The sequence below is a fragment of the Drosophila persimilis genome, unplaced genomic scaffold (assembly GCF_003286085.1).
Source record: "Drosophila persimilis strain 14011-0111.01,24,50 unplaced genomic scaffold, DperRS2 tig00003933-arrow-pilon, whole genome shotgun sequence".
In the NCBI taxonomy this organism is placed as follows: domain Eukaryota; kingdom Metazoa; phylum Arthropoda; class Insecta; order Diptera; family Drosophilidae; genus Drosophila; species Drosophila persimilis.
Window position 1 is genome coordinate 45,531 of NW_020825706.1, and position 274,675 is coordinate 320,205.

A 274,675-nucleotide genomic window follows, 5' to 3' on the forward strand; every position below is an offset into this window, starting at 1 on the left:
GTTCTAGGAGAAGTGCTCCCCCATAGAAAATCATGTGGGAATTCCGTAATCCATTCATAAATCTCATCCTTTTTTTCGTAACCGTAACCGTAACCGTAACCGAGACCCCTCCGTGCTGCGGATGAAAAACCCAACTCCCAAAAAATGGAATCCCCTTTTGACAGCGGGCAGCACCAGCGATGACAGTGGGAAAGGACACGACAGTGACAGCGACAGTGACAGCGACACGTAACGTCCGAGTAATCTAATAAATATGACAGTGTTTATGTGTTTATATGGCAGCGGCAGGTGGCAGGTTGTAGGTGGCATGTGGCCGAGTGGCACAAACAATAAATCACCATTAGAGAGAGAGAGAGCGAGAGAGAGAGCGAGAGCTGCCTTTCATTAACGGATTTCAGCGTTCATCCAAAAACTATATCCACGAGCCGTGTGTGACACTAATACAGTCGATGGCGTGGCGTGGCACGGCGTGGCGTGGCGTGGCATGCACCTATCATGAAAATATTTGCGCAAAATACACAAATATTTTAAGCCGCATTTTGACAAAGGACTTGGCACACGACGGGTAATGAATTCTGACAGCGCAGGACACGGAATGGCAGCGAATAAAGCTCTATGCTCTCAATGCAAATATGACAGGAAAGGGACTCTCTCTCTCTCTCCATACAGGAGAAGGATATGGCGGGAGGGGAGGGGAGGGGGGGCAAGTGGGATATGGGTTTTTGTTATTTGTATAAACAAATATATAAACTGTAGCCTCCTCGTCGGCCTCCTCCTGCCGTAAAAACGGATTACGTGGCAAAATGTTGTTCCGTTTCACAGGATCCCGAATACATTTTTGTGGTATAACGTTGGGGATTTTATATGGGCCGCACGGATTTTAGAGGTGAGAATCGGTAATGTTTGCGCCATCCAAAAACTAATTGCACTTTGCGGTCGGGCTGGGTGTGCATTATCGAGGGGCGGGGAAAGCGGCGGGCGTGTGGATTATTTTGAATGCCTGATGGGATTACAAAATGCACTCAAATCGAAGAGGTATGATTGATTCCGAAGGGCAAGCGGCATAGGATTTAATGGAAACCACAAATTATTGATGGGGATTATTTTATATACAGCGACTGAGAGTGGTTTTAGGTTCCAAAAGGGATGGATATCTATGAGCGTGCGAGTGTTCGATGGGGCAGCTCTCCCAAGGGCAGATATTTGCGAGGTATTTGGAGATATTCTTTACTGGAAATGATATTTCGGGAATATTGGCTCGAAAGTTGTAGTTTTAGGTTATGTTTCAAATGTTTTCGGGGTGGAAATTTTGTTTCTGCTTCTGAATGAAGGCAAACACTAATAATAATAAAAAAATATATAAAAAAATAAATGAGAAGCAAAATTTATAATTTAAAAAATTAAATCAAAAATTTAATAAATAAGTGAATTGAATAAAATATAAAAAAAAATTATTTAATGCAAAATAATACGAAATTATTTATATAAAAAATAACTTAATACAAAATAATAAAATAAAAAAAATAATAAAATAAAAAAAATAATTAAAAAAAAAATAATTTATACTAAAAAACTAATAAAAAAAATAATTCATAAAAAAAAAAAAATAATGAAGAAATCGAAAAAAAAAATGGTAAAAAATACATAAATCAGATATACAACAAAATATGTAAAAAAAAAATAAAATAAATTAGTTAAAAATATAATAAATCAATAAACAAGTGAAATAAATAATTAAAACGCATAAAAATAGTACAACAAAATTATTAAGTTAAGAAAATAAAAGATTTGAAGCTTGAAGTTTCCTTGAAAGTATGTATGTTCCTATGATCCAATAATCATGAAAATTTGTACTCCGTCTTACATTTTCGTAACTGAATACTAAGAAAATTAAAGAAAATAATCGAAGTTCACAGAAAACAAAAGGTCTTATGTCCCTAACTATTGAAATTACTTATTCAATAAACTCTCCAAATGAAATCTGAAAATCTGATAAATCTATAATCTCTAAAAGCAATATTTAATGTTTATTCATCTCAAGAAATGATGGAACAAATAACCATTCCTGTCGCTCTTAAGTGCCGACAACTTGTGTTATTATGGCCATCGGATGTTTATTTACTTAGCTGAGAAATATGAAATGTTAATTAGTTTTGTTGCACTGGCAACTAATTACCAAATTACCTGTATGCCGAGTGCCAAATGCTAATCAAATGATTTCATTAGAAATATAGAAGCAGAAGCCGGCAGAAGGCAGTCGGCTCTTATCATCAATTCACGTCACACACACATCGCAGCAGAGGGGAAGCACAAGTGGCATTCACTAACTCAGCAACTAATTAGTAGAGCCAGGGCAATTAGCAGTAATTAAATCATATTCAAAACAAGGTACCACCGTAGCCCGTATATCTCTGGCAATTCCTTTTGCTTCCTTCGTGTTTGTCTAAGCCCCATCCAGCCATCCATCCAGCCATCCATCCAGCCATCCATCCGTCCATCCATCGACAAGGACTTAACCATGCCTCACAGAGGCTGAAGCAAATCGTTGCTGCCTCTCTGACCTGCCACAAGAAAACAGACAGACCTGCCACAAATGAAATGATAGACAGAAGATGGAATGAAAGATGCAAGAGGGTCTGCTGCTGCCTCCAACACTTGACACACATCCTAGATCCCAGATCCTAGACCTCTGCCGCAAGACGACAGCAAAATCAACAAAAGCCTAAGCGAAAAAAAAACCCCATATAGATGGAGTGGGTTAAAGGACGGCGGGTCCTGCTTCCGTTTCTTCTCTGTGGATGTCCCGGTTTTGCGGGCAAACACCTTTTGCCAAAGGATTTCAGGGCGCTACCTTCTTTATGCTGCAGATAAAAACCAAAAGCCAGCCAAAAGCATCAGCATCTTGTGCAATTTTTACAACTGCTGGTCATTGGATGCGAATGCGGAAAGGGTATATGGGTTTTCAAGCAAAGAATGTGACATGTAGGGAAGGAACAGAGAGAGAGAGAGAGAGAGAGAGAGAGAGAGAGAGAGAGAGAGAGAGAGGGCGAGGGAGGGAGAACTTGGCAGAGGAGGGAGTTGTATAGGGGAATTTGTATATTCTGTAAGAAAAGTCTTTGCCAGAAGATTTTTAGGGGGAAAAAATTCCGTGAATAGATATTCCTGCATGTGCCTCGACAAAAACGTTCCAGCATTTTTTTAAAATGCTTGCCATTTTTTTTTTTGCCATAAAATAAATAATAAATTTATAATGGCTTATACTTTTTGAAATATATATGTATTTATTTATGCATATAATTTTTTGTATACGTTTTTTTTTTATTATTTATTTTTTAATATTTGTTAAATTTATAGATATATATATTTTTTTTAAATTTATATATTTTTTAAAATTTATAATTCTTTTTTTTTTTAATTTATATGTATTTTTATTTATTTATATTTTTATTTATTTATATTTTTATTTATATATGCTTTTTTTTAAATTTATATTTATATATGCTTTTTTTAAATTTATATTTATTTATATTTATATATCCCCCATCAAAGGACCCAAAGGGTATCCCTCAGTCGACTTTGGTTTTCTTCCTGTTTCGTTTTTTTTGTTGCCTGTTTATAAGAAGATTTGTTGGCTTTTCGCTGTTTGTTGCTGTTGCTGCTGCTGCCGCTGCCGTTGCTGCTGTTTATGTTTGGCATTTAAATTCTAAGCGCCCTGCAGCTTATTGGGTGTGAAAAATCCCCAGCCAGCAAAGTTTTTCCCTCAAAGGGAAACTCAGAGACACAGAAAGAGAGAGGAGAGAGGAGAGGACAGATACAGAGGGCAAGGGAAAATGAAAGAGTGAAAGCTGCTGCTGCCGCTGCTGGCTGTTGCAAGTCCTTCTAGTATTTGATTTGCACTTGGATTTCGATTTCTGCTGTCACGTCTTGTGGAAGGACTTCCCTCGGCAATCGACCCTTGAACTGAACTGCAATTCTCTCTGTCTCTCTCTCTCGCCACTTGAGTTCTAGTGTTTTAGTATCGATTGCTCTAGAACAGGGGGGAGGGAGAACTTTTTAGCACATTTTTGTTTTAAAGTTTTCCACACGAAAACTTTCTCTAAAAAACCCACAAAACTTTCGTCTGCGAAACCGTCGCAATGCACAAAAAAGTAGGCAACAAATTAGGGTTTAAATATAGTACAAAAACGTTTTCTTCGAGTCACATTCAAGGAATATTATTATGTGCAAAGAACAACAAAAAGTTGGCGTTAATTTCCAGCGAATAGATCGGATAAATCTCAGTGAAAATAAACATTTTACGAATATTTGTTGTGTGTTTGGGTGGGCGGGGCGGTGCGCCCCCCCTCTTTCTGTAAATAAAACTAATTGAGTCTGTCATGCCCTCATTTTTGCCTATCTTTTCTCTTTATATAATGCGAAAACTTTTATTTATATACAAATTTTCCCTCTTTCTCTCTTTCTCCTTTTTTTTTTGTGTATCTTTTTCTAGTCTGAAGTCGGTCTGAAAGTCTGAAGTGTTTTCCTGGACTTTTCCTGCGCTGCTCCATCAAAATGTAAGTCTTAATTTATGCTTGAAAGGAGATTTTTCTCTCTTTCTCTGTGTGTATGTGTGTGTGTGTGTGGGTGTGTGTTTTGTCTGTGTTTTCGCAAATGAATGTTGGGAAAACTTTTCAGTCAATGCCTTCGAAAAGTTATTTGTTTAGGGGCCAAGACATGGTGTCTGAGTGGAAGACAGCAGACGGAAGGCGCTACCGGGTATGTGGCGGAGAGAGAGAAAAAGAGAGAGATAGAGAGCAAAACAAAGAACCAAATGATGACAAATGATAAATGATTTTCTATCCCAAAAGGCCAAAAGAGCGAGTGTCCATGACAGGGGGCCATGGAATTAGGAATGGAAATTAAGACAGTTTTTGGTTGTGTATTTAAAAGAGATTTTCCTTGTAGATGTGTATTTTTAGAGATACATATGATAATGAGAACAAAAGTTTAAAGGAAAAAGGAGAATTTAAACGAAAATATTCACAAATTTAAATATAATAAAGCATAAGGAATAAAAAATACAAATATGTAAAATAAATACAAAATAAAAAAGACAATGAAAAATAACAAGAATAAAAATAAAATACCAAAATACAGTAATAGAACATAAAAAAAAATTAAAAAACACAAAATAAAACATAAAAATAAAAAAAGACAAAATAAAACATAAAAAATAAACAAAGACAAAATGATACATAAATAAAGAAATAATCAATTGGAATAAAAAGTTAAAAAAATAGAAAAGAGCAATATAATATATAAATAATAAAAAAATAAGTAATAAAAATAAAAAATAAAAAAATTTATATTAAAAAAATAATAATACAAGATTTAATAATACATAAATAAATTAAAAATTAAATTAAAAAAACTAAAAAAAATAATTAAAAAAATAAATTGTAAAAAAAATACATAAATTAGTAAATAATACAATAAAAACTAAAAAAATCTTAAATTCAATTTCAAAAATGAAATAAGAAAATGGCAATAAATAAGTTGAAGGTGTAAAAAAAGAGTAACCTAAAAAAGAAACCTTAATTAAAAACAGGATACACAAAGAAAAAAGTATTTAAAAATAAAATAAATAAGAAGAAAAATGAATGTTTATTTATAGTCTGGTATAAATCGTGCCCTAAGTGGGGACTTAGTACAAATTTGTACCCTCAAATGATTGAAGCTCCTCCTAAGTCTTATTGTGTCCTTCCGCGCTACTCCTTCCATGTATCACAATTTCTATAAGCTTCTTTGCCATTGCACATTAAGGAGCATAAAAGTATTTTCTGGTATCCTATCAACGAGACAGATGGCAAGGGAGGAGGACGGAGGACCTTTCGCATTGTCATAACAATAACAAAAAAAAAAAAAACAAGAGACAAAAAATTCTAAAAAAAAGGAACACATTTTCATGTTATTGTCAGAGAGGGAGAGAGACAGAAAAATGTCAAAATATTTTTCTTTCAGCCAAAATGTTTTGCAAATAAGTCAGAAGGAAAATTCTAAAGAACTGAATGGCGAAATGGGAGGCCAGAGGGAAGGGTCTTGGGGATAACTACAATCACTTGATTCCTTGATGATCTGTCAAAGAAAAACAACAAAGTAAATGACATTTTTTTGGAAGGAATCCCATGGCACAAATGATGGTACTTTGCGTAATGAAATGAGTATAAATTCCCGAATACTTAAGAGTGCGTGATATATATTTTTGTATGCGGTAATTTTAAAACCATTAAAGCAAACATTAAATGGCCTCAAGAGCTGGCCCTAAGTTATGGCCAATGATTAGACCAAAGTATAAAAAGAGCAAAGCCCGCACAACCATAAATAAGAGCGAAAAAAGGGACAGCGAGAGAGAGAGAGAGTAAAACCCGAAAGAATTGTAACATAAAAACGTCTGTTTTTCCGCTATAATTGGCCACATATTTTGTTGGCCTGCCCTCCGAAAATCGTACAGGTACAGTGTGGGGACTTTGCGGCAGGTTGTGTGGCAAAGGATGCATACATCCTGCCAACTGGATCACTGGTTTGGGGCCCTATCAATATATGTACGAGTGTATTTCAGGGCACACCAAAAACCCACCGCCCAAAAAAAAACCCCCCGGAACAGCCACAACTATTGCCGTACCTATTTCTATCTTCCATCTCCTATCTCCTGGCGGCCCTGCCCATCCTTTCGGTTCGGTTCGTTTCGTTTCGTCCTATTCCCAGTTTGATGTTTGTTATGGAAATCCAAGCAGGAAGCCTGAATGGTAATAATTTTGTAGATAGTTCCGTTGGGGGTTTTTGCCGGCCGTCGGCCCTGGGCCCGTGGATGGCAGAGAGGATATCACGTAAATGGAAATGAGCCCAAAAGGAGATTTGTTACCGAGAGAGATTTGTGACCTGATGAATAGAAATTGAAGTGCAGGCAGGTGGAAAACCTCTGAATGGGTGAGCAAATTAGAGGGAGCTGCAAATGGGAGCTAAAAATGTGTACAGCTTAGAGGGAAGGATAGGTGCAAGTCGTTCCTATATTTGTTGGTTTCGACCTCATGTGGCATACAAATATTCAGTTTTTATTTATTTTTCATTAAAAATGTTACCATTTTTTTCTATTAATTTTGTATTGCGTTTTTAGTATTTTTCTTTACTTTTTACTAGCATATATTTTTTGTATTAGTCCCAAAAGCTTAGATATGTACATTTTTTGTGTTATTTTTTCTAGTTTTTTTGGTATTTATTTTTGTACTTTTTAGTATAGATTGGGAATGCATTATTATCATTTCATATGTACCATTTTTCTTTGAAATTTTATGGTATATCATTTTTAAGTATTTAATTTTTTTTGGTATATTTTTAGTGTTTGTTTTTAAAGAATTTTTGTTTAGTATTTTTTTTTTAAATTTTTTTGTCTAGTATTTTTTAGTATTTTTGTTTAGTATTTTTCAAAATTCTTGTTTGGTATTTTTGCTTAGTATTTTTCAGTATTTGTGCTTAGTATTTTTCAGTATTTTTGATTAGTATTTTTTGTATTTTTTCTCAGTATTATTCATTTATTTTTTAAATGTTTTTTTTAAGTTAATTTTCTTTTCTGTTATTTATGGTTTTTGTTTTTTTAGTATCAATTTATAACTTAAGATTACATTTCTAGTATTTTTTTGTAGCATACTTTTGTATGCATTAAGTATTTTTTTTATTATTTTTATATTTAGTTAATTTACCAGCAGTTTAGCCTTTTGCCCTAACAATTTAAAGGAATTTCCTGCCTAAAGTAAATTTAAAGATAATACAAGAAAAAGAGAAGTAAACCGAGGGAGAGAGAGAGAGAATTGTGTAGAAATGGGAATAGGAATTGAAATGAATGAAAGGACAACACACAAATTGGCAAATGTCGATGATAGAGATTTCGGTCCTCAGCTGCAGAACAGATACAAGAACTAGAAAATGGCAATTCCAAAAGGCAACCAGAGACACACACACACACTCGCACAAAGAGGAAAGACTTGTAGGACTTGGTCGAAGGATCTGCAAGCTCTATGTCGACGAGTACTATCTGCATTTCTATACATAGAGAATATGTGGGAGTTTGTGTCTCTTTTGCTCCTTCAAACATATTGGCAAATGTCGCTTGTGCAGTCGTTATAAAACAAACACTGGGCACACACAGGACATACAGGACGCATGCACAATGCTCTCTCGTCTTCATGCAATTCTAATAATATAAACTTTACATAAATGTTTTCTTTGCAAATAGAAACGAGTTCACAGAGACAGAGAGGTTGGGGCTGAATGGGGGTCGAGTGGGGTCTTGGGTGTGTCTGTGTGTGTGTGGGAGGGCCGTCCTCTCGGTCGCTTCTGCTGAGCTGGCAATCGCATTGCAGTTTGTCAGTCAGCTTTCTGTCTGAAGCGGCTTTTTATTTCACAAATAGTTTTCGGGGGTTTTCCGCAAAAGGGTATTTCTCGTCGCAGAATGGGCGTTTAAGGCTTCACAGAGTCAGCATTTTATTTACGGGACATCCCCCCCCCCACCCAAACGTGTCGCACATGTCGTATGATTGATTTATGTTGCACATCAAATTGTTGCACTTTTGTGTGACTTTTTCGTGACGTGTGTGTGTCATATTTTTGGTATATCCACCCCCAAAAAAGAAAGCCCAAGGCCCCCAGCTGTTGGGCAGGGACATAATTAATAGAAAATGATTGATGTGTGCTCTGGCATCGAAGTGCCTTGAAATTAAAGGTTTCCCAGCCTTTTTGGGTAGCGAGTGGCCTTCTGCTGTGACTGTGACTGTGACTGGCCTCCTGGCCTAATTGAAACATCCTTGAGCTGCTGTCAGACACAGAGAGCCACAAATAAATATAGACCCAAACACAAGGGCAGACCACACACCTGTACGTGCCCCCCCAACACACGTCCTCTGTGGGCCAGGGACCACGAAATGGCAAACATTCCCCCCCTCCCCCCTGTCGGTTATTTCATAGTTGAAATGTCCTCTGTGTCCCCTGTGGCTCCAATAAATAATCTATAGAAAAAAGCGAATACGAATGGTTAAACAAATAAAAATAAAATATAAAATCCTTGATGCGGAGAGCGACATGATTTTCCAAGAGTTTTCTTTGATGGGGGTTTCCATTGTATTTTAATCAAAAAAATACCACCCCCCAAATGGCCGGAAGGCCTTTGGTAAGAAATGTGTACAGGTCAGCCATAAACTGGAGGTCAATCGGTTCCGTTTTGTGGTCGAAATTGTTTCTTTTTTGTAGATTTTTAAGACGTGATTTGATGGCAAAAGGTGTGGCGGAAAACTCCTTATTTAAAGGAAATTTCATTGATTTTTGGATTTCCTTGGGAAAACCCTTTCTTAAGCCACAATTTTGGCAGTATTTTAAGCCATCTGTAACTCTAATTGACCACGCCCTTTTGGCGCCGAAAAAACCGGCACAATTCGAGGAGATTTATGTGCTGTATTTTTGTATTGTTTGGCTTTTTATATATCGCATATCGCATATCGTGTATCGTATATTACTTTTATTGCCAGGTGGCGCCGCACACCTAAAAATGGAGCATAAATCTACCCAAAAGTTGAAAGGGTTAACAATCGGCGGGAGAAACCCCCATGGCATGACTTCCCCGCCGGATATTGAAAATCCAATTAAAACTGGAAAAAACAGCCCCCCCACACCGATAAATGGCCAATCAATCCACAATCGCATTAATACATCATAAAAATGTGTACAGTTTTTCAGATATTTACCAGCAAGGGTTCAAAACATCTGTTGTTTGAATCCTGGGCGAAAAAAAAATGAGAAGCCAGTCGATAGGTGGATAAATATTTCATTATTTATATGCTGTTCCGCCACCTGGCTCTCATTCGCCTCCCTCTCCCTCCCCCTCTCTCTATCTCTGGCGATGGCATCTCTCACTCGTGCACCTGTTTTGGCATTTCAGTATTTATTTAGTTTTTTAATTCAATTGAATTTCCATTAACAAATTGATAGAAGGCCCCCTCACACCCCCACAGAACATTTATGGAGCGATATTTTTATTTCTTTTGTGCTTTTCGGCACGTAAAATAAACAGGAAAATTTTCTTTCAGTCAATAGCAAAACATTCCATTGAATAATCACATTCGGGATTTTATTTTGATATTTTTTTTTTTGGTGTTTATTTCTATGAATTTTTTTTTATTTTTATTTCTATGATTTTTGGCGAAAATTGTATTTGGTAAAGGCATTAAATTAGGAGTATTTTACAGATGGCGGGGATGAATTTAAGAGTGATTTAGGGAAGAGAGAGTTAAGGATTTTGGGATAAAGGATACATCATTTATAAGTAAATATTTTTTGGATTTTAAAATATTTCTTTTCTTCTATTATTTATTCATTTTTGTATGGTTTAAATATCAAAAGTCTAGACAAATATTAATTAAATAAATAATAAATGTAATTTAATTTTCCTTCTTCAATGACATATTTTTCCTTTGCAAATTTTATGGCACATTTTCTCTGAATTTTGCACATTTCCTTTTGCATTCATTTTCCATCATCATCCAACCAAGAAAACCAAATTTTCCACACTTTGTGGTGTAACCAGAAGAGCACTTTACGTGCAATCAGGCTTCATTTACCTCTCTCTCGCCCTGTCGTTGGGAGAGCTGCCAACTCTTGAAACAAAGCCATATCTTAGTGCCATTTTTGGCGAGGCTTCTCTGTTGAATTATAAACTGCCTTCATTAGAGATTCATCCAACACCTTGACCGCATGACAAGCTGCAAAATTGAGGTGTTGAGCAGAGAGCTGAGAGCTCAGAGAATCCTTTGCCACATGCCACACTCGGAGCTTGCCTTGCTGTCTCTGTCTCTGTCGCTGTCGCTTGGGGGATTCCAAGGCCTGGCCCCATAAATTGTGTTCAACTTTCAAACCAATTAACCCACAAATTTTACACTCAATTAGAGCTGTCTCTTTTCACTCGGGACTCGTTCTGTTTCTCTCAGCCAACTATCTCTCGTACTTTTAATAATTTATAATTTATTTTGCCCTGACAACCCCCCACCCCCCCAACAATTAGTCCTGGGAAGGAAGAAAGAATAAAAATAAATTAATAATTGAATAAGTTACTCATTAGAGAGGAGTAACAGGGATAACAAACTGTCTCTCTGTCTCTCTGTCTCTCCGTCTCTGTCTGTTATCTAACCTTAACATGCAACATTAAGTGGCAGCATCTTCTTGCCTCTCTCTCTTCCTCTGTTTGTCTGCGTTTCCATGCTGCGTGAATTTGTCACCATTTTGTTGTGCGGAGGGAAACGTAAGTTGTTTTTCCTTCCTTGTTTTTTTTTCCTTGCTGTTTCTGTGTGTTTTTCCCGAAGACTCCCTTGGTTTTTCCTTAGCTTCCTCTGGCTTTTTCCTTAGTTTTCCTGCTCTGTGCCATCTTGTCATTTATCAATCATAAATGCTGCTGAGTGACTGCTGGGAGTCTCATTAATGTTTTGCGCTTGCTGGCAACCCTGGCTGGCTATCTCCCTCTCTCTCTCTTTGCCATTTTTTTTTGCGTAATTGCTTTATGCCCTGATTTATGCTTATCTTTAGTCATATTTTTACATTTACCTTTTTATCACACCCGCACCATCGGATGGGGGGCAGGGGTCATGGGGTTCTGCCAGAGTTGACCTAATTTCATTGAACTTAATTTTGTGTGTGTCTCTATGAGTGTGTGTGTGTGTGTGTGAGGAAGGTACTGTATACAGGGTGCCTTTTATCCCTGCGTTGTAAAATGCATTTGGTTTGGCCGTCGAACACCCTGTTTATTCGTGACAATCATCATAAAATTGGCATTAGACGAATAGCTTCACCTGATGATGGCTCAACGCTGCACATTCTACGTGTGGCTACCGATGGGGCCTGGGGCATCGCGTGACGAGCGACAGGGAGATGTTTATCCATGAAAAGTGACCATCAGGACGACGCCTAAACGAAAGTAGAGGAGCACATATTTATGGCCCGCTGTTGGGGATTTTAGATGGCATCTGTTTCTCTCTTTAATGAGAAAAGTCACCCAGCAATTAATTGTCATTCATCGGAAATGGTTTTTCATGTTGTGTTTGCTCTTTTCCCAGGTGTTTTTTCGAGTGGAAGGACATGATAAATGTAGAAAAATAAAGGAATGGCATGTGAAAGGAATGGGATGGGAGTATGAATAGAAACAGGATAGATATTGGATGGGGATATGAATGGAACTGAAATATAATTGGAATGGGAATCACAATTTCCGATTTACCTGTAAGAACTCAAGATCCACTTGAAATACATATATGTATGTATGTATATATTTTAAAACCTGTTATTCAATGAAAATGAGTGAAATGAGTCAAAAACTAGACAAAATTGTATATCATACCCATAAGAACTCGGGAACTACTAGACAGAATTCTTTGAAAATGAAATATATGCAGCATAATGATGTTAAACTTATGAATCCAAGGTATGATTATAATCGCGCCATAACCAAAGGAACTCTGAAACTAGTCGAAGGATTTAGGTGAAAATAGGATAAATGTAGCAAAATGATGCTTAAAATATAAATTTGTAGTTTTTGAACCATCACTGCATCATTTTAGGCATTATAACCCTAAGAACTCGGGAAATACTTGATAGATTTCATTGAAAATGGAATATTTTCTGCTTGCTAAAGTTAAATGTATAAATTTAAGTTTTTACTGCAAAACAAAAATCGGAGTTTCTTTTGAAATTCTGTGCAAAATGCCAGCACACAAAAAGTGCAATTCCAATTTTATTCACAACATTTCTAATGCCGTTGCATGGAAACTAGACAACTAACTCTAGAGAATGTACGAGTATTTCCATCAAGTTTTTCATTTTGTCTGGCTTTTTATTGTATGTCATACACTCATACACAGACACACAGAGGACGAGAGAGAGAGAGAGAGATGGACACAGGGAGAGGACTGTCAGACAGACAGACAAACGGAGAGGAAAACTATTTAAATATAAAAAATCCCTAGCATACTTTAAGGCTCAGCAACAGAAAAGTTTTTGTGCCATCAAACAAAAAAAAATAAGAGAAGGCGGAGTCAGAGTCAGGGGCACACACAGGGGGCACGTGGCACCAGGCAGGAGGGCGCTTAAAGAAACAAAGAATTTCAATTTAAGCTTCATGCATTGTCCATCTCCCTCTATCTCTCTTAGTTCTATCTCGTTCTCTCTCTTTTGTAAGCTATTGTTGCATGCATTTAGGTGTTGCAAGCACGTACGCATGCAGCACAGAGAAAGAGATACACTCTCTATCTCTCTCTCGCTCTGTGCTTGTCCTGTCCCTCCTTGCAACTTGTTCTATTTATGCTTTAATGAAAACAACAACAAAAACAACACTAGAAGCGGGGGGGGGAATGGGGCAAAGACTGAGGATGAAATGTTGCAGCTAAAGTCTCTGCAGATTAATGCCGAGTCACGCAGTCCAAAAGAGAAACAGAGAAACGCAGAAACCGAGAGATAGACACAGGAAGAGAGATGCCGCTCACCGCTTGACTGTACTTTTATTTAATTAGAACTGAAGCAAAATGCTACAGAGGGCAGGCATCCGCCTGTGCCACCAGCAAACCAGCAAACCACATTCCAGTATTCTCCTTTTGCGGCCACTATTCTTCCTTTGGGGAATTTACTTTCATATTCCTTAACTGCGCGTATTTTATGCTCCTCCATGGTCTCTTTTTTTCCATGAATCTCCTTTGCTTAAATATTAATTATGGCACATTTTATGCGTATTATATTTCCATTATAATGTTTATTATTACCATCCATTCAACTCTAGGGAATATATTCCTCTGTTCTTAAGTGATCCTTGAGTTCCATTCTAGAATAGGAATAGACTTCCAATAGACTCACTCGCTTCGTTCGCTCGTGCCTTTTTGAGTAAAATTTCGGTCGACAAACAAATTTTTATATAATATTAATTAATATTTTTGTATTCATATTTTGTATTAATATTTTGTATTAATATTTTTTATTCATATTTTTTATTAATATATTTTTTTTTAATAATCTTTTACCTAATACAATTTTTTGTATTAATTATACCCGATACTCAAAATGAGTATTGGGGTATATTAGATTTGTGGTAAAAGTGGATGTGTGTAACGTCCAGAAGGAATCGTTTCCGACCCCATAAAGTATATATATTCTTGATCAGCATCAATAGCCGAGTCGATTGAGCCCTGTCTGTCTGTCCGTCTGTCCGTCCGTCCATCTGTCCGTCTGTCCGTCTGTCCGTCCCCTTCAGCGCCTAATGCTCAAAGACTATAAGAGCTAGAGCAACGATGTTTTGGATCCAGACTTCTGTGATATGTCACTGCTCCAAAAATATTTCAAAACTTTGCCCCGCCCACTTCCGCCCCCACAAAGGGCGAAAATCTGTGGCATCCACAATTTCGACGATACGAGAAAACTAAAAACGCAGAATCGTAGAAGATGACTATATCTTCTAGAGTGCCAAATCTGAACCAGATCGTATAATTATTACAGCCAGAATCACGAAAACAATTTCACTCTTTCTCGCTCTGTCTCACTCTAACACACAGGTTTCATGGTCGGTTTTGCCAATTGCAAAATATGAGTTCAAGGATCTCAGAACCTATAAAAGCCAGAGCAACCAAATTTGGTATCCACACTCCTGTGATATCGGACCTTGACCGTTTCCTGTCCAAATTTCGCCACACCCCCTTCCGCCCCCGCAAAGGACGAAAATCTGAGGCAACCACAATTCTCAGAGACTATTAAGGCTAGAGTAACCAAATTTGGTACACACACTCCTTTAAGATGTCACTATAAAACGTATATCTCAGAATTTCGCCCCACCCCCATCCGCCCCCACAAAAGACGAAAATCTGTTGCATCCACAATATTGCAGATTTGAGAAAACTAAAAACGCAGAATCAAAGACAATGACCATATCTATTAGATTGCTGAATCTGGATCAGATCAGATCATTTTCATAGCCAAAAGGAACAAATCAATTTGCAGTGGCTACGCAGCGCCCGACGTCACGCTCAGACTGATTTTCTGTCTCTCTCGCACGCACTCTTTGTCGTGTCGTTAAATATTAGCGGCGTCTGCCGGAGGAGAGCCATACTGACTTAGTATCGGGTATAACCGTAGAGTTGCGGTGTCCGCAGCAACTCACAACGTTCCCCCTCGTTTTTTATTTATTAATATTTTTTTTTTTATTAATATTTAGTTTATGAATATTTAATTTATAATTTTTTTATTTATTCATATTTTTTCTATTAAAATTTTTTGTATTCATATTTTTTTAATTAAAATTGAATTTCTAATTATATTTTTTGTAATTACCAGTCTATTTATTAATATTTTTTGTATTTATATTTTATTTATTATTCCCTTTTTTATTAAAAAATATTATTTTATTTAATAATATTTTATTTATTAGTCTTTTATTTATTAATATTTTATTTGCTAATTTGTTCCATTCCATCCCTCGAGAGACCTTCTCCGAATGAGCTGCCACTCAACTTCTTTTTGACACCCGAAGCCTAGAAAAATGAATTGACAGGCGAATTGGCAATGCTATTTTTGTTTAATTGATGTTGGCAATGCCATTGATATGTGCCATTTTGTTATCGCATTGCATTTTAATGGTTCCAGCCTCTGAAATTTGATTGACATCCAAAATTGAAATGCAAATTGCTTTTCCGTTTTTTTTTCGGCATATGCTTTCGAAACTGCAGATTTTCATAACGTGCTCTGATCCGTTCTGACAGTTTGTTTACATAAAAAGCAGAAAACTTTTTAATTAACAAAAAATAGAGATTGAAATTTTGCATTTGGATTGGATTTGCAGGGGCACCACCCACACACCACCTGACACTTGTCTCTCGCTGTAAAACGTTTTTGTTGAGCCACACACATGTGCTGTCTCTCTCTCTCCCTCTGTCTGTTACACTCACGCCATCTCTCTCTCTCTCTTTCTCTTGTAGCAGCAATTCAATTAGAATTTCTAGGCAGAGTGCAGGAGGAGCACACGCACACACATTTTAATTAAATAAATTTTGTGTGTGTTTGCCTGATGCTTGGGCGTCATAAACATTTTGAGAGCATACTAGTCGTAGCCCATGGAAAATGAAAACATTTAACTGTTGGTTACGTTAGTTTGTCCTCCTCTAACCTGGGGTTAGACGAAGGGCCGTAGACGGCTGGTGTTTGCATAAAATGCAAGGAAATTGCCTCAACAGCAGCAGGAGGAAAAGCCGGAGCCGCAGCGGCAGAAGCCACCGACAACATGGCAACATCGTTTTGTAAAACGTCAACAGATTTGTGCTCTGTGCTGCAGAGTGCTGCACCACATAATCAAATTTAACCTGACTGCTATTCCGACAGAGAAGTACAGACAGAAGGGCAGGGCAGGGTGGAGTGGTGGAGTGCTACAGCATTTAATTGAACTTCCTGCATAGTTTTTACCCTCAAACCAAAGTCGAAATTCCGACACAGCTGCCGGGCTACGGGGTGCCCGTGCCCTATCCCCCCATGCCGTTCATAATGAACTGAACCAATTTGCATTCGCTTTTCGGGTAATAAGAATCCTTATGGTGCAGCATAAATTGCCAGCAGAGCCCCCCGCTTGAGGAATGGAATCCAGCACATATCTAGATACAATGCGTGTGTGTCTGAGGGTGCGTGTGTGCGTGTGTGTGTGTAATGAGCAGACAATATCCGCAGTGCAGTGTTGGGGGCAATCATTTGATTGAAATAACTTCTTTCGAAGAATGATAGACAGAGAATTTTTCGCAGAGATTATAAGTGCTTGAGGAAGAGGATTTGGTTTGCAAAATCTGTTATTACACTGAAACAAGTTTATTTCACATTATTCTTCTCGAATGGTTCAATTTTTATGCTGTTTTAGATACAAAAATCATAAAAGTCGATTATTTATTGGTTATTGTTATTATTTTAGAAGAAAACTATATACCATATGCCTCATGTGTTTGTTTCTCTCTCTTTTTTTCCCAAGGTTTTTTTATGCTTTTAAATATTTTTTTTAATTTGCGTTAATATTTTTTGCAATTTTTTTATCTTCTCGAATTTCAGAAATAATTTTATTCTAAAATGACTTTATTTTTTACATTGATTTTTTGTATAGATATTTATTTTTATATTAATTTCTTGTATAGATATTTTTTTTATATTATTTTCTTGTATAGATATTTTTTGGTATATTAAATTTATTAGATTCATTTTTGTTAGATTAATTTTTTTATATTAATTATTATTATTATTTATTGTTATTATTATTAAGTTTTTATTATATTAATTGTTCTATTAATTTGTTTTTTTTTTTCATATATTTGTTATATAAATTTTTTTTATTTTAATTTTTGTTTTTGTTATATTTGAATTTGTTTGAACTTTATTTGCTTTATTTTTTTTTAATTTTTAATTTTAAGTTTGTTTTTTTTTTAAGTTTTTTTTTTCATTTTTATTGTTATTTCTAAGTTTATTTCTGTGCACATCTTTATCTCTTTACAATTTATGCCCTTTTTTGAGCTCAATATTCCAAAATATTTCCCACAGAATGCTCATATTTATTGCAGCCAAAATATGAATATCCCTAACCCCTTGGCTGCATTCCAAACTCTCTCTCAAATATTTGCCAGAGCCCCAGCAACAGCCACAACACAACTTCAATATTTATACTGCCATCCAAAAAGCGGCAACTAATTAAGCTATTTTTTTATAGCCACCCCACCCCAGCACCCAGCACCCACCACCCACTCCATCGGTTAGCCAACTCTGGACTCTGCATCTGCCACAGGACTCTGCAACGGAGAACGCTTCTGGCCTTTGGTTTTCAATGTGGGTTTGGGTCTTCATGTTATCCTGTGGCTTTCTGGGTTTCATAGTAAATTATTGTTATTATTATTATTTTACGGGGGAGTTGTGCCTTCTGCCAGCTGCAGAGCCTTCTGTTGTTCGTCCTGCTGCTGGTCAGTCGCCAGTGTTGTGGTGTTTTGCGGCGAACGACGAGACAGTGCTGAAATTAAACACTAAGCAGATTTCCAGCTGTGGAAATGCTGCTTTGGTTTTGCGGCTGCAACAGAATTAGGCAACACACAGACGGAATGATAATTATTTATATTTTAAGGAAAACGAAACACAGGCCAAGGCAATTATTCCTCTGTGGCTGTGGCTATGGCGATGGCTATGGCTCTCCTGCTGCTGTTGCTTAAAGTTTTCAATGGACAAAACGCTCTTGGTTGCGTGGGCAAAAACGTGTTTTTTTAAAAGCATATTTTTTTAAATTTTTAAAATATTAATTTTTTCTTGAATGATTTTTTTTATGTTTTTTTTTTTGTTTTTGATATTATGTTATATTATTTTTTAATATTTGTTTAATACTATTATTTTTTATATATTTTTTTTAATACTAATTTTTTATATTTTTTTATTTTTTAATATGGATTTATTATTATATACATTTATTTTTGTTAAATTTTATTTTTTTTGTATTGTATAATTTTTTAGTGCTATAATTATTTTTTTTTTAATACTATATTTTTCTTTATTTTTTGTATTTTTTATTATTGATTTATTATTATATTAATTTTTTTTTGCTAATTTTTATTTTTTTTTTCTGTAGTATTATTATTATTATTTTTTTAATATTGTTGTTACAATTTGTTTTTTAATTTTTTTTGAGCCAAAAAAGCCAAAAGGCTTTTATTTAATTGTATTTAATTTCATTACAATTTCCTGTTTTGTTTTTTATCAGAGAGCTGAAAAATATTTTTATTAGCATGAGCATTTTTTTGGCATTATGTTTTGGCCCATAAAAAGTGAAACTTTTGCCTCATTTTTACTTTCCTTGCAACAAATAATCAAAACGCTTAGTGGCATGGAAAAGTTGAAGCACCTAAAAAAAAGAATGGAGAAGCAACATTCCGGCCGGGGCTTAAAAGAAGAATAAACTCGGTGAAACTTTTGGTTGGAGGCTCCACGATTTAATGCTTCGTTACCTTTATTCTTGTATTTTGCTGCTGTCGAAAAAGTCCGTCGAGTGGCAAGCAGCCCTCGAGCAGCCCTCGGCGCACACAAGTTTAAAGTGTGCTCCACAAAGAAAATTGAGTCGCAGGAACCCGCCCCGTTGCTTACCTTTTATTGTATCTGGGGGATAAAACAATAACTAGAAGATTTATTGTGCAGGCTGTGGAAGGCCTTCCTCCCGTTTGGGTTCCCTGTTTTCATTAAACCGAGGAGTGTTTGGGCTTTCCACCATCAATTTTCCAGCAAGGTGGAGGACACGGAGGCTTCTTCAGAACAACATCCTGCCAAAAGGTTTGAATGATTGGTTGCTTTCTGTAATCAAGTGAAAAACATTGCGGCTCATGTGAGTGGCAGTCGCATAATTATACGCCCCACCACGACGTGGGGGGCATCTGTAACTGTAGCCTTGCATATGATTATTGGAGTGGCTTGAAGGCCACTTTTGGGGCCACAATTTCTTGAGAAACTCTGCCACATTTTCATTCAGATCTGCTCACTTCCTGCCACATTTTAATTGGAGATTTTGCTTACTTCTCTATGCTTCGTCTCTGCCTTCGGCAACAAAATCCTTGTGGCAAATATCATTTTAACAATGGCATTAAATGAATTTACATAATTAGCTGCAGCTTAACGATGAGAGCGTGTGCCTCCCCCCTGGGAGACACGTTTTTCCCCACTCAACCCCCAGGGAGGGGTATCTATGTTGCATGTGTGACATTAGCCAGGGCTACGCTTATGCCAAATGGGTTTGGCACAGCGGGTGGGTGCTCCAGGCGGGGGTTCAAGCCACTTTGGAATGCTTAAGAGCGGATAGAGTATTTACACGATTTAAGATGTTGTTTTAGTCTTGAAAAGGGACGAAAAGGCGTCGAAAAGGGGTTTCAAAATGATGGGGAATAGAATTTGGGAGGAGAAGTATTTGAAAGGAGTATTGGATGAATAGGAAAACGTTTTAGGGGTGAATTTCCATCGAGTAGATGATCTTATAGCACATTTCCTTCAAATTCGCGAGTTCCACTGAGGGATCTTTGTGTTCTTCAAAAAGGAATGTAGCCATTCGTTTATGGGAATCTGTTTCTAGTATGAAATGTATCCTTTCGCATATGGGAATCTGTTTCTAGTATGAAATGTATCCTTTCGCTTATGGGAATCTGTTTCTAGTATCAAATGTATCCTTTCGCTTATGGGAATCTGTTTCTAGTATTAAATTTAGCCTTTCGCTTATGGGAATCTCCTTCTAGTATGAAATGTAGCCATTCGCTTATGGGAATCTGTTTCTAGTATGAAATGTATCCTTTCGCTTATGGGAATCTCCTTCTCGTATGAAATGTATCCTTTCGCTTATGGGAATCTGTTTCTAGCACGAAGGTATCCTTTCACTTAGGGGAATCTCTATCTAATTTCAATATATTTCTTTATGTTTTGCCTACGGCAATATTGGAACAATGGAAGTGGCACAAAGGCACATGCACATGTCAGAACGGGTGCATGAACTAGTTCCAGTTCAAAAACAGTTCTTTGGTGTTGTAGTTCGAAATGCTAACAGATCTTCTGTGGTCTGAAGCCTTGAATTTTTCGCAGCAGTAGCTTCAATCTTTCCTTAACGAATATCCCTTTAAAGGACTGCAATCCAATGAGCGAGAAAATCCCCAATTCCAGGCGCCATTCCATCCTCCTCCTGAAAATTGAACTCATTTGGCCATTTGCCAATTAACTTTTTTTTTTTTTGATTTCTTTATGGGAATCTGCCTTTGGCAGAAAGAGCATTGCCCGATTAGTTATCCCTCCCCCCCATTCCGGCCTCCTTTTGGGGCAATAATTCAAAGCAGCCCGCATGCCACATGCCCCACCATGGTTGCAGCTGCAACGCCTGCCTGCCAGCCCGCCTGCCACCCTTTTTGGCAGGCCAAAACCACGAAAACTTTGAAAGCCTTTTGGCCGCAGGCTAACAATGTTCGCTTGAACAAACTCTCCCTCTTTGGTGCAGCCCCCTCCCTCCCCTAGGCAGCCTCCTCCCTCCCCTAGGCAGCCCCCTCCCCCCCTCCCTCTCTGATGAAGCCAGCCACTCTCCCTCTCTGCTTGCCACAGCCGCAACATTGTGTGTCCTGCCGATGCTGCTGTGGCACACACACACACACACCAGCACAGTTTTGCAGCCACTGATAGTGACATGCAAAAAATGCACAGGCCAAAACACGGACATACCATACCATCATCATTCCATCCTCCATGGAATGTCCCCTGACCGCATTTGATTTCCATCTATGCACAACAGCCCTGGCCACACTGGCAACCCTGGGCACCCTGGCAACCCTGGTTGGGCTAAGAACTTTGTTACGCTTTTGTTTTTAGTTGAATTACGCCAAAGCCCATTACGTTACGTTCCTGCTTTCGTTTCGGGAGGAGTCCTCAAACCTCCTCCTTTCTCTGTTTCTCCTCTCGCTCTGTTTGTTGAGTGCTTAATGAACTTTGCTAAACATTGCTTTTGACTCGACTTGACTTGACTTAGCCTGGCCTCTAAACTTTCACACATCTCACTTTCGCTCGGACAAAGTTCTGCCTCCCCCCCTCCCCAGAGGGGGGGCGGGGCCTCTCCCAGAGAAGGTGAGAGCCCCACTTCGTCGCAGAGCGAGAGAATTAGAGCACACGCTTGAGGCTTTATAGAATTTGCCTGCTCATTGAATTTTCCATAATTAATTAGATTTTGCAAATTATTATATTTCATTCGATTTTGAATTTAAGCTTCAATTATTTGATGAATTTCGATGCCAAATAAATAAATAATTATATGCTTAATGTGCAATTTCCACAGAAATCATGGCAATATTTATAGAAAATACCAAAAATTGGCTTCAAATATTTATGTAAAATATAGAACCAAAAAGTGTATTTTATTCAAATAAATGAGAATAGTATTTAAAAGTAATTAAATATTTTATTGACAGAAACATGCATTTTAAATTAGTTTTCGTTTTTAAAATTCTTAAAAATATATATAAAAATATGGCAAACCTTTGTTTATAATCTTGATCCATTGGCAGCCGCCCCCTTTTGAAATCTACCAAATAAAAAAGGTACCCCCCACTCAGCCGTGACTGACATTAGACAGTGGGGTCCCCACACTCTCCTCTCGTGTCATTGATGGGCCTTCTAGACGGCTGTCTGTCTGTCAGTGTTGTGCCTTTTCGGCTGCCATCTTCCATCTGTGTCTTGTGTCTCCTGTTGCCACTTTTAATGTGCATTCCATTAGCCATCGAAAAGAATCCAACAGAATATATATTTCCACCTATTTTTCTTTGTTACTTTGACATATATTTTTCCAACCCCCTTTTCGTCCTTTTTCTTGGACTCCTTTTGGACATTCTTTTAACATACCTCTCTGCCTTTTTCTGGGTCGTCCTCTTGGCCTTCTTCTTGGCATTTTTCTTGGCCATTAGCATAGAATGCCTGCCGTTTAGGTGTCCAAAAAGTTCTTCCTAATTATCCTCCTAAAATAAAGAAAAGAGAGATAGAGAGTGAGAGAAAATTAGGAGGAAATGCAGATAAGGACAAACCTTTCCTTCTCAGTGACAATATTTTTTTAAATCTTTTTTTCTCATGCATTTTTTATAGGACTTAAAATCTGTTTAAGCTGGTTTCCATGGAAATTTAATTGTTTTTTATTAATTGATTTTCCCCACTTTTCTTTCTCTATTTGCAGATAAATTTAACTGAAATTGTTTTTTAATATTTGGTAAGTTTTTTAAATCGAAGATACAATTTTTTGTTTAAATTATTTTAAGTGAAAGGAAACAAAACTTAAATTAATGAAAAATTAAACTAAAAGTTATTTTTATTTAGTGGTATAATTTTTTAAATTTTATTTGTATTTATCTAATATTTATTTCATTATTTTTTTTATGTACTGAATTTTTATTTGTTTTATTTTTATTTTTATGTTTTTAATCTTAATTTATTTTTTTGTATGTATTTTATTGTTATTTTTTTTTTATTTTTTTTAATTTTTTTTTTTGTTAAGTGAAATTGCAAAAGAAGCACTGATTTTTCGGCTTCAGAATTTTTAAGCAATATATTCCCTCCTTTAGCAATATTTAACTATGGAAAATTATCGCAAAATTCCCCCCCTGGAAATTTTAAGAAATTCTTTGGTCAAAGAATGCCATCGCTTAAATTCTGATTGCACTGAAAATGGGGATAACTTTTTGGGAACCACAGATGACCCCTCACTGCCCCACCCACCGCACGGAGAAGGCTCATTATCCGACCGAAAGGATGCAAATTTTGCAGCAATTTTAATTGCACATCGAATTTAATGCCACAGAATATGCTGGTGGTGCACGTTCGCCCGCTTTTTGGCTCCTAATTGCACCCAAAAACATTCGCCTGCCCAATGAAGCATGCCCCCACCCCCCAAAGAAGAGCGCTGCATGCCACCATTGGGGATACACTACTCCTATCAGCTTTCCACCATTAAGGCCTTCTCCTATCCGATGCTCCACCTCAAAAGAAAACGCAGATGCAGATGCGAAATGTAATTTGAAAATTTTTGTGCCACGTTGGCGGTAAATTTTCCTTGCCTCGCGTTGCACGCTGATTAAGCCTGAGCCCGCATATCCCCGAAATGCTAGACAGAGACAGAACGAATGGAACTTTTGATGCCAGATGATTGGATTTTTGGCATTCGGCGTTGATTTGCTGCGCCGGAGAGGGGGGCTGGCTAGCTGGCTGTCTGGCTGGCATTCGTATAATGTTTTTGGCTTTTCTTCAGCTGCCAAAACCACTGTAGGTTTTGACTAAATTCTGGCTTAATTAACTGCCTCAGTTCGTTGGTGTTTTTGGGGGCGTGGCATGTGGGTAACTCAATTAACGGCTCCTCGACTGCACTTGCAGACGTCTAATCTTTGGCTCCATTCTCCATAGGAATGTGGGGTATGCAAAAGATACATTTTCCAGATACTAGTAGGTGTTAATGGGGCTACTCGTTTGTCATCTTTCAGTGTATGTATTGGCTAGGCAACTATTGGGAAATTCCACCTGAAATTGCGTATACGTAGGGTACTCGTGGGCTCCACTTATGCGCACTTTTCAAGGGTTTTTGTGGATGGTAAAGTGTGGCATATTTATTCATCAATTGGAGCTTGAAAAACGCAGCTCCAGAGTATCATATCCCTGTGAATTTTTAGGCTCTGAACGGGACTCCAAGCTCAGATTTGCTCCATCACGTCAGGTTTTTGCTTCTAGCCTAAAAAAACCCACAGATGTATGGGATTTGCTTGAAACTCGTTGGCCGTGGGCTGTTTTGAGTCGGTTTTTACGAATTTCAAGCCCGTTGAACACCTTGGAGTGGAGGGCTTCCTTCTGCATTCTTCAGTCCCGACTCCCTTTTTGGGAGAGATCATCAGCAGACGCTCAGCTCTGGTGTGGCCTCTAGCAAATCCTCCTACTCAAAAACATAGCCGATCGCCATAAACGCCTCAAAAAAACACTGGTTTGCCCTCGTTTGCTAATGCCAATGCTATCCTTTAAATACTATACAATATTTTCGGGAACTCCTCTGTTGGCACCCATAAGATAAGCCTCAGAAAACCCCTCGACTTGCATCAATATTTAATCAAAATCATTGAAGGGAAAACTCTTTCATTTACCCACACAGAAAGCCTCACACTCTTCCAATTAATAATTGAATTTTCTTTATAGACTATAGACGTTTCTTTTAATTGGGTTTTTCGTCGAAGTAGAAATATGCCTTTCGAATTTCTTAGAAATTTCGTAACAGAATTTCAATTAAATCGGAAATGGCCAGAGATGAAAATGAACCAAAAATGTGCCTGCATTTGTTTTAATTATTTTCCCAAAAATCCAATCGGGTAAAATGCTCTTTTTGGGTGAATATTTACAAAATTTTCGTGCAGAAATATTTGTCGCAAAATTTCAGAACCACAGAGAGAGAGAGAAAAATATGCATGGGCAGAAAAAGTCATAATTTTGGTTCTGAGAGAAGAATGTCACTCAGAAAAGGAGGAGGAGGTGCATGGGGCATGGCATACACGTATGCAAATGCAAAACTGATAAATTTTCAATTAAATTCGTATTGGTATTGGTATTGGTAGTGGCAGAGTCGCATAAGGTTGGGCGCAAACGAAAACCCATTCAATTACGAAATTAAATTTTGGCCTTTTTTTTTTTTGTTTTTTGGCAAGGAAATTAAATGTCTGAAAAAGCCCAAGTGCATCGTCACACAGTTTTGTGGAAGGACAACCGAAAAGCATTCAATTCCAAATTGACACTTGAATAAATATTTGCTCTTGTGGCACAGAAAAAAGACGGAGAGATTCGTTGAATGTTTGCATAGTTTGAGGCGCACAAAAGGCACAGAATTTCTGCAAATTTTCTGTAGAGTTTGAATGTAGGAAAAAACTGCATGAAAAATACCTCCGAAGAGAACACAAATAGGTATTTATTTTTAGTCACAAATAAATGAATGCTTATTCGGAGAGCTGAAAAAAAATGTATTTAAAATATGCAAATTAGAAGAAATTAAATATGAAAAAAATGAACAGGAAAAATCCACACAATCGTTCGATATACCCTTTCAAAATTAATTATAATTTTAATGAGATTTTTGGCTACTCATTAAAAATGTTTACAAAAATCTACACCGAAAATCAAGCTTTTTCTAGGGCCTCCAGATCAACGATGTTAAGGGGATACAAAGCCCTAATTTTCGTTCTGAATTTCTTATGCCACAAACGTGCCCCCAAATGGTAAATACACAAACAATTTGTGGCAAACAAAAGCCGATCAATGACTAATTAATTCAATGGCTGGAAGGCGAATTATAGAACGAATTCAATGAGGAAATTGTGCGTAAAAAATTAGAAAATTTAATTAATGCAACGGCGCACACAGCATTTGTCCCCCCTATTGGCCTTGCAACAGGTGGCTGCAAGGGGTGCGCTCTCTGCCGCGTGTTACCTTTTTATGCAAATTAGTGACGCGTCTGTGGATGCCACTTGGGGAAAGGTACACAGCTCGCTAATGGCAGAGGAAGTACCGAAGCTCTCGATGGTTGGGGCGGTGGAGGCAGAAAGTGTGAACCGATTGGAAATCCCACCACCACCCCGAACGTGTCTTGGCATTTACAGCGTGGGGGCCTGCAGCAGGAGGAGAGCAAAATTTAATTGACAATTGCTTTGGTTGCTCAATTTCCAATGGCAACACAACCACACGCTGGGCCGTGGCTGTGGCTCCGCAGAGTGGACTGGTCCCTGTTTACCGTAGCACCACTTAAATGGACACAACATTTAACCCCCTCTTGTGGCAGACGGGGCTGCCCTTTCGTCAAAATTTATGCATGTGGGCGTGCGGTTTTTCGCTCATTCCATATTGGAGTTTGTGGGGAGGATTGAATCTCCGGCCCTTGGCTTGGATGTGTCATTATATTTTCATCAATTAAATTGGCAAAAGAGCAGAGCAGACTCGAATGGGGAGAAGCTAATGGAGAAAGGGTGAAGTCCAATCAGAGGGGAAGAAGCAAGCACTTTTATTAAAAGGTTTGTGGGTTTGTGGTTTCGTCTGAGGACTGTAAAATTTCTTGTGGTATGAAAACATTGATTGCTTCCAATAACTGCCTCTCTTCTGATGAATATCTCACACTACAAAGGCCAGACCACTCTGATACGGTTTATTATACTATTTCATTCCACTCGTGCCTCTTGAGATTGAGTTTCACCCAATTGCGACTTGCTCACACGCACATTTTCGTTATCTTTCGTTCCTAAGCTTCTCTTTTGAGTTGTGCCTTCAATTTCTACCTGTCTAGAGCCCCGTTTTCAGATCTTGGCTCGAATAATTTCGATTTTCAACCCCTCGGGTGTCCCCGTTGCGGTTTGACCATCCTCTGGCTTTTGAGTAATAAAGAAATACTCAATAATTCATTACTTAAGGCCCGCTTCCGGGGTTGTTCGCCGGCTTCGGCTTTGGCTTTGGCTGCTTAATAACCATTTGTGATTGCAACTGCAACATGCGGCTGCGGGCTGGCTGCGGGCTGCCTTAATGATAAGGCCCAGGATATGTCGTCTGCTCTGCCTCGCTCAATTTACGTGGAAAAACTTCACATGACATCGTTAAAATATTTGCGTTGCTTTCCCACCCATTCCGCATGCCCGTTTCTCGCGTTCCTTCCTATTTCCCACCATTTCTTTGCTGTTTTCCACACTTTTCCCACCCTTTTACTGCCCACTTTGGCGACATTAACTGCCAGTGTCGTACTTTGTCGCTTAATTGAGACTCTGTCAGTGGGTATGGGCTGTGTGGATGTGGCTGTCACGCTCTCGCTTATTAATTTATTTTTATGTTTAATAACAAGCACAGGGCGTCGATGGATGGATGGATGGATGGTTGGAAGGCGCCATTGCCCTGATAAAAACCATGACAATAACATTGGGAGTGCGAGTGGGAGTGCGAGAGAGAATGCTGGGCGTCCATGACTCCACGTTTTCCCGGATGAGGTTGTAAATTAAACACGATTGAATGGCACGGAGTGGACATTACCACTCAAATGTACCCTAGAATCGGCAGAGCGGAACGATAAGAGTGGAGTTCTGCTGGGTATCCACTAAGGGGTATTAAACCCTCATGGCGCCATGCCATCAAAGGCGTTCGTGCGACAGCATTATCTGTGACGCATTTTGATCGAGTTATCTGCGACTATCACCTGTCAAAACATGTAGTTTTCGAGGGAATACATCCATAAATTACGGGCACCATTTGCCGCACAATTTCCTCGGCACTTGCGCTCGTTTCCTCGTTCTGCAGCTATTTTCCTTTAAAATTCGTAAGCCCTTTTTAAGAGTCGCTTCTGGTGGCCAAAAGGGGGAGGGATTATTGATATCGTTAATGGTCCGTCGCTGGCTTCATTCTGCGGTCGTTTAATTAATACCAAAGCTGATTAATTAGCATTTTGTGGTGTGGGCCCAAGAGCCGCGCCCAAGGGAGTGGAGTCCCGTTTTTCCCCGGCTGTGAAATTTGTGGAAATTGCATTACTTGCATTGCATTCAAGCCGCACTGCCAATGGAAATTGCCATTAATTTCATTAGCTGATTGTCGTCATGGCAGCAGCAGCAGCGGCGGCGGTGGCTATTCCCTTTGTGGATTTTATAATTGCCCTGAACCACAGCCCCCCAAAAGGATGGTGGCATGGGGCATGGGGCATGGAGGTGGTCATGGGTCACATATGCATATGTTGCGCCTATAAATTGATTGGGAGGGGCTGCCAAATGGTGCGAAATTGTGTCTGCACCACAGCCGCCGCCAATCGACAATCGGATATTCCTATTAAAATTCTGCACATTAAGTGGCTCGAAATATTTTTATTTGTTAATGGGAGTTCCTAGGAAAAATAAGGATTGAGTGCATACAGAGCCTGGGTGGGAGACACAGACACCTTCAACTCTTCCCCGAACTCAATAAATACTCGTATATACTATTTTGTTGTACATTCAGTATTTCTGGTATTTTCATATGATTTTTGGGATTTTCATTATTTTTTATTTTTTTTTAATATTTAATTTTAATTTATTAAAAAAATGAAAAATTTAATTTTAGTTGTACTTTCAGTATTTTTAAAGTTTTGGTATACATTATTATTTTTTGTATTGTCTAGTATTTTTGGTATTTTCAGTATTTTTTCATTTTTGTATTAGATTTTTTAACAATTTTTTTTGTAACTTCCGTTTTTTTTAGTGTTTTTGGTAAAATTTTAAGTAATATTTGATCATGGTTTAAGTATTTTTGAATTCTTGTTATTTTCAGTACATTAGTATTTTTGGTATTTTTTTTAAGTACTCTTTATTATTTTTAACATTTTTCTTTAGGTTATTATTTTTTTTTTTAATTATTCTAAAAGAATTTTCTATAAATATTAAATTAATCCAAAAAAATTGTATCAAGGCAAAAATCCCTTGAAAAATGATTCATTAATTGTTCGTGATTACAATAGACACTTGTACCTCTTAATATGTAATCAATTTCAAGAGAAATTTGTAGCACATTTTTTTACTCCTTCTCCTCCTTTTTTTTACAATCAAAATACTGTTTAAGTCCTTACAAATTTTTGTATTTCCAACACACGCACACATCCTTCAAATACGTCAAAATTTTCCATCAAATCAACCCAAAGCACGTGCCACGCCAAAGTTTTCCCACCATTGTTTTTCCCTGTATCCTTCCCCACAAACGTTTTGCTGCCTGCAATCGAAACTTCCAGGATTACCCTCTCGCCCAAGAAAAAATAAAAAAGGAAACACAAATTTTATATTGTATATGGATTTATATTGCATTTTTATTACCCCAAAAACGTATCGCACAGATACTACGCGTACAGATAAATTTGTTGTCAAAGCAGCCGTCGGGCACGTAACATTTTAAAAAACAATTTTGGCCTGATACAATTTCTTGTATTATCACCCGCCTCGCAAGAAAAAAAAGAAAAGAAATAAAGCAAAGGCAGAATGTACAGAATATATGCAAATATACGCAAGAAAGAACGAGTCGGAGTCGGAGTCGACACCGCAAAACAGGAGACAAAATAATACACAGAAACCGTAGGGACAACGAGTCGTATCGTACAAAGGGGCGTATGAGCGATTTTTATTTGCATGCCGCTTAGAGGCTCATGCAGAGGCAGAGGCAGAGACAGAGGCGTGTGGCGGCGCCTCAATGGTCGCCCTGCGGCTGCTTATCACTTTATATGTCGTTGTGTGTGTGTGTGAGGAGGGATGGAGAGGGATAGGCAGGCTGCACGTGTGTGTGAAGCTCCCTGCTCCCTGGCTCTGGAGGCACTCAAAGGAGAAGTTCCATGAAACGTAATCTACGGAAAAGTTTGTTCAGCAAATTTCTGAATTATTCAAATGAAATACGATAAAATGTTATTGATAGAAGAATATCTGGTGGCATTTATTTTGAAGTTGATATGTGGTAGAGTATTCTTTAGTACTTTCAATAGTCTTTGGTATTTTTTACTTGCTGAATTTCTCGAGTGAATTTGGGATTTGTTTTGTGTTTTTCAGTACTTTTTAGTATTTTTTTTTTAGTATTTTGCTTAGTATTTTGTTTGGTATATTTTTAGTATTTTGTATTCTTTCGAGTATTCTTTACTATTTTTAGTAGTACTTTCTGAAATTCTCGAGGCAACTTTGGATTTGTTTAGTAATTTTCAGTATTTTGTAGTATTTTTAAAAGTATTTTTTTAGTATCTTTTTAGTAATTTGGAGAATCTTTTTAGTAATTTGGAGAATCTTTTTAGTATTTATTTATTCTTTAGAGTATTCCTTAGTATCTTTCGTATTATGTACTTTCTGAATTTCTCGACGGAACTTTCGATTTATTTAGTATTATTAGTTTTTTTGGTATTTTGTTTAGTATTTTTAAAGTATTTTTTAGAATTTTTGGTATTCTTTAGTTTTTTTACAGTATTTTCTCTATATTCAGTTTTTCTTTAATATTTGTGGTAGTATTTAGCGTTTTTTAGTATTTTTATTTAGTATTTTCAGGCGATTTTGCATTTCAGAATATTCTGCATAATTTGTTTGACATTTTATATAATTTTTACTTGCACATAAAATCAACAAAAGATTCGCGCAAATGTAAATAATGTCAGGCAATCTTATCGAATATTTGTGGAGGGTTTCAGGAAGCGGGAAGCAGGGAAATGTGACAGCCTGCTGCAGGGTGGGGCAAGGCGTGTGTGAGTGTGTGTTTTCCCGGGGGCTGCAGGGTACACATATTGTTGTTTATTGTCTGACAAGGTGGCGCCCTTAATGCGTTTTCATGCCTTATTTAAAACGATTTTCCGAGTTTACCACTCGGGAAATTACATTCATTTATTGTTTTTATTTGGCAGTGTATTTCCACTTGTTGCAAGAGGGGGGGAATACATTTAACCTTTGACTTGCCATCTGCTGTGCTTAAATTTCACTCCTTTGAAGTTCAAAGAAACACCAAAGTCTTATATGAGGAGGAAAATGGCTGTGACAAAACCACAAAAATTAAGACTCGACTAACTTTTGCAGACGTTCCAATTAATGGAGTGGAAGGGCACACACAGCGAGAGAGAGAAAGAACTTTCGTTAAATTAGTGGCAAAAAGGCAAAAGACAAACAGCAATATGTGGAGAAAAGGGAGGACCACTAGACAGATGGTACAGAAAGAAGAGCTCTCTTCCCCAAAAAAAACCAGAGACCGCACCCGAAGGCGAAGAAAAAAGTTGAACAACTTTTGCGGCGGACAGGAAAACCTCTTGACAGCTTCAGCATATTGTTAGATTGTGACATGGGTAGCGAATAGATTTTCCAGGAGAACAAAAAGATGACCAAAAATACAAAATATTCTCATAGTATATCTGGCATCTGGTGTATATATAATTCTGGGCCCCACAATGCATTGGACCTTAGAAAACAGTCCACATATCCCCCTTTCCTTCCCCGGAGACAAATCAATGTCTAAGTCAACGCCCTTTGATGTTGTGGGCGTGGCCTGGGGGAAAAGTAAACGGCAAATCTTCACTGTAATTGAATGTGGGCGTGTAAGCCTCCGCCCCTGGATATGTCTTTGAGTCTCTGGTTGTTTAGCATAAGTTTCTCTCGGCATCACATGCCACAGATCCCTGCCCCCCCCTTCCCCCCAATCACTTTATGCAAATCCGTTTGCCACTTTATTGCTTTTATTTACGTAATTTGTAGCATCTTCTTGTGATTTGCATTTGGAGAATAGTGGAAAAAGCCTTGGCATTTCCTTGGCTTAGAAATTTCGTTTAATCGGGGGTTTTAAAGGGTTTAAATTGTATAGTTTTAGAGCCTTTACGATGTTTGCTAATAAAACCTTTAATTTACTTTCATTTCAGGTAAGTTCTCATACAAAGAAGAGGCTTTCCAATGAAAGCCAACACACACTTAAGTACAGTCTCTGCATAGATTTATAGTATATTTTCCCTTTCAACCTGCTAGCTGTTTCCCTGTTTTCCTCAGGGAAACACAGACATTTTTTTTTTGTCAATTAGACACATTTTTTGTTGATATCCTTTCTGTTGTATTTGCTTAAATACCAACACAAAATGGTCGCCGCAGACATGTTTATGCAATGCCACAAAAAAGGAGAATTCCTGCCCACAGAAAAAACGGTGGGGGGGGAGGGGGGGAGGACAAACAGATGCCCGGCAGACAGATAGACCCGCAAAAAAAAGGGACCTCCCATTGGGTTTTTTATTGTTATTGCCATGTGTCCCCCTTTTTGCTGTCTGCCTGTCGCCAAAAATCCTTTTTGCTGAACCAATCATTGGACTAAGGATGCCCCAGAATCGGTGTCTGGTGCCGTCTGGAGTCGGGGAGGAGGCGAGCGGCATCAATCACGTTATGCCTCGTCCTCCTGTGCGGCATATCCACTTCATTTTTGTCGATTTCGTGGACAATCAAGCGGAAGCACTCGGGAATGCTGGCAGGACTTGCCAGGACTATGGTTCTATGGCACTGATTCACATTCGGAATCATTGCGAATGCTTTACGTATTTATTAAGTCATGAATGGACGTCGACAGGCAGGCAGGCAGGGAGGGCGTGAAAACAATCTCCCGCCTCCCTTCCGTGCCATATAGAGGTCCTGTCTGTCCTGGTGGTCCTGCATTTTTGAGTGTAAGATCCTTGTGTAAAATGGCGTTTTTTTTCCTTTCTTTCTTTTCATTCACTCGAATTTTTCTTTCCGCATTAGATGTCCTTTTCTGCTTTTCTGCTTTTCTGCTTTTCTGCTTGATTTGCGCCGCTTTTCCTTGATTTTCATTTTTCGCCCGGTGAATGGATTGTTTTTTTTCCTGGAAAATCATTCAACAGTCACGCTTTAGGCATCTCACAAATGTTACGGTTATGGTAATGTATACGCCGCCCCCCACCCTTCCCCCGCCCCATTTTTTTGAACCAGGAAGTAATCAGTTCTATTGAGAAGGGATTTTTTGTGGTTTTTTGTTTAGGGAAATACAAGTGTTTAGTGGGATATTTGAGGGATTTACTGGGGGATTTATCCATAATGGAATTTTTTTTGTGTATGTATATTTTATTATATATTTTTTTTGGTAGATTTTAGGTAAAAAAATATTTTCGTTTACAATTATTTTTATTTATATTTTATTTATATATTTTTGTGTGTATATTTATTTATATATTTTGTATATATTTATTATTATTTATTATTTAATTCAATTTTTTTTATTAGTATTTATTTATTATTATTTTTGTTATTATTTATATATTTTATTAATATTTATTTGTATATTTTATATATATTTATTAAATATTTTATTTATTATTATTTATCTATTTATTAATTTGATATATTTTTATTTTGGGGTTAGGGGTCATATTTTGTACCCAAAAAACATAGATTTTATGATATTTTCCACTTACTTTTCTTCATCTAAAATTCCCATTGAAAATCTCAAGATCTCCTTTGAAACATTGTCCTTTTTAAACCTATATCTTTATGATGCTTTATATAATTTTCTCAAAAAAAAAACCCACGAAAGACCCTCCTTCCTGTCCAGAATTTCCACCACATTTAGCCCAAGAAGAAAAACATTTTCTTAGGGGAAAAAACATTTAAAGTTTTTCGGTTTGCATTTTTATGATTGTCACGACTTTTGGCCAATCCCCGTCTGTACGGGGTCCATCTGTGGTGCCCCACGGCAGGGCACAGAGCCAGAGCCAGAGACTCTCATTAGTTGAACAACTGTATTTGCCAGAGGCCACAACTGGAGGTCTATACACGTCTTGGGTCTTGGGTCTTGGCATTTCCATCAATGCTCGGCTGGAGGAAGGACTCTTCTGGAGGGCAAAAGTTTTACTCTCCATTCTTGCAGCCAAAACGCATACTAAAAAGGCCGCCAGCTGATGATGATGATCCTGATGGTGTGATGCCAATGGCGATGGAAAGTAGAGGAAAAGTTACGCCAAATTGAATTCTGTGCAAAAAAAAAGAAAGAACAGAAAAACTTTGCCATTTTTTCATCTTTTAATTCAATCTACGAGAGGCAGAGAGCAGCTCTTGTGTTGAAATTATTGACGTCTTGCGTAGGCGTATACTTAATATTTTTTAGCATTTTCTGGGGGCCGGAAGACGCACATTTTTGCCTCTGCCAAATGCAGCTGCTGTACAGGAAATGAGACGTCATGGGGCGAGCAGTTATCCTACGTCCTGCTCTCTCATCTTCGGGTTCTACTTTTATTTTATTATTACGCTTTTTGCTGGCTTTGGCTTTTGGGACTGGTATTGGAATTCCTTCTTTCTACTCCACATTTGCATATCAATTTGTTCGCATTTCGGTCTCTTCTCTCTCTCGCAATTTCATTGCATACTTTCGGGAGTCCTGGCTAAAGTGCATTTCCCATTGTTGTAGCCGCTGCCTAGAGGAGTGGCAGGATATCTTCGGCATGAGAACGTCGTCTGGGGAGGCGAGGGCGGAATAGCTGGAGAGGCAGGAGGCGGCGGAGCAGCCGAATAGCTAGAAGGAGGTGGTAGGTGGAAGGCGGGATACTCTGAAGAGCAAGCACACGGCGGAAGAGTCTGAATAGCGTGGAGGAGGTGGAACGCGTCTGAAAAGAAAGTAGAAGGAGAAACGTCTGCAGAGAAATGAGAAGGAGGAGCACCTCAAGAGCCAGAAGCAGGGGGGTGGGGGCGGTGGCTCCTTAATCAGGCAAAAATCTGCTGTCTTGATTTTAGTTTCGTTTACGCTCGGTTATGGGAATGGAAAATGGGTTCGGGTTTGGGTTTTGAGTGCCTTGTTTATTTGCCTCCATTCTGTGGAGGCTTGTATTTGCTTATCATCTCTGACAAATGGCATCTCTCTCTGTCTCTCTCGGCCACAATTTGTCTAGAATTTATGAGGCATAAATCCCCTGGAAGTCGCTGAAGTTGATTAAATGTATTTGTTGAGATTTGATTCATGTTTTTGGGGCCGAAAAAGAAAAAAAAACTAGCTTAATTTCCAAAGAAATTTCTCAACATTTTTCATACATTTTTTGCAATGAAATTTCATGCTCAAAAACAGTTCCAATAATTTGTTTGGCCTAGTTTTCCAGTGACCATATTTGTGATTTAAATAAATAAATACCTTGCCAAATTGTTCTACAACAAAAATAAATGAAAATTGCTTTGGAAAAATCTGCCAGTTGCCGGCTGCCAGTGAAAACTGTCATTTGTTTTGACATTTCGCTAATAACTGAAAAATTAGTGTTTCCCGCCAGTCAGCAGTGGATTTTTTTTTGTAGCCACAAATCCCAGTGGGGGAAAAAGCGTGTAAAAATGGGGTTAAATGGGAAATGTAGAGGATTTGCCAGGCTCAAAAGGGGGAGGGGGAACACTGAGAGAAACAACAACAAAAATCAAAGTATTTTGTTAAAGAAATCTTCGGGGGTTTTGGGGATTTCTAATGTTTCAATATTCGTTGAAAAATTCTCGCTATAATATTTTTAAACTCCTTTTTCTTTGCTTTATTAAAATTAATTTTTTATTTATTTATTATATATTTTTTGCATTAATTTTAAATACATTTTTATATATTTAAGGCCTTTAAAAATTGGTAGACATTTCCCCGCTTTCCCTAAACCTTTTGTTTATTTTCTCCACTAATTTGTTTCAGTGTAGATTTGGGTTTTTTTTTCGTCGCAGGCCTATGACGAAAACAAAGCTGCATTTAAAAATTGTTTACTTGTGCAATTTAGCCACTTAAAGCGAGTTGTCAGCTGCGAAATTTGCATGCATATGCATGAGGCAAAGGATCAGACACACGCACACCCTCTCCTCCCCTGGCCCCCCCTTTCCAGTGCCAACATCGCGACAATATGGCCACGCTAAGCCTCTCGCCACTCGAACAACACAATTCGAGCCTTGAAGAGGAATGCAGAGTGTCGCCGCTGCTGGAGCACAATTTTTGCTGCATCAGCAGCACAGAATGGAGAGGCAGCCACTGATTATGAAGCCTTGTGCAAATATGTCACGGAGAAACGACAGAAATCGAGGACTGAGAAGCAGAGAAGAGCACAGCAGATAGGCCTCAAGAGAGAGCGGAAAACCCCCCAACAATTTGTCATGGAAAAACTTTCGAAACAATAAAAACAAAAAAACAAATGGAAGTAAAGTCGGAAATTGTTACAGGCGTAAACTTTCTAATTGTCTAAATTACATAGACACCGCAGTAACCTCTACACCTACGACCTAATGAAGGGGGTGGAGGGGTGGAGGTGGGGGGGGCGGAAGCGTACACTGCACTACAAAGTGCAGGGCTGTGTTGTCTGCGGTGATTTTGTTTCTGCTTTTGCTGCGGCTGCGGCCAGTGGCGGTAGCTTTGGCGCAGCTTTCCAGCTTTTCAGCTTTTCCTTGTTAATTTTTATTGACATTGTCAACTCTGTTGGGGGTACCATGGGGTTTACGGTTTAGTAGTTGTTGTGGTGGTGTCTGTGGGGTTAGGTGTTTCTCTGTGTGGCTCCCATTGGGTTTCGGTTAGAGTCCTGCCACGGGGCCTCGCCTTGTTCTACTTTTATTGCTGGATTTTATTGGATTGCAGTTCTTTCTGTTTGAATGCCGTGTGTGCATCTAAACTATTTAGTTTCGGGCTTTAAATAATCATAAATGCCATGAGGAGCGGTATAGATTTTTTGTGAATTTTGGCACAAACTTTAGAGTCATTTTTGAAGTTGGAAACAAATTGGTTTACTTTTTATGGTTTTTTTTTGTTATTTATATTTTGTATGGTTTCCTTACCTTTTATTTTTTATTTATTTATGTTTTTTTTTTTACTTATTTATTATTTCTATTTTTTATTAAGTTCTTATTTTTTTGTGTTGTTAATTTTTTAATGTTAATGTTTTTTTTATTATTTTTTTTACGTTGTATTTTTATCATTAATTTTTCTTAATATTTGTATTCCTCTTGTTTCGTAGTTATTGTATTTATTATTATTATTTTATCATTTTCCTAATTATATTATTATCATTTATTATTTTGTATTATTTATGGTTTATTTATTTATACTTATTATTTATTTATATTTTATTTATTTATATTTTATTTATTTATTTATTATGTTATTGATATTATTTATTATGTTATTGTTTTTTTTATTATTTTATTTATTTTATTTTTATTTTCTGTTATGTTATTATTATTATTTACTATATTATTATAATTATTCATTATTTTATTTGTATTTTTTATTAATATTGTTCCTTATTTTGATTTTGTATTATTATTTAATAGTTGTTGCTTTTATTTTTTAAATATTTTTTCTTTTTGCCAATCGTTAATAGAAAAATTTATATAAATATAAAAGAAAATTCCCCTTGAAATCCATACCATTCCCATACCTTTTTAGCATTCCTTAATAAAAATAATCTTATAGAAGGAATAAATAGAGTAATAATTTATAATAAATTTGAAGAAATTCTTTCCAAAGTCAAACTTTTGGCAGGGAATCCCACAGAAAAACAAAAAAAATCCAATAGACATGCCAAAAATGTGTGCTGCCTACTTTTTGGGGCGTGCAGAAATTATTAGGGCATCGCTAACGCACAAAAAGAAAAATAAACTTTGTTTGGTTTTCTCGCCTGTCATTCGCCATTATTTTTGGCAGTATTTCAGTTGTGCGTGTAGTCGCAGTCGCAGCAGAGCCGTGAGCAGAGAGCAGAGAGCACTTGGCATAATAATGAAAAATTAATCGGTAAAAATGCGCAGAAAAAGCATTCCGTTGCATACATTTCGGCGCCGGGCTTAATTGAAACGACGACAAACAAGAGAGTGCAAGAGAGAGGGAGAGTGACAGAAAAGAGAACACGAATAGACACGCATAAATTTGTGAACAAACAACAGCGGCAGCAGCAGCAGCGGTGCAAGGAGCAAGGAGCAAGTGGGGCAGAGTACAGTACAGTACAGTGCAGTACAGTACACCATTCGGTGAATACTAATGGAACGAATGCCTGAAACTGCAGCAATTGGGGCGCTTGGCTGGCGGTGTCGTTTGCTCTGGTTTTTTGGGTGGCACGGCTGCACCAGCTTGTCGGTGCCGCGGATAACTGATGCTGCCACCGACAGAGCCCCAGACCCCCAGACCTCCTCGTGCCACTCGACGACTCCCATGTGGATTACCCTCCAGTCGGTGCTCGGAACTATTTTTGGTGTTTTGTCGGTTTTATCGGTGTGCAGTTGGCATTCAAAAATTTGTGCATATTAAGTTGTTGATTCGCTGCAGGATCTCTGTCCTTCTGCCACTGAAATGTCAGCCACAAAAACTGCGATTTAGCGAGAGAGTGAGAGCGGGAGAGCGGGAGAGGGAGCGGCATTTCACATTTTCATTGTCAATGTTAATGGTAATGCGAGGGGCCATCAAAAGCATGAAAATGGAGCGTGGAATTTCCACTCAAAACGGAAAAAGTGGACGCAGGACCGCGACATTTGCTCTGGTCCATGGTCCATGGTCCACGACTGTACCTGTCCGTCCCTCGCTTCTCTGGCACTGTTCTGGCCCTCTGCTAGGACTTCTTCCTGCCTCTTCAGAGCCCTCTGCCTCCTCTGGCCCTCTGCATCCGACGACTCCTGGTCTTTTGTGCTTTTTTGGTCGCTCCCCTCCACCGCTCTTCTCAAACAGAAGGCAAGCAACAATAACCTTCATCTTCATCAGGGCAGAAGCCCCTACCATCCTACCATCCTTCCATCCGTACCAGCAACAGTGGCAGCCCAGCCATCCCCTACCATCTTCATCAGCTTCATTGCCACCATTTCCCTGCCACCATCAGCATCCATCGTTGTCCTCCTCGTCAAGGAGCTGCTCACCTGTGTGTCGTGGCGTCGCATTACCCATCTGCATTTCCGCCGCTCAGCGATAGAGAGGGAGACCGTGAAAACACTGTTGCAGGGAAATTTTTAGTGCCACTGACTTTTCTGGATGACTGTTTCTGGCGGCAAAGATTGTCAAAGGGAAGGACGAGAATGATTTTGAGGGGTTTTCTATAATCTAAAGGTGATATATGGACGGAAGAAGGCTTTGTTCGGGGGAAGAGACTCTGGTAGAGACTCTGGAAGAGGCTTCAGAGCACCCTCTGAGGAAATTCATGGAATAGATTACTTTTTTCTTGGATTATTTTCAGAAAAATAGGTGTATAATGCATCTGAAACCACCATCGCTTGGAGATTGAATAGAATAAGGAGAGAATATCCATCGTGGTTGAAGGAGGCTCTACTGTAAGAGGAGTATCCGCTATCCATTGTGGTAGAAGGAGGCTCTACTGTAAGAGGAGTATCCTCTACTTAGAGGGAGAGAGTGAGAGCATACAATAGATCCTTTTAAGGGCACCTCTTTCTCGCCTTCTCTCTCACAATAATTCTCAAATAATAGAGTACTTAAAGCTTCGTTCTTTCTTTTGAAACACCCACGAAGAAAAGAGCGCGTAATTATTCCACCCCTGGCCCTCCCACTCTGGAAGACAGTTGAGTGTTTCATTGAGTGGCGGGTGGAGAGTCCTGAAGAGGATCTCCTGTGCCTGTACCCCTTTTTTTCTCTCTCTTTGCACTTGAGGTAGGTTCTGTTGATGCCTTGAGGGCGGCTTTTGTTTTGAATGGAATTTGTAAGGACTACTTTTTACCTTTCTGCCCAGAGCCGCCAGCCGCCGCCGCCGCCGCCTTCAAGGTGCCTTCATACATTAAGCGTTTTTTCACCTCCCTCCGACTCGTCCCTCTGCCATTTTTCGAGAGTTAATTTCGCAAATGCAACGAAATGAAAAGAATGGAGAGGCCCCCCCCTGGAACAATGCCATCCCAGCGCCACACAGAAGACACATGTTTGTGGGGCGGGGGACGGTGGGGCATGCATCGTGCATTTATCTTACGCCCGGTGCCCCCGTCGCGGGCGGAGCACCGCAGTGCTGCAAGTGCTGCAAGTGACCATGCAAAATCAATTAATGCTGTCGGGGGGCACTCAAATTGCATTGCATACCGCAAGGAGAGGCACGGCACGGCGAGGCAAGGCACGGCACGGCACAGTTTTCTCTGTTTTCTCTGTGCTTTTTCCCGGCTCTCGGTTGCACTTAATGCGCATTCTTTTCCCTGTGTTTGCACATTAAAAAGCAATCCGCAAACCCGAAACGAAACGCAACGCAAACGTAATATGCATTTCCCCGGGCGGAATACCTTACGGATACACAGATACTCGGACGAGTGCACAACAATGCCAAATAATTACAATTTGTGTGTTGGCCAGGTTCTCGCGTCCAAGGACCAAGCCGCCATTGATTCATTATCGCATGAGATAAATAATAAAATTACTTTCCTTCATTTGTTGTCCTCGGGCACTCAAGAAACGAACGATGAATGATTGATGGCTGGCTGTGCGGCTGTTGCGGCCTCCCAGTGAATCGAATTGATTCACGAATACACAAATACGACTGTGTATTGGCCATAAATATTGATTGAGAGATTCGACGGCCTTCTGTTTGTGAAGCAAATGTAATCCACGGCGGTGGTATTTCGGTATTTCAGTTATTTTTGGATGTCAATGTAAACCAAAAAGGTATTAGGTTCAACCGAAGGGCACTGCTGTATGACGTATGACATGGAAAAGAGAATGGAATGGTTAATAGAAGGCTTTTTACGTCATATCTGTGCCACTTTGTTGCCTCTAAAGCTTCTTTTCCTTCATTCTCCACTTAATTTTTCCATAGATGAGGCGCAACTGTACTTTTTTATGGGTTTTACATGTTTTTCTCTATAATTTGTGCTCTTATCCGCATGGAGCGCACTTCTGCCGCATCTACTCATATAATTCCCCCTTAAAAACCTTTTCCCTTTAGTCCTCCCTTCATTTACTGCACTTTTCACCATCAACATAACCTCAATGACCATATTTGGCGTGACTGTACTTTCTATTCAGCTTCAGTGCCTTTTCTAATGCACTTTTTGTGCATTTGCCACATTCCCAGTGCATTTTTCATCTTTTTCTCTAGGTTTTTGCCATAGCCATTCCCGTGATGACTGTACTTTTTGTGCTGTGGCTGACTGACGTTCATCACAGGTTGCGCTCGAATGGAAATCCTTTGGTGATTTGCCCGAAAGCTAACTTGACCTGACAGCTGCTGTAATCCGCTGTAAGAGACCTCTGGGGCTCTCTGTTGTTGCCAATTTCTAGGGGAAATTCTCACACCATCAGTCGTCGCTGTCAAAGTGTCATCGAGCGGTGCAGAGGTACAGTCCCGCAGCAGAATGGATTTACCAGGCCACGCCTTTTGTTTGCCGATCGTGTGCTAATACTCCTTGCTTCTGCCACACACACACACACACACACACATGACTCGGTATTTTTTCTATGCCTCTGCTGACACTTTGCCACCATTTTCTCTGTGCCTGTGTGTGGGTGGGTGGGTGTGTGTTTTTCTTTGCTTTTCTTTTGGCCACCGCTTTTCTGCGGGCGTTAACCGCCGCGTGCCCCGTTTTGTTGTTGACTTTGTGCTCCAGTTTGTGCGGGTCGCGAGCGCCCATGGAAAAGCCAGTGGGCGCGCGCATTAGAGAGTGTATGCGGCTTTGTGTGGAGAACTATCATTAAACAAGTGAAACTACCGCCATGCCACATGCCACATGCCTCACCACACGAAACGCATTAAAAGCCGAGAGAGACAAACAAAAAGAGGCAGGAGAGAGCCTCAGCCTCAGTCTCAGTCTCAGCCTCAGCCTCTTGACGCCTTTTGACTTCTTGCCCTGCCGTTTTGTGGCCCTTTTTTTCGCATGCACTTTCCTTTCCTCTCTCCTTTCTCCTTTCTCCCTTGGAGTTCTGTAGAGTTTAGAGTTTGCCTCCCTTTTTAAGCCCCTAACTGCTTGTAGTCGGTGGGCTCTACTTCCATTTCTATTGCTGTTCTATTGCTTCTGGTTTTCTGGTTTCTAATGCTGCTTTTTATGCTGCCGCTGCTTCCTTTGGCTTAATGTGTTTTGCTCTGTGTAGTCCTTTCAGGATTCTCCTGCATTTGACATGGCGCTTTGCATGGGCCGCCGATCCACAGGCAAAAGAGTTGTGAAGTCCTGGAAGTCCTGCGCCGCCACAAAGGATGCCAGACAGGCAGCAGCCACAGCCACTGCCAAGTGTCAGACTGTTTGCCCAAAAAATGCCTCAAGGATTGTTAAACCGATGCCTGGCATTGTCATCTTTCTCTTTTCCTTTCCTTTGTCTTCCCCTTTTTCCCCATTGCCTGTCTGTCCTGTTGCCGGTGGCTTAAGCAATTTAAGGATTCTACTATCTGCGGCCATTTCTGAGTGATTTTTGATTTGTGAAACGAGAGGCAGAGGCAAACCGGAAATCGATTGCCGGATAATGAAGTAAATCTTGTGGAAGACATTTTTGGGGTTTTATTGGAGCAAAAAGAGGGTTGAAAGGGTTAAAAGGGTTTATCGTTGAAATTGTGGCATCGATTATGATTTATCGTTGATATAAACGTTGATAGCAATTGATAAGGGAATCAGTTTGATTTGAAAGATTCGCTGCACATATTTCGATCAAGAAATCGTTAGAATTTGTTATCGATGACAATTAATCGTTGTTATCGGATCCCGAATTAATATATTCCAAAAATCAGCTGATTGCCAGGACTTTATGGACCTTTGATGATTCTATTTGCTAAAAATTCAATCAAAATGTGTATGTTTATCGGAAATGTATCGATATTTATAGTATATTCCAATAAACAGCTGATTGTCATTACTTTCTGGACCTTTAATGATTAAATTCTGTCCAAATTTGTATGTTTATCGGAAATGTATCGATATTAATAGTATATTCCAAAAAAGAGCTGATTGTCAGGACTTTCTGGACCTTTGATGATTCTATTTGATGAAAATTCTATTGAAATTTGTATGTTTATCGGAAAAGTATCGAAATATATCGCTATAAATACTACACCCTTATCCCAAAAAAAACCCCCACTGGCTTTTCCTTTCATCCTTGACCAATTAGGCCCTCAAATGGCCTGCAACGGACACATTCCAATTGGCATTTGGCAGAGAAAAGTTCTGGCTTCTTTTGGGGCGCCCAAAAAGTGGCAGCTGATTGATCGAATCGCCGACTGTGTGGCACATAAGAAGCGCATCATCACCCATTAATTGGGCGAAAATTTAGGAGACAGAAAAGAATATTGATTGGCCATTGGCTGGGGGGCAATGTCCAATGATATGTCCCTCCCAGGGATGCCACTCGAACGAAGCCCGAAAGCTGTCGAAAAGCCATGGCCTGGCCATGGCAGCAGCAAATCTCATTGATTGTCATCCCGTGGACAAGTTTCGATTGCAAATGAGTCGGAGAGTGGATCCTAGTTGGAGGAGTAGCTTCTGACTAATGCCATTGTCAAAATATGCCCATGACTGATGATGGCGCCCAGGGGCAGGGACAGGCAGCCAGCAAAGCCAGCAGGCAGCATCCGCATTGACAGGCATATTTCATCTATTGATGAGATTTGTGGGATTTCTGGAAATCCAGAAAGAGAGAGTGTGTGTGCCACAGAGAGGGGTAGTGGCAGTGCCAGTGGCAGTGGCGGTGGCACGGGGGCATAATTAAAGCCGAGTGACAGCGGAAATGCCAAGGATCACAAGGAGATGGATAGATTTGTGCTGCTGGATGGATGGATAGAACGGAAGGGGAAGACAATGGTGTGCACTGGTCATGGGGCATGCCCCCCAGCTAAGTGGATAGGAAATTGAATTTCTGTGAGTGTGCGGCGGAGGAAAATCAAAAGATTCTCCAAAATTCTGAAGCCAGAAATTCAGTCTTTCTTTATGGAAAGTTAATGCCCCCCAAAGCATATGCAAAAGTAGATGGAAAGAAAGTAAATGAAAGGAACAGACAGACATCAATCGGGGGGAGAGAGAGAGCGACTGCTGGATGCACCTTTTGTGCTTTGTGCCTGCAACTTGCTTCTTTCTTTCTTTTCTTTCCACATTGAGACCTCGTCAACACCATCTATATCGCAGAAGGAGCAGCTCAGGCTGTCTGCTCCGCCAAGGACTTTGACTTTGAGTGACGGCATTTGTCAGAGGCAGACACAAAGTAATCATTACTTGGGCGCGCACTTCCGTTGCAGCGGCAGTAGAGGCAGCAGCAGCAGCAGCTCCTCCCTGCCTCCACTAAGCGTATACTTAATAATAAGAAAATAAGTGCCATGTCAACGTGGCAAGGGCCACACGGACCTACCTACTCCTACCCCACTGCCACATCTCTCCGACTCGCTCACATGCTAACGAAAAGTGGAAAACGGTGTCAAAGTCAACGACAAGAGCAGCCACTCGGTGCCAGTGGCGGGAGCCAACTATGGATGCACAGTTTCTTCTTCCGATGCTGATGAAAGAAACGTTACGTTGCCCACGTGGCTGGGCGGTGGCAGGGGCAGAGAGAGGGAGAGAGGGAGGGAGAAATGCGGGCCACGTTGACTCCAAAGTGCAGTGCAGTGGCTGTGTGGCCGTGTGGCCGTGTGGCAGGGAACAACCTGACGGCTGACATCTTGAGACAAATTGAAGCGTTGTTTCTCTGTTTATAAAGATAGCTCTGGGCAAATGCAAGCACCACCGATGGGGGTCGAGTGTCAGCGCCAATTGACATCAAGATAAATTTCAAAAATAACTACATTTTTCCATGAGAAACAGAAGGAGATTCTGGGGAATATTCAAATGATTTAAGAATGTTAGAGAATGTTTTTACGATTTTTAAGGAAATCGAATTTGAAAAACTTCCAATAAATAAAAATAAAATAAAAAAATGTCTAATTCTTGATATAAATATATAAAATAACATTTTAATTAAAAATAACATAAAAAATGCTAGTTAAATAAATCAATTTTTTAATAAATTTGTAATCAAAAACATATATCAATAAAATGAAATAATTTGTTAATGAAATAAAATAAAAAAATAAACAAAATAAAAGAAATTGTTAATGAAATAAAATAGATAAATAAAATAAAATAAATAAACGAAAAAAAATACATTTTTAATAAAATAAAATAAATTTTTTATGAAGTAAAATGAATGAATAAATTCAATAAATAAAAATAATAAGTATCAAGGATGACTTGAGATTTGAATATAAAAAATAAAAAATTATAAAATAAAAAACATAAAAAAATAATAAAATACATAAATAAACAAAATAAAATTAATTTTAAATAAAATAAAATAAATTTTTCATGAAATAAAATAAGGGAATAAATTCAATAGATAAAAATAATGAATAGATGAGAAGACTTGAGATTTAAATATAGAAAAACCATTAAGATTTTTTTTCCATTAAATTTTATGTTTATTCAAAAATCCAATAAAAAATTGGGTTGTTTTCGCACTCCGCTTAAAAGTATGCAACATTTTCTCATACAAAATTTGGCATTCTCTTTACAGCACCAAGAAGAACCTCCCTCGTATCGCTGCCAGCATTCCAAACCACAAGAAAAACAATTGGAAAAATCTACACGCAACATGAAAAACGACGTCGTGCGATGGAGCAGGCAGCCAACTAGCAACATCATTAGCAGCAACAGCACTACCAGCAGCAGCCGCAGCCGCAGCAACAGAAGCCACAACAGCAGAAGGCAATGCAACAAATTGAAGGTGCAACATGCAGCAGCCTCACACACAACTGTTGCAGGCAACAACGCTGGGCAACAGCAGCAGCAACAGGAAGAACAACAAACAATCATTGAATGTGATATAAGAAATTTCAATTTCAATTGCAATTTATTCAAAACTAGTTTTTTAACGCAATGCAAACCGAAACTAAGTGGCAGCAACAGCAACAGTGGCAGTGGCAGCAGCAACAACAACAACAACAGTAGACATTCAACAATAAGGAAAAGAATAATCAATATAGAATGGGCATTGCTGTTCATTGTGCAATTTAGTGCCCTAGTTTTTATATGTAATTTTAATGTCGGTTTCGTGGCCGGAAGTGTGGCATCTGCCTCCTCCCCCGCGCCAACGCCCGCTCCTCCGTCGCTCAAAGTGGATGCCGGCCAATCGCCAGTGCTGCCACCATATGTCCTCGACTATGAGACGGGTGGCAGGGCCAAGCTGACTCCCAGCAATGGGGGCAAGTATGGCAACTCTGGTGGCAGCAGCAGCAGCAGCAGCGGCGGCGGCAGCAGCAACAACGCTGTCGGACACTATACACACACCTGGGCGGTGCATATACCCAGTGGGGATAATGGCAACGCCGATGCGGTGGCCAGGGATCACGGTTTCGTCAATTTGGGAAAGGTAAGTCGCCACTCCATGATTTCACCCATTTTATATACATTAAAGTACCGATTCCTACCAAGAAAACGTGGAGTTTAGGAGAATTTACCCATTTTTAGATGACCATAAGGGCCTGCAAAGAATGCACCTAAAATTTGTTTAAAATATAGTACATTTTTAAGTATTTTTGCTCATTATTTCTGGTATTTTACCCATATTTTTTCTAGTACTATGTGGTTGTTACTTTTTCTGGTATTTTTTTCATTACTTTGATTAAATCCATACGTATACAGGCAGGCTCCGTTTTTCATTTACTTTTGAGGATTACGTTTTCAGCCAAAACGTTTCGTTTTCGTTTTAAGGTGTTCCATTTTTCACATATTTTTATACCCGATACTCAAAATGAGTATTGGGGTATATTAGATTTGTGGTAAAAGTGGATGTGTGTAACGTCCAGAAGGAATCGTTTCCGACCCCATAAAGTATATATATTCTTGATCAGCATCAATAGCCGAGTCGATTGAGCCATGTCTGTCCGTCCGTCCGTCTGTCCGTCTGTCCGTCCGTCCGTCCCCTTCAGCGCCTAATGCTCAAAGACTATAAGAGCTAGAGCAACGATGTTTTGGATCCAGACTTCTGTGATATGTCACTGCTCCAAAAATATTTCAAAACTTTGCCCCGCCCACTTCCGCCCCCACAAAGGGCGAAAATCTGTGGCATCCACAATTTTGACGATACGAGAAAACTAAAAACGCAGAATCGTAGAAGATGACTATATCTTCTAGAGTGCAAAATCTGAACCAGATCGTATAGTTAATACAGCCAGAATCACGAAAACAATTTCACTCTTTCTCGCTCTGTCTCACTCTAACACACAGGTTTCATGGTCGGTTTTGCCAATTGCAAAATATGAGTTCAAGGATCTCAGAACCTATAAAAGCCAGAGCAACCAAATTTGGTATCCACACTCCTGTGATATCGGACCTTGACCGTTTCCTGTCCAAATTTCGCCACACCCCCTTCCGCCCCCGCAAAGGACGAAAATCTGAGGCAACCACAAATCTCAGAGACTATTAAGGCTAGAATAACCAAATTTGGTACACACACTCCTTTAAGATGTCACTATAAAACGTATATCTCAGAATTTCGCCCCACCCCCATCCGCCCCCACAAAGGACGAAAATCTGTTGCATCCACAATATTGCAGATTCGAGAAAACTAAAAACGCAGAATCATAGATAATGACCATATCTATTAGATTGCTGAATCTGGATCAGATCAGATCATTTTTATAGCCAAAAGGAACAAATCAATTTGCAGTGGCTACGCAGCGCCCGACGTCACGCTCAGACTGATTTTCTGTCTCTCTCGCACGCACTCTTTGTCGTGTCGTTTAATATTAGCGTCTGCCGGAGGAGAGCCATACTGACTTAGTATCGGGTATAACCTTAGAGTTGCGGTGTCCGCAGCAACTCACAACGTTCCCCCTCGTTTTTTATCGATATGTTACATTTTGAAGTCCGAATTAAATTGGGCGGGAAACAGCTGTGCTCACCCAGATGTTCTGTTAAGCGCATGTTACAAGCACAGTCTGAGCTGTTACATGCACATTTGTGCTGTTATACGCAAAAATTTAATAATTGCCAACGTTCCGATAACCAAATCGGAATGCGTCCGCTGCTTACACCAAAACGAAATTTGTTGTTGCTGTGGCCAGTTTTTTCCGAGCCAAAATTTAGGTTGGGTTAAAATAAAATTATTTATAAAGAAAGCACAAGTTAAATTACCCTGATATAGGTATCAAGTTTATGTTAATAGATCAATAAGTCATCTATTTTTTTCCTTTTGCAATTAAGGTTCGTTTTGTTGTGTAAAAAGCCGTTTACTTTTCATTTCGTCAACGAAAATGTTTTCGTTTTGAAAACGATGAAATCTTGCGGAATGGGAAAAAGAGAGCCCCAATTTATGTGATTTCAAAAGTAAATCGGAAAACTTTTGTGAGTGTGAAAAACGGAGCCTGGCTGATAATCAAATATCTGAAATATGGTATATTTTCAGTATTTTTTGTTAGATTTTCTTGGTATTTTTATAGTATTTTCGCTAGTATTTTGCTGTTATGTTGTCTTGTATATTTCATTGTTTTTACGTTAATTTTTCTCAAATTTTTCACAATTTTTTTAAATATATTTTTCCGGTATTATCTGAAATTTTTTCAAATGTATTTGGTATTTTTATTATTATTTTTTTGTTGTATTTTGTTGTTATTTTGTGGGTGATATTTTCCAATTTCTGTTTATTTTTGACGTTTATTTTTTTTTGTATTTTCTAAAAATATTTGCTTTTTGTCTAGTATATTTTTGTTATATTTTTTGAACATTTGTTCTGCTATTTTTCCTGTGTTTTTTGTAGTTTTTTCTGATATTTTGTGTTGTCATATTGTCTGGTATATTTTATATATTATTAGCACTTTTTCTGCTATTTTGTAGAATTCTGCTGATATTTGCTAGCAATTTCTGGTATTTTTTTCGTTACCTTTTGGTATTGTTTTTTTTATATCAAACAAATGTACGTGACTGTATTCAAATTCTTCTCAAACTTAATAAAACCAATTAAATAGGCTGTGATTAATGCTCACGTATACTTAACATTTGTTCTACTAAACAGACTATCATTCCACCGCTTATAGGAGTATATATATCCTTCTTCATAATCTAGTTTTTTCTCCGCTGCGGCTGTGGCTGCTGTCAGAGATATTTTCTTTCGGCCAACACCTAAAGCAATCCACGGACAGACACAGCAGACTCGTTAGTCAGTTTAGCATATCATTAGAACACTCAAATGTGAGACTATTAAAACTTTGCCGCACACACACACAGAGAGAGAGAGTCCACAGAGAGATGGTTAGAACTTTCTCGTTATGGAAGAAAGAACTTGACTCCGGAGGGGCGGTGGGTGGTGGGGGGGGGGGGGGGGGGAGGAGAACAAATGTTGATATGGTATAGTCGGAGTAGAGTGCATATTTCTGGACAAAGTTTTTCGTCCTCGCAGGAGCAGGGAAATCAGTGGCTCTCTCAGTTTGCCTTCGCCCCTGCTTTTCCCACTGCTTTTCCCACAGCTTTTCCTGCTGCTGCCGCTCTACTTGTTTGCCTGTCAGTCATTCGAGGTGGAAACATTTTAGGACTGGTGTGGTAGAAGTAGTAAAGTAAAGTCGCCTCGAGTTGCACGGAGGGATACAGGTGTTGCCGCTGGACAAGTTTAATCCGAGAGCACATTTCGACCAATGTACTTTCCAACTGATACTTTTGACACACACTCCACAGCACACCCCGCCACAGCGCGCTATAAACCCACTGCGACTCCTCCTCCTGTTCCTTGGATTTTTCCTCTCCTTTAAATCGTAGAACAGACGCGAACCCGCTAAGTGACTGTCAAGTTATCCTGGCAACGGGAATGGCTAGCACAAATGGAGCTCAAATCGCCTTGTAATGGCATCGTTTGCGATAAAACAAGGCACCCACCAAGAGGTGGGAGCCAGTGGGAGGGGGGCCTAAGAGGAGCACCCAGAGCACAAAGAGCAGCAGAAAGAAGTGGAGTGGAGTCGAGTCGAGTCGAGTCGAGAGGTGGTGTGCCAAAGGTTGCCCTAAGTATGGGATTTACAGATGCTTCAAGTGAACAATACACTGAGAGAAAGCTTTTTATGGCTATGAAAAGCTTAAAAAAAAATAATAATAAAATAAACAAATTTATAAAGAAAAACAAAATGATTATTCAGTTTTAAAAATATTTAAAAAAAACCATGATAATAAAATAAAAAACAATACAAAATTAAATTAAAAATAAATAAATTAAAAAAAGTTATAAAAAAGAGAAAAAGATTATTCAATTTAAAATATATATTTTTGATAGCAAAATATAAAAAAAAATGATAATAAAATAAATCAATATTAAGACAAATTTTTATAAAATAAAAAAATTTTAATAAAAAACAAAATAATAATAAAATAAAAAAAAATAAAAATTAATAAAAATAAAAACAAAATGATAGTTCAATTAAAAAAAAAATGTATATAAAAAAAAAATAAAATAAACAAAATTAAGAAAAAAGCAAAAATATCATAATTACAATAAATAATAAATTAATAAAAAAAAATAACATGGTAAATAAATAACTTTTTGCCGAAATTCCTTTCTTAGTGCTGGACTTCCTTAAAATGCTTCTAAAATCCTTTTTAGAGCCACTTGTGCCTCGACAAAAACGTTCCAAATGTTTTTCTTTGCGTACAAATTCTCTGTTTTGTGATACTTTTAGGCAATCAGATTTGATATAAAGTTGTAGCCTCTATTTTGTGTTCCAAAATCAGAGAAATTCCTACACCTCCTCCTTAAATTCCTCTATTAATTTTCGTTCAGTGTGAGTGCACCGTTCCACAACAGCCTTCACCATTCACCATTCAGCGTTCAGCGTTCACCATTCAATGGAACATTTGAAAGTAAAATGCATCCCAAACAGTTATTTTTGCGGCTGCGAGGGGTTAAGTCTGCCCAGCAGCCAGCCCCCTGATGCTGTCTGAGCCCTAAATGGAAGCTGGCATTTGAGTTTTCAATTGAGGAATGGCACAGGGGCCGCTGAAAGGCGTGGGGCGGGGCGTCGGGGGGAGGAAACCTGAAACTGCGAAAAGAGCTCGACTGTGTGTCGATTTCCATTACACGGAAGGCACACGGCACTCTATTGTTGAATGGAAATCCCTCCACCATTCAGGGGAGGGGGGGACCGAGGCACCTAAGTAGCCGCCTACGTGTCCGTGGAAATTAGTATCATTCCTACGACGGCTTTTCCGGGCGCATCCGAGCGAGGTCTCTGCCATTGAATTAATTGGCAGAAACAAAAGGCGGAAAATTCAATTTATGAAAAGGCAAAAGGACAAAAGTTTTGCAACTATAAAATGGCGAATGGCAAATGGAAAGCGGAAAAGCGGGAAATGGGCAAATGGATGCTGCTGCTGCGACTCCATTCAGCATGAAAGCAGATGGACAGGCGAGAAAGTTAATTGAAAATTAATTTTAAATGGCATTGTTAAAACGGAGCCAAGGATCCGAAAACGAAATGTCGCCACTCGCCCACATTTTGCATAATTAGAAGTGGCTGTAAAACTGTAATGAGTGGGGCGGGGTTTTATTAATTGGCAATAAGGCGAAGACGAAGTAGAGTCTTGGAGATTCTTGGGAGTTTTGTGACCCCAAAAACTTCAACAATTAAAATGTGATATATTGCCAGGAGCCAAAGGATCCATATGCCACTCGACAAACTCCTGTTTTGTCTCGCATATCAAAGGCATTCCTGCTAAGGGTGCAGAAGTTTTTGATGAACCTTTCAATTGATATTAAATGCTTTGGCCAGCGAGAAACTCTCGACCTCTGGACCCCAGGAGAACTCTACACCTTTCGAACTTTGGATCTGGCGACACCCGTCGAACATTTGGAAACATAACTCTCGCAAAAAAGTGTTGACAAACATTCGGCACTTTGCTGTTTTGGGGGCAAATGTTTTCCCATTTCTGTTGCTGATGTTGGAACAAAAACTAAAACCAAACTCTGCGCAAACCCAGTTACAAGTGCAACAACAATTAATAAAAAAAAACATGAAAAGAAAAACTCCCTGCAAGTCCTGTAACTAGGAAAATTGCACGAGCCAGAGACAGAGCCAGAGACAGAGCCAGAGTTGTGTTTGTTTTTCCAACAAAATTCGTTGTGTCAGAAGTTTTAATGAAAACTATGCGCTCTCCCTTCAGATATAACAATATACATATATATCTGCATCTGTATCTGTATCTGTAGTATCTGTGGAGGGGGTATACGAGGCACTTACTTTGCATCAAGTTTTGGCACTGAAATTATGATGATAAAATAGAGACAAACAAAAAGTTTCCTTTTGGTGGATGAGAAATCTCATTAACTTTAATTTTAATTTCATTTGCTTTGCTTTTCCAGCGCTAATCAGTGGAAATGACATGGTGATAAATGGAAAATCTAGTTGGTAGAAAAATCGCCAAGAATTTCAACAAAATGCAGTATTATTCTGATGTTTTTTTCTTGATTTTCTTTAGGTTTTCTTCTGCATTTCTAGGGCTTTTCTTTGGGTTTTTCTCTCGCAGCTGCTGTTTGTCATTTGCTTATCTGGCCGTAGGTTCCTCTTGGTTTCCTTTTGGCTTCCGTATCTGATGGTTCCTGCCGCTGCCGCTGCTGCTGCTCTCCTTCTTCTTTCATCCTTTTGTATAGCGTCATTTACATAACACTCTGGCTACAGCTTTCCTGGAGGCTATCCTTCAGGCCTGCCATCCTTCTGCCCGCCCCTTTGCGTGTGCGTGTGCGTGTGTCCTGTGTTATCTATTGTTGAAGGACTGCTTCCTTCTGCTGCTGCTGCTGCTCCTCCTGCTGCTGGATGGACGCTCGCTGATAAATGTTGGTCCCCCTCCTTCGGCCACTCATCAATTTAATTGGAAAGCAAAAAGAAGAAAGACCTTTACTTTACTTCACTTTACTTTACTTTACTGTTTTTCCCTCAATTGCCTTTCGATTATCATGATTTTTGCTTGCTGCTTTTCTTAAATGAATTCCAGGCTTCCTCCCAATTCAATTATTGATTGATTGATTTTCGTGTCGTGTGTGTGTGTGTGTGTGTGTGTTGGACGGGCCTTTGGCCTTTTAGCCTTCTGGGCCCTGCGGTTGCAATTGCAGTATTCGTGTGTAATTAAAATCAGTGGAGAGACCTCTGGGTTCACTGTCCTTTTGAGAGGACATTCATTTTCGCCTGGAGGTAATCTCCACCTCATGACGGAGGTCAACCGCTGCAGTGGCCCTCATTATTATTATAAAGGCTTCCTGGAAAACCGCCTGGCAACGGGCCGGGCTTTGTCTTAAGCTTAAACTGAAATGTGGGCTATTTTCTTACCTTTCCACCGCCCGGTTTTCCCCACTCTTTCTTTTAAGCCCCAAGAAAATTGTGTACCTTTTGAGAAAGGCTTAATTGGTTAGCCATTTGACAAAATTCTTAGAAGCACGGCTGCTAAGGTGACATATTCCTTGGGAAAAAGAGGAAAAGGTGACATATTCCTTGGGAAAAAGGTGGCATATTTCTTAGAAGAAAAAAAGGAAAAGGTAATTTTATTAATTACAAAAAAGGGTTGCTCGGTTTTTTTTAAGACCTGCTTAGAGGTGTCATTAGGCTTAAGCTGAAAGGAAATGTAAAGGAAAAGCATGGTTTTTTTTAGCCACAGTTTGAGGGTGTATGGTTTTTGTACAGTTTCAGATCAAGTGGAGATTTTTTAAGAGGAGCATTGAGGATGAACATGAGAATTGAGGATACATTTTAAGCATTTACAGTTTTATGAGCATTGAGGATGAACATGAGGCTTGAGGATACATTTTAGGCATTTACAGTTTTATGAGCATTGATGATGAACTTGAGGCTTGAAGATACATTTTAGGCATTTACAGTTGGAGGAGTATTGAGGCTGAACATGAAGATTGAAGATATACATTTTTAGACTGAACAGTTTGAGGACCATTGAGCATGAACATGAGGATTGAGGAAACATTTTAAAGCATTCACCGTTTGAGGAGCATTGAGATGAACATAAGAATTGAGGACAAATTTTAGGTATTAACATTTTGAGAAGCATTGATGACAAACATCAGGATTTTAAGCATTGATGATGATCACGAGTATTGAGGACACACTTTAAGCATTTAAAGTTTTAAGAGCATTGAGGATGAGCATTTCTTGTGCGAGGAAGAAGCCAACATACAGTTTCAGAGCCATGTTACTCCACAATTACTGAAAAACATGCGCTTGCTCTCTACAGTTTTAACAGCCCTGTGCATGACCAAAGTTTAAGGGGAACACGGTATGGGCTATAGTTTGAAATGCATTAAGGGGGTTCCATAATTTCAAGAGGGCTATAGTTCGAGGAGCTTTGTTTTCATTCCCAGATAAGTGGAAATAAAGCCCCGCTTACAGTTTTAGTAGCACTTGTAGACTAAATTTGGCTACAAACTACAGGAAATGTTCCACAAGCCACTGGCATTCTCCGTAAGAACTCGCAAAACTTGATCAGCAACGACTGTCACTTCACCTGCCACCCTGCCACCTTGCCCCAGCTCTTGCCACCTTTAACCCTGCAGTTGGCGCACCACTGTATCAACTTTTAAGCTCAACAAACAGTTTAACAAGCACCGAATGACTCTCTCGCGCTCAAACTTTAAACACACGTAGAGTTGACAAATTTTGCAAATATTTTTCTGCACTTTTGGTGCATGTCGACGCGAGAAACTTTTGGCCGACCCAAACACAAAAGTTAAATACATGCACAGACACTGCCATGTGTGGGTGTGTGGGTGTATGGGTGTATCGGTGTGGTGCTTGCGTGTCCTTTGTTCTCTTTCCTTGTCTCGTGTTCTCGTGGTGTCTGCAGAGGCGGATATCGTTGATAAATTTTAAGTCAAAAACTCGGAAAATATTTATGACTTAACTTTTTGTTTAGTAACAAAAGCAAACACGCACACACGCACGCAGATAAACACCCACGCACACACACACACACACACATGCAAAGGCATTTATCTTTCTGGCGAATCTCCGCCGTACACTCTTCCCCCTCTGCCCATCTTCTTCTGTCAGAATTGTCACAGAACTTGGGGGCGATGCTGCTATGCAAATAGCAGGAAAACTGTATGTGGATTTTCCCAGCGCAGAACTTTAATCACATGACATGGAGAATACCACTCGCAACGCAAAAGTTTACATCATTTTCTGCTGCTGCTGCTGCTGTTGCTGCTGCTGCTGCTGCTGCTGGGTGTGCCATTGATCCTTGAAGGGAAAGTTGTTCCGTGCACTGCCTGCAGGCGGCAGGACCAAAAGGAGGCTGAAAGAAGCACCCAGCCTCGCCCCGTTCCTAATTGAATATGTAAACCCCCGAAATGCGATTGAGTGTGAAATGAGTGTGGGCCCAAAAGTAGACCCAAAGTAACTCTGAGTTTCCCTGGAATTCCAATCTACAAGTACGACTATCCATGGGCATCTACATACACACATGCACACGTATCCTTGCAGGCAGAAAGTTTTCCTCTTCGCTTTTTTTTTACTGCCGACAAGAAGACAACCAATTGAACCAGACAAGTTTTTGATACCCCGCTATTTGGGGCGGCTAGACCAGGGGTATATCCGTTTTTCAAAAGGATTATAGACTTTGATCTGGGGAGAAGAGGTATCTGTGAGACCTGGGCCTATGGTCTGAGATTTTAAATGTAATCTTTGCTTATGGAAAACCAGGAAAATCCTATGTGAAAGATAGGATTTCTTTCGTAACTTTGGAAGAAGTTGGGAAGAAGTCTACTATTTCCAAGTTATGGTACCAAAATGTTCTACAATACTTTATAAATGCAATACCTACAAAAACACCAAAAATCATTAAGTTTTGATGATTATAGCACAAAAAAAATTGTATAAATCGCCAATGAAGGATCATAAATATGGAGAAATCCCAACAATCGCTTAAGGAAACCCAAATATTTATAATCTATCTATCTAGATCCTCAGAACATTCTCAAAATTTGATAATTTTTAGACTCGAAAAAAATAAAGGAAATAAAAAAATAATTAATTAATAATTCATAAAAATAATAAACAAAAATTAAAATAGTACAAAATATTTAAGATAATAATATCATGAATAAAATAATAGAAAATAATATAATAAAATAATAAATAATATATAATATAATATAATATATATTATAATAATATATATCATATAATATAATAAATACTTTCCCAGTCGCGGCTCTCCTTCTCACTCTCTCTCTTCCTCTAGATGGGGCCTTCGTTCCCATCGTTTCACAAATTTATTCCTTGAACACTTTGCCTTTGTAATACAGGGCATCTTTTAGTCCTAACCCCCCTTTGAAGCCTTTATCCTTGCATTCGTTTTGGTCTGCCTTCGATTGAAATTAAGTTTCCGTAGTTTTGTGTGCCGCAAATGAATCAATGATTGAGCCCAAAGAGTGAGTGGCGGCGGAATGGAATGAATGGTTCGAATGCGAAACTTTTCTGCATTTGCCAACACTGCGGAAAAGTTCTAGCTTCTGTATAGAGCTAGTGCCATTAGAGGAGCTAATAAATATTTCCCCAATTCATGGGAAAGTTTTCCGTGTGTGTGTGTGGCACCCAGAAAAAAAAGAAGCAAAATTTACACACCCAATCGATTCAATTTCCCGTGAAAAGTGTAAGGCCATAGAAATTACAATACTCCACAGAGGAGGACATTGTCTGCAGGATCTCCCTACTACCTTCTGCTGCAGCTGGTGGCCCCAGATTTGCCTCTGGCTTGGCCCCTGCTCTGCCTCAGGCTTGGCCCTCTGTGACTCTTTCGTGACTCTTCTGTGACTCCTCTCTTGCCTCTAGGTGTCCCCTCTGTGGCTCCTCTCTTGCCTCTGGCTGCCCCCTCCGTGACTCCTCTCTTGCCTCTGGCTTTCTCCCCCCCTAACGCCACTCCCTGCCTCTTTCTTACCTTCTAAAAGGTGCCTCCTCAATTAACTTGGCCCATGTTCTTTGCCTCGGCCCTGTTCCCACAACTTCCTGCACTTGTGGCCAGGAGAAATAAAATTTTAACAGCTTCGCTTCTGACACCTGACCTCGGACCTCGGACAAAGATGCTGTCGAGGGCGAAGAAGAAGATGCTTGAAGGCCTTGCTGCTGCTGATGAAGATGATGATTGGTCTGGTCTGGTCTGGTGTTTGCTCTCCTGAGAGCAGGCTGTAAAATTAATTAGCTAAATTTATGGGACAGCTGCGTAAAGAAGATCCTATCCTATTCCGTTGCCGTGCTAATTTATGATTGAAATGGATGTCAGGTGGCGGCTCCTTCCTTCCTTCCTTTGCAGCAATTATTCCTTGAAATATTGCTGGATTTCTTTGCAGAAATATATGCTCCATCGCTCCTTTGCATTTTTCTCTTTGAGTTTTTTTTTTTGTAAATATTTTTTAATGCATATTTTTGAGCGTTTTTCGCTTAACAGGGAAATCCGCCAAAAACGAAGAGGAAAATGCGTAAGAAAGTTTTCTAGCCCCCAGCTTTTCTTTTCCCCTCGAGTATTTTTCTTCTTTCTTTCTTTTGTTAACGCCCAATCGCATCGTGTTTACTTGGCTTATCTTTTGGGATGCTGACAGTTTTTTTTTGCGCTTGAGAAAATATTTTGTAAAATGGGACAGAACCTAAAGTAAACGGGCGTTGGTTTAAGGGCCACGCCCCTTAGACTTAGGCTTGTGAAAATGTGTTGCCTGCCTTTTGGAGTCTCTACCGAAAATCATTAGAAAAACGCGTTTAAGCTTTTGTCTGTTGCTCGGACACGCCCTTTGGCTTTTCTCAATGATCTGTCGCGCTTCCTCCTCCTCTTCCTCTGCCTCTTCCTCCCTTTTGGCGGTACAGAGAAATTGCCGTCCGGCCTCAGTCAAGTGGAAAATTGCTAATGGCCGAAGGAGAAAAACCAAAATACAAAAAAAAGAAGCTAAAACTTTGACTTTCTGGTAAATGGTCGCTGCCTGTGATTTTAATTAAAAGTCAGCGACCAAAAGTCGCAGCACCAGGAGCAACAAAAGGACTTCCCTTACGAGTCCCTTCTAATTGCCCTTCGAGTAAAACAAAAACAAAAAAAAGTGTAAAAATAAAAGCAAAACTCGTCGTAAATTTATACATTGCTCAATCAAGTGGAACGATTGTGTATTGCAGAGGAAAAAGCCATACAGAAAGAGAAGGCAACAACCCCAGCAATGGAGAGAGAGGGGGAGAGGCAGAGGGACGAAATCACGGCAAATATTTCTCTTGCATAAATATTGAACATTTTTTACACTCTTTGGTTATTGTATTTTTGGTCCCCTCTTCGTTTTCCCCTTGCTTCACGCTCCTCGCCATGCGATTGTATATTTTGCTTAGTCAAACAAATCGTTAACAATTGCACTTTGGGGTTGAGGGTTGAGGGTCGTAGGTCAAATCAAATCAACACTTTCCACTTGATTAGTCCAATATGGAAATTTGATATTTCCCAGGAATATTCCCCAATTTGAGGGACAGTTTTTGAGGCCAATTACAGAGAGATATTTGGAGCGGCAAAAAATATATATATTTGGGGCAGCACGAAATATTTTTCGAGTGGAGTTTTGATTGGTTTTTTAAGGTTTTTTTTTTATTGAAAGTTTTGTAGGGGAAAAGGGAACAGTCTTTAATGGTATACAAAAATAAAATGATTTTGAAATGTGTAGAATAATTTAATATCTATTTAAAAATTATCATAAAAGGTGAATAAGTAATTTTAAAAAATTTAAAACCGAATTTTAGATATAAAAAATATATTTTTTCTACAAAAAAATATTTTGGAGGCCCAAAATATATTTATATTAATTTTTATATATTTTTTGTACCATTCTTTCATATATTATTCCTGCGTATACTTGATAAAACCCCAACCAACCAGAAACTAAGTATACGCAGTGTTAAACCAATAAACTCGCTTGAAATGCTGATATTTATTTTATTTGAATTGCATTTCGCAGGCTAAAATGTTTTGTGCAACATTTACCTCCGCATTCCACAAAATGCACCATAAATTATGCCTATCCTTCCATTCGGCCATCCATCGCATCCACATGCCAAAAGACAATTTGAGTTATTAGACCCCCACATGCAGCCATGGGATGCAGATGCATCATATATCATGGTTGGAAAATAGATTGGCATTTTAATTGCTGTCCAATTTCAACGTTCAAGTGCCCGCCGCTTAGCCAAGGACTGCCCGGAGGCGGGGCTTGCGATTGATGGAGAGATGGCAATTGAACTCTAAAGGAAATTAAGTGAAACTCTTCTCTAGAGCTCGAGTTATAAATTATACAACAATTCAATGTCTATTGTGCCTCTTAATGGGTAATGGAAATTCGGTGTACTTTTGATACTTAATTGACGGATTTCTCGGTACTCTCGGTGCGCCAATATTGTTAGAGTTTTTTCTACTCTTTCTAGATAGAATTTTGGCTACATTTTTAATTAACTAGACGAAAGGATTTGCTGATGCCAAAGCAGGAGGCGAATGGCAGAGCCTATAAATCTGCCAGCAGTTTATTCCTTTGTGTTGCCTTTCTCTCTCTCTCTCTCTCTCAACGCTTTGTCCTTGTCATGATTTGGCATGCATTCAAAAAAAAAAAAAGAAAAAGAAAAGTTTTTCCAACGATACAAAAGCCCGTTTCTGACATTGAAAAAAGTGGAGGGACACAGACGCAGACGCACCCAAACGGATGGCAATCAACGGCTGCAATTATGTATTTGTATACGCCAGAGTATGTGTTGGAATGTGTATCTGTGTGTGTCCCTGTGCGTCCCTGTGCAGCCCTGTGTGTGTTGTATTGAACTTGCCGGCTGACCTTAGCCTGCTTTCAGCACTCTGGGCTTATAGCGTACTTGCTTAGTCATTTTGGCACTAGAAAAATGGCAAAAAAAAATATAGGAAAATTCGTAACGAATCATGGAATACACTTTTTTTGTTTAAAGGCTATAAAATGTAGTCCTTTGATGCAGAAACCCCAAAAAAGAGAGGCGCATTCCTAAAAGTGAGAGTTTGGTGAGGCTAAAAGCACATATAGGTTTATGTGGGATATATATAGGGATATATATTAAGTCTGGAGTTAATCTGAATCAAAAATATATATACTTTACAGCATCGAAACGGCTTAAATCCCTTTCAAAGGTCCACATCCCAAACGCTCTACTAAAAAAATCTATGCGAAAATGTGTTGCATATTTTTAGGCTGCCCTTACAACACTTTCTCCCTCTATTGCTCTCTCTCTCTCTCTCTCTGGCTGTCCCTGTCTCTATGTCTCGTTCATGGCCACACATGCCACAACCACATTGGCATCAGCTTCAACATCATCGTCGCGCGTTCAACGTCAAGTGGCCCACTCGGCATTCCCCACTTGAAGCGTAATGAAAGCATTTTTGCCACTAACACATGTACTAGAGCCCTTGGAAAGACATCGAAAGAGATGGAAAGATAGTTTGAGAGGGAGAGAGACGAGACGAGAGGGACGGGACAAGGCACTTGCCTAACTTTTAGTGTAGTGCGACATCAGATTGACACTTGTCGAAATCATTTTTTGTGTCTCTCCCACCGAAGGGGCATTTTTTGTGCCCTCACAGGGCAGACATTAGATAAAAGAGCAAGCCTGAAATTAAGTCTAATCTCTGTTCTTTATGTACTGCACTCTCCTAGTGCCCAAAAGGATTCGCACAGATTTGTAATTCCATTAAGATTTCTGTCTCATTGCACAGAAAGTCAAGTTCCTCCACCTGGCTGCCGAGAGAACAATAAAACACATTAACACCTATTAGGGGGCCGGTTGCAAAGGGAAGGAGTGTGTTTGGGTGTGGGTGTGTGTGTGTGGCAGTGGGCGTGGCATTGTGTGAATGGGAACATAAATAAAAGCGACTGTCTGCCAAGTTATGAATAATAATGACAATAGAGAGAGAGAGAGAGAACGAAAGCTAAACTGCTTTGTGTACGAGTATATGTCCTGATTATGTGTGTCTGCGTATCTGTGTGAATGTGTAATGGTAATTAAGCTTTTGGCCTTTTAGAACCCAGGCAGAGGCAGCCCCAACAACATGGCTCCCCTCTGGGCCATTTTTATGGTCATTTGTGCAATGGAATGGAAAAGGAATGGAGGAAACAGGGCAAGAAAAAACGAGAGAGCAACTAGAAGCGAAAGAAATTACAGACAAATGAGATACTCTGCGAAAATTAACAAATTATAGAGTTATAGGGCTTTAAAAACCAACTCTTTTGCGCTCAGTATCTCCGAAAGTGAGTCTGCAATGTTCAACTGGTTTTTTAGGGGTTTCTAGTATTTTTGTTGTATTTCTCAAGTGTTTTTTGGAGTGTTATAAGAGCTGCCACAGTTGCACAGTATTTTTCCTACACTTCAATTTTTATAATTATTTCGTAATTTCATGAGTATTATTCCAATATGTTTTTTTGGTATATTCCAGTATTTTCTGCATTTTTAGTATTTTCTAGTATTTTTCTGGTATTTTCTAGTATTCTTTGTGATATTATTCTAGTATGATTTCCTAGTATTTTTTTTATTTTGCTAGTATGGTTTTCTAGTATTTTTCTGGTATATCACCAGAATTTATTGCAGTATTTTTGTAGCATGATTTTGGTATGGTTTTCTAATAATTTTCTGGTATTATTGTAATTTATTTTTGGTATTATTCTAGTATTTTTTCTTTGATTTCAAGCGAAAGAGATACCCATAGCTTTCCACAAACCCAATGCACCCTTTTGTGCCTAACAATTACCAGGGTATACAAAATAGATTCTCGGCCAGACACCACAGGAAACAGAACACATCGCTGGCGGGGGGGGACGAGGCCATAACATGGTCTCAGATAAGAACCGGCCAAAGGATGAACCTTCCTCCAGGTGTACTGTACACATGTGTGTGTGTGTGTGTGTGTGCGTGTTTGTATACAAATCTCTGCGCTAATTAAAAGTCATTAGAGGGGGCTGGTGGTGCCGGTATAATTGCATCTAAATGAAATGGCAGACTAAAGGAGAATCCTTCGGTTCCCTCCGGTTGCCCGGGGATAAATCAGTTAGAGCTTTAAGCCCAGATCCCCCAGATGATTATGTTAACGTTATCTAATTACATTTTTCCCTTTTTATTTACAGGTAAGCAACACTCGCCGTGAAACATGAAGCTACCCGTCCGGGGCCGGTAAATATTTTCAGGAATTAAGAGGAGGCCTTTTAATGGAACCCCTTGTTTTGGGTGGGGGTGGGGAGGGAAAGTTCAAAGGCGAATGAATATTTCACCGACTCACTTTCATTTAGCACTTGGCCAATGTCCTGTCGTGTGCGGTTTCCATGAAATATGGATTGGTATTACCTACGAAATGCAAATGCCGAAAAATGAATGAATAATGAAACATCGAGTGCTTCGAAGTGTTTTGTGCCCTACCCGAAAGTCCTTCAAAGATTCAATTGGAGATGGCGATGGCGATGGCGATGGGCTGCTCAGTTTTCTTCTTCATAAATTTTCAGCTGTTTCTCGGCTCATGAAATATGCAAGTGGCAAAGCTGGGCATGAAAATGCCAGAGCTTCCGTTGCAAGTCCTCTCTCACTCCCCGTCCCTGCCCCTGTCCCTGTCCCTGTCCTTTTTTTTATCCTATTATCTCTGTACAAGTTTTCCTTATTTTTTTCTCTCTTGCTGGCTCTCGCCGGGTGTGCTCCTCCTACTGGGAGGCTGCTGTTTTGTTTAAATTGTCAGTTTGAACGCAAAACGCCGTAGTTCCGGCCAGTGTTCATTTCGCTGACTTGAACCTCCTGTCGTGTCCTGTCCTGTCCTGCAAATTACAGCCAGAGAACTTTTGTTCTTCCTTCCATTGGATGGAGGGATGGAGCAGCTCCCTCGCTGCGATATTTTATTCTTCCTGTTCATATTCTCTGGCAAATATTTCTCTGCAGATATTTTTTTTAATAAATATATTTTTTATACACCCCAGGGAGTGGAGATTTGCCTGTGGATAAAGTTGAAGCTGCTCTTATCGATATAATTAAACGAAAGTGTTTGCTCTTTGGCTTTGGTATTTTATTGGTATTTCTTGCGATGTTTCCGATGGGTATTCTTGAATCTTTTCAAGCTCTTGCCTCCCAAGTAATTTCCCTCAAAGACCTGCCTCTCATTATGCATAATGCCACGTGGCTGCCTCATTATGGACCACATCAAAGTGCTGCCAGAGAAGATACCTTTCGTATCTTGCCCGAAAAACACACACACTTTATTATTTATTGCCATAATCATTTTAATGGCAGCAGGCAGAGCGGCGGGCAAACGCGATAATCATGTTTATTAACATTTTAACTTAATTCAGCGGGCGGTACTCCTTTCCAGGGGATATACGAAAGGTATCCTAATCATCAGTCAGCCGGAAGTCGGCAGGTGTTTGTCATGACACTCAGGAATGGAGGCAGGATTTTCTTTCACTCATTTGATTAGCTTCTTTACTCTGGAGGGGTTTTTTCTTAATCATTTTCTCCATACCAAAAGGAGATATATTTTTTCACTGGCTGCCTCCCCCGGCGATCCATCATGCGGTGGAACTGCTCTCTTCCTGCCCCTGCCACTGAAAGCATTTTCATTTAATTGAAACAAATGCGTGCTGCGTATCAATTGAGGCAAGAGGCGAACCCAAGCCCAAGCCCAAAGCCCAAAGCCCACATACTCGCGTACTCGTACTAAAATAAATATGTGTCTCTAAGCAATAAAAACTAAATGACAACAAATTCAAACAAAGCCAAAAAATAAAACAGGGGCGGCCTGACACCATTCCTCTGGCCGAGGAGGAGGGCAAACATTATGTCAGGTGCCGCTTTGGAGCTCTGTGTCCGCCAATTGAGTGGCCCGTCAATGGGGGCCACCCCCTAGATCTGTGTGGTGGTGTCAAAGTGATATTAAAATCCATGTAAATTACACACAATCATCATAACGCTCCTCTCCTCGTGTGTGTGTGTGTGTGTGTCACTGAGTGTGCCATAAAATGACACCAAACACGAGCATATGGATCGACTTTTTATGGGTGCAGACCATTTGACAGACTCGTTACAGCTACAGACACAGTCACAGATACAGATACGAGCCACAGATACAGATACGAGCTGCAGATAATATCTGCAACGTGCTTTTGGGTCTTTGTTTTAAAAGTGCAGCTGTACTCATGGGATATTTGATGGATATAATTTTTTGTGGTTACTATATATAGTGGGAGGTGTTATATTTACGAGATATATATATGGGAGATACGAGAAAAGATACTTTTTATAGTTTCAAATATCTTTTTCTCTCTAATAAAGGATTAGGAAGAATTTTAACATGTATTTTGTAGATATTATAGCTTCAGACGCAAAAGGATTGTATCTATATCTATTTGTATCTGTGTATTTGTATCTATATTCTATAAAAAGATATTGCGCTATGTTTTGTGACTATTATATATGTGGAAGGTGTTATATTACACTTACTTAGAGGAGAATTCGATAGAAGATACGAGAAAAGATACTTTTTATAGTTTCCAATATCTTTTGCTTTCTAATAAAGGCTTAAGAAGACATTGAAGACCTATTCTGAAGTATTTATAGCTTCAGAAGCACAAGGATTGTATCTATATCTATTTGTATCTGTGTATTTGTATCTATATTCTATAAAAAGATATTGCGCTATGTTTTGTGACTACTATATATGTGGAAGGTGTTATATTACACTTACTTAGAGGAGAATTCGATAGAAGATACGAGAAAAGATACTTTTTATAGTTTCCAATATCTTTTGCTCTCTAATAAAGGTTTAAGAAGACATTGAAGACCCTTTCTGAAGTATTTATAGCTTCAGAAGCACAAGGATTGTATCTTTATCTATTTGTATCTGCGTTTTTGTATCTATCTTCTATAGAAAGTTATGCTATTGCCTTAAGATCTGTTCTCTGAAGATTTTATCCATCCAAACAGTGTATTTTTGTATAAGAAAATTGCTGGATAATAAAGGCATCAAGCCTGGGTTTTTTTGAACAGCGGCTTCCACCTAAAAATTCAACCAACCGAGGGGCGCTGCTGCACGTAATTTGGCCTCTTCAACGAGGAATGGTCTAGGGAGCTAAATATTCTTGAAATTCATGGAAAATCTCACATTTCCCCAATCTTAAATATAAATAAAAAATGTTTCCTTACATTTATGTCAATATTTTCATCATTTATTTCGTGTTGTTGCCTTAACTTTGATAACCATTCGAAAAGTGTTCAGAATATTGCGGCTTGTTATTATTATTATGATTGCTGCTCGACTGCGTGTACCAAATGCTCTGCGGGGTATTGTGGGAGGGCTTCTGGGGCTGAGATTCGCCCGGAGGGCCTCGGTGACCACGAGGACCCGTGGGTCCGGCCGGGCCACGCATGCCGGGCGGGCCAGGCGGCCCCGGGGGACCGGGTGGCCCGGGCACTGGAATGGGAATGTAGGCAGTGGGACCCAAAGGTTCCTCCTTCTCGGCAGCAGAATCGCCACCCGAAGAGGGATTCAGGAGATTCAGGTTGGGCCAATTGAAGCCCGATTGTCCCTGGAGATTGAACCCAAGCTGGACCCGTGGCACCATCACATAGGACAGACCCGGATTGATGCGGTTTGCGTTCTGATTCTGGATGCCATTGCCGTTGCGATTGGTGACGATCGAGGGGCCATAGGCCACCGGATAGGCGGCCACTTGGGGCACCACATACTTGACATTCTGATCGTTGACCAGCGGCATGGAATTGGAGTACAGATAGTCGGGGACCTTGCGACTGTCTTTCTCTGCCTCGGTTTCGGCTTCGATGATTTGTGGTTCCTGGAAGGTGACTTCTTCGTCGTCCGATCGCTTGATGGGCTCTCCCTGCGAGGAGAAGATCACAATCTGTGGCTCCTCCAAGGCACTGCGACCAGAGCCATGGACCCGACGCAGACCCGAGAGACGGGCATCGATCAGGGCACAGGAGAGGCACAAAAGAACTGGAAAAAGAAGCGATTTTATTTGTATATCTTTTGGGAGTGGCTTGGTTGGCGTTTTCTTACCGAATATTTGCACACTTGGCTTCATGTTGGACAACTGTTTGGGTTCTCTGGGTGTGTGGTCTGTTTTATACCCAAAAAATACCAAAAGATAAGATCTGCCAGAAGAGTGGAGCCGGAGTTCTGGGAATGTGTTGCCGCGAGGTTCAATCAACTTTTGGCCATCTTTGGGCCATCAATTTTATGTCTCTCCTAAAAGTGGGTCAACATTTGGAACCTGTTCTAATGGAAGGGCTCTACTTATCCGAAGATCTTCAATCATTACTCAAAAACCCAGAGAACTTCTCTGGGGAGCACCCTGCTCTCTCCCTATCATCTATTGCTGATCTTTTTTCGCAGAATTGTTGTGATTTCCCCCTCCCTCCGTTTTTTTTTTTTTTTGGCATTTCCTACTTTAAAAAACATTCATTTTCATCAGTCAGCCAAAAATAAAGGCAGAAAAAATGCCTTGCGGCAGTGGGAAATCACGAATGAAATTGAAAGTTCAAACCATAGCCAACCAAGTATTGTTTTTGTTGCTGTGTCCCGTCTCTTAATTGAATTAAATCGAAAAACAAAAATTAGTTGCAGAAGCGAACCCCCTTTTTTGTTGCTTTCGAATTGAAAGCAGCAGTAGCAGCAGCCCGCATCCGAGGAGGCATGCCACCGAACGGTAGCGGCACTCAAACAGCAAAACATTATCGCAATGGGGTCGACCACTGCGACAGTTGTCTGATCCACGGAACAGTTGTGCCACTTGCGCCGTGGCGAGCGCGTCGTTGGGCGCTCACCAACGCCAACCCCGAAAGAAAACCCCAAAAGCAGGTGTCCTGTCCGTTCATCTCGCGTGTGTGTGTGTGTGCCATGTGGCTGTCGCTGTCGCTGTCGCTGCTGCTGTCGCTTGTGGTGGCCTGGTGGCTGCCACTGGCGGCCCCCGAGCCTGCCTCGCCATCGGGGGCCACGGGGGGACAGCTGCGTCGCCTGTGGCTGCAGGATCACTGCCATGCGGGCATCTGCACGAACGTGCAGATCGGGCGCAGTGATTATGTGATTCTGTCGCAGGCCCCGATCCCCAATCAACTGATGCTGACGTTCATCAACTCGAGCATCGCCAAGATACCGCATCTGCTGTTCGACACGTTTCCGGATCTGCAGATGCTCCGCATGGAGAACTGCTCGCTGGAGACATTCGAGAAGCCGCAGTTCGAGGGCGCCAGCAACCTGATGAGCCTCTTTCTGGGCCTCAATCGTCTCAAGGATATACCCAAGAATATATTCCTGGGAGCGGATAACCTGGCCACGCTCCATCTCCATGGGAACCAGCTGAAGCATCTGTCGAACCACAGTCTCCATGCCCTGAAGGAGCTGAAGGAGCTCTCCCTGGCAGACAACATCATCGAGCAGCTGCCCCTGGGGCTCTTTGGGGGAATGCGAAAGCTGATGGACCTCAATCTGGCTGGGAATCGGTTGGCGGCCCTCCCTCGTGGCATCTTTGACAAGAACTTGAATCTAACGCGAATCAATCTGGCTCGCAATCGTTTCACGGCCTTCGAATCGGAGCTGCTGAAGCTGCAGCCGCGTCTGTCGCTCCTCGACATCTCCGGGAACATCATCCAAGAGTTGACGCTGAACTTCAGTCTCCTGGAGCTGGCCGTGGCCCACAGCTGCGATCTGAGGCGACTGACGGTCTATGGGATAGTGCGAGAGCTCGATTTGCACAACAATTCGCTGCGAGAACTGCCCCACATACCGCAGGCCGTCAACGTCACGAGCTTGGATTTGTCGCAGAATCCCCTGGGGAATCTTCAGGGGAATCCCCTGAGGCGCTTCACGGCCCTGCTGCGCCTCAATCTGTCGACCACCAATGCCCATGAGCTGCCCGAGGGTCTCCTCAAGAAGCAGACGAGTCTCCAGATGCTGGACATATCAGGCAATTCGATGTACTCGCTGAAGATCACACTCTTCGATAGTCTGAAGGCCCTGCAGTATTTCTACTTTCAGCAGAACAACTGGAACTGCGATTTCCTGCAGCTCTTGATGAGTTCCTTTGTCAAGCGCAAGGATCTCTCCTTCATGGAGGACATCACGGCCCCCGAGCTGGTCGACGATTATGTGGACGGCATTGCCTGTTGGTACGAGAGCGATAAAACCTCCAAAAAGTGCGATGCCAGCAGCTCCGATGCCGCCCTGGAGCTCTCTGTAGTACGGAATGAGATCAAGGCCTTCACGGAGGTGGTCGAAAAGAAGTTCATCAAGGTCTATCGAATGTTGGAGGAGATGAAAATGAAGCTATAACCAAATCTATAAACTATCTATCGAATATTTAATCCCCCAAACCAAGTATCTAATCCAGTATTTAATCGCATTATCCAACATAAATTTATTTGACACAACGACAAGCAATGACATGGCTATTTTTAAGGATTATTGTTACACACACACATATTTATTCAATAATAAAGTTCTTCTTACGGGAAAATCTAGGGAAAACAAAACAAACAAAAAGTGAAGAAGGGTTTTTTTGAAAATATACCAAAAAAAATACCCTTTCCCCCAAGTGGCTATTTAATCCCCTCCATCGTTATGTTAAATCCCATATCCCATATTAAATCATTTATCCCAAAAAAGCCCGTCCTTTTTTTCTATTCTAACATGGATGCCCCTATGGTGAAAATTCCTTTATGGATAACCATATTAAAACAGTTTATCAGGCGATAAAATCCCATGGATGCCACCACAGAAATTTGCAAAAATTCCACAAATATTACACTCTTCTTTAACGCTCAATTTAATGCCATAAATATTTTATGCAAAACACGAGGCAAGCCCGTAACAGCGTAAAAAACCCGAACAGAATGGCAAAAAATATTTATGGCATAACAAAAATATAAATATATTTTTTTTTTTAAATATGAAAATTATCAGCGTAATCGGAAATAAAAATAAAAAGAGGGAGCGAGAGATGATACAGACAGAGACACTTAAAAACCGACAAAACTTAATTAAATGCAGACACACACAAAGAGAGTGGGAGAGGGACAGGGAGAGGTATAAACACAAAGTATGGAATGGCGATGAAGGGTCGAAGTGTGGATACCCTTTCAGAGAGGTATAGGCTTTTGTTCGTAAGAGTTTTATGGGTTATTTAGCAGACGAGGAAGATTTACATATATATTTCCGAGTCTCAGAGGTGCTTCTGCTGCATGTCTCACTCACTCCCATTCTCCCCTTCTTTCGTTCTCTTGGTGTCACGTAGCGACACAGCATTTTATTGCTTTTCTATGCCCTTAGTAGCTAAATTAAGCTGAATTTTCCTGGTTTTTCATGATTTTCCCATGAACAGAACACTGGCTTAATAAAATTGAAGAGCTCGTAGAAAGGCGCTGTTAAAACTCGACCCAAATGTTAGCCCAAACATTCAAATTGAAATAACATTAACAGCGCCCCTCTATGCGCTCCTCACAAGCAACACCTAAGCTCAAACAACATTCAATGTAAACCTTACAGACCACTAACATTAGCCATAACATTCAATTAACAGTTCAGCAGCACTTTAACAGTGCCGTTCTATGCACTTCTTATGAGCATAGCAGGCGCGTTCATCCCGCCTTAACATTCAATTAACAGCTGCTGGGCATATTTTTAACAGCGCCTTTCTATGCGCTTCTAATGGGCTGCAGCTAAGCAGGCGCCTACATATGTCTGTATTAAACGATCGGTTCTTTTTTCTGCTGTTGGGTATTTTAATGTTCTGTCTCTCTCTACTATTAATCCTTGCTTTTTCCCAATTGGTTTCTCCTTTCTGGTTTTCTCTAATTTTGTCTATCTGTCATTCAATTTATTTCTTTGCCAGCCTCACTCTTTCTCCACCCTTTGTCTGTCCCTCCCATCAAATATCAGCAGTGCAACCCTCCCTCTCGCTAGCAATCAGTCTACCCCTTGAAGAAAGGGCATCAGAGCAGCAAACGTCAATGGGTTTCGCTTCTTTTTTTTTGTTCAACCAGCCAGCATCCAAAGGGACAGCACTTCTGATTGCTGAAAACAGGACAATGATAATAATAAATGAATTTTATAAATATTTTTTCAGTGCCTATTTAATATGGAATGGGTGTGCCGTCCTGCCGTCCTGTCGTCTACTGTAACTGTATCTCTTCATGTGTGTGTGTGTGTGTGTGTAAGTGTGGCAAATAAACAAACAAAAACACCAGACACAGACACACACACACACATGTGTGGAATGCCATTAAAATATGGCTTACAGTTGATTGGACAGAAAATTGTGTGGTGCAAGTTTTTTCCTGGCCGCCTGCCGCCACAGAGATATGCAACTTGTGTGTGGCAACTATGAAAACTTTTGGAGTTGACAATGTGTTCGGGTTGTGCTGCTTCGTTTGATGATTTATAGACCCAGGATGAACCTTATCCTTAAAGAGCCGCCATTTTGCATTTCACGCGTTTCTGCTGAGCGCTGTGCCAAGGCTCTCTGTCGCTGTCGGCTGTCTCTTATCCAGCATCCATTTTCCAATAAGCATCATTTGCATTTTCGATGGTTTTCCATTTCTATGCAAAAATCCTTTGAGGGAGAGAAAGATGAAAGCGGCGAAAGTACTGCCACGCCATAAAGTATGCAACACATTTTAAAGCTTAAGCCATTAAGATCTCTCTCTAGTCCTGCTCTCTATAATACCTTACCCCCCCTCCAACTGTCTCCCCCTGCTGCTCTGTCTCTCTCTCTATCTCTTTCTCGCTTCTGCTGTGTGTCCTCCCCCTTCTGTTCAGCTGCTGCTGCTGCTGTAAGACTCTTACTATGCTTGTAAGCAACTTCCGTTTCCGTTATCCGACGCGTCGTTTGTTCTGCCATTGTTGCCACTGCTGCAGCTCCAGCTCCAGCTCTCGCTCCAGCTGCTGCCATTGTTGTCTCCTCCTCCTGTTACGCCAAAACGTAACGTTAACAGCGCTAACGTGCTTACGCTACGCAACATATGCACGGGGACAGGGCACAGGGCACAGTGCACACCCAACTTTTGTGTCTTGTCTTGAAGCTTAAATGCATTTTGGGCAAGTTTATGAAATTGTTGTTTGTTGTTGTTGTTGTTGTTTTGATGCCACAACTCATTAAGAAAACAAAAGCTCTACACAAAAGTTGCCCCTTACCTTAAGAACCACCCTTCTACCTCTCCCGCCACCTTTCTCTTACTTTCTCTTAGTTTTTGCTATAATTAAGTTGACTTTATTACCTCCCCCAGCACCCCCCCTCCCCCACCCCAAACAAAATGTTGCACATTTGGCCTTGGGCTTTCCTGTTGTGCGGACCCCCCGGGGCTTAACCGCTCGAACATTTATTGAACTTTCATTATGGCCACTTTATGACCAGAAATTTCCTTATTACCTCAACAGCTGTTGGGCGGGAACTTTGCCCAATGTTTGGGGCGAGATTAGAGGTCACTTTCTGGGGTGAAGAGAGCTGTGGGAGGACATCGGGAATTATCGTAGCAAAAATACAGGCAGTAAAAAACACAGCCTGAAGTTTTTTAAGCAAAATTAAAATTAAAATAAAATAAATACAAATTTTAATAAAAACTATAAAAATTAAAAAATGATCATTAATATGAACATATGTATTTAATTTAAATATATTAATTCAAAATTAAAAAATATATACACATATTTCATATTTAAAATAAATGCATTGAAATTGTGTATAAAAAAGAAAAAATATATATTCTGTATTTAAATTAAATATTTTTATATTTCGACTAAATATATTTCCCCACAAATTTATATTTAGATTAAATATGGATATTACGAATTGTTTTATATAAGATATAATATAAAATATTGAATCTTAATCTAAATATTACCACAAAAAGTAATATATTATATTTAAATATATTTAAATTAAATATTTTCATATTTCGATTGGATGGATATGGATGGATATTTCCTCACAAAATTTAATAATTTCGTACAATATCTTTTAATGTATTTTTTGTATTTAGTTTTAATCCAATATCCGTATTCCAAAATTTTATATATATATTTTTTTTGTTTTTTTGTAAATTAAATATAATATAAAATATAAAATCTAATGAATCAAATTAGACCTTCAATTCAAAAATCCTATTTAAAATGATATATTTTCTAATATTATTTAATTCCACTAAAAGCTGCATATTTCCCTTAAATATGGCTGTATTTCTCTGTCCTATGTCAAATTTCTCTGGGTACTCCTTTTATAAATCTTTAAATGTGTGGATAATCATTTCTTAGTGGGCTCCAAACATCTTGTTTGGTTTCTTTTATATAAATATACCCGTATTTTTGATTGTTTCATTTAAGTGTTCCCCCGTCAGTCGCTTATTCTCACTTATAATTTACTTAGTTGCCCCCTTATCTCCCTTATTCGCCTCTCACGTTCCATCACTCAAATGCCCGTTACGTGCCACAAAATGGAATGCGTGCTCATGATTTCCACACACACACACGCACAGACACACAGAAAAAAAACGAGAAGCATGCCATACAATTGTGAGGAGTGTCCCTCCAGAGACTGTTTCCATTTGAATGCCTCTGCAGAGGGAAATTTAATATTTCTAATTTCGGGCCTCATATTATAATCCAACAAATCATTTTTGTTGTTTTGTTGGAAAGATATATATATACTTTTTTGGGCATTATCCATAAACAATGCACACGCTTCGCTGCAATTATGTGCGCAATTAGGCGTTGGGGCTAATTTTTATCAAATTTCTACAGACAGAGACAGCAGCAGCATCAGAGAGAGAGAGAGAGAGAGAGAGAGCGAATAGAGGCTCATAAATAAAGCTTAATGGCGAAAACAGTTGGTCAGCCTCAGGGGCGAAGTAGTGGGGTGGTACCGGGGTAGGCATTAAATTAAAAATTCCGCCCAATCTCTGGAGAAGGGAAGAGGCAGAGAGAGGGAGAGCGAGGGAGCGAGTAAAAAATATGTTGCCTACTTTTGTGGGCCCGTGCATAATTGGGCAGCATGAATAATATATTTGTATGCGTGTGTGTTTGTGTGTGTGTGTGTGTGCGTGAGTTGCTAGTTTGGCAAACGAGGCGTGTGCACAACATGCGTTTGCATAAATTCACGCTTAATTAGCTCTCACTACGCCCATGCCAAACCCCTTCCCTCCCCCCACCCACCTCTGGTACACACAACCACACATTCCCTCATGCCCCCGACACCCATTTTGCCAGCATGAAGCAAGTTGTAACGCTTCTAATTAGCGGTTACCGAAACACTTAAACGCGCTTAAATGTAATTTAATAAAATACTACAGTTATATTTATACATTCCACTGGGGGATATACTATACACTGTGAAGGGAAAGGTGTTTTGAATTGAGAAATATAGCTGGAAGATCCATCAATTTTTTGTTAGTCTTTCTTTGGAAGACATTATTTATGAAATATGTAGCTATAATCGGGAATGTAGTAGTTTTCCAGTCCAGAGCTAATTTTTTGCTTCCTTTTTCTTACTTTTGAGCACATTTTTTATCATAAGGTATATTTTTAAAGATTTTTTTTAGCAGAAAGGCTGTTTATGCCACTTCTAGGTGGCTTTTTTCCTTCGATATCTTAAGCGGAAGAGGCAGGGATTTTTTTTCTATACTCAAAAAATAGTCAAAACGTTTTTGTCGAGGCACACATGTAATCCAAGCGTAGAGGACATTAAAATAGAGGTTTAAAATGGAAGCAAACCTTGAGATGCCTGCTAATCTAGAGTATATAGACTAAATGGCTTTATCTGGGTCCAAAAAGCCCCATCTAATGCCTCATATTTGAGGTTTTTCCCTCCTAAATCTCTGCAAAATTAATTACCCCAAAAAATTACTAAAGGCTTGGATTGATAGCAGATATACCTCTACTACCCCTAGGCTGCCGCATCAGAGCATTTCCCCCAGTGTACCACAGTTCTACCCTGCAGCATTCTTATCAGAAGAAAAGCTAATTGGAGAACAAAATGTGGGGGAGGGGGGTAAAAAAGAGAGTACAGAATCCCGCAGCAGAAATTCAATTTCGTGTGTGTGTTGTTTGCGTTTTGGTTGCCATTATTAACTGGCTTTTTGGCGCAATTAAGGTGCCACCGAATCCCAGGCCCCACGCAGCGCATACGTGTACCTGTCTTTGGCGCATTTAGGTTTAATTTGCAGCTACAATTGCAGCAGCAGCAGGAGGGGGAGGGGGAGCAGGAGGAGGAGCAACAGGAGAGGAGAATACAGGTGGAGCAACAGGAGTGGCAGGAGCACACCTGCAGCAACAGTAGGAAACAGGAAGCAGCAGCAGAAAGTTACTCCAAGTATTTTGACTGCTAATGCACGCACGTTTTTGCCACAGGACGAACAGGCCACCGAGTTGTCCGTGTGCGGTGCGGTGCGGTGCGGTGTGGTGGTGCCTCCATCCAGTGTTTTCTCAACTTTTAACCAAATTGTTTAACTAAGTAGCAAAAGCGCATAAAAGCACGTAAGACAAATGCACACACCGAAGAGAGAGGGAGAGAGAGAGAGAGAGAGCGGGTAACACAATGAATCATCATTTATGGTGGATGATAAATTCTTTGGGAAATTTTCTAGAAGTTAGTTTTGCGGATAAACCACACACGGTAAAAGTGGAACAAATGGGAGTTTTCTTTTGGAAGATAAAATGCCATAAATCAAACAAAATTTGATGCTGAAAATATGCTTAAAATTGGTGTACATTTTGGTGGTTTAAGGGATATATCTTTTGTGCAATTGAAGGTCGTTAGAGGACGCATTTCATTTGGATTTGAGTACCTTTCAAGGGCACATTTCTGCTGCAGTTGAAGACTCCTTAAGAAATACATCTCTCCAGCAATCAAAGACCCCTTAAAGGCTACAACACTCCTGTAATTGAAGTTCATTAAATAAAAATCTCGTCTGCACTCGAAGACCCCTTAAACGAGTTTTAAATCTCTCAAAAATATTCATCTACATGCTGGGACTTCTATTCATTCTCCTCTTCAATTTCTCATTCAAATTTGGATTACACTATAATCTTCCTGAAAAGTTTCATTAGCAGGAAAACCGAATCAAATTAGTCGACCAATCATTGGCATAGAATCCCTGCAACACAAATCTGAAGAGAGAAACCATGTAAACCAAAAGACACGGACACGTACACTGGGATATACCAAATAGAGAAAGCAGAATAGAGAGAGGGAGAGTGGGAGAGGGAGAGTGGGAGAACCTTAACCAACTATTTAAATCTCCATTTGGGGATTCATTCGAACCATTCAACAGACAATGCATTTACCCTGCTGCTCCACGGCTATCCTTCCCTATCTTCGATGCATTTGTCATTGCAAATTGAATCCAACAACCAATATCGAAGGAGAGACCGTGCAGAGCAGAGCAGAGCTAACATGACAAATCATTTACTTATTATTCCCCTAAGGGTAGGGTAGAGTTTTCTGCATTTGACAGTGGGAGAAAGACCAGAGAAAAGAGGAGATTGTGCCACACAGAGAGAAAGGTAGAAAAGAGGAGGAAGTGCACTGCAGAGAGAGGGTGGAAAGGAGCACGGAAGCGCCACAGAGAGAGTGTGGAACGGAGGAGGTAATGCACCTCCAAGAAGTAGTGGAAAGGAGGAGGGAATATCCCAAAGAACAGTGGAGTAGAGGAGGTTCTCCCAGTGAAAGATAGAGCATCAGAGGATGCCTTAATGAAAAGTAGAGCAGTGGAGGTTTTGCCAATCAAAGGCAGAGCATCAGAGGTTTCCCCAGTAAAAGGTAGAGCATCAGAGTATGCCCCACCAATGGGTAAAACAAGAAATCAAAACCTCTAGACAAAACACGGGATTAGATAATGGTTTTCGTTCGACGGCAACAGAACGAACTTTGCTTAAAGCCACCTCGTTTCGCAGCATGATATTGGCAGTTGACCAAAAGAAAGGTGGCAGTGCCGAGGCGTGTTGGCTGCCAGTACATGCATTCCACTTGAGTGGACAATGCCGCAGCACCCTGCAGCACCCTGCAGCACCCACCCACTGCATTGAGCTGCACTCACATGGAAAGCGCAACTGAACAATTTATAGGATATCCAGAAGGAGGAGCAGGAAGGAAGGGAGGCTGGAGAAGCCCCGATAACAAGCTTACTCTCGTCCGTCGTGTCTGTCGTGTCTGGTGTCTGCGTCCCGTAAAATCTTATAAATTGCAAATCGAATTTAACGATAAACATCGGGATGGGATGGTGCCATATTGAAATCTGTGTGGCTCTACGGTTCATTGTTGGTCCACTTGGAGCCTGTTTAGAGCCCCCCTAGTCCTGGTAGCCCTTCCGCTTGTCCTTGTCCAATTGAGACTGATTGCATTTGTCAACTGTTGTCTGTGTCTTCGGTGTTCTTCGTCGAGTGAAACAAAACACTTGAGTCCTAGTTTAAGAATTGAATTGATTTCCAAATTGATATTAATGTATTTTCTTCTCTGCTTTGCAGGTGAGTTCTGAATAAACCATGAATATACCAACACATCGCCTCGGAATCAATGAAAGACGTAAGAAATAACCGACTTCGGCTTCCATCATCATCATCTGTCTGGCAAATATCAACATGTCTAGACCACTTTCTTTGCCCCTTGTCCTAGCTCTCACTCTTCCGCGGAAGCACAGGAGTCCCTCCCTCCCTCCCCCCCCCCCCCCCCCCCCCCCCCCCCCCCCCCTAGAACTTTGTTCATAATTTATAGATCCCCCCCACCCAAAGGGGAAACAAAAAACAAAAGTCCAAAAGACCAGACAGCGTGGCGACGACAATGACGATGGCAAACGTTTTCCAACAGCTGGAAAAAAGGGGTAACAGGCGGTGGGCACAGCAAAGGGAATATCTACTGGGTGGGGCAGGAACCCCGACTAAGGGATACCCTCTTGGGTGAATTTTTCAAGGAAAACTAGAGTCTCTTTTATGATGGAAATGGCGATTAGGAAACTGCTTAAATGAGAAGATATATCCTGGAATGAAATTCTTATTAATTTTTTAAAAGTATAAAAACTTATAAAAAATCTTAAATCCCACTTAAAAAAATTCTTATTAATTATTAAAAAAAATATTTTAAAATAATATATTTTAAAAACATTATAAAAAGGTTTTAATTAATTTATTACTTTTTTGGTCTGCTAAAAAATAATATAAAATATTAAAAATAATATATTTCCAAAAAATCATAAAAATATTTTAATTCATTTCACATTATTTTGTATCTTCTAAAAAAATAATATAAAATTATAATTAAAGTTTTAAAATTAATTAATAATTATAAAAATAATATAAAAATCTACTAAAAAATTATATAAAACAGTAAAAATAATATTAGAAAATTATGAAATAAATTCTGAGGAACTTCTAAATTCACGCATAATGCAGCAGCGCCCATCGGTCATTGATTGGTATTGATTGCGCCATTAAATCATTGATTGAAGCCATTTAAATTCTCCTAATTTCTTTGCTACCCTGCCACCTACAGGGTAGCCCCCCCAAAGAAAAAAAAGGCAAAAAAAGGGAGACAAAATCCCAACGAATTTCTGGCAGCCGAAAGTCAAAAACTAACTGCCTTTTGTTTGAGACCAATGCGCCATGTGCCCTTTACGGACACACAAACTCCTGTTTCTCGCTGTCTATGTGTGTGTGTGTGTGTGTGTGTGTGTGTGTGCCTAACGAAGTGTTAGTGTTTGTGTGTGTGCGTGACTCCCCACTGCCGTTCTCTCTGGCTTTGTATCCGTGTGGCACGTTCTACGGTTTAACCTTTTTTTTTGTTTTTTTTTTGCTACCCCTTTGGCCATATTGTTGCTCTGTTGGCCATATTCCTCTTGTTGCTATTGTTGCGGGCATAAATAATTCAGAACACACACAAAGCTACACAAAGATGCAGAGATACACAGATACTAGGAACTGGAACCTGGATACAGGCTTGAATCTGGTCATAGATACTCTCCGAAGAGTTGGCCTTTTCATTGTTGTGCCTTTTGACTTTTTAAATGCCTACTTTTTGATATATCCTTTTGTTTCGAGAGAGAGAGGGAGAGGCATGCCTGGAGAGAGACAGAGTGAGGGACAGTCAGAGAGAGAGAGAGTGTGAGGGATAGCTCCAGTGATTTGTAGGATATTTGCTTCCCTAACTCCTTTCTAAGTCGTTGATTTCTACAAATGCTGAAACCCACAAATTGTCTCTAGTTTAAACTTGAGAAATTCTTTTGCTGCCAGTAAATATTCCCCAAACTTTTGCTTTATGTAATTTTTAAACCACTCCTTAAGCCGTACACTGCTCTGTGTCATTTATATTCATTAAATACGTTTAAATTGTATATTAAATACTTTTCTTAAAATTATTAGATGTGTCTGGTCCACACTTTAAGCCTGGAAACTGTCGGGGAAAATTCATTTTCACATTTATGAAATACTTGCTGAAATTTCTAGCCAAAAAGTTGGCTCCTTGATTCCCACACAAAAATTGCGAGCACTTTTTCATGATTTATATACTCTCGGAACATTTGCACTGCTCAGCATTTTCCTCCACCTCTCCTCTGGCAATTATTTGGAAGCCAGTGTGTACCCACATACATACGAGTATATGTACGAGGATGGACATACTTTCCTAAGCGATTTCTCAATTTGCATATGTTTCCAGCAGTGGAGGAGCGAGTCCTTGAGGGACCCTCTTGAGTTCTGGCCTGGCCTGCCCTGTCCTGGCAGTCAATTTGTTAAATAAATTGAATTATGTTACAGTTTTTGGCAGTTTTTTGGTCGTATCGTTTCGGCCTCGAGTTGACCTTTTTTGTGGGGTCGTAGGCGTCTGGCTGCTGCTAATAAAATTATTCCCACATATGCGACAACTTTGATGGCCAGAAATCCGTTGCCATTTGGAGACGTGACAACGATATCTCCTGGGCTATCGTATCCCCCGGGCATATTGGACATTGGACAGCCAGTTAGGATCTAATTAAAAAGTTTCGGCCATGGAGAATGAAGAACTCCCGGAGTGGCTATCGGTTGAGAGCTTTTTTAGCGGTGGTTTTTGTTGAGAGACAACTTTTTGTAGAGTGTTGCCAAATTCAATGAAAGTCAATTCAAATTTTATTGATTTCTTTCTTTGGGGAAAAAAAAACTATTCACATGTGCTAGCAAAAACATATGTTAGGACTTTTTGGGGGATTTTTATGTAGCAGAACCACCATATAACCAGATGGGACTGAAGAAAAGTGGTAACCTGTTTGGTTACATCCAGAAAGCAGTTGAAAGCAGAAAGTTGAAAAACATATAGAAATGAATGTTAACCTGGGTGAATGGCTAAATAAACCGATACAAAAATGCATGTATGTCAGTGATGTAATTTATATTTTACAAATTTCTTTCCTTAGACCAAAAAAACCATTCACATGTAATCGCAAAAACATATTTAAATACTTTTTAGGGGAGTTTCATATAGCAAAAACCCAATAGAAACACATGACATTAAAGGAAAGTAAAAACGTGTGAAAACACCGATAGAAATTAATGTTAATTTGTGTGAATGGCAAAATAAACCAATACAAACATTTTTGGGTACAAACAACGTACCAAAGATCACCTACCGCGACGTTTAGTGGCGAATGGTAAAATACACCGAGAGTAAAAAATCGTCGGTGAAAACCCTATCGTGCTATAGCCGCCCCAACGCTCAGAGGATAAATTTCAGCAGAAAAGAATTAAAAAGTAAAACCAAAGCCAAAATAAATATCTCTTTCCTTCCGTTTGCATAGCCGGAAAAAAAATCACCGTGGAAATGAGAAATTATGGCAATGTGTGAATGCCACATAGTCCCCTCTGGGGGGCACGCATACCCGGGCATAATTAATAATGAGAGCGAACGGAGAGCGGAAGCGGAAATCCAATTACCATTTTTTTTCTTTTTTTTGTGGAAAAGCAAGAAAAGTTTATGTGAATTTTTTAAGCAAAATATAAGAGAAATTAACTCCATTTCGAGGGACATGTGGCATGCGTAATATGTGCGTGGATTTTAGTGCCACATCGTAAAATCCATAGCCTTTTAGGGGTTAAGGAGTCTAGAGAGAGGCAGAGAGGCAGAGAGGGAGAGGGAGATAAAAGCCAATTGACAAACTTCGGTCCTGGTTGCTCTTCGTCGTCTATTTTTTATGACTCTCTTCAGGACGCTATTAACGCGCGCTCATGGGCCTCGTCCCCGTCCTGCCAGTCCTGCGGCCTCCTAATTAGATTTGAGGCTGTACGGGTACGGGTCCTGTGGATGTCCTGTGGGAAGTGGCACCGCTTTTTTTTCGGGGGCAGCCAATTGGCGACCATAAAACGTAAGCGCAATAAACCCCTACTTTCTTTTCGGTTGGAAAGCATTGCTAATGGAAATTAATGTTGGGGAAAAAGGGCAAGAACCGAGGACTGTCAGAAAGGCGAGTCAAAGGACTGTCATTGGTAGTTAAATAGGGATAAAGTACTAGACCAGGACCAGGATGGCACTGCCATGGCAGTCCTTGGCGATTGCTGGGCACATATTCGTAAGTTACTTAATTAAGTTCCAGGTAAAGTTATGGGCCAACAAGTGATGTTAGGAGAAGGCCAAGAAAAGAGAGAGAGAGAGAGAGAGAGAGACAAGCTTAGCCCTTAAAGAGGTTATAGTAGTCGGCATCAAAGTTGGTTCCTTTTGGCTTAATTAAAGCATTTATGAAGGGGCAAAAGTTCACTTTGGCCAAGAGCTGCTTCAATCGTTTGGCAAAGTTGTTGGCCAAGGAAATTCAGTTGCTTGGAAGGGATTTGTAAGCCCTAATTAAGAGAGAGAAAAAGGGAAAAAGAAGTACTTGTAGTTATTGCAAAAGTTTAATGCTTTTAGTCTTAAAAGGAGGATGGAAAATCGAATAGATTTCCCATAGAATTACACAGGAAATTCCCCCAGAATATCTTTCAAATCTTCCATAAGTTTATCTTCCTTTCAGTCTCAAAATTATATCCCAACTTTAATCGACATTCCCTTGAGACAACAACAGAAGTGGTTCGTGGTTTTCCTACTCCTTTTTTTTTTGGAGAGCCACTCATACCCCAAACCGAAAGCTAGCCGCAGAATTCCCCCACTGATATATTTACCTTTCATCGAATGCACCATAAAATCCAACAGAGTTTTCCAGAAGAGGAAAAACAAACACCAGAGCAGAGCAGAGCAGAGCAGAGCAGAGCAGAGCGGGGCAGGGGCTGACACGGTCCATGGGGCAGAGCAGAGACCGTTGTGTCTGTGTGAAAACTGCTGCTGAAAAGCGACTTTCAATTAATATACGAGTATGCGAGTGTACGGGAATTGAGAGAGAGAGAGAGAGTGAGAGAGAAAGAGGCGTTTAAAATTCGCCAACAGTCGGCGGCGCCCCTTTAACAGGCAATAACGACCGGGGAGCCAAAAGCCACAGGCCAAACACGCACATGTCCTGTAAAGTCCCCCTGCCCGGTGCCCGGTGCCCGGCCTGTGTTCTGTCCTCCTGTTCGCACCATTTTGTATGTATTTTTTTACAAAAAATACTTTCAGAGGAACACGCACTTGTCCTTGTCCCTGCCACCCCCCAGGGACTCGTAAATTGTGCATTTTCTTCATTGTTGCTAATTTATATGACACGCCAGAGAGAGAGAAAGAGAGAGAGAGAGCGGGGAGAAAGTGCAGACAGGGCGAGGGATCATCGCCGGATAAGGCGCTAATCCAAAGCAAATAATGTGCTCTGCCAAAAATTGCATGTTTCATGGCCCCCCAGAAGGGCTGCAGAGCTAGAGCTGGAGAAAAGCTAGAGAATTGAGAGCGAAAAAGAAAAAGCAACCCAACAAAAAAAAAACGAGGAATGGGAGAAGTAAACCGAAAGCACGTAACTTTTGGTTAACCAAATGGAATATGACGGTGCTCCGGACCCTCCACCCCCATCTCAGAGGAGAGAGAGAGAAGGAGGGAGGACGAGTGAAAGGGAGACCTGCTCCCCAGGCGCAATTCCACCCACCGATTGGCCTGTTGTGTTGGTTCAAATTACCTGAAAGTCCTTTTGGGCTTTTGAGTTGTTACACACACAGACAGAATGCTGCAGGGCCACTAAGGGCGGAAGGATAGAAGGGTGGATGGGTGGAAGGGTGGACTACTGCAATTTGCTGATTCTTGGATTTGGGAATCTCTAGGAATATGATATGCACATGCATATACGGGTATTAAGTGGCATAAGAGAGGGCTTAGCGGAACAGAACAGAAAGGAACCGAACGGAACCCTTGGCTGATGGCAGAGGAAGAACATTTTGTAACAACAGGAAGCAGAGATTAAGGGAGATTTCCTTCTTGGCTGTTGGCGGGGAAAAGGCAGGGAAAACTATTATTATTATGGGTGGCAGAGGTTCTGTGACCCATTTTTGGCTCCCTAATCGATGTTTTTATTGGCTCCAAATATGTTTCTCAGGGGGAAAAAGCATGGAAATCTTTTAGGGACTAAGAAGGACATTCGGGGGGTAGAAGTATCTCCAAGAGAAGTCTTTCGTTGAAAATTCAAGAGATAAATGTTTAAAAAAATTGAAATTTAATGCATACAAAATAATTAAATAATAATGCAGATAAACAAATATAGAAATGTTGTATAAAATAATATAAAAGAAATATAATAATTAAATATTAATATATAAAAAAAATATAAAAATATTGTATAAAATAATATTAAATAAATATAATAATAATGAAATATTCATATGTATATACAAAAAGTATACAAATATTGCATAAAATAATATAAAAGAAATATAATAATAATTAAAAAAACAAAAAAAATAATGTATATAAAAAAATTCACAAATATTGTACAAAATAATATTAAATAATAATAATTAAATATTAATATATATTATATATATGTATAATATAATATAATATAATATTAATAAAAACTAAATAATAATATATACAAAAGAATATACAAATATTGTATAAAATAAACATAATAGAAACTAAAATAAAACTACAAAAATAGGTAATAATTAAGCATGCTTTAATTTCGGTATAAATTAAGTATTAATTTCATATTTAATTTAACATTTAAATGCCCTTAAAACTTCTTTGTCTATACCCCCAATGTTTCACCTTGATAGTGTGTATCTCCCTCTCTCTCTCTCTCTCTCTCTCTCTCTTTTCCCATTCCTCTAACCACAATTACTTTCCCTAATCACAGTTACAATTCTTAAACCACAGAAACGCCGAGGAGCCAACAGCCAACAGGCAACAGCCACGTACTCGTACGAGAGCAGAGCATGAACCTAATTACCAAGTTTCCAAATCTAATAACTTTATGGCTCTCTGTCTGTCTGTGGCTTTCGCTGGCAAGTTGCTGCCTTCCACTCGGACACAATCCGCTTAAGTCTGCAGTGAAATTTGTGTGTGAATTAAGAGATTTTTATCCTCCCTCCCTCCCCCCGCACCACACATGTGCCATGGAAAAAGATGAAAACTCATTTGGACATTACATCGGCCAGGGGATCTGCCGTTTTCCCTCCTAATCCTAGACCAAAAAACTTTGTTGCATTATTTCAAGACAAGTTTTGAAATAAAAATGAGGCAAAAAATTGTGATGGAGGGATATGTGAACAGAGAAGGGAGGACGGGATGTAGAGGAAGGACTGCTGGCTGCAGGCTGCTGGCTGGCTGCTGTGCCACATTGTATGAGGTGCTGGATGGTTACTATTTTTGCATGGCAGCCCAAAAGTTGAAAGAATATTTAGTGTCTGGCCATAAACTGAACAATTTGCTGTCAAATTATGCCTTTGAAAGGCACGGCACGAGTTTCAGCAGAGAGCGGGCTCTATGGTGGGTTGTTCATTGTCGTAAAAAGCACATGAAACTGTGGGGCAACACTTGAGGCAAGCACAGAGAGAGGGGCAGCCGAAAGTATATGCAACATTTTTGGACATTTTTATGGTAGCAACGGAAATGAGACGACGAGGACTGGACGGGGAGGCAGCAGGCACTCTTTCAAGCTATTTATTGAACAACAAAGGGGGGTGGAGAGTGGGAGGGGGGAGGGGGATGCACTTAACATGTGTGAAAAATGCGTTCAAGGCAAAAAACCGAAGGAGCCCCAGGTATAAGGTCCGTTTAGTTTTCCACAATCTCTCCATGTATGTGTGTGCGTGTGCGTGTGTGTGTGTGTGTGCCTCTGTTTTCCATTTTCCCGCATTCTGTTTTTCCGCTTCGTTGTGGCGTTTCGCCTGGCAAATTGCCATACAGTAAAAAAAAAACGAAACAGAAACCGTTTTCAAGCCCCACAAAATATGCAACATACAAAATTTGTGCATGCCATGGCTGTGCGCCAGTGTGTGTGTGTGGCATGCCCCACAAAACCATGTTAAAATGTGGCGCATTGCATTTTCTTCCACAGCTCTCGGATTTTTTGGTTTTGAATTAAACAACGCACGTATTTCACACCTTGCCACCCCCCCGCCAAGAACTTTAGGGGGGTGGTGGGGCGGTGAGGCCTGGAAATGGAAACCTTGAGGCTAAACCAAACGCGTTTACCCATATGACTGACGACTGACGACCGACGACTGACTGAATGAACCTAACCGACTGAAGTGGATTGGATGGCTGAATGCCTCGCTGGTTCCTGGCTCCTGGCTCCTGGCTCCGGGCTCCCGGCTCCTGCCTCCTGAAGGGAAATGAGTGATAATTGTGTGATGCACATGAGACGAGTGTTTGGCTTGCACAGGTGCACACGGAAAACTGCAATAATTTCCTCATGCGAGAAAGCAATTTAAATTCCATTTTGCTAGAGTTCCCACATTTCCACATCCTGCCCTCAGGAGGGGGGGGCTGCCCAAATTTAATTTGATTTTAATGGCAATTATATTTCGAGATGCTAGAAACTGTGGGATGTCCGGTTAGGTGGTTTATGGCTGAAACAGTGCTGGAAAACAAGGCAAAAACTGGAACTATTTGGAGCTGTAATACATTTCTTTTCAGAGTACTTTCCCAAGGCACAGCATTTGTTTGAACCAACCGATCGCACTCGGAACAGCCAGATACGACATGTTTGATGGCGAAGCAGAGGTTCGATCATGTTCCATGCCAGCCAGGCCCTTCTGAAGGCAGACACACGCCCATGCATGTGTGAAAGATACTTTCCAGTGGCGCTCGAACCAGTGCTACCCCTTCGATCGTACCATGTTACAAAAAAACCCCAAATTAATGATCAAACCCCGGGCAATACCTTACTTCTTATGGAGGTTATATTTCCTATAGAATCTTAGATCAGATACTGCAAATGGAACACTAAATCGATCTTCCAATGGGCATAGTAACGATGTGTCAATCCAAGGCCCCTTCCCTAACCAATTGCCTATTTTCCCTGGCTCTATTTCCCCTTGTCTCCAGGCAATCCTTTTAGACACACAAGCAGCATGTTGACTGCTTGTGTCGCCTTTCATTTGTAGTCTTGTGTCCCCCCACTTTTCCTGCCAGTCACGCACAACTTTCACTGATTGTTTAGACTGCCAACGCGCAACGCGTCGCCTCACCTAAGTATGCAACAAATTGTTGTTGCAGCTGGTGCACCCCCAAACCCTCTCTGTGCTCTGTTTTTTTTTTTGGCACTTGACTTGTCGTTGGGGGGCCCCTGCTCTGTCACCTTCTGCTTAACTTGCTTTAGTTTCCACAAAACTGGGGCTGCCATGAGTGCACTGTTAGGGGTTAAGGGGTTAAGGGGTGAAGGGTTCACCTGGTAAGCCGTTAACGTGACGCGTCGCCGAGTGTTGACAGTGTTTTAAGTGCTTGTTCGGAAGGAGGAAGCCTCGTGGCTTCCCCCGACTTTTCGCTTCATTAAGTTCCGCATTTTCATTGCGGTTTTTGGCCCCACATGCAGATATTCCATCCCCCTTTTGACTTTAGTATTTGGGCCTGTCTTCTGCTTTTTATTTTTCTATATTTTTTGGGGGATTGGGTCCTCAGTTTTTGGCATTTTTCTGTGGCCTTGCTTCCACTGCTTTGGCTTTTCCTTGCCCCACCACTGTTTTCCTCCAGCTTTTCCACTCTTCTGCCTCTTGTGTGTCTGCGTGCCTCCGTGGCTGTGTTTATTTAAGACAACATAAATTTCCATCTTGATCCGTTGCGGCAAAACTTTCCTCATCATTCACATTCGCTTATTTTGCTCAGTGAACACTAGAGCCACTCTTTTGCCATACTTATTTCCGGCTTTCCCCATTTCCACACTGGGGGCTGTGGCTCTGCATTGTTCCCTCGTTTTCAGCACAGCTTTTCATGCACTCCTCAGTCACTGCTTTTCGTACGCTCCAGACACTGCTTTTCCCACTCCTCAGCCACTGCTTTTCCTACTCTCGAGCCACTGCTTTTGCTACTCCTCAGCCACTGCTTTTGCTACTCCTCAGCCACTGCTTTTCCTACTCCTCAGCCACTGCTTTTCCTACTCCTCAGCCACTGCTTTTGCTACTCCTCAGCCACTGCTTTTCCTACTCTTAAACCTCCGTTCTTCCCACTCTCCAAGCCCCCGCTTTTCCACTGATTTACTCCCTCGTTTTCAAATAGATTTTTCCGGTATTTGAATTTTTTTATTATTTTAGGAAATTATACGAGGCCCCACCCCTCCCGTGACTCTCTTCCATGTCTAGACGAAGAGCAGGGAAGCGCCCAAAAAATGGCAAAAACTTTGCCGCGGTATTAGTTCATTATTTCGCTATGTGTGTGTGTGTGTGTGTGTGTTTGTGTGTGTGTGTGGGTGCTTCCTAATTTCCGTTATCGCCTTGGGGCCAGTCAAATTTGCTTCTCGCTTTTTTCGGGTGTATTTTATTTCAACATAAATCTGAAAAAGCTTTTCCTTTTGTTTCCCTTCCGATATCTGATTTCTGCCCTCAAGGGTCGTAGCTGTTTAAATTTATGCCCCAAAAGAGGATGTGTATGGGTCTGTGTGTAGGTGAGGGCTATATTTTAATTAGTTTTTGCTCAAAAAAAAAAATAATGACCTTTTGGCTTTATCTATAAATTTTGATTGGAGGCGAAGCCAGAGAGCAGCCACCACCCACTGAAAAGCAAATTGAAACCTCAACACCCGTGCCACCCGATCCACCCCTCCGCCAAACAAATTTGTATTTTCCTTTATTGGAAAAACTACCACCCCGCCCCCTCCTCCCCCCGCTTAGACCAAGCGGCAGCTCAACAAATTTTGATTAATGCGTTTCAATAATAATTTTTTGCCATTTTACCCTCGATGGGTGGGAGGGGGTGTGGAATAGAGAATCCCCGTGAATTCGTTTCACATTTGCAACATTTGCACTCTAATGGTTTCATTTCGTTGTGCCACGGGGCACGTGGAATGAATTGCAATATGCCACCCCCGTTTTGTGGCAGGCGCAACGCTCGTCGAATAATTTGTTATGGAGTTACTTGCGATTTTCTAGCCGGGTTCGAAAAGTTTTTCAATCATTGCAGATTGAATCCGAACCGAGCGAAAAATGCACATGAAACAATCCAGAGGGGGAGGGGGCTGTTAAAGAAGAAACTATAAAGCACTTGAAGGGATACAACCCCCCACTCTCTCTCGCTCTCCCTCCCTCCCCCTCTCAACATTAATTGTTTTCCCTGGCAGTCTTTTGTTTAAAAACTTTTTTAGCTTCTTCCAACAATTACATTGTTCCTCCTCCCCCTGCCCCTGCTCCTGCCCCTTCCCCTCCTCTTGCATAAGTTTTAAGTAATTTAACTTCTGACGAGCTTTTCCTCTCCCTCCTCCCTTGCCCCTCAAAAAAGATTTTATGCAAATTTTCGCTTTAGAATTCGCTTTTTTAAGCGTTTTCGAATTGTTCTGGCTGCCAAAAATTTCCCCAAAGCCCACTCAAGTGTAAATTGATTTTTCTGTAAAAATATAATTTAAATTATGGAAAAAAAAAATCCTATTCCACTTTTTATCTGGGAAAAACTTATACAAGTTCTCTTTCAGTTCTCTTTGACTGCCAGAAACCCCATTAGTATTTCCATAAAATATCCTAGAAATAAAAGCAGCAGCCATACACATAGAGAATTCTATGGAGAGGAAAAAAAAGTCGGCCACTCAGACGACGATGACTCGTAAAGTGGCAAAGGACCTCCACCGCCCACACTTGTGCTTTATGGGGTAACCCTTGCCCACCCACACCCACACATCCTGTATTTATGATTATTGTTATTGTACTACAGGTACGATATATATATATATATACATATGTGTATGTGTATATCCTGCATGCATGACGCCATCTTGCGTGCACCTGATGTTGTTTTTCCGGCTGTCGGAGTCAATTTGTGTCAGCCATAAAAATAGTCGGAGAGGCAGAGGCAGCGGCGGAGGCAAGGAGAATCGTGTTGGATTAGTCGTTGGGGGAGTTTTGCAGGCGGAATGCATTTATTTTAAGTTCAATCAAAGACCGGCAACAGGACGCTGCCAGGGAACGCATTTATTTGCTAAAATTCCTCGCCATCTGGTATTTGTGAGGGAGCTATTTTTCTGCCAAAGATTTCCAAGTATTTATTTCCGTGGTGCTCTTCCAGCTGGCTTTCTTCTACTTTTCAGCAGCTTTTCTTCCACACCTCTCCAGGGCATTGGAATTCCTCTGACATTGAGGTGCAATGAAAGCAGTCTAGGTCCTGCCCCGCCCCGCCCCGCCCGCCCTGAAGTATGCAGCATGTCGTGAATGCCTCTCCTCATGTGGCATCTACAGAATGTGTCTTCAATGCATTCGTTTTTGGGAGTATGCCTTTAATGAGACAGAGAGGCAGAGAGAGGGAGAATGGAAACCAATTACCCTGGCACCAAAAAAACAATAGAGATACAGAGTGGAAAAGTGGAGAGAGGAAAACCTAATTTCAATCAATTTGTGCCCCTAACAAGCGACAGATTGCCAACCTAACGAATCAATTTGATTTCCCAAAGAGGAAAAAGACAAAAGAAAAGCGTCGACAAACGGCAGCAAATTTCGCATTTCATTACAAAACTAAAGGCAGTCGCCGTCGCCGTCGCAGTCGCAGAGATGTGGGAAATTTGGCAAACAGATGCGGGCTTAAAGGGTTTAAGGGGGTGTAAGGGGCAGAGCTTTCACACAGCTTGCACTCAATCGATTTGTTGCAGTTGCAAGGAGCCTGGAGGGAGTGATGAGAGTTGGAGGCATCGTTCGATGCAGCAGTAGCGGGAGCCGAAGGAACAGAAGTGGCATCATTACTCAAGCAAATGGGGTCATCACCAGCAACCCAGAGTCGGTCGAAGGGTCGGGCCAGGAGTTCCGACTACCGACTACCGACTGCCGAAACAGGCCAGACAACAAGTGCAATCAATTTTCGGGGTAAAAGGCAATGCGAATGCATTTCCTCACTCATTCATCCTCAATCGCCCAATGGCCGTGCCCCATGGCCTGATGCTGGCAATTGAAATGCAAAAATATTTGGAAATTCCATTGGATCCACAGCCACTGGCCGGTCGAGGCGCGGGGGGGGCGGGGCAGGGAGGAGTCGAGTGGATGCGGTGGAAGTGCAACATTCTTGCAGCTAATGAGCATATCCTGTGGCGCCCCTCCCCCTCTCCCCCCGTAATTATAATGCACTCCCTTTAAATGCTCATCGATTGGAAGGAAGATATCTTCATGATTGACAGATTCCCATGAAAGCCAGGCCTCTCCCCGACCAGCAGTGGTTTGTGGGATTGATCGGAGTGGACTGCAGTTCCATAACCCTTTATCCAATATTCTTTCTTTCAAACGCAAACATTACTGACAATTTCCACTCGCTTTTACCGACATTTTCCAGTCCCCAAACCAAAAAAGAAAACCGACTGACAGTCCAAAAGCCAATAAATTCCGTTTGCTGTGACTGTGTGTCCTGTGTGCTCCTCTGTGTGCACCTCTGTGTGTCTTGGATGTTTGCTAAAGGACGACGGTGGTCCATGCAGGTGCAGCAGGACCCCTGGACTGCAGGACTGCAAGACTGGGAAATGGCCAAGGCGGCCTTTTATTTTGTTGGCTCTCTCTCGCTATGCAAATGGAGCTCCAGTTTATTCCTCGCTGATTTTTCCACAAAATAAAGAATTGGCTTTATAAATGGCAGGTTTTTTCTCCCAGCAGCAAGTGATTCATCAAATGCTGCACTTCCCCGAGAGAGAGAGCGAGAGAGACTTACTGTCGTTTTGTTTGCTGGGAAAATATTCCCCATTAAACCCATTTGGGCATCAAATCTCGACCACTTTCGGCGTGCATTTGCGATGGGTTGGGATGGTTGGGAAATTATCAATTCATTTGGAATATTAATTGTTGTAAAAAACCATCATTTAAATGGCCAATACGTGTACTCGTCGACATTTGTCGGTATTGTTATTACTGCACTTGAATTCGAACATTAAATGCGCGAGGAGTTACATTTCATACGTGAAGCAATTGAATGGCCATCAATTAATATGAAAGCACACAACACATTTGTTCCTGTCCGGCCCTGTCCGTGCCTGTCCTCCTGTCCGTGCCTGTCGTTTGGTTCTCTGTTCTCCTGCTGTCAATGCCATTTATATTTCCCAGCCACACGGCCCGCCTGCCACACGCTTTGCTGCATAATTTAATATCAAATTACTCCAATGAGGGGAGGTTGGTTTTTTTTTTCAATTAATTTTCAACAATAAAGTACTGAAGGGGGGGGGGGGGGGAGTGAAAATTACATTTACCGCATTCATTTAAAAGAATTTTCACATCAACAAATGAGTCGTTAATCAGTGGACGGGAATGGCGGCAAATCAATAAAAATAATAAATGCGGCAGCAACAAAACTATATTTATTTCACCTATGCAGTGGCTTGCAAACTGTGAAGAAAGGCGCTTATGATAAAACTGTGGAACAAGCAGAAGCAGAGCCTCGAAGCTGAATTTCGGACTACTTTATGGTCAGTAGTTGCTTCCCAACTGTAGGGCGAGCAGTCTCTGTAGAACTGTAATAAAATTAAAAGTTCATCAACAGAAATTATATGCCTTACACATATGTACACTCGATGTAAAACTGTGCTCAACCAGTCGCTCTAAAACTGTACTATGTTTCAGCGGATATAAAACTGTGTACCCATTCGGTTATTCTAAACCTTTACTAAATTCTGTGAATGTAAAACTGCGACCAATCAGCTGTTCTAAAACTTTAATAAGTCCAGCTAATGTAAAACTGTAACCAACCAGTTTCCCTAAAACTGTATTCAGTTCAGTTTGGTGGTGGCTAAAAGTGATGCTCGAACTGTAAATAGCCCAGTGGATGTAAAACTGTAAGCCCGGCTATTTCTAGACAACTGTAAACGTTGGGCAAGCAGTTACTATAACAGTGCAGTGCAGACAGTCCCTGTCCAACTGCAAGTCAAATGACACCCAAATCTGAATAAATTCTTATTGAAATCCGAAACTATCCCATCATCATCCAGCATATCTTCCATCTCTATCCGCAACATCTCCATTAGGAGGGATATTTGCAAGGTCCAGAGGACACGCTTGTTTGTTTTTTTTTTTGTTTGTCGGACTCCTTTGGGGTATGTCCTAAGTGCAGCCAGGCACTCTTAAACTTCGCCGGCTTTGGTCTAGCAGCAGCAGCAGCAGCAACCCTCGTAAGATGAAGATTTGCCAAAAGAGATATGTATTGCTCCCCCAATTGCTATAAAAACAGAGGGAGAGTACTCGTGCCGAGTGGGTCTCGGCTCTCGAAAAGGTCACAAATTTACAACAGCTGATCCTCTGGGTTTATTATTGAATTTTCTCTGCTGTGTGTGATGTGTGCCACCCCCTCGGGGGACAGTTTTTGCAGAGGGTTGTGGGCCTTTTACCTGATTGGAAGGAAGGCCAGAAAAAGGACGACAGACGGACCGACCGACCGCCCCACAGGCGCACAGTCATGGTCGATGGTCGTCGTCTCAATCTTTTGCTCTTCCATGGAAACAATTATGTATTTTGGGTGTCTAAGAGATTTCCATTTCCTGCTTCGCTGAGGGTAGGATTTTTACCCCTGAGGCTGCACCTTTGCGGAAAGGAAAGAATGGAAAGGAAAGCAGGGGGAAAACAGTTTTGTTTATCCTGCCATAAAAGTAGCCCCCGGGTTGCGGCCACATGATGGAAGTTTAGCGTATGGCTGGAAAATGTTTAACCAAATGAAAAATACCAAGGAAACGACCGAGCAAGAACGAATCCATAAATATGCAATGCAAAGTGCGTGGGCCCTGCCCTCGAATGGGCATAACTTTTGGTCGCTCCCTCAACTGTTGTTTGGCACAAATTGTCGCCATTTTCTATAAATATTTTAACAAAAGCCGAGCAGAGCGAAAACTTAAAAAACAAAAACCAAGAAAAAAACCAGGAAAACATTTTCATTTTTATGGCATCGTTGCTCTGACGAGGGGAAACGGAAACAAAGGGCAAAACAACACACCGGAACGGCATCCAATATACATATGCAAATGGTGAGGTGACACTGGTTGGGTGAGGGGTGAAGGGACTCCCGCAGAGTAGTTTCTCTGGGGATCAGAAGTGGAAGTACTTTGGAATATGCTAATGCAAAAGGGGATTATTCTCTCGAGTAAACTGATGGATGTCCCAAATAATGAGAAATTTATGTGTTTTAGTACTCATTTTGGTCGTGCAACATGCAGCAGTGCACCTCTGTCGGTTGGGGAAAAGGTTTTCTGTATTTCCGCCTGGAAAAAGGCCTTCAACAGATTGATTCCACATGAAATAGTGGGAAATTTATGTGTTTTAGTCCTCATTTTGGTCGCGCAGCATGCAGCAGTGCACCTCTGTCCGTTCGGTGAAAGGTTTCCTGTATTTCCGCCTGGAAAAAAGATTGATCTCACATGAAAACTGGACAAAGAAAATATGAAAAATCCTCGGATCAATATACAAATAATTCCCTGCCATTAAGTCTTTAAATATTCCCGGTTTTTTTACGACTGTTGAATTTTTTGTAGCCCGTTTGGAGAGTGGCTGTAGGCAGTGGGTGCCTGGTACCCCCCGCAGTCATCTTTCGCTGCTGTTGACACCTTTTTCACACACACACACACACACACACACACACACAGGCCTTAACTGTGTGACAGTTTACAGCTTGCCGGAGCCCGGGCGGCACTCACTTGGTGGCACTCGGCGCCCCACCCGAGAGCGCTTCAGGCCTCTCACCTGCACCTGTCACAGGCGTTAACACTGTGTAATATTTTGCCCGTTTGGGAGCCAAGGAATCATCGCACGAGCACGAGCACCAGTGCCTTCCCAACCGCCCACTTAATTGAAAATCCAAACTGCATTTCCCTTGAGTGTGGGGGGTGGGGGGAGTGGCAGCAGGGGTTAAATTAATTAGCTGCTAATTAAATGGTGCACATATTTATATACGAGTAGGGTCTGGCTTCCTGTCTGGCTGCCACCTGGAGGATCCTCCAGCAGTGCTCCTTCCTTCATTTGCGGTGTTTAAAAATTAACCATTTTCATTGGCTCGCTTTTTTTCCTATACTTATAAACCGCATTCAAGTCACATTGAGGGTCTCTAATCCCGCCCCTCCCTCTTTTAGCCATTTATCAGAGACGCCGCCGAACCGCCGTGGCGCTCTGCATCCCCACGAGTTGATTAATTAAATTGTTGACAATTTTAAAAGCTTCCCCATGGCGGAAACGAAGGCATTATTCACAGCTTAACATATCCCTCTTTCTCTGTTTCACACTAGCTTTAGCTCCCTCTTTTTTACACTCCCCTTTAGCTCCCACCAGCATATAGCTCCCCCTTAGCTCCCTCTCTTTCACACCAGCATATAGCTCCCCTTTTGCTCTCCCTCTCCCTACTTCTTTTTTGCTGGGAATGCTTGCCCCTTGGTTTTATTGCTTTCCATGGTCCATCCATCGTCCATCGTCTGTTGTCGGTGACAAATGCACTAGAAAATTAGCTTGCTCTTGCGGTTTGCTGAGGATGAAAACTGGCCACGAGGGTGGAGGATTCAATAAACAACTTTGGGTATTAGAAACTGTAATCAGCAGGACACTCTCCGCCATCCATCTCCCACAGGTCTAAGCCATATGCTCTGCGCTGTCACTCATTGAGTTTGATGAGTCTCCACTGAGAACGCGAGCCAGCGGCCAATGGCTTGTAAAAGTTAATATTCTGGGACTCTCGACCCCCATACCCACTTGCCATTAATTTATCTGTACGTGCAATGCTGTGTGGCACTTAAATTTGATTGGAGACAGCGACAGGAGTCGACAGTCGACAGCAGCAGTAGAGTGTGTGTCGTTCCATAAGTCAATTTTAATTGAAACCGCAACAAAACAATTAAAACTAAGCCCATGGCCAGTCCTAACCACACGTTTTACCGTTTTTGATACCCTTTAAGGGTGGGTATGAGGGAGTCTTGGCTTGGAGTGACGGGCGAGGCTAGTGAGCCGGGGGTAGGCGCAAGGGCAAGGGCAAGATCATAGTTTTTGCTGATTTTTTATAAAGAAACTAGTTTTTTCTAGGCAAAAAAAGATATAATATAAGAAAAATATGTTAAAGCACATGTCTTTGTGGGAAAAAGTTATTTTTTTTTAGGGAAAATTTCAGCAAATGTGACAAATTGTGGTCTCATATGTTTACAGATGGTTCTTCCAAGTTTTGCCTCATATTAGAGACAGCTTCCATGAGAACTAGTCTTTCTTTAGGGCATTGCTTAATTGCTTAGCTTCCACCTTGTCTCTGAAAGAGTATCCATGGCTTCGCCTTTCACAGACAGCCCTGCTTTTTCCCGTTTTATGATGATATCCTAAGGGTCCTCTCCCCTCCATTGCGTGTGTGTGCTGTCTGCTGAGAGAGAGAGAGAGAGCGAGGGAGCAAGGGAGCGAGGTATTAACTTAACTTTTTCCACCAAACTCAATTAAAATGTTGGACAAAAATTGCATATGCATGGCAGCAGGCGGAAAGTAAACAAATCTATTCAAGTGTCTGTGTGTGTATCTGTGTGCGTGTGTGTGTGTGCTGCATAAATTAATAAACTTGATAGAGGGATATGTGTGGGGGGGGAGGGAGGGATGGAGGCACTCCACGCAGAGCATAAAAACTAAACGAGCTTTGAGGACTGAAGAGGGGCCACACGTACGTGACGCCAAGGGAGGAGATAGTGAAAGGCAGCCAGAGGTAGAGCGGATGTTAGTTTCATAGAAAGAGAGGGAGAGACAGAGCGGATGCTGCTGGAGCGAGACAGAGACGGGGAGCTGGGAGTAGCAGCAATTAAAATTTTAGTAGTTGCCCAGCCGCGTGGCATGAATGCGGGGAGGGGTGGGGGTATCCATAGGGAGCGCTGGTGTCAACACGTATGCCTCCCCCCTCCCACCGCTTTGCTCTCGAGTCCTATCCTATTAATGACAAACACATGCCACACACAGACACAGAGAGGGAGAGAGGAAATGAGAAGAGGCAGAGCCGCTTCCGGTGTTGCCAAATCGACAGCGACATCCTCCTGCTGCTGCTGTTGCTGTGGCAGAGGCATAAATAAATTCCGTGTTGCATACTTTTATGCGTTTACCTGAAGGCCCACTGGCAGACGGAAAGGGCCTACTCTTGCCAGGGTATGCTATAGAGTAAGGTGAGGTCTGTAGAGATCTATAGGTGGAGGTACCTTGATCGCAGCGCTGACCAGGCTTGTCGAATCGAACAGTTATGTACACGACATGTATGTTGTTTTTAGTCTAACCTTCTATTGAACACACCCTGCCTTGGGCCTCTAGTCCCCGAATCTCGAATGATGTTTGCAAAGCGCTTAATGATGCGTGGCATGTATGTAGGGGGGGTGGGGGGGGTGTCCTTTGTACCACTATGGCCCCTGTTTATGTCCGTTGAGAGCAATGCAATACACTTGCAATTAAGCAGCAGTCATGTGCAAGTTTTTGGCAGTGAAAGCAGCTCCAATTTCGGCCTGTCAACACCATAGACACGCCTCTCGACAGTGCATGGAATTTTTAAGCAGTTCCCCCAACAATTTACTTCTGTATGCAGCCATTAAAACTGGAGAATCCTTGGCCTGGAACCAGATTTAAATGGAATTCCATGCGAAAGGCCATAACTAATGCTGTCAGCAGAATGTTTATTGTAATTACAAAATGTTTGCAAGCCTTTAAATAACAATTTGCCAAAGAATTTTCCTGCAAACAATGAAAATCAATTAACAAAATGTACAACAAATTTTCGGCACGAACAGCTGGGAGCAGGGAGCATGGAGCAGGGAGCAGGGAGTGTGTTTTGTTTAGCGATCTATCTCGCCAAAGACTATGTCGAGGGAGCCAATGATGGCCACCACATCGGCCAGGAGGTGATTGGGCGCCAGTTTGGCCATCAGCGCCAGATGGGCATAGGATGCCGGACGTATCTTGCAGCGATAGGGACGTGTGCTGCCGTCGGAGACCAGATAGACACCGAACTCCCCCTTGGGCGACTCCACGGCGGTGTAGGTCTGTCCGGGCGGCACGAAGATGCCCTGCGAAAAGTGCTTGAAATGGTGGATGAGATCCTCCATGCCGGTCTTCATGTTGCGACGCTGCGGCGGAGTGATCTTCCGATCGTCCACCTTGATCTCCCCGGGTGGCATGAGCTCGAGGCACTGCAGGATGATGTCCAGCGACTCACGCATCTCGCGCATGCGCACGAGGTAGCGATCGTAGCAGTCGCCATTGGTGCCGACGACGACATTGAAGTCGATCTCGTCGTAGGCATCGTAGGGCTGCTGCTTGCGCAGATCCCACTTGATGCCGCAGGCCCGGAGAACGGGCCCCGTGCAGCCGTAGTTGAGGGCGTCGTGCGCCGAGATGCATCCGATGCCGATGTTGCGCATGCGCCAGATGCGGTTCTCTGTGGCCAGATCCTCCACCTCGTCCAGGCGATCCTTGAACTGGCTGATGAAGTGGTACAGATCCTCGCAGAAGCCCAGAGGCAGGTCGGAGGCCACGCCACCCGGACGGATGTAGGCGGCATGCAGGCGGGCCCCCGAGGCACGCTCCGAGAACTCGTAGAGCTTCTCGCGCTCCTCGAACAGCCAGAAGAGGGGTGTAATGCCGCCGCAGTCGAGGATCGACGAGGATATGGCCATTGTGTGGTTGGTCAGGCGCATTATCTCCGCGAACATCGTGCGAATGAACCGCGCCCGACGCGGCACCTCGATGTTCAGCAGCTTCTCCACGGCCAAAGCATAGGCCTGCTCGTTGGCCATGCAGGACACGTAGTCCAGGCGATCGAAGTAGGGCAGGGCCTGCAGGTAGGTCTTGTACTCGATCAGCTTCTCGGTGCCGCGGTGCAGCAGGCCGATGTGCGGATCCGCCGACATCACCGTCTCGTTGTCCAGCTCCAGGATCATCCGGAGCACCCCGTGGGCAGCCGGATGGGCCGGCCCAAAGTTGATGAATTTCGTGCGAAAAGTGCGATCCACTGGCGGCGGCTTCTTGCCCGTGGCCGGGGGTCGCTGATGCCACTGATCCCCGGTGGGGTACATGACCACGCTGGCGTACTCCTTGAGGTGCTCCGGATCCGGATACCAGTAGTGCGTGTCGCGCGGCTCGTACGGGGGTCCTGGGATGTACCCAAAGTCCTCCTCGCATTGGGGTTCGGGTTCGCCTGTTGTTTCTGTGGGGGGTTTTTCCCGAGGGGGGTTTATTGGACTCTTGGGGGGAACGAATACTCACTATTTTTATCCGCTGAAAAGAAACGCAGCTTTGGGTTACCTTTCCCCAGAAATGTTGTGTCAAAAGTTGTCTTTAGTTTTTCCATATCGAAGAACCTCTGCTTCAAGCGATTCTTCATGGCCACGAAGCGTGTAATTTCCTTGGGTGTGAACAGATGATGAGCCAATCGACGTAAGCCCTCCATTTCGAGAAAATCTTTTCCTTTGCTCGTCAGAAAAATAAATACAAAATGAAGTTTTCGTTGGTTTGAATGAAGTCTCAGGGAAAGGCTACTCTTTATGGGAATTTACTGAAAGGAATATGCCCGAAAATTATCCACCCGTTTGTTCTTTTGCAGATCTTCGAGGATCACTATCACTTTGCACATCACAAGGTCTCGAAGCGCTCCCTCTCTCCTGCCACACATCACCAGACGCGTCTCGACGACGACGAGCGCGTGCACTGGGCCAAGCAGCAAAGGGCCAAGTCCCGGGCCAAGCGGGACTTTATACGCATGCGTCCCTCCAGGACCTCATCGCGGGCCACCTCGCAGGTGGACGCCATGCCCTTCGACGACGCCAAGTGGCCGCAAATGTGGTATTTGGTAAGAAAACCAGCCAGAGATCTCCCTAAAAGGCAAATATAATCATTTTTCGCTTCGTAGAATCGCGGTGGAGGCCTCGACATGAATGTGATACCCGCCTGGAAGCAGGGAATAACCGGCAAGGGTGTGGTGGTCACCATTCTGGACGATGGCCTGGAGTCGGATCATCCCGACATCGAGCAGAATTACGTGAGTAGTGCCGCAATGCCCAAGGGAGTCTAAATCGAACCTTTTGTACTCCCTGAAGGATCGCAAGGCCTCGTACGATGTGAACAGCCATGACGACGATCCCATGCCGCACTACGACATGACGGACTCGAATCGGCACGGCACTCGGTGTGCCGGCGAGGTGGCTGCCACGGCGAACAACTCGTTCTGTGCGGTGGGCATTGCCTATGGGGCAAGTGTGGGCGGGGTGCGGATGCTGGACGGTGATGTGACCGATGCTGTGGAGGCGCGTTCGCTCTCGCTCAATCCGCAGCACATCGACATCTACAGCGCCTCCTGGGGACCGGACGACGACGGCAAGACGGTCGACGGGCCCGGCGAACTGGCCTCCCGCGCCTTCATCGAGGGCACCACCAAGGGCCGAGGGGGCAAGGGCAGCATCTTCATTTGGGCCTCGGGCAACGGTGGTCGGGAGCAGGACAACTGCAACTGCGACGGCTACACGAACTCCATCTGGACGCTGTCCATCTCGAGCGCCACCGAGGACGGCCACGTGCCGTGGTACTCGGAGAAGTGCAGCTCCACCCTGGCCACCACCTACAGCAGCGGCGGGCAGGGCGAGAAGCAGGTGGTCACCACAGACTTGCATCACTCGTGCACCGTCTCGCACACGGGCACCTCCGCATCGGCCCCGCTAGCCGCCGGCATAGCCGCCTTGGTCCTGCAGTCGAACCAGAACCTCACGTGGCGCGACCTCCAGCACATTGTGGTGCGCACCGCGAAGCCGGCAAACCTCAAGGACCCCAGCTGGTCGCGCAACGGCGTGGGCCGCAGGGTCAGCCACTCCTTTGGCTACGGCCTGATGGATGCCGCCGAGATGGTGCGCGTGGCACGCGCCTGGAAAACAGTGCCAGAGCAACAGCGCTGCGAAATCAATGCCCCCCACGTGGACAAGTAAGCGACGAGTCCCCTTCTTTCTCTTGTGTATTAAATGTGGGATTCTCTTGCTCCCTTAGGGTCATTCCGCCACGCACACACATCACTCTCCAGCTGACTGTCAAGCACTGCAGTTCTGTCAACTACTTGGAGCATGTCCAGGCCAAGATTACGCTCACATCCCAGCGGAGAGGCGACATCCAGCTGTACTTGAGGTCGCCGGCCAACACCAGTGTGACGCTGCTGACGCCCCGGTAAGAGTTTGCCCTGAGAGGTCCTGCTTTGCCCCCACTTACCCCCACTCTAATCTCCCGGCAGTGTCCATGACAACTCGCGCAGCGGCTTCAATCAGTGGCCCTTCATGTCGGTGCACACGTGGGGCGAATCGCCGCAAGGAAACTGGCAGCTGGAGATCCACAATGAGGGTCGCTATATGGGTATGTACTGAGGCGGGGTTTTCCCTTGATTCGATAACAACAAAACGTCTTACATGCTGCGCGGAACCCTTTCACTTGCCACCAAAACCATCGTCCCCTTTAGGCCATGCTCTGCTCAGAGAATGGTCGCTGATCTTCTACGGCACCACCCTGACCATCGATCCCAATGATCGGATTTCGGTGCCGCGTCCCAACAGTGCAGAGGCCACCACGCCCAACTCCAGCAGCAGCAGTGGCAGTGGCACCACCAGCAACCTCCATCAGATCTACTCGCCGCAGTATCCGCGCATCTCCCCCAACAACTTTGGGAACACACCGTCGAATGGGGCCAAGCTGCCGCTGGGGGGCAAATCAACGCCGAATAAGTTGTCCGGCTTCGTGACGAACAATCCTTTGATGAATTCGGGACCAATCAAGCAGGGATATCAGCAGATCTCGGCCACCTATGGTGTGATTCTTGGAAAGAACAATCACAACAACAGCAGGGGGAACAGCAACAACAACAACAACCAGAAGTCGAAGGCAAACAAGCCCAAAGGAGGCAAGGAGGAGAACAAGGAAAGGACTGGAGGAAAGAACAACAATGCAGGCGGAGGAGGCGGCCGCGTCCAGAGCACCACTGCAGCCAGCAGCACCACCAGCAAAAACAAATACTATCGCATATCCCAGCAGCAGCAGCAGCATCAGTCGGGGAAGGCCAACAAACAGGACCGAAACGGGGTGCAGACCCCGCGACCCAAGGCCAATTCGGGCGAGAAGTCCTCCTCGCACGAGGACAAGGGCCGCAAGGTTGTTGGGGAGATCAATGCCAGTGGACGCAACTCTACCGCTGCCTCCGCTCAGAATCTGCCTGTCAAGGCGACCAAACAGGTCAAGGGGCAGGACACCACCGACTCGCGGATACCCAAACTCTTTGAGCGATACGAGAAGATACAGGCGATATTCCCCGAGCTAGAGCCCTACGAAAGCAGTGCACCCAAGGCCAAGGCAAACAGCAACAGCAATGCACAAAGGAAGCAGGGCAAGCAGTTCGAGGTGGACCTGTTCAAGCCCACGACGGGGGGCAACAGTCGCCAGGGGAACACCAAGAAGTCGCCATCGGTGCCGCCGCCGCCATCACAGGAGGGCGGGAGTATCTTTCTGCCGGATCTGCCGGCCGGCGGCAGTAGCTTTCTGCCCGACCAGAAGATCCTCAAGAAGCAGCAGCTGCTGATGGCCGCCGCTGGGGTCATGGCGCCCGTGGAAGTGGAGGTCCAGGACTCATCCAGGAAAAGCAGCAATGGGCCAAATGGTAGACACTACTTTTTGGTTCACATTTTGGTTTCCTTTCGTTAGAGTATCTCTTGTTTTGGTAGATACTTTCGTTGTTCGTTTTGCGTTTCCCTTTTTCAGTTTTTGGGGCGGGGCTCTCGTCAAACTGAAAGTTTGACAGCCACTGAGGGGCCTTCATCAATCAAAAGTGCAACTTTAAAAATGATTTTTGTTTCCAAACCAGTTCTTGGTTCTGGGTTTTCTTTTTTAGATACATTTAGCCTTCGACACTTGATTTTGTTGCCACATGTAGGAGTATATTTTGGCAGATTTATTGGCCCCTTCATCTCCCATCTACCCCCCAATATATCATAAATTTAACAACATTTTTCATTTGATGTTTGCTGTTTTGTATAGATTTTCATACAGTATTCTTTTGCACATTTTTATATTGGAATTCTCGGGCAATAACTAAATGCATTTCGATTTCTCACTCTCTTTCGCAGCACAAATCACACAATGGGACATGATATTCTATGGCACGGAGACGCCTGCACAGCCGGAGGACCAGGCGAATGTCAACCAACAGAATCAATTTAATTTATATGGCAACGATATGGCGCACAATGACATCGAGTACGATGTCACCGGCCAATGGCGGAATATGCAGCAGGTGAGTGGCAAGTGGGGCTGATGTAATTGCAACTTGGAGCGTGAATACAAACGTATCTCATGGCCGCATGCATAGCCATGAATCACTCAACGCACGGAGAGCTGGGCGAGGGGGGGATGGAGTCCTGCATTCCGATACAGTGGAGGCTCCTTGCGGGAGTTTTAATGAGATTTTATGCATTGCAACAGCCAGAAGGAAGAGTTTATAAGCCGATAGACTATCATAGTCCCTAGAATAGTTGAGTCTTATGGGGTCTCTTCTTCAGGAGCTTCCACTGTATTTAACTCGTACATTTTTAAGTTTGTTTTTGGCTTTTTGTTTCGGTTTTGCAGTGCTTCGTAGATGGCGGTTTGTCGCTCCAGAATCGGGGCACAACATTGCGTGCTTGCATGTGGCTTTCTTGATATGCAGTCGCTTTTCAACTGTACCTGTAATGCTTTGCAAACTGTGTGCCTGGCAGGTAGCTTTATCCCATAGCGTTTAGCGTTTAAGTTGATTTTGCCAGCATGCTTCTTGCGCTTGTTACTCACCCCAAAAGGTCCCATAAATTTGCAAATACTTAGCATACTACTACCAGCTCTCTATCCACTGTTGGCTGCATCTTAATTCCATTTTTTTGGCAACCATTTTCCGGGAAATTTCCTTTGCGGCACTGGGCATAGAGCCAGTCTTGGCGGCCGCTTTGGCTCGTGTCAGGGCCAGCCGGGCATAAAATACACAATTTTTACATATTTCCTCGCGAGTTAACGAAAGGAACGAACCCAACCCCCGACCTGTGGGGGGCATGCAGCAATTTTTAACCTTTTGGCACCTATTGTGCCTTTAAAAGCGTTCCCTTTCCATACTGGGGTTAAAAAGGATGTGCCCCGTGCCCGTGCCAGTGCCCATGCCCGTGCAATAAAGAAAGAGTGCAGTGACCTTAGGTTTTTATGTCTTGCCGCTTGGACGGGGCTGCAAAAAAAACTTTTCTATTTTTTTGCATAACAAACACTTTTTTAAACCCTTCCCCGCCCTGGCGCTTTCTGCACGCGACGTCATTGCATGTGAACTTAGATACCATACCGCCAAATGGGGCAAGGGGGGCAAGGATAGGCACATCAAAGACCAAGGGGGGGAGACAGACATTTTTGGGAAGGGCAGCAGCCCATAAATAAACACACACACACACACACGAGGAGGGAGACACTACTGGGGCAGGAGGCATGGGGCATGGGGCAGACACACATAAGTACTTAAAATGCCAGACAGTGCGGCAACATGCAATGAACCACAACTATGAGTGGCACTAGGAAAAGGAATCAGACAGCGAAAATGGGTAAAACCTAGGCACCAAAAAAGCCCCGACAAAACTTTAGGAAATTTCAAGAAAATGTGGCTTTGGAGGAGACAAAGTCTTTAAATATTTAAACAGAAATTACACAGAAAATTCACAGAAATTTATTCCTGAAATTAGTAATATTTATATGATTTAAAACCATATCAAATGGAAATAATTTGGTTGTAGAAACATGATTGAGGGAAGACTAAAGACTGAATTTCCCAGTGCATGAACCCCCCAAGCTCTTCTACTTATTTCTAATATATCCTACAAAATATATCCTAATATATCCTATAAAATACCATTTTCCATGTTCTTTTCTCTTTTTGCTCCGTTTCTCTTTGCAGGTGGGCGATGTGGGCATGGGGGCACAAGATCGAAGCAACGCCGCTGCTTGCCTCAAGTGGAGCGATCGAAAGTGCTTAGGTTTGTCCATACTCTTTATTACGATCATGCAAATCTTCTATCTAAACTTTAAACATGCCAACAACAACAACAACAACAACAAGAACAACATCATCAAAAGCATTAGATAATTTAGCAACAAACTAAAACAAAGAAGAAAGAGGGCGAAAAAATCGATAAAAAATCGAAATATAAATCGAAACTCTGTATAAAACAAAAGAAATGAGAGAACAAAGAAATTCCAATTAAAAGTTTGATGGCAGCTGAACAAAAAAGAAAAACAAAAGAAAATAGTAGCGTAGGAATAACGGGAAAAGAAAAGGAAAAATCACTGCAAGTCCAAAAAATATATACTAAAATTTTTGTAGTTAAATTTAAATGTAAGCGTAGTTTTACAACAAAACCAACACACAGACAAGCACACACCCACACACACACACAGACAGATGCATATTTGTAGCCGTGTTGGTCGGAGGATAACAGAAAAGAAAGGTTGTTCTATTTTTTGTATTTATTGTGTTGCCAAGGGACGGACGCACAAAGCAACATTTTGTTTGTATTATTTTCTTAGCAATTTCTACACACACACACACACGCACACGCACACACATCTATTATACAAAACAACAAAATATACGAGTCTAGTATATATTTTATTATAAGATTTTAGTTCAAATTTATTTGATTGTTTTACACTTTACATTGTTTTATTGTAATTCTTTTTTACATTTTGTTTAGTTTTGAGTTTTGTTTTTTTTTTTTAGTTTTTTTTTGTTTTGCCTGTGCACAGTTTTTTTGGCCGCTGCCTGATCTGATCTGATCTGTCTGTATATAGATAGTTTATCTGTTAACAACATGCATTATTTCAGATATTGCCAAGCCAGGAAAGTAGTTTTGCAACACAACTGTACGCCACAGCTTTTCCAGCTTATGCTTTTCCGCCTTTCCTTGTATTTTGAGTATTTTTTTCGTAGCGAGCAGAGAACAACCACATCAGCAGTTTAGAGTTCATAGTAAAAGACTGTTTCTTAAAATTAAAAAATTAAAAACAAAAACAATTAACTAACAAAAGGTCTTGGAACAGGGGAAAAGATAAACCAAAACTAATGTTTCTAGTATTTAAGGCGAAACCAACCATTTTTGTAATACGAAAAGAAAAAAACAGAGAAAAAGTCATCAACAAAATACAAAAAAAAATTAAGAATTAAATGCTAAGGGTGGTAGGGGGAATATGAAACGTAGGCAAGCAAGCGATAAATAAAAAAAAAATAAAATAAACCAATAAGAAATTTAAATATAACTATAAATATACTTAAACGATTTATACAAAACAAGTTCCTGCAGTTTTCAACAAAGTTGCAACATGACACAGAATCTTTGGCTCTTCTTCGCCAAGTCATCAAAAGAATACTTAATAATATAATTTAACAAACGAATAAATTTATGTTTTATCCACACACGAACACAGAAAACACACACACCCACACACAGACACATATCTTTGTTACAAATTTGTTGCTTAATTAAATCGTATATTAAACACAAATCAAAAGGCAACGCGAGTGCAATAATTATATATAATTCTCTCTTAAGCCACAGACAAAAACCCCACCCAAAAAGGGGTTCTTCCGTTTTTTGTTCTTAACGAAAAAAAACACATATCATTTATTAGGTTCGGTACAAAACATAGTTTACTTAACAGAAATTCTACTAAATATTTACCTGATTTCCATGGTCTTTGCATTTTTCATGAATTTTTTGTATGAATAATCATATCGTAAACCGCACAATAAACATTAAACATTAAACCTTAAACAATATCAAATGTTAATTTAATAGAAAAGTAAAGAATAACTCTTTTGTTGTTGTTGTAATTAGCAAAAAAACCCACAAACACAGACAGGTTTTACATAGAAATATACATAGATGAAACTAAAGAAAAGAACTAGCATTTCTCTCTCTCTCTCTCTCAACGAACAGAATACTTAGTAGTTGAAACAATCTTTTATTCTTCAAGCATACATACTATACTTACTATACTTAAAGAAATATTAACCGAAATCCGAATAAACATGCAATATACATAGATTTCCATTTCCAAAAACCGAAAACCGATAACCGAAATCTTTCGTTGAGAAATCACACACGACATTTCGCTCCATACGAATATTCTCGGTTCTGTTCTTTTCTTTTCTAAACACACACACGATGGATAGTACTTATTTATCTTCAAGAAGGGAAAATGGGCGCGGAGACAAGTAATTAGCAGAAGAAAAAGCCAAATTAATATTTAAGCCTATACTAAAACGAACAATTCAAAGGAGAAAATTACAAAAAAAAAAAATACAAATAAAAATAATAACTGGTACTAGGGCCTGGGGTAGCAATTAGCAATAACTTTAAACATCTAAAGAACGAAATTGTAAAATAACATTGGAACAAAAGCCGAACTAAATTAATGCTTAAACGAAAAATGAAATTAAAAACTTTTATAATTGTAAAGAAAAAGTGAAAACGAAAATGAAATTGAAATTGAAATTGAGAATGCCATTCGCGCCATTCGAAAAACTCAACCAATTTTTTATGTATGTTTGTGTATATATCTATCTATATAATATATATATATATCTACTATATGAGTAATTAATAAATGCATTGAAAACATATAAAAAACAAAAAATTATAAGAAAAGTAACACAAAACTGAAGCAAATTTATTATCCAACAAAAAGTTCAGTTCAAGCAAGCGAAACATGCTCAGAAAAACAGCAATCCAGTCTTACGAGGAGGTTCATTTCAGTCCTTTACATACCGAGTACCGAGTACTCCTCGTCCAAGCCCTCGAGCTTCGACTGCATTTCAGAAATACAATACTTTCCCTTGAGAATTTGCGAATTGACTGAACGACAAGGTGAGTTTTCGCACAACAACAAATTTTCCTCCATCCTCTAAGTATTCTTGATTTTGTTTTTCGTTCACTCTTTTTTTGGATCTAAACGGAAAGTGAAGTCCGACATTAACCCACCTGCTAATTCGTTTATTTCGTTACCGTTAACCTCCTACTTAACACTGTTTCACTCTCTCACTCTCAACTCCATACGTTCATGAGTAGCTTTCCAACACTGGTCTGGTCTGGTCTGGTCTGGTCTGGTCCTGGTTGTGGTCGTGGTACAGTACACACAGTACACAAAACATATATCGTACACCTGCGCACACTGCCTCCCTTCCCGCTAATTTTCGAGCATGTTTTTATCGGACTGAACGCTTGCTTTAACTGCAATACATTTTTTGAATTTTTTGTTGTTAATAATAGATGTGTTTCAGAGCCAGATATTTCCATTCGAAAGGTTCCACCAAAAACAATCTCCAATACAGAAAGTTCTCTTTTGTTGCTGCCTCGTATTGTGCCTACACATTTATATTCTATAACCATAATCTATATCTCTCTGCGTTTCTCTCCTTTGAAGCTCGGTTAAATCGTGGTTTAGCCGAGCTTCCATGTTCTCATTCTCTTTTCTGCTAACCAACTAATTCTTTTCTTTTCCATTAATCACTGTCTCTGAGGTAAATTCATCTCCTAGATCAGCCAGAACTTGAACTGATACTAATGTGTGCTTGTTCGTTCTCTCCCTCCCATTTTCCATAGAGTGCAAGGATCCGGCGTACATCTACGAGGGCCTCTGCTACGACCAGTGTCCAAGGCATACCTATTCCCATGACGATGCACAGGATCAGGACGATCAACTGGAAGATGCCAGCACGGAGGCCAGTCCCAGCACCTTCAGCACAGATCACCCCAACATTTCCAACAGCATAGACGACAAGCTGGATCCTCTGCAGGCGGAGGACCGTCGTCGTCGTCGCCGGCGCAACTCCCCGCTCATTACCCCACTGTTGGTGGCACAGAGTCGGATGTGTGCCGTGTGCCACAAGAGCTGCCTGGCCTGCTACGGGCCCCTGGCCTCCCAGTGCAGCACCTGTGCCCCGGGCAGTCAGCTGCGAAAGACCCTCAACGAGACCTTCTGCTATGCCTATGTGGTGCGCAGCACGGGCATGGCCACTGTCGTGGAATTCTCCGAGGATGGGAGCCACGAGCAGGCATTGAAATACATGACGGGAACAACGGTGCTGCTCCTCATTGTCCTGGTTTTCACCCTCGTGGGTGCGGCCGTGGCCGGAGGCATTGTCTACAGCCGTCGCGCATCAGCGGCGCGTTCCAGTGAACTATACTCGCGGGTGGCCCTAATGGCCGACGACGACAGTGACGAGGAGCACGAAGACGAGCTCTTCAGGACTCACATATTAGCTAATACCAAGGATGTAATCGAGTATCGGGACGAAATACAGCCCGAGAAGGCGCCACCCGAAGAGGTTTTCGAGGCAGAAGACAATGACGATGATGATCAGGGGGAAAGCAACCACCTGGCACCCTAGATACGAGTAAACATATTTATTTGTCTGTAGACCTCATCTGCATTTAGCTCCTTCTAGCCAACAGCCCAACCATTATACCACCAGATCATAAATTGGTGAATTCTCGCCCGGGTTCACCATTTTGGTTAATATTTTGTTACATTTTACACACTATTACACATTGTTATACGTATAAACCAAACCCCGAAAATAGATTAAAAAGTATTAAAACAAACGAAAATAAATAAATATATATTTAAATGGAAAATGCTTTTCTTTGTTGGAAACTACTAGATAATTGATACTTCTGTAATATTGCGAAATACAATATAATAGATTAATACTTTTATTGTTATCCCAAGTGTTTAACGTCCTTCAAAATCTCAAAAAGTTAGCTCGAGTTAGTCACTTGTTGATTACAACAGTTCAGTGCCTATCTATATCTCTTCTCTAGCGAACCGGCAACTGCAATCACAGCACTGAAAGCCATCAATTAAGTAATGGGAAAAATACAAACACCTACGTAAGGAATTTCTATCATTCTAGTAGTAGATGTTAGGGCTTATCAGGCGCAGGTTATCACTGGTGTTTTTCTCAAGTGTTCCCACACTGGAAGCGCTATTGTGACACTGGTCAAGAGTTTTATTTGTATACGGCTCTGGCAGCCTGGTTTCACGCAAAATCTCGATCGATTTGGGTTCCTTATCACACGGCTATAATAGGCATAAAAACTCCCACCTGCGCTGCCTGCCCGTCAGTCGTTCCCAGTGAGACCTACCTTTCAGAATGCACACGAAACTCTTGCTGCTTTTGGTGGCAGCCGGCTGCTGCCTCTGGAGTGTGGCCAGTGCCTGCCAGAGCATCGAACAGCGTTACAAATTCGCCAACAGCAACATCTACGTGCGGCTGCGACGCGGCGATAAGCTCCAGTACGAGCTGATGAGGGGCGACAAGAGCCTGCAGACAGTGACCTTCGACAACTTTGCCACGACCAACAATCTGGTGGAGTCGGAAAACGGCGGCTACAAGATCACCGATGGCACCAACACCATCGAATTCACGTTGGTCAAGAGCGGCGTGGTCACGGGCACTGGCAGTGATGTAACCCATGTGCGAGTGGCCCGCGATCAGGTGCTGCAGGGTCAGCAGCCCAGGGATTGCTTCTCCCTGAACACAGGAGTCACCCATTGGTTCAGCGGACCCGAGCAGAAGCAGCACTACTGGCCCGTGGAGCGTCAGAACCACACCAACTACTCGTATCTACCCAAGGAGCTGGACAACTTCGGTGTGGGAGAGCGCTACTGGCTGAACAGCGACGGAGTCTTCCTGTACGTGGAGAACAACACGCCGCTCTTCATCGACCAGAACTCTGCGGGCTACGAGGGCAAGCTGTGCTTCAGTGCGATCAGTGCCCTGCCCTACGATCCGCGTGTCACCTCAGCGAAGTTCGTCTACCATGTGGCAGTGGCCAAGGATGCCAAGGCTGCGCACAAGTATGCGGTGAAGACTTTCTTGGGACAGCCCACAGGACACCCCGATGAACGGATGGTACGGCATCCGGTTTGGTCCACCTGGGCCCTGTACAAGGCAGAAGTCGACGACGGCGTCATTCGCGACTTTGCCCAGCAGATCCTCGACAATGGCTTCGAGAACAGCCAACTGGAGATCGATGACGATTGGGAGGACTGCTACGGTGCTCTCACTTTCCGAAAGAACAAGTTCCCGGAGACCAAGAACCTCACCGATGATCTGAAAGCACTGGGCTTCCGTGTGACCCTGTGGATCCATCCCTTCATCAACAACAATTGCACGGCGATCTATGAAGAGGCCAAGGGTCTGGGCTACCTGGTGCTCGACCACGACGGAAGCTCGGACACACAGTGGTGGAACAGCAAGGCCAAGGATGCTGCCATTCTGGACTTTACCAAGTCTGAGGTCCGAGAGTGGTTCACTAATCGCTTGAAGCGGCTGCAGGATGAGGAGGGCATTGACAGCTTCAAGTTCGATGCCGGAGAGATCACCTGGCTGCCCAGTGATCCCGTGCTGCAGGGCGACGGCTCAATGGTGACTCCTCTGCAGGCCGTTGGCGACTATGTCCGGACGGTGGCTGCCTTCGGCGACATGGTTGAGGTTCGCTCCGCCCAAAACACCCAGGACCTGCCCATCTTTGTGCGCATTGTGGACAAGGACTCCGAATGGGGCTGGAACAATGGCCTGATCACGCTGATCACCTCGATGCTGCAGATGAACCTGAACGGCTATCCCTTTGTCCTTCCCGACATGATTGGCGGCAATGGCTACTACGAGAGGCCGCCCAACAAGGAGCTTTTCCTGCGCTGGCTTCAGGCCAATGTCTTCATGCCCGCCCTCCAGTATTCCTTTGTGCCGTGGAACTTTGACGACGAGACCATCGCGATCAGCAAAAACCACACCAAACTGCACGCTGACTACACTCCTTACATCATGAAGTTGTTCAAGCGGGCAGTGGAGACTGGCGAACCGGTGAACCCACCACTCTGGTGGATTGCCCCGAACGATTCGGTAGCTCAAGGAATCTACGATCGTGAGTAGTAGCTTTCTAGTCAAAGATATCTTGTCCTTAACACCTGTATCTCTCTCTCCGCAGAGTTCCTTCTTGGCGATGATATCATTGCTGCTCCTGTGGTGCTTGAGGGTGCCACCAAACGGGATGTGTACCTGCCAGAAGGTGAATGGAAGAACGGCAATGGCGATGAGGTGTACAGCGGTCCCATCTGGATCATGGACTACCCTGCCCCATTGGACACACTGCCCTACTTTGTGCGTGTGGGATTCGAGATGAACTAAAGTCAATTTTATAAATAATCTTAAATTTTATTACTCTAACAAACAAATATAAACAGTGAAAATAAACTAAAAATTGATACTGTTAATTTGGTAAAAGAACAGACAGTCACAGGCACGGTCACAGTTCATAAATCGATGGAATTATCGGACGCATATTCCCTGGATCCGGATATGGAGTTAACCTGGAAACTGGGTGGCCCATTGATGTGGCGCAGGTATCCATATTCCTCCTCAAACTCTTGCATATTCTTTGTTAGAACATTCTTCAGATCAAACGAACTGCAATGAGACTTGGTTAATATTGATTGGGCTTTGAATACGTTTAAGACCTACCATTCGTCGATGAACCCGACCTCTCTTTTCACATTCTTCTCGTACATAGCCAGTTTCAGGTCCCGGACTTGCTTGACCGAGCGACGCCATTGCTTCTTGTAGCGATCCTTCTCCTTGGACAGCTCCACATATCGATCGTTCTGGGAGCGCAGTTCCTTGAGTATGTGACTGAGTTCTCTGTCATCGGGTCCCTTTCCCTGGTCGTGCAGCTTGTGGATCTGCATCTCCATCTGGAAGATGCGCTCCTTGAGCTTCGTCTTCTCAATCGCCAGCTGCTTGTTCTCTTGTTGCATTTCCTGACTACGCTTATCAAAGAGCTGCACCTGCTCCTCGATATCTCTCTTCAGCGTGCATATGTGCTGCTCCAGTTCGTTCAACTTTGCCTCGTAATCGATGCTAGTGTCCTTACTCGCCTGGTTGCTGGCCAAAGTCTCATCGAGAGTAGTGTTCCGGCTTAGCTCTTGGTATTCCATTTTCTCCAGTTCATTCTTGTACTGCTGCTCCTTGCCCGCTAGCTCCTCCTCAAAGAGCCTAATCTGATGCTGGCGCCAGGACTTTAACTTCTCACCAAAGTCTTTAGGGCTTAAACATTCCACAGCGCTCATAAAAGACGTCCGTTCGGGTAACTTGAGGGTACTGTCTTCCCTTAGACATTTATTGGATGATGTCTTCTCATCCGCTAAAAGATCATCTGATTTCTGGTTAATCACGGGCTTTGACCTCTTTTTAACGACTTTCTTCTTGGGCTTATCTTGAACTTGAACTTCCCTCTGCTCCGATGGTTCCACAACTACAACAGGTATTTTCTTCCTCGATTTCTTTTTCAAGGGCTTATCTGGTACCTCATTTGACGTTTCGTGGTCGATCTTTTCTTCCTGGATTGTGGTCTTGGATGCCTTCATTTTCTTGATCATCCGCTTTATACGCTGCTCGCTTGCTTGAGAGCTTATGACTTGTAAAGAGCTCTCAGAACTCACAATTGAGAGTGAGTGCTCTGACGACTCCACTGGCAGTACAGACTTCTTTTTTTTCGCATTATCAACATGCTCTTTCACCTCCACATTGTCAGAGTCGGGATCCTTTTGAACTCTCACTTTACTCGACCTTGCTTTTCTGAGTTTCTTTTTCGATTCCACTAACTTTGGCTGCTCCAAGGCCGCTTGATCCTCTTGCAGAACCTTGCGGAGCTCGGCCTGGCATGTCTGTTCCAGGAACTTTTCAGTTTCGTCCAGGGCCTGCGCCTGTATCTTGTTCACCTCGACCCAACGTGCCCGCAGGCTGAGCTCAGTCGTGGACATTTTACCCTTCGTTGGGGCCCTTGGCTTTGCTGGGACTTTCTCCTGGTTGGACTCTGGTTCCTCGGAAGGCCGCACCTTGAATTTCGACTTGCGTTTACCATGCTGCACATTGAACACCTCACACACCGAGGCACTACTGATATCCAAGTCGCTGTGCTTTACTTTAACGCTGAATGTCTTTTGCGGACTCTCCATCGAGGTGGCATAATCCTCTGACCAAACTGACTCTATGCTAGCTGCCGTTTCATCAATACTTTCCTGCACGAATCGTTTCTGTCCTGAGGAGACTCTTCGATCATACGTTTCTTTGCTGTGTGATTGGTTGATGGACAGGACAGACCTTTGTTTGGACGATGGAAGTTTCGTTCTCGAGGCCTTCTTCAGATGTTTTCTGCGCACCCGAAGATCAGGTTGATCAATAGAGTCGGAGCATGGAGTTGAATCTGATTCAGAGAGATCCTCAGCAGGTACTTTGTCCATCTTTGTTGATTTTCTCAAGTTTTGTTGGCTTCTGTTTTCGAAAATCTCGACACTCTTTGAAAGCTTTTCTACCTCCTGTCCCAGCAGCTTAGTCAACTGCTCCATGGAGGGAGCTTGTTCTGACTCCTTGCCAGGCTTAATGTCTGTCGCCTCTGCATTTATTTTAGGTCTTTTGGGTGGAACTAACGACTGGTCAGCTCTTTCGGATTCCTTTCTTTCTACATTTTTCGAAGCCTTTGCCCTTTCCTTTCCTTCCCCTATGAGCTCCTCCTTGGGCACTTCGCTGTTCTGATCTTTTGATATGTCATTATTGAATTTTTGATTGCCGTATATGGCTAGACATTCAGTAGCATTGGAAACATTGGAGTATTGAAATGTTGGGCTGCTGCTAATCTTCTTCGGTTCTATTGATTTTCGCAAGATTTTCGTTGAGGAATGCCTTCTGACCACACACACCTCCTCGATGTCTTGCTCGAATTCAGTTTGGGTAGACTTCTTTCGGCGCTGAAGGTCCTTGCTCGTGTAAGCAGACTCCCCGGAGTTCTGCGCATCGGTCGAGGGCATAATTGCATTCGATGGAGCATCTGTTGCCTCAGCGACCACATTAGGACTGGCATTTTCATCCTTCGGATGTTTGGATTCACTCTGCCGTTCTTTTGAAAGCGCAGAAGGGTCTGGCGGCCGATCGTGCTTCAACTCCTCCAAAGCGCAGGTCGGGCGCGAGTAGATGGCCTTGAGCTCCACACTAAACGCGTACTCCATCTGCGGCTTCAAGTCCCTAGAGCTGTCCATGCGCCCAAAGCGGTTGAAGGTGAAGCAGCCATTGCGCACAAATTTCCGGTTATCAAAGAAGTAGCTATCCGCCGGCAGCAGCTTGCCAAAGTCCATGCGGTAGTTGGCTGAGGCGGAGAGTTCATGGTAAGTAGGGATTGGAGGGGCTAAGATATCCCAGTACTCACCAATGGCCGTTCCATTCAAGTACATATTGATGGGTAAGTAGAATATCCGCTGGAAGTAGAGACGGATGCTGCGCAGGGAGGATTTGAAGCGGAGTCCCAGCACATCGTTCAGGATGTAGGCATCGGAGTCGTTGGGCTTCAGCTCAATGCTGGTCACATTTCCAACGAAATCGAACACGAGGGTAACTGATTTGGTTGTTTGCTTGCCGTGGCTGAGGGACTTGACCAGTTTGGCCAGGTTTTTGAGCGTCTTGAACTGCAGCACCACCTCGATGATGTCGCAATCGATCAGTGGATCATTGCCCACCTGCAGCAGACCCAGTTGCACGAGTGATTGCACGTATACATTGGCCTGTGACTGCAGCATGCTGGCAGTGATCGAGTGACCTGGTGACTGTAGTGGCCCAGTGGGATTGGTTGTCCCCTTGCTCTGAAATGGGAACCAGAAAGGGTACATTTTAGCACGGAAAGCCATAGGAGGGGAGGGATGGCGTCCGCTTACATGGGAAACCTGCATCAGATGCTCAAAGTCCTCGTTGTGCAGAATGGACTTCTTGATGATGGCCAGCAGGAGCAGCACCTCGGGCTTGTGGGAACGGAACTGGGTGTTGATGCAGATCAGCTTGTGCCAGAACATCTTCAGGTGCAGCGAGTTGCTGTTGCCCGACGAGGCAATGACGGGGAGTCCTCGCACGGGCAGCAGCACAGTTCCAATGGCCTTGCGCTGCAAGTGTTTGCTGCAGGTGAAAAAGGTGAGCTTCACGGGTCGGTGGTCCGTCTTGATCCGCTTGATGGCCGCCATGTCGCACTCCCAGATGCAGTTGCTGTTGAAGATGATCGTCTCTGCCGTCGCCGAGGGCGTGCCCTCCACCTCAAAGTCCACCGTATTGAGGGCTGCGTTCATCATAATGGTCTCCCGCTCGCCATCGCGTCCATTAAAATTGATGGCTAAAACAATGGGAAAATAAACATAAGTTGGAGTAGTGCTCATCTGAGTACTTTGTATTTCCATTTACCCTCCACGACATGCAGCACCACGCAATAGACCTGATCGTCCTTGTCTTTCGTATCACCTTCGGCCAGATACCGCGGCGTCTTGTTCCGATGGATCATCTTCTTTTGTAAGAATAACTGAATAATTTCAAAATACTAATTCGCACAATTTGCAAAACAAAATTTAAACTTGGCGCCACCGCGTTCGTTGGTATTTAGCGTATGTGTGTGTGTTTCCGCGATACAGTTTGACTGAATCTGTTTTCACTTTGAGGCTCCTTTTTTGTTGATGTTTCCTTCCAGACAGACGGCCTTTTCGTTGACGTTTCGCCCGAGTGCACAGGACAAGCCTAGCCTGCTGGGACCGTTGCCATGGATATTATTTCAATTTCACAAGGTGTGTTAGGGCAACGGGGTTGCATTAACATGCGCACATAACATTAACATTAACTTAACATTTACTTTAACATTAACAGACATCGTGGAGCGCCACTGCGCCGCCATGTAGATGCCGTAGTTCCAAAGAAAAACGTCATGGCGCTATGTACGCTATGTAAAATAGAAGGTGGGCTAGAAGATTCTCTGCTGTTTATGGGCCAATCTAGGCTTGCGATGGCTTCTTGTGATTTGATGGAGTCCTTAACAAGGATCAAGGATATTTCGCAAGTCAGTCATATTCAGGCTTTTCAGCTACTTATAGTCCGATCAAGGTTTTCTATGGCTTATAAGGGCTTTGATGGAGTCCTTTACAAGAATCAAGGCAATTTTTCCATTCAAACATATGGATATTCCCTTGCCATTTCTGACCCGATGTGGACGGGATACGCTTTTTCATAATAGGAACATAATCATTCCAACCCAGATTGACATTAAGGACTATAAGGATTGATATCAAGGACAACGTGGATTCAGAGTAGATCGGAGAAATCCCCTTGACCCTTTGATGCGTAAAGCATAATCGACATTTGGAAGTGTTCGCCGATCTGATCGTTCTCATGTTCTTGTATACCCAACATTTCGAATAGCTAAAATATATGATACCTATTACTGATAAGGCTATAAAGGAAATCTGAGCGCGGCTAGAAATGAACCCAAAACAAACCATTCATTCCAATCAATTTCAATTGGAAATACTTGAGGAACGTTAATTCAATCAACATTATTCAGATAACCCAAATGTGATCGCAAAATCTATAAATACAAGTGCTTGTAGTGGTTTTTGGCAATCTTGACGCGATTCCTCATAGCTTTCGACGTATTTATGAATATTTTGCTATGCGTATCATAGAGATGCTTATCCGAGGCGGCCTATCGGGATCTGGAGTGTCGATTCTGCTACTGTTGACCGGGAGTACATCTGATATTATTATCAACAGAGCGTTATCATGCCAAGAGCCATTGTAAAACTCTCGAATCGAAATGATAAGGTATGTCGGACGGACAGGAGCAGAAGGCACACATATAAAACATGGACCCGGCTCGGCAGGTGGCATTGTGAAAGTGAAACCAAACGAAATTGAATACCATGAAGTACCTGCTCAGTGTTGCCTTGCTGATGGCCATCGGTCTGCAGCAGATCGATGCCCACGGCATGATGCTGAATCCTCCGAGTCGCTCGTCCCGCTGGCGCTACGATGGTTCCGCTCCCCAGAACTGGAACGACAATGAACTCTTCTGCGGTGGTTTGTATGTGAGTGAAGCGGGGATATTCCAGAATGGAGCAGATGGATTAAAGTCCAGACATCTCTTCCCTATAGACCATGTCCAACAATGGAAATCGGTGCGGACTGTGCGGCGACAATTTCTTGGATGGACAGCCGCGTGCCAATGAGATCGGAGGAAATATTGGTGGGTATGGTGTCGTTACCAGGAGCTATCCCGCTTCCAATGCCATCACCGTGGGCGTGAAGATAACCACCAACCATTTGGGCCACTTCGAGTTCCATTTGTGCAACCTGGATGCCTTCGGCCAGGAGTCCGAAGACTGTTTCAATCAGAACCGCCTGCGCTTCCCCGATGGCAGTGAACGGCTGTACATTGGTGAACAGAGAGACGAGTTCGATGTGACTGTTCTCCTGCCCGAGAATCTTACCTGCACCCACTGTGTCCTCCGCTGGACCTATGTTGGAGGTATGTCTCAAAGGGGTTTCTTTTCTACCACTGATTGATATGCCTCTGTGTCTCTGTATCTTAGGCAACAACTGGGGCATCTGCGATGATGCCGGCAATGGAGCTTTGGGCTGTGGACCCCAGGAAACCTTCAAGAACTGCGCCGATGTGAGCATCAATTGGGGCCGTAACATTCTCAAGGATACGGCTGCCTCTGATGTCGATGTCGTTGAGGTGCCCGTTGAGGTGGCCTAAGAACTCCATACCCAGCGAACAACGAACTGCCATCAAAGTCTGAAGGTGTCAAACACCAAAAAGTTTGCCAAAGTTAAATAAAGAACTGAACATTTTTCAAAAAGAGCCGTTTGAAGCTGAGGCCTTAAAGTATGCCTTAAAGAACTTGAAATAACCAATCGATAATCAAGCTTTCGATAGCGCTCGTTATAAATTTGAATCAACCCAATAATCTTTGAGAACTTTACCAACTGATATCGCAGTCTTTCTGAATAGACCGTACGGATAGTTTATATAGAATTTCATTACATTCTTACTTCCGGAGGTGATTCCGAGGAAAAAACCCTTCTTATCTTTATAGGAATTCCTTACGGGTTCAATCACCGCATTACATAGCCGATAGCAATCCCTTGGCCATAATATACTTGAAACGCTTTCAACCTTGGTTAACAAGTTCCACTTGGACGTGAAATACACCCCATGCATTGAACTCTTATCAAATTGGCATTGGGGTTTTCTGTCGAAGCAGACCTACTTTGTGTTAAAAAACAATGTTATGTTATAAACAAACCATTAGCATTAGAATGATTCAATTGCCAATAACTGGGATCTTGTTTATATGTGTCATAGCTTTTTGGACGATTTCCGAGGTCAGATACTACGATTCGCCCAAATTTTGAGTAATAACCATAAAAATGCATATACAAGCATTCCTATATGGGGGAGATTATAGTGTGATAAGAATTCTTAGCGGCTTTTGGACAAAAATCAAAAACAAGCACAAACCGCCCGGCAACTGATAAGATTTTAGGAATATGGACCTATATAAGCCTTCCACCAGGACAGATCGGAATCACACTTTAGTGAAAGTGAAAGAAAAATGAAATACTTCAAAGTAATCCTGACCATAAGTCTGAGTGCTTTCTGCCTGGTGGGAGAGCTTGAGGGCCATGGTATGATGTTGGATCCCGTGGGAAGATCTTCGCGATGGCGCTACGACTCTTCTGCTCCCAAAAATTACGAAGATAACGGATTGTATTGCGGTGGCTTTTGGGTAGGATTACTAAACGAAATAATTTGCTTATATCCACGATACTATTCTCCGATTTCCACTGCAGAAACAAACCGAAAATGGAGGACGCTGTGGTCTCTGCGGCGATGATTGGAGTCTGGAACAGCCGCGACCCAACGAACTGGGTGGCAAATACGGCAGTGGCATCATTGTGAGGACCTTTGCGGGCCTAAGCGAGGCTGAAATTAACGTAAAGATCACGGCCAATCACTTGGGCTACTTTAGCTTCCACATCTGTAACCTGGATGAAAATGGCAGCGAATCGGAGGAGTGCTTCAACAAGATTCCGCTGAAGTTTTCCGATGGAAATCTCAAGTACAACATCAACACCCGGACGGGGGATATTCCGGTGACTCTTCAGCTTCCCAGTGATCTGAACTGCGGCCACTGTGTCCTCCGCTGGACCTACACGGCGGGCAACAACTGGGGCGTGTGTGAGGATGGCACGGGAGCCATGGGCTGTGGAGCTCAGGAGAATTTTGTGAATTGCGCTGACATTAGTGTCCTGTCTTCGGCCAGAAATCTGATCCATGAGGTTCCAGTGGAAGTGGTTGAGGTATAAGACTCCTAACCCTCAGTATTCATCGTGTGCCAAAGCGAACAAGACTTAGTTAATCTCATTATAAATTGTTCCTATTAAATTATTATACCCTTAAGAATGGTGGCAATAAATGATTGAAACATCGACATTTTATGAATGCATATTTTTCTTTTTATTCAATAAATTTATCATCGTATATATATATATATGTATTTATATATATATGTATGTATAAATATATGTATGTTCGTGTGTGTTGAGTGTGTTTGTGAGTGGGTTCTTGGTGTTGGACCGTAAAGCTCTTGAGAGTCCAAGGGCTACCCTGTGCTACGATGCAAAGATCGCTCTCTCTCTGAGGACAGATTAACAAATTAAAGATTTACCTTCGAAGCCCCCCGCCTCGTTTCTCAGAGCTTCACTCCGAGTTAATTAAATATTCCGTATTTGTATTTATTCTATCCTGTATATGCACTTGTATATGGTATTGTAATATTTGTTGTATTTCGCGTCTCGTGTGTGGTTTGTGGGCTGTGGGGGTGTGGGGGTGTGTGGTTTTCTCGCTTACAAAATACGTTTCGTTTCACAATAACTGGCTTAAGAGTTAACTTCACAAATAAGTTGTATATATATCTGTATATATAGTAATTTGTTGTTAATACATATTTTACAAAGCGTTCAGGTCAATTGCAAATGATAGGCTTGAAATTTCACTACAAACTCAATGGGTTTTTTTTGTATTGTAACTTTAGAATTGTGCAATCAAACAATCATTTGCTTTCCTTCCTTTTTTCGCGTTTATCTTTTAACAATTAACTAAACAAACCGCAAACAACATGGTGTAACCTTCGATTGCCCCTAGAAATGCCTTCATCAATCCTGAATCAATCAGTTATATGCCTGTATATGGTATATGGTAGATGTATATTTTAGGTCTAGGTTCTTATGGGGAGCGAGTGGGGGGGAGTTTAGCTACGATTAAAAAACGCCCACCTCGATTAAAAACTATAAAAAACCCCACCACGATCCATCGTCAAACTGTGCGAATTTCTCACAACTGAATTACAAGAGTACTGTAGCCCCCACCCCCCCACTCTCTGGGGGAGATCTCCTTTCGTTCTTAAAGTCATTCCACTTTTAAAAGCATTTTTAAAATACAGTTGATGCCTTTTTCTGACAAAAATATATATGTATGTATACTATAATATATTATATAGAGATTTGTTCTGGGGGGAGTGGGGGGAGGAATCGGCCGACCTTCGCTTCACTACCAAATATTTTGTTGTTTGTAAAAGCACCTTATAAATTGTACACATACACCACATCGTCGCCACCTCTTTTTTTTTGTATAAATAGCTAAATAGTTTTTCTTTTAATTTATTCTTACTATTTTTACTTATACTTTGTTCCAAAAATTGTCTTTAAACATTATACAACACTATCTGTATTTGTTTTTTGTTTTTGTTTCTTTTTTGTTTATACCTGAATTTTAGAATTTTGTATCCGAAACGCCATTTATTTTGTCATGTTTTTTTTTTTGTTCTGTACTGAGTTTGTTTCCGCAAAAAGTTCTCGTTTTTGTAATTGCCAAAAGTTGTCTCTTTGTTTTCCCTTTGTTGCTTGTTTGTTTCATTTTTCTTAGTCCGAAATGTTTGTTGCCAAAAATGTATTTTGTGGTTGTTCCTTTAGAGGTTTCTTTGTATAAGTTTTTCCTTCAATGCTTGGTAAGGGTCAAAATAATTATCTCGTTTTTTCTGTGCTGCATTTGACTTAATTGACAAACATGTTTTTGGTTTTTCTACTGGGGATCGTATGATATTCTACTTGAATATTATCTGTTTTATTTGCTTAGCTTTGTCATTGGCACAAGGTTTTTATTTTTTTTTGCTGGGGGGATAGACAGGATAGACGGGGTTGGTTGCTTCTACTAAATATAATTAAGTTCACACCTCCGGTTTTTTTGGAATTTGCTTATAAACTTTGTTTTATTCTTGTTTTGTATTCTTCTTTTTTTATTTGTATTTTTAAACATTAACACACTACAATTTACGCTCTCGTTTTTTGTGGTTTTTATCATATAAAATTTCGTTTGTTTGTTCTCTAATTAATACAAGTAACTAATGGATAATTAAGAACTAAACATAATGAATAAACTATAATTAAATTATGAATATAAAAATAATTTGAAAAGCCTACGTGAGTTGGTGTTTAAAATTGGTTAGTTTCTAGAATTGCATTATCCAGCAATGAATAAAACTAAATGGAAGCGGCATACGCTTTCATTCACATTCTATTCACTTATTGCAAGTGTTTTCAAATGATTGCAATCAGGGAACGTAATGATAATAAGTGATGAGAATGGTAGAAGACAGTTGTACAGGAATTAAAACAGAAAGCTATTGAAAAGAGACGATCTTTGAGCAAAGGGTTTGGAAAGCAGTTTAGATCTAAGCTGGCATAAGAAAAGAGGATAGTTAACACCAACTTAAAGACAGATATAACATTGAAGACACATTGAATAAATTGAATAAAAAACGCCATTATTACGATCCCTGATTGCACTAACTATTATATGAATATTGTGTGTGTTTTAACTATAATTTCTTGCATTACTAATTTACTTTTCTGGCATATCAAGCGTGTCTCTCTGTCTGTCTGTTTGTGGGGCTGCAACTGTTGCTTCTTGGGATAGTAGAACACAAAAACTATACAATACATAGAAAGTGTGACTGAAACGGATTAAAATTAAAGAACTTAAGTTATAGAGACACACACACACGTTTGTATACGACATTTAATAAATCAATCAACAAGCCACAGAGTACAGGGTAAATTTTACCAAACGAGTGGATTTGTATGAGGGTGGTGCAGTCACACGCATTGCATTTAAAATTAACTTTAATTTACAACTAAATTTAATTTAATTTAATTTAATTCAACTGAATATTAACACAATATTAAATAGTATATTGCAGCAACAGTGGAAGACAGTTAGTTCTCGCTCTCTCATTCATTTCTTCATTTCTATGATCTATTCCTTCATATTTCTTGTGTAATAAATTGTATTGTATGTATAATTATTTTATTTTTCGGTGTGTGTACAATTTAAAAAAAAACAGTGTTCTACGCTAAAATAATATTAAAAATAGTAAAAATATATGCAAATATGTATATATATATATATAAATTATAATTCAATAAGACAACAAGTGTAAAAAGCCAATTTAAAAAGGAAAATGTACATACAATTTAAAAAAGTTAAAAGCTTTAAGAACAAAAATCAAACATTTTAAAAGCATTTTGATGTGTGTGTGTGTGTGTTTGGAAGTGTGTTTGTGTTTTGTTTTTTTGCATAGATTTGTTCTCTCTTCATCTTGTGTTTTTGTTATAAATTTTACGTCTAAATATACAATACAACTACGTGTTCTTTTCAAGTTTTTGTTTTATACAATTCTTTGCCTTTTCTTCTTTTTACTTGTGCTAAATACACTTCAAAAATTAATGTGCAATTTAAGGTTAAAGCTACTTCAATCTCCGTCTCCTTGTTGCAGTTCTTTCTGTAAATTATCAACCTAATCGTTTAAGCGGGGGATTATACAATCGTTCCATTATGTATTTATGCTCTCTACTACACGATTTTGTTTTTTTTTGTTTTGGTTTTAGTTTTTTTTTTTTCTTCTTCTTGTATGTGGTATGCATGTACTTCATATGTGCTTCAAAAGTTCCAATTATTCAAAAATTTCCGTCTACTATCCGTCTATGATCTTGTGATTTATTAAGCTGCTTAATAAATTCATTCGTAATCGGTTCTCCTATCGATATCTTTGTTGCTTGGTGTACATATATTGTATATTGTATTGTATTGTTTTACTCGTATTGTATGCCTATTGTAATTAAAAATTTGTAATTTTTTTCTCTCTATTTTTGTTTTCCATTGAATAAAAACTAGTTAAACATCCATCTGCATCTCATGCATGAGCTGTATCTGTATCTGTTGATCTTCTTTCCTTTTCCGTGAGTGTGTGCTGACGTTGCTGCTGCTTTCATTGAGTTTACTCTATCGTTAAGTAATTTTGTCACTTTTGGCAGCAAACAATCGGTTCGGTTGGCGTGTCCTGTGCTTCCACTCCCCTACGTTTCATTTGCTTTGCCCTGAGAATGCTGCTCCAAGTCCTGCTGCTGCTGCTCCTTTACACCTGCCGTTTAGTAATATTGAAAAACATCTTAACAATGTTTTCATTGAGAAATGGAAACTAAATTAACAAACAAATCGAATTGAAGGGGTAGCGCACGAACAGAAAGTCAAAGAAAGATATTCATTGAAAGGGGAAATTACAGATTTAGTTCTTGGGTAGAAGATATTTGCAGAGCGCCCTCCAATTACCTGCCGCATTCGGTGTCGCGTTTGTGGTGTGTGCACTGTTGGCGCTCAGCGTGGTCGACGACGAATTCGAGTCGGACGGCGTATTGGGGCCGGCCGAGTGCGGTGTGCAGGAGGCCTGTCCCAGCAACTTTTGTCGCACTTCGCGTATCTTCAGCTGCAGATCCTGTTTGCGCGGAAACACATCAATGTGCTTGGTCTAAGGAATGCGAAATAAATAACCAAAATTAGAGTCTCTTTCGAGGAGACAAGGAGTCTATGCCATGATCGACTCACCTGAAAGGCAATTGTGGCCTGTGCTGTTGGGAAGTTGCCGTGAACGGCAAACAGCTGCATAACCAAATTGCGACGCGTTTCCAGCACCTTGCGATGCCCCTTCTCGCTGGCATCCGATCTGGCACTCTGCAGCGGCGTCTTGGGCGTCCGGGGCGACCGTCCCGTCTGATCCGAGCTCTCCAGTTCTGTAAAACATTGATCTACATTATACATAGAGGATATGCACAGGAAAACGTTATCATTATGTTACCCTTCAGCTCGTTGTTAAAGTCGGGCCCAAAGAAGCGCTGCGTTGTGGTTGGCGGTGCCGAGGCGGGCTCATCAATGGAATCATCTTCGCAAACTAAACACAAAGTATCCGAAAGAGAAACGAGTAAATAAAAGGTTCGCTGGTTTGCAGGGAGATCCTGCCTCCTCCGCCACTCACTTAGCTTCTGCACTGGCACTGGCGCTGTGTTCTTCTTGCGATAATTGGTTCCGTACACTCGCGGGGAGGAGGGCACAGCTATGGCACTGGGCGACTGGCAATCCTCTGGCTGGAACTGCGGCAGTGCCTTGTATTTCTTCTCAAAGTCCACCTGCTTGAGTACACTGCTGTGAATGGCATAAAAACTGGTTAGTAAAACCCTTGGCAGGTGATTCTGTGTCCCACGCACTTGTTCAATTCATCGTTCTTCTTTTTGTGGGCCACTGCTGCCGCTGCTGCTGCTGCCCCCGCCGCTGCCGACACCCCCTTCAACGGAGACTTGGGCTGACTGTTACTGTTGCTCGTCGTGGGCGTCAGAGGCAGTTGCTCATCGCTATTGGGCGTCGTTGTCGAGGAGGTGGGCGTGGGCAGTGCCGAACTGAGGCTGGAACTATTCACATGACCAATGATGGGCGACGAGGCATCCATCATTGTGGGGGAGTGCAGCTTCCGACTGATGTGCTGACCACCCCCATTGCTGGCCCCCAGATTCGCTCCGAACGAAACATTGCTCTCCGACTTGCTTTGAGCTGCAAAACAAAAAAAAGCCGAAAATGCCATTAGTTCCGATGGATTCCCAGGGAATCGCTCTGGGGATCTACTCACATAAATTCTTGCGCCGCTGCAGCGGTGCTCGTCCCAATTGTGCCGGCGTTGGGGCCAATATGAACTGCTGCCCATCGGCATCCATGTCGCTCTCCTCGCCTCCTTCCTGGCTGCCGCGCTCTGGCGGAGGTGCACTCATGTGATATGTCGCCGACTTCGGGGTGGAGGGCATCGACTTGTACGAGGGCGAACTCGCCGGCGGCTCTGCGCTGTGACTCGGCGTATAGCCATGGAGCAGCATTGTCGGCTGGGCACTGACTGGTGGCGGCAGTCCGTTGTGATTCTTGAATATATAGCTGCCCGCAAAGGCCTCCAGCTGCAGATGCTCCAGCGAGGGTGTCCCCGGCTGATGGGATCGCGGCAGCAGGGAGTACTACGAATCGAAACGTTATTCTCACTCTCTAGAAGGCTTGCTTTCTCCTTCCATTTACTCACCTGACTTGTCATGGCAAAGAACATCTTTGGGCCTGGGGCTGGACCTGCACCCATGATCTGTGCTGGTGCGGAGGCCGGTGGTGTGGCCATATTGGCAGCATGTCCCAGACTCATGGCCGCCGGCGATGAGGGCACACAGGCCTGATGGGCGGCTGCTGCAGTAGACAGAGAGACAGAGGTGGAGGAGGAGGAGGAGGAAGGAGTTGTAGATGAGTTTTTGTTGTTCATGACACTGCCACTGCTGCTGCCGGCCACTGGTTTGGTGGCAGTGGCTGGAGCAGCCGCTGTTATGGTTATTTCTGTATTGGCATTATTAGTACTATGATTTGCTGTTGCTGTTCCCGGCGTTCCCGGTGCTCCCGCTTTCCCCGACGCCGACATCGTTGTCGCTTTGGTCAGTACCGTCAGTGTGGCGGCGCCTCCGCCCGCCTGGCTGGTCGCCGTGGCTGCCACACCCGCTGTCGTGGTGGCCGTGGCCGCTGTCAGTATACGGGCATTCGCCGGCAACGCAATCTTGTTGCACGCATTGATGCTGATAAACGAGACGGGCCGCAGGGTGGCCGCCGATCCCGATACCGGTGTTCCCTGCTGCTGGCTGTACGCATTGCAGTCGGTGATCAGCAGCATTGTGGCTCCCGTTTTGGTTGGGTCCTTTTTGCTCATTCGTTGCTTATCCCTGCCTTCGGCTTTTTCCTGCCCATCTTCGAGGTCTTCGTGGTCGTCTTCGTCCTGGCCATGGAGTGTGTCCAGCACGAGGGCATCGTACAGTATGGCCGCACGGCCTGTTCCCTTATTGTTGTTGCTGCTGCTGTTGTTGTTGTTGTTGTTGTTGTGATGACCATCTTGTTGTTGTAGAGTCAACAATTTTCGTATAATGGGCGTGGAATTATTGGAAAACTTAGTAAGGGCTTCGTTATTGTGTGTTGTAGATGTGGATGCTATTGTGGATGATGTGGATGCTGTTGGAATGCTTGTTGTTATGATTGGTGAAGATTGGTGAACTTTCTGCTTGAAAAACAAAGGCGGCGGTGTATTGTGCTGATGTTGATGCTGATTCGACGATGGTTGTGCTCTTATGATCGTGAAATGATTTATGGTGGGTGTCGGCACACGTGTTATGACTGTTGGTGGCGTCTCCACGCGGCGCTGATGCAAATGCTTGAGCTGTTGGTGTGGCGAATGCGATGGCTGCAACGGCGTCAGGGATCGCACAATCGTAAACTGTTTCCGCTTGATGGGTGCCATAATTGTTGTTGTTTTCGTTGCTGTGTCAGCTGTGGCTGTTGTTGTTGTCGCTGCTGGTGGCGGTGTGGGCGTTGGTGTCGGTGTAGCCCTCACTTTTGGTATGGTATAGTGGATGATATCATCGAAATCGGCACCAGCATTAACACTGGCCAATTCCTGCATAAACTGCTCATCATCCTCATCATCATCGTCATCATCTTCGTCCTCATCGTCGTCGTCCACATCCTCCTCGTCGAGCAGGAGGTCCTCCACATCCTCATGCTCCTCGTCATCGTTTTCATGGACTGCTGCTGCTGTTGCAGCTGGTTCTCCCTTCGTATTCTTTGCATTCTCTTCTGGTTCTATGTTCGATTTATGGTGGATTTTTCAAATGGTATGTGTGGGTGTGTGTGTGGAGGCATGTGTAATTATATGGATGACATCGACAGAAAGGAAGAGCATTATTGTGTTCGTGGGAGGAAGAGTTTCAGTGTGAGTGTGTGTGAGAGAAAGTGAAAGAAACAGAGAGAAAGATGTTATGCCCGTAAAAAAAAAACCAAAAAAGCTTTCGGCGGCGACAGGTGGGTGAGGGGGCGAGGCGATGCGATCGATGCAGGTGATTGGAATGTTTTTCCCACAAATTTTGTTGTTCCAAAACTCAAAAACAACAAACAAAATCATACAAAATCTACAATCTATGCAGAACACACAACAAATCATAGTAGAAATAATTCCAATAGTTTTTCCAAGTCTTAAAATCAACTTAAAATTAAGAAAAATAAATTATTGAAAATTATAAATAAATAAAAGAGTACAAAATATTCTACATTTTGAAGGGCAGTGCGCAGACGGCCTTCAATTACAATGAAAAAGATACGAAACTCAATGAATTGCCAATCAAATACAGTGCGTTTCGTTACAGTAAGACAGCTGAGAGGTTAGAGATTCTTTAAAGCAGAGTTCCAAATGGAATATGCACTTTTTTTGATTGAATATCTAGGAATATCTGTGGCAGTAATACAAAATTTGGCTCATCTCCCCTTCAACTGCCTTAAAGTCTGACAGAACCCACTGTTTATTATTCGTTTCACTCCTTGCCTTCATCTTCTATCGCTATTCTTCTTGCCATTCCACACTACTCACCTCTCAGGTCCGTGGGACTGCGATGCGCGTGATGCATGGGATACTGGAACTGCTTCTGGCTGAGGGCCGTCGCTGTTGGCACATTGAAATTGAAGATGGCTCCCACACCGGAGCTCCCACCACTGTTCTGCGGCGGTGCACTGCTGACCACACCGGCGGCGGATGCCGAGCCGCCGTTCAGTTTATATGGCGATGGTGGCTCCTGTTTAATGTCCTCCTGCTTGATATGTGGCTGCAGTGCGGCAGCCGCCTCGTCGGATTTGCCGCTGCCACTGCCGCTGCAGCCCTTGGGGCTGATGGGCATCGACTTGAAGGCGCCGCCTAAGTGAAAAAAGAGAGACTGCAATGAGCATGGCTGAGTGGGGGGTTGGAGTAGCGGGTGGTTTGCTCGCCTGTGGGTTGGAATGGTGTTACACCGATTGGATTCTTGGGACTAGTGTACTGTGTATAGATCGACATCTGGGCATATGGCAGCATGGTGCTCTCCAGCACCGGATGGGCCTTGATTGCCTTCGGCTTGAGCGTAATCTCGCGATCGCCGCCGCTGCCACCAGTCGGCGGTGCAGTCATGGCCTGGCCATTGGCACCGACCGCATGATCCTCCTGCGGGCGCTGCAAAGGACGATGAAATATAATCAAAATGTGCTTCCCTCTCGACAGGCCACCGATTCCGTACCTGATCTTTTTCCTGCTGTTGCTGTTGCTGCTTGCGGTAATCGTAGGGGGCATCATCCATGTCCGAATCGTTCACACGTTCGCGACACTGCAGGTCGAGCTTCTTGCAGGGCGGCTGATCCTCCACCACCAGCATCTGCTCGTCCTCATCCGAGTGCAGTTCGTTCTTCAGGAGCTTGCCCCCCTTGCCGCCAGAGATCGTGGTGGGCGCTTCATCACAGGCGCTGTTGTAGTTGTCGATCGTCAGTGGGATGATGTCGCCCTGGTGATCGCCCTGCCCGCCCGGCGTGTTGGGGCACATGTCGTGCTCCAGCGAATCGGAGCCATCCACCGAGGCCAGACGCGACTTGGCATCGCCTGCGGCAGCAGCAGCTCCAGCTGCTCCTGCCTTGCCGGCAGCCGTCGACGTGGAGGACTTGCGGCGGTCCTTGGAGCACCATTTCCACTCGGGATGCTGCTTGAAATGCTCATCCTTCACGACGCTCGCCAGCTCATGGTACTGGGCCTTCTGCTCCGGCTTCAGGGCATACCACCATTCGCCGAGGATCTTGCTGACCGTTCGATTGTCCTGATTCGGATGCTTCTTGTGGACCATCTTGCGGTGCTTCTTCGAGAAGATCATGAATGCATTCATCGGCCTGCGTATCTTCTTGTTCGCTGCCGCTGGCTGTCCACCAGCCGCTCCTCCTGCCGCCGATGCTGCTGCCGCCTGTTGCTGCTGTTGTGCTGCCTGTTGCTGCTGCTGCTGCAGGGCGCTCAAGGATTGACTCCTCCGCTTGGCAGCCGAAGTGATGGGTGCTCCTCCATTGGCGCCGTCGTCATGGCACTCCTCCAGCTTCCGGATATTGCTGTTGCTCGTGTACGTTTGCTGCCGCTGCATGGCCGCCGTCTGTTTCTTTCCGTTGGTTATGGCCGCCGCCGGAGCGGGAGTGGATTCGAACACATCGTCGTCCAGCTGGTCATCCTGCTCCTCTGCAGCCACCGCCACCGCCGCCGCCTGCTGATGGGTCACCGCTGCGGCGGCTGCTGCAGCAGCAGCTGCTGCCACCTTGGCATCGTTCATGGAACAGTTGAGCGGCTTGCCGGGCGACGACATAGGATTCGGCACAATCATATGGTTGTTGTTGTGATTCAGAGACGTCTGCTGCTGTTGGACAGCACCTCCTACTCCTCCTCCTCCCAAGGGGCTCTGCTGGGGCGACGGCTGCTGCTGCTGCTGTTGCTGCTGCTGTTGCTGTTGGTGCATCATGACCACGCTGTAGTTGCTGGCGGTCGTTGTCGTTGTCGGTGTGGCCGGACCTTGTGGCGCCTTGGTCATGGGCGGCATTTGTGGCAGAATCTTGTACCATGGATGGCTAGGCGCATTGTAGCCTGCGGGATAAGAGAGATTATGGTAATCTTCACTGCTGATCCTACTTCTATATAGAATCCTACCGTTTTTTGGCAACACTTTCTCCTGGCCCTGACCCTGGCCCTGGCCGTGGCCGTGGCCATGCACTATCGACGTGACTGCCACAGAGGTGGTGTTGGTGGGCGTGTTGGGATGATGAAATGAAACCGAAGTGTGCGGCACCTGCTGCTGCATCATGGACTGAACCGGCATGGACGTCACCGTCAGCTGTGTGGCATCCACGATCACGGGATGAAACGTTTGGTTCTGAGACACAACCACGTGAGGATGGGGATGCTGCGACTGCTGCGGCAGCTGCTGCTGCTGAGTTGTCGCATGCTGCTGGCTGCTGGAGATGCGTATCACGCTGGTGGCATGCCCCACACTGCTGGGCGGCGCTCCAGGTCCTGGCAGTGCATTGAGGTGTGCGGCAGGTGGTTGTTGATGTTGATGCTGCTGGTGTTGCGGCGGTGGGGCATGCATGACCAGCGATACGGCCGTTGTTTGTGGCGGCATTGGCAGTGGTTGTGCTCCTCCTCCTCCCCCTCCTGTTCCATTTCCTGATGCTCCACTGTTGCTGTTGTTCCCCTCCCATCCATTGTTGTTGTTGTTGTTGGCATTGTAAAGGACCGGACTGGGCGTAGTCTTCCATTTTCCCGTATCCAAAGGACCAATCGATGCCACAGATGTCGCCGCGGCAGGTTGTTGTTGTTGTTGCTGCTGCTGGGATTGATTGGTGGCAGCAATGGGCGTGAAAAAGTTCTGCCTGTGGTGATGGTTCGAGGACACATTGACCGGCGAGTGGGCGATGGCATTTAGCGGCGAGGCGCCGGCATGATTCACGGGTGATGTATACGATGGCGTGGCCGAGCGTGAACTGCTCAGGGATACTGTAAACAGAGAGAGGGATAGATCGCAATTAGTGCTATAATTACTCCCTATAATTATGTATGTGGATTCCATTTAGTAAACATTTTATTACATAAGCACTGTAAATATAATTTCGCTCCCAGCTCGAAATCCTGGAACGCATTCATGACGTTCGTCGGGTCTCCTCGCCTCAAATGGAAACTTTCATCACACTCTCTCACTTGCACATATCATTGGAACTATATATTGTACATATGTATGTATATGCAGATATTTAGTACATACATACATATGTATGTAGTAGATATATGTACTACTGATATTTCTTATTTTTTTATTGTATTTAATACACTTTTCTGTCGTCGTCGTCAGATTCGTTTTGTGCTGCATTCGCATCGGTTTGCTTTTTCGTTCTGTGTTCGGTTCTGTTCTGCTCTGGCCGCTGCCTCTGTGTGTGCTCTTGACAGTTTCCAACATAAAATGCGGTGCGGTGTGGTGTGGTAGAGGCGGAGGCGGAGGGCAGTGGCAGAGGCAGAGCAGCAGCGAAGACGTCAAAAGAACGGCAGCAACAGCTCAACCAAGGGCAGCGACAGCGACGTCAGCAGCATAAATTGAGCGAGCGCCGCACCGCGCCGCTCTTGCTTACGCTCTTTATCGCACTCTTTCTCTCGCTCGCACTCTCCCGCATTGATTCTCCTGGCTTGAGCTGTTTACCTGCTCCGGGAATGTCTGTGTCTCTCTGTCTGTATGTGTGTGTGCGTGCCTGCTCTCAAGTGCATTTTTGTTTAGGTAAAAACGAATCAAAGGCAAAGCAAATAACAAGAAAAGAAAAGAAAAGAATCTGTTGCGCTTCGCACGCAGCATTCCAGCCTCTGCTCTGCCGCTGGCCCTTTGCTTTGTTTCGTCTCAAGTGGCGGCGTCGCTGTCGCTGCTGCTGCGATCATTGCGTGTCTACCTTTGCAGGTGAAGGGTATATTAAATGAAAGGTAAGGGAATCCACCACCGATCTTCAGTTGCCATCAGTTCTATCAATCTCCTCGAACTCCAGAAGGCCTGTACAGCAATTCTAGCTACCAGAGCTACCTTACTTCTAGACGGCCTTACCTTCTCCTTGGGATACCCTGCCTCTGCAGGTGCTTAGGAATGCGTAAGCATCTCTCCGCTGCGCTCTGTCGACGTCGCTGCGTCTGGCGTGTAAATCACGCTGCGGTCACACTTTCAAGTGGCCCAGCGCCCAGCGGCAGAGGCAGCGGCAGCGGCCGAGGCGCAGCAGCGACAGAGCATAGAAGATTTCTGGAACAATAGAGCTCTTGATTCGGGGATCGGGACATGACGACGACCCCTCTTCTGGTCTCACAGACGGACAGACACGACACCTTTCATGAAAAGCGACAAACGACCTTTGTTGAGGTGTGTGAAATGGTCAAGGAAAACACAACGGCGCGACGAGAACAGCCACGGCGCTGGCACAATAAAATTTTATGATATGCATTTTTATGGTGAATTGGAAATGCATCGACCCCGAAACAGCATTAGAAGGAGATGAGAAAGTTTCAGCCATAGTGACTGCCCAAAGTGCGCTACTACCATTTCCAAAGAATATCTTGGGGTCTCTGAACTGAATGGAAGGCAGAATAGGCTTCTTTGTTCAAGATTCCCAAAATGCGTTTTAGTAGCGGATTAAGATGGGAGTGTGCATATGTAGGGTACATCAAAAGTTGAGCTGACTGTGAAAATCTCTCAAGTAGCGCACCCAAACAACAGGAGATGAGTGTTTCAGCTTTAAAGTGCGCTACCATTTCCAAAGAATGTTTTGGTTCGAAATCCGGTTATGGCCTGAACTGAATGAAAGAACTTGTTCTTTCTTCTACATTCTTCCAAATTTCTACATTAGTAGTGGATTAGGGAGTGGGAATATGATACGCAAGGGTGCATATAGAGTTGACCAGTTTCGAAACTAACTCAAAGAAATCTTTATGGAAGCAACCCGAGGATTACTCGAAGGACTAATCAGGTTCTGCTCTGAATAAATAAAAATATGAATTGAACTAAATATTTTATTGCAAAGGGATTATTATGGCATGAGTGCTACTGCACCAATTTGAAGCTTAGTCGAGGAAGCCTCTCTAGAAGAGCAATATATGAGAAAGTTGTAGCTTTATGGATGTTTTCCTTGTTCTACGGGCCCAAACCTACTTAAAGGCTTAAATAAACTCTCTAAAAAGGGTAACTAAAAACTCGACAAGCCCAGATGCAAAATCTTTCTAGAAGCGCCGCGATAGATGACCAGAGCGAGAAAAAACAAATGGACTGAAAGCCTCTCTCTGTCAGGCTCTGCTTAAGGTTCGCTCTCTGCCCTGCCCTTTTTATACCCAATACTCAAAATGAGCATAGGCATATATAAGATTTGTGGTGAAAATGGATGTTTGTAACGTCCAGAACCCCACAAAGGACGAAAATCTGGGGCATCCACAAATCTCAAAGACTATTGAGGCTATAGTAACCAAATTTGGTATCCACACTCCTGTTCGATCTCACTATAAAACTTATATTTCGAAATTTCGTTACCCCTATTTTTTTTTAAATTTTCATAATTTTTCAATTGAAATCAAAATCAATAAAAATCAAAAATAATCAAAAATTATAATTATATACTGTATATAAAGTATAATGATTATTCTTGATTTTTATTATTAAATAATTATTATACAATAAAACTCAAAAATATTAATTAATCAATAAAAATCAGAATTAATAATTATATAAAGTATAATTATTATTTTTGATTTTTAATGTGTAATTATTATTGTGGATTCTTATTGACCATTATTATTTTTGATCTGTATTTTTTTTTTTCTTAAAATAAAAATCAAACGAGGGGGAACGTTGTGAGTTGCTGCGGACACCGCAACTCTACGGTTATACCCGATACTAAGTCAGTATGGCTCTCCTCCGGCAGACGCCGCTAATATTTAACGACACGACAAAGAGTGCGTGCGAGAGAGACAGAAAATCAGTCTGAGCGTGACGTCGGGCGCTGCGTAGCCACTAAAAATTGATTTGTTCCTTTTGGCTATAAAAATGATCTGATCTGATCCAGATTCAGCAATCTAATAGATATGGTCATTATCTATGATTCTGCGTTTTTAGTTTTCTCAAATCTGCAATATTGTGGATGCAACAGATTTTCGTCCTTTGTGGGGGCGGATGGGGGTGGGGCGAAATTCTGAGATATACGTTTTATAGTGACATCTTAAAGGAGTGTGTGCACCAAATTTGGTTACTCTAGCCTTAATAGTCTCTGAGATTTGTGGTTGCCTCAGATTTTCGTCCTTTGCGGGGGCGGAAGGGGGTGTGGCGAAATTTGGACAGGAAACGGTCAAGGTCCGATATCACAGGAGTGTGGATACCAAATTTGGTTGCTCTGGCTTTTATAGGTTCTGAGATCCTTGAACTCATATTTTGCAATTGGCAAAACCGACCATGAAACCTGTGTGTTAGAGTGAGACAGAGCGAGAAAGAGTGAAATTGTTTTCGTGATTCTGGCTGTAATAATTATACGATCTGGTTCAGATTTGGCACTCTAGAAGATATAGTCATCTTCTACGATTCTGCGTTTTTAGTTTTCTCGTATCGTCGAAATTGTGGATGCCACAGATTTTCGCCCTTTGTGGGGGCGGAAGTGGGCGGGGCAAAGTTTTGAAATATTTTTGGAGCAGTGACATATCACAGAAGTCTGGATCCAAAACATCGTTGCTCTAGCTCTTATAGTCTTTGAGCATTAGGCGCTGAAGGGGACGGACAGACGGACGGACGGACAGACAGACAGGGCTCAATCGACTCGGCTATTGATGCTGATCAAGAATATATATACTTTATAGGGTCGGAAACGATTCCTTCTGGACGTTACACACATCCACTTTTACCACAAATCTAATATACCCCAATACTCATTTTGAGTATCGGGTATAAAAATGTAAAAAAAAATTAAGCGCCCGACGACCCGTTCAAACTGACTTTGTGTCTCTCTCGCACGCAATCTTTACCGCGTCGTTCAATGTCAGCGCCGTCTGCCGGAGGAGAGGCATACTGACCAAGTATCGGGTATAAATGTAGAGTTGCGGTCTTCGCAGCAACTCACCACGTTCCCCCTTGTTTCTCTTTCTCTCTGCCTGGTGGTGTGGGTAATTGCGTGAACAGAGAGATAGATTAACAGTTAAGCTGGCGCTGGTGTGAGAGAGCGGCACCAGCAGCAGCAGCGGCTGGAAAGACCAGCCTTGAAATGAATTGCAGCTCAAAACTATGAATAAATTTCCACACAAATTCCAATTTTAATGCTTTTATGAGGCGGCTCTTAGACACTCTATCTATCTCTTTCTTTTATTTTCGTGGGTCATAAAAAGTCAAAAAGGTGTGAGGACTACATATAGAGACTTACCTAGCACGGCGGCCGCATCGGTGTCCTCCTGATCGTAGCGACCCTTGACCCGATAGTTGGGCGATGTCTCCGAGTCACGCGATGTGTCCTCATCGATCTGTGTCTTGCTGCTGGAACGACTATCACTGAAAAGGGTTAAAAACAAGGGTTAAGTGGCCAAGAGATAGGATGGATCAGATGACAAACCTCAGTAAACGATTCGGACCCGTGGACGAGGGATGGGCATTGTTACCCTTCTGATTCAAATGCCTCGAACAGAAGCCCCTCCTCTGAGATTCCTTCGTGCAGAGCATACAGAGGCGTCGCCACTGCTTCCCATTGTACTTCTTGCGCACGCCGGACTCCGATTCCACGATGTCGCCCTTCTTGAAACGATGCGGCGTAGTAGCCTGAGATCTGTGAGAGAGCATAGAGTATATTCCACTGGAATACGCGAGGGAGGGAGAGAGAGAGAGTCGCACCTTGGAGTTGCTGGATGAGATCGTGGTGTCAGCCTCTGATCGAATAGACTGGACGTACTGCCGCGGCTCTGCATGCTGCTCCGTTTGCTGCAGGCGCTCATCTTCTCCGTGTCCAGGTCGCCGGCAGCCGGCGAATACCCGATACCCACCACATTCAGCTCGTCATCCGATTCGTAGTCGTCGTGCTGTTGTTGCTGCTGCTGTTGGGTTTTCAGGTGCTGCTGCTGCTGCCCATTGCTTCCCGGAGAGATCACTATGTCCGGCAGGCCGTTCACCTGCACCGCCGTCTGCCCCGTGGTCGTCTGCTCCACCACATGGCCCCCCAGCCCCAAGGGCGGTCGCGCCGTCGGCACTACACCGCTCTGGAACGGTGATGTGGCCGTCGTCCGGTAATACTCTTCTTGTTTCAGATGCGGTTGCGGCTGCGGCTGCTGCTGCTGCTGGGAGGTGGACGTGGGCGTGGGCGGTGCCGTGGGCAGCTTGCCGTCGTACCGTGTGGCCACAAAAGTAAGGGGCGTTCCTGTGGCCACCTTTGGGTACACAATGTTGCCACCGGACACGGGCACGGGCACGGGCACGGGCATGGCCTCCACTGCCTTCCGCTTGCCTGTTGTCGTTGCTGCTACGGTTGGCCCCGAGGAGGGTGACAGCTCGCTGAGCTCGTCCCACCAGGGTGGCTGCAACAGACGTAGATCCGCACGACGCACAACCTTTGTGGGCGCCTAAGATGGAGAGTTTTCAATGCAAATACTATGAATATCCCCTTAGAACCTTACCATATCATCGCCAAACAATTGGACACTGTATTGCTTTGTGGCCTGATTGATGTCCGTGATGATGCCCTCCACATAAACGAAGCTGCCAGAGCTACGTCCCTCCACACGCTGGCGCACACAGACCCGGGCACCCAGCGTGATCTATGGAAACGGAAATTTACACGAAATTTCTTTATAAAGGATATTCGAAAGGACTATTAGGGATAGTACGTACATCGGCCATGGGTGGACTGGCATCGAGTATCACATGATATCGTCCATTGTGGAACACATCCGGATATAGGAGCAGTCCCAGATCGGTGGAATCGAATTCCACGAGTATTGAATCGGGTTGTGCCTCCTGCACTTGTCGTATAATCCCTGGGGCATAATGATTATGGATTTTGGCTAGGACACGGGTATTGTTCCACTCGCTGAGATCGAGTAAGGATTGTTGTTGCTGCTGCTGCTGCGGCTGCTGTTGCGGCTGTGGATGTTGCTCCTGTACATGTTGCTGATTGTGAGAGTTAAAGATAAAACGCTGCTGCTGCTGCTGTTGCTGTTGCTGCTGCTGTTGGTAGTAGACAGCCGTTGTGGGCGTGTGTGTGCGTTGCTGATGATTGATTGTTGCCGCATGGCCATTGTTATTGCTGCTGCTGCTGCTGCATGCCACATGTTGCTTGTAAGTACTACTACCGCCGGCATGTTGCAGCGGGGATGCAATTATAATACGTTGTTGCTGTTGCTGTTGTTGCTGTTGCAGCTTGATATCGCTGGCGCCTGCACCGCAATTCAATGCCGAAGGACTCACATGTGAGTCCAGCTCTGCTGGATCAAATTTTCGCTTCTTGGGATGTTGGCGCGGCTGAGGTGGTGCCTGTTGCTGTTGCTGAGGTGTGGATGTTGTTGCAGTTGCATGCAAGTGCGGCTGAAACAGTACATGTTGCTGCTGTTGCTGATGTTGCTGCTGCTGTTGCTGTTGCTGCTGCTGTTGCTGTTGCTGCTGCGTTGTTTCTGCCGCTGCTGTTGTGGATGTAGTTGTTGCTGTTGTTGCTCCAGTGGCAGGTATCACCATTTTGTTGGTGGCAACAACAAAATGTTGCTGTTGCTGTTGCTGCTGATGCTGCTGCTGTTGTTGTTTCTTGTTTGTTATGACATAAGTTTCGGTTGCGGCAATCGCTGCTGCTCCTGCTCCTGCTGCATTTGTGGCTGTTGCATTGGCAGCGCTGAGCATTTTACTTGCTGCAACATGTGCAACATGGAGGCTTCTACGTGTTCTATGTGTTCTATGTGTGTGTGTGTGTGTGTGTGTGTGTCTTCAGTGCGGCAACAACAACAACGCCAACAACAACCACTGCCTCATCGAGGACTGCTGCATCGTTGCTTCTTCTCGATTTTGGTCCTGCGAAAAGCGAGAAAATTTGTTAATTAAGTTGACAACAGAAAACCATTAAAATCAACGACATCGCCGTCGCCGTCGCCATCGCCGCTGTCGATGTCGATGTCATTTCATAATTAGTGTAATCCGCATCCTGACAACTCTGACATCCTGCCACTGCGCGATCCAGCCAACCAGGACGACCCTGCAACCAGGCACCGACTACTGCCCCGCCATTGGCGCCGCCCGTTGCCCGTTGCCGGTTACCCGTTGGCAGGCAATAAAATTCAATCTCGACACAAATATACGCTCCACTATAATCCTTCGCCATCATCCTTCTTGTTTGGGATACCCCTTACTGAGAAGCGTATTGGGACTTGGAGGTCAAATGAAGAAGGGGCAGCACAAGACACTCGGAACACTAGGATTGAGTCTTTATATAATATTTTATAAGAAAATCTTTATTATTTCCAAAGATATTCCAAAAAAAACTTTGTTTTAAGGCTAGATATCACCAATGCTGCCAGGAAGCCAAGGAAGGACCAAGGACCCACCCCCTATCCTACAAAAAACCGCCTCTAAAGGGTACCAAAAGCTTCGACCCCGAAACTAGCTTTTGCTCTCTCTCTCTCTGTGTGTGTGTGTGTGTGTGTGTGTGAGACGACGACAACGGAAACATTTTAATTTGCACAGACGTCCAATGGTCTGGGTCTGGGTCTGGTCTATGGTTCTGGGGTTCTGGGGTTCTGGGGTTCTGGGATTCTGGTTTCGGGTACAGGGCCGAAGGGCCTCCTCTCCACTGTTCCATGCGACCGACCAGCATTGCCAGCATTAAACGAGGGGGAACGTTGTGAGTTGCTGCGGACACCGCAACTCTACAGTTATACCCGATACTAAGTCAGTATGGCTCTCCTCCGGCAGACGCCGCTTATATTAATCGACACGACAAAGAGTGCGTGCGAGAGAGACAGAAAATCAGTCTGAAAGTGACGTCGGGCGCTGAGTAGCCACTGCAAATTGATTTGTTTCCTTTCGCTATAAAAATGATCTGATCTGATCCAGATTCAGCAATCTGATAGATATGGTCGTTATCTATGATTCTGCGTTTTTAGTTTTCTCAAATCTGCAATATTGTGGATGCAACAGATTTTCGTCCTTTGTGTGGGCGGAAGGGGGTGGGGCGAAATTTTGAGATATACGTTTTATAGTGAGATCTAACAGGAGTACGGACACTAAATTTGGTTACTCTAGCCTTAAAACTCTCTGAGATTTGTGAATATCCCCAGATTTGCATCCTTTGCGGGGGCGGAAGGGGGTGTGGCGAAATTTTGAAACAAACTCGTCTCGGTCTGATATATTAGGAGTGTGGATACCAAATTTGGTTGCTCTAGCTTTTATAGTCTCTGAGATCTAGGCGCTAATGTTTTACTCTAAGCAAAGCCGCCTATGCTACGTGTGTGTTAGAGAGAGACAGGGCGAGAAAAAATGAAATTGTTTTCTTGATGCTGGCTATAATAATTATACGATCTGGTTCAGATTTTGCACTCTAGAAGATATAGTCATCTTCTACGATTCTGCGTTTTTAGTTTTCTCGTATCGTCGAAATTGTGGATGCCACAGATTTTCGCCCTTTGTGGGGGCGGAAGTGGGCGGGGCAAAGTTTTGAAATATTTTTGGAGCAGTGACATATCACAGAAGTCTGGATCCAAAACATCGTTGTTCTAGCTCTTATAGTCTTTGAGCATTAGGCGCTGAAGGGGACGGACAGACGGACAGACGGACAGACGGACAGACGGACAGACGGACAGACGGACGGACGGACAGACAGACAGGGCTCAATCGACTCGGCTATTGATGCTGATCAAGAATATATATACTTTATAGGGTCGGAAACGATTCCTTCTGGACGTTACACACATCCACTTTCACCACAAATCTAATATACCCCAATACTCATTTTGAGTATCGGGTATAAAAAAAAGAGTAAAAATGAAATATAAATGACACTTGAAACATTTCATGCCAAAGCCAAACAGACACACAGACACAGGCGTACAGTTGCATAAAAAGTCAAAATCATCTGGCAACCACAAATACACCCACACAGGGAGACACACACAACAGACGCACGCACACAGCAACAGCAGCCTCGACTTTGATGAACTTGTGGCAGGGCCGAAGGTGGCTGGTGGGGGCAAGTACGAGGGAAGGGGTTAAAGAGGTGCAGAGCGGGCTGCAGGGAAAGGGTAAAGGTGCAGCTTTATGGATTATACAGTCGCCTACGCTACGAGAGAGGCGTCGCTGGGTGGCAAGTCTCTTGTTAGGCTCAAAGGATACCAAAGGAGCCTTAGGAGCATTTGAAAAACTATAATCGCATAAGGAATAGGCAGGCGAATAAAATACCAATAATTTGTACTACTTTTATTGGTTCCAAAGTGAGCCAACGGGAACAGATTTCAAGGCTCTTTTTAAGGATCATATTACATGAAAATACCCCGTAAATCATTCAAAACTAACATTTGGATTCCTTTTGGGATCATTTCATCACTAAAAACTTTACAAAAATAGACCAAAATACTATTTTCTTCAACCTCTGTTACTTCTTAACCGAACCCCCATCGATTTCGAGCCAAAGATATCCGTAGATTCTCCCAATCAAACGTGTACAAACTCTATGGACACACCCCCTCATATCAAGCACGCCCCCAAAACCCAACCCAGCCCAAAATAGGGGTTTGGAGTTGCATCTCTAGCTCCGAACCGAAGGCCGGGCCGGGGTTCCATCTCAATTCATTTAAAAAGTGTTGCATACTTCTGGGCATGGCACGTATACGTGGTGCGCCTGTATTTGTGGCAGTTGACAACACAGCGTTGCCATATCGCTCGCTGTTGCATTCTGTGTGGCAGATACGGCTTATCAGGAGGTGGCAGAGAGCAACCAGCAAACCCGCCCAGCCATTCTCTATCCTCCATTCTCCATTCTCCACTCTCCATCCAACCCTATCCCATTCATCTCCATCTCCTTTTTGTGTCGTTTGTGTGTAGGCGTAATTGCGGGAAATGACTGCCACGCCCATTGTGGGCTAGCACACACACACACACACACAGGCAGAGAGGCACGAAACGAAGCTAAATTGAAGCAACGTAGCAACCAGAAATGAATCAGGAAAAAAGGGAGGCAAAAAGGAAAGGCCTTGGCCATATTGTTGTTGCCTCTGCCACCGCCTATGCTGCTGCTGCTGCCGCCGCCTCTGCCGCTATATGCGATGGGAGGGACAAGTGCAATGATTGCTTTATTTTCCTTTTTCTCCTTAACTTTTATGCCCATTTTGGAATACCCTTTTTTCGGCGAGGTACTAACGAATTCAAGCAGTTGTTAGAACTATAAAATTTATGAGAATTATTTATATTTCTGCCATTAAAAACGATCTATCCTATAGTTTAAAGGGCATCCGATATTCGAGCTGCATTTTTTTTGTTGCTGCACAACTTTGCTTTTCATTACTGTGCGGCCTGGGCTGGTTTTCGGTTGCTAGGCTGCCTCTGCAATTGTTAGGAAAAATCCAGAATAAAACGAGAGGCGGCGTCGGTGCGGTAGACATAGTGTCTGGTACAGTTTTTTAAATTCCAAGAAGCAGAACCATCCGAAGCAGCATGCTGACGTTTGGAGCTCAAGCTCAAACTCAGGGCTTAAAGTCGTGGTTTTAAAAAGTTGATCCCGTGATTAGTTGGACACATGCTCACACACACACACACACACGCGAGCTTGTGCGAGCTTGTGCACATATTTGTAAAGCTTTTATGTAAATAACTGCACATCTTCTATATTTGTTCATGCGTTGCAGCATAAGGCGGGGGGAGTGGGAGTGTGCTCTCTCTCTCTCCCTCTCTCTGTGTCTGTGTGCTTAGTCACAGCAAAAGGTATGACGGAGAGAGGCAAGGGGCCTTTGCTCTGCTGCTACCGATGCGTGCTTAAGTAAATCTAACCGTACACCGTCGTACACCCACATCACGTCTGTCCCGCCCGCCCTACAGTCTGTCCGTCCGTCTGTCTGTCTGGCTTAGTTGATGGGAAACCATCTACTTTCGAGTGTAATTCACAGGTTCTGGCTGTAGTTACAGTGGCGGGCAGAAAAATCGGATACGATCAGACATGGGATTGTTAAAAGGGTTGTCCCTTGATATTACCCCACCTTTTCATACATATTCCACCCACAGTTCATTGATGATTAACCTACCCCAATTATTTGCCCACAACTGTGCCGCACGGGGTCTCAATGTCCCACTGCAATATACGGTTCATTTGAGACCTAACTGGCCGCAAAAGCAAACAAGCAAAAGCAATAAAAAAAATATACATACAACCCGGCAATTCGAGTGGAGAGCATTATTACAGTTATCTGTTTATTGTAGTTTCGAGCATTGCCAAAAATGTTCACATCTGCATTCCCTGTGTGCGTGTGTGTGTGTGAGTGCTTTGTCAATTGCCATCAGCATTATTTGTATCATCATCATCGTCATTTGCATCTGCATTGTCTTTATTGTTGCATTTTATGATGTGGTTCAGAGACGACTGCATTTTGGCATATGCACACACAAACACACACACACACACACACGTGTAATGGAATATTCTAGCTGTTAGTTTTCAAATTGTTACGATCTATACAGAGATCTATAAATTGTGGCTAATAGATTTACTCACACAGTAATAGACTTTGTTTTTGTTTCTAAATATTTTGTTTGACCAATTTCGCGGAAATGTAATTGAGAACAACACTGCTTGATTTTTTTGTTTGTCTGCTTTTGTTAATTGGAATATTCCGTTTTATTGCACGATCTCATCTCAATGCAGAGTCATTGCTGCTGCCAAATTGAATGCAAAAAAAATATAATAATGCGTGAGAGTCTCGCTCTCATAGACAGACACAGTCACACGCTTCCACGTAATAGTATAAAATTTGTTATGGATATGCATATGCGAGAGTAGTGAGTGCATCGTAATTAGACAAGAGTTCTTTGAACCCTAACGGATTGTGTACGGGCTACTCTTCGTGTCATTTGTTTTGGCGCCAAATCCAAAACGAAAGCGAACCGAAGCGAGGCGAGGCGAGGCGAGCCGCATTTTAGAAGGCAAAAGTGTAGAACGAAGAAGAGAGCAATAAAAGCCAAAAAGGCATGCAGAAAGTTAATGTCGCTGCTGGCGACGTCGACGCACTTAGAGCAGAATGGCACACACACTGCACTTGGCAACGGTAGCCACTCACACATCATCATCATCATCATCATCTCTACTCTACTCTGCTCTGCTCCGCACCGCTGTCTACGTTCCTCTCTGCCGGGCTGCTGCAATGTCAGTAACCCCACTCGTTGACAGCAGGGGAGAGAGGGAGTGCGGGCGAGGGAGAGAGCCGAGCCGAGCCACACTATCAAAGAGTTTGGCTAGAGTGAGTGAGCAGGCAAGCGAGTGCAGTTAGCATTTCAGAATTTGTTTGCAATGAATTTTTTTTTTTTGTTAAGTACTTTATGTTGTTGCCAACTCCTGCTTCTTCTACTGTTCCCCCAACCGCTCTCTTAGTCATTCAAATCACGCTCTGCAGCAGCAGCAGCAGCATCAAGTGAGAGTGAGTTGTGCGCAGAGGCGGCTTAGGCAGGCGCCCAGCCAGCCCCTGGATCCAGCCATTACTATCCCAGTGGAGAAAAATCAGAGAACGAGAAATAATGGAACGAGGGAATGCCGCTCATTTGCGTAGAGTAAATGCAAACAGCTCGTGTGCCTGCCTTCGTCTCATCTCCCGCACACACACACACACACACACTCTGGCACGCATGAATGCAATACGCTGCAGCAAACGCAGCAGCAGCAGCAGCAGCGGAGAGTATACAACGGGTGTAACAGCGTAACACAGTGGCGGTCAGAAAAGTGGCCTGCTTTAATTAACATTACTTTGATAAACTTTACAGATTGGAATACTTTATTTCATTAAACATTTAAGCCCTTTTTAAACTTTTTGTGTGCTTCCTTTTACCAGCCACACTTATCAGCCCGCCACTGTGATAGTGTGCTGGCTTTACTCATTTTTAGCTTTTTGCTTTTGCATGGCGTAAATTATTTGTATGCGCTGTGCTTGAGCGCAAAGAAAAAAAAAAGAGAATGCATCGGAGAAGAATGAAAAGGCTGCTGCGCTGCGCTGCACTGTTGCGACCGCTGCTTCTGCTGCTGGATGGATGCTGCTGACGAAGGTGACGCATTGGGGGTCGGGTCGGCGGACGTTGTTGAGTTGTAAAGACGACGACGACGACGACGACGAGTGCACGATAAGTTGTGTTTTTGTATGTGCCTGTGTGTGTGTGTGCTGGCTTTTGGAAGACGGACACGAAGGGTCCCGTCCCTCTCCCACTCCCCAATCCCGTTTCCCAGCCTGGCAACACGAAACGCCAAACGCGCGAAAATGCTAAAAGCAGAGGCAGGAACATTTTTTTCTTCTTTTTTTTATTTACTTTATTTCTTCTTGTTGAGAATGTGGAGCAGCAGGAGCAGGCAGGGGGGATGGCGGGGGGTCCACGGCTGCGAAGACTGATTGCAATGGGCCCCCAAACGATAAGATGACGAAGCGAATACTGCAAAAAGGCAACAACGAAAACAAGAAAAGAATGCGCTGGCCTTCGGGGACGAAGTATTTAATACCCTTGCATATCGAATGAGCGCATATCGATGCAGCGCGCTTCAGCAAAAGATATCTTTAAAGCTGAGAAACTGATTTCCATAGAAACAGAAAGGCAGACCAGAACAGACCAGACAGAAGGATATGCATATGTTGATTCCGATTAATATATACACACTTCTTTGTGTTACGAACATCTGATCAAACATAGAATACCCTCTGCAAAGCACTAAGCCGTGGAGAGGTAGGCCCAAGGAGGATGAGTTCTTCTTCTACTTCTCAATGCTCTCTCGCCTTCCACTCAATGCTTCTCTCTCACTCTCTTTAAACGATTACCCAGGAGGACTTCGTTCGTTCATTCGTTCGTTCTCTTGATTACAACAACACCAATGGCCACAACAATAGCAAACTGCATTTTGGCGCCTCCTCCGTTTTCCACCACAACAACATTTCCTACTTCGAGTTGTTTCTGTCTTTTAATTGGCTTTAATGCATTTCGATTAATTTGCCGATGGTTGGCAAAAAAAACTTCCTCTACTAGGCCTCCAGACTAATTAAAATTGTTGTTGTAGCGCCACAGAGACCACAGGAATTTATTCCAGGGCATCCACAACCTCATCATCGTCGTCATTATCGCTGCAGGTTCTTTCTTGGCCGTAAGGCTGTCGCCCTGTCGTAGTGTTTCCAGCTAATTGCAGTTAAGCAACAATTTAGTACTTAAAATACACTGCACTTCAAATGATGGTACTTCAATGGGCACTTCTTGTGGGGGGAATGTAAGGACGTGGAGTGTGTGAAGTGAAAGATCAGTGAACTTGTACACATCTGTATAGATTTTACTAGAATATTGCCCTCGTTTAACACGAAAAGTTCAATGGTATCAATATCTGTCGCACTTCCGTATCTCCTGTATGTATATCACCGAAAATATCTACGGGTTTGTGGTAGTAATAGTAATAGAAAGCTTAATGAAAACAGATTGTATTGCTGGATAAGATATCAATGGTTGTTTTCGTCAAAACGTAAACAATTCTCCGGTGTAAACAATCGTAAGCCCTTGTTTCCCAATAATAAATGGAATTTCCCTTTTTGTGAAATATACAAAAATTCCTTGAATTTCAAATCAAAGCTTGAAAAAAATGTCTCAACCTTTCTTTGAAGCACTCCAATTTAACAGAAAAGAAGAATTATCTATCCCCACCACCACATACCATGCGCGGGGGGGGAGCACCGTTGCAAAATGTATTAAAATGTTGCCAACGTTTTGTTGGGGGTTGACAAACAATGACAGTCGTTGATGATCATGATCAGGCGGGGATTACGTTGATGAAGACGTGGAGCAGCCAGAGACAGCGAGACAAAGAGAGAGGGAGAGAGGTAGAGAGAGAGAGAGAGAGAGAGAGAGAAGGAACAACAGAAACAAGAACAGAAACCGTAGCGAAGGCTATGAAAAAGTATGGCGCATAAAATTTGCATTAAATCATTTCGGTTTTTACCCTTTGCAGAGGGTATGATGATTTTGATGAAAGCAGGTTTGGTTGTCTCCTTCCTCCACTATTACGCTCTCTCTGCCATTCTCTCTCTTCAAGGGTATCGCAACCATCGGTTCTCCCCCCTCCCGCAGAGGACAGCCTTCCTTTCTGGTTTCTACAGTTCTCTCGTGGCTCCTCCAGGGCCCAAACGTCAAACGGTAGCCCAAAGAACCAACAAAGTGGAATGTGTTGCAAATTTCAATGCAATATGCCGACGAAGAGGAACACAGAGCACGATGATGATGAACTGGAAGACGAAACAGGCGACCAAAGGCGGGGGCGGCGGCGGTGGCGGGGAGTGCTTAAGCAAAGAGTTAAGCGCAAGAAAAAAAAACCAGGAAAATAAACAAAAAATATGTTCAAAAGAATAAACAGGCAAAGCTTTATGCTTGATGCCTCCCGCCTCCCCTCTCCTCCCCTCCCTCTCCACACTCTGCCTCTCGGGGGTCGGTCTCTGGTGCTACTGTTTAAGGATGGATTGTGGATGGAACAAAATGAAAAAGAAACAAAAACAAAAACGAAAGCCAGGCTGTATACGACAGTGGGAATACCCTAGGCCATACACAAACCCAGAGAAGGCTCTTCTGAGCAAAGCATAGACATCCCCATAGAGTCGGCGGTGCTTCTGAAAAGAGTATCCAAAAAGCTATGGGCGTCGGCATCCATCTCTCGTTTCGTTCGTGTCAATAGCTCGCGGTTGCCCACAAAGAAATTGTAACTGTGCCTGGGCCGCCTCTTCCTGTGCCTCAGCCCCAATCTCCTGCCTCCAACTATTTTCCTCCCCCACCCTCTACTATATTTGTGGGTGGTCCAAAACACAATTTCAATTTCCTTTTGGGGGCGCTGCGTAAGCAGAAACGTCTCTCAGCGACTCGGCCAACATTGTTGTCCAGAGAGGCTTAGCGGCATTCGATGATCGAATGGGGGCCAATCGAAATGATTTAGAAATATCAGCAAAAATGCGAAATAATAAACAATCAAAAGCCAAAGGGGATTATAATTGAAGCAATGCGCCACATCTTTGGGTATCTGGGGACTCTTTGCTAATAAATATCGATAGAGGTGGAGTTAATCGATTTAAAATCGATATCCAGGACTTGAGTCCATCTTAATGGAATATTTTCCATGGGAAATGGTGAAAAATGGAATTAAATCTACAAAAGCACAATATTAGAGATATAAAAATAGACAATAATAGAGATAAATCAATAAGAAATACTTTTAAACAATTTTAACAAGTGCCACCCAAACCTTTGAATAAATAAACGAATTACCCCCGAAATAAACGATGAGAACTTTAATAAAGTATGCAAGATCCATCAAGAAACACTTTCAAAACTCTGAGACATGCCATTTGAAAAGTGTCAAACGAATCAATATATTGGGAAAATTACTCCCCGAAAACACCTTTGAAAGTCATTTCCAACACTTTTTCCCCCCAATTGAATATTCTCTATCGATTACAGTGCTCTGGCCGGCTAATTCCCAACCAAAAGCCATTGCAAACTTAATGACTTGATTGCAAATTTAATTTAAAATTCAAATTGCGACAATAACAACCCAACACTTGAGAACTTTCCCATGCAAGTCGACCGAAACTTTGGAAAAAATAGTATTAATAATTGAGTTAATTCTGGAAAATCGTATGTCTATCGTATGCTATTGACACTCTCCCTCCCTGCCCCTCTGGCTAGGCTTTCCATTCATTTTTATTTCTTATGCAATTTTCATCATCAAATATTCATGAAAGCCGGAGAAAAAACAGCATACAAAATGCGTGAAGTCTTGCGTTCTGTAAAACAAAAATTGCATTTCATTGAGCTCTAAATGCAAATTTCGTTGACGCGTATTTTGTTTTCATTGTTTGAAAAATGCATAAGACTGGCAAAAGAAATCAGGAGGAGGAGGAGGAAGAGTGTTTTTCCAATCAAAAATTTTGTTGGGAAAGGGCTTGGCACGTGTCTTGCTAATTGCCACGCCCCCTGCTGAGATGCGTTACAAAATATGAAACCCCCAAAATTTAGAATTATTAAAAATCTTCATATTTATTAGACTACCAAAGTCCATGGCCATCGGTTCATTATTATAGCCGGAATAAATAAAACAAAACTGTCATTTGGTTCTTTGAACACCTGGTTTTCTATGCATTTTTGTGGAATTCCCTCCATGGAGCTCATAAATTATACATTCCCGCTGGTTACAATGATCTTTAAACCGTCTAACGATTATTAAAGTTCTTTAGCTCAAACATTCCTTAGACCGCAACTGAAACCAAGTATATTTCTATATCTATGATTCATTTTCAAGTAATTTCTAGCGCAAATAACACTGCAAGAGAGATAATACAAAACTTGTATTTAATCAACGATAAGAACCAGACTTTCTGTCTGTATTTCAGAGATGCGAAAACACAGCAAGAAAACCAAGAAATTTATGTTTAAACTTTTCCTGGCCCCCAAGAAATGTGCTCGCATTACATTCATAATTGGATTGGCTGTCCAGAGAGATACTATATGGTACAGATATTAATTTACACTCCAAAAAAGAGAAAAAGAAAAAAAAGGTGAAAGGAAAAAATCAATATAAAGAAATTCCACAACTGCGATTTGGTGGAAAACCAATGTCCAACTTTTTATTATCAACTTTTTGGCCAACTAACAAAACGCTAATGAGGCTCGTTGGAAAAGTTTCGACTCGGAGGGGGGGCAGGGGGACAGGGGGGAAAAGTGATAAAAGTTTGTTTGTCGGAAAAACTAAGTTAGTGAATGGCAAAGCAGGAAGGGGCGGGGGCAGGGGCGGGCAGGCGACTTCTTATTGCCTTTCGTTTTAGATAAAATTGATTTTCATTTTGCAATGCTTTGGCTTTTTATCGCCTCTTAAATGTTTAATGCACGAAAATAGAACACAGCCACAGCCCACGCCTTAAAAACCAAAAAAAGAACCCTTTTTTTGCAGGCGGAGGTGGAGACTCCGAGGCACACATATACATATGTACATTCTATATGCAACATACATACATATGTACATCCGTTCCATAGAATATCTATGTATATCGGTGGGGCATCGACAGGGGCCCCAAATATCAAACGGCTTTTATGTACATAACAGAATTCCTGTTGGGGTAGCTTTGAAATGCGAAAAAACAACAACAACAAAATAGGGTAGCAGCACAAATATTAAATGACAAAGTGGAAGATTGGTATGCTCTTTAGAGAGAGGAATTCGAGGGAAATTTAGGGTTATAATTGAGGGATTGGAAGATTTAAATCAGTTTTTTTGTAGATTTCCAAGGAAATATTTAAAAATGTTGGACTCTTTTACTTGTAAATCTCTCGAAAACATCTATAAAAATACTCGAGAAAATCTAGAGATTTTACTTATAAGAATTTCATAGAAATACCTGGAGATTTAAGATCCAAAAGCTGAAGATTAAAGACTCTATAGATTAAAGGTTAAAAATTTCCTTAAAAATCGATTATTTTTTCTAGTATTTTTTAATGAAAGAGTTTTATTCATTTTAAAAATATATCTAGACCTTTAGGTTTCAATATCTTATGAAAACTTCAAATGTAAAGGTTCTTCGGAAGGCCTTTCATAATTGTTGAAATAAAGCTCAATAAAAAGCAGAGAAAATAATTTCAATAAATTCTATATATTTTGGAATATTTATTAATTTTTTTAATAACAAAAATTATAAACCAACAGTTTCCAAGAACCCAGAACCTTTATTTCTACCTTTTTTCATCAGAATTTCATCAGACTATTTCATTAAGAGTACTTCTGGAATGGACATTTCTCAATCAATTAGAACCAGCAATGTCCATATAATAATAATTCCAGCAATAAAAGTATCCACAAAGCTAGCAGTCCCTGGTTTTCTTGAAAGAACTGCACAAATGAAGGACCTGCACCTGCAATGACTGTAGTCCTCCTTCGAGAGAGATCCCCCACATATCTCCTTCTGTTCTTCTGCCTTCGAATGAATGACAGTCGTGTTGGAGGGTCTACCCTTCGTTATTATTAACCCTTTTTCTTTAAGGGCCTCTCCCCTATCAAACGAATATACAAAAAAAAACCCCAGCACATCCCACATGAAAAAAGCCAAGAAAAATAGGGGAAAAATCTTTAGAAATGTGTTTTTCTTTCCTTAAGTAAACCGTCGGGAGACGAAGAAGGAAAATCCTGGCAAAGGGCGAAGGAGAAGCAGTGGAAGAGTGATTAGGGGGAAAGGCTTTCTTTTCACAGTAAAAACTATTATGGTCAAAAGTGTCAAAGGCAGGATGGCCCCTCCCCCCAACCCTCAAGCATCATTAGAGCTGGCAAAAGGGGGGCGGAAGGGTGTAAGAGTGGAATGAACTGTGGCACACACCGTGTGCCACAAAATTGATTTACTCAAAAAAAAAGAGGGGAAAAAAGAAAAATTCATTTGCCTATTGGCTTGGAGGAGGTTTTCCGAACGTGCGGCTGCATGGGGCAGGCATCATCAGCATCTCAAGGATGTGCCGCCACAGTCCATAGTCCACCCTCATCCTGTGCGTCAGCTGTTGGCCTAAGTGGCTTTTTCCCTCCCCCCATTCCCATTCTCTTTGTTCCTCACCTTTTGGCCTGCCAGCACGGGCCACAGATATCCCCACCTCCAATAGAAGGAGGCGGCGCCTTGTGCTGGTCAGCAGCTTCTACAGAGGCGTGGTATCCTGGCGAGTGGTGTCCTAACCCACTTAGCATCAATATAATTGCCTTGAAGAGGACTCCGCAGAGGAGAGAGAGGAGCGGGAGGTTCCACCTCAATTAGCTATAAATAACCAAAGTTGGCAAATGCTTTAGTATACAAATAATGAACCACTCTTCGGAGGTTCCCTCTCCGTCACTGGGACGGTGGTGGCAGCCCCCGCTGCTTGCTGCTTGGGGCCTGAGTGCGGAGTCTCGTGCCAAAGTGGAGGCTTAAGAAATGGTGGAGAAGGCAGCTCTTTAACAAGAGTGAAACAGCCACTAAAGAGGAAGAGAATCCGTAGGAAAAACCTTTTTAAAGGTGGAGAAATCAATTGAAAGGATTTTTTTTTGAAGTAGAATAAATCTTTGAGGAAATTTTTTAAGGGAGTAAAAAGCTTTGCTAAAAATAATATGAAACACCTTGATTAATCATAGGGACTGTGAAGATTGAACGGATGCGAGAGAAAAGCAGGAGAAAAGAGGCATTCAAGAGGAATATGTGAGATAAGAACAGGCACACAAGAGGAATTCGTGGGAAAAGGGCAGGCATACACGTGGAATGCGGGAAAGGAACAGGATTACAAGCGGAATTTGTGGGAAAAGAAAAGGCCTACCAGAGGAATGTGAGAAAGAAACAGTCATACAAAAGGAATATGCAAGAAAGAAACGTTTCAGCGAATATTTTCATTAAAAACAGGCTCTCGGGAAGGTAGAATCCTGTGAAAACTGTCTGTGGAAAACCTTGAAAAATATAATCTAAAAAGTTAGGGCCTTGTCTTTCTCTTTCTCTGTCGAGAGTAGAACATAGATCCTTTCAATTTTAATGGTTTTCCCACAAAAACTGATTCGAAAACCCATTGAAAGTTAAGCACTGTTATTCGTGAATATTTATGCCTTGGATTATGTGTAATTTCACGATTATTTAATGATAAAAATCGTCAAAAAGTAGATTGGGCCATTTCCTAGCGTTCTCTAAAATTCCCGCCTGATCTCCAAAGCTCTTAAGCTTTCAGTTCCATTTAAATTTCAAAGTCTTTTAAATAAAACCTTCCAAGAACAGAAAAATTAAAGGAAAAAAAGAGTTCTATCCTCAAAAAAGAAGAGTGTTTGCCCCTCGTTCCAGTGTAAAAGGTAAATAGAAAATCGAAATATAATATCATGTAAATATTTGACACCACTTAGCAAAATGCGTGTGTGTGTCGGTCGGCGTGTATCGTATCGGTATCGGTATCGCATCGGTGTCGTGTCGGTGTCGTGTCTGCCCTTTTCACGTTCCACGTTCCACATTTCCATTTACCTATTGCCTATCTTTAGAGGGTTAGCGGTAGACCCGAAACTCCTAGACACGACACAAGGAAATATGTACAGATATATTGTATGTATAAATAAATAAAAACCCAAAAAAAACAACAAAATGGAAGGCATTTTGTAGCGGGGCTTGTCACTCTATTTACTTGACCACAAAAACACGACGAACGAACGATGGATGCTTCTGTCTCTCCCTCTCTCTGAAGAGGTTGTTCCTCTCTATCCTATTTTTACACTCAGAGAAAAATACCCTGGAATATTTATATTTACAATATGACCTAAAAATGTATGGCAAAAGATTTGATCCGAAAGAAAGTGTTACATTTTTACATGAATATAAAAAATGTATTATTAAATTTATTAAGTGAAATATTTTTTTATAAATTTAATATTTTTAATAAAGTGTTTAACATACACTATACAATTTTATTTTTTATATTTTATATCATTAATACAAATGTTTTTATATAAATTTATTTCACATTTAAAATAATAAAACAAATTTATTTTTTAATATCTATTTCAAAAGTTTTTAGTATTTGTTTTATAAACACACATTTTTATTTTATTTTTATTAAAATATTTTTTATTTATTTTATAAAATACATTTTTATTTTATTATTTTTATATATTTTAAAAATTTAATTTATATTTTTTTTTTATTTATATAAATTTTTTTAGTTTTTTTTAAGTATGGACCGAATATTCTTGACCTATTTTTCGCCGAGTGTATATTTCCTATAGCTGTCTGCTGTCTGTTTATACAGCCACTAATTGTTCCATGGGCTTATCTCAAATTTCAGATCACAAAAAATAAAGAGTGCACCCCTCCACAGCCATAGAACATCATAAACAAGGTACAAAAAAGAGGTGTAGGGAGTGCAGAGCAACAGTTTTTGTGGTGAGAGAGAGAGAGAGTAGAGGAAACACGCGATATGATTGAACATTGAATAAATATTTGGTTTGTAGATAAATGAAATCGATTTCTGTATGGAAGAAGAGAAATGTGCGCTAAAGAAACAGTTTTTTGTGGTGAGAAAAAAAAACATAGAATATTTAATTGTTACTCCCAGAAATGCCTGTATATTCTATTGCTCTCTAATAAACTCCCCTGAAAATTCCCTGAAAATCTCTCAAATAATTATTTTCCATTGCAATGCAATTTAGGTAGCCCAAAAAAAGCCCCTACAAATCCCATTCCCCACTCTCCGCTAAGAGCCTCCTTTTGTAATTGGCTTACTGGCCTTATGGCCTTTTGGGGGGCAGCAGCAGCCAGCCTCAGGGAGAGGCCCGGCACCATGAAAATTATTTATTTAAACAAGTTCATTCCCTCCCTCTCCCTCTGTTTCTCCCTGTTGATTGACCAAAAGACAGGCCTAAACAAATATGTAGGGAAGGGACTCCGAAGCTGTTACATTTCTGTGGTTCTGGTTTTCTTCCTTACGTCTCCTTTGCCGCTTTCCTTGGTTCAAACGGGAGAGAAAAGAGTGCGAGCAGGATGGGATAATGTCAAAGACACTCACACAGATGTGGAGGCAAGAAAGGTCGTAGGTTAAACCCACCACAGATACAGATACAGATACAGTTACAGCTACAGATGACAGCTCGAAGAGAAAGAACTATTTGTTCATACGAGTGGTCGGTCGCTACTCCTAAAATGTTATGTATGCTCCTGACATTACGGTTGAGATTTCACTTTGCCACCGCCCCCACCCCTGCCCCACATGTCACTTGTCCAAGCAGGTGGCTGACTCATCCGTTCGCTGGTTAGTCAGAGGCGGGAGCGGGCTCCACAGTGGTCGTCGTCGTTGGTTTGAGACGGAAGCGTAGCCAAAGCTATGGCACCCCCCAGGCGGGGCTTATCGGCCACAGGCTACGCCTCTGCTTTTTTGGATCTTACTTAAGCCCCAAAGAGATCTCCACTTTTCTTTGTCTCTCATTTTGTGGGGAATTTCACAATTAGTGGAAATCCAAGAGATTGAAAATCGATTTGATTGGACGATTCCGTGATTGGTTCGGTGTGTGGGTTGCCATCAAGATAATATAATTAATTTGGAAATTAATTTCGGGCTATTGGCTAAGGGAAAAACTCATCAATGAATCGCGTGTGGGCATAGGAAATTTTTGAAATTTGTTTGGTAATTATTTTTTTACAAAATTGTGGCCTAAGATGAATCCTACACAAGGCCTTACAGGCTGTAGGTGCTCAGTAGGGGCTTTAATCCCATAAATATCCCAAAAAACACAGCCTGTTAGGCCTTGTTCCAGCCCCTACTTTAATCCAATCGAATTCATTTAATTTTTGATGGATTTTTGCATTACAATCTTCGAAAAGACATCTAAGGTTATTGATTATTTTAATAGTTTCTAAATTTCATTGCGAAATCAGTTCAGAGTAAAGAAGAAAAAAGGAAGAAGTGTATCTCATAGGAAATGAATTTTCAAATAATATTTTGGGATGGGATCATATTTCTAACCTGCCAGCGACCTTTGTATATGTATTAAAGGCCAAGAGAAAGTAGAAAAAAAGTAGAAACTCGAATTAGCTGATTTTTAAAGCTCATACAAATATATAGAAATATTTGTTTAATTCTGTAATTTATTATTATTTATTTATCTTATGTAATTTAAATTTGTACCTTAGAGGACCATTCCTGAATTTTCATAAATCTGAGCGCCCATTAGAACTAATCCTCCATAGATAGATCCATTTTCTAGTTATGCATCTTTTTAAAGACATTTCTTAGCATAAATATCTCTTTTAAATATTTTAATATTTATACCAAAAATTTATGAGCCTCTAATAAACGTCTGTTTAATCTTTGAATCGTTCCAAAATGTCTGCCACTCTCGAATTGTATATTTTGACAGCCCGAATGAGTGCTAGTGCTACTTTTTCTAATCAAAGCTTTTAAGAGCCTTTATTTTTCGCAGAAGACGTTAAGTGAAAAATCATAAACTAAAGGCCTAAAGCCGCCCACGCGCCATTTCTGAGTGGAGGAGCGCGCTTCTAGATAATCGTGGGAGGAGGTGGGGAAACCCACGCTGCCAGGCGGGAGAGGGGGCCACACATTAATTAATTTCATTGAATCTTCAAGAAACCAACCCCAAAGAGCGGGGGATGGGGGGGGAATGAATCGTGTCAAAAGTTTAGAGAGAACAAAAAAAAAACAGCATTTTTTCCTCTGCGACGGCGGCGGCGTGTAGGAAGCTGCTCTGGGGCTTGCCTTCGAGCCAATGCGTGGGCCGGGCCGGTTTATACGACCTGTATCTGTATCTGTATCTGTTCATATATTATATATTATGTGTATCTACAAGTACGCTTTGGCAAATACTACGATCTGGTAGTACGAGTAAATTAAAAGTGCAATCACGACACAAAACACTGAGGCACGTCGCTGCCCGCCTGTAACTGATAAATATACAAAATATACAAAATATATATATATATGTAGAATGCACACTCGTATTTGTAGTATTCGCATAAAGAAGTCATTTTTGTTGATGCATGTGAAATATGATGACAGAGACTGCTCCACTCGTGGAACTCATGGAAAATCAAGGTTAGGCACACAAGAAACGTGCCCCCTGAAGCAGCCCCCAACCATGTAATGCAATGGCCAAAGTTCACTCGGTCGAAATCGGTTGAACTTATAGAGATCATCTCTGGGGCTAATCGCAGATTGAAAGGCATATATAATACACATATATTTCTATCAGCGAAAACAAACATTTTTCTTGAGATTGATTGAAAGGCAGGGAAGTACTTTTAGAACCTGCCATCAGAATAGATAAATCAATGGAAAGTTGATTGAATGTTGACCATATTCTTTCAAAAAAAATCAAACCTCTAAAAGATTTTTCTATATATACTCTCCCCATATAATCTCCAGGCTCTAGATCATGATACATCCAAAGAAATTCCTTTAAAATCAACATTTTTCTAATAGATTCTCTTCTCCTTATAAGCATTCTCTTAAGCTACAAGAAATCTATATAAATTTCCTGCTTATAAAAAAAGGAAGTATTATTATATTTATTACTATTATTATATTTATTATTATTATTATATTTATTTTTATTCTTATATTTCTTTTTATTTTTATTATTATTATTATTTTTTGTTTTTAGGGTTTAAGTTTCCCTGCTACCCTGGACATCTCCCTGTCCAGAGATACATATTTTATTCATATCGGCAAAGCGAGTGAGCCGGGGGCTGGAGGCGTAGCAGGCTATTTTCTCCTAGAGAACTATACCAATTCTGGATTTTTCTATAGATTTGTTTTCCCCACAACACATATAACACTTTCATTTAATCAAATAAACTTACAAATTACGTTTCACGTTGAAATTGTCTTTTTAAAGCAGTTTTTTCCCATAGCTTTCATATTTTTCCTTCATTTAAATCGCTATAAATGTTCCTTAATGTCTAAAACGTACCTGAAAAAACAAAAGAACATATAAAACATTAGTAAATTTGTTTATTTGTTTAAAATATCATCAAAGCGACGACAGCTGTGGTTTCAATTACAAGCAAAACACACACAACACCAAGAACCATTATATCATACAAGTATTTCGTTGGATCCGCATTTCTGGCCCAAAGAGCACATAAAAATACCCTTAAAGGTCGCTGCTTGTATTTCCAAGAAATAAACAAGAAAATTGCGCTCCTTTTCGGAGTCTTTTAATTACGAAAGGGCGGGGCGTGGAGCGAGGGGCGTGGGGAGAGTGTAAGCCGTGTGCCGTATGCCGTGTGGCGTGGGTTTTTATTTGCCCCAAACAGATATCTGCCATGTGTGAAACTTAACACAACTTAATTTTGTTGGCCAAAAAGACGGCTTTGGCACATACATATATACACATATCGCATGGGTATATTTTTTGTTGTATAATTTATTCACAGACAAAAAAAAACAACAAAAAATCCACTGATAAAGATAAACATGTAAATCAAACAAGAACTTTGACTGATGGCGACACTGCGACGGCCTCTACCCCCCGTCTACCCCCCCTTCTACCGTTCCTTCCCCCCTCCCCTCTTGTATTTGCCGTGTGTGCCCCTGATTGAGTGGCGCCAGCAAATTAATAACTTTTCGAGAGAACGCGTACCCCCCTTTGTTCCCCATTCTCCCCTCCCCCCTCGCCACAAATCATGCCATAAAAACTATCTAACGTTTATGATGTGTGCGAAAATATTTGGCCCCTCAATCGGGTGTTTGCTTCAATGGAGCATGGCATGGGTTTTTGGGCGAATTTTGAATGCAAATTAAAGGTAAATAAACTAATAATTTATCAGAAAAGATGAATACACAAAGTGGGGAGGGAATTAGGGGTACACTTTAGAGGTACATTTTGTGGTACGTTTGGAGTACATTTTGGGCACATTTAGAGTACATTTTGGGCACATTTTTGGTATATTTTTTTGTCTCTATTTTTGGGATACTTTTTTGGTATATTTCGGGAAAAATTGTACTTAAATTTTATTGAAATTTATACTTTCAATATTTATCAATTTGAATTATTTTTACCATAATAAATCGACAAATCGTTGCATTAAATCTAAAATTCAAGACTAATTTATTGCTTTGCATTACAATAGTTCCCAAATCGTTTCGGGGCGTCATGCAGCAGCCCCCCTCGGTCGTTTGATAGTGCCTGCCTCATAGCACCTCAATACACGAATAAATCAATAAATAAATGCCCAAATTGTGCCATAAATTGTATATTTTTGTTTAATTATCATAAATCTATTTTGGTTTCAAAAATTAGACAAAATATACATTTTAATTTGTATAAATACTGTGGTTATCTGTTTAAATTCATATCTTTATCTATCCATCAATAAAATCAAAAAATTTGTACCATAAACCAAAACTATAAATTTTATTATAAATTTTCTTAAAATTTCTACCATAAATTAAACTTTTTTTTTTAAATTTTCGAAAAATTTCTTTAATAAATTCTTTAAAATCTTGCCCAAATGTTACCTCCAAAAAAAACGGTAACATAACGTGGATAAACCCTTAAAAAAGTTGCACAAAAATCCACAAAAATATAGACCATTAATCATTCATATTTTGTGGTAGTGTTTAATCTACACCCATTTATATAAATAATAATTTTCTGCCAAAAACTGCAAATAAGTTTTCAGCTTAAAAGAAAAAGTGCCACAGCAGCAGTTTTCCGGCATTTGGCAAAGAAAGAGAGAGAGAGAAAAAAAAGAGTGTATTTGCATTTATAGATTTATAATGAAAATGTTTAGGACCGATGGCTGCCGCTACGCTTTTCCTGGCGCATAAATATACGGTGGAAGTATTTTTAGAGAGGGGTTCGGTCGGTCTTCTGGCATGCACGTGGATGGATTGTTCAGATTGTGTTTGCTTTATTTACGCAGCATTAAAAATGTGTTTAAAATGTTCAACAAATATATGTATATGTTTTTGTGTTTTGCTGAGAGCTTCAGGCCGTGTGTGTGTGGCAGGTGCAAGTGCGGGGAGGGGGGGGAAGCATTGACGCGTGTGCTGAACGGAGGTGTGTGTGTGTGTGTGTTTCTTTATCGGGCATAATAAAACCCGTACTACGTTCCCGTATGTACACGCACACCCACAAAGATACAGATAAACAGCCACAGATACACAGAAACAAGAAGAGGTTGTAGATACGTGTGTGTCGAACGATTAGCGCATGAATGAAAAAATTCTATAGCAAAATATCAGACGTACAATTCTGTATAAAAAATATACATATTTTTGGCTAGAAAGAAGGAACCTCAAACCTTATCGAGGGGCAAAGCAAACGCTTCTTTCTTCTTTTTTTTTTAGAAATTTCCTGATACGTTTCCGCGTAAAAAATATTAAAAATACAATTGATTTGGTGCCCGGAGAGGGGGGGCAAAAGATAAAGTGCGTGTTCAATCGGCAGATACATATAGCCATATGTCTGTGCTTTTTTTGTTTGGCATCAAAAACGACAGACATAATACGCATAGACCAAAAGTTGTGGGCAGACAGACGAAAGAATGAAATAATGAAAGAATGGGGTATAATGGGGATAGGTTATTTGAGCAATGATAATTCTACTGATGATTGAAGTACCTATAACCCAGAAACATGCGATGTGATACTACAATATAGTAGCAATCTTTTTATATTTTACTTTTCCCACTTGTTGTAGGCATAGTCCAAGCAAATGGAACTAGAAATTGTTCTTTAATGAAGATTTAGGCAAAATATATGCCCAAAAGCGGTCTGATCTTCAAAAGAAAATGGCTATGTAGGTCCCATAAATCTGTCGCCTTATCGAACCCTTAATTTATAGAAGATAGATGTTGGATTCCCACATTTGTATGGGTTATTTATTTAAAACTAACATACGCTAACGGTTTAGGGCTGCTTTTTAAAGAATTTTCCATTAAATTTGTAATAAATAAATTTACAGATGATTTTCAGTGAAGAACTAAGAAAAGTAAAGCAGTTTTTTCTTCATTAAAATATGTAGGCGCTTCAAATGGATCCAAAGTGATTAAAAAAAAAAGTTTTACTGGCGGAATATTCTTTTACGGGTAGATAATAAATTATACCAATTAAAAAATATTGTTGAAAAATCATTTAAGAAACGCTTCAAAAATCAAAAGAATTTTTCTTAAAACAAAAAAAATATAGATAAAAGATATTAAAAATATATTTTAAAAAAATTTAAAAATTTAAAAAAAAAATGTACAAAGCATAAAAAATAGATTTAAAAATAAAACAACAAAATATAAAAAAAAAATTAAAAACTTAATAAACATAAAGACAAAAAATTAACAAAAGATCTTAAAAATAATTAACGGAAGATTTTCTTTATTTAAATGAATCAAAATTTATGAAAATATTTCTAAATTTTTTTATAATTAAACAAAAGAATTTCAGCTCTAATATAAAACCTAAATCAGATGGAATACATTCCCTCCTTTCCCCACTATATACCAAACGATTCCTTCGAGGCTTATCTCCAACGATAGGGTATCTACCACAGTCACAATAATTACTGCAAATTCTTTGCTGGTGGTGTATTTTTGTTTTGTTTTTCTTTGATTTTGGTTTATTTTTGTCTGCGCTCTTCCGTCGAAATATGTTTCATTAATTAAAAAAAATGAACAAAAACGTGTTGAAGCTTATTCTGCTGTTGCTTATAGAGATTGTGCCACCCCCGGCGGCTACTATTCGAGGAAGCACACATAAATATTGTATAAATATTATGTGTATTTATTGTATTTATTTTATACTTATTTATACTCTTTTGTTGCGTGGTTTTTATCAGGAAAAATGTCGCCAATAATTGAAGCACGTCAGAAAGAAGTCTCTTCTCCTCTGTCCCCCCCTCGACCCCCCTGGGGAGCCTTGGTTTTAGATAAGTTCAAGAGAGAGGGCCTCAGAAAAGGGGTTCGATATAATTAATCACAAATGTTGGGTTTATATATGGATTTTGAATAAAGTTTCCAACAATCAACAGCACAAAAAGGAACAAAGAACTTTTTTTTATAAATAAACTTTGTAGGAATATAAATATATTTTTTACATATATTATATTTATGTTTTATTGATAAATAATCGAGTATGTTTCATACAAGTTTTTTTTTTCTTTTATCTAAAGCAAATATTCATATTGTTGGCAAATAAATATCAATCGCAATGAATGCAATGGCAAAACATGCACAAAGTCAATAGAAAACATTATACAAATTGTGTGCAATCCATCGAGGAATGTAGTTTATGGGGGATTCTGAAAAAAAAAACGTACGATAAAGGGAGTGGTTTTCCTCAAGCAAAAGGAAAGCCACCCAAGGGGGGACATTCATAAAAATGGAATAATACGCAGAGAGATCTTTCGACAGCAGGGATTTGGATGAAATTTCAAAAGGAAAATATAGTATTTCTATCTTTAATAACCTTCTTTCAGTGGCAAGGCATTTGTTCGCCTTACAAATGTTCCCCTAAGCGAAAGGAGGAGAGCCCTTTCGTCCCGAGCAATTCTCGCGATTTTTACACTAAAACATTTAATATTTAATAGCCAAAAGTGCACAAAATCTAACAAATTGGTTATAGTTTTTGACTTTTTGTGGAATATATAAAGTCTGTATTGAAAACAGATTTTTCCATTGGCTCCAGTTGCAAAATTACGGAAAATCCATGGAACTGTGCTCTAAAAAAAGGTATTTATTCGAAAGCTTGTTAAAAACTGTGCAGAATAGTTTGCAGATAATGCAGTTAAAGTTTGTACCTGGACTCCGGTTCTACATTGCAGCAAAAATCTGGTACTCAATGCAGGAGAGAAACTGTGGAAAAGCTTGCATGGGAAATGCATAAGTGCATAAGGGAAATGATTGGATTGCAGCGCCATTGGACTCCCGAATTGTTGGCCAGTTTGACAAAAAACAAAAAAAAAGGACAAATGGCAAGTAAAAAACTGTACAGTTTTTGTTCCAGAAAACTCAACAATGATGAAAAGTACATAATGGAAATTATGGGATCGGACCGCCAAAGCGCCAATTGGAAGCTTGAATCGAACTGGGCAATCCCCTTATAATTCTGAATATTTAAACTTTAATTTATGCAGATTGTTTCTGTCTAAAATTACTAAAACTAAATTAAAACCAAAAAACTTTTAGAAAAACATTATTAATATTATTAAATTATTATTATATTATTATTATTATTTGTATTATATTATTATTATTATTTTTATTATATTATTATTATTACTATTATTTTATTATTATTATTATTAAAAATCTATGAAATATCTAAAGAAAAAATGTATTAATTATTTATATTTTTTTATGACTACACTTGGTTTTTTTTTATTTAAAATACCTTTAAAAAAATGAAGAACACTTCAGAAATACTGAAAAATGTAATTTTATGAAGCTTTTGCTGAAATACAGCCCACTTTAGATGGAAAATATTGCAATATTATAGGAAAAAGTATCCTCAGAAGATGCCATTTAATTTAGGGGGCAATATTCAATATATTTCAATATGTTTTCAAAAAAAAGAAGCCTTCCCAATGGAAACACTGTTGAATAGGTGCCTAAAAAGCCCTTAAAGAAGGGGCACTTCTGTTCTCAAACAAATATACTCCGCCCGGGAACCACAAACAAAACCCTGTTGCTCTCTAGAACAGCGATCAAAGAAAAAGAACATACAAAATTCATCTGCAATCCGCTTTTGTATAAAGAGCTGTTGCATGCACAAAACAAATCAATTTGGTGGCGAGAGAAAAGGCAGACAACATATAAAAATCGCACATAAATGAATATAAAATCCAGATAGGAATTGGAAGCGGCAGCGTCTTGCTACCTCCTTGGAGATGAAGTGTGCAGCCCTCTGCATGCCCCACAATTACCACGTAATACACACATGTACACGGGCATGTACATATGTACTACAGATATATACATATGTATATATTCGCATTTTCTTTTTTTGGTACGTTTTTACGCGCGAGACGAAAAAGAATTTTTACGCAGAGGCTGGTTCTGGTTGTGGGACGCCTCCTGCCACAGACATGAGCCAGCATGTGGCATGTGTATCTAGATACTGCCCAGACAAGCCCCATTCGCATCGTTTCGGTTTCGGATTGGTTTTTGTTTTGGCCTGCGGATTGGATCTCTCTCGACCGGACAGCGAGCGCTAACGATGTCTCTGTCGCTCTGCCTCCCTGCCCCTGTGCCCCTCTGCCTCTTTGCCCCTCTGCCTCTCTACCCCCCTGCCTCTTGTTTTCCTTTTCATTCTCGTTCTCCCTGTTTTCTTGTGTCTTCTCTTTGATTTGGTTTGGTTTTCTTTTCATTTTGCGGTCTCTCTCTTCTTTTTTTGAGCCAATTTTTCGCTGGCATGTTTTTCTTTTTTACGCGCATTTGTTTACTACATAGAGAGATACACAACAAACTTCAAGATACAAAAAGACTACACACGCACGCACACACGCTCACATGTGTGCGCGCTACTGTATCTGTATCTTTCGTTCGGCATTAAAGCTTGAATAAAGCAGAAAAAACAAAACGAAAAAAATAAATAAATAAACAACACGCGGGAGAGCGAGAAATATTATTTTTCCAACGCACAGCCAGAAAATGTCTAAAGAAAAAGTATCTAACAAATGCCACACTTGTTCTTTCCTCTCCCTCTCTCTCAAGCTCTCCCCCTCCCCCCCCCCCATTTCTCCTTTTCGTTGCCTTCTTTTTGTTTGTTTTGGTATTTACTGAGGCTTTTACTTAAGTGAATTTCATGAGCATTACATAAACAGGTAACAGCCGACTGTTGTTGCTGTTGTTGTTGTTGTGTGAAGGCCGACCGTAGAAGAAAGGAGGGTTAGAATGGGCCGATACCTCGCTCTAGATAGGAAGTTTGTTCTTTGGGTAGGTCTATGGTTGTTTATGGGATTGTTGGGTGGATTTTTAAGGCACTATTTTGGGGAATATTCTTAAGTTCCCTTATATAGGGATATTATTTTTTTATTATTTATTATTATTATTATTATTTTTTTTTTAATATCACTTTTTTATAAAAATATAAATATTTTAATTATTTTTTTTATATTAATTTTATATGAAAATATAAATATTTTATTTGATTACTTTTTTATGAAAATATACAAATTTTATTTCATTATTTTTTTATTATTTTATTAAAAATAAACATTTCTAAAAAAATTTAAAAATTATTTACCCGGAAGTACACATCTTTATTGATAAATTTTTAAGAAAATCACTTTATGGATTATTATTTTTTTAAGTTCTTATATATTTTCTATAAAATCCTATTAAAAATTATTATTACTATTTACTATTACTATATTACTATTAAAAAATCAATAATACGATTGAAAACGTGGTTTCTAGCATCAAAAAAATCTATAAAAATGTTAGCGTGGGATCAGCATTCGATTTTCCATAGAATAGAAATGATTTAGGCCCAAAATATAGGTTTTTGGGTGTAAAAAAACATACCCATTGAAGGGAGATTTTCTAGTAAAGAAAAGTAGAAGAAAAATTTTCTACAAATCTCAGAGTTTTATTAATAACAGCCGAATACGCAAAGAATTCTTTAGAAATAAATAATAAATGTTTCAAAAGAGGGCGCTGAAGAGTAAGTATTTTATTCCAACAACTCCAAAGAATGCATATATACCCGTTCAGATACGTTTAGTCTGTTTATCATCGAAAATATCATAAAATAAATTTTATCCAATTTTCTTATACTTCTGACGAATGCATCTACCCTAATCCCAACCAGTAATGAGTATCAAAAGTACAGACCTCAAAAGTTAAAAGATAAACTCGGAGACTCCCTGCTACAGGGCATGGGTTGGCTGGGGGGGGAGGTGTGGGGGGGTAGGCTACCGGGCAACAACCAGAATGAACCACAAATACCACTAAAATCGAATTAAGAGCCACAGAAAAAAAGGGGATGAGGGGAGAGGCACTTAGGTTTATTTGCTTTTTGAGTGGAACCAGCGGGAAAGCCACCGAAGAAAGGGGGGTGGCAGGGGGTTGGCTGTGTAATTTGGTAGTTTACTCAAAAGTGTGCCTCGTACTCGACTCTCGTGTGTGGATTATTTACCTTAAAATTTAACAGGTAGCCCCCACAGCCGCCGCCGGGGGGCAGCAAAGGTAGAGACCGGTGAAGGGGCATGCCAAAGAGGGGGAATCAAGTGTAATAAATGGTTTGGGGGTGAAAATCTGTTGTTTGGCAGCCGCAGAGAAATGTAATTGTATTTTGTGCACAATAAAGATGGAATGTTTAATAAAACTAATGGAAGGGGCAACGACACAAGGTGGATGAAGAAAACTGGAGAATACATGGCCATAAAATGTGATTTTAGTAGATCAATTTTATTGGTAATATATCTGTAGAGTAGACATTTATTTAGGAGAGTTTTCCGATTGAATTTGAATATTTTTTGGAATTTTTGTTAGAGTTTCCAACGAAAATTCTCGAAAAAGTCCACAATAATTTCTTTGAAGTACAACAAATTCTAGAGATCCCTTAATAAATAACGATTTTTTTATAGGTGCCCAAATATTCAATTTTTTTCCCTACAAACAAGTTTTTCAAAAGTCTTAGCTAATTCCCTAATAAACCATATATTTCTTATAATTCTTATAAATCTAAAGTAGAGCCCCACAATTTCATGTATTTCCCAATAAGTTCTCCAAAATACAAACTTCTGTTAAAAAATCTAGAGATTATAATCTTCAAAGTTTCCTTAAGATTGAAATAAATAATAATTTTTGACTTGGTGTCCAAGGTGCCCAAGTGTTCCTTTTTTTCCTGTACTTCAACAAGTTTTAAACCTATATATGGTCCCATAATTCATTCTACAAAGAGTTTTAGAATAAAAAACCTAAAGTAGAAACCCAAAATTTCATAAATTTCCCAATAATTCCTGTGAAATACAAATTTCTATAAAGAAATCTTAAGTTTATAATCTTCCAAGTATTTTTATAATATTAATATTAGTTTTCCCTTTAGAATACATGACAATGATCATCTTTCTAGAGAGTTGCCTAAGAAAAATCCACAAGAAAATCATTATATGTGATATATATATTATCATTTCCTTTAAAAATACCCTTCTTTAATGAAAACTCATTAATAAAATCCTCGAAAATCCCTTTCTTTCAAAAACCTTTGCTCTACAAACAGTTTTCACTTGAAACTCCCTAGAAATACTTCTAGAAATTTCCCTCAATTTCCATTAATAACTTTTTGAGTATCCCCCCTCTAAAGAAAAAAGAAACTCCAGCGTATGACATGAATTTATCTTGATATTAAGTAATTCATTGCTTGATTTATGGCCTAATTGATTGATGGAATTCCGTTGCAAACGATAATTTTTATAATGCCAGCCATTGCACCTGCTACCACTTACGATTAGAATTTTTTCGGGAAAGATTAATGGAAATCAGCAGGCGTCGGATCGTAAACAAATGAATGGGAAACCGGGCAGGGAATGAGATTTTCCGGGGTGTTAAAACTAAACTAAGGAAAGAGATCAGGCGAGTCCTAGGGGGAGGGAAAATGTGGAGTGTGGAAATTACCATAAAAGAAAAACCACTTGAAACTCCAAGGGGCAGGAGGGTGGATCTCTAATGGAAACTTTTCCCTGAGGAAAACTAACCGTAAAAGTAGGTTTTATGGTCTCAAGAACTCTCCAGATTGAAGGGTGTCTTTTCTTATGGATTTTCCCTATAAAACTGATTCCAAATCATGGAAAATTATCTCAGAAATGAGAGCAACAGCCCATAGTTCTTTAAAACTGACTTTTATACCCAGTTTCACACAGTTTTAAGTACAAATATTAATAATGATATATCCACTGGGTACAAACCCGAACATTTGACAGCTAAACAGCTCATTAATGAATGGCAAACGTTGAGAAAACACACTGCAATAGCGCTATAGCCTACACTTTAAAGCTTATTACCGAACAGCCGGCATATCATTCGAGTATATTCTCGTTATATATGGGGTAGATATAGTGGTAGGTATATTCCGTACAACACAATCCATGAGTGTGTATAGCACTCGAAATGGCAAATGAATGACATGACTATCTGCGTACAACTAAACGAACGATTGACTAACCGACTGACTGGCTGACTGACTGGCTGATTGACTGACTGACTGACTGGCTGACTGGCGGAGCAATCAACCAACCAACCAACGAACGAACGAACGACCGCCAGACGAGTTAAGATTAATCAGAGAGACCCCCAACCCCCATATAAATACGAGTACATATTGTATATATTGTACGAGTACAGTACGCGACAAAACAACACCAAAAAGTGTTATAACAATGACAAGAAATGGTGTCGGACATAGGAGAGGGTTAAAGGCAATTGATGGGCACTATATGATGGGTATTTAAGAGGTTTTTGTAGACCCCATAGAAACCCCAAATCTTAATGACTTTCCACCCATTTTTAGCCAGTATTTTTACAGATTATTAATCACTGAACGATTCTTGATTTTTTGTAAAAATCCACGCTTGTTGCTTTGACATGCGAATGGCAAATTGCCACTCACAAGTGAAGATTAGATGACAAAAACGAGAATGATCAAATACAATTGTGGTCGACCTCCTTGCCAGTCACAGGTAAACGTGGCTTTTCAAGTGAATGGCAAACTAACAGCCACATGTAAACGTGAAACCATTTTATATAATTTTTGCATTTTCAACTGAATAGCAAAAGGGTTGCCAATCGCATGTAAACGTTTAATGGGGGAAAACAGAGCCAGTCACACGTAAATGTTAATGGAAATGGAAAAAACAAAGTGCTTCAAATTTCATTCGTGAATGAAGAATAGGCTGATCCTTTCTTTATTCTTCAAATTAAAGCTTGACTGTGAATTCCGGTGAATGTCAAACTGTAAGCTCTCAGTAAACTGAGGAACCAGCTGTTGCCTCCACCCCTTGATTGCCATACATTTGCCAGTCACACGTAAACGTAAACCCTTTTTCAATTGCTCTGCTCATAGCATTTCGTCACGCACTGTACGTTTGAGTTGAATGCGTTTGTGTGTGTAGATATTTTTATAATTCTTTTGAATAGTGCATGGAGAGCGAGCGAGCGAGAGGGAGAGGGAGAGGCAGGGGGACGGCTCTGGGGGTAAAAGAGTGCGAGACACAGTAAACGATGGTTTAAATGCCGTATCAGCAGTGGAAACAGAAAGAGGAAAGAAAGAAAGAAAGAAACAACAACAACAAAAACCGAGTAAAATGCTGAATACAAATTACAACACCAAACCATCCCCCCACCCCCCCGACAGATATTAGTATAGTATATGGAGATAAAATAACAGCCGATTCTCAAGCACCCAAATAAAACAAAAACAAAAACAAAAAAAAAAACACAGAAAAAACTACTCGTACGACAAAAACAAATACAAAAATTTCTTGTCAACAAGTTTACGGACACTCCCTCCCCCTACGGCCAGCCCTCCTGGTTTTAGCCCACCGAAAGTTTCTTCTCTTCCTCTTTTTTTGTTGCCTTTTTGCCTTTTTAGCATATCTAATTTTCTAGTTTAGTTTTTCGTTTCGTTTCGCTTTGTTTCGTGGCTGATTCTGTGGCTGATATTTTATTTATTGTGCTGTGACGTGCCGTGAGTAATAACTATATAGATTAACCGATCCAAGACCCCACCCGCCATGAAGAGCAGAGCACGCACGGCGGTCGTCGGCTCAAGGAAACGGCTTTAACGTGCGAAAAAAAAGCTAAAGACCAAAAGCCGTTGGCGGGTGAAACAATTAAACATTTAAAAACGAAATCAAGTACACCCCTGAGCTGGTAATGGTACAGGTAGAGGTCTTGACAGAAAAGTATTTCTGGTAATTATTTAAGACCAAAAAAAGGTAAAAAAAAATTGTATGCTTAAAAATATAATAATTTTTAATAATAATATTTTAACACATCAGAACAACACCAAATAAATCTAAAAACCCATTTTAATCCATGGAAAATAAAGAAATTAATTCTAAAAATCGATTTTAAAACATAAAAATAGTAAAATAAAATAAAAATAATTTTAATCCATGAAAAATACGGAAAACCTATCCAAAGATCATTTAAACAGAATATGGATTGGTTTTTTTTTGTAGCTCTCGGAAATGGTCTTATTTCATGCCGATTGAGAGGGATTTCTCCCGGCCACATAACTCTGGTGACTGATGATTCTTTCGAATAGATTTAGCTCTGAGAACTTGAAAGCAAGTCATACTTGTGGCATGAATGAGTGATATATAGTCTGACGAATTAGCATCAGCAACTAATTCAAGCAAAAGTGATTAAGAATCTACTCTATGGAAATGGAAGTGGAATTTTCAAAAGAAATGGCAGAAAAAGAGTATTCCAGGAATGAAAACTGTGATAAGATGCACAATTTATTTGCAGGCATTCTACAGATCTCTAAACACATATCTTTCCCACACACAGCTATACAAAATGTTTTTTGCAAACAAAACACACAAAAAAAAAAGGTAATAAATTTGATAGCAAAATTGCCTTTTCATTCATTTCTCGGGCAGCGCAAAAAAAAACACAAACCAGATAAAAATTTGTTAACACACACACACACACAGACAAGTATAGATATATTTTTGTATCTGTGTGTGGTTTTTCATTAAGAATGAATTCATCATTCGACTGTTTGCTTAGTTCGAAAAAGAGCGACAGAGAGAGGGAGAGAGAGAGAGACTGCCTGCCCGTGTATCTGTATCTATGATGCATTACTTTCAGATATTTTGCATCGAGCAAGAGAGAAGCAAGGAGAGGGAGAGAGACAGGGAGAGCAAAATCAAACAAACAAACAATTTCCGTAGAAATATATCACAAACGAGAAAAAAAAAGAAATAATAAAAGCATGCAATGGAATGGGCATGCAAATGTATCTACAAGTGATGTGTATCTTTAACCAAACATTTGGCCATGCTCATCGATGGATAGATACTTCAAATACATATATATAGAATCTGTAGAAAAGGAAATACCTTATATTCCCCTTTCACTGGGAATTATACGCTTTGCACAATGTTCCCATAAGCGAACGGCAACTGAAGGGAAAATCTATAGAAAAGCATTTTCCAATCGATTTTTTTTTTTATCAGATTTTACATTTTCCTATTAGGTTTTGTAATAAAAAATAAATTTGGAAAAAGAGTCTGATCCTTCTACTGTTTTATATATTTTCTTCTTTTTTTATTATTATTATTTTTATTATTTATTATTATTTTTTATTATTATTGTATTTTTATTTAATACATTTTCGAATAATTTTTGTATTTTAAATAATGAAACACAATCTTTAATTTAAATTCGTATTTTTCAGGACATTTTTTGTCCTTCTATAATGTTCCAATTTATAAATTAATTTAATACGAATTTTATTAATAAAATAGGGAAATAAACCCCTGCTCTAATATTAGTAAAATATGGGACGACTTCGAAGAAGACAAAATAATACTTTTTTGATTTATAAAATTTTATTTTATTATTAATATTCCTATTAATTTTATTTTATTTATTTATTTATTAAATCCTAAAATCTCTTTATTTTTCTTTATTTTGTACTTTACAAAATATTAAATATGTTCCCCTAAGCGAAAGGATCTTCAGCGAGCCTCTCTGCCACTCCTCCGATTCTACAGCAAAGCCCCTCTATATCTATATCTATATCTATATCAATATAAAAGCTAGTATTAATGTCTGAATAAAAAACTGATACGACTGATACAACAATTTGGATGCCGTTGCCATTCCGCGTCGCCAGGCGCGTCTCTAGGGGCGAAATGTTTGACCAAATGACAAACTGACAGAGTGAGTGATGAGAATCAATAAAAACGTTCGCAATCCATAAAAAACACACACACACACACACAAGCCTCTGTGTATGTATAAATGAACATTGCCTTATCATTATTAAAATATGAAAAAAAAAAAGAAATTTGAATTACATATTGACTTATCAGCGTTTGTCGGGGCAGGGGCATCTGTGTTGGTTCAATTTTTTTCTCTTCTTTTTTTTACCTCTTCATGTGGAATAAATGTGTATATTCCACAGATAAGTATTGCCCCCGATGTTTACCTCGTCAACAGTTTTGCATTTTTCTTTATAGAATATAAGTATGTATATTTTTAATTTTAATCAAAAATCTACAACATCTGAAACTATCTGTGTCTGTCTGGCTTTATGGGATTCGGGTTTAAAGATCAGCAAAGCAAACTCTTATCAATGTTTGTTTCGCTTTGTGGAGGAAATACGTGTAGTAAAAGGCCCCCAAACCAAAATATCTGGTTTAATCTTGATTCCCCGATTCTACCGGTTCTCCAAGCTACCAAGCTCCGAGAGACGGCCAGAGGAACGGTAGCAACAGGCGGCAGACACCCAAAAATACCTATATTTGTATTTATTTTTCCGGTTTGTTTGTGGATTTTTTATTACAGCATAGATTTGGGTAACAGGTTTTTTTTTTAAACACCATAATTTATGGCAAACATTTTGCCGGCTTATTGGAACGTGTTTTTATTTTATTTTGTATAATAAAGGATAAGATATCATTTCCATAGAAATTGAAAGCTAGATCTCGGTATGGAAATGGTTTGGGATAGAGAAATGAGTAATAACTGGCCATTGCTAATGAGAGACCGCAAAATGCTTACTCATCGAAAGAATGGGAGAATGGAGCGATAGGTGGAGTCCACAGAAAAGGAGAAAAACCAGTTCAGACAATCCCCTCTACCCATTCCAGATATTATTATAAACATTCTAATATGAAACATTTCAGCGGTAGATAGAACAAAGAAAGCGAAAAAAGGAAGAAGTTTTAAAGCTCATATTCGAGAGAGTTTTCGTAAGAGACAACTTCTTGTTTCCTTCTTGAATATTCCGGTTCTTCAGGGGCCCAAGAAGAGGGAGAGAGAGACCCCAAGAGAGGCCCCGAGCAGACGTTATTAATGATCCCGAAAAATGTTGACGACGGACCAGCAGGCAGCAAAACCCCATGAAAGGGGCAAAACGCATGTTTTTTTCTTTGGTTTTCAGATACCAAAAAAAAAATGAGTGGAATACAGGTGCGGATTAAGGTCAGGCTTCAGATGACTTTGTCTGATTTTAAGGCAAATCAATTTTTGGATTTTCAAAAATTGTTAAATGAATTGGAAATTTTTTTTTACAGTTTTTTCTTTAGGGGAAATAATTTAAAGACAATTTATGAGGGATTACGATTACAGAAATAGTTTATGCTTTTTTTTTATTTAATTTTAATAAGAGGAACTAAATAACGAAATTTATTGCGGTAAAAATCCCTTGAATTGGGCATTTTCTTTCTGAAAGATGGCTAAAAATGGTTGATTTATTTTTTCAAAAATGTATCTTTACTGTATCACTGATCCAGCACTGTTTTTAGACCACTCCAACCAGAGAAATATCTATACAGACTCCGCGCCACACACAAATGTGGATATGGTGGGAGGGGGGATGCGGGATGCCCATATAAGAAGTTGTAGTACAACTCCAATGTTTATAGTATTTGTAGAATGCCGAGGGGCCAGTCTGCACGACAGCCAGGCGTACTATAAGATACAAGATACAAGAGCCAGTCAGCCAGCCAGCCAGCAGCAACAACAAAACTAACGCAACATGGTAGAAACCGGTTCAGAGCACAGCACACATATTCTGGCCCACGACTGTGCGTGTTGGTGTATTCTGGACCACGACTGTGTGGGTAAAATCAAACAACGAAGACGAAGACATAACAAAAGAGCTGCTGCTGCGGCTGCTGCTGCTGGGAGAGAGGCTGAAGGAGGGGAGAGAGAGACAGGACGAAGAGAGAAGGAGGCTACAGACAGCACAGGCTGCTCTCAAGCTATAGAAGGAGGCTACGGTAATCAAGCTCTTTGAATATTCTAGTCTCCAACATAACCCTATGCTGTAATAAGCCCTGCCAGAGAAGAGAGGGAGAGAGAGAGCAGCAGCAGCTATGAGAGGACCAACAGCAGGAGACAGACTCAAAAAGCTGAGGGCAAAAGAGAGAACTACAAAAAGACCTTCGAGCAGCATACACACACACACTAGTACACCGCCTCCTTCTTGCTTTTCATATTCTTGAACTTCAAAAAAGTAAATACAACAAAAAAAAAACACACAGCATATAACCGTATGCACATGATTACACAAAGACTGCAGACTAGAAGAATACCCTTTATGGCTGGGTGTGCCCAATCAGACCCTTGGCACCAATCGAGTGTTACATATCTGCCCGCAAACACGCATCCCACTCTCCATACCCTACAACAAATGGGTAAAAACGAAGAAGAAGAAGAAACAACAACGCAATGTTGTCGGCGGCGGCAGTCAAGCTGTCAGACAGCTACTGGTGTTAAACCCCGTAGTACATAGTAGTAAAAAAAGGCAGCGCAGCAAAAACAACAACAATTACTACTACTCCACGCACACACACACACATACACACACAAATATATATATACTACGCTGCGTATACGCCATGTCTGGGCTCTGGGGCGCTGCTGCTGCTGCTGCTGCCTTCGCCTTATCGAATGTTTTTTTCTTCCTCTTTTCCATCATCGTATTTCTTCTTGCGCTTCTGCTTTTGCTGCTGCGGCTGCTGCTGCTGCTGCTTATTTTCAATCGCTAATGCTCATTGCTCATTACCATTATTGCTTAAATCCCAAGGAAAGCCTCTACATTTTGCTCAAGATAAAGAAATATATTATCACAAAGCACAATTTTAAAGAAATCATTGAACTTTTGAACACTACTGTGTGTGTCCCCTACTGTATTCCAACTTCTTCTTTCCCTTGCTCAACTCTTCTTTTGGACTCATATTCTTGGCAGTCACTGTGTGAGAGGGCCCCAAAGACCATCCATTACAAATGCTTTTCTTTTCATTTTCATGTTTATATTCCGATCTAGGGGCTTTCTGCTTTTAATGCTCTCTACATGATCTTGTTTTTTGTGGTGTGTCTGTTCTGGGATTTAGGCAATTCCAACTTTTTGATGGATTGTTATTGAAGTTTTTGTTGGCCTGTTTGTTGTTCTCTGGCAGCCTTTAATGGTTTTTTCTTCTGCCCCGAACAAAAGATCTAGAGATCTACAGATACAGCTTGTAAGATTTGTAAAAAAAAGATGATTTGTTCAAGGTTCTTACATGGTTTTCGGGAATTATGCCCTAAGCTCAAATTAATGACAAAATTTAATGGGAATTTACAAGGTTACAAAAGGGTTGCTTGCTCGTTAACCTCGTTGGATTTCTACCATAAATTTTCTCTCAGTGCATTGGCCTAATTGAGAAACTAGCTTCAATACCAAAATTGGCTCATTGTCCTGGCCATAAAAGGCACGCACCACACATACTCGTACAGCGTCGAAAACTCATAGAAGAAAAAACGTGCCGTGCCTCGCGTATAATGAAGTTAATAATAAAAATGAAGAGAAGAAAAAAAAACAGCAACAGAAACATTTTGCCGCTAACGATAAACCAAATTTGTACAAATAAAATAAATTAATAAACAATCAACGTGCGAGCTTTTTTTCCATTACCATTCGGGTTTGGTTTTCCAAAACGGGGGAACATGCCATACGACATCATCATAGGCCATAGAGCTCTAGGTTTTTGTCTGTGTGAAGGGGGGGCGAGTGGGTGGTTGGGTGGCTTTTTTGGTTTGGTTAATTCATAGAACTGTGCTCCATTCCCGTTCTATTCGGTTCTGTAATTACCAACAACCGAGAATATTCTTGCCATTGTTAATTTCTAACTATAGAAAACCGCAAAAACACACTCTGACACACACCAACAGCCAACTCGCACGATGATGGAATGACAATAAAATGGTTGTACACATTGTGTATAATTATTAACAAGTGGAAACGTTATAGTTCTGCTTTTACATTGCCTGAGAATTTGATTTTGCAACAGCTGCGAGCAATTTCCAAGAAAGATTCTTTCAATGGGAGCGACCCTTGCAAGTATCCTACAATTACAATTACAGGGTATACGAAACACACCTTCCTTGAGCACAAGCAAAAACAAAACACAAAAAGCAGAGGCGAAGAAACGGACGTTAAGAACTCTACCATTGCTCGTATAAATGTCAATTGAGCACGCGTTCTTGTTGCTTTGCCCATAAATGGAAGCTATATATAAATATATATATGTACATATGTATGTACATTTTGTTGCTTCTAGTGTTGTTGCCAAGTGCGTTTTTAGTAATTTGCTGATAATTATCAACAAAACAAATGCGCGCTCCACGCACATTCAAATGTGAATCAGAGAGTGAGAGAGAAAGAACCGCAGAGTAGAGCAGAGCAGAGCAGGGCAGAGCAGAGAGTGAGAGAGCGAGAAATTTGGGCCGGGCAGCAGCAGAACCAGAACCAGAAGCAAACGCATTGCAGCGCGCTCGTCTCATGTGTGCGATGCAGTTGGCAGCGCTAATTACACAAGTGTATGTTCGTGTGTGAGAGAGAGAGAGAGAGAGATGTGTGCATGTGTGTGGCAGAGGAGAATGGGGGTTAATGGGGGAGTTCGGTCGGCAACAGTGGCTTGGCTTATAGTGCAGGCGGGCAGGCAGGGGCACAGTGGGACACGCAGGCAGGGCTCAAAACTCGAAATACAACAAAAGAACAACAAATTCAATGTTTAGGAAAAATTTCAGTAGCTGCTAGAATTTTAAATTCAACTTTTTTTGCAATTTAACATATCAATGATAAAGAATGCACACACACGCACACATGTATTTTTTTAAGGCCCATTGTTCAACTTTAGTTTTTGTATTCTCCTTTTTTTTTCCAGGTTTTTATGAACAATATGATGTGCAAATTATCCAACAAATAGTATTGTTCCTAAAAGTTTTATGTAAATATAGTAGCGAAGAGAAACAGAGAGAGAGAAAACAAAAGCAAAAGAGAGACAGAGATAGAGAGAGACCGAGAAAAAGCAAAACAAGACGGGAACGAGAAAAAAACAATAGCACGCTCTCGGCTTTGGTCACACTAAACTCACAGAAAGAGAGAGAGAGCGGGAGAGTAGCACCGTGCATTGGTATGTGTGACTGTTGTGAATGGAAGACCAGCGCTGCCGCCGTCGACGCCACTGAGGCTGCCGCTTGCCAACAACGTAAAAGAGCAAGTGTACGAGGAAGGGTGGGGAGAGTCACGGGCAAGGGAAGGGGGCGAGCGCAAAATGAAATAAGAAATTTTCCAATTGGCATGGGTGCAGGGGGGCCTACAAGAATTTTAGCGCTTACCGTTTTTACTTATTGACGTAGGCGTCCCACCGTCTCCTGTGTGTGTGCGAACGTGTGTGTTTGTTGGTTGATGTGTGCGTGTTTTTTGTCACTCGTTTTCTTTTCTCTGGCTCTTTCCTTTTGCTCTTTCTGCTGGCGTTGTTTTTGTTATGCAAAAGGCATAGAATATATTTTTTATTTTTGTTATATACACGATAAAATCACAAACACTCTTTACACATTATTTAACTCTCTCTCTCTCTCTTATGGCCGCTGCTGGTGCACATGCAATAGAAATTTAAGTATATACATTAGGTATTTGGTGGATTTACAACTTTTTTTTGTGGCAGGCAGGCCTTTGGGTCGCGTAAAACAGGGGGCACACCAATGTGGACGCAACGCGACAGCACAACGACCGACCGCGTAGCAAGCACGAAACGAAACGAACCGAAAAAACACTTTGCCGTGAAAAATTTTCATTCATTGAGGAAAATTGAAATGAGCGAGGCAGAGGAGCCTTGCATGTGACTCTCTCTCTCTTTCCGTGCGTGTTTGTGGAGTCTCTCTCGAATAGTGCTGCCAACTCGGCAGAAAGAGGCACATTTCAAAAACTTGCAAAACATAGCATATTATTTTAAAAAAATATTGAAATTTTTCGAGTTACACTAAATCGATTTTTTAAAATTTCACAATTTTTTAAATTAATGCCTTTTTAGCAGGTTGGCAGCACGGTTGGTGAGCTCCACTTTGTTTCTGTTTGTCTGCATGTGTGTGTCTTATTTGCTGCTCTCTCTGGCTCTTTTCGCACTCGACTTCTCTCGCTCTTTCCTTCTTTCCTCACACGCGCTTTGGGTTTATTTTGTTGTTTCCTTCATTAATTCAATATTTAACCAATATTTAGTTAGTATATTCGTACTACACTTAATTAAACGTGAGTGTTTGATGCCCCAACACTATGGCACTTTTTCACTTGTTTTCACACACACACACACACCAAATACGCACATGCTCTGGCACTTGTGATTGTGTGTATTGCTGCTGCTGCCAGAGTGAATAGCCAATTTTTTTGTGATACCCATTAAATAACGCACCTTTTATACTGGGTACTACCGTTCGGAACGTTCTGGCACTTGGCACAAAAATTCAAACAAGCGCGCACTCGACACGCCATTCAGATTTTGGGAAAAACCAGAATGTAACTGCTGCCTTGTGTCGCTTTTATTGGGTCTGGGGGCCTGGGCCAACATCGCGATTGCAGTCCTTTACAGAAAAGCCCGCAAGCCCGCGCGCCACAACAAGACACAACCTGCACCAAAAATCATAAATTACGGTTCAAAAATATAGCTAATCATCTGATGAAACTGTTTTTTAGCAAGACTTATGTTATATTTCTCATTTTGGGCCTGCAAGCCGTTCCTTAAAATCCGAACAGCCAGATCAAAAAAAATAAAACGTTAAAAGCCGGTCCCAATAAACTCTAAATTTACTTCTATTTACTTCATTTAATTAATTAAACAACGACGCGCAGCGCAGCAACCGCTCGGTTCAAAAATTGGAATTTGATAACACTTATCGGATTTTTGTGAAATCCGATGGACCGATGAAGAACGAGCTTTAACCCACTTAACCCCCCTCCATTTATACAGCTCATCAGCTTGAATAAAATCGCAGAAAATAATACCATTTGTATATTCTTCTTGTAGATCCATCGCTTCTCTTTCTCGACAACCAAAATTTCCACGATATATTTAACCTGAACTGGGCTAAAATTATTCAATTATTATAATTTTCGGTGGAATATTAAAATACCTCCTTGGTCTTTAATGTGTTAATCGTTCTGCGTCAATGATAGGAAAGCAAGTTACTTGAGCGCCAAACAGAAATCGTTTGAAAGTTAGTGAGGGATAAGAATTTAATCAAATTGATAATCTAATCGGTCCCAGCTGGAAAATGTTGAGTAAAATGAGGGTATTGAAGGCCCAGAAAATTTAACGCATGCCAGGTAAAATCCAAACCTTTGCTTAACATACCGTGCAGACCAAATTCGATGTCAGCAAAGACACAACGAGGTGAGCTTTGTGAGAGTCTTGAAATTTTTCTTCCCTGTTTTTTATGTTGTCCATACCTTTCCATGCCCGTGCGGTTCGGTAACAGCAAAAATTGAGCAATGGTGCTCTCTCCTGACTCATTTTTGCGTTGCATGTATGAGTTTAAGGTTCGAATGGAGCATGGAGCAGTGTGACCGTCTGGCCTGCAGATATATACCGAAATACACCGTATATATAACGACGACGTATTTATATTCCCCGATCTTGATATGCCGTTTAATATAACTATCTAGGAATACATGTTTTCATCCGATTGACGAATAAATTTTCTACAATATTGCCTTATATTACGTTCTCCCCTCGACATATTTCATTGCCAATAATAACATCGATGGTTATCGAAGAAAAATATTGAACATTTTTGCGGTAGTTTTAAGACCTGGCAGCGCTGTGGTGCGCGGGAAATTAGAATATTTCTTTAATTCCTGACAACCTAATTCCTAGGGTCCGGCAACACTTTGACATTGCGTTTCAGTGCGACTGTAGCGTATAAAAAAAACCAATTCGCGCGCATTTTAAAATAATTTGAATTTAAATTCAACTGATTTCTATTAAATTAAGCTCCTTTCGGATAAATGAGATAAATTAAGACCCACCCAAATACCAAAAAATAGTATTGGCCGTTAAAAAAATTCCGAAAAATGTCCAACACTCACAAGCAGATTCATTCCACACCCCTCTGTTCCGTGGAGGGAAAAAAACTGCAAACATTCTTCAAATTTGCGCTGGAACTTTAGGAATATGAAAACCGCGCTATGTGACCCCCGTGCACCTGCTGCCGCAAAGCGACATAAATTACGCATACGTCGTGTTAGCCGTGGGAAAATATATAAATGTTTCCGCCCACCACCCACCCGCACACCAGCAGAAAGAACACCAACAATTTGTTGTACCTTCTGTTGCTGTTGCTATTATTGCCATAACTTTAGACTTTTATGAGCAGCCAGGACTCAAGGAATGCCCCGAGAGTGCCCAGCACTCTCTGCTCCACTCTTCCGATCATCATCTTGCAACATTTCACACTCGAAGTTTAATGAGGCGCGAAGTGCAAGTCGCGCAAATGAGGCAAAAGGTCTTGAAAGTCCTCGGCGTCCTCGTCGTCGTCGTACATTAGATCCAATTAATTAATCGATGGGTGGCTGGGATTTGCCCTTGAGAGAGGGAGAAAGTACTTTCTCTGAAAGATTATTATTATTATTATTATTAAAATCTCCTGCAAGATCCACAAGGAATAAAAATATATCATAAAAATTATGCAAATAATAAAAGAAAACAGATTTTTCACAGAGATTTGCCATTGAGTGGGGTATGAGGGGGGTGTGGCTGTGGGTTTTGATATTTAAAATAATAATCATAATTTGCTACACCTGTCGTCAAGTTTTTATGTCCGCAGTGACTGGCTGGGCATAAAAAGTAATTTGTAAAATTTCCACCTATAAAACATTTATAATAAAAAACCACAGCAGCAAGTGTCAAACGAAGACACCCTCTATCACGTAACCCCCCGCCCCCCCCCCCTTTTGCAACTTTCTCGCAACCCATTTCCCCAACTTCCCCCTACCCCTCCCCCACTGTCCTCTCTTGGACCAACACATTTTTCGCATTTAGTTTGTGATAAAAAAATAACGCAAAAACAAACATTAAAAACGAATATTCACTTGAAACCAACATTAGGGCAAGTTGTGGGTTAAAGGGGGATGTTACAGGGGCCGGGGGGTGGAGAGTTTGGAGTTTTTCCTCTGGTAATGTGATAGAGAACTTTTCCGCTTATTAGTTGGCATTTTTTTTTAATTTCTGGTCAACAAATAAAATAGAATTCAAGAGGAAGGCAGGCGGCTGTCCTCTCAGGCTAATTGAGGGTTCCAAATGGCAGGTCTTTGAGCCACAACTGTGCAGTGGAGAGTAGAAAAACAAATTAATTTAATTTGTGGAAAAAAAAGAATCAATTAATAAAAGAAAAAATAGTGAAAAATAGTGATAAAGTTCTGCACTCAACATTGAGTGCTCATCAAAATAGTTTAACCAATTTGAAGTGAGTTTAATTTTAAATTAATTAATGCCTGTTGGTGCTGTTGCCACAGCGCGTGTTGCACACGAATACACTGGCACAAAACACGTACTTTGTATGCTTACAAACACATTTTAAATAATGAAATTTGTGCATAAAACTTTCGCTTTGGCAAAATCCAACAAACAACAGGAACAACATGAAAGGAAGAGACCCCCTTCGAAGGTCGAGACTGGTAGATACCCTAGAAGATTGGGCCTTAGGTTGGCCAGAGTTCAGCCAAAAACTTCTCTTGGATGTTGCATGAGGCAGCAACCGCAACAGCTGCTGAGTCGGTCCCAGAAATCCAGTCTCGGGCGATGGTCCCAAGAACCTCTCCATAACCATCATACCCCTTTGTTCATGGCCTGGCACTTACAACAAGTAAAACAGGTCTGTTGCATGCAACACACATCAAGCAAAGGCAAACAAAGGCCAGAGGTCTGGGGTCTGGGGTCAGCGGTCAGGGGTTCTGGTCCAGGACTCTGGATCCATAAAAGAGTTACAAAATGACCGGCGGGCACTTTGCTTTTTTAGCTTTCTTTTTGCCGCTCTATTTTTGTAAATTCTTTTTATTCTGTATTTTTTCTGGAGAGTTAATTGGAATAGTTTTGCGCCAAATATAAACAAGCTTCAAGTGCAGATAGTTAGGGGGTGGGGGGAGCGTTGCGGAGGTGCGCTTAAGGGTCGGTTAGGCGTGGTCGCTGGTGCGTGGTGGCTCGAGGAATTTTTTGATGCTGTAATAGAAATTAATTTCGCACAGAACCTTGAATTTTTTGAGCCAAAAACTTAACAAAACTTAATACAACTTTCTTCTCTCTCTCTCTTTTGCACTCTTTCCGGCATATGGTGGGGGGTTTGGGCCATAAAATTTGATTTAATAACCACTGCCTGCTGGCCTCCGCTTGCTACCATAAAAATGTCAGCCATTAAAATGGCCCCAAAAGCAAAACAACAACAACAAAAATATTCACATAAACGAAAAGCATTTAAAATGAAATGAATCCTACAGGATCGGGTTCGGTTTCGGTTTCGGGTCTCCGACGGGGTCTTAAGGTCTTTATTAGCCGTTTCGGCAGGCATGGCATTTCCCAAAAGTTCATAAGTTGTCCATAGAAAACGGACTTTTCTTATGGAAATTCGTTTAATGGCCAGGCTTTTGGGAGTCTCTTTTCGGGTCATTCATTTTATATATTTAAGCGTAGGATTCGGGTTTATAATCGATTCTAGCACCAAATGCATGACAGGGCACCTTTCAATGATGTGATCCATTATTCATTATTTTTATACCCAGAAATGATTCACCAACCTCTGAATCTATTAAAATTTTTAAAATTTAATTCCACAATTAACGGATAATTGTAAATGAAATTAAATTAAATATAAAATCACTATTTCAATTCAAATACAAAATTATTTCCTGAGGTTGAGCCTTTTCCATAGCCATATTTCTGTTGCCAAATATCCATTTCATTTGTTTTTATTTTCCTTTTTCCAACCATAAAAAACATCCCGTTTTAGTTATTTATTTAATTATTTTTATTGTTTTTAGTTTTTATATTTTCGTTTATATTTCCTTTGGTTTATTTGTTGTTGTTTTTCGCTTGTCCACATTAATTGTTTTCACTTAATTTAATTAGTTGTATTTATTATAAACTAGACGATTATAAATTTGCACTTAAATATACAAATGTCATAATTTTGTTGGCGACGCTTTTTACTTGAATATTTTTACAAATCAAATGGAAGATATATCAGTGGAAATAATATACATAGTATACATAATATTTGGGCAATGTGAGTGTTAAACTGAGTCTAGAAATCGGCAGTTTCTGTTAGGTTGTTTACATGGGAAAATTGCTGAAAAGTGAAACAATTGAAAACTATTGTGCTTAGACCTTTTGAATTTGATGGCCATAATTATATGAATTCTGTAGAATATATTCATCAAATTAATAGGGTTTTTGTTTTTCAATTAATTTCTTTTCTGTTTGCTTTGCTTTCGGGTTTTTTTCCTTCTGTACACAATCCAAAAAAAGCGCCATTTTCCTTTTGCCAGAGCTTTAATTAAAATAATTAACTATGTTTTTGTTTTCAATTATTAATTTCTTTTGTTTTTGCCTGTAATCTATTTTGAGCTTTTTTTTTAGTTTTTATTTTGTGTGTTTTTTCTTTTTATTTTTTATGTTTTTTACTTGAAGTAAATAATACCACATTTTATTTGAATTTTTACTAGAATATTTACACAGCAGGAAATAAAATTCTCTTAAACAGCTGTTAAACGATAGGTTTTTCACCGATGATAACAAATGATAACGAAAAATGATGAAAATTCGAGTGGATTCACATGTGAATGGCATAATTTAGCGATCAAAAGTCAGTTTTTAATACTTTGCTCTTTGACACCGAAGTAAAACAGGAGAGAATTTGTGTGAATGGCAAAACACTTCATCGGTGAAAAACCTACCGTGTAACAGCAGTTCTATCAACAAATGTTTAATAATTCATTGTTTTTCTATTCAAAAAACGATTTCTTTTGTGCTACACTTATCTAACAAATTGTATTTTATAGCTTGATTATATTCCTATATATATAGTATATATATATATGTGTCACAACAGATCTAGTGAGTAACTAAACACGGATTAACTATATTTACAGATTCCCTTAGTCTCTAACTTTTAGCTACAGCATTTTCTTGATTTCCTTTGGGGTTGAGAGGGGGTTTTCCTATGATTTGTTTTAAGTTTTTCTTTTGCTTAGCCTACGACTAAACAGAGATTAGGTGCAGTCTAGTAGTTTTTCTTTTGTTTTTTCTTGTTTTTTGTTTTCCATTCAATCGGAAAAGTTCTTCTCATCGGAGAAGCGCACATGATGCTGCTGCTTGAGACGCGGTCCGGCTCCTCTGCCGCCATGCGGTTTGACAATACCGCTACCATTTCCGTTTCCCCTGCCGCTGCCAGGGGCGTTTCCGGTCGGCAGTGTCGGCGACATGGTTGCCGATGTGGTCGTGGACGTGGGCGAGGACGAGTTGGTCCACTGTTCGTCGCAGGAACAATAGCCCCTGGCCACGTCGCCGCCCTCCAAAGCCAAAGCGTGCATCTCCCGCTTGAAGCGCAACTTCTTTAGCTGCTGCTGCTGCTGACGTTGCTTGTGGTCAGTGGATGCAGCTGAGGATGGTACTAGTACTAGTGTCGGTATCCCATTGAGTTGGCTGTCATCTGGGGCGAGGGGCTGCTGCTGGGGCGGCACCTGCTTTGGTTCATAGAACTCCTCGGGCGTTTCCGCGCGCAGGGTTTCTATGGAGCTGCAAAGAGCAAAAACAAGCCCATTATAAAATCATGTTTTTGCAACCAATTAATGTGTAGCAAGCAGGCAAACAAACAAACAAACAAAAACCAATATATCATGGTAATATATAATGACGTGGTTAAGCATATGGAAATTATCCGCCATAAATATTCATGAGTTATGCGATATTTGAGAGGCGTGCGAGAAATATTAATTGCCCTTCTCTAATTACAAATGATACATGGGCGAGGGGAGGGGGGAATGCAAAAGAGATACATGGACCCAGTGGAATCGGGCGATCCATGGAGATCTATGAACCATCCACAAATCCTTCCACTTTCATGCCCCCCAAGCTGCTCCTTCTAGCCGTTGCACTCAAGTTGCATCCATCAAAGTTTATGACTGCCCCAAGTCCCCATCATCGCCATCATATCTCCAGTCATACGATGCACACGAGTATCTGTTCTTTCGGAGAATTTAGCTCCATTTGGCTGGATGCTGATGCTGTTCTTCCACCTCTGTTCTCATGGCCATACACTTCATTGCGCTCTGGGCATTGACATTTTCCACTTTTCACATTTTCCAGTTTAAAATTCAACGGGAAATCTTCTACGGCGCAGCAGCAGCAGCTGCATGCCATGTTTATTCTTCTGCTGCCGCTGCTTCTTCATTTGCTTTTACTTCTTCTTTACTTTCTGCTTTTTCTATTTCTTTTTCTACTACTTTGGTCCTCCCTCTATTCGCCTGCTTCTGCCTCCCATCCTCCCACAGTCTCCTTTTTCTTCCTCCCTTTTTTTCTTCCTCCTTCTTCAAATGCTGTTTGTGTTTTTGCTACCCTTTAGTCGCAAAGAAACAGGGGGTATATTCGACACTTTGGGGCTTAGGAATATACAGAATTATATTTAAAAACAATTTTTTAACAATAAAACACTTTAAAATAAATATAATTTATTCATTTGTTTAAGAAATATATTTAATTTAAATATAAGATATTTTTTTTTAATAATAAAACACTTTAAAATAAATATAATTTCTTAAATTTTTTTAAGAAATATATTTAATTTAAATATAAGATATTTTTTGATAAAATATTTTCAAATAATTATAAAAATGTAAGTGAAATTTAAAATATATATATATAGTGAAATATAAAATTTATTAAATTTATGGTTACATATTTATTTTTTAATTTAATTTTATTATTATTACTATTTATTTATTATTTTATTTAATAATGAAATTGAATTTTTTAGTTAATGAATTATTTAAAATGTAATTTATATAGATCAAATATTTGTATATTATTGGTAAAACGTAAGTGAAAACACTATAAAATTATTTAATCAAAATATAAAAGAGGTATAATAAATATATATAAAATATTTAAATTAAAAATAAAACATATTTAGATAAAGTATTTTCATATTAATGGTAAAATTTAAGTGAAATCTCTTTCATTTTTACTATTTTCACTTCCGATGCAAATATATTGGTATACATTTTTTAATATTTAAGTGTATCTTTTTCTTTTTTGAAACCCCTAAAAGGTACTCCATAAAGTAATCCATAAAAAACAAGCACAACATTTGCACTAGAGATTACAGATGTACCATTAAATTGGGGAAGTAAGGGGTATCTCAAGTTCGAAACTTTTCTTCTTGGGGGTACTTTCTTTTCTACATTTTTGTTGAGTTTTTTCTTGCTCTCCTGTGCGTGCCGGTGCCCCGGCCCGTTCCCATTTTTCTGTGCAGTACAGTAAACTCGGGTTGGGCGAGAATTTATGCAAAGAAAGCGAAAAGTGCAAAGTAAAGTGCAGTTTGCGAAAAATGCGCGGCTGCCTTTTGTTTTGCCAGGCTGCTGGCTCTTTGGTGGGCAGCAGGAGGGGCAATAGTGGCAGCAATGGCAGCGGGGGGCTGGTCGGGCTTAACGGCAATAGTGGTTGGTGAGAAATAAGGGTTACGGCGCAGGGGGGAGGATGCTACCACAGTTGAGCGCACAATTTGGCGCAGATTGTTGGCTGGGGAGCACAGGCTGTGGCGCAGAGGAGTGGGTGGGTGGCATGAGTGGTGTGGCAACAATGTAGGTGGTCGTCAGTGTGCTTAGACTTGACTTGGAAGAGAGATACCAAAACTACTACCAGAAGTAGCACTGGCATGAAAATGAGTGAACTGAGTAATGCGCGTAATGCAAATCGCGGGCTACAATGTGTGCAAGGGTTCTCCTCCCTTCTCCCCCTCTTTTTCACAGTTGACTAGCACTACTAGGGGCAGGGCGGGGGAGGGAGTGGGAATGATAGAGAGAGTAGAGAGCCAGTGGTAGGGACCATCATTAACGTATTACGCGGATGTTTGTGCAGCCACTTTGCATATCTTTCGCGGCAGCTCGAAAGGGGGAGAGCTATGCTCAAGAAATAATAAACATTAGTCAAGTGTTGAAACATTTTTCGCCCAGGTTCATAAGCTCATTATCATGCCCCCAGTGACAGAGTGGGAGTGGCAGTGGTATTCACTGGACCAGAACGAATGAGTATTCAACGAGGGAGGACCTTGATATCACATTTCGTTGGCATTAGGTCTCACATTTTGATTGATATTTCTATAGAATACTGGCATGAATGTGCGAATGGATTTCAGGATCAGGTTAGAATCTTGATCCGTAAAAACCATTTGACAGATGCTTGAATTTGAGCGCAATCAGCACTTTCGGATGGGCGTAATATTCAATATTTGATTTCAGATCAAAGCATACTGGATTATGTTTACATTTATATAAGAAAATGCCAAAATATCTTTAAAGAAGTGGTGGGTAGTAGTAAAAAGGTGAACCATACTTTACAATATATTTTGATATTTTCAATTTGATAGAAACTCAACCACAAAACCGTGACGCAAAGATTAAACGATTATTTATAGCTTCTCATCGAATTTGATTGATATTTCTATAGAATAACATGCACAAATTTCCAAACAAAATTGTACTAACATCTAACATCTAATCCCTTATCCACTTTACTCGGGGGCCGCTGTGTGGGCGGCATGCAACTTGAAAACTTTTGCGCTAATTACACAACACATTTAGCCCACAAGGATGTGGATGTGGATGTGGGTGTGTGGCATATCACACAAAATTGCATAAAGTTCTCGCCGCATTCTCTGGAAACTTGTCAGAGGATGATGGGAAAATTTCCCTGTTTACGAAATATTGTAATTCCCCAAACTAATCAAAATCGATGGTGGGGCCCGCTGGAAGGCAGGCAGGCAGGCGGAAGCCGGAGAGCAAGCAGCATTTAATATATAATTTCCTTTGGAAATTTACACTCGATTTATGTGTTGACTCAATTGATTAGTGATACGACTATTTCCTAGTCGTGCGTACAACAAACAGCTAAATTTGCAATTATTAATGTTTACTACCCAGAAATTAATTGGAAATTCTGGCCAAAAATTGCACCATTTCTCCAGCAGTTTCTGTGATTCTCTGCTTCCAGATTGGGTTTAATCCTCAAATTATGTTGGTTTGAATCATTAAACTTTAAGTTTCTGTTTGGTTTTGCTTTTGGTTTTGGTTTGGTTTTGCAATCAAAGAAAAAGCCTGTGTTCTCAGGCAGACCTCCCCCCAACCCCAGGCACAACTTTGCTGAATTCCACGCCAACTACCTCTTCAAGTCTGAAGAACAACCTTTTGATCATAATTTAAGCAACTACCAAAAATATTCAACAACCAAGCAAATAAAATTAAAAACGAAGGTGGTTCTGGGTTTGGTTTTGGCTTTTGGGTGTACGAATGCTTGGATACCCTTCCAGATTCCACAGATTTCTTTACAAATTTGTACTCTTTTAAAGATAAATAATTCCCCAAAATATGAGAACTATTTCTACTATTGAAAGCCTTTAAGCTCTGTAAAAATTTCACTAAAACTGGCGGCTGAAAATATATCACAAAAAATGGGTTTTTTGTCCGGAAAAGATCTTGTAGACCCCTTAAGTATGCTATTTTCCTGTATGTTCTGTATGCCCTTAGTATTTCTGTTACTTTCGTTCTAACACCTGATGAAAAACCATAATACCCACTGATTAAAAGGGCATACGAGATATAAAGAGAAACTTAAACAACTGTTGGGGACCCCAAAAGGAAGTAGAGTGGCTAAAGGAGCGAAATACGAGAGAGAGAGAGAGGAAAGAGAAAAAGAATGTAAAATTAATGTTTATTGCGCTTTTAACACATATACACTTCGACACGCCCCCTCGTCGTTGCCCTTTTTGACGGGTGCCCGAGAGTGTGGGTGTAAATTTACATAAAAGTTGCCATTTGCCGTTGGCCCCCTTTCACTTTAGCTGGCAAGGAAAATTGCATTTTCCACGAGCGCCCAGCAACGCGTACAGAGCACAGCACAGAGCACCGAGCACAGAGCACAGAAATGTTAATCAGCTAAAAGTTAAGGAAGCTGCGGCAAAGGTGGAGAAAACGAATACCCCTACCCACACCCACACCCTGTAGGTAGAAAGAAATGCAAATTTAATTGTATGCCACGTGAAATACTGACCCCTGATCCACACACACACACACAAACATAAGAATACATACGAGTATATGTATGTACATGCGATATGTAAATGGAAACAGGGGCATCCAGAAGTGGCAGAAAAAGTGGACACCAGATAAAAATGTTCTTAGCGAAAGTGGGATTCAAGTAGGTGGATCTTTTTGGTGGTGGCTTAGGGGTTTGAGCTGGTTTAAAATACAAAAGAAAATAAAACGAGGGGGAACGTTGTGAGTTGCTGCGGACACCGCAACTCTACAGTTATACCCGATACTAAGTCAGTATGGCTTTCCTCCGGCAGACGCCGCTAATATTTAACGACACGACAAAGAGTGCGTGCGAGAGAGACAGAAAATCAGTCTGAGCGTGACGTCACGCGCTGCGTAGCCACTGCAAATTGATTTGTTCCTTTTGGCTACAAAAATTATCTGATCTGATCCAGATTCAGCAATCTGATAGATATGGTCGTTATCTATGATTCTCCGTTTTTAGTTTTTCTCGAATCTGCAATATTGTGGATGCAACAGATTTTCGTCCTTTGTGTGGGCGGAAGGGGGTGGGGCGAAATTTTGAGATACACGTTTTATAGTGAGATCTAAGAGAAGTGCGGATTCCAAATTTGGTTACTCTAGCGTTAATAGTCTTTGAGATTTGTGAATATCCCCAGATTTGCATCCTTTGCGGGGGCGGAAGGGGGTGTGGCGAAATTTTGAAACAAACTCGTCTCGGTCTGATATATTAGGAGTGTGGATACCAAATTTGGTTGCTCTAGCTTTTATAGTCTCTGAGATCTAGGCGCTAATGTTTTACTCTAAGCAAAGCCGCCTATGCTACCTGTGTGTTAGAGAGAGACAGGGCGAGAAAAAATGAAATTGTTTTCTTGATGCTGGCTATAATAGTAATACGATCCAATTCAGATTCTGCAGTCTAAAAGATATGGTCATTCTCTACGATTCTGCGTTTTTTGTTTTCTCGTATCTTTAAAATTGTGGACGCCACAGATTTTCGCTCTTTGTGGGGGCGGAAGTGGGCGGGGCAAAGTTTTGAAATATTTTTGTAGCAGTGACATATCACAGAAGTCTGGATCCAAAACATCGTTGCTCTAGCTCTTATAGTCTTTGAGCATTAGGCGCTGAAGGGGACGGACAGACGGACGGACGGACAGACGGACAGACGGACAGACAGACATGGCTCAATCGACTCGGCTATTGATGCTGATCAAGAATATATATACTTTATGGGGTCGGAAACGATTCCTTCTGGACGTTACACACATCCACTTTTACCACAAATCTAATATACCCCAATACTCATTTTGAGTATCGGGTATAATTAGAGATTCATTTGCCATTCAGTCTGGTAGGATTTTCAATAGTAGATCTCTGTAGTTGAGGCTTTTTTGGAATCTGAGAACTAATTTTTACAAAGTCCCTGAGGAAAGCCTTTCATCATTCATTTCTGCAGAATTTTCTACATATATTAATGCATATTTTTAATTACTATTTCCTGTATTAATTTGCTATAGCAGAATATTTATTTATTCCTAATAATGTTCAGATTCGTATTCTTATTATTTATCCTATTAATATTTCATTCTTTTACTTAAGGACATATACCAAACGAAAGATATGGAACTTTTTGATAGACATATCCCCGCTCAAAATATATTTGAATTTTTATTTTATATTTTATATAATTTAAATCGCCAAAGATATTTATTTAAAGTTTTGTTTTGTATAAAAAATACAAATATAAGGATTTCCTGAGTTTTATATTAAAAATCAGAAACTAATTTTTGGTATAAAAATTATATAACGACCTCTGCTTATAATTATCTTTATTCTTATAACAATAAAATTACTTGTGCAAAGATTTATAGTTCTCTGCTGCCTGTGCCATGCTTTTCTTTTACGATTACTATTCCTTAAATATTCCTTAAATGCTGAACGAACTTCGAACTATATTTTCCAGTAGAGTTTTGGTTAGTGCCAATAAAACTCAGAAACCTGTTGAGATTTTATGATCCATAATTTACCAAATAACTGCGCGTTGTATTTTAGCCTGTTTAATTAATGCTGCTCCGTTTTGGTCCTGCTCCTGCCGTAGGCTATTGTTGTACTTCCTTTTTGGCTGTTGTTGTGCCACCTTCTTTTGGCCAACTCCTCAAAAACTGGTAGTTAATGAAATTTGCACTACTTTTTTTGTGTGTGTTTTGGCCACCTTGCAGTTTTAATTTGTGTTTGAGCTCAAATTACGAGTACGCGGTACAATAAATAAGTTTTTGGGGTTCTCGGGTTTCCAGGTTGCATGCCGCAAATTACCTTGCACCTTGCCAAGCCAGGCCACCCGGGTTACGGTCTGGTCTGGTGACTTTCGCATTTTGTTCATGTTTTTTTTTCCAACCCACTGACTGGCGACATTTCTGTGGCCCATCTTGGCCCACCAGAGCCCATGAGCAGCAGCACGTGCTCTTTCCTTTTATTTTTACTTTATTTATATTATTTATGCATTATTTTATAAGAAAGAGGGAGCACATTTCTGGCTGCTGAATGTTTGACATGCCGTTTGTTATTTTTTGATCAGAGACCCCTGTGTGTACTTCTTTTTTTTTTGTCGGGATGCCTCTAAAAGGGTTTCCACATGTTTGTCATTTTGTGCTCTTCCTCTTCCCTGGCGAAGGTCCTCCCTTCAATTGGTAGTCGTTTTGCGTTTTGTGTCATTTTTCTTTAGGCAAAAGTATATACCAGAAATATCTCCGACATACGAGTATCTGCCCCAATTTGTGGTGATGTCGAAGCTCACATTTGCCGACTACTTAACACTGGCTCTGAAGACGCTGGAGCCGCCCTGCGACTGGGAGGATATTGTGGAGTTTGTCCTAATCACATTGGATTGCACGTGGCGACAGAAGTATTTCGCCAAGCAATTGAAACAGGCCCTCGACGTGGGGCTGCGTTTTGGCATTATACGCGAAATGAATAATAAATATTATCTGTATGAATATGCCAAGGTCAATGCGTGTGGGCACATTACATACAAGTTTACCCAGAATCCCTTGAGTCCTGAATACAGACAAATGAAAGAGCAGGAGGAGCAGAAGAAGGTGGTTAAGGTTAAAAGCCCAAAGAAGAAGCAGGTCAAGAGCACCCACAAAAAGAGGAAAGCAACTAAGAAGAAGTGCAGGAAATGAAGAAAAATAGAGTACCTCTGATGCACCTTTCGATATTCAAATAAAATTGTAGTGTATTTTGATACTTTATCTTCCCATCTCCCCCCCCCCCCCCCCCCACACTTATTTCCCCTGCCCTGTTACGAGTACTTACCCCTCTGATGACTATAAGTCCAACTCAAAGACCGATACCTATCAGACGCGCATCTCATCGATGGCCGCCTGTGGCACTTGCTGCTGCTGTTGCTGCTGTCCGCCCAAACCCTGGCCGGAGGAGGAGGTCATGACAATGCCCTCGCCACCATGTTGATGCACCAGGTGCACACCCGAATGATTGTGCGTGTGGGTATGGTGGCCCTTTGAGGAGCTGGGCGCACTGCTTACCCCACTGCTGCTACTGCCACCGGAGGGGGTTTGATCCAGCAGCACACCGACCCCGGCCACGCCCATGGCCGAGTTATTGCTGCTGCTGTTGGTGGTCGTTGATGAGGCAGTGCGTAGCGGTGGGCGTGGTCCGCGTATATGATGCGACGGCATTCCGGTCAGAACATTTCCATTTGCCTGATGTTTGCCCGATTGCTGTTGTTGCTGCTGCTGCTGCTGTTGTTGATATTGCTGTAGTTCTGCGAATAGCAGACAGGGGAGAGAGAAAGAGGAAGAGAGCGATGTAAGCTACTTATGTACTATGTACGTTTATACGTTATGCATATGTTGGCATATTATCAAGCAAATGTTTATTGAAAGGCAGTAGTAGTAGTAGGAGAGAAGCAGAGGAGTCGGGTCTGCAGCAGCCCCAACAAAAGTCAATTTGTAAACAACAATGTCAACCATTAAACACACATTCCCCTTCTATCATCGTCATTGGCATCGAGGCATCGGCATCGGCACCGGCATCGAGGCATCATTCTCATGTAGACAGCATCGGCGCCAGAATGCGAGTCATCAGAGTTGGTTGCACTTTTTGTTCCACTGAATTGGCCATGTACGTATGTACATACGTACTATATGTGTATGTACATAGGTTTCCCCAGAACACAGAAGCCAGTTCTTCATTTAACACTGCCAATACTGAGAGAAAAAGCGCGTTAGATTGTAAATGAGTCGCTCTCGCTGTGGATAGACATCTCCCAAATAGCAGGCAAACAGCAGGCTCTCTGCCCTCTATCGCTGCCGTGCAAGTTCAGGCATGTCCACGGCTGCCGAATGTAAAGGTTTCTGGAGACGACTGAGACAGATCCGAAAGCCGACAGCCGACAGATCGTCGGCTATGCAGGCAGAATGCAAAGCAGAAGCCGCCCGCTCTCTCTAGCAGCGCTGCTCGCTATCTCTCTGTCTCTAGCAGCGCTGCTCGTGGCGTCGCTCAGCAGCGGTCTGCCTGGATGGGAGAGAATGAAGGAATACAAAAACGAAGACTGCGATCGTTGTTGTGATCGTTGGAACTGATTACCGATCAACACTGAGAGTAAATTCGTCTGAGCATTCACGAAGGGCTCTAGGTTAAAGATTTTTTCATTCCTGATGATCTTTTCTCTCAGTGCTGTCATCCCCCCTCTTTGTCTGTGTTGATTTTTAGCTTTGGATGTTGTTCAACTTGTCGCCTCGCCTCGATTCGCATTGCAAAAGTGCAAAATGTGCAGAGCCATTGACGCGTCTAATATTTCGATGTTCTACCCCACTCTCGCATTGCCGTTCCTTCTTTTACGATGTGTTTCTCGATAGAACTAATTTGTTTGCCTTTTGCTTTGGCTTTCTATAGACACAATGCAGTTTTATTGGTGAGTTGGCAGAAAAAACGGGCAGGCAGGCAGACAGAGAGAGAGGGAGACAGAGATCGAGTGAAATGAAAACGTGAGGAGTGTGTGTGCTGTAATAAAAACTGAAGAACAGAGGAATAAAATCTTAATACTTGATGGGATTGTTGAGTGTTCATAGAAGTTCATTCAGAGAAGAGTTTAATAACTTTTTTCGCAGGTAAAAGGAGACTGAAGGGTGTACATTTTCGGATGAGAATTTCTCACGCAGCTGAGATTTATTTCCGGGCTAAAAATATAACCTCTTAAGAGTTTAAGTAGCTTTTTCCTGTGACAAATCTTTATAAAATTAAACGAAAATTTTCATTAGTCATTCAAGGACCCTCCCAAACTCCTAAGCCATAATCCCTGCTCCCAAAAACCGACTTTCACTAATTAGAGGAAATACTTTCCAAGGAGAGAGAGGGCTGGGCTTTTGGTGCCCTTTTGGTTTTTATGTTTATGGCTTGGACTTTACCCCCGGGCGGGGCATTTGGTGCGCAAGTCAAGTGGCCAAAAGCCTGGACTACGACTACGAGACTATGCCTAAGAGAGCATTCAAAGTGAAATGTACCGGATTATGGTGCTTTCTTTGGGGCTTTTGGCTAGTCCGTCGAGTGGCGGAGTCGTCAGAGATCAAAGCAGAGAGCCGCACCATAAGTCCCACCATCATTTCAGCAGGGAAAACGAAAGGGGCGAAAAGTGCGTTATGCAATTTCCCCAAGGAGTTGTTTGCGGAACGAACGGCGGCCCATCATTTATGAATATAAAATTAACAAAACACTGCGTATGCGTAATTCGCCCCCCCGGCCACATGTGGGCCTGGCGCCTCGTGCCTCATGGCTTTTTCTGTGTTAGTGTGTGTGTGGTATGCAATAAATTTTCAATTTCCATAGTTCAGGGCGAGTCCCGAACGCAAATCTAATTTATATGCACACACATCACTTATACGCACTGTATTGCAATTACAATGCAAATGCTGCAACAAATGCGTATAATGCCCCATCGAAAATACTATTACAATCAACCCATCCTCCCCGCCATGCCGCGAAATAATGCAGTTGGGAAAATGTTGTTCCGAAAAATGCTGTTCCGCTCAAACGGATGTTGATTAGTATGAAATGACAAGACCGGAAATGCCTGCACCAAACCCCCAGCCCAACTAAAGCGGGCAAAAGTGTAAAGCAGAAATGCCAGCCGCATGGAAACTCACTTAAAAGCACATGAACAGCGAGGGGGGCGGGGGGATCAAGGGGATGGCCTGTCAGTGGAGTGCAACCACTCAGCCATGCTGTGGATATTGTGGCCCCAAACTAAGTGGACACACAAGTGCAGCCAATTGTCCTGTCGACGTGGGGTCCCCTAGGACGGGGGAGCCTACCCTCCTCTCGTTTGTTGCATTAATGAGCCTCGTAGAGGAATTTATTGCTGAATTTTTGCCATTTCCTCCGTGACAGTTGGTGGAATTATTAAAAAAAAATTATACACCATACTTATTAGCGCATGTTATAGCGGGGCAAATGAGCGGTAGAGAGTGGTTGTACCCCCCTGGGATTTATGGTCAAGAGATAGTAAAGGATGCACTTAATGACTCTGCAATTAAAATGAAGAACCGTGCAACGTGCTCTCCCCCATATGGCGGATTAAGTGATTTATTCTAATGCCAGAAGGGCGAGGAGAACATATTGGCTATGAAGGATAAGAAGATTGGGATAGAACACAAGTTGAAAACGGTTTAAATAAAGTTTGAAAGTCGAAGCAAAAACTGAACACTTTCTAGAATTCCAAATTCGATTTAAAAAATAATAGGTATATTTTTCTTATTATTGAAAATTATTTAAAATATTTTAAAGTACATTTATCCACCATTTCTGACCCCTTTTTGGTTTTGGGTAAAATTCTGACAAATGATATTCGAGCTGAAAGCCGAAAATGGCTTTTAAATTAGCAAACATTTTGGCAGCATTGAAATGCGATTCCCCAGCCCCACCCAAACAAAAGTCGCCGATTAGCATACAATTTAAAGCATTTCAATCAAACATAAATCACAACAGGCCACTCACAATGGGAACACTGGACTTTTAACCTGCTGGATCTCGGGCAAAAAGGTACGAAATTGTGCGTAGTAAATCAAAGGAGGATACGAAACCAGACAGACAGGGAGAAGGAGCCGCCAGAGCGTAGCAAAAGCAGCTTTGGAGCTGGAAGCAACAGCATAAAAAATCTATTTTTCAAAATGCAATCCAATGGAATCTGGAATCCGTAACAGGAAATCGAAGGGGGGGCGGGGTTAGGCGAAGCAGCAGCGGAAATTTATGTGCGTCTATTTAGCATTGAGTTAGAAGAGCAGCGCGGAAGCGGAATTGAGCGCACGAACGAGCAAAAATTAAGTATACGCCATCGTGCACTCAAGCAGCTCATGCGTGTACAAAAATACCCTATAGACAGAGGTAAACCATTCTAATGATCCATATGTATGTTTTTTTTGCAACTAAAGACAAAGTTGGTTGGATATTGTGGCAAATTTTCTGCAGGTTTTGGAGGGGTATCTCAATATTCGACCCAACAAAAACAAAACCTTTCCTTGACATTCCCGCTAGTTTGTGTGTGTGTGGGTGTGTGTGAGTGAGCAGCACAATTAAATTGGATTTATGGCGCGCATGATTGCAAAATGAAGTTAATGTGCATACAAATACACAATCGGGGGGCCAGAGCCACGACCAGTCGGTGGAAGAAAAATGATGTTCGAACTTTGGCGCTGGCCAAAGCGGAGCGGAAATCGTACCTTGTTTGTCATGTCATCAATAATCGAGGAGGATGAGTGGAACGGCAGAACCGGGGGCACAAAAGTAAATTGAATGAGAATATTAAAAAAGGGAAAGTATTACATGCGTCTGTCTGCGTTCCAAGGAAGTGCCAAGGAAATGAACGTCCCACACATATTTCAGTGCTACCAGGCAAAAGTTGAGGGAGAGAAGATCCCGTCAGCCCTTGAAATATTTATGAGCCAGAGCCAGAACCAGAACCAGAGCCGGGCCCAGTCCATTGGCCATTCCCTTGAAATATTTATTAGTTGCTGTCGTCACAGAACTCTCCTTCTCGGGTTTAATGTTAGTTTATGCAATAGTTTTGACATCTTTGACAACAGAAATTCATCTTAATTGATTGATGACAAATGGCCCGACCAGATGGTAGAAAAGTTATCAGTATCAGCAAATATGAAATCCATTTATCTTTCAAGATGAAAGTTCATTGAAAAATAGGAAGTTATCTTCTACGAAAAGTCCTTTAATTGTGCCAAGGACTGAGGTAATGACAGCAGCAAAAGGGGGACATTTTGTAGTTGTAGAAGCCAACGATTCGGAGGCAAAAACATTTCATGGCCGAGACCACAAATATTTCGCTTTAACTGAAGTTTTCTGTCGCCAATAAAAACGACCCTTCCCTGGCCGCTTGACCGCTACGAGGCCCCTCCCATTCCCCTGCCAGGGGCAATAAAATAATATTGTCTTATCTCTAACTATGTGCGCAATGCACAACAACAATAGAAGGGACAAATGCGGATAAAAGTGCGACAACTATTTTTTCGGGAGGGGAGAATATCGAGTCAAAGCAAAAGACGAAATAATAAAACCAAAGAAATGAAAGAAGGGAGCAGGCCAGAGAGTGGGAGGGCGACACACAATGCGATGACGGACGCCATTCGATGGGCTTCGAATAATGTTTTGCTTTGGTTTCTTCTTTCTCCAAAGAAGGGCACATTTTGAGGCAAACGGCAAACATATGCTGGTGGAAAGCAGGGGAATGGTGTATAGGGGGGCGGGGGACCAGGACTTGACTGCTTTGCAAATAGATTTTTCATCATTTTTTCCCCCTCACACAAAACACTTTTTGTGTGGTACTCTCTCTCTCGCCCTGTGGAAATTTCAATAATAACATTTGTATGAAGCTGTTTATGTCCCGGCATCGTCATCGGCATCGGCATCGGCTGACTGTTGTTCTGCGGTTCTGCCTCTGCCTCCGCCTGTCGTTGACAATGTGGATGACAATCATGTCACGTCATGTATACGTTGGGTGGGTGGTGTCTCCCTCCTACCCTTCAGTCATACATATATTCTCTTTCGCTTTTTTTCTCTTCATGCTTGTGCCTCTTAACAGGCAACTCGCGTTTGCCTTTTGTTTGCTGCCTTATTTTTTATTATATTTATGCAGTCTCTCTCTCTCTCTCTCTCTCTCTCTCTCGCTCTCTCCCACCCCCCCCACACATGTCAGCAAAAATCGTTTACGCTTCATTGTTTTTACTCAATTTCGCTGATTTTTTCCCAGCACCACTTCCTTTCTGTGCTCCATTTTCTATGAAAAGTACTCGGAAAGCTGAATAAATTGAAAAGTGCCACAAAAAAACATATATGTATGTACATTTGTGAAATAGCCTCACTTTGAGTGCTTAACGCTGGGCTACAAAAGAGCTCAAAGCTCTGCCAAAAAATGTAAAAATGTATGAAAAATGATTAAGGATTTCCCCACCCCACAAAACGTAAAAAAAGGCTGACTGAGGATTTTTATCGATTGAATGGACCAAAAAACTTCTCAATCCGCTCGCCCCTTCCCCCGCTGTATGCCAGAGCTTAGTTTTAAGTCTCTAATCAAATTTTTGCCGAAAACCAAAAAGTTTTTTTGTTCTGCTGCATAATACGCAGGAAATTCCAATTGGCCCGAAAAAGTAGGCAACACATTTTTCCATTCACTTTGCATTTCCCCTAAATTGAACTTTTGTATGGATGAGTGGGTGGGTGGGTGTCTGTGGTGGGGTGCGGGGTGTCAGGGTGTGTGTAAAAACCGGATAAAGATTTTTGTTTGATGATTTAGTAGAGGACTGGTTCAAAGGTATTCTGGTGTTACCATAGGATGTTTGCGATAGTATTATTTAGGGGACTATAGCAGTATTATACTAGAAAAAGTCTATTGCTATTATCCTGGTGTCATGGTTCTAGTTTTCATTTATCTAGTATTTTTTCTGTTGTTTTTCTGGTGCTTTTTATTGTAGTTTGCTAGAATATTTCATGGAAAAGGGTCCAAAATGAAAGCAATTCCTATTACAATTAACTTTATGTTTATTTCATTTCAATCAAAGCTCAATTTAGCTAGTCTCAGTTTTCACAAATTGATGAATTATCAGACATATTTGTCAGGATATCAAACCCAACTTAACCTTCGATTAAATTATGAATTCTCTTGGCAAATATATTGATAAATTCCAAAGTAGAAGGCCAATTTAAACGAACTCCAGCTTATACTAATGAGGCATTTGTGAAGCTGCCGTTGAACAATTTCAGCAAATCTCAGATAATCCGCAGACCATCGCTTTTGGAATGTCTCTGGAATGTGCCACTGCCACTGCCTGCTGAGTGTCAAAATTCTCCGAGCAAACATTAATTAAGCAAGGATTTTCGGCACCAGACACAAACTACCGCGGAATTTAATATTTATTGTGTCCTTTTTTCACTGCTTAAATACAAAAAAAACGAGGGGGAACGTTGTGAGTTGCTGCGGACACCGCAACTCTACAGTTATACCCGATACTAAGTCAGTATGGCTCTCCTCCGGCAGACGCCGCTAATATTTAACGACACGACAAAGAGTGCGTGCGAGAGAGACAGAAAATCAGTCTGAGCGTGACGTCGGGCGCTGCGTAGCCACTGCAAATTGATTTGTTCCTTTTGGCTAAAAAAATGGTCTGATCTGATCCAGATTCAGCAATCTAATAGATATGGTCATTATCTATGATTCTGCGTTTTTAGTTTTCTCAAATCTGCAATATTGTGGATGCAACAGATTTTCGTCCTTTGTGGGGGCGGATGGAGGTGGGGCGAAATTCTGAGATATACGTTTTATAGTGACATCTTAAAGGAGTGTGTGCACCAAATTTGGTTACTATAGCCTTAATAGTCTCTGAGATTTGTGGTTGCCTCAGATTTTCGTTCTTTGCGGGGGCGGAAGGGGGTGTGGCGAAATTTGGACAGGAAACGGTCAAGGTCCGATATCACAGGAGTGTGGATACCAAATTTGGTTGCTCTGGCTTTTATAGGTTCTGAGATCCTTGAACTCATATTTTGCAATTGGCAAAACCGACCATGAAACCTGTGTGTTAGAGTGAGACAGAGCGAGAAAGAGTGAAATTGTTTTCGTGATTCTGGCTGTAATAATTATACGATCTGGTTCAGATTTTGCACTCTAGAAGATATAGTCATCTTCTTGTGCGTTTTTAGTTTTCTCGTATCGTCGAAATTGTGGATGCCACAGATTTTCGCCCTTTGTGGGGGCGGAAGTGGGCGGGGTAAAGTTTTGAAATATTTTTGGAGCAGTGACATATCACAGAAGTCTGGATCCAAAATATCGTTGCTCTAGCTCTTATAGTCTTTGAGCATTAGGCGCTGAAGGGGACGGACAGACGGACAGACGGACGGACTGACAGACAGACAGGGCTCAATCGACTCGGCTATTGATGCTGATCAAGAATATATATACTTTATAGGGTCGGAAACGATTCCTTCTGGACGTTACACACATCCACTTTTACCACAAATCTAATATACCCCAATACTCATTTTGAGTATCGGGTATAAAAATAGGGAAATACGAAAGAAAATTGAGTGAGAGTGGAAAAGTGGTTTGGGGTGGGTTGAAAGATGCTGAAAATATGCGCCCACGCATAATTATATGAAAATTCGCAATAATTATAAATAATGCAGAGAGCGCTCAAAATGCCAACAGAGAAACACTCGCCACTTCCGACAACGTTGCCACCTGAAAGGCAACAACAAGGAACGACATCATCATCATCATCATCAGTGGCAGAAGTGGCAACAACAACACTCCACTACCATCTTCTACTTAACCACTACGAAATTTTCGCTTCCGTTAAGGCGCGAGCGTAAAATTAAATCATCTACAAGCACGAAAATATTCTATGCAAATCCAAAAAAAGTAGAAGAAAAAAAATGTGCAGGAAAATGTATATTTGGCTCAAGTTTCAACCACCCTCCCAGCCACCGCAGCTTCCGCTTCCGCTTGTGTTATTTTTCCAGCTTTTCAGCCATTATCGACCAGCAATTAGAGAGCGAGAGCCAAGAGCCGAGAGTGCTGACAAAATTTGGTAAGAAGTGCATAAACCTGCTCAAGTAGCTAAAAATGGGATTCCAATTCCCTGAAACTTGGCAATTGGTTCAGTGTTGAGTGAACGTGAACCCGCCCGCCTGCACCCCCCCGCCCCCCCGCAAATAAAAGTAGAGAAAAGAGTGATTTGAAAGTGGAAATGGAAGGAAAATGGAGTGCCAAATTTGTGATGGGGCAAATTTAATTGATTATTGCTTCAGATGAAGACCAAAAACGGGAGATGCAAAGGGAAAAACTTTGGACAGTTCTTGAAAAAGTTTTCCGGTAAATTTCCTGGTAGTTTTTATAGTACTTTTCTGGTATTTGGTATCAAGTACTTTTTGGAAATACTTTTTCTATTACTTTTTGGTAGATAATTCCAGTATTTTTAGTAGATTGTTCTAGTATATATCTAGTCTACTTCTATTAATTTCCTCATATTTTTCTAGTATTCTACTGGTATACTTCTGGTATTAATCTGTTCTGTTTTTTCTTGATTGTAGTTTTATAGTATTATTCTGATATTTTCCGGTATTTTTCTACTTGTTTTGTTAGAACTTTTATCGCATTTTCTTTAGTAATTTTTTAGGTATTTTTTCTAGTACTTTTCTATTAGTTTTTTTCGATATTTTTAATACTTTATTCTAGCATCTTTTAAATATTTTTTGGTATTTTTAGTTTTTTTCCTAATATTTTTCTAGTATTCCCCTCGTATTTTCTCGTAATTTCAAAGTATTTTTCTAATATTTTCTGGTATTTTATAGTATTTTTCTAGTATTGTTAAGTACTCTATTACTCCCTGATATTTTTCTATGAATACCCAGCTAATGTACAAAGTTAAATTGAATTAATTATTTAACTATAAACTTTTGTTAAATCGAAATCCATAATTGGAAAACTCGACACATTTCAATTTATAAATATCCCCACCATTGCCTCAATTCAAATTTTATTTTTGTATAAATTATCTGTCAATCCCAAAAGCTGAAATAAATCGATCTGCTGGTCGACGCCTCAACCCTAATATGTTTATGGAAAATGAGAGTTTCCCCCTCGCTCATCTGTCAGAGGCAGGTATTTTGTTATTTGGAAAAACAATTGCTACGTATACTGGGAAACCAGTTGTTTTTCCTGGGGGGCGGGGCATTGACCAGTAGCTTCATGCGTTTTCCATTTTTGGTTATTCCATTTGTTATCGATTCCCGAAAAAATTATATTTACGAAACAAATATGTCAACAACAGGCGCGATGGAGACACAGCAGTGGAGTGGAGTGGAGTGGAGAGAGATTGAAGGGGATTTTCCACCGGTGCGGGTTCTGCCATAAAAATCACATAATTCTGCAGAATGTTCCCGGCTCTTATTCTGCACCGCTGGCTCGGTTAATGCTTTCATTTTATTGTGCATAAACTAAAACCAACAGTTTTATGCGTTTCTCTGTTTTTTTTTTTTGTTTTTATTGGCCTAATGCGGTTGAAGGAGTAGCACTCACCCACAAGTAGAGGGGGGATTGTTTTATGGCTAGCGCTATCTGTATCGCTGTACCTTCGGGGAATAAATGGAATCGCTTTAGATTTGTCTGTCGATTGAAATTGCAAAAATCTTATCATAAAAATCATGTCGTTCGTGACTTACACAAAATGGTAATGTGCAAGAGATACAATCGCAAAACGAATCTTTATTTCATTTTGTGGGCATATTTCTTCAAGTGGTTCCATAACGACTTCATTGCGTGACGTCTCTGTGCGGGTGGGAAAACTGTCAGTGCCCCCCCCTATCCCTTCATATTTAACAGCTCATCAAGCAAACAGAAGTCTGGAAGGACAAAAAAAACCTTGGCAATCAGTGGAGCATTAATTTGTACAACAATTTCCGCTGTAGACCCGAGGCGGGTCCTGGATCTGGGATTACTTCCAATGTCTGGGCTGGGGCCGGGGGGCGTCCGTTTTGGTCAAAAGTCAAAAGTCCGTTGACCCGCAGCGAAGCGTAAATGTTTTTCCTCCTCTGGCTTGTATTTTTCCCTCCTTTCTGGTATTTCGTTTTTCCTTTCCAATGATTCAATAACACATGTTTGCCGCCGGTACAACTTCCTCCTACTCCCCCTCTTTGGCTGATTAGAACAATTTCAATTTTCACGCGGACATTTTCCTTTCGGCTTTTAGATGCTTTCTGCAACGTCAGACCTTTCTTTTTTTGGGCACGAAGGTCATTCGATTTGATTAAGCAATATTTTCCGTTTGTTTGGGATGATTTGGCAGGAAATTTATGTGTATTAAGGAGCGCTAGTGGTTCGGGGGGGATAGGGATAGTGGATAGGGGTGTATTCTTGTGACAGGTCAAACATTCCGCCGTCATTCTTTCATTCTGACAAAACAGATGGGCGTGGTAGAAAGGCCTTAAGTGGGGGACGGAGTTCTGTTTTTTGGGATTTAAAGAGTTGCTCATGAAATTGCAATTTCCTCTGTATTGTGTGGGTTTGATATACTAAATAATTCGTACATTAGATATTTTTGGAACATTTGAAATGATTGGTAGCTTATTTTGTGGAAATTTTATAGCAGTCAAGAATAAACTTCTAAAAATAGAACCATACCATACCAAAACGAGGGGGAACGTTGTGAGTTGCTGCGGACACCGCAACTCTACGGTTATACCCGATACTAAGTCAGTATGGCTCTCCTCCGGCAGACGCCGCTAATATTTAACGACACGACAAAGAGTGCGTGCGAGAGAGACACAAAATCAGTCTGAGCGTGACGTCACGCGCTGCGTAGCCACTGCAAATTGATTTGTTCCTTTTGGCTATACAAATGATCTGATCTGTTCCAGATTCAGCAATCTAATAGATATCGTCATTATCTATGATTCTGCGTTTTTAGTTTTCTCGAATCTGCAATATTGTGGATGCAACAGATTTTCGTCCTTTGTGGGGGCGGATGGGGGTGGGGCGAAATTCTGAGATATACGTTTTATAGTGACATCTTAAAGGAGTGTGTGCACCAAATTTGGTTACTCTAGCCTTAATAGTCTCTGAGATTTGTGGTTGCCTCAGATTTTCGTCCTTTGGACACGAAACGGTCAAGGTCCGATATCACAGGAGTGTGGATACCAAATTTGGTTGCTCTGGCTCTTATAGGTTCTGAGATCCTTGAACTCATATTTTGCAATTGGCAAAACCGACCATGAAACCTGTGTGTTAGAGTGAGACAGAGCGAGAAAGAGTGAAATTGTTTTCGTGATTCTGGCTGTAATAATTATACGATCTGGTTCAGATTTTGCACTCTAGAAGATATAGTCATCTTCTACGATTCTGCGTTTTTAGTTTTCTTGTATTGTCGAAATTGTGGATGCCACACATTTTCGCCCTTTGTGGGGGCGGAAGTGGGCGGGGCAAAGTTTTGAAATATTTTTGGAGCAGTGACATATCACAGAAGTCTGGATCCAAAACATCGTTGCTCTAGCTCTTATAGTCTTTGAGCATTAGGCGCTGAAGGGGACGGACAGACGGACAGACGGACGGACGGACAGACAGACATGGCTCAATCGACTCGGCTATTGATGCTGATCAAGAATATATATACTTTATGGGGTCGGAAACGATTCCTTCTGGACGTTACACACATACACTTTTACCACAAATCTAATATACCCCAATACTCATTTTGAGTATCGGGTATAAAAATTAAGAAGAAATGCCAAGATTGAAGAAACATTAAAAATGGTAGAAACTTTAACTTTGGGTCGCTATATCTTTAGGTATGTCCACTTAATCGACACGAATCAAAAATCTTAGAAAAGGTCGTGAAATTTTCTTTTTAAATAATAAATTTCAGTGGCAATGGATGCCTCAAAAGCCGACAAAAAATTATGAAAGTACAAGAGAATAATCTACTCATCCAGACCTACAAAGAAATTTGTATTTCCATATCTCTACCTACAAAATTACCGTCGCACAAGGTAGTTGATGTAAAAATAGTATTATTCTTTGATAAAAGTATATAAATGCCCAGGATAGAACGGAGAACCAATTTGAATCAAATGTAAACATGTTTCTGAAACCCCAATTATGGCACAACATATATGTATGTATTTTGAAAACAAGTTTTCTTGCTTACTTTTCATCCTTGCTTTTAAATGGAAAAATTATTTAAATGAAATTTCGGAAACACCTGAAAAAGTTCTGAAAGTTTTCCTTGAATGGCTCACTGGCTAACGAATAACATTTGTTGTTAATTCGATTTGGTTTTCCGTTTCAATATTTTCACAAAATTCAATAAAGTTTTCCCCGGGGGTAGAGGAAACCGCATTAAAGTTTTATTCTCGTGCTGTTTGCGGAATGCAAACTGTATTTTATATCATTGGGAAAAAGCGTGAAATTCTCACACAAAAATCTCTTTTCAATCTCAAAATTCATTTGCTTGAAATCGAATAACGAAGAAAACAAGGCAGGATAAGAGAAAGCAGGGAGAGCTGGAAAGGCAGTGAAGAGAACACCACCCGGCACTTCATAATGAAATGAATTCTTATCAGATTTCAGCTCTTGATTGCTACCCAGCGCCAGAATATTGTTGCTGCCGCCTGCTGCCTGCTGTGTGTGGCACAAGCAGCAAAAGGAGCCCTTGCAACTCTTGAAACTTTTGGCAGCAGCAGCAGCAGCATAAGGAGCAGGAGCTGGAGCAGGAGCGGGAGCCAATTCAATTGCATCCCCGACTCTGCTTTTGCTCTCTCTCTCTCCTGTTGCTGCCACATCTCCTGCTTCAAAGGTAAAGTTATTTGTTGTTGATTTCGGCACTCACCTGTCGTGGGATTGTGTCGTCCTGCGGCCGCCAGACTGAGATTGCGTGGCAGAGTCATGCAATCACCGCCGCCGCCACCTCCACCGCCCGAGGAGCCGCCACCGGCCCCGCCCATGCCCGGGTGTCCCCCCACGGGTGCCACGCTGGTGAGCAGCACATTGCCACGGCTATCCACTAGGGCAGTGCCGCCACCCGCCAGATTTAAGGCGTTTCGCGCATAATTCAGTGTTGCCGCATGATGCAAGGTTCCCGATTTGGGGAGCGTCATCATGCCGGGATTGTAGCTGACGCTATTGCCGGACACGACAACGGAGGCCGTTCCAGATCCTGCACCACTGCCGCCGCCGCCACCAGCTCCTCCATTGGCTGCGTTCGAGGTGCCCCTGCCAAAGGTTTGCGTGCCCCCGCCCTTGATTTGCATATGTTCCCGCTGCTGCTGCTGCTGTTGTTGTTGCTGCTGATGTTGCTGTTGCTTAGAGCTGGTGCTGTAGGTGACATTACCCATGCCATCTGTGGCCACCTTTGAGCTCTCGATTGGACCATTGCTGCGGTCTCCCTGCTGCTGCTGCTGCTGGTGCTGCTGCTGCTGTTGCATGCCCGTGTTCGAGCAGATATGAGGAGGCGGTGGCTTTGCCTCATTTGCAGCAGCTGCTGCCGCCGCAGCGGCCGCTTGCAGCATCATGGCCGCCTGCTGTCCCGCCTGTGAGTCCTGATGACTCTCCACATCCACAATGACATTCGCGGAGCTCTGCGAGTGCCCCATGTGGTAGTGGGCGTGCTTGATGGGCTCCGGGGGATACGGCACCTGCTGGTGCATGCTCCTCTGCTGGTACTGCTTCTGCAATGTCTTCACCTCCAGCCGCGTCTTGTCCCGCTGATAGTACACACCCGCAAAGATGAGAACGTTGAGTATCAGGAGACTGCAGCCAATGGCAATGGTAACGCTCAGTGCCGTCGAATAGGCCGCATAGCCGGCGGCCTCGAAGCCCGAGGCCAAAGTGTCCGACGAGGCATTCGCCAGTGTTGTCGGTGCAAACACGCCACCGCCACCGCCGTTCGTATAATTTCCTCCAATTGGTATACAGGTCGTATACATATTGTTCGGCTCCACGGTGGTCACTGCAAAAGGAGAAGGAGGAGAAGCGACAGAATCGCATATTAATCTCTTTGCTTATTTACTTCACAGGAAGGGCGCCCATCGACCGTCGTCCATGGGGTCGTATGAGTAATGTCCCTACTCGTACGACAAATGGGAGGCGATGCGGCCGCCTGGGGTGCGGTAAAATATTGTTTTTAAGTGACACACAATTTCCATTGCATTTACAAGTACTGCACTTTCTTTTTGGTTAATTTACATCTTTAAGATGTTCGAAATGAGGTCAAACCGATGCGTTAATTGGAGCCTCTGCCTTAACACTCTTTCGACAACGCAAAACGATGAGAAATTGATCGAAGGATGTACGGTTATGTTCCATTCCATCTTCGTAGAGGTCTCTCGGGGTTATCCTCAGAATAAACAGTTTTAGCTCCCGCCTTTTGGCCTTATTTAAGGTTCTTTCATGTCCCTTATCCTATCATCAATTTTCTCTGCCATGATGATTCCTAAGCTCTGGTTAAGAGTTTTCCCAAGAACAAAAAAGAAAATAAATAAAAACCCGCACAGAAACACCCACACACACACACACACACACACTCTCTCTTTTTCTCTGTGACCTGAATTCCAGTGAAAAATGGGGAATAGAAAGGAAAATCAGGTAACAGTCGTTGCCTGGCAGAGGATAAAGCAACATGTGGAAGGGAGGCTTAGCCCACGAAAAAGACTGTGAAAGAAAATCCCTCTCCCTGTGAGAGGGTAAATTTGCATAATTCCAGCGTTTTTTGAAGGGGAGGCAAAAGGCTGATTAAGGCTGGGAGGGAAATGTCAAACTATCACTGAAAATTGAAATGGTTCACTTAATAAATGTGCCCGTCCAACCGAATGTCCTTCGAAGGTTGCCCCTTCTGCGGATGAGAGCTGAGGCTGCAGAAATATCTAATTTATGCAAGGACATTCCATGAAGCACCCTCATTTCCAGTTTGATTTTATGGCTTGGGGTTGGCTCCTCCACCTTTTTTGTTTTTTTTTTTCTGTGATTCCACTAATTAAAGAGACATTAAGCAGGGGCCCTATTTTCTCTCTCTTTTTGGGTCTCTGTGTCTCTGTCTCAGGCTCAATGCTTCACAGAGGCCATGTGTCCTCGTAAACATCATTATCTGCCTGGGGGGTGGGGAGCGAAACGAAAAGCGAAATTAAAATAAAAAAAAATAAAAAGGAATTAAAACGAAAAGCTGCACACAGACTTGAAGCAAAAGTATTTTTCGTACTTGTGCGCAAAATTAAATGCAAAATGGAGCGAAATGATAAAAAGCTTAGTGGTCGAGAGGGTCGAAAGTGCTTCCAGATGGGGTATTTGCCCCACCAAAAAGGGTTGCACCCCACAAACAGAGCGCAAAAGGGGTCTCGGTCTCAAGTGTTTCGCTAGAGTGTAGACAAGTGACAGGTTGAGGGCCCTCCCACCCACACACACACACACACACACTCACAGTCATGATTGATGGCTGAGAATTATTTATAGATTGAGAGGCTAATTCCAAATTGGTTCCTTCCCTTTTTTTTTTGTATTCTTCCCCCACCTGATGCCAAAATTTCTATTGTTAACGGAAAAAAAACTTGAGTAAATTAAATGCCACACTTGAATGGAAATTGGAAAAGCTCTCTCCTCAGTCATTGAATGGCAGCTGTGAATCTTCACACGATTATCGAGAGACAAAGGGCCAAGGTTAGTGGGGAGTGGGTGGGGGATTATTAGGAGAGATTTATTTGGAAAATATTTATGCAAAATACGTGCCACAAGTCTTTAATCTTGAGAGAGGAGACAACTTTGGGCCGAAATTGTGTTTGATATGCAGAAAATTGAAAAGCAAAACTTTACAGACAAACATTCCAGATCCACATCCACATCCACCTCCTCCATTATCTCTCCTCAACATTCGTATGGCATTCATTCATATCATCCCCACACTTGATGCAAAACAATGCCAAGTGTAGGAAGCACTTGAGCAGGACTCCAAAGGAGGACTCCAAAACAATGCCAAGACTATGACAAATACACATTTTCAAGGGGCCGGTGGGGGGCAAGAGAAAACCCATTTGTTTTCACAGACATTTCCACACAGTGTGTTGGCAACTCCTTCCCCCCTGCCCCTCTTCCCCCACCACGTAGTCGCGTACCTTTGGACGGATACAATGGACGTGAAGGAGGCTACGCCTTAAGTGGTGCATGGGAGCATAGAAAATGGAAATAATTTTATATTCTGGACAGTTGAATAAAAAAGTGTAAAAAGGGAAACGTGGGAGAAAAACTCTACTTACAAAATGATTGCAAAACTCAGTCCAAATCCCAAGGAAAATTCCAGCAATAACTTGAGGAAATATTAGCCACGTTTAGGCATCGATTTGACCTCGTTTTGAGGGCTTAAGAATGGGGAAAATTTTGGGTAGAGACCAAACACTTTGGACTGTGTTTCAGAATTTGGTAGCTGGCTAAGCTGCTTTGTTAGAGAGTGTGAAATCCTTTGTTCCTATAATCTTCAAACACATTTATCTTCTTTCAAATTTTTGCTACGAAATCCACACAAAGATCCTCGAGTATTCCATCAAAATGAAGACAAAACAGAAACATAAAATACGAAAAAAACTGTGTAGAAAAAATACAAAATCCAAGTACTTCAACTCTTGGCGCGACTTAAACTTCGTGGGAAAAACTTGTTTTCCATTTCCACATAGCCTTTTCTTGGCTTTCGGTTTTCAGTTTTGCACGTCTTTCGATTTGTGTGTTTTGTTGCGGTGGCTCGTTCTTGTGGATTTTTTGGCTTTTAGTTGCATATTGCTGTCGCCTGTTTATGGCCAAAAAGGGGGAAAGAAAGAAAGAGTTGAGTTGTATAACCAAAGGCAACGACAACGGCTAAGGTGGCGACGTTGACGACGACAGTTGGAGACCAAGAGGCAGGAGGCATGGGCCATGGGGCATGGGGCAGAGAGGCTAGGCAGCGGCACAGTTGGCAAAGTCAACGCTTAAATGAAAAGCATGTCAAAGTATGTCGAGTCCATATGACACTGTGACTCTCTCTCTCTCTCTGTCGGTCGTTCGGTGCCTCCCAGCGTGTCTGGGGCTTTCCTCCAATCTCCAATCTCTAGACTCTTCTCCTCTTCGTACCCAACCCGTGATGGGCGTTGTTTTTTGTGGCCTGGGTCCGTCGGCTGTCACGCTGACAGCTGTTTGTCGCATTTCAGGCATTTTATCATCTTCTATTCCCACTTTTGTGTCCGCTCTCTGTCTCCTAGATTTTATTCCATTCTACCATACCATTCTATATTTCCATCTCCATTTCTCTCTCTCTCTCTCTCTCTCTCTCTCTCTCTATCTCTATCTCTTTGTGTCTCTTTTCTGTTTGCCTGTAAGTTTGTTTTGATGGGCGGAGGATTTAGTTTTCGCAGCAGCATTTGCTGGCTGTTGGGCTCTCTGGCCTCTTGCACTAATTGAAATGAACATTTTCTGTTGTCTTTGTGGCTCGTCGCTCTGTGGTTCCAACACCCCCGCCCATCAGGCGGACAAGGCCACCACAAGTCATGCTCTCCTGTCCGCTGTTTTCTGATGTTCTGTGGCTGCTTGTTTGTCTGTCACAGATTAGTCATGGAAATTAAATTTTAAAGGCATCGTTTTCCAATCAGCATTTAGAGTGGAAAACGGTTTTAACGAAAATCATTAAATTCCAGAAGCTAGCAATGCAGGAGAGACACTCAAGAAGGAAATAATCTTAATTACTGAGGGACTATTTCTCATATTAACTGACAGACAAACCGCACTCTCTGCCGTGCAAGTTTATGCATGTCCACGACTCGTGGAAGGCGAAGAGACAAAGAGAGCAAATCAATGACAAATTACTGCTGCAATTTATAAAGGTTTCTGGAGTCGACTGAGACAGATCCGAAAGCCGACAGCCGACAGATCGTCGGCTATGCAGGCAGAATGCAAAGCCGAAGCCGACCGCTCTCTCTAGCAGCGCTGCTCGCTATCTCTCTCTCTCTCTAGCAGCGCTGCTCGCGGCGGCGCTCAGCAGCGGTCTGCCTGGAGCGGGAGAATGAAGGAATATAAAAACTAAGACTGCGCTGCCCAAGTGATCGTTGGAACTGATTACCGATTAACACGGAGAGTATATTCGGCTGTGTGCTCATATAAACCTTCGCTTAATTTCTAGTGTTTTTTAATTTACACAATTTTAGCAGGGAGAGAAAACACTCTTACCATTTCCACGCCCTGGTCCCCCCAAAAAGCTAATGCTAATGCATTTTGCATTGGCCAACTTAGCAATGATAGTCAGAGGGGGGAAATAGAGGGTAGCTAGGGGGGAATTGCGGGCACCTAGAGGGTGGAATAGAGGGAAGCTAGAGGTGGGAATTGCGGGTAACTAGACGGGCTGCATTCGAGGGGTAAGTGGGTGCGCATTGGGGAGAGGGTCTTGTAGTGGAACTGCGGAAAAGTTTCGCTTAAAATTGACTGTGTCTTAGTTTTGACTTTGAGATAAGCTAGCGACAGCGACAACGACGGTCGAAGCCGAGTCGCAGAAACAGTTGCAACGGCCACGCCCAACAGTCAGCCCAACACCCCCAGACCTACCGCCGAATGCAAGCATTTGATGTTTGAGTTGAGTTCTCTGTCTCTCCCCGGTTTTCCCGGAGGAGTGTGTTTCCAAAGCAACGCAGCTGCTGCCGCCTTGAGTTGCACTTGCCACAGACACACACACACACACGCACACGCACACACATAGAGAGAGCTGTAGGGACAGTTTATTAAAAAATGGCGAACAACATAAAGGAAAAAGCGCGTGCAGGAAAGCGCGGAGGAAAGTTTGCTGTTAATTTAGACTAAGTGTTGAAAAAGTTTTCCGCCAACGAGTTTTACATAAACTGGTTTAATGACTTGCCATCCGAGTTAGGGGATGATATGGATGAAAGTTGGGGATGATGGCAACGGCAGTAGGGGAGGAGTAGATGCAAGTGCATTAAAATTATGCGCTATTTGCATTTGTGGCATCTTAGACACTAGAGTCTTTTCTCGGGAAAGTCAACCCCAAACGAGAGAATTTATGCCGCAGGCAGAGATGGAAAGAGGATCGTAGGGGAGGGGCAAAATGAATGGATTGGCGCCCCAGAAAAAAGGTTACACACACTTAATACTTGTAGAGATTACAGTTGAGTGCATTTCCAAAGTCAGCACTCGGCACAATATAAATTCAAAAGCCAAGAACCCCCATATTCCATCCCTATTCCATGTGCCATCTCCCATGGATGGACGTAATTTCAATAAGCAAACGGGTCCGGTCGGCACCCCCAGCTGGAGGTCCGAGAAGTTCTTTGGGGTCAAAATGGAAATGTCATGGCAGAAAAGAGGGTTAGGGGTTTTGGGAGTCACAAAAATGCCAACTTTGCAATTTCCACTTGGCCACAAAAGTGAAGTAAGCAGAGGACTCTAGGCCCAGGACGACGACGACGACGTGCACAAGGACGAGTAAACACAAATCTTTTGCTAGCCAAAAAAAAAGAGTGTTGATTTTCAACAGAAAGGAGAAACCAAAAAGAAGGAATAAATAAGAAGAGGGGCTTCTCTTTTGAATTTTGGGGGTCTTATTTGAGTGAGGGTTCTCCCCTTCAGAACCAAACATTTATCCGACCACACATGGCGTATACGTAATATATTTCATTTGCCTCAGTTATTAGACAAATGTGCACATGTGCGTACAATGTACACATTTTTGTGGCTATGTGTCTTCAATATTTGATCACCTATGAGGCCAGTTCTGTCTGGATTTAATTGAAGTAAATTTGATTTAAAGTGGAACCCAAAACAAAAGGATTTTACACTGAAATGTCGTCAGATATATCAGGAAATAAAGGAAGAGGCCTCCTATGTACAGGGTACACCCACTTTCATCATTGAAAAGCATCCAAAAAGGGTACTTCACTGAATGCGACAATGCGTTAAGGCAGAAATCGATGGAAAGAAAGTCCTGTAGGCTGTATTTTAATTTGTCGTTTTATGCAGAATCCACAATTAAATAAAGCTCCTCGTCCAAAAGGCCACAGACTTGCCCTCTCCACTCTCCTTCGCCACCCTTCGTTGGGGTTTTGGCCTTTGTCAAATCACAGTGTATTAAACGACAACTGCAGAATGGTACAAAGGTCCAAAAGGGACATCTACAAAGACGATAGGCGTGTCGGTCCTTTGGGAGCTTTCAGTGTGGCTGTGTGTGTGTGTGTAAGTGGCAGGGAAACGCTCCGAGACCCCAGAACGCAGTTGTAACTGTGTTTGTTTTTGGGGGTGTAGGGGTGTAGGGGTGTGGTTAAGGTTAACACTTACCACCCAATATGCCATTCAAATAGGCTGAGGCATTCAGGCCGCGTCCCTTCTTCATCATCAATTGCTCATCGACAAGCAGGAGGCGCGACGACGACGACCCCGAGGATGATGAGGATGTGGCTGTTGATATACCGAATGGATCCGGCTTAACAGGTCCCTCGTACAGGTCCATATCATCGTGATTTCGGAACAGATTGTGTCTAGCTATCACATCCTCCATGCCAGCGCGATGTAGCTCCGGTATAAGGCGCAGCCAAATGGAGAGTTGATGGGCCCGAAAGTGATTCTTAATACGCGGCTTCATTCCTGCAAGACAAAACAAAACAAAACAAAAGGCAGTGTAAACATCTTCATTTTCCAAGCGAAACATTCATGTAAATATCCCATGTCCCATGTCTTATGCTCTAAAACTATTCCATGTTGGCCTCTGGGCCACTTTCCACGAGTCATTTGCATTCCAAAAAGGTGAGCGACAGACACTTGGCCCGCCCCCGATTGAGGGCAAACTGCTGTTGCTCCTCCTCCTCCCCGACTCTCTGATGTCTTGTTTATACTTAAAGTAGGGTGAAAGCTACATAAAATGTTTAATTTTTGATGCCCCAGGCAGACAGGCTCTTCGTGTGGCAATGGCAAATACTACTGCCCGAGGAGCGACTCATTCCTATTCGAAAGAAAACTATTTATAACATATGTGTGAAACGTAACCATGGAATATGATTCCCATATATTCAGCAGACACTCTTGATAAAAAAGAAGTGGAATCTCAATCATCAATCGAACGAAAGAGAAGGAAATATGTGAAATCCGAGATACAAATAAATATTGCACGCATTTTGGAGCCGCTGCATAATTTACGCCAGAGAGAACTTTCCCATTCAGAGTTTTTCCATGACCAAACCATAAGATATACATACATATGCTTATAGTTCAATGTATTTTCCCCACTCGTATTTTCCGCAGCTGCCTTTGTGGAAAATCCTTTTGTGTGCCCCACACACACACACACGCGAGCATATTATTCGATTTCGATTTCAGTTTTGCTGCGAAAAATCCTTTCAAACTTGCGCTTATGGAAAGTGCCAGAGATCTCTGATGCTGCTTGAAGGAGCCGCATTCTGCACAGAATGTCAGCTGTCGCGCGGTGTGTCGTTTCAATTAAAATCAAACATAAAGAAAATCAAAAGAAAAAAAGGAAAATGGAGGAAAATAAAATGAAAGAGAGGTAATGGTACCAGCAGACATATCTTTTGATATGCATCGTCCTTCAAAGTTAACGTGTGCGTAAAGTGCGTGTTAGCAGGCACTCTCTTTCTATTCCTCTGTCTCCTACCCTATTCTTCCCCATTCCTTACCTTTAAAAAGCCATTCTCCCTCGTGTACACAGTGTTAAGGCAAAATCCATTGCCATAACCTGTGTGTAATTTTCATAAACCGTTAAGCGCGTGTATATCTGTCGCTATCTTCAATGTGTGTGTGTGTGTGTGTGTGTTAGCCAGTAAATGAGTGGAAGAGTGACTGGGGCGGTGGGCGGTGTGTGCGTCAAGTGGGGTATATTGATTTTGTTATAAAGTAGGAGAAATGGCAGCCACCGCAAAGGCTTTTACTTGAAGAGGGAAACGAGTGTATTTTTCTTGGAACTTCAGTTTTGAATGCAAACAGAAATATATAGTTTTAAAAATATGTACAATACATATATATATTTTTAGACTATTCTTGGAACTGTGCTATTTGCTATTTGTTTAAGGATCTACCATTTACCACACTTTGGGTGTAAAACAATTTCATTGGCTTTATGGAATTAATTTTTTGGTGATATTTTTCAATATTTATAGCCCAAACATAGCATCAGCGCCTAAAGCTAGTAATTAATAAAAATATATGACTAAATTAAATATTTATCACTCTAAAGGCCAACAAAAAATTATTTTCCATACTATTTATTGCGTGAAAAAAACTAAAAATACCTCAAAAATAAATGAAATATTAAATATTCATTTTAATTTATTGAATTTTCAACCACGTACAAGCACTTTTAAGGGTATTTGCGATGCTTATGTAAATATTATTTTCTAGCCGCTTAAGGTGTCCCTGTCGCCCGGCACGGCATACAAAAAGGTGTGAAAAATTTGAAATTAATAACATTTTCGTACATTTGACATGGCAAGCAATGGCGCCATTTTAAGGCACACATAAAGCCTTATGTCGTAACACAGGCCCACCCACACATTCGCCCACATTTTGGATCTCAGATTCATACTCCATTCTCCTTCCTTCCATTTGCCAGCCGCCATTGACAGTCTCTGGGCGTTTTGATTGCCCGTCCGCCCATCATCTCATCTACCAGGTGGATGATGCTGTTCTACTCCTTCTGCTGTGGCTGTTTCCGCCGCACCTCCTCCTGCTCCACTGTACCGGCAGTCGCCCCTTTGTAATGCCACATTTTTTCCAAGTACTTGTGTGCCCCCCCCTGCTCGTTTTTAGCATGTTTTTGGCAGGCAGAACATGTACCAGGCGTTGGGCCTCTTTGAAATTCAAATTAAATTTGATTCGCTCTTTCTTTTTGTTGGCACGGAATATTTGTAGCTTTTATTTTGGCAATTCCATGACTTCTTTTTACTGCATTTTGCATGTCATTCAATGGGGTGAGAGATATCCAAAGAATGAAAGCTACTTGCATATTAACAAGGAACCGATTTGAGAGGTCGTATATCACACAGATTTTCCACCAAAGAAGGAAATGTTTTTCTGCATCAAAGACCCCTAAGAACTATCTGTGGGAGTGCTTTGCTTATTTAAGAAAAGACCATAGACGCCAGAAGCCCCACAAAACAGAGGAAAAGCAAAGTGGAATATTCTAGAGAAACTTTTTATGTGGTGGGGAGGGGGGTACTCACCTATTTCCAAATACTTCTGGTGCAGCGGATCATAATTTTCCCAGGTGATGCTGCGAAAGCGATTACGCTCCTTTGAAACAGGCAGCGACGAGTCCTGGCGGTGGTGTTCATTCGGATTCCTGCCGCAGAGAAAGCAAAGAAAAACCATGAAAAATAAAACAGTTTAAGTGGAGTCTCGAGAAAGCGGAAAGAAGGAAGAGCTTAAAGTGCAGCAGCAGCAGCAGCAGCTGGACAACAGGATGGCAGGACAGCAGGTGTCCTAAGTCGTTTCTCAGAGACACTTACCCGGTGCGTGCAAAGTTGCTCCAAAATATCATCACAGCCTCGGACAGGGCTGTCTCCGACTTTGTGTAGTTTTGTGGAAAGTGGCTAAAGCCATCCACCAGCGGTGCCCCAAAGATGTAGGGCAAATCCTCGCCATGCACCGTCCCCATTCGCTGGGGATAATCACCGTCCTTGGTCTGGTAGTCGAACACATAGAAGTAGCATCGTCCTGCGGGCTGTATGGACTGTGTGCCCGCCGAGGTCGAGGCAGCTGGATTTCCGCCACCCGAGGAGCTTGCCGGCGATGAGGAGCTTACTGGCGGTGGGGATTGCGAGGCCAGGATGTCGCCCGTTCGGACAATCGGTGCCACAAACTGGGCATCCGACAGAGCTGCCACAGCCGTGTCCCGTGTGTTGATCGGATGCTGGGAGGTGCGATCCCAATCCGTATACTCGTTGACGATCTGCGTATAGGGATTTCTCATCAAAAATACATCCTCAAATATAGACATAGAGACAGAGAGAGAGAGAGAGAGAGAGAGAGAGAGAGAGAGAGAGAGGACTGCCTGCATGTGTGCAAAGTCAAATCCTTGCTGGATTACAAGGGGGATTCCTACTGTTTGCATGTCCTTGTTTGCGGTAGCCCATCCGCACAGCCACAAAACGTTGGCAGGAGCAGAAGGACTGACTCTCTGATTATTTCTGCCAGCATGTGTCTCCCACAAAAATAAACGACCGCAAAAATGCATCTGTAAAATCGATGTCATGCATAATTTAAAAATCTCCCCCAAAAAAAGTAATAAATGAATTCTAACAATTGTGTTTGTGTTTGCGTGTGTATGTGTGTGTGTGGGGAATATATTTACATGGGATTGTCTCTGATTCTCATTCACGCTCCCTCCAAATGGGGGATTTACTCTGATTCTCCCAACAAATGTTGTAACTGATATTTTTGGGAAGGGGGCGTAGTTTTCATTGATTTTTGTTTGGAAAAAGTTTTTCCGAAAAACTATTTAAGTTTTCTTTTTTGGATTTACATTATTAATTATAATTTTTTTTGTGTATTTTAAGTTTGAAAAATTAATAGAAATATTAAAAATATTCATCTTACTATTTCGATAATTTATCCACCATTTATCGATTATTAATCGAACAATTACCAATTTTTCGAATAAATTGGGACCATTTTCTTTTAGCTTTTACTTAATTTAAGGGAATTTGCCAAGGCGTGGGCCATCATCATCTGTGACCCTGTGACCCTCATATAAATTAAGGCTTATGGAAAATAAATACTGAAGCCACTGTCCTCGAGTGTCCTGCCGTTGCCCGCTGCGGTTACGCATAAGTATAATGAAGTAAAATAAATACGGGCTTTAAGCGCTATAATCGTGATATATGCCGTCGGCAATTTACGACTTCTTCGCACATTTATAAATATATATCTGGTGAAATGGTGACAACAGCAAGCGCTGAGGCTGAGATACAGATACAGAAAACTGACTTTTGACGTGGCGATGCGATGCTTCTCGTTGGAGGTTTCTCCTGGCTGTTGCTGCTGCTGTTTGCTGTTGCTGTGATTTGGGTTAAGTGCTGCTCGTGCGCTTTTAAGTAGGTATGTGTTGGCACACTCACACAGATACCACACACACACACACACACACACACATGTACAATGTACATGTAGGTATGTCTATGTCCTTGCACACATTTGCCAAATAAAGCGTGTTAATGTTTTGGCAGCAATGGCGTGTTAACTGCCTTCCATTTCGCTCGCTTGCACAATGAAAGAATAAAAATAAAAACGCCAGCAAAAGCATAAAATAAATACATACAGCAGCAACAGCAGCAGCAGCAGCAGCAGCAACAGCTAAATGTAAAAAAATATTAAAAGTTGCAAATTCCCAGGAAAAAACCTGAGAGCAGAGCAGACAGACGCCACAGTATCTCTACGTTTGAGGGGCAGCGGGGGGGCGGCAAATGTTACTCATACGCAATGTGTAATTAAAATTACACTCTCTCTCATACAGTTACTCAAAACAGTATGTGCGAACATTTTAATTGACTTGTTATTCAGTCGCTGTTGTTGTTTAGTCTATTGAAAAACGGATAGAATAGGTGGGGTTTTAATCTTTTTAAGGGCTGCAAAACTACACAAAAAATTCAATTAAAGTTTGGCTTTTCAATAAATATAAAAGGAAGAAGAAGAACGTAATACCTGACAGCTTTGAAGAGTATCTAAATTAAATCTATGTCTAGGTATACATTACCCAGCTTAAAAACATATTTCTTTTCATCTGGCAACTGTCTATAAAGTTTTTAAGTGCAAACTTCTAGACAGTTTCTTGGGAAAAAGCAAGGAAAAAAAAGTTTAAAAGTAAACTGCCAGATAAAAGGCAATAATTAAGCTTTAAACTGATGCCAAAAGTGGAACGACAGACAGAATCTGATTACCAAAATTTATGGCTGTTACACCGCAGACACACTCAACTCTCTCTCTCTCTCTCTCTGTCTCTCTGCAGTATCTCTCTGGCTCTTTCTCTCTTTCTATAGAACTTACCGTATAGAATATCTCATTAAGGTGATAATTGTATGCATTGCGGACATAAGTGCGGATAATTTTATCTCGTCGCTCGCCCTCGAAACCATTTTGTATATCATGGGCACTGAAGCGCCAAATCGATTCGCCTGTGACGACGCCAAACAGGACATCATAGTGACCGCCCATATTTGCTGTGCCAGAGGCGCCACCGCCAAAGTAGCCGCCACTGAACGACGCGCCACTGCCACCGCCACCGCCAGACCCACCGTTCCCGCCGCCCGGGGATGTCTGGAAGCCAAAGTCCGCCGATGAACGCTTCGAGTTGCGGGCCATTAAATCATCGATATCGAGATTGGAATGTCCGGGTCGTATGACAACGCCATCAACCTAAATTGAAAGAAGGCGAATCGCAAGTAAATGACAAAAGTAGTGGCAAGGACAAAAGGAGGTGCTGCAAGGAGAGCAAAGTAAGTAATAAAGTCCATTGAAGCGGAGGACTCGAACAAAAAGAACGAACAGAGTACAGAGCACCGAAAAAAATGAATCCTTCTTTCAATTTTCGTTATCTATGATTTTACCGATGGTCCAAAGGATGTCAGAAAGTTGGGAGCCTGTATATCGGCACTGTAGAGATCCTCCAGCGGCACATCTCTCAGACAGTCGACTATTTGCTCATGATGTCGATTCAGGTCCTCGGGTATTGTGCAATTCACTTCCTTGGCCAGCTTGACGGCAAACAGCACGGGATCCTCGACCAGGGCCCATGAAGAGTAGGCCGAACCCGACATGAGGATGGCCCGATGGAAGAGCCCTCGCACCATCGTCGGCGATGTCATCAGATAGTTAATGCAGGCCGCCCCCGTGCCGTGTCCTGCCAGGGTTACGGCATTCGGATCGCCACCAAATTTCTGTATATTCTGCTGGATCCAATGGAGGGCTGCCATTTGATCCATTAGCCCATAGTTGGCGACCCTAGCATGGGCATGCGGATTGGGATTGGCATTGAGGAAACCTAAGGATGGAAATTACGTAAATGGGAGGTATTTAGGGATGGGTATTCTCGGGCTGTACCTAGTATTCCCAGTCGGTAGTTAAGTGTTACCACCACCACTTCGCCGTAGCTGGCAAGGATACTGCCGTCATAGGGATTGCCGCTGCTCCATTCGAAGGACTCGCCATGTATGAACACCATCACGGGTAGCTTTTTCTCATTGGCACCAGCTACAACAAAAATATGGAAAATATCATAAATACAAATCATCATTTAAGCAAAAAGTTTTGATATCTCAATTCCGCATTCCCCCCCCCGCGAACACTCAACACTCCCCGCACAAAAATACTCGCTCTCAGTGCGCCCTCATGAACCATTAAATGTTTCCGTTTGCGTGCAAAGCGGATTTTGCCATTGAAATCGCTTCAGATTAGTGGATTCACTTGGCCCTGGCCCCCTGGATTTTCGTCTGGGGGTGGCACTTACGATAAGATTTTTCCATTGCGCAGCACTGGCTACGTGAGCGCCACGCTTTGGCTTGCCCTTCTTTTTATTTTTTGCGTATAAATTATTGGCATTACGTGGAGTACGATTAATCTTAATTAATTGAATTTAAATAAGATTTATGAAGAGCTTAATGTACGCTTATACATATTTTTTCCACTGTTTCGCTCCCTGTTTGCCGGAGTTTTCTTTTGCTTACCATTCACCGGGGAAAAGACATTCAGGTAGAGGCAATCCTCGGACTGGTTCTCCAGAAACGGCAGCAATCTCCTCAAGTACTCCAGACGGCCCTTGGGCATCTTCTCCAGGGCCGCCGTCTCGTTCTGTATATTGGGCAAACGCTGCGGACAGACGGGACTGTACTTATCCGAGATGCGAATGCCATCCCAGGGCGCCGGTGCACGCGTGGGACTGAATCTGGATTATGGATTATGACAGTGCATTGGACTCATAGAAAGGTGTGTATTTGTTACGAACCGATTTTGCTTGGTGGGTGGCGTGGCATATGGCACTCCGAGGAACACCTCCACAGATCGCAGAAATCGAAAGCTATCCAATGGCAGTATCAGGCCATGCAGTCGACCATATCGTGTCTGCACTATGCGATGCCCCAGACGGGCATTCTTGTAGATGTCCGATGTGGAGGCCTCGACATTGGGCAGGCCTATAAGACCGATAAGACCGATAAGGATGCCCGGCAGCAGCAGTAGCCGCAGCAAAAGCAACAGCTGGCTTTCCCCCATCCTCGTGGCAGTGCTTTTGCTTTTTTTTCGGGCAATTTAATTGAATTCTGTTCTCCACCTTCTCCCCTAAATCGATGTGGCTCTGGATGGCAGGTAATTCTTCCTGATCATTTACACTATCTATCGGCTACGATGTCTCGAATTTCCAGCTGAACGGCTTTCATTTTGATCTGGAAATAAAGAGAGAAACGTAAAAGATGGGTTATAGCTTATGACAGGATTTTTATTTCAGAGTAAGGATGATTAACACGTTTATTGCAAGTAAAAGAAGTCTTAATGTCGCAAAAGGAACAAAAAGAACGATAAAAAAGAAGTCGAAGGAATTCGGCAGCGACTTTCGCTTACTTTACTTAAAAATTCGTACCTTTGTTATTCTTTGGACAATTTTCATGATTAGTAGCTTGTTTTATTGAAAAATAATACCACTAAAGAACTACATTCTAAAAAAAAATCTAAAAATACTAAAACAAATTTTAAAAGAATTACAAAGTTTAAGGAACGTAAAAAATGGTAGAAAACTTTAACTTTGTTTTGATATACCTTTATGTATAACCTTTGTATGAACACAAATCAAAAATTATATGAAAGGTCATACATTTATCTGTTTAATCCCTAAAGTTTTTGGATATTGGCACAGTAGTTGGCAAGTAAAAAAATTATAAAAGTGCGCGAAATAACCAAGTCGCAGCTTTTTTAATTTTTAAAAAAGGTTTTTGTGGGTTATTTAAAATTGTACGTATAGGGATGTAGTCTATTCTACAAAGCCTATCATCTAATTGTATGTCTTGTGCTAAGTACTTTCCAAAAAAGTATTTCTCTTAAGATCTTTACTTTGAAAAGAGTTACTCGAAAAAATATACCGAAAAAGAGGTTACTTCCTAAAATCCCAAAAACATGCGTTGTTCATATTTTAAGAGCTCGGAAAAAATCCAGAAATGTATAAATTTTCTCCTAAATTTTTCCGCTTTCACATTCGTGTATGGGAAAACATGTTAAATTGTTGATGAAAATTCTTTTTAGGGATAAAGTGTGATGGCCACAAGGTCGCAGCAAGAGCTGTGTCGCCACTCTCCTCATTTCGGTTTGCGTGTGCATTTGTATCTGTATCTGCACATTTGCATTTGCAGCTGTAGTTGCTTATGTGTGTGCCTGCCTCAAGGTTACTCTTTACTCATACTGCAATTGTGTCAGTGTGCAATTTCCATCTGTATCTGCGGGTGTTTGCGGCTCTACTCTTTTATTTTTTAAGCTTTTACATTGTACCTATTTTTATTTATTTTTTTCTGCCTGGAATTACTGTGTTGTGTGCGTTGCACCGACAATTCAAGAACGCGCCACAGCGAGTGGCAGCAATGCCAAAAGTAGCTCATGCTCTAAGGCTCTGGGGCTCTGCTAAGCGGATGGGAGGGGAAAATAATGAGGGAATGAACATCAAAGTTAACCAAGATACTTAATTCATACAGAAATGATTTCGGAATAGTACAGATAAATTTCAGAAACAACTAAGTACAAAACCCAGGTACAAATACAGATGACAAAAAGAAACTTTCTGGATATCCTGCGTAGAGTCCGTCTAAAGCTAACCACTACAAAGGTGATCGACGATGGGAAATTGAAGATTCACAACCCCAAATCGGAGAACCAATCCCCCAAAACCCACATCAAAAAAGGGAATGGACTTGCCACTCCACCACTTGAGTGGCTGTGGACCAAACGATCAAACCTCGATGTGGAATTGGACAGGGCCTCATCGGAGCCGGAACCGAAAGGGAATGAGGACTTCTGGCAGAACATCAAGCGGGTGCTGTTGATCTGCGGCGGTAAGGAGAAGCCTGGCGACATTGAGAACAAGTACATACTGGAGTCCACCGGCAAGTTGGTGGAGATAATGGAGGCCCAGCGGTTCGTTAAGGAAGTCTTTGCCGCCCTGGACGTGCCCATGGACTCGGCGACGGATATGGCAGATTCTTTGATTGGCGCCGATTACATGGGTCACCGATCCATGGGTATCCAACGGCTACCGTCGATTGCTGCCGACCTCCTCAATTCCACGGTGGCGGCACGTGCTGTGCCCGAGATTATTTCACAGAAGCCGGCTGTGGCTTTGGTGGATGGCTGCAATGCTCCCGGTCCGGTGGTGGGCAGGTTCTGCATGGATCTGGCGGTGCAGAAGGCTCGTAGGGTGGGCATTGGCTGGGTGGGTGCCCGACATTCCAACTGCATTGGCATGGCCTCGTGGTATACCTGGCGGGCCATGGATCAGCGCATGATTGGCATTTGCATGTCGAACGCAGCTCCTACTCTAGTGCCCCCCCGCGGCACAGAGGCGGTCCTTGGCGAAAATCCTATAGCCTGTGCTGCCTCTGGGGCAACGGAACAATTCGTCGCGGATTTCGGTATGTCCGCCTGTTCGGTGGCAGATCTGGAGCTGTCGTCCTGCAATGGCAAAGCGCCGAAGCTACCGAGGCTGGCGGCCCTGGGCTGTGACGGCAGAGAGACGACATCCACGCCTGAGGCACTGCGCTCCCAGCGCCTGCGGGCCTTTCAGCCAGAGTACAAGGGATTTGGCTTGGCTGCCATGGTGGACATTATGTGTGGCGTGATGACCGGCGCCGGCTATGCAACAAGGCTGCAAAAGCGGGGCTCATACAACCCGGAGAATGCCCCAGCGAATTTGGGCCAGGTGTACATTGCCATTGATCCGGTGCGATTCTGTGCCTCTTTTGAGGATCGTCTCATCGACTTTCATAGCCTGCTCCGTGGAGCCACGCCCTGCCAGAAGGATCAGCCACCTCTAGTGCCTGGCGACATGGAAATCTCGCATATGGCGGCAGTCGACGATCAGGGCGGTATCTTTTTGTCTCCCTGTACGTTGGGAGTTCTCAAGGAATTAGCGGACAAATTGGACATCAGGCCACTGCAGATGAAGCCAGTGTAGGAACGCGAATGTTTTCCCATTTTAAAGATACGTTTTTTTTTCGTTATTTTCTTGAAATCACATTTCAGGGAAAAAGTTTCAGCTTTTCTCTCGCCTCCTTTGCTCCTTCGCCCCACTAATTATGGAGCGTTAAAATATTCAAAAGTTCACTTCACAACAAGACCCCACGCAATAAAAAGAAAATTCTGCATAATTATTTCTGCTAATTTATGGACTCCTCCCCTCTCTTCTGCCGCCCTCAAACGCGTACCCTTTTTCGCAGTCGAGAGAAGTGCGAGAGCCAACAGCTGTGGCAGAAACTAAAAATAGCAGAAAAAAGCAAAGAAAATTGCCAGCCAGGGCCACCGATTCCCAGGTATGTATTTGTTGGGTAATTGTGTGCGTGTCAGGAAAAGTATCTAAATCCAAATCGATATAGAAAAAGCGAAAGGAAAAGGCAGAAGCATCGTTGGCGGAATGATTAATTCGATTTCCTACGGCAGCCGTGGGGGCGTATGTGTAATAACGTGGAAACTTTTCTTATGACACACACAGCCCTCGGTCGGATTCTGCGGTGTAGATAAATTATGGGCCACATCTTATGATGTGACGAAACACCTGTGTCCCATTGCGGTGTTGTGCGGTGCTGTGGCACGTGACTGCTGCAAATAGAAGGCATTCGTAATCGCTTATTAGCTTTTGGCCAATTCCCAAAGTGAAAGTCTGAGATAAGCCCAGGATTTGATGTATACACTCGGGGAGGAAAATAATATTTGCTAGATTTTAAGATACATTTTGTGGCTTTTCTTTGAGTGTAGACGAGACTTGTTGTCTTGGCTTTCATTCATTCATTCCTTCACTCATTTATCTTCATTGTATTTGTGTTTGGCCAATAATCTGATTGATCTAGCGACAGTAAAGAAATCCATTGGTGGTTCTAGCACACGTCTAGGGACACTTTAATACCCATCAGTCAATTGCTGTATTTCTAAATATATTTCCACGACTAACAGTGGGCGAGAGCCCAGCTACAAAAAAGGAGCCGATGATCATATTTTAATAATTTATAACATTGTTCAGCTGCCCTCAAGGTGGATTTTATTATTTGAATGCTGCTTTTGTTGCTGGAATTTACCTTGTGGGAAAGTCACAGAATCGTTGGCCTTGGGGGCAGGTCCTGCGGGTAATGGTTGTTTTTTTTGTTGAATTTTATTTGTGTTTGTACCGCAGATCCTTTTGCTGCTAAGCTCGCGTATCCTTTTGCTTTTATTGTTGATGTTTTGTTATTTCCTTTTGCACACTGATACACTCACGCACACAGACACATTATGGATGTTGGGGGAAACCGTTTCGTTGCGCCCTCCTTTTGTTGAATTTTCACATAGATTTTCTTGTAACAACAAATGATTTTCATATCGCTTTTCATTTTTATTTATAAGATGATTTTTATTTTCACTTGTTCCAGGTTTTTCCACCGCTTTTGTTTGCTTTGTTTTCTTTGCGTTGAAATTTCATAATTTTTTCTTTTTGGAATTTTTGGGGTTTCATTTATATTTAAAATCGCCACATGGCTGCGTTTATTATTATTCTAATATGATTTGTTTGTGGTGCTTTCTACATAAATTTAAGTTTGTTTTTAACCTAGATTTTTCATTTGGTTTCGTGGGCGGGGGAGGGGCAATAGAGAGGTTATTATTTATTTATTCAAAAATTCATTCATTCTTGTTTTTCACCCACAAAAATGCGAATGCATTGATTCCAGATTTCTATTTGCATTTCTAGCATATTGCATTGGTATTTTTAGCCATGGAAAAACCTCTCCTAAAAAAATGCCACACCGAATCTATTTTAATGAAGCCCAAAAAAAAGAAAAGAAAGTAGGAACTGTGATTGGATTTGGCCTCGTTTTTTGTGGATTTGATGGCTTTAACAGGTGAAATCTCTGTTGGTTCAATGACGTTTATCTTTTTATACTTTTTCGTTGGGCAAATATGAAGCATAGTGTAAATATTTAATATTCTTGATGAGAAAACCCAATTGAATGTGAACATATTGATGGGCTTTTAAATTTGTGAGAGCTATTAGGGAAATTATTAAAGAGGGATGAACAAAATGAGTTAAAACTATGAAAGTACCAAAAGTGTTGCAAGCATTAAATATGGAAATAAATATGAATTATGCGAAAAAAGTTCAACAATAAAAGACAGAAAGCAATCGGGAAATATATGATACCAGCCAAAATAAGTTGCGGAAATGTATATTGTCCAAAGGGGAAAAAGTTACGAGAACTTAAAGAAAAGTTAACGAAACCATAAAAGGTTGAGCACCAAAATATATGACCTTAAAAAAATCAGAAAGAAGACTCTGGGGACTCCAGGAGAGTCGTTGGTAGACCCGGAACAATCGAATGGGAATTAACGAGATTCGACTGTATAACCATAAGATATTTTAAGGAATCAGAAGAAGCCTTGAAAGAAAATCCACAAATTTATATCAAAAATCTTTAAGTAATCTTGAAAAAGTTACACCCATGGTAATTATAATACATATAAATGCAAACCTTAACACATTCGATCTGATCTGATTACAAATTTCAATGTCCTGTAAGTTTCAGGTTGAACTGGAACCTTTTTTGCCTGATTTTTGGGGCTATGGGGCTCTAATTATGCCATTCACGACGATTAAACTTACAAGAGTCTAATTGCATTCCGGGACATGCAATGCTAGGCCCCACCAGGGCCCCCCCTTCCCCCAGACCCTTAAAAGCCATGCAATGGCGAGCGTCAATGACCGTTAAGTGGAATGTGAGGGACTCCATTTTTATACCCAGTACTCGAAGAGTTTATTTTCGTTCCAGCATATATTTTTTGGCAACAAAATAAACGCGTAAATATACCAAAAATAAATAAATAAAAAAAAGAGCAAGAGAATATGTAAGAAAAAAGGGAAGCAAAATGCCGCAGGGCAGCAGACAAAAGACGATGGATGCTGACGGAGGACACGAGACGACATACAAGAGCAGCAAAAGGATGAGGATGTGGATGATGACGCGGCCTTATAACGGATTGTTAAGTTATGGCAGGCACACACACACATACACACACCAGCAGATACACAGAGAGATAGATGGTATCTGTGTGTGGTTTATAGATAAAAACGAGGCAACTTTTCGGCCACCAAACACTTTAGCAATTGCTCACATTTACTTCTTGTGTTGATTTCTGCTTCGCTTGCCGCTCGCAGACACACACACGCGGATAATGGCACCCACGCACACACGTAAGCACGCACAGGCACACACAAAGACAGACACACCGGATAGAGAACGGAAGGGAAACTGAAGCTAGAACTGTGACCACGTGCACGGTGTAATTTTTTTCGTTGTGCCTGAACGCGTCGCTTGTGTCCTTAACGCCCGAATGTATTCCAACGACTGAAGACTGCTGTCGTTCGCCGTCGAGGCTCCGAGACTTCATCGTCGTCCTTCCGACAATGTGGGTTAAGCTCCAAAAGTTACAGAGCGAGAGAACGAAACATCGAGAGAGAGCAAGTCCTGCCTGGAAGTGGAATGTAAGCTCTCGCTCTTTGAATCTCTTTCAATCAGCTGTTTCGGGGGCATTCGTTTTTCATGTTCTGCGGCAAGCAACAAAAAGAAATTAAGTCAATTTGGTGCCTGCTCTTCTATTTTTTTTTTGTTATTGTTTATCCGCTCAATGCCGTCCTTCCCCCTCAGTAGATCTGTTGGTTTTCGTGCTTTGATTTTTCGTTTTCTACGAATTTTATGCCTTTGTTATTACGGCATGCAGGGCGGGCAGGGCAACAGCTCCACTCGGCTTTTATTGAGGCAGGTAATGGTTGTGTTTCACAGAGAGACCTCACTTTCCATATTGCGAATGGCTTTTACGAAGAAATATTGCAGGTTTTTTTTAATATATTATACAAAATTATGCTTTTAAAACTATTTCCAAAGATAAAAACCCGTTATTTATGTTCCTTATTCAAGTTTTCAAAAGTTTTCTGGCTTCTTTAAACTGAAAAAAATGTGTGCAAACAAGAAGAAAGAAAACAATGAAATATACTTTGTAGCATTACCACCCTCCCCCCCCAATTCCATGGGCGACACTGATAACTTTCAGTCCCCTCAAATCACACACATGTCAGCAGATACAGATACAGCTACAATGCTAACAAGACAGAATCAGCAGCAGACAACAGTATCCAGTATCCAGCATCCAGCTTACAGCAGCTCCTTCTTTGTCACTGTCCTCCCCATCTCGCCCATCTCGCCCATCTCACCCTTGAGTCCTGAGTGAGCGCAACAATGACAACTTCAATGAATGGCGACAAATCAGTTGGCGGCTAAATGATGCCATGAGGCAAACGTGCGTGAGAACTGACCGCAGTTGAAAAATCCATAAGGAAGGAAGAGTGGAGGCGGCCAGAGTCCTGCCAAAGGAAATACAATAATTGAAAGCGAAAAAATGTTGGAAAAACACAAGTGGAAATAATTCTGTGGCATAAATCAAGGCAGCCGCCAACTTATTACAGTAATTTCATGATAAATGTCCGATAAATAAATGTATAAATATAAGTCGCACAGAGGATACACAGGGGCTCGAAGGATGCACACTAGGAGTAAGGATAATGAAGCAGCTGCTGAGATCCTGCTGAGTCGAGGCCCACGCTGCGTATGCGTGATGTCTGGATGTTTGATGTCTCATGTCTCTTGTCTGATTGGATTAACGCGAAAGGTTAATGCACTCTCTTACTCTTGAAATCTCTCTCTTTCTATCTGGGAGCCTGTTTTAAGGCATAAATATTCAAAAATAACAAAGGAACAATTTATATACATATTTTTCATTGCATGGTTGGGCTTTCCAACCCACACAAATGCACACACACACATAAATCAAATTATTTTCTATTTAATTTTGGGATTTCCTCCTCGTCCCTTCCATTGACAAAAACCAAAAGCCGTGAAGCTTAGTTCTCTCTCGTTTTTGCTGATATGTTGAGCCATGCAGCCCCGCCATGGACATGTGCCATGATTATGTTCTATGTCTCTCTCCGTGTATGTTTGAGTCCTTGCTACACATGTACTGTGCGTAGGCGTGTGGTGCCGGCGTGGTCTCTGTTAAATTTATTGGCTTATATAAGCAGAGCTTCTGGATTTTAATCGCGAATCTTTCCGCTTGACAGACATTTATTTTGGCGAAAAAAAGATTAATTGTAAGGAAATATTCAAAGGCCTCAAGGGTAGGCGAATGTCACATGCAATCAAAATATATTCTAGAGGAAAACCTTAAGAGAAAACATTCAATGAAATTCTGTTTGCGTTAAGCCGCTTTTTTTGGTTTTAAGATTTAAAATTCTGGCCACAAATCCCAGCAAAGGGAACAGCATTTTCGACAGCATGTCCAAGTAATTTATTTAACTCGAAATTGTCTGAAAACAGCCAGAGGCAGACAGGACAGCCACTCTCCTGCGGCGTTAAACGGGTTTGTAACAAATTTAATTTTTAATTAATGCCATTAATATCAAAAAAGAACCAACAACTATACTATGGCTGGGAATAGGAATGTTTTAATGGGCTAAGAGAACGGGTGCCGAATTGGGGGGTGGGGGGCGGGGGGCGGCGACATGCTGTGGCAAAACAAAACTTTTGCAAATTTTGCAACAAATTGGAAAATTTCTGGCGAAAAAGCCCCAGACAATAGCCACTTAATGCGCGGCCGCGAGCCGATCTGCACTTTAATTGTTGATTATACAAATTGTTTGAGGCCTCATGCCTCATGCCTCATGCCTCATGTCCCATGCTCTGTGGTCCATGGTGCGTTGCAGGACCATAAAATATTCAAGTTGAAGTGGCAGCCAGAGAGTGAGAATTGTAGCAAGGGGCTGAGTGTGTATGTGGCCTGTGGAGGCTGACAATGTCATCCGCATTGGCCACATAAAAGTGTAATTAAGTTCGCGTGTCGCACATTTAATTGTTTTTTAATGAATGAGGGAGCACAGAAATCAGTTTCCAGGAGCGCAAAAATCAGTTTCCAGGAGCACAGGCATCCATCCCCGGAACAACAGCTGCATTTCATAGGCATCCGGCACAGAAACAGGAGGCGCCAGGACACCACGGGACACGGTACCCATTGCATTTTCTGATGCGTTTTTTTTGTTCGTCGTGCGAAAAATTGTGCAGAAAATTTAATTATTTCCGTTTTTTACTCGGAACCATAAAAAATGAGAGACATTTAAAAATGCGAGTTGGCCATGGATCTGGCCAATTCTTATGGAAAAAACAATTCAGATTTCAGTTGAAAAGTAATTTGATTTCCATTTAAACATTAAAGATTCATGCAACAAGAGGAAGCTCAATTGAAAGCATAAGAAATTAATAGAAAATGTAAAGAAAATTGATGGGAAATATAAAAAATAAATATAAAATATAGAGAAATCAAAGAAGAAGTCGCATTTAATTTAATTCTAAACACACACAAGACATAATTCATATTCTCTCCTTGATGTGGCAACAGTTATGTGCATGTGTGTGAATTTATGATACGCCCTCGCCCCCTGCACCCGCAAAGTGCAATAATGCATAAATAGAATACTTTATTTTGCAAAACTATTAAAAATTCGATCATAAATCAATAAAAATGTGAGAGGAAATGCGATTTATGATGCCGCCTCCAAATGTGTGTGTAATTTTCACAAAATATTTGATATATTCAAATGGAGAAAGAGGGCGGAAGGGCAGAAAGACTTGCCCTTCTTCGATGCTCCGACGCAAGACGATTGCTGAAATATCACCAAAAAAGAAAAAAGAAAATGGGAAATGGGAAATGGCAGTCGTCGAATGCCTCTCCTTGTGCTCTCTCTTATTGGCGCCACTTTGCTCCTTTTACGGTTGCATGAATTTTTGAGCAGCTTCACTTCCGGTTATAGTAGCCGGAAATTGCAACAGAAATACTTGCCACACCCACACACAGCAACACACACACACATGCACATCATCGGAGGCCGTCGCATATGTATGACATTTGTATGCAAATTTCCCTCAGTCGTTGATTTTTTTGCATATGTGTTTGTCCCTCGATGTGTGTGTCTGATGGTGCGTATGCGTGATGTGGTCTCGTTTTTTTTTTTTTTTATTTTTCCTCAACATTCACGTGCATCCGGAAGGAAGCTGCATAGCTAACCTCCTGTCCCCTTGAGGCCATTGATGGCTGACTGCCTGCTGCCTGCCTGTATTTATGAGTCGCATAAAAATGGCAAAATTTTGTGGCAGTCATTGAGTTATTTCCAGGTGCCCTGTCTCTTCGGGGAAGAATTCACGGAGAGAAGACGTTTGCAAGCGGCAGACGGAATGATTTGCATATTTTATATTGCAAGAATTTGTAGAATTTCAACCTGAAATGCCTCAGAATTTCTAAGAATTTACATTTTTTACCCTTCTGTTTACGAGAAAAGAAGGAAGGGGAGAGCAGTAGTTATAGAAATATTCATACAAGACTTAGTTTTTTTTTTTTTTGGCATCATAGATACTGCTTTTGTTAATGATTATCCTTCTACATGGATCATCATCCTCTTGCCATCAAGAAAAGTGTTCCATAAGTGTGACAAAAGTTTTCGCCCAAAAAAGGACTCTAATTAAACTTTGGCCTCTTGATGGCCGACGCTCCGGCCGTCAAGTTAACCGCGATTAACACACAATCAGCTTAAACGTTCGACCTTTCGCAGAAACCGAGAGAGAGAGAGAGAGAGAGAGAGAAAGCGAGTGAGAGATAGTCTCCTCTGGCGCTGAATATTCGCGCGGTCTTTATGCTCAAAAGAAATTGACATAATTTTAAAATATAAGAACGCGGCAAAAAGAAGGCACAGAGCCGGCTACAGCGACAGCAGCGGGCTAATAAGTGTCCTTCGCCTGCCACCAGGGACAACGACGACGACGACGACGACGAAAAATGGCAACAAAAGTAATTGAGAATGAGCCACGCAGTGCCAGGAGTGGCTGAAAAGGGAGCAGCGGGCAGAGGCAAGAGTAACAGAAGTGGCAGCAGGAGGAGGTGGAGGAGGAGGAAGAGGACACACCATCGATGGATGGCAGCAGAGAGCCATCGCTGGCTGGCATCGTCAGCATAAAAGTTTTATTAAATGATTAAGTTAAAGCATCGGCCAAAGACCCCCAGAAAGTAGGCAACGAAATTTGTCAAATTTCTGATCCCCCTCTCCATTGCTGAGAGCCTGTGGACTTTTGAATTTTTGATAGTCATGCCTTTTGTGTCTGATTTCAGTTTGCTGTCCGCCCGTCCACACACCCCTTACCCCACCTACGCCGGATTCCCCCAGCTTATTAAATATAACACTATACTTTGCCTTCGCGTCGGCGACATTCATGAATTATTCAGTGCGTGGTCCTTCTGCTTCTGCCCAGAGCCTCACTTTCATCCTCACTTTTTGTCTTTCCATACACTTGCCGAGCGGGTGATTTGACTTTTTGCTGGAGGCTTACAATAGAGCTCTGCATTAATCCAGATGCTATATTAATTACTGAGGGATTATTTTTTTTATCATGCAAAAATGCAGACATATAATTTATGCAGAAAGCCCTTGTATTTATCAAGCGTCGACAATATAAAATAACAATTAAATTAAATAAATAAAATTACATTAAATAAAGTGAATTTTTTCACCCTTCTTAGTACCCGAATCTTGAGAGCCTTCTTATCATTATCGGCCCTGTGAAAAGATCGTTCGCAGGAAAGAGTATCTAATATCTCGCTGCTCAAACGCTACAAATTTTCCTTTATTTTGCTGTTCTTGTTCTTGTTGCTGTTAATTTTCGTACAGAGCAGAGCAGAGGAAAGTAAAAAACAAAAAAAATTGCACTGTAATTTATTTTAATAGGCTTTTTGCTTAAAAAGAAAGCGCGAAGCTTTCCGTTTTGTTTTCCGTGTGTTTTTGTTTGCACTCATAATCTTTGCATTACCTCGTACCTGCCAGCCGTCTTTCGCCCTGCCCCTCCCCCCAACCGCTGCCTTTAAAATGCATTAAAAAAATATTATGAATGCCTTCTGCATATATGCATAAACATATACCACGTGGCTTTAGTGTAGTAGTATTTGTATTGTCTTTTGTCTTTTGGCTTCTGCCGCCTGTGGGCATTCGTGTGACAAATGTTTAATTACCTTGAAAGCTTTTGCGGCCTTTATTTATGCCCCAAAAACATAACTTTTATCATTAAGTGAGTTTCGTATTTTCTCTCAAGGGTCTTAACCGGAAAATTATGCGCTCCATTTAAGCGGGGTGCAGTCTTATTTTTAATTGGAAGATATTGATTATTGGGTAGAAAATTGGGGGAATTAATTAAAGAAAGAATCTTTAGGGGCTTGTGGAACTTTCTTTTGGGGTAAGCAATTAGTTGAAGTATCTTTTAAATCTATGGGAATTTAATTTGAAGAGATTTTAGGATGAAGTGATTCGAGGAAGTGATTTGGGGAATTGGGTTTCCTTTTTTTTGGAGCTGTGAGCAGGTTCCCTTTTAGTTTGCCTATTGCCAGATAATTCTGTAAAATTCAAATCAATTCGACTCTATCTTTCCATTTGCCAGGGTACTTCCTCTGCGCATAAATTCCATTCGAGTATTTTCCCAAACATTTCCCCAGCAGAAAACTATTTTTGAATGCAGTGAGAGAGCTATTTGCTGTTGGCTGTTGTCTGCATTTGAATGGGGGGCCTGTGTTTTCTGTTATTTTATGGGGCTACAGCTTTGTCTACACTCTCCAAAAGGGGTGGGGGGCCTACAGCTTTGTCTACACTCTACTACATATGGGGAAAACGCAATGCGATTGCCAGACATTTTGGACTATCCATAAATTTGATGGGGGGAGGTATAAAACACGCCCAACGAATTAAGGGCACAGCAGAACGGGGAAGGACCCTGGAAAGCAGAAACGCAGAAGCGCAAAAGCGATGACTGAACGAAAATAATTCGACAAACAAATTTCTAAAGCAGCGTCTAAACAATAAACCTAAACAATAATTTCCGTTTGCGCGTTGAAACTTCCGTTTCCTGTCATGGGCGTTCGTTTGGCCATAAAAAGCTAACCAGCAAACAGCACTGGGCGCACTGGGAGCTGTGGGAGTGCCAGCCACAAGGCTACTTAAGACAAAGACCACACACACACACACACACACACATGTGGGTGCACGTGTGTGTGCTGACATTGTATGTGCGAGAGTGGGCGTGGGGTGTAGTTTTTTTCTTGACACTCAAACAAAAGCCAAAGGACCAGAGATAAAGGCAGTGAGGGAAGGCAATGTGGCATACGTATAGTGGAGTGCAGCAGATTGCATTTCAGGGAGGGGTGCTGTACTTTGGCGATGGTTTGGCGATAATTTATCGCATTTATCTGGCGGCGGTTGCTGCTCATAATTTATGCAAAGGCTTTTGTAAGCAGGCGACTACTCCCATTCTAGGCCCTCTCCTAATTGTATTCAGAAAGCAAACCGGAAGCGGAAATAGGTTCAAGTTGTGTGTGTGTATGTGTGTGTCTGTCGCGACCGTTGCGGCGGCCTCTAATCTTGGCAAACGCTACAGCAGGAAGTGGCAGGGGAAACGCACCAAACAGGAGCCCCAAACAAGAGGCAGCAATGAAGAGGCAGGAAGCAGTGAAGTTGTCCGCAGTTGCGTTTCCGTCGTCGTCTTTTGGTCAAAATCTTGGCAAAGTGTTTGCTGCGGCGGCGCCCACTACCATCCCTGCTGTTGGCAACTTTGTTAAATGAATCCCCCTGGCAGGCAGTAGGATCTTTTGGAAGTTGACACCCTTTTACCCAAAAGACATTTGATTGCCACTCGAATGGCATTGCCTCTCATTTGCCTGTGACTTTAAAACAAATTAAATGCAATTCCGAAACGAAAAATGCAACTGAAATTTCTCGATGTCACTTCCATTTTCGTTGCCCAAAGAAAAGGCATGGACTCCACTCGAATCAAAGTGGAGTCCTAGAGTACCCGAGAAAAACCAATGAACCGCACGGGGCGCATGGAGTTTTCCGGAATTGTCGAACGCTTTAATTTGATTGGGAGCCCAGGCTCAGGCCTCTTCCTGCAGTGGAAATTGAAGGGAAAACGAGAGGAAAGGACAAGAAACTGCAGCTGACTGAATGAATGAAGGACTACACTGACTGACTGACTGTCAGGGCAATGTGCATAAAATTAATGAACTCAATGGACTCTGTGCTCTCTGGGCTCTCTGTTCTTCTTTCTCGTTTCTGCTGTCCTTTGTAGCCAGGACAATTACTTAAAGAAAAACCCAAAGAAAACCGAATGGTCTCCACTGCCATTCTGCACTTTAAGCTATTTAAATATTTATCAAAATATTTAGTAAGTCGTGGAGGAACAAGAATGTACAAATAAATATATTGCAGTCTAGGAGTCGCCTCCTGGCATCAGTTTGGTGGGGTATTTCGTTTTCAATTTGTGTCTCTCGCGTTTTCCTTTTCCTTTGGTTCGGGTACTATCTACTATCTGTTGTTGTTCTGCTAAGTGGACTTTGGACTGTGGACTCCTGCCTGTGCCTCGTGCCCCTAAATGTGACAAGATGTCTACCAATCTCTCTACCATCTCCATCTCTATCTCCTTCCCCCCCATCTGCCTGTCTGTCTGTCGGTCTGTCTGCCGTATTTCTGGGGTGCACTGAAAATTGGCCCGTTTATTGTATGCAACAGAAAGATTCAGCACCCTGCTCCTGCTGCTCCTTCTCAGAGTATTTTTCTCTGGTTCTCTGGTTCTCTTCCTCTGTCAAACTTGATAGTTTTCCTTTTCCGAAATACCCTAGAATACTTTTGGGTAGCACTACTTTTGGTAGAAGATTTGACATCCATTAAGGTATAGGAATCTATCGAAGTATTGTCGAAGCTTAGACTCGAAATCTACCGACCATCTTTCCTTTATTTGTTTTTGATTAATCCATTATAGAGTAGGCGTTAGTAAGCGTCTCTACAGTTCGGCTTTTGCCAATAAAGTAAACTTTTTGGTTCCACCATTCAGTCAGTACTTCAGTCTTTCAGGCCGCGCTCCTTTGTAGTCAGTCAGTCACTCGTTTTTCGGTGAGGAGGGCATAAGAGGAGCAACCGAGAGAGAAGCAATGCAATTTTACAGCACTTGACATTCGGGCCTTTTTTGCTTTTCTTAAACTCTGAACTCAATAATATTCTTTAAGGACAGGCAAATATCTTTGGTGTTATTTCCACTTGGCGCTGCAACCAAGATATATGCAACTTTTATATGTTTCCACAATTTATAACACTTTAATATGTAAGAAGTATCAACAGCTTAGTACCCCAAAAGCAATAAATATAAATTAGCCCAGTTACGCGCTGCTGCTGCTCCGCTTATTGAATAGAACGAACAGAACAGCAACAGACAGGTTGGGTGAAACGACTATAACTTATAAGCTATCCAGAGGAGGGGAAGCACAGATAGTTTCCTTCGTAGCAGAGGCATTTATGTTCCTCGTATCCGCATAGAAGCAGTGGAGACAAGATGAATGAATATTGATTGGGGATGGATCTTTTCCGCATAAGTAACGCTTTAAATGTACCACCAGCTTCTTGATAGCATCCCGCCTCGCTTTGCAGTTAGAAGCGGCAATTTCAGCCGTAGATTCTGCCATATTCTGCAAAATTTAATCCTACATTACAAATTGTCCATATAACGAATTCCCCTTGAGATTCGCTATATGGAAGTTCGGCTGTACGATTCATACTTTACATTTCGAGGAGTAAATATCACCCGATGGACTCACTTAAACTATTGAATCGCTTCCGGCGACGCTATATGGTCTGGCCGCCATTTTGCACCTCTATCGATATCCGCCATTGATAATTTGCTGCTCAAATAATGACTAAAAATACTTAAAAGCTTACACCGACACACTTACTTGATTACACTAAAACAAATATTATTTAAGTACCTATATTTCCCACTAGAAACATCAGCAAAATGCAAAAAAAGGTGCTGATATTTGATGCATATATCGTATACACGTTTCCTCTTTCCCCTCATAAATATATCCATGTCTCTGGCTGCATTGTGGAATCGCTTTACCTGGGATTTGTCCGTGCTGAAAGGGGGGATTCGGGCTGTAGCGTAAATTAAACGTACCAGCTGCTGACATGACACGATAGATTGGCAAGGGATTGCAGGGCAGCGAGAGAGAATTTTTATAGAGCTGTAGATACATATATTCGTACTTCTACTATGGCAGTGGCACACATATGAGATAGATAATTTATGCCAAAAACGCGTGACGACCAGCAGTATCTGTGTATTTGTGTGTGGGAGTGTACTGTGTGTGTGTGTTGGTCAAAGACAAATGCAGCTTAAGGCCAATCATGATGCCATCAGTACTCTCTGGAGCTCTCTGGGACTCATGGGTGTTGAGAGGTAACCAGAACCTGATTTGTTGGCAACGCCCCGCTACGGACTTTCCAACTGGAAAATGCAAATATTTTTAGATTTTATTCAGAGTGGACATTGAATACGTAATGCAAAGGGGGCAGCAGCGAAACTGTGGCTTACAGTTCAGACAAGGGTTTTAAAAAAGGCTTAAAGCTGAAAAGTTAGTCAAAAAAGAGTTAGGAGAGTTAGTTGCATGCCCCAGAGAGTGTTTCTTCTCATTATCTATCATATCTTTCTTTCCTTATCACTCTCATCCATTGTGGCTTAGCAGTAAGTATATATATTCTTGTATATTCTATTGAAATATTCCTCAAATCTCTACTGAAGATGAATTTAATCAAAGAGAATTCTGTATTTCCCTGTATAAATAATATGTGTATGTATGTTCATATATTAGAGTGCAATTCATTTTCTTTATTGAAATAAAATCGAAACAAAATCAACCCAAAAGGTGAGTGAAGAGAACCCCTGCAACGATTTATCAAAATGTATTCCACCTCAAAATGCAAGCAAGATTCCTCAGCCTCATCCTTTAGAGTCATTTCCTTCCATAGCCAATCCATGCTACTCCCAGAGGTTCACTCGTTTGCGGCTAGCAGCAGTGCTGGCTGCATATCAATGAGCCGCATGCCAGGGCTTGTAATACATCAAAATCCACAACGATAATCCTTAGACCTCAACCTCGAAATGAGGCTGCAGCTGCATGTGGTACCATTCCACATGCTCGATAGACTTTATGCCAGGCAGTGTGCTACATACAGCACACAAAATGTTGCAACGAAATTTATTGGGCATCGATTTTGTTCAACAGATTTTACCACCAATCGTTGTGTGTGCGTGCAACAAAATGGTTGCTCACAGCCTCTTCTACAATGTTTCGAGAGAGATGTGAATAAGGTCTCTGCCCCCCAACACTGCACACATCACACATTTGCGTGTGTGGCAGGAGGCACCCTGGGGCGTGCTCTGTGTGTATCTTTCATTACAAAAACAGAACAAAACACGCTTAAACATTTATGTTTTTGGTGCCGCATGCTAAAGTAGTTTTGCAGCCCCACAAATGATTTATACATTCTCTGTGCTTGCAATGTGCCACATTGTTGAAAGAGAGTTGAGAGCATCGATACTATAGAGGGGCTGAGTACTATGTTTCATGTAAAATTGGGCCAATGAAGGATTCTACTGTTGCGTAGATCCCTCCCCCCCCCCCCCCCCGATGATTCCCCGATTTAATTCCAATTAGAAATCATAACCTGAAAGCGCTAACAGAATTACCAACAACAGCAGCAACAACAGCAACAACAGCAGCAGCAGCAGCAGCAGAGGTAAGTTGCAATTAAGCTCTGCTCTGGATTTCCAGAAAGGATAACTTGTGCCTCCAGGATGTGCAACCAAAGAGGCAATCAAACAGGCGGGAGAAAAGCAGCAACAGCAGCAGAAACTAGGGAAAATTAAACGCCAGAGCCCAGCGAATCCCTGGTGGAACCCCTCCCCCTCCCCCCCTGTTTGTATGTTTTCCGGGGGGTGACTCTCTCTTGGCTTAATACCAAATGAAATTAAAAGCGAATGTCAGGACATAAGCACTAAATTCAATTTATTTTGCTCAAACTGTGTGTATCCTTTCGTTGCCTTTCCTTGCCCTTGCATTTTCCACAACAGACTGGAGACTGGAGACAGACGGCAGCAAAAGGGATTTTCCCTGGAAATCTACGAAACGCAAATGCTCTTTGGTCGAGAGATGATTCGCGGAATTTTGTATAAGACTCTTTTGAGATTTCTAGCATTATTCAAATTAATTTTCATGGAGTTAATTGTTTTAACATTTCCATGAATTTTCCATGAATGGAAAAGCTGATTACATTATTTTTCGAGCTAATTAGAGCTTTGGATGGGATTTATTTTTCGGGGAAAGTTGAATGTAAATCAAGATGAAACATATATTCAAGAGCTACGCTCTTATCCTCGATTAGTTTCATCGGACTTCTGCCTTCTCGTGATGATGTTCCTGTCTGTACTGGTATGCCCTTGTCGTTTTCTTATAGGGTATCACAAAAGTAACATCAGTGGCCAACGACATTCGCTTCTAGCCTCTGGAACGGAGCTTCCATTTGGTGTTTATGCTTTTGGCAGGCAGCTACTCCGCTGATTCCTGCTACTCTTTACTCCTCACCCACTACCCTATTCATGGCGCCCTTTCTCTTTCTCTCTCTCTCTTTCTCTGGCCGGAAGTTCTTCTGCCAGACTGGCCGCCATTTTCTACGAAGCGAAACGTAAAAACGTTTTCATCTACATAATGGGATCAATTCAATTATAAAACGAGTTTACTCCACACCCACACAGAGAGGAGCTTCACATCCACGTCCACATCCAAGTCCACGACCACGACCGATGCTGAACGAATCCGGAACCGTATTCCATGCTACCAATCTGCATGTTGTTGCCGCTCCGATGTTGCTGTTGCCGCTGCCGCTGCTGCTGTTGCTGTGGATGTGGCTTTCGTTTGGTGCGCGGTTGGCCAGCAAAAGCGCTGACATTTGATGAATAGCTTTGAAATGGATTTGATTCATTTAACTGTTGCTCTTGCTGCCTGCCCTTATTCCGCCTTTTTGGATTGCTCTTGGTGTGGCACCTACTGCTGCTGATGCTACTGCTGCTGCTGTTGCAGCTCCTCCTGCTGCCACTGCATACAATTTGTAGGGAGTAAATCACATCGTGCATGGCGGCAACAACAGAAATGAGCCACGGATGGAGTTAGAGGAAAGCCTGATGGCAAATCCTTAGCCAGAGCCAGCGGAAAGCCCGATAGCCAGACCCACGGGTAGAACGCTATACCTAAAGCTAAAGTGGAGAGTGACACAGTTACAGAGCAACCTCCGATAACGCCCCAAATATATTCTCTGAATATATTCTTTTTTCGGACAAATTAAGTGTGAAAACAAATGCAAATGTGATACTCTGAAAACAGCTTCTTCTTCTCTGCTTATTGGCTTTCCAAATATTCAGATTTCCGAAATGTTCGATTGACGAAAAGGCTCTCCACCTCATTGCCGAATCTCTTTGGCGCAAACAATTTTATTGAAAATTCAATTTAACTTATTGGCAGGCAATGCATGCGGCATGCGGTGCGTATGATTAATTAACTTAGCAAACGGAGTGGCACCGCGTTGCGCATACGCCATGTAGGCCACATGTACTGCTATACAGCCACATGTGTGGCGGGTATGAGAGGTATGGGGTAGGTCTGGATTTATTGATAGTCATCTTGATGTCAGAATGGAAAATGCTTCAGCATCAGGACGGGGGTTGCATTTTGAACTTTCTGCCAGTAGATGCCATTCAACTTTTGCTGACGGCACGGAGCACTTTGGAGGGGCAACTATCAAAACTGTCTGCCGCAGCAACAACTTATACGTGTGGTGTGTCTATCTCTTCCTCTCTCCTCTCACTCACTCTTTGCTGAGTTTGTTGTTCAAACTTTTGCCATCTCTCTCGCTCTCGCTTTCGAAAGTTTCTTTTCGTGCGGTTGTTCGAGTCAACAGCAGGAGAACCGAGAGCCTGTTTCTAAGCAGTTTTCAAGTCAAGCTGCCATTTTAATTGATATTTTTGCTGTGCAGGAGGAGGAGTGGGGAAAGGTGCCACACACACGTACATAATGTCGCCAGGGTCGCCTGGTCATGGCCCCTGAGGGGGCCTGGTTGGATGGGTGCGTGTTTTTGATTGCTGCCTTGTTTATTATTATATTTCTTTTCTTTCATTTTCTTCTGCAACAAAATGAAAGTTGAAAATTAATTTTGAAAGTTTTTGACCACTCTGTTGTATGGGGGCGTGGCACTCCCTTTCTCTCTCTCTCTCTCTCCCTCCCTCTTCCCGCCCATACTCTCGTCTCGTGTCGTGTCGTGTTGCGTTGTGTACCTTCTTCAATGATTTGTTGCTTTTATTTCTTCGTTTAGCATGTTTTCAACTTTTCCATTTTTCTCACACACAAATTGCTTTCTTTTTTTTTTTTGTGCTTTTTACTTATTTTTTGTGTGCTGTTTCCTTTCTGTTTGGCTGCTGTTTCGAATTCTGTTTCATTTTAATTAGAAAACATTTCGGGTTGTTTTGTTTTGTTCCGTTTTTGCTTTTTTCTTAATTAGAAAATTGTTTCTCCTGGGGGCATAATTTTTGCATTGCCCTCCGCGCGTGGGCACGAGATAGAATTCTTATTCCGATGGCAAATCATAAATAATCGCAAAGAGGAAGACTTTTATATATTTTGTCGCCTAATTAGAATTTCATGTCCTGCTCCTGCCCCAGTGCGTGCCAGTGACTTGAGCAGCATCCTCGTCCTCGTGCTCGTCCTCGGCCCTCGTACGCCTCATAAACAAGAAAGCCAACTATTAAATTGACTAATTAGGCAAGCATGTGTCGGGCTTCGCCTTCCCGCCATATGTGTATATATTCCAGTTCTCCATTCACATTATGCAAACACGCATCCATCGCATCCCCCTCGAAGATGATGATGAGTTGATGCGTCTCGTTGCCTGCTACCCGGAACCACTCTGGCCATGCATATTTAATGCGGATCTCTCTCTCTCTCTCTCCCTCTCTCGCTCTGTCGTTTGGGGCTCTTCCCAAAATTAGATATGCAGGCGGCTCCAGGGCCCCAAATGCTTTAATGGCCGAAAGGGAGAAGCCTTTAAAAAGGGAAAACATCATCTCTCATGTAGATTCCGCTTTTGGCTTTTCTATGGATTTCTAGCCAATTCAGTTCTTCCTTCAGTCCTGCACTTGTCGACACCCCTGCCTGACTGCGTGACTGCCTGACACACAGCTGATGCTCCTCCAGCACTTAAGTCCCCAGCAGCTGCTGAACACCAAAAGCCAGTGGCGGGACAAGCAAAAGCAACAAAAAAGCATGTTTCGACTGTGGGGATACCCCTTGATTGGATATGGTTTTTATAAGAGAAATAATGGGTGTACATTTATTTTTCTGACCATCATATTTATTAAATCGAGATGAATTTTTTTTATGGAAGCGAAAAGGCACTTTCTACACCGAATAGCCAACACAATCGGCGGCAATTGGGGAGGAGAAATAGAAAAATATAAATATATATCTTAAACTAAATACAAATTTATATTTAATCTAAATATAGGACACTGTAAAATACAAAAAATAAAGTAAATTTGTAGGAATTATGTTTTATCTTAATATTAAAAATATTTTAATTAAAAAATAAAATAAATTTATTATATTTATTAATTTTAAAATGTAAGTAAAACTTTTTTTACAATTTCCACACTCGAAGAAAATCTATTCATGCCAATTTCAGGCCTAGAAAAATTATTCATAAATTTTCTTTCAGGGTCTTCGCTTTTCGAGCCGTGGGAGGGCTATTTTATGGCCTACGAAATATTCTGTTTGACCGTTTTTTATGAGAAAAAGTCCCTCAGTAATTAAGATAATTTCTACCCAGCATGTTGTGGTGTGTGCCAAATGAGAGCCAAGTATACCCTTGGTACTCCTTCGTGCGCATTAGTGGCGGCTGAAAAGCCAGAAAGCAGATAGTAGAAAAGCGTGCCCCAAAAATTGATTCCCTGGTAACAGGGAAGTAGGCCGCAGGACACTTGTGTTCCATGGTCCACGGATGGTTCCATTTAGGTCGTTGTAGCGCCCAAAGCCAGACACAGCACAACAGAACAACAACACAGCAACACAACAATTCTTTCATACATGGCAATTAGCGTGCGCTCTGTCCCTACCCCTGGAGCTACCTTTTCAGAGAAACTGGAACTACTATCCCTCCTCTCCCACAGGCTCTACCCCCTGAGCCGTGTGCAGCCCCGCAAAACAATCGAATCGGCGGCTGTGACATGGCGGCAAATGCGAAAAATTGCCAAAAGGTATTATCTGCCCCTCCCAGACAGTACTGTGCGAGCGATCGAGCACCTGGGATGCGTGCACTATCTACCCTAGGACCCCTGCTGGATGCCACACATGCCCTTCCCCTACATACTGCCTCCTCCTTTGTCTATCAAAAAGGTTAAACGTCAGACGCCGTTAAGGTAAAGTCAGGCGTAAGGGCAAACCAATATGCCTGACCCGTGCTACCTCCTCCCCACATGCTCCCCACCTGCTCCCCAGCTCTTTTTATTTCCCTTTTTTCCCCCCGTAGCTGCTTTCGGTTCGTTGTGCACAATTGTTGCACAATCAATGTGGCGCCTCCCGCCCGCATTGTGCACGCGAAAAGTTCAGCCGAGTGTGTGCGTGTATGTGTGTATGTGTGTGTGTGTGCGGGCGGGAAAATGCGGGCACTGCTGCCTCTCTTGCTGCCACAATGCCTAATGTAAACCCACGCAGACCTCCCAGAGAGTGGGAGCCCAGGAAGGTGACGTAATTGCGTAGTAGTCTAATGTGCAGGGGCCTCCACGGCGGTGGGCAGTGCCACGGCAGGGAATTGTTAACCCGGAATCATATGTGTACTCCACTCCGTGGGAGTGATTGCTTTTGTGGGAGGTGGTACTCCCTGGGGAGTGCATGGAACCTGGCAGGAGGTTCCCCGTCTCTGTGGAGAGTAGCTTGTACCCCGTCTCTGTCGAGAGAAGTTGCTTGGGGGAATACAAAGTACACTGGGGTGCTAATGCGGCAAACGGAGCTCCTAAATATGATAACCATACAAAAAACCATACGTTTTCCACACTCCACACACATTCCATGCTCAAATACTATCCATAACCAAAGAAGACCTTTCGGTTAGTCGCTCAATACCCATATGGGGCGTTGAAAGCACCTCTGACCTCTGGAAAAACCTCAATTTTTGGGTTTGCCTAACGAAGCCAATCGTTGTGCTAGTTAACCCCTGGCAACAGCTCCCCAGAAACCTTTCACTCTCCCTGCCACAATCCTTTTGCAGCAGAAAAACTGCAGCTCCAGGCCGAGAGCCACCCGTACGCGAGAGACGACTCTATGCGAATGAAGGCGAAGAAGGAGGTGAAGGAGGAGATTGGGGGTGCAGTGGTCGACATTGTTTGATGCTGGTTCTCTCGGGCACACACCTTTCCAGGTGGATTTTGATTAATTTGTTTGCTTTCACTAAGCAATTTGCACGAGGAATCAGACTGGGGACCTGCCAAACCTTTCTCTGAAGCTGTTCTGTTGGCTGCGACAGATAGCCAAGGAGAGATAGAGTTATAGTCCAAAAGGTGATGTGCCAATGGACCAGAAATGGACCAGGACTCGCACTCTTTTGTGTACTTAGCACATTTACCCTGCAACTGCATCTGCAACTGCAACTGCAACTGCAGTGCGTATGTTTGCATTTTGCGTGTCGGAGGCGATGGAAAGTGTGGAGCGAGTCGTCGAGTAGAGAGCTCCCAGTGTTTGTTCTGAATTGCTGAGGGAGGCTGGGGAGGATCGAGGATTGGTATCCTGACTGTGTGCGGTGCGGGGGGAATAGGGGCTTTAGTGGCCGGGATACGGATGTGCGCACATTTGTTAGCTGCCATGGGGATTATACAACAAACGCCCGAGTACTCGTATTTACCGCTGCTACAGTTCCTTCCTCTCCATATCTCTCTCCCCCTCTCTAGCCCTCTCTAGCCCTCTCTATTTGCTTTCGAGGCAACTTTGGATCCCCCATAGGGGATTTGGATTGGGGTCTGGCATTGCAATGCGTTGCATTGCCAGAGGACAAGCAAGACCCCGCCACCACTCTTGTTAAACAATTGTTAACAAATTTCCCAAACGAAACCGCCAAAAATTGTGCTGTTCGCTTTTCTCTGTGCAATCTGTCAAGCTGGAAAGCACAAGCACAAGCCACAATTTTTATCCGCCAGCAAACTAATTAATTATTCAAACAAATGCTACTTAAAGCGCCACAACATTTTGTACGACTCATAGGTGGGGGGAAAAAAATCTTTATCGATAAAGTTAATTACAAACAAAAAAATGTATATGTATGTAAATTAGGAAAAAAAAGTTGCCAACTTTCGAAAGCAAAAAAAGTTCTACAAAACAAAACAAGGGACAAAAGTGCCGCCTCGATTGGGTCCCTCGAAAAAATGCCACTCAATTAATTTCCCTGGTCATCAATTAGATGGGGAAAAAACACCTTTTCAGTGTTCGACAATATATTTTGCCCTTGGGGCCTAATTTCAAACTCAATTTCCAAAAGAGTTCGTGTCTTGTTTAAAGTTAATTAAAGTCCTTAAACTAATTGAATTAAATGCGCTTAAATGCCAAGTAATTGTAAAATATGATTCAAAGAATTTTTCAAAGAGAGATGGGTCTACGAAGGTGGAGATTTTCCCCCCACAGTGGGGCCTCCTGTGGCAATGTGGGTGGCAAACGCAACAAATCGAGCCGTAAAATCAATGCAATCAATAAAAATAGCTCCACAACCTGTACAGGGCTTCATACTCCAGCGATACACGTGGCATGTGCCCCCCACGGCTGCAATGCCAATCATGTGTGGCATATACAATTTCCACATAGTACAGCTAATTTTTGGGGTGGTGGGAGCTAGCTTGGTCTGCGGCTGACAAAGGCAACGAACTTTTCGTGTGTGTGGCACGGCGTTCGTGTTAGCAAGGAGCTCCTTCAACTCCATTATAAATGCAGGTTTTCCCACCACGAGAAAGCAGAGAGAGAGGGAGAGAGAGCACACTCAAAAACACACACTTTTTGGCCGAAATAAAGGCCATTACCTGACCCCCGAGACTCGTGTCTGGAGTCTGTGTGGCATGTGGCGTGGCCAAGGACACGTGAAGGATTCGATGGCAAATGCCATTAGCAGCAGCCTTGCCCCCGCCCCCCGGCCCCAGGCCCTACTCTACTCACACCTGAGCCTGCAGCGGCAGTGGCATCTAAATTAAGATAAATGTATGGCGGTGGCTGCCACACAGTGTGGCGTCGTTCTATTCAGTGTTTGTGTGGGGGAAGTGGGGTTGGGTGGGAGAAGCTAGCGTGAAATATTTGATGCCAATTTTTCTTGCCACCATCGTCAGCGACAGGAGCAGCACCATCTCATTGCCATGGCAATGTAAATGTTGTCTATTTGCAACGTAATTTGTTTTGCGGCCAACATTCTGTGCCTTGCATAGTAGCATCCTGCCACACTGCCGCACCGGCAGAGAAGTACCTCTGAAGCATGCCCCTGTGCAATCTTAAAGCCATCAAGCCATGCCATCCTGCCATCCTGTTGCGATGGCCTTTGCTTAAAGTTGAAGGCGTCTTCCATTCAATTTGCATTTCTCGCTCGAAATATCTGTTGCGTTGAAGCCAGAAGATGAACAGTGCCGCATTAAATTGAAATTTAAGACTAAAATCCAGTACTTGCATTAAGAGAGAATTTAAAGAAAATAAAGATCAAAGTAGGGTTATTATAGGGCTTTTCTTTAAAGAACTTCCATCACTCCCTAAGGCTACTTTTTGGACCCTACTTTCTTTAATTTACCGCCACTTAATCCTTTAGTTTGTTACGGTTCTTATGGATCTACAGATTCATTTAATAGGTCATATCATTTACAGTCTCCACTTCTACTTCAATCGCAATAACCCTCCAAAAGCACTCTCGCTCTCTCCCTCTGCAGCACAGAAAATCCCATTTTACGACAATGGACATTGTTCCTCCTGGTTCTCCTTTATTCGAGAGGGAGAGTGAGGTTCTTTATCCGAGAGACGCGGAGTCTTGCTTAAAACTGAAACTTGTGGTGGTCACAGCGTGCCCCGTAGACGTCCTTGCATCTCAAGGCGGAGCTGAGGAGACATTGAATTGACTTTTGCCTTGACGTTTGGGCTCCTTGGCTCCTCCACATGCAACATGCAACACGCTTCCTTCCGTCCGATCTCGTATGCAAGCCACAGGACACTGGCACGTGAGTGCTGGACCAAGGACTATAGGGTCCGGCATCACGTATACGCCTCGGTGTCTGCCTTCCATTCTCTGTCTGTACGACTGTTTTATTTGCGGAATGCAATTTTAGAAATGTTTTGCATATTCTTTAAGTAATTGCAAAAATTGTTTTGTGTCTGCGGTTTTGATGGACATTCTGGGAATTTGTGAATCGAACAGAGATTGAAGCACAAGGAAGCCCCAGAGCAGGGTTCCACCTCGCAACATGCAAACGAGATGTACACCTTTTTTGGGCCACTTATTCATGCAGTTAGCAGTAGACGCCAGTTGCTGTCAGACCCTGACAGATGTACGAGTATGTACGTATATGTAGGTCTGTAGCAATATTTTTGGCATGCCCCAAAACGACTTATTCTAAGCAATTTTGACAGCTGTCATTGCTCCAGACATCTGCGTTGTGTTGTGCTGATTGTTGCCTCTGCCTCTCGTGTAAGACAGGGGAAGTAAAGGGGGAACTGTGTCTCAAGACACTGACAATTCATTCAGTGTCCCTGTCCATTCATCTTCGCCTCGTGTGTGGGTGTGTGTGTGTGTGTGGTGTGATAAGCGGACTGACGGCAGTGACAGCAGTGGAAAGTTTCCCCTTTCGACTGGCTTTCATGGCCTTAAAGTTGCTTTAAAATTAGTTAAGTGAATTAGGGAATATGTTGGGGAAAAAGTTGTTGTGCATGCAGTATTCCATTCAAAATATGATGGACTATGCAGAGAATTTCAGAAGAAAACCTATAAAGTCTAAAGCCATTTCGTAGATCCGCCCCCACAGAGTCCTGTTTGGTAATTTGCTCTAAGTGGCTTGCAGCCATTTCCTCTAAAGTATACACATTTCATGGCATAAGCTCTGCAGACTCTCTGCTGCCTCTTCTGCAGGCTGACCGCATCGCACATGCCTTATAGCCAGGCCATCAGCTTGCGATTAACACGCCAGTGACAGGGATAGAGAGTCAAGGAGAGAAGTCTGGCTTGATGTGAAAATGGGGTGGGATCTGGGAGCTCTAACAATCTGCATAACTCAAGGAGAAGGGTGAACGGGGAACGTTGAACGGGTAACGGGAAGGTGCATTGCCAACGTAATAATCGTGCTGCATCATCAACGCGTAGAGCGTATCGCAATTATGATCAAAAGCCAGTGAAACGAGCGAAAGTGTTCGACTGAAGACCGCATAATGGTAGCCAGAACACAGAGAACTCCCTTCTGGGGATTGCGGATTGGGGATTGGTGACTGGGGGAAAAACTCATTTCATTTGCAGCGAATGGTGCGCGAATATTTTTCGCTGATTTTGCACGAGTTTGCACCTGGCAAAGTTTTGACCTCCTCCAGAGCTCTCTGCTCCAAATAGAACACACACACACACAGAGAGTGAGGAGAGAGTGCAATGGGGCGGGGGCTGGGGCGGTAAACACATTAGAAAACATTCTCCTGGGGGGGGGCGAAAACGATGGCGCGAAAATATCTTTAACGGAATCATTATCGCCATTTTTGGTATGCGCCTCGGCATTCTCAAATAGTTTTCCACAAGTTTCACAAGCGGCAAAGCGAAGAAAAAAAAATATATATAAAGAGAAATCGGTTTCCCGCGCTGCAAACACCAGCAGCAACACCAAACACACGTGGCTTGCCACCGACTTCGGCATAGTTTCAGCATAGAACTCTGCAATTTAAGGTGCTTATTGTGCAGCCAAGCAGATGCCACAAATAATCGATGAGATATCTGAAATGAAATGAAATGCGATAGTAAATACTTGGAACAAAGGAGTACCCATTGCGTGTGTGCACCCAAAAGAATGCAGCAAAATGTTGAATATCACTCGAGGGCGACCATTCGGTTTGCAATTTGCATTTAATCAAATAAACTGCAATCAAATTAACTGAGAAATGCCATCCAGCAGAACGATTGCATAGGATCTGTTTCTAGCTGCGGGATAGTGCAAACAAACAAAAGCGCGCCGGCGACACGCTAAATAAATAGGCACCAGAAATGGAAATTTAATTATCCAAAATATAGCAAATTCCATTAGAGAGCGAGAGGGGTAAAGAGCACTACAGGCGGGCCGTCAGGCAGGCAGCGGTGTTGCTCACTTTCTCCCTCTGGTCCTCTCCACCTATTGCAGGGTTTTTGGTGCCCTCTGTTTTGTATATAAGAGGAGTGTTGGACATAGGCAGAGGGCAGCATATTCTACTCATCCGATCGATTGAAAGCCCCTTGTATGCATCACGAAACGAAAGCCAAAGGGACGGTGCAGAAATTTTCGAGTTTTTATATGAAATTTAAACCAGGCTAGTGGCTAGTGCGCAGGGGGCTTCATCTATCCATCAAAGTCATCTATCATCTATTTATCTCTTCTATCCACAGATGGGTATCATTTTAGTCGATACCCTCACCTGGAAGCACTCATTTGTTTGAGTCTCGGCACTTGGCAACGAAATTCCATCAGCATCAATTGTAAATGATGTTTAAATATTCATTAGCTGCAACGATATATTTGAAATGCACTCACTCTGTTCCTCGAACGGTTTCTCCCTACTCTCTATACCCTATACCCTATACCCAGACAATTATTCACCATTATAGCTGCACCTTAGCGCTGGCACTTGGCGCCGTTGTTGACAGGCGACGAAAGCGCATTGGCGCATTGACATTCAATAGAAAATCCCCGTTCAAAAGCCCCACTCACACACACACACACACAAGGAGCGTACTCGAATGTCGTAAATGCAATTACAATTAGAAGGCATGTATGTGTTGGTGGAGTCTGCACGACAGAACTGAGGACTGGGCCACGCCCACACACACACAACCGAGGCCAGTGCCAAAGCGAAGGCCAAAGCCAAAGCCCCTGCTCGACTCAATTCGAGCGCTAATTGCAAATTTATTGACTGCAATAAATGTCAGTAGAGTTTCAAGCTGCATTAAAATGATGCAGTTCCCGGGGATTACCCGACATTTACACTACCATCCATCCATTCCGATGGTTGGTTTGGATTCAATTTGTCAACTGTGGATTGGAGGCCAAATTAAGCCTGTTTCCATTGGTTTGAAACATGTTTGGCCCATAATCTTTGCAGGCGAATCGCCTAATGTACGGGGCTATCCCAGAGATATTTGCACACACACACACGCACACACCACAAATGGCTTAAAGTGGAACCGTATCCGGCTCTGCAACTGGAGCCTTCTGGCCTGCGAGCTATTTGATGTGCGGCTGCTACTGGGCAAAAAGCGCAATGTATTTACAAATCAATTCCATTCGTTGCTTGGATCAATAATGTTAAACTGTTTTCCCGATTAAGAGTGGAAGGACGAACGATATATGCTCTGGCTCTGGCTCTGCCACTGGTAAAGGGGATTCGATTAATTCTGAGTATATCCCTAACAACTCGGCCTCGTGGAGTTTGTATATTTAAGGCAGCTGAATGATTAGATTTTTATCCCCAAGTGTCCCCAAGAGGCCCAAACTGCTCAGGTAATGAAATATGCCCTGTGGCTGAAGTACAAATGAAATATTTACGCCGTAATGCCCCTCAACAATTAATTGTTAATTACTTGAAACAACATTTACTCTGACCAGCCCACACCCTCTACTTGGTGTTTGTGTGTGAGAAATTAATTAAAAAACGGCGTGCATAACCGCGCATGCAATGCCAAACCAACTGCAATGCCAAATATTTGTAAATAAAACGAGTAAAAAACATAAAAAACCTGAAGGGAAAGCAAATACAAAAATATTTTCGCCATGGGCCACAGTTTGGAACACAGAAGCGTTAAAAGCCCCAGTTAATTGCCAGCAAATTTATGAACGTTTATGAAAACTCGCCACAACAATAACTCAACTCAAAAAACGATGTTAGCAGGCCAGCCAGAGCCAGCAGCACTTTGATGGGCGCACTTGAAAGCTTCCGGAAAAATTCAATTGAAAACAAGAAAAACCACGATACTATTGAATGTTACGACTGGCGGATATCCAGCAGAAATCCTTACAAAAATAACATTATTCATTAAAAACTTTAATATCAATACTACTAAATACTATATTTATTGAGGGATCAAATAAATACAAAATGAATAATTAAAGGGCACTGCATATCGACTATCATAAAATCATTTATTTGCGCTACTTTTTGGTATTTTTATTGGGGTTTGAAAAATGTTGGCGCAGTGGCTCTGTGATTTTCACGGGATTTTGCGAAACTATTTTCGGTGTGGGGGGCAAGGGCAGGAGGATAACTCTCTGAAAATTTTTGGTGCGCATAAATTTTAACACCAATTAAATCGATAACTTTCTGTGCATGGAAGCGTCGCAAAATGCAGATTATGTATACGCGGCGTTGCGTCTGTACGCATGGCTGCTAAAATCGGGGCCAAAAGGGGGCTTCGGGGGCCAGGGGCCAGGGGCTTTTCAGAATGTAATTAGTAAATATATGTAAATGAATTTTGACGCAATTTTCGCAGAGAGCGAGTGCTCGTAGTGCTTCTAAATTGTAATTAATTCTAATTGGTTTTTTAAATGTGTCAATAAATTTGTGCCCCTCTGTAACTCTACTGGAGTATCAATTATTCTTTTGGTCAATTGCATAATCCCATGGTCCATGGTCATGAATCAAAAGCATTGAGAAAATCCCCACCTGGAATGGCACACGTGTGTGGCAGACAGAGCTGCCGCTGTCCCTGTGGCATGCGAGGTTATTGAAAAAAACCCCACGACGACGGCCATGCATAAATCAAGCTAGCGACTGTCTTTCGGTTATTAATATGCCCAAAAACCAACCAAAAGTATTTCAATGATTTATGGCCATGCTATGGTAACTCGAACGGGGATTAGCCGAAGGTGGAAAGCTGATTACGCCCCTCTGTGCACCTTCCTGTGGCAGGTGAATTTTTCCTGCGCTTTTGTAACAAGTCAATTTGTACTGGGAATTCACGCAGTTGATGCCCCACCGCACAAATCATGTTCCATTGCAGCAGCAGCCAGCGGAGCAGCCACGGACCTAGTAAAACGTGTAGCGGAGGGACTATGCATCTTAATGACCACCCCAATCGCCCCCAACCCGCCAGAGGTAGCTAGAACTTGCCGCATAAATATGAACTAAGCTCCACACTTTGTCTGTGTGTGTGCGTGCTTGCGTTTGTGTGTGTGCTGGTGGGGCGTGTCCTTTTCCCCGAGTCGCTCGCTGAATCGCTTGTGTGTTTAGCGCAAGCAATTGAGCAGCTGCACTAAGTTTGTTAGCCGCTTAGTAAGACGAGACTAGAAATATACCCTGTAAAATGAATCCCAGGGAAAATCTCTCCTAGGAGAAACTAGGTCCCAGAGAAAATCTGGATGCATTCTTCTGAGACGCTGGGTGCCAAGTCATCAAAGAGAGAGTTTTCCATTCTTAGTTCTTCATACACTTCTAACAATCTTCAATACCTCTTTTGAGGCCATGAATTGCTTAGATAAAACTCCAGGATCTGAGTAATTTCGCTCCCAAAGAAGTATTTCCTTTTTTCAAACAGCAAGCATTCAAAGTCCATGTCCAGCTCATCCAAAGGCCATCAAACCTGTTTTGATGACTAACCCAAATTCTCAGGTGACATGTTTCCCAATTTTCGAGTACACTTCCCTGACGTCTGCTAGCTTGAAAATTGATCCCCTGCTGAGCATCTGAAAGTCGTTCAATATTTAGCCACTTGTTGTTACGGTTTTGCTGCCTGTTGTCCGGTTTTCGGGGGCTTTGTTAATACGCCTCTCAGGCTCTGGCATTTGTCGGGTGTTCTCCGGATCTCAGCAACGGTCTAGCGTTTTCGTTTGGTTTACGGATTCGTATTCGGATACGGATAGGGATACGGAATTGTGATTCTGTTGCTGGTTGCTAGTTGCTGGTGGCTGCTTGTGCGCACTGTTTTGGCTTGTTTATGATTGCAGCAAGCGGTTTGGCAGCAATTATTGCTAGAAGAAACAACAGCCAGAGAGCAATACAGACGGCCATAGAAAGGGTGGAGAGTGGAGAGTGGAGAGGAGGGGTATAATGCGCTCGGTTTTAGTGTCATTTGCCATGTTGTTGCTTTCTTTGTGGCATCCTTGTTCTGTGTGCAGTTGAGCATGAAATATGCCTGAAGTGTTTGCGGGGGGTTGACCAAAAAGTTGCACTACCCAGATGGGGACTACAGAGATTTCAAAGGGGATTTCCAGAGCTATGCACACCTTGGACTTAACCTTCTGCCATTTTTGAAATTTATGCTCCAATATCAACTCTTTCATTTAGTTAGTTAACCGCATATAGAAAAGGCTGAGTGAGAGAGAGAGAGAGAGAGAGGGAGAGAGTAGCTAGGGGTTGTGCATTCCAGCCACTGCAATGCAGCTATAAATTGTTACAAACTTTCGGCAATTAGGTAGAAATGTGTTGTTGGGTCGGAGGCCTCCTTGAAACCGCATGAAAGCAGGCCAGTAGTAACTTGGCCAACAGTTAAATAAATGCGCTTGCATGTTTAAGCCAAATAATAATAAAGAAAATCGTTGTTGCTGAGGATACTCTGCCAGTCTCTGGCTCTGACTGAGCGAAGGCTGCATATTTGTGGTACCTCTGGTAGGGTATATAGTAATTGCCGAAACGTGCGTAACAGACAGCTTAAAAGATACCTTTTCCTAGGAGATTGAGGATTAATATCTCTCAGCAGAAGCCGTTAAACACCAAAATAAATATGCAAAAAATACACAACAAATCATAAGATCTCATAACAAAAACAAACAAACAAGAAAATAATTCACATTATGAATTATAAACGCATTCCATTTGCAAGTAATTACATAAATTACTGATGAAAAAAGCAGGGTCAACCGAGTGGTGGGGGCGGAGGGGGAGCCTCGGAAAACAGAAGTGAAAATCATAGAAATCAATTGCAGGAAAAAAATACAATCATAATACCTCGTATTGTGGGGGGTAGACAAAAAGGATATAATAATGAAAGCGGAATATTCCAGGAATGGTATGGCAGGGCAGGCCTTCGACGGCCAGCTATAAATACAAATGACAATAAATTGTCATTTTGACCACAATAAATATAAATTAAATAAATTCAATGAAACAAAAACCAGCAGCAGATCCACCCAATGGAATGCATGAGCTGGAAAAATAAAAACGATGGAAACAAGAGACAAAACCGAACCAAACAACAACTGCACAAAAAGGGAAAGTCAACAATTGTCATTGTCAACCTCTGGCTGCCAATAAATTGCATTATTAGAGTACACTGGGGAAAATAATATATATCCAAATTCATTCTCTAAATGCATCATCAAAGGAATACTCTGGTTTTCTCTCGGTGTAAATGCTGAGGCATGTGTGTGCGATAGTTTCAAAGAGGAGTATGGGTGCAGAAAACTATTTGTAATACAATCAGCAATGCTGAGTGAGAGGGGAGTTCTCCCCCTCCCCCTCCACCCCTCCAGTCGTCGGACTTCTAACCCTCGCAGCCTCTAGATCGCCCTATGCTGACATGCGTGTTTGTTACAGCAATTGTCAACATAAATAAAATTAAATTAATGGAGTAGGGAACTCACACACGCACACACACGCACACACACACACACACACATGCCCACGCATAAAGCATGTAAAGTATATGTATATGTGCCACACACATGCATAGAGTCTGTCTGGCTGTCAGAGTGGCTGTCAAAGTGACCATTTCATTTAATACAAACACACTGGCATTGTCTGTCTGTGTCTGTGGCCCTTTGTGTGTTTTTGTTTTTGTGCCCCGCCCCTCGACAAGTGGAAATTAAACACGCACCCAAAACGCACACACATGCACACGCATACCCTGTCAATTGCCATTTCCATTTTGGCTGATCATTGGCATATAAGCAAGACGCACACATCCATACAATCCTCTGGGGACGCCATTTTGGCTTGACTTTCCTGCCGTCTGACGAATTTTTTCTTTCTCAGTTTTTGTTTATTTTCTATCCTTCATTATATTCGCAATTGGTCGCTTGTGGTGTTCCCCCTTTTCTTGTCCTCTTTCTTTTCTTTTCGCCTCTATTTTGTGATGCTCTTTTGTCCGAAAGATAAACGTTGGCTCTGGTTTTGGCTGGTGTTTGAAAGGTGGCAAAAGGTATAGGTTACACTGAGCGAAATTGTTAGAGGATGCCTGGGATATATAGAGAGTTTTAGGCAGAAGTCCAGCGTTTTGATATGAAGAAACCTGTTTGTATAGCTAACATTTTAATAACAAATCGGTTCCTGTATTATCTGTATGACCAATCAGGCTAAGAGTATGCCTTTCTATTTTTGATTACTTTTTAGTTAACGAAAGTAGGAAAATGCTCTTAGATCTTAAGATATACTTTATTTTTCATATGCTAAAAGGTTACTCAAATCCCAAACCAAAAACCGCATTAATTTTCTCGAGTGCGCAACAAAACCAAACAGTTTTCCCAAGGCTTTCTGAGCTTTTCCCCCCAGTCCTTTGTCTATTTTTTCCCCCTCATAAGCACACACACAAACAGAGACGGAGAGACAGGGAGACAGAGAGATAGAAATACAAATGGCCTTGACATTTCTTATGCTTATCGCTGTCAGTGCAGGCGTTGAAATTGTAATTTGTGTAATCTCAGGTGGACCAGGCAACCAGGGCGGCCCAGAACGGAGGCAGCTCCTAACAAAGAAATAAAGGTGTCGGCGAGGGTCGTGAGTGCGTATGGCTCCATTTGCGCAGAGAGAGGGAGAGAGAGAGAAACCACTTAAACCGCTTGACAAACTGGCGACAGTCGCATGTTTCCTTCTCCCCATCCACTAATTAACAGCAGCAACACATAATGCTAATCCAATGAGGGCGGCCGCCTGAGGGGGGAAAAACTTGACATTTGTATTAAAATTAATTAATTTATTTGTTTTCATATTATATAAATTACATTTAGAGCTTTTGCACTGCTTAAATCATACGCAAGAATCATTTCATTTTTTTGTTTGTTTGAACTAATTAGATTTTTGTGTATTTGTGTGGGTGTATCTGTGTGTGGGGGTGGATGGGTGGGCGTTTACATGTGACGGGCATTGCCAAAGCCTCCATGGCCGGACTGGCTGGCGCCCTTGTTGAAGCCCATCTGCAGATTAAGCTCGCCCTCGTGGGCACGGAGCTGCTCCTCGGTGAAGACGCGTTCGTTCTTGTCCGACATCTTGGGGCCCAGAGTGGGGCCAGTGAACTCTGGATGCTTTTGCGTCTATTAACAAGATATGAATCACTGCCAAATGAGTTTTAAAATGTCTTTTAGGGCAACACTTACAATGCGTCCCAGGGCGTATAGGGAGAGGGTGACCTGTGGAATATTGCGACGCTCGAAAAGATCGGCTGTCTGGAAGATCTCCTCCTCGGGGACACCGTACTTCTTGACGGCCGCCTGGAAGCGCTGGATGTTCTCCATCAGCTGGAAATTGGTGCCACGCTCCTGGATCTTCTTCACGGATCCGGGTGCCAGCTTATTGGCCAGCTTGCACAGCCAGATGCCGTCCTTGAGGATATCCTCATACTGTCCGCTGGGCACCTTCTCGCCGAGCACGGCAAAGACCCAATTGAGGACTTCCTGTTCCTGTTCCTTGTTGCGTGGCTACAAAACAGAGAGACAGAGAATGCTTGTAAGTGCTTTGACAATTGAAACATGAGAATGGCAGCCAAGCGCCTGGCAAATCGTGGGACAAAAGTGAGGGGAGAAACGAGAGAAATTGTCTCTAAAAATAAATAGAGCCAAATCCTGCTCACGGATTGCCCTCAAGTTCAAAGGTCAGTGTCTGTGTCTGTGCCCGTGTGTTTCCATTTGGAAACACACCCAAATCAAAGCAGGCTACGGTGGCAGGCCACGACACGACAGCAGCAAGAGCCAGAGACAGAGTCACAGTCAGAGTCAGAAGCACAGAGAAATAGATTCATTTTCCAATTAATTAATTTTGATTCCAGGACTCGCCACCGCAGACGGGGAGGCATTTTAACGGGACGACAGTTGACAGCAGAAGCCACTAACTGTTTAATTGAAATTTACGCAGAAAAGCAATATACATTTCTGCTCCCTGGGTGGAGCTCAACGGTGCAGTTCATTCACCCGACAAAAAAACTGAATGATTTGTGGAAAAGAAACACCATTTCTCCCCCACGCATGAATCTAATTGACCTCCGGAACAAGTTTTGCTAATTAAAAACAATGCTAAAGCGTCCCCATAAAATATTTATCTAGTGTGCAATGCGGCGTATACGCAACAATTACCCCTGAAACTGAACTATTTTCGTAATTGAAATCTGATGCTTATACACACCACACCATACCACACCCATCCGCTCATTCGCTCATCCGCTCATTAATATTTCGCACATTTGTGCTGCATTGTTCGTGGGTTATGTTGCCATTTTTGCCATTTTTATATGCCTTTGCCGGGGCCAATTGTGGCTTTCTGTTTGCACATATTCGCGTTTGAGCCTGTGTCATTTGATTTGTGGCTAGGCATTCGAAAATCGAATCGAATAACATTTTTTGGATACGAAAATCGCGCCCACAAAACCAAAATGTCCGCAAAATGTCACATTGCATACAAAGTGCAAACATTAAAAAATAATAATAAATTTAACAATTTAATTTGAAGCGATTTTTTGTTGTTGTCGTTGCAGGTAAAAGTGCAGCGAAATATAGAGAAAATCTGGTTAAGGGAGATAAATAAACTTTAATCTAACATGCAAAATAAGTAAATAAACATTATATTCCTGTTAAAATAGATATTAGAGGTATGAGAGGTATTAGAAGTACATTGAGGGGTTTTTTAAGAGCTCTATCAGCCTCAAAATCACAGTCACTCCCTTTTCCGCCTATCGGCCTAATCTATGAACCCACAATCTTCTAATCTCCATAAAGGATATCTTTCAGATGTATTTAAAACTCATTCTCAGTTAGTTCTCCTGTTGTTGCTATTCTTTCGACTGTGAATTATTGCTGGTTATTCTTCTCTCTGTTGCATTCACGTACATTCATATTCTTCAGTTGTGAAATTATTTATTTATTTAATACACACATACACACACATATGTGAATATGTGGCGTATTGATGGGTTAAAATTGAAGCTGGAATCTGCCAACGAGGCTCCGGGCATCGCGCGGTATCAGGCAGCAGCACGCTTTAATGGCAACCAATGAACCGAGGGGATTTTAATGAATTGTACGTCAATTTGCATTTGCAATTGCTTCGATTCCCATTCGATTTCGACTCGAACATTTTTCCCTCTCTGTGTTTTTTTATATATTTTTGTTTGGTTTTTTAATTGAATGTACAAACAATTCGTGGAGTTCGTTGTGGAGTGTTGTTGCTGATCTGCTGATAGAATTGCATTTCATTTTTGGCTCTTGGCTCTTGCCTCTTGCCCCTCCCTTCTCTCTACCTTCTGGCTTCCTTCTCTCTCCTACTGTTTTTCTCATTATTAATTGGTTTATCTGGTTGGCCGCTTGACAGTCGTCGTCGGTTTTCTCTTTCGCTGTTTGCCATATATTAAAAAATCATTTTGGTAGGTGATGAACGGCTAAGTGATATCGATTGTGGTCAGGAGCCACGACCAATGGGGAAGTCCTGACATGCTGTGTCTTTGAGGTTGAACACTGGGGAATAATTTGCAGCTGAAGCTCTTTAATATTTAAAATTCTTTTTTCCACTGCAAGGAAGTGGAATGTGTAATTCGTTTTATCTGAATTTTTCCAGACATAATTTTGCTGTTGTGTTTGTGCGCCCTGACCTTCAAATAACCCTCAACTTTGTTTCATTTTGAATGGCGCCCTCTTTTTTTTTGTTAGTTTATTTTTTCCTTTTTCCGGACTGCTGGGTGGCGGTGGCTGGCTGGCATAAATATACAAATTTTCATTTGTACATAAAGATAAACGCTCATTTTTGCTGCTGCTGTTATTTCAATTTGTCATTTGGACGGCTGCCAATTGCTGCGGAAAAGCAAATGAAATGAAAATTCTGCCTGACAATAAGTTTTTTTTTGTGTTTTTGTTTGGTTTTGTTTTGTATCAAAAGTGTACTTTTTTACAGTCCAGTCCCAGTCCCAGTCCCAGTCCCCTCCGCGTGTCCTTGAGAGGATTGTAAAAACCGTGAACTAAGCACACGGTAAATTGCATTAAAGTTTCGGTTCATTTTCCTTGGGGTTTTCTTCGCCGGGGTTTATGTTTATTGCCTTTTGTTTTGTTGCCAAGAAAATGCGGCAGACGCGCATCAACAAATTGTTTTCGGTGGTTCTTGGCTCAACAGATTGCTGTATAGACAGTGAAAATTGTTGGAAAATATCCCCATACATTGTTTAAAGGGGATTTTCTTGGGGGATGAACTCATCGTTGCATTTTCCATTAAAAATGCAATAAATCAAAGCTAGCCAATGTACAATCATTAATTAAAATGTGTCAGACCAAAAACTGTGGATTTACTTTTAAATACATTATAAAACATATGGAATTTATTTATAGGCAGTCTCATAGGTAATGCAGATTATTTATTGCATGTTAATTTATTTTCACAAATTGAAAACTTTTTTCTGTTGTCATCAAATCACCAGGCATTAAAATACATGAAAAACGCTGAAGTATGTCAAGCCTTCAAAGGCCAAGAGTTTTTCGTGCATCGGTGACATGGCATTCCCGAATGGGTCTATAATTCAGATTATAATTCGCTCCAATAAAGCGCATAGTTCTTTCTGTCAGTTTCTCTCATTATTGAGAGACAACTGTCAACAGTGAATGGGAAATGTTGGCAAATTAATTATGCATCGAAAGTGCCAAAGGGAACGGCGAAAAGTGCTAAATAATTTATGCATCAAAAGAGTAAAAATATTGTATAAAATATTTAAGCCCTGCAGCAGGAGGACAGACGCCCCGAGTGAGTGACAGAGTGCAATGCAACCAAAATGCAGGCCACGGTCTGGGCTCTGGCCTCTGGCCTCTGGGTCTGGGTCGTCTACCCATCGATCCTTGGACCAAAAATATACGGCTGGTTAACTGGGGGAGCCCACAGGGGACCAAGGGCGGCCCCCACCCTTGCGGCAAAGTGTCAACAAAGTGATTTTTTATTTTAATTTACAAAAAAGGCTATGAGATATGGAATGGTAGAAATACTGGTACGAGAAATATATGCAAATGAATTATGAGCTGACAGCTGACTCGTGGGCGGAGGAAAAAATACATTTTCTAGAAAATGCTTCACACAAATGAGGGATTTTCGTAAACATATCAGTCTTAGAAGTATTGGAATCCGTCGTTGAAGCAGTGCAACAGTCCAGCAAGCAGTTTAATGTGTCTAAAATCACTGAAAACAGTTTTGGAAGCACTGTAGTCCGTCTGGCAGTCTCGTATGCGATATATGAGAATGATTTATGATCAGGCAGCTGCCTTGACGAGTGGTCGGAGTAGAATATACTTCTGCCAGAAAATTATATTGCACACAAATGATTACTATTCATGAGTCTATCCACATAATACTTGTATCTGCCCGATTGTTAATTGACTATTTAAATATTTAACCAATTCAAAAATAAAATTAAATTAAAAATTAATTAAATCGGGACACGTTGCTTGCAATTAAATATTTTGTGTGTTTAATTGCTTATTTAAATATAAATACATATACATATATGTATGTACATTGATGATTTCGTTGCGCATTGATATTCCATTGATTGTTCCATATCATATATTTGTATGAATGCACATGTTTTATTTATTTATTTATTGTTTTAATAACCAGTTTCGCAATAACTGAATATTCTGAAATTTTAATTTGTTTGTTTTCTCATTTCATTCCGATTTATTTGATAGCAGTCTTTGTGTTTCTGGTGTTCAAATTAATTGATTTGAGTATATATTCATCAGTACGTGACTTTCATACTATAGTGCCCATTTATAATTTTGTTTTTTTTGTCAGATTCGTGCTCTTCTTACTTTTCTTTGTGCAGGAAAATGTTCCACTCGAAAGGGTGGCATTTGGGAATTTAAAAATATAGTTGTAATCCTAGAGAAAGTCGAACAATCGCTGCTTGAAGTAAGAGACATATTTATCACTCTTTAAACATGTTTTCAATATTCAATCTGTTTTTTCTAAGTGATTTTCGGTGTATTCCCCACAGCTCCTGATGAGCCAGGGTATTCGGATTTAATTATATTTAACACTATTTTGAAACCAGTTTCCCTTTATCCATACAGGACTAGCGGATATGCTTCTGTTTGTAGAACTTACAGCCATTGTGTTTTTATTTATTTAGAAAATGCGAAAGAACTATGCTTTTTGCGTGTGGCGCGTTTGAAACAAAATTTTCAACTGACGCAAGTTGTTCGAAACAGTTTTCCATTTAGCCTAAGCGAAAAGATAATTTACGAAAAATGCTGAAAATGTTTTTGGGCTAAACTAATGCCGTTGCCACGAATAGATATAGATTTAGCCGATGCCAAAATCGCCCAAAATAAAGCCAATACGTGGGAGGGAGGCAGATGGGGGCAACGGGGCGGATGGGTAGCAGTAAAACAAATATAGATGCCAGCGGCGGAAGCTCTTGGTGACGTCACAGTGGGGGGCTGGCTGGTGGAAGACAGAAGTGTGCCTTGTGCCACTCGATTCCCTTTCGGTTTCTCTCATGGCTGTTGGCCAGTAGAACAATTTCAAGCAATTTGCCAGCAATTATGTTAAGACAAGAGATCATGTTGGTACCTCAGAGTATCTCAAAGATACACACATATTTGTACCTATGGTTGCGGGGGTGCTGTAGATTCCTTGAATATTTGCCCACTAATTGAAATTGCTGGCTAATTAATTCGCATACATCGTTTGACACTTGCCGACAATTTTAGAAATTACTCATGCGTTTGACAAATGCTTTTCCACACGACTCTCTATGCATTTCATGAGCAAAAATAAAATTTTGATTTGGAAATTTTTGGTGACAAGAAACTTTTACTGCACAAACAAACGCACCACAACAAAGCCAGGAACTTTCTTTTGTTTTCGGAAATGTAATTAAATTCCCTTGGAGGTAGAATGTTTATTCTCCGGGCCAAGTTCAAGTTTAAGTTTCCATTCAAAATAAACATAAACCACAATACCTGATGTCTGATGCCTGTCGGGGGCCCATAGAAACATTTTTTTTCACACCTGAAGCCCATAAATTCGAGCATCTCTCTCCCTCTCTCTCTCTGAAATTTGTTTTTTTGTTTACTCAGTTGTTCAATTAAATAAAACTGTACATACTATATATACTATATATTGTTTCATAATTAAATAATTTGGAAATGATGCAGAATTAATTTGCTGGCATAAATCAAATCAAAATCTTTTCATCCTTTGCCTCGTTTACAGATAGACACTCCTCAACCTTGTGGTCAAATAAAATATTTACGCTTCATTTAAGAAAGAAAAAGCGCTCAATGAAATCTTTTCAAACAACGAAATGAATAATTTTGAAATGTTTTTATGTATTTTCCAACACAACTCATAGAAATTAAAATTTATGGATAAATGAACTTCACCATGAGCCCCGCTGCCGTGTGTGAAAAGTGTGAAACGAAAACAGAATAATTCACGCACACACCTACACCTACACCCATTCGTAGTCGTAGTCGCAGTACGTGAGTTGGAAAAACAGCTGCCAAGGCTGCAATCAAAATTAATTGAGCAACTCACGAGTGTGCGTGTGTATCTTTGTATCTCTATCTGTGTCTATGTCAAAGTGAAGGCGTTGGCGTGGGCGTTTGTCCTACAAAAAGTAGCCGAACCGAACGAACATTTGCTGCCAAGATATCTGGCAATCGAAATCATTTTCTGTGTAAAAAGCATCAGATTTATGAGAACATGACGAGTGGCGGACGGCACGGGGACAGGGAGGACAATCGTATTAAAACGCGGTAATGAACGAATACTGAGTGCTCTTTGTGGAATATTTTGAGTACATGTGAAAAGATACCCCTTTGACAAATATTCTAGATACTTTCAGCACCTCTACAGAGCATCAAAGGCACTGGGTTGGATCTTTGTAGCTTGGCCAAAACAATGGACCAACTGTTGCGCATAAATAAGAAACAGAAAATGTGCTTTAAAGAATAATGCAAACAGAGAAACGGAAACAGAAACAGAAACATAAGGCAGAGCCTAAGCAGCTTTTGGTTTTGCCCCTCCTTCTCCTTTTCCCAATGGAAAACACTTGTCGATGATTATGTTCAAGGCAAACCGCACACACAACACACAACCAAATCGAGGTCAATTGTTTGTATCTGGATACATCCAGCAATTTGTATCTCCCGCTTCCACCACAAAATGTGTATCCCAAAGATTAGATTTCACCCCTGCACCCCCACCCCTTGTGGCAGCCACTTAACTGTGCTAATTAATTCTTTGTGCTTGATTTGGCCCAGAATTTCTTTTATTTATTTTCCTGGAAAAGGAATACTGAGAACTGAATCCTACACTGATATTTCTTTCCCTTCTTTCCTTTGATAAAGGCCCAATGTTAAATTTCATATTAAACATTTGATAAAATGCTTTACACAATTTTAAATTCATTTAGGGAACAATTAGGGCAAAAAGTGAAGTAATTTAATGAAATTGATTGCAGCCGTAGGACTTTATGCACATTTGGACACACACGGAAAACAATTTAACGCTAATTAGAAGCAAACACTGAATGTTTGAAGCAATTAATTATGCATGCTGATTATTGATAGCAAAAAAATAACTTCATGGAATGAGAGCACCATCTGAAATATATGATATGCTTTATCCTTGTCCCAAACAAAAACCAAAGAGAAATGCTAGCTCCCCCAAAGAATGGCCAAACTGAGCGTAATTTCCCTTCGGGACTCAGTATGTATCTGTATCTTTATCTCTGAACATGGTCGTAAATGAATTTCGTATGCAAAATAAGTGAAATGTACATTTTATTTAGACAGTTCTCGACTCCATTTAACATTCAACCAAAAGATTGCTGTTTACAAGGAGTCAACAGACGACGAAAAAACGCTTATTTCTGGAAAGGCATTAAAAGATTGAAGCTATCCGAGAGAAAGAGACTTATGACGTAAATGAATTTCACTTGGTTTTGAAGTTGTAAATTACAGAGATATCTGGTCTGTTCTGCTCTGTTTCTATAGTAGGTTGCACGACCTGCCTCCCAGTTGGCAGAGCTGCTACGATTTTCCCCCTATTTTTTCTACCACTACATGTGCTCCCCGCTTGGCGCATGCAGTGGGGAAAATTTATCTTTTGCTAAACAAACAATTTTCAATTTAAATAATTCTTCCTTCTTGCATACTATCTTGAAAAACGCTTTTACCATCTACTGCTCGCTCCTCTGCCCTTACGAATACGAATAGTTGAATAGATATTATATGGTGTAAAAGGAGAGATGTATGAAATGCAGAGAGAACTTGCAAAAATATTCTAGCCGCGGGGCGGGAGCATTAAAAGGCAACACGCAAACAATTTGCGATATAAACTCATAAAAACCCCCCCAAAAAAAATATACACAGAAACATACAGGAAAAATGCCGGGGAGTTTACTTGCTCCTCTATCTATGGCATATTTCACCTCAGGCTTTTTTTTTTGCTAATAAGCCCACTGCCACTACCACTTCCACTACCATTTTCATTTCCATTTCCGTTCGCATCCGATCTGCGCCCTCGATTTGAATTGTAGATTCTGCTCACAATTTTTGGGGATGTGCTGCAACGTGTGCAGCGTGTAAACAGCATCTCTGTTTCTGGATATCAGTTTTTGCTATTAGTAAACATTTATGTTTCTCTATTTTTCCAACAAAATTTGCCACTCATTTCCGTTGCGTACAATGTGTTCTGTGTTCTGTGTGTGTGGGATTTTCTTCAGCTTTTCTCTGTTTTTGCTGGCACAAATTTAATGACAGCTGTGGGCATATGTTGCGCCTCCGCTTGGAGCTCATTGAATGCCTCAATATACAAATACGAGTATACACAATATCAACTCGTTTATGTGGTCGTGTCTGAGAAGTTTTTTTTTCTGTTCTGTTCTTTTTTTCGTGCATATTTGATGTGTAGCTAATTTTTGTTGAGATTTTTGCATGTTTTTTGTTGGTTTTTGGATGATTTGTTGTCTGGATTTTTCGACATTTATTGGCTCGGAGCTGTCTGCAGAATACTTTTATGCCTTTGTTTTATTTATAATGAAATTTGTGTGGGCTAAATTTATGGCAATTTCTCTTTAAGATCTCATATGTGCTCATATGTTTTCCCACATTTAATTTTGCATAAAATATAACGCATCTAACAGGAGTATCTTGTATCTTTTGCCTTCGCTTGTGTACAAATATTTGGGGATGGAAGCAAATCGAAAAGAAGGAAGCAGCACACACACAGATACGCTAGGAATGTGTGTAAGCTATTTTGTTTGTGTATGTATTGTAAATGCAAATGAAAATTCTCTTGTCTCCATCGCATGGAAGTGCATTAAAACATGCATGAGCCATGGAGCTGCTCCTCCATCTTCCAGTGTCTCTCTGTGTGTGTCTGTTTGTGTGTGTATCTTTGTAATCACTTTATTTTGCATATGTGAACTGAGAGCTAACAGTATAAGCGATGCAACTGTGTGTGTAAATAAATTGCAAAAATATTTTAAAGGTTGCCTGCCACAACCACGTCGTTCTACCTCTACCTAGAGAAGGAAAGGCTGTCAGTAAATGAAATAAAACTAAAGGAAAACTTTGCAGGGCAGGGGCAAAGCAGGAGCTCAGCGAAGCATCCAGGACAAGACGTCGAGCATAAACTTGCTCAAGGATTTGTAAAATTTATCGTAGACATCATTATGCGACAATTTCTCTAGCTTACACCCACGCTTCAGCTTCAGCGTGGCAACAGCAGCTGCAACATGCAACATGCAGCTGAAGCTGGAAGCTCATGTGTTCGTTCTGGCATTTTTGCATTTCACGTTTTACATTGGCAAAATCGTTTTTAAAATGCAAAAAAGCTAACAAAAAATGACATAAGGAAAACACAACTAAATTATTCAAAACATAAGCAAGCGATGTGATGTATGATAGGGGGGAAAACTAACGAAACTTCTGCACGAGGCAATATGCAGAGGGTTGAGAGTGTTTCGGGCAGATTGCCTTATTTTCCTAATTGATTTTGTAGGATTAAACTTTATTTGCACATTTATGAGAGAACTGCTTGAACAGTTTGATTTCTAGGTACACTGCTTGCACATCGTTATTCCTAACTAAACTGCTTGTTCTGCTTGATTATCTACATAAAACGTTGCCTACTTTCGGGCTGCAGCGACCAATTCAGTTGGAAACGTTTTTTAAGAAAGAAAACAGTTTGGTAGATAATTTGAGAACATATCAATAAAGAACTCAAACCTATTCACAGCCAAGTCTTCATACCAGATACCAAAGAAAAAACCCATTAAACAAATAAACTTTCGTTGAGCGAATGCGGATGGCAGACAAACCGCACAACATTATCTTCGAAGATGCCTCCAGATTCAGCGGGGGATCCCTACTCATGCCCATGACAGCCATAAAAACGTGCAAAATGAATCATTATAAATAACAATAAACGAGACGTAAGCCATATTTTAGGCATAATAGCTAATAAAACACACACCAAAGTGGCCAAAAGGCAGCCGGACAGCCGGTAGACCGGTATACACAGGCGGCAACCGACAGCGAAAATGCCCCAAAATCATGCAAGCCTAACAGAACCGACGTGTCCATGTCCGACTACATTTAAAATGATAAAGGAATGCCAGAAACAACAAACCAACGGAAAAGTAGAGGGAAATAAATATAAAAAAGGTTGCTGCGATGTGCTTCAACAATAAAGGCAGCCCAGAGTCCAGAGTCCGGAGTCCGAATGGAAAACAAAACCAGACAGGACTCAAACCTGTGGAATGGGAAGATGATAGGCAGGCCTGCTTTTCGTGTCCATTCAGGCGTTGAATGCTGCACCTTTCACCTTCCACATGGTCCATGGTTCACAGATAGAAAAGGAGAGACATCCAGCCGGTGGAGAGAGACTGACAGAGAAAGCGAAGAGAAAGAGAAAGAGAAAGAGAAAGAGAAAGAGAGGGGAAACGAGAGTGCTCGGTCAGCGGCTGTTGCTCGTATATTTCACGCTCGAACGTCTTTGGGGTCACACAAATCCGATTTACATGCAAATAAATAAAATTCATGTCGAACTCCGAGTTGCAGACAATAAATTTTTGAGTGCGCTTCAGTTCGCCCGAGCAAAAGGCATAAAAGAAGTCGAAACAGTAACAGAAACGGAGTCCAGACCAACCGCTTGAGAATCGCCTTTTTTGGTATCCTGCTGACCTCCGCCTCCAGATCCCCGCATCCTTTGGCTTTTCTTTTGTGTGGGGACTTACGCGCTGTGAAATTGTATTTATAATGAATCCAATGTGATATGCCGATTTTCCACTTCTCTTGTTCACATGCCGCAGCACTTCGCATTCGTAGAGAAATGCCATTTTCCATCTTACATTCTTGCTTAAACGTTGGCAAGTTCTCTAGCAATTCTCTGGTTAAGCTACGATTTGTGCCTGCAATTTCAATAAACTCATAAAATTCCTTGGGCGGCACTAAATTGGTGCCCTTAATTTTACGGTAATAAAAGGAATCAGCAGCAGCATCTCAAGATGGAATAAAATCATACCAAAATGTCAGAAATGCGAAACTACAACAACTACGAGTAATAATAAAAGCAAATACCAAAAACATCACATAAGATATAAAACCATTTTGATACCGTGAGATCTGCTTAAAGAAAAGGGTAGGCCATAAGTAGAGCTTATGCCTAAAGAATACCTTTAGAATTTACCAGAGATAATGCTAGAGCTTCCAGGATTTGCTCCAGCTTTGCTCCGGCACTTCAGAAGCTGTTCTATTCAGGAACATATAAAGAGTCATGTATTCATACCGGCGCATGCCAGAGCTTCTAGGATATCTCTTCCTTCATTCAACTGTTGTAGGGATATCCGAGAACGAGCGTACCTTTTACAGGGCACCACATAGTCGTAGCCCACAGAAACTACCTTACTTTATGCTTGTTTTATTATTTTAAAACCTTCCGAGTCACTGGGAGCAACCAAGGAGATGGAAATTTCTCCGCTGTCAGTTGTCTCTGTTGCGCTGTCTCCCTCGCTGCTCTTCCTATAAGTAAAGTTTTGTCTCTTTCTTTTCGCTGTGATGAGAATGTAAATTACCCGGAAAATGCGACATATATAGGGTTTACAGACAGCAACAGCAACAGCATCGCATCAGCATCTCAGCAAGGACAACTAGCACGGCCAGAAGCAGTAGCAGTAGCAGGAGCAGGAGCGGGGGTGGGGATTCCAAAATTGGGGCGTGGCTGTGTTGCCACAAATGGCTCCCGCTGTCAACTAAAGTGTAAAAAAATGGCAAGTTGAAAGCGTTGAGAGAGCAACGGAAGGACGACTGGCGTTCCTTCCCCACAAGATGCAAGTGGAGCAGATGCCCAGGGAAGGAAGAGAATGGTGAATGTTGAACGGAGGTCGAGGTCTTGGTCCTGACGGCAGACAACAATGTAACATAATGGCGGTAACATTGAGTGCCTACATAAGTCCTTTTAATTTGAATATTTTACGGTAGCAACTTAGGTGTGCACCACCGCCACTGCTCCTCCACAATGTTCCTGCCACTGGCCGTGCTCTTCCTGTTCTTCCCGCTCTTCCTGCTACCTGCAAATGTGTGTTTGTGTGTGTGTGTGATTTAAGACGCCATTGAGGAAAAGTTGTCGACTGAATTGTGCCTAAAATGGTGATGCCACAAGAAGAGGAACAAACAAGCGTGGCACACGAAAAAATGAAATCCCCGAGCACGTGTTGTAATTGTCGAGTGTCAACGCGACGCGACCTACCCGGAAAGCCGGAGATGCGTGTACGTGTGTCACCCATCAACCGGAAGCGGAAATGGCAACAATGTGCGTTACTCGTCGCCTGCCAAAATGAAAAATTAAAGTTATCGCCATGTCATTAATGGCCACGGTATCTTTCCTTGACTTTTATCTCTGTGCCACCATATCCCCGTCTTGTCTATGCCTTTCGCTGGGTATGTTGCCTGTCGAATCGTGGCTTAACACATCCCAAGGGGGATGGTGCGTGACTGCGTACCACAGTGCCTGTGCTACAGTGCCCCCAATAACTTATGCAACTCTCATATATAACTATATGGCACCTGAGCCTCTTCTGCATGGGCTGTTGGGCAACAATTGAGCTTTGACTCTGGGCTCTGGGCTCTGGGCTCTGGTTCAAAGCGAATGTTAGTTTCCCATTAGTTACTATAGCGACGGCATTCGTTTGTTCTGTTTCTCGACGCCCCTTGTGTGGACTTTAATGCCACTTTAAAACGGAGTCAAATATAACAAGCACCGAAAACACACACACGTGCGCCATTGTGCTTGTGTGCTTTTCATATCCGAAAACTCAATAAGGCAAAGCACACAGGACAATTCTTGGGCTGGAGAGGGGAGCGGAATGCCAGTAGCAACCAATAGACGTGTTCATCATACGCCACGTAAACCGGATATAATAATAAAAGGCATACCCACACACACACAAGGCGCGCAAAGACAACATTAAAAAAGAAGTCAGAAAAACAGCAAACAAACGAAAGAAACGACATGGAACGTCGTCCTTTGTCGCTCCAAGCGGAGCTTCCAGAAGCTGTTTCTTCTGTCTTCGACTTTCGTCGAAATGCAAACTCTGTAATAAAACGTGTCGGCGCAGTGAAAGACTTTCTTTCATTAGCCCGAAATTTGTTTCGTGGGGTGGGGGCGGGTTTACTGGAAATAATAAAGTTTGATCCTGCAACAGTTGATGATGAAAGGCTGTTGTTTGCCCATCGATTGGGGGGATATTTCGCTTAATAACTTTTCCATCGATACATCAATGGCAATCGGCAATGACAGATGACAGGTGCCGGTACTTTCCGGCTTTCCGCTCCAAGATATTCAGGTAAATTAATCATTTCTCATGCAATTTCAATTAAGCATCCGAGTGCATGGGAATCAGGAAACAAAAGTTTCTTTGGATCCAAAAAAGTTATCTTCCTACTTTTCCCCAAACATCTGCAGGATTTCTCACAGAAGAAAACTCCACTTCAGATACATTTGGCAGGGCACTGCAATTGCTTTACTCCGAATTTAACGCCTCAGCAGAGACGACCCGACTCCGACCCCATGGAGTGGTGCAGTTTCCTGACACAAAAAAACTTCCATTCGCTTGGCATTTGAATGCATGTCTGGCCACTTGGGTTAACCCACACGGCCTGGAGCTCTTTTTCCGCCACACCCCAGCAGGTCTCCGGCAGGGGGTTACTTTTTGCGAGAGAATGCCTTAAATTTCACTCCCTTTGGCACAAGCTACAAAGAAGCGGAAGCCCACACCGAGGGGATTTTGAGACCAATTCCGATTTCAGTTTAAATTTTTAAAGTCCTGAATCTGTTCCGGTTTCCAATCGGCTTCTAATCGATTATACTTACATTCTACCATAACAAACATTAAGCATTTTCGAACTATCTTTGAAGACACTGCGATACAGAAAGTCAAAGAAATAAAGTCAATTTCCATTTTGAAAAATCCAATTTCTTATGCTCGAATCTGGTGCTGTGGAAATGTATCAGGTGTATCAACACAACCTCCAGCTGTGATGCCTGTCTTGGCCAATTCCATTGAAAACAAGCGCTGCATCGGTCATTCGGTCTGTTTGTCTATCAATCGAGGAGGCCAGAGGCCAGAGGCCAGAGGCCAGCAGCCGCTGGTTGCCATGGTTCTTCTGGCAGAAGGCTGCTTCGTGCTGCCATGCTGCCCTCTGATTTATCCAATCCTTGGGAGTGGAGGAAGGAGCACCTTTAACTTTGGTGTTTTTTGTGCTGGTGGCCAAAGTTTTGTGCAATTTTCCATGCTGTTTACAAAATGAACGGAGAGCGCAAGAAGCAAACAAAACAAATTGCGAAAGAAAACTTTGTACGTTTTGCTCGTTTTCGTTTCGTGGCTGAAGATTCTACAGAGAGAGAATCAGATAAAGACTGGGAGAAATGCGAGAGAGACAGCCTGAGAGAGATAACGAGAAAAATGCAATTTTGTGCAAGGGGCGGCGGTTTCAGTTTCTGCTGGCGCGAAGATGTTGCAGCTGACTTGGCATTGTCTCCCCCCCCCACATTTCCCCTCCGAGCACTGGTCTGCGCCTTGGTGAAAGGTGAAAGTACGAGAGTATTCCTTTGTTGGTCATTAAATTACACTTTTCCTCCGTTTTATTCGGGTCTCATTCCAGGGCTTTGTTTCCACGTCCGCTGCTTGCACGCGGTGCTTTTCAATTGTTCTTTTCAAAGTTGTTTAAAATTCAGGACATCTTACTCCGCGGACCCACTTTGGGGCACACTTTCAATTGCAGACGAGTCGAGTGTGTACTTAAATCCAAGATTCATTTTGCTCTGGCAAAGAAACGAATACTCGTTCCATTAGGAACCGAATTACTTTCATGCCCCCCGTTTTCCGAATTGAAAAGTGTCAGAATGGAATAGGGTTAGAGCAAATGCATGTGGCGGCTGTTCGGAAGTGTAACATCAGGAGGTAACTGAGCCATAAACACAATGCATTCAAGTGAATAATATATGAATGATTTACAAAAAAAACGAGTGACCAGATGACACCACATAATCGCATAAGCAGGTGCTTCATGCTTAAATGCATTTCAATCTGTGGCAGAAATGCCAAATGATGGAAAGGGAAAGAATATAGAAAGTATCTGTGTTTAATGATCTTCAAGCTAATCTTTTGCTAAGAGATAATATGATTTGATTCTTTACTTTTTTAGTAGCACTCTTCTGTGGAATGGTTTCCTTTCCGGCGATTATCCATACCCTACCTCCGTTCAAGCTTTTCTGTGATATACGGTTTAATGGATTACGCCCACCTGGCCCCCTTTGGCTTTTCATTTGGAAATTCCTTTGCATTTATACAATAATCAGTCGACTGCACTTGCAACCGCGAGCCTGCCCCATTCATTGGAAAAATGGAGCCATGGCACTTAAGCTTCCTCCACTCTTTCACTCTCCGCCTTTGTAGTCATTTCCTGAAACATAAAGAATGAAAATTGTTCACCTTAAACACCCAATTATATATAAAAAAAAAAAAAAGGAGAAGTAAAAGTAAAAGAAAGAGAAAATGTTCCATTTAACGCAATCAAGTTGATAAGAAATGAAGGAAAATTTCACAGGCTGCCAGGAGGCATATGTACATAGGCCTTCCACAGGAGGTGGGCGAAGGCACAGGTAAGAAAGGGAAACGCGTGCCTTTATTACACCACAATAATAATGAAGGCGGTTAAGTGGGGAAAAAGTGGGATAACTGCTGGTCTGGGGCTGCGGTAGATGGCAGATGGCAACAAGAAGAAAAATCCCTCAATATGCAATTTACCATAAATTTGTAATTTACTGTCAAATTATTTTCATAAGCCATTTGCATTTATATGGCTCAAACCCTCAAAAGTACAGAGTGGCAGGGGGAGAGCATATGTGGCAAGGTCTCCCCTCTTAAGCACTTAGACAGGCTTCCATTTCTCCCCAGTGTTTCTCCAGTTTGTGTGAAAATTTGTGGCACAACATCCTCTGTCGCAGAAAGAGTCGAGTGTCGGAGTCATAAAATATAAAAATTGATTTTCCCACCAAGTCATTAAATTGTTTAGCTTTTACCGTCTGCAAAAAAAGAATTCATCAGGAAATTACTGGAAGCCATCGCCTGGGAAATTGTGCAATTGTTTGTAAAATTTTCAATGTTGTCAAAAGCAGCAAATGAATCCCACCGATAAAAAGCATATTAGTTTTTCATAAAAACCCACAATTTAGCTTTTTATCACGCACACAAATGATTTTGATTTCCCAGGCGGCAAACCAACTCAGAAAAATTAGTGCAATAAAAAACCATTCGAAACGTTTAGACACTATAATATCCATTACTCAGATTCCATATAAAATTACGGACTCAAAGACGCGATGTTCATAGCTGCAAAAGTATTCGAAAGCAAGGTATTCAAAAAGCCAAATTACAGGTGTTCTGTTTGTTCCCAGTAGCTCCTGTACCCTGCATAAACATTTCAAAATTTAGCTAAATTTAATTTGTTAAAAACCGTAGAATAAATCGTACATTTCCCGACATACGTACACAAAGGAATTGATAAACGGGAAAAGTATTCCAACAAAATAAAATCAAAACTAAATTCAAATGTTTGCATAGAGAAATCCCTGGGGTTGCTTCTGGCCAAAAAAAGAAATAAGCGGAATGAGAGGAGGGAAAAAGAGAATCAGTATAGAGGAGAGGCAAGGCAAAGAGGGGCAGCATGGAGAACAGGAGGGAAAAAGCATTTAGCAAATGGATAGAAAAGTTGTAAAAATAAGTTTGTTTTTAGGAGATAAAAACAGGTTGCCCCATGGAAGGATGTTGGGGGAAATGGTGGGTAATTGTAGCCATGGAGAAATCACCCCCTAAAAATCTCTCATATATCATGTTCATTTCACAAATTATAGCTTCATTTGTAACCCTATACCAAGGACACGGGCCTAACCACAGGAATCCAATAGTATCCAATTTTTCTTTGCCTTTTCTTCTGCTTTTTTTTTGGGCCTACTAATTTAGCGACGTTTGCTAATTTGATGGCAATGGCGATGGCTTTCGTTGGCGTTGATTACACGACAGGACACGGGAGACGGGAGAAAGGAGACTGGAGAGACAGGGGTAAAGCAGCTGCCACCGCCTACGCCTTCATTAAGGCCATTTGCAAAAATCATTGCCAGAAGTCCAAGAGAGAGAGAGAGAGAGAGATAGCGGACGAGGAAACGTTCGTTTGAAGAAATATGCAAGTTGGGATTGGCGAAAAGGAAATGAAAATCATTGGAACGATAAATTTAAATTAACATACTTAATTTTACACAGCACTCCAGCAGCCCCCAGCAGCCAGAGAGGGGCTGACACGGGGGGTACGCCGGAAACCCGAGCGCTCAAAATAAATTGCGACAATTGATTTTCAAGTAATTAGCATTGCCCGTCGGGCTGGCTCTCCCACCTTTCGTCAACCAGAGAGGTCCTTCCCCATTGGCAACATTTGCAGGGAAGTGCGTTAAATTTCAACGAAAATTGCCCTTAATGAAAATGCCAGAAAGTAAATAGTTTCAATTACAGCAGGCAGGCAAGCAGGCAGGCAGGCAGGCAGTCAGTCAGGCTTTCACGCGGAGTATACGTGATTTTTGTTGTTTATTACGGCGACAGCTGTCGAGGCTATAGGGAAAGGCTCTCTCCCCCTCTATCTTTGAAGTTATTATTGAGTCGAAGAAATTGCTTTGCCCAAAAAAGAACACTTGGGTGATAAATCTATTTTACGCTCTTCCCAAGGAGTGGGTGGAGATCCACTCAGACAACTTGAGATTGATTGTGCGGTTCTGGCGGTTACAGGATTTGTTCTTCAGAGTGAGAGACCGTCTCGCGGTGGCGTCTCCTTAATTATATACAAAATCTCACTCGTATGTGTGTCTGTGTGTGTGTGTGTGTGTGTGTGTTTTTCTTGTTTCCATTTGGCTGCGTCCTTGAAGGCATCATACGATAATGACAATAATGTAGCTTGTTGAACATTTGGTGGATGGATGTGCTATGCAGAAATACTCGTATGTGAGTGTTTGTTCTTCAAATGAATGTCATGAGCAGACATTTACACTTTCATCGCACCCCACTCCCCCTCTTAGCATTATAATCCTCTCCTTTGCACACACACTCACACATCAAAAAACATATACACTAAACACACACAGAGAGAGAGAGAGAGAGAGAGAGAGAGAGAGGGGGAAACAATTTCACGTAGTCCAGTTGTGTGTTGCGTGTGTGGCGGAACGTGAACGGGATACTTCAACACAGCACTTGTTCACGCCACTGACAGTCGGTGTTAGCTAAACGCAACAGCAACATGCCCATGCCCCCAACAACGGCGTGTGCCCCATAGACATACATAGAGTGCACTTGTCATGTGTCGGAACGCGTTCAATAGGTGCCCCATGCGCCGTGTTTCTGTTATTAGCAGCTCTCTTTCGGACAGCTGATGATCTGAGCCGTATTGGTGGGGGCAATGCATATATTTGCATGAAAGGAAAGAATAAATTATATACCTATATCTTTATGTTTGCAGAGATTATAAATCCATAAGGAAGTACTTTACAGCAAATTCATTGCCCATTGAGTCAACGATAGAGCTTTGATTGGCATCTTTCTCTCAGAAAGCCATTTACGAGTGTCTATCCATTAGCTAACCGCTCTTGGGCAATTTAAAAAATCTTAATTGCATGCAGAAAGCCTTAGAGACAATCTAGACGTCACCATCAACACAACGCCACTGCTGGCGCCGCAAGGTGTTAAAAAGTGCACATTTGTCAAATGCCTTATCGGCGGTGGCCTCGAAATCCCCGAGCTGTGCTCCGTTCTGGCCCTTTGTTGGTTGTTGCTTATCTTCTGGTGTCATCATTAACCGCAATCAGCGAGCCTTTTATGCCAAATGACAGCCAACAATTTAAAATGCTTTATGCGTCATGTGTGCTGTGTGCTGTGGCATACCTCTAAATATTACCTGGGGAATTAACAGAGCCAGAGTAACAAATGGGGGTAAAACGAGAAAGAATACATAACAAAAACTTTCATTTAATCTGTTGATCTGCCGCTCATGTGACAGCCCCCCCTGGCCGCCCCTTCCCGTCCCATCCCGTGTCATGCCAGAGGCCCAGAGACATGGAAGTTTTTTCCCACTTTCGAGCAACTTTTTTTGGGTGAAATTT

At 41.8% G+C, this 274,675-nt stretch overlaps 12 protein-coding genes across 26 annotated transcripts; 6 read left to right on the forward strand and 6 right to left on the reverse strand.

Moving 5' to 3' along the window:
• The first annotated feature begins 22,783 nt into the window (after positions 1 to 22,783).
• LOC6594042 (furin-like protease 1, isoforms 1/1-X/2) lies at positions 22,784 to 108,157 on the forward strand. Of its 3 annotated transcripts, XM_026994578.1 has the most exons (11): positions 22,784 to 22,816; positions 45,535 to 46,389; positions 98,077 to 98,322; positions 98,383 to 98,511; positions 98,570 to 99,444; positions 99,507 to 99,680; positions 99,745 to 99,863; positions 99,967 to 101,154; positions 101,621 to 101,787; positions 103,453 to 103,531; positions 107,156 to 108,157. In XM_026994578.1, the coding sequence occupies exons 2-11, from the start codon at positions 45,613 to 45,615 to the stop codon at positions 107,941 to 107,943; spliced, it is 4,542 nt and encodes a 1,513-aa protein (XP_026850379.1). In that variant the 5' UTR covers positions 22,784 to 22,816; positions 45,535 to 45,612; the 3' UTR covers positions 107,944 to 108,157. The 3 variants fall into 3 exon arrangements, with proteins under 3 accessions (XP_026850379.1, XP_026850377.1, XP_026850378.1); XM_026994576.1 differs by lacking the exon at positions 99,967 to 101,154; XM_026994577.1 differs by lacking the exons at positions 99,967 to 101,154; positions 107,156 to 108,157 and adding an exon at positions 104,380 to 105,314.
• LOC6594039 (pre-mRNA 3' end processing protein WDR33) lies at positions 65,233 to 66,128 on the reverse strand. Its single transcript, XM_026994579.1, has one exon. The coding sequence runs from the start codon at positions 66,088 to 66,090 to the stop codon at positions 65,233 to 65,235; it is 858 nt and encodes a 285-aa protein (XP_026850380.1). The 5' UTR covers positions 66,091 to 66,128.
• Positions 66,687 to 68,440, forward strand: LOC6594040 (carboxypeptidase N subunit 2). Its single transcript, XM_002019611.2, has one exon. It carries the CDS (start codon positions 66,702 to 66,704, stop codon positions 68,334 to 68,336), a length of 1,635 nt encoding a protein of 544 aa, XP_002019647.2. The 5' UTR covers positions 66,687 to 66,701; the 3' UTR covers positions 68,337 to 68,440.
• On the reverse strand, positions 96,132 to 97,948 carry LOC6594041 (NADH-quinone oxidoreductase subunit D). Its single transcript, XM_002019612.2, has 2 exons — positions 97,740 to 97,948; positions 96,132 to 97,680 (listed from the first exon to the last, which is right to left on the reverse strand). Exons 1-2 carry the CDS (start codon positions 97,921 to 97,923, stop codon positions 96,311 to 96,313), a joined length of 1,554 nt encoding a protein of 517 aa, XP_002019648.2. The 5' UTR covers positions 97,924 to 97,948; the 3' UTR covers positions 96,132 to 96,310.
• Positions 108,158 to 108,693: 536 nt separating the features above from the next.
• Positions 108,694 to 110,834, forward strand: LOC6594043 (myogenesis-regulating glycosidase). Its single transcript, XM_002019614.2, has 2 exons — positions 108,694 to 110,485; positions 110,549 to 110,834. Exons 1-2 carry the CDS (start codon positions 108,709 to 108,711, stop codon positions 110,746 to 110,748), a joined length of 1,977 nt encoding a protein of 658 aa, XP_002019650.1. The 5' UTR covers positions 108,694 to 108,708; the 3' UTR covers positions 110,749 to 110,834.
• Positions 110,835 to 110,854: 20 nt separating this feature from the next.
• On the reverse strand, positions 110,855 to 115,115 carry LOC6594646 (ankyrin repeat domain-containing protein 11). Its single transcript, XM_002019615.2, has 5 exons — positions 114,835 to 115,115; positions 114,321 to 114,766; positions 113,819 to 114,248; positions 111,082 to 113,758; positions 110,855 to 111,027 (listed from the first exon to the last, which is right to left on the reverse strand). The coding sequence occupies exons 1-5, from the start codon at positions 114,929 to 114,931 to the stop codon at positions 110,874 to 110,876; spliced, it is 3,804 nt and encodes a 1,267-aa protein (XP_002019651.1). The 5' UTR covers positions 114,932 to 115,115; the 3' UTR covers positions 110,855 to 110,873.
• Positions 115,116 to 116,336: 1,221 nt separating this feature from the next.
• Positions 116,337 to 117,232, forward strand: LOC6594647. The gene is made up of 3 exons (XM_002019616.2): positions 116,337 to 116,501; positions 116,569 to 116,941; positions 117,006 to 117,232. Exons 1-3 carry the CDS (start codon positions 116,337 to 116,339, stop codon positions 117,173 to 117,175), a joined length of 708 nt encoding a protein of 235 aa, XP_002019652.1. The 3' UTR covers positions 117,176 to 117,232.
• An 802-nt stretch (positions 117,233 to 118,034) lies between these two features.
• On the forward strand, positions 118,035 to 118,788 carry LOC6594648. Its single transcript, XM_002019617.1, has 2 exons — positions 118,035 to 118,208; positions 118,273 to 118,788. Exons 1-2 carry the CDS (start codon positions 118,035 to 118,037, stop codon positions 118,786 to 118,788), a joined length of 690 nt encoding a protein of 229 aa, XP_002019653.1.
• Positions 118,789 to 122,224: 3,436 nt separating this feature from the next.
• Positions 122,225 to 175,691, reverse strand: LOC6594649 (putative transcription factor capicua). Of its 13 annotated transcripts, none has more exons than XM_026994598.1 (18): positions 175,290 to 175,691; positions 136,120 to 137,286; positions 135,906 to 136,046; positions 135,130 to 135,851; positions 134,855 to 135,064; positions 134,669 to 134,793; positions 129,405 to 130,250; positions 127,972 to 129,341; positions 127,688 to 127,907; positions 127,296 to 127,616; positions 124,929 to 125,770; positions 124,494 to 124,866; positions 124,078 to 124,417; positions 123,849 to 124,012; positions 123,672 to 123,764; positions 123,422 to 123,621; positions 123,149 to 123,344; positions 122,225 to 122,960 (listed from the first exon to the last, which is right to left on the reverse strand). In XM_026994598.1, exons 2-18 carry the CDS (start codon positions 137,116 to 137,118, stop codon positions 122,896 to 122,898), a joined length of 7,227 nt encoding a protein of 2,408 aa, XP_026850399.1. In that variant the 5' UTR covers positions 137,119 to 137,286; positions 175,290 to 175,691; the 3' UTR covers positions 122,225 to 122,895. The 13 variants fall into 13 exon arrangements, with proteins under 13 accessions (XP_026850399.1, XP_026850398.1, XP_026850400.1 ...); XM_026994597.1 differs by having other exon boundaries at positions 123,849 to 124,015; XM_026994599.1 differs by having other exon boundaries at positions 123,422 to 123,606; positions 123,849 to 124,015; positions 175,290 to 175,690.
• Positions 175,692 to 182,675: 6,984 nt separating this feature from the next.
• LOC6594655 (neuroligin 4-like) lies at positions 182,676 to 223,926 on the reverse strand. Its single transcript, XM_026994568.1, has 12 exons — positions 223,609 to 223,926; positions 219,291 to 219,726; positions 219,013 to 219,230; positions 218,390 to 218,539; positions 217,897 to 218,330; positions 217,337 to 217,705; positions 214,801 to 215,243; positions 214,516 to 214,634; positions 211,622 to 211,927; positions 204,165 to 205,283; positions 190,579 to 191,047; positions 182,676 to 182,731 (listed from the first exon to the last, which is right to left on the reverse strand). Exons 2-11 carry the CDS (start codon positions 219,554 to 219,556, stop codon positions 190,620 to 190,622), a joined length of 3,852 nt encoding a protein of 1,283 aa, XP_026850369.1. The 5' UTR covers positions 219,557 to 219,726; positions 223,609 to 223,926; the 3' UTR covers positions 182,676 to 182,731; positions 190,579 to 190,619.
• LOC6594656 (uncharacterized oxidoreductase YjmC) lies at positions 221,088 to 222,687 on the forward strand. Its single transcript, XM_002019625.2, has one exon. The coding sequence runs from the start codon at positions 221,088 to 221,090 to the stop codon at positions 222,492 to 222,494; it is 1,407 nt and encodes a 468-aa protein (XP_002019661.1). The 3' UTR covers positions 222,495 to 222,687.
• Positions 223,927 to 254,700: 30,774 nt separating the features above from the next.
• LOC6594203 (myophilin) lies at positions 254,701 to 260,086 on the reverse strand. The gene is made up of 3 exons (XM_026994480.1): positions 260,066 to 260,086; positions 255,097 to 255,417; positions 254,701 to 255,033 (listed from the first exon to the last, which is right to left on the reverse strand). Exons 1-3 carry the CDS (start codon positions 260,069 to 260,071, stop codon positions 254,851 to 254,853), a joined length of 510 nt encoding a protein of 169 aa, XP_026850281.1. The 5' UTR covers positions 260,072 to 260,086; the 3' UTR covers positions 254,701 to 254,850.
• Positions 260,087 to 274,675: the final 14,589 nt, after the last annotated feature.

What these genes read in the sequence shown, in the direction of transcription:
- LOC6594042 (XM_026994578.1), top strand. Translation starts at nt 45,613, where the DNA reads ATGAAAAACGACGTCGTGCGATGGAGCAGGCAGCCAACTAGCAACATC. An exon ending in GTGACGCTGCTGACGCCCCG is followed by an intron (nt 99,681 to 99,744) that starts GTAAGAGTTTGC and finishes ATCTCCCGGCAG; the next exon opens with TGTCCATGACAACTCGCGCA. An exon ending in AAGCAGCAATGGGCCAAATG is followed by an intron (nt 101,155 to 101,620) that starts GTAGACACTACT and finishes TCTCTTTCGCAG; the next exon opens with CACAAATCACACAATGGGAC.
- LOC6594039 (XM_026994579.1), bottom strand. Translation starts at nt 66,090, where the DNA reads ATGAAGCCAAGTGTGCAAATATTCGGTAAGAAAACGCCAACCAAGCCA.
- LOC6594040 (XM_002019611.2), top strand. Translation starts at nt 66,702, where the DNA reads ATGCCACCGAACGGTAGCGGCACTCAAACAGCAAAACATTATCGCAAT.
- LOC6594041 (XM_002019612.2), bottom strand. Translation starts at nt 97,923, where the DNA reads ATGGAGGGCTTACGTCGATTGGCTCATCATCTGTTCACACCCAAGGAA. An exon ending in CTTTTCAGCGGATAAAAATA is followed by an intron (nt 97,681 to 97,739) that starts GTGAGTATTCGT and finishes AACCCCCCACAG; the next exon opens with AAACAACAGGCGAACCCGAA.
- LOC6594043 (XM_002019614.2), top strand. Translation starts at nt 108,709, where the DNA reads ATGCACACGAAACTCTTGCTGCTTTTGGTGGCAGCCGGCTGCTGCCTC. An exon ending in AGCTCAAGGAATCTACGATC is followed by an intron (nt 110,486 to 110,548) that starts GTGAGTAGTAGC and finishes CTCTCTCCGCAG; the next exon opens with AGTTCCTTCTTGGCGATGAT.
- LOC6594646 (XM_002019615.2), bottom strand. Translation starts at nt 114,931, where the DNA reads ATGATCCATCGGAACAAGACGCCGCGGTATCTGGCCGAAGGTGATACG. An exon ending in ATCTGATGCAGGTTTCCCAT is followed by an intron (nt 114,249 to 114,320) that starts GTAAGCGGACGC and finishes TTCCCATTTCAG; the next exon opens with AGCAAGGGGACAACCAATCC. An exon ending in CTTGAATGGAACGGCCATTG is followed by an intron (nt 113,759 to 113,818) that starts GTGAGTACTGGG and finishes TCTCCGCCTCAG; the next exon opens with CCAACTACCGCATGGACTTT.
- LOC6594647 (XM_002019616.2), top strand. Translation starts at nt 116,337, where the DNA reads ATGAAGTACCTGCTCAGTGTTGCCTTGCTGATGGCCATCGGTCTGCAG. An exon ending in TCTTCTGCGGTGGTTTGTAT is followed by an intron (nt 116,502 to 116,568) that starts GTGAGTGAAGCG and finishes TCTTCCCTATAG; the next exon opens with ACCATGTCCAACAATGGAAA. An exon ending in CCGCTGGACCTATGTTGGAG is followed by an intron (nt 116,942 to 117,005) that starts GTATGTCTCAAA and finishes TCTGTATCTTAG; the next exon opens with GCAACAACTGGGGCATCTGC.
- LOC6594648 (XM_002019617.1), top strand. Translation starts at nt 118,035, where the DNA reads ATGAAATACTTCAAAGTAATCCTGACCATAAGTCTGAGTGCTTTCTGC. An exon ending in TGTATTGCGGTGGCTTTTGG is followed by an intron (nt 118,209 to 118,272) that starts GTAGGATTACTA and finishes TTTCCACTGCAG; the next exon opens with AAACAAACCGAAAATGGAGG.
- LOC6594649 (XM_026994597.1), bottom strand. Translation starts at nt 137,118, where the DNA reads ATGCTCAGCGCTGCCAATGCAACAGCCACAAATGCAGCAGGAGCAGGA. An exon ending in TCTCATCCAGCAACTCCAAG is followed by an intron (nt 135,065 to 135,129) that starts GTGCGACTCTCT and finishes GCTCTCTCACAG; the next exon opens with ATCTCAGGCTACTACGCCGC. An exon ending in AGGCCACAATTGCCTTTCAG is followed by an intron (nt 123,345 to 123,421) that starts GTGAGTCGATCA and finishes CGCATTCCTTAG; the next exon opens with ACCAAGCACATTGATGTGTT.
- LOC6594655 (XM_026994568.1), bottom strand. Translation starts at nt 219,556, where the DNA reads ATGGGGGAAAGCCAGCTGTTGCTTTTGCTGCGGCTACTGCTGCTGCCG. An exon ending in CCACCCACCAAGCAAAATCG is followed by an intron (nt 219,231 to 219,290) that starts GTTCGTAACAAA and finishes TCCATAATCCAG; the next exon opens with ATTCAGTCCCACGCGTGCAC. An exon ending in CTACCGACTGGGAATACTAG is followed by an intron (nt 218,331 to 218,389) that starts GTACAGCCCGAG and finishes TTCCATCCTTAG; the next exon opens with GTTTCCTCAATGCCAATCCC.
- LOC6594656 (XM_002019625.2), top strand. Translation starts at nt 221,088, where the DNA reads ATGACAAAAAGAAACTTTCTGGATATCCTGCGTAGAGTCCGTCTAAAG.
- LOC6594203 (XM_026994480.1), bottom strand. An exon ending in TATACGCCCTGGGACGCATT is followed by an intron (nt 255,034 to 255,096) that starts GTAAGTGTTGCC and finishes TCTTGTTAATAG; the next exon opens with ACGCAAAAGCATCCAGAGTT.